At 42.3% G+C, this 270,912-nt stretch overlaps 3 protein-coding genes and 1 long non-coding RNA gene across 11 annotated transcripts; all 4 read left to right on the top strand.

Annotated features, from left to right (window-relative positions):
* The first annotated feature begins 21,936 nt into the window (after positions 1-21,936).
* LOC311517458 lies at positions 21,937-73,584 on the top strand. Its single transcript, XR_014710702.1, has 3 exons — positions 21,937-22,013; positions 28,526-28,704; positions 73,411-73,584. It is a non-coding gene; the product is annotated as an uncharacterized lncRNA (long non-coding RNA).
* A 49,896-nt stretch (positions 73,585-123,480) lies between these two features.
* Positions 123,481-197,515, top strand: RGS17 (regulator of G protein signaling 17). 4 transcript variants are annotated; one of them, XM_084622302.1, is made up of 5 exons: positions 123,481-123,518; positions 170,277-170,420; positions 190,757-190,846; positions 192,834-193,068; positions 197,305-197,515. In XM_084622302.1, exons 2-5 carry the CDS (start codon positions 170,302-170,304, stop codon positions 197,491-197,493), a joined length of 633 nt encoding a protein of 210 aa, XP_084478428.1. In that variant the 5' UTR covers positions 123,481-123,518; positions 170,277-170,301; the 3' UTR covers positions 197,494-197,515. The 4 variants fall into 4 exon arrangements, with proteins under 4 accessions (XP_084478428.1, XP_084478429.1, XP_084478427.1 ...); XM_084622303.1 differs by lacking the exon at positions 123,481-123,518 and adding an exon at positions 124,060-124,163 and having other exon boundaries at positions 190,769-190,846; XM_084622301.1 differs by lacking the exon at positions 123,481-123,518 and adding an exon at positions 124,060-124,163.
* An 11,955-nt stretch (positions 197,516-209,470) lies between these two features.
* On the top strand, positions 209,471-235,902 carry MTRF1L (mitochondrial translation release factor 1 like). Of its 4 annotated transcripts, none has more exons than XM_084624820.1 (7): positions 209,471-209,951; positions 220,203-220,282; positions 223,148-223,331; positions 229,627-229,790; positions 230,794-230,911; positions 233,957-234,093; positions 235,440-235,902. In XM_084624820.1, the coding sequence occupies exons 1-7, from the start codon at positions 209,561-209,563 to the stop codon at positions 235,653-235,655; spliced, it is 1,290 nt and encodes a 429-aa protein (XP_084480946.1). In that variant the 5' UTR covers positions 209,471-209,560; the 3' UTR covers positions 235,656-235,902. The 4 variants fall into 4 exon arrangements, with proteins under 4 accessions (XP_084480946.1, XP_084480947.1, XP_084480949.1 ...); XM_084624821.1 differs by having other exon boundaries at positions 209,477-209,861; XM_084624823.1 differs by lacking the exon at positions 220,203-220,282 and having other exon boundaries at positions 209,727-209,861.
* A 23-nt stretch (positions 235,903-235,925) lies between these two features.
* On the top strand, positions 235,926-252,927 carry FBXO5 (F-box protein 5). 2 transcript variants are annotated; one of them, XM_084624824.1, is made up of 6 exons: positions 235,926-235,955; positions 238,940-239,048; positions 246,441-247,177; positions 247,758-247,848; positions 249,412-249,594; positions 251,802-252,927. In XM_084624824.1, the coding sequence occupies exons 3-6, from the start codon at positions 246,459-246,461 to the stop codon at positions 252,051-252,053; spliced, it is 1,245 nt and encodes a 414-aa protein (XP_084480950.1). In that variant the 5' UTR covers positions 235,926-235,955; positions 238,940-239,048; positions 246,441-246,458; the 3' UTR covers positions 252,054-252,927. The 2 variants fall into 2 exon arrangements, with proteins under 2 accessions (XP_084480950.1, XP_084480951.1); XM_084624825.1 differs by lacking the exons at positions 235,926-235,955; positions 238,940-239,048 and adding an exon at positions 240,306-240,374.
* Positions 252,928-270,912: the final 17,985 nt, after the last annotated feature.

Below are 270,912 nucleotides of genomic sequence, written 5' to 3'. Positions count from 1 at the left end.
TAATCCAAGGACAGCAGGCACTGAAATCTCTATGAAAATAATGCCTGTCAAGGTTCCTCCCCCACTCTGAACTCTAGGGTACAGATGTGGGGACCTGCATGAAAAACGACCTAAGCTGGTAAAGATAAGCTTAGGAGAAAACTTCCCCAAGGTACAAAATATTCCACCCGTTGTCCTTGGACTGGCCGCTACCACCACCAAACTAATACTGGTTACTGGGGAAGAGCTGTTTGGACGCGTCCTTCCCCCCCAAAATACTTCCCAAAACCTTGCACCCCACTTCCTGGACAATGTTGGATAAAAAGCCTCACCAATTTGCATAGGTGACCACAGACCCAAACCCTTGGATCTGAGAACAATGAAAAAGCATTCAGTTTTTTACAAGAAGACTTTTAATAAAAAATAGAAGTAAATAGAAATAAAGAAATCCCCCCTGTAAAATCAGGATGGTGGATATCTTACAGGGTAATTAGATTCAAAAACATAGAGAACCCCTCTAGGCAAAACCTTAAGTTACAAAAAAGATACACAGACAGAAATAGTTATTCTATTCAGCACAATTCCTTTCTCAGCCATTTAAAGAAATCATAATCTAACACATACCTAGCTAGATTACTTACTAAAAGTTCTAAGACTCCATTCCTGGTCTATCCCTGGCAAAGACACAGACCCTTTGTTTCTCTCCCTCCTCCCAGCTTTTGAAAGTATCTTGTCTCCTCATTGGTCATTTTGGTCAGGTGCCAGCGAGGTTACCTTTAGCTTCTTAACCCTTTACAGGTGAGAGGAGCTTTCCCCTGGCCAGGAGGGATTTCAAAGGGGTTTACCCTTCCCTTTATATTTATGACAATGCCCTTGTAGCTCTGCCCATGAAAAGTAATAAACTCAGTACTGCTTTTAAAATTATGGTATCTCCATAGCAACTAAAGCATCCAAAAAGACAGGAGGAATGTAAATATGATGCAGGAAATAAGGAGTGGGATTTCACAATGTGGTTCGGTAAATGAGGACTTGACCTAACCCAAGAGATGATGGGGAGAGTTTGAGTACTGCTGCTAAGTTAGGTCATGTTGTTAGCAAAGGTTCTTGACCTAACATACTGTACTGACAAATGCCCAATACCTTTTGATGCTCTGTACCTCGGAACACCCTACACCCCCATGTTTTTTCTTTATAAAATGATTGTATGGTTTCCAATGCAAAGTTTGTCATGTTGGGTGTCTTTGGAAGGTTCAGGATGTGCTGAACATGGTTGTTATAGTGATATAGTAATTGTTACATGAAATTATAACCTATAACATTACTGTATATAGTTATAAGGCTGAAAATGTATCCTCATGGCTTAAAGCAAACCCAGGCAAAAGTTCTCCAAGAACAGAGTGGCAGGTCATGTATGGGACAAACCCAGCCCAGCCTCACAGGAACAAAGGGCACTGGCCTAGGCAGCAACAAAAGGATCTGTTAGACTCTAAGTGAGCCACCCCCCTTCCTTTGGTCAGTATGGGACTGCAATGAGGTAATGCTCACCTGACTCTGAAAGGGGAGGGGGCAAAGCCAAAAGGGAAGAAAGGACCTGATAAAAGGGAGAGACATTTGCCATGCTCTTTCTCTCTTCCAACTACAGCCACCACACCAAGCAACTGAAATGCTGATCAAAGGGGAGAACCTGGGTGAAGAGCGAGCAACCAGCTGGTGGTGAGAACCATCTAAGTTTGTAACGACATGGAAAGTGATCAGCTTAGAATGCATTTTGCTTTTGTTTCATTTGACCAGATCTGACTTATGTTTTGATTTACAATCACTTACAAATCTATCTTTATAGTTAATTTGTTTTGTTCTACCTGAAGCAGTGCATTTGGTTTGAAGCATGTCAGAGGTTCCCCTTGGGATAAGAAGTCTGGTACATATCACTTTCTTTGTTAAATTGACAAACTTTTATAAGCTTGCAGCATCCAGCAGGCATAACTGGACACTGCAAGGTGGAGGGTTGTCTCTGGGACTGGAGGTATTGGCTAGTGGCAGTCGGTTGCACAATCCAAGCAGCAGCTTACATGCCAGAGGCTGTGAGTAAACAGCCCAGCAGCGAGGGGTTCTCGCAGCAGACCAGGGTAAGGCTGGCTCCCAGAGTCAAGGATTGGAGTGACCGAGCAGATCACCGGTCCAGATAACACCAGAGGGGAATGTCTCATATCTACCTCAAAAAAATAACTCTTTCTGAGAGTGCTTTGGCTGTACACTTCAGCCCAGCAGAGAGACTATATAAATAGCTTGGAAAGTGTGATATTTGCAACTACATAAAAAAGGTTGAGAATGTGTTTTTTTTGTTGTTGGTTTTTTTTTTTTTTCCCAGAGTGCTGCTGCACCTTTAAATGAAAATATTCTTCAGGCTGTGGATGGGGGGTGCATTGCTGTGAAAGGCAAAGTGGCCATGAGACAGCAAGTAATATGCTGTGCTGTTCACTTTCTCTGGGAGTTTTGTAGTTCTCCTGTCTTTGCCATTTTCCATAATCTGAAAAAAGTCATTCAGTCAAAGTATACAATTTTCATATGGAAAACAACAAAAATGGAGGCATGCTTAGCATTTAAAGGGCTGTTTTTGGTGGGGCCATTGAATAAGTAGGTCACTTTTAATAAAGGCAAGATATTAGGAATACATTCCTAATAATAGAACTGTTGGGGGGGGGTGGAATCCAACCCATGAAAAATTTCAGGATTTCATAATTTCTACATAACTCAAAGAGGTCTGAATTGGGACAAAAAGCAAAAATTTAAAGATTTTATGTGAAATGAAATTCCAAAAAATAATTGTTTTGAGTAACACAAAAATTGTGTTTCAAAATTTCATTTTGATTTTGTACCTTGTTTATGTAAAAATAAAATTTTAAACAGTAATTTCAAAACACAAACTCAGTGTTCCAAAAGTGTCAAAACTGTATTTTTCAACATATTTGAAATCTTTTTCATTTTTTCAAAATGAAAATTTGTCAATTTTGAAAAAATATTATTTTTCCTTAAAACTGTTTCCATCAATGTTTTCCAACTAGATCTAACAATGATGCCTGTTAGACTGTACAGTAGCTTCCAAAAGGAAGTGTTGGAACCTCAATAACTTTCCATTTGAATCCAGATTGGATAAAGCTCTTCAAAATACACTGTAGAGAACAACAAGGAGTCCGGTGGCACCTTAAAGACTAACAGATTTATTTGAGCAGAAGCTTTTGTGGGTAAAAATAAATCTGTTAGTCTTTAAGGTGCCACCGGCCTACTTGTTTTGTGGATACAGACTAACACGGCTACCTCCTGATACTTGACACCATGAGGAGAACAAGCTTTCATCAGTAGGGAGTTGGACAAAATGACCTTTAATTTATAGAATTATGATTAATTCTGTGCTTTAGTAGGTTATAAGTTAATATGAATTCAAGGTAATAGAATTTACATTGTTCTGGAATGTCTCACCTGAGAGGCAGATCACCTTTTTCACTACTCATGGTTCATTATATATGTTCATAGTGATAGCTTACTAGACTCTTCTGGTATTATTCCACTCTTTTTAGAATTAAGCTTCCATATAATGACCCAATAAAATAAAGGTGAATATTACCTCTTCTTCTTACAATAAGCAGAACTGACTTTGCTCTTCTAATTTTTTTTGCAAGTATAACTCTTCCTTTTTTCTAACTTTTTTTTCCAGACAGAATTGCTTTTGAAATTTAGAGGGGGTGAGTGTGAAAATGAACTGAAAGATCAAAAGCATTATGTAGGTGAAGAGAACAATGAACTGTGGTTTTTTTTTAAAAAAAAAAAGCAAAATTGCAAGTGTCACAGGAAATGAACATACATTGTTTTCCTATTGTGCTGTGTGCTATATAGGTATTACCCTCCATACCAGAGCTGCCTGCATTCCAGTTCTGCCCTGTGATAGGCAGGGCCTTTCTCAGGGGTTGCGCTCAAGTGGCTTCAAAGCCCTTTTTCCCCTTTAAAAGGTCTTTTGAGGTTGTGTTAAGTTTTTGGGTGGTGGAGGCTTGTCAGTTGTTTCCCTCCTAGCTACTCTGTAACAGGAGTCAGTTCCTTCTGAGTCCCTTCCTGTGACCAGCTCTCCTTTTTAAGCTTGTTTTCTCCAATTGGAGCAGATTCTGCAGGGGTGTCTGTTTAGTAAGGATTGAGCCCAGAGGAGCTCATTAGCCTTCTCCTGATTAGGATGGGGGTGTACACTTCTGTATAAACATACAGGACAATGTTGCCTGCTGTTCAGCGCAAGCAACTGGAAGTCTAGAAACCTGAGTTGTATTACTGACTTTTTCCCTTGCCTCACTGTTTGATCTTAAGCAAGACAAAAGGCTTCCATCAGTAAATGAAGGATGATATTTATCTTAGGGGAGCACTTCAAGATCCTTTTGGAAGACAGGTGTTTATATAATTATTCTTACATAGTTTGCAAAGTGCCTTGAGATGCTGCTAACTAAAGAAAAGCAGCATACAATTTCATAGATGAGTAAAGACTAGTACAGATCTACAACGCTTTACTTTGTAATGGCTTGTGATATTTCATACTCTTGGGACAAATTACAGTTTTGATGTAGGGCCCAATGTCATTTCTATAAATGTTCCATGGAGCTGGTGTGGGTTGGGCGTTTGTTTGTTTTTTTCAAAATGTGACTTCTCCCTAGAAAACAAGTTTTGTGAATCTGTCCCAGGCAAAATGAACGTTTCCCTTTTTTTCTTCCCCATTAAGCTACACAAATTTATTTTTTGTTCATTCGGTCAGTAATGAAAACCACTTCACACAGCTTTAGTCAGATCTCTTGATCTTCTGAGGATTTCTCTGTGAATAACTTCTCAAGAGAGATGTTAGCCTTCTGTTCTCATCTGCATCCTTTCCAGGGGCTCAACTCTGCTTATATCCAAATCAATGGAATTTGGACTGAGCTCCACACCAGGAAGAGCAAGTCTACTAAATATGCATTAAATATTGGCTCTCCAGACACAGAGAGAGAGTTCAGTCATACATTTTTATGTTCATAAACAACAAAAGTTTGAGATTAACTGTGTATGTTATATAGACAAGAGCTAGGAAAAAAAGTCGCTGTAGAGCCCATACTCTGTCCATATCTTACAAAGCCACGTGATGGTGTGACAGAAAATGCACAGACTGACAGGACAAGGGTTGACCCTTCTGCCTAGGAAGGGTCTTAATTGCTAAGAATGACAGAGGGACTCAAGGAGGAATCACATGATCAGACAGGGTCCAAAGATGAACAGGTAAACACTGAGTTCCATTTGGGGCAGAGAGCATGAAGGGTCCTACAGGAAACAGCCTCAGGTCAGGGGAAAAGGACCTGGGAATTGAAAAAGGGGGCACAATAGAAAAAAAAAATCCGGGAAAGGCATGCAGGGGGTGGGATGGTTCTCCTGTAGTAGAGCCAGATTGCTGTGAAGTGCTAGGAGGCTCTCTTGTGATCCCAACCAAGAAGGGGCCTAGAGAGAGCACCCAAGAATGGGCTGTGGGAAAGATCTAAAGTTAGACCGGGGTGGAAAGTGGTCACAGAGTTGAAGCTAGGGATCTGAGTACTTGGGGACCTTAGCTGTTTGCTGCTGAGTCCCTGGACTAGAACCCAAAGTAGATGGCCTGAGATCCTCTGCAGGCTCACTGATAAAGGAGGTCAGATGCAAAGAGCAGAAGGATTATAGTCATCCAGCAACCTCATGCTGGCTGTGTCTTGGACTTTTTGGTAACTGTTGTAAAGGGGGGGGGGGGAGGCTCTATGTTTTATCCTTGTAGCCAAATTATTAAGAGGCAATAGAATCATCCTGTCAAAGAGGAGGAGACAGAAGTGTCTGGAACCAAAAGATGGGCGACTGAGGCACAGAGCACCAAGTATACACAGAAAGTAAGATTTTTGTCACAGAAGGAAAATGCCAAATGAAGAGTGTTTCCAATTCTCCTGGGACAACTGCCACTATATGAAACAGACCCAGTTTTGATTTAGTGGTCTAGCAAGCATTTGTGCCATCATTATGGCTACGTTTATGTCACTGAGGTCATGGAATCTGACTTCCAGAGACGTCAGTGACATTCTCTGCTTCAGCCCCAGGGGCTGCAGGACTCTAGAGCTGACAGCCAGTGGGGCCCTGGCAGGGTTCCAGCAACAGGGGACAGCAGCGACAAGGGGCTCCCCTGCAAAGTTCCAGCAACAGGTGACAGACTCCTGAGGGGGCCCTCCTCAGGGTTCCAGTGACAGGCAACAGCCTCACACAGGCGGAAGGGGATGCCTCGGGCAAGCGGCTGGGGTGTCCTATTTTCTCTTTGGGAAATATGGTCACCCTGCAGCTCCCAGCTGCTGTGGGTGGGGCTGCAGCTCTCAGGCACCATGGTGGTGGGGGAAACCATGGAGCGCAACAGCAGCAAAAGTCACAGACAGGTCATGGTTTTCCTGATTTTATTTTTTTTTTTTTTGTTTATTGCCTGTGACCTGTCCATGACTTTTACTAAAAATAACCATGACAAAAATCTTAACCTGAGCCATCATCACATGGTTATGGAAAGCAGGCTGCAATTATCTTATTCCGGAAGACAAATCTATTTTAATTCTAGATTATCTTTATAACATTAACCCATGGTTGCTTTCCTATCTTAGTATTTCTGTCTTGATGTTGTTCGTATGTCACATAGTAGGATTGGCCACTGCTACATTATCTGAATTAATGCAATTGACAATACCAAGATCATGATATTCTACTAAAGAAAAGGAAACTAAATTGATACAAAATATCTCATGACAATTGCCCATATACTGTTAGCCCTGGATGCATAGAATGATTTCATAAATGTATGTATTTTCATACAGAAATTCCATCCAACAGTTAAGGTAGCTCTACACAACAAACCTGACACGAAGGAAACTGATAAGCTACGTAACCATAATACATGCTACTCTCATGTTAGATGCTCACTTTAAATTGGTGTAAATGGTTTTCCATTGCACTACGATGGGGAATCAGATCCCTAAATTTCTGTAAGTGTCCTGAGGAAACTTTAAGCTGAGAGATGTTTCCAATCCTCGTTTCATTTCCTCCTCCTCCCTCCGCCACCCCAAACAAATAAAATAAAATAAACCCTAAACCATCCTCTGTTTTCCCCTCCTTATTTTGGGCAGCAGCTCTTCATACCAGCCATTCAAGCAAGTCAGAAGTGGAATAACAAAAGAACAGGGTTTTGCTCAACATTGCTACATTTTTCTTTTGCAGGCAATTGATCAGGAAGTGCACTGATGGGAAAAATGTAGCTAAATTTAATTTCAGTTGAATATGCTGTGAAAGATCTACTTAACATGCAAAATGGCGACAGATGTTGCTTACTCTCAGTTAGTGGAAATTAAAGAGTAATATACGGAAGAGGCACCAAAAGGCAATTGTTCATTCTGACTTAAACAAATAATTTATAATGGTCTAGGTATGATGTGGGGTTTCAAGATGAAAATACATCAACTAGCAATTACTCTTTCTATATGAAGAATATTCCTATGGGCTCCGGTCATATGCAATCCTTTAGCTTGTTAAGTTCCTATATGGGTTATGCTTAACGGCATGTAGTGAGCAACGCAAACAGTGCGCTCTTCAAAAATCTGTTTTGGTACCAAACATCATACATTCAAGTATAAAATGTCACCCTCACATTATCTCGTTTCTTAATTCTTCACTTCAAAGCTGTCCCACACTAGCCCAACTGCAAAGTGCTACCCATACCAGACCCATGTAAATACTTTCACAATGGTGTTACACTAACCCAAGTGCTGGGACGGATTTCTGGTGCAATACTCTATGGTTCTTAGTAGTGCATTAAACTGGATGGCTCTATTCATTTGCCAGGTACACACACACTCTCTCTCTCTCTCCCCCTCTCCCTCTCTTGTCCTCACCTCGCATGGAGCAGCTTTCTGTGGCCAGGAGAACAATATTTTATGTAAATAACTTCCAAAGGGAGTCACTCATTATTAGTGCAGACTGTTCTGAAAGCAAAAGCAAAGAGCATTTGGCAGCAAGAACTTTCAATGAGACCGTCATTAAGGAATTCAGTTTGCAAATCATAGTGATTCGTAGCATATCCAACTGACTTCCCTGTCTCTCCGTTTCTTTCCTAAATTTATGCTAAATTTAAAAATGTCTTTTAGGGTACACTTCCCCAGTTGACGGGTTTTATTGATATCACACCTCAGTTTTATCAGAAGGCTGATGTCCACTTCCGGACAGCATCTCTGTCCAAATGCTGTGGAAGAGTAGCAGAAATGGAGCAGGCAAACAGGGGGTTAAAACATAGTGCAGAATAAGGGAGGAGTTAGACAAGAAATAGTACAACCCAGGTGGAATTGTGGGATAGAACTGGAGGACTAACAGCACCCAGGTTTGATTAGTTTCAGAGTAACAGCCGTGTTAGTCTGTATTCGCAAAAAGAAAAGGAGTACTTGTGGCACCTTAGAGACTAACCAATTTATTGGAGCATAAGCTTTCGTGAGCTACAGCTCACTGCATCCAATGAAGTGAGCTGTAGCTCAGGAAAGCTTATGCTCCAATAAATTGGTTAGTCTCTAAGGTGCCACAAGTACTCCTTTTCTTTTTGCAGGTTTGATTAGTCTGTGTTCTCATTGCAAAGTAGGCAGATTGCCAGCCCGGGCTGAAACGAAACCCAAGCTCATAGCTACACCCTCAGCCATTCCTGCTAGCTCAGGATTAAAGCGCCTGGGCTAGGGATTTTCCTGTGTGGGCAGAAGTGTGGTTAGGGACAACATGTGAGCTGGAGCCCAGGCTAACTCTGCAGTGAAGACATACCCGAATAGAATAGGCTACCCCTCAATTCTGCCCCTCCCCCAAATCTCCATTAAGTCTTCTCTGTAGGAATCCAACAGGACTCTATCCTTCTTTAGTCTCTGCCTCTTCTCCTGCTATGCCTTATTTATGGATGATTGGACTCTGCTCACACAGATTTAACTGCCATATCTATGATCATGACAAATCTACTTTTCCATACAGTTCTATAGATCACACTCTCCAGGATGCCTTCCTGGAGGGTTGGTTAACAATGCAGGCTCAACATGGCTGAAACAAAGCTCCATAGGTTTTCTCCTACATCCTGTCCACTTTTCCCATTCATTGTTACTCTTGACAACAGCAAGATGGTCATTTTTGACTCCATCCTCTCCTTTTCCCCACACATCCAGGCCACATCTGACTCTTGCAATTTCTCCCTCCAGAAAATACTGAAAACCTGACCTTTCCTATTATAATAGATAAAATGTTGCTCTATGCCTTGATTTTCCATCGTGATTATCCAAAAGGTAATTAACCATTAGAACAACTTACCAAGGGCTCTGGTAAATGCTCCATCACTGTCAATTTTAAAATCAAGACTGGATGATTTGCTAAAAAATCTGCTGTAGTGCAAACATCCTCTGTGTTATACAGGAGGTCAGACTAGATTATCACAATTGTCCCTTCAGGCCTTAGAATTCATGACTTACTGCACCCTCCTCTTCTCTTCTCTCCCTGGTACACACCTGTTTCCCCTGTAGTCCCCAAAAGGCAAGTGCAAAAATTATCTTTGCCTTTAAATATGACCATATCAACCCCTTTCTAAATCTCTCCACTTGCTAGGCTTTGTATACCACAATAAATCTAAGCTTCCCACTCCAGTCTGGCCTATGTCTCTGTCCAGCTGCCAATACTTCCAGTTTTCCCCCAACAACTACTACAATGGTACATCCCATTTAAAATTGAAATTAAATTGTCTTTAGTACCAAATGGAGTTTATTAGAAAAAAAATGTACACAGTGAGCACAAGTGATTGGACTAGTTTTGTGGGTGGTCAGTGCAGGGGACAGGCTTGCAGGGAAACAGTGAGGCAGGATTCTCGGGTCCCTACCATATAATTCTGGGATCTCTGCTTTATAATTTAGGTCCAATGTGCTGCACAGGGCCTTGATTAGGAGGAGGACTCTGACACTGGTCCACATTAGTCCCTCCTAGTCTCTGCCTCTGTACACAATAGTTTATTCTCCTGTGGGCTAGAATATGGTAGTCTAATTTTAGTTGTTGAATTTAGTGTGTGGGTACGGGTGGTGTCGATGACCTGTGAAATACAGAAGGTCAGGCTAGATGATCTATCATTAAACTGTATGATTATATGAGGACTCTGCCACTCTGAAGGTCTAGCATCTTATGGATTGACGTTTTGTGCACAGAGAGCACAGATGCTCCTTTCTTTAATAACTCTCTCTTTATTAAGCAGAAAACCAGACTATGCACAGGTTGTTCTATCTATAGACTAGTGTATTGAAGCTTTCACAATATACTGGTTCATCCTAAATCTGATCATTACAAACCTAGTGTTTAGTCTTCCATTACCTAGTAAAATACATACCATTTGAACTTGTTATTGACTGATTAACTCTATAATCTCTGGTTTCAGAGTAACAGCCGTGTTAGTCTGTATTCGCAAAAAGAAAAGGAGTACTTGTGGCACCTTAGAGACTAACCAATTTATTTGAGCATAAGCTTTCGTGAGCTACAGCTCACTTCATCCTAATTTTTTCATCTCTCTCAGACTACCTTGCTCTAGCACAAAGGGCCAGATTTTCTGGTATGATCTAGCCACATTTCTCAGGTGGCACAAAGTGGCTGGATTCTGGTTATAAATGAACAGTGAAGAATTTATCCTACAAAGGGGAAACCCCATTTTTTCCAACAACAACCAAAAAAAAATCATACAGAAAATGTCCACTAGCTCTAACCAAAGAGCACTAAAAACAAAAACAGATCTGTCACATTGAATCAAATTGCTTTTTCTCTGAAAAGGTGAACTATACCTTTGCTGATACCGCACATTATACATGGTACTACTTCTCTTACAATGGGGATACTCCTTTGAAGAGAAAAGCTCATGAATTCATATTTCTTACTTGCTGGAAAGTTATACACCACGTGCCCTTGTTATTATTGATGCAGGTTAGAACAAGCACCACTATAAAAATATAAAAATAATGGTCTACCTCCCAATTAATAAATATCCAAAATTGTGTGTCAGCGGGACCCAAATTATTTAATCTCTAACATTTTATAATAATAAATGTATTTTAATTTGATAGATTTTATAGCAAGGATTTTAATCCAGTTGCTATTCTTTTCCCATAATACATAAATTACTTCAACATCAGGATTAGAGCAGGGTCATTGATGTACTTCACTTATGTTAATCAAAGGTTTGTTTTTGATTTGAAAACAGAAGTATTAATTGGAATACTGGAGGAGAGAATGTTAGAGTTGAAATCTAAACTTAATTTGCTTTCCCCTTTGTTTTTACTGTACCAGGAAGCAATGTTTGTTAAAAGGCAGAGGTGATCCAAATACTGGGCTAAGTGCATTTCACTTGTCTGAAAGATAAAGTTGCTTTGTTGACTTTTAATTAACCGGCTGTTAGAAACCTAAGTAGCCCAAAGCACAGCAGTGTAAATTGGGTGGATAGGACCATTAGCTACACATGATCATCTTTATTACCATCATCCAGGCCCTCTCAGTTTGAACTTCTCTCATTATAGACTCTACAGGGGTCAGCAAACTTTGAGAAGTGGCGTGCCAAGTCTTCATTAATTTAAGGTTTTGCATGCCAGTAATAAATTTTACATTTACAGGAGCCCCCAACGAAACCCCAGACTGTCAGCCAGGACCCCGGCTGGCAGGGGGCCAGGCGGCTGGAACCCCAGACCAGCAACGAGGTGAGCGGGGCTGGCGGCTGGTATCCCAGGCCAGCAGCAGGCTGAGTGCAGCCGATGGCCAGGACCCTGGCTGGCAAGGGGCCGGTGGCCAGAACCCCAGACCATCAGCGAGCTGAGCGGGGCGGCAGACAGAACCCCAGACCGACAGCGGCTCACCCGCTGCCAGTCTGGGGTTCCACCGACTGTTGCCAGCCGGGGTCCTGGCCTTCGGCACCGCTCAGCCCACTGCCAGCCGGGAGTTCCGTTCACCTCGGCCGGCAGTGGGATGAGCGGAGCCAATAGCTGGGACTCTAGCTGGCAAGGGGCCGGTGGCCAGAACTCAAGACCGGCAACGGGCTGAGCGGGGCCGGCGGACAGAACCTCAGACCAGCAGTGGGCTGAGCGGCTCACCCGTCGCTGGTCTGGGGTTACGTCCTCCGGCTCCTGCCAGCCGGGGTCCCGGCCGCTGGCGCCGCTCAACCCACTCAGTTCCGTTCACCCAGGCAGGCAGCAGGATGAGGGGGGCTGGCGGCCGGGACTCTGGCTGGCAGCAGCATGCCAGTAAAAATCAGCTCACGTGCCGCAGGTTGCCAACCCCTGTTATAGACTGTAATTTATGTTCTAGATAACTGGATGTCAGAATTAGAAACCAAGCTAAATCTACTTTACTGCAAATAGCAACCTGACAACAGAATCTTCACCAGCTCTTCCTTGATTAGCTCTCTACAGTTGAGGTGAGCAAACTGACTGAATTTTGAGTTCATTCCAGGTTAACTAAGTGAGTCTGGCTGTTTAGAATGGCATAAATATGTTTTGTGTGATTTAACTGAGTTAATGAGGCTTGTTTAAAAACTAAAATAAAGTTACCCTCTGAAGGCAAGCCACAGCACACAAAAGAATGAATGTGGCCACTCCTGTGAGCACCCAAAAGAGAGTGCACTACAGTAAAGTCAGTCTGAAACCCCCTCTGGCCCCATCTCAAATTTTAAACATCAGATTTCTGTCTGGGGCTCTTGTTCCCCTACAACCTACCTCTCACTTAACCATTTCTCTAACCTTCTCTGGTGTATTCAATGGCAGGCTTAAAAAACAAAAAAAAGATCAGGAAGGGAGAAGAAATATTGTCCCCTTTAAAGCGCATTCTTTGTATCCCGCTCCATCCTGATTAACACATCTATCTGGCACGTAGAAAGCAGTTAACTGTAACCCTCATCAACAACCATGGCAAGCATCAGTCATAACACAAGCTTAAAACTTGAAATAATACATTGTGGACTACATCTGTCATGGTGACTGATGGAGGTTCTAATGAGTAAGCCATTGCCCTAGATTGGCAAAATGGGACATAGAATCATAGAATATCAGGGTTGGAAGGGACCTCAGGAGGTCATCTAGTCCAACCCCGTGCTCAAAGCAGGACCAAGCCCCAATTAAATCATCCCAGCCAGGGCTTTGTCAAGCCTGACCTTAAAAACTTCTAAAGAAGGAGATTCTACCACCTCCCTAGGTAACGCATTCCAGTGTTTCACCACCCTTCTAGTGAAAAAGTTTTTCCTAATATCCAACCTAAACCTCCCCCACTGCAACTTGAGACCATTACTCCCTGTCCTGTCCTCTTCTACCACTGAGAATAGTCTAGAACCATCCTCTCTGGAACCACCCCTCAGGTAGTTGAAAGCAGCTATCAAATCCCTCCTCATTCTTCTCTTCTGCAGACTAAACAATCCCAGTTCCCTCAGCCTCTCCTCATAAGTCATGTGTTCCAGATCCCTAATCATTTTTGTTGCCCTTCGCTGGATTCTCTCCAATTTATCCACATCCTTCTTGTAGTGTGGGGCCCAAAACTGGACACAGTACTCCAGATGAGCCCTCACCAATGTCGAATAGAGGGGGACAATCACGTCCCTCGATCTGCTCGCTATGCCCCTACTTATACATCCCAAAATGCCATGGGCCTTCTTGGCAACAAGGGCACACTGTTGACTCATATCCAGCTTCTCGTCCACTGTCACCCCTAGGTCCTTTTCCGCAGAACTGCTGCCTAGCCATTCGGTCCCTAGTCTGTAGCGGTGCATTGGGTTCTTCCGTCCTAAGTGCAGGACCCTGCACTTATCCTTGTTGAACCTCATCAGATTTCTTTTATCCCAATCCTCTAATTTGTCTAGGTCCCTCTGTATCCTATCCCTACCTGCTACCGTATCTACCACTTCTCCTAGTTTAGTATCATCCGCAAATTTGCTGAGAGTGCAATCCACACCATCCTCCAGATCATTTATGAAGATATTGAACAAAACCAGCCCCAGGACCGACCCCTGGGGCACTCCACTTGACACCGGCTGCCAACTACACATGGAGCCATTGATCACTTCACATTGAGCCCGACAATCTAGCCAACTTTCTACCCACCTTATAGTGCATTCATCCAGCCCATACTTCTTTAACTTGCTGACAAGAATACGGTGGGAGACCGTGTCAAAAGCTTTGCTAAAGTCAAGAAACAATACATCCACTGTTTTCCCTTCATCCCCAGAACCAGTAATCAATCATAGAAGGCGATTAGATTAGTCAGGCATGACCTTCCCTTGGTGAATCCATGCTGACTGTTCCTGATCACTTTCTTCTCATGTAAGTGCTTCAGGATTGATTCTTTGAGGACCTGCTCCATGATTTTTCCGGGGACTGAGGTGAGGCTGACTGGCCTGTAGTTCCCAGGATCCTCCTTCTTCAATAAAGATTGGAAAAAGGCTAATGTAGTGCCAGTCATCCAGGACTTCCCCCGTTCGCCACGAGTTTTCAAAGATAATGGCCGATGGCTCTGCAATCACAGCCGCCAATTCCTTTAGCACTCTCGAATGCAATGCATCCGGCCCCATGGACTTGTGCACGTCCAGCTTTTCTAAATAGTCCCTAACCACCTCTTTCTCTACAGAGGGCTGGCCATCTACTCCCCATGGTGTGTTGCCCAGCGAAGCAGTCTGGAGCTGACCTTGTTCGTGAAGACAGAGGCAAAGAAAGCATTGAGTACATTAGCTTTTTCCACATCCTCTGTCACTAGGTTGCCTCCCTCATTCAGTAAGGGGCCCACACTTTCCTTGGCTTTCTTCTTGTTGCCAACATACCTGAAGAAACCTTTCTTGTTACTCTGAATATCTCTTGCTAGCTGCAGCTCCAGGTGTGATTTGGCCCTCCTGCTTTCATTCCTACATGCCCGAGCAATATTTTTATACTCTTCCCTGGTCATCTGTGCAACCTTCCACTTCTTGTAAGCTTCTTTTTTATGTTTAAGATCCGCAAGGATTTCACCGTTAAGCCAAGCTGGTCGCCTGCCATATTTACTGTTCTCTCGACACATCGGGATGGTTTGTCCCTGTAACCTCAATAGGGATTCCTTGAAATACAGCCAGCTCTCCTGGACTCCTTTCCCCCTCATGTTATTCTCCCAGAGGATCCTACCCATCAGTTCCCTGAGGGAGTCGAAGTCTGCTTTCCTGAAGTCCAGGGTCCGTATTCTGCTGCTTACCTTTCTTCCCTGTGTCAGGATCCTGAACTCGACCAACTCATGGTCACTGCCTCCCAAATTCCCATCCACTTTTGCTTCCCCTACTAATTCTTCCCGGTTTGTGAGCAGCAGGTCAAGAAAAGCTCCCCCCCAGTTGGCTCCTCCAGCACTTACACCAGGAAATTGTCCCCTATATTTTCCAAAAACGTCCTGTTTTTAGAAATAAGAAAAAACAATCGTCTATGCACCGCTGTAGTGCTCTCCCAGCAGATATCAGGATGATTAAAGTCGCCCATGAGAACCAGGGCGTGCGATCTAGTAGCTTCTGCGAGTTGCCGGAAGAAAGCCTCATCCACCTCATCCCCCTGGTCCGGTGGTCTATAACAGACTCCCACCACTACATCACTCTTGTTGCTCACACTTCTAAACTTAATCCAGAGACACTCAGGTTTTTCTGCAGTTTCATACCAGAGCTCTGAGCAGTCATACTGCTCCCTTACATACAGTGCTACTCTCCCACCTTTTCTGCCCTGCCTGTCCTTCCTGAACAGTTTATAACCATCCATGACAGTACTCCAGTCATGTGAGTTATCCCACCAAGTCTCTGTTATTCCAATCACGTCATAATTCCTTGACATCACCAGGACCTCCAGTTCTCCCTGCTTGTTTCCAAGGCTTTGTGCATTTGTATATAGGCACTTGAGATAACCTGCTGATCGCCCCTCATTCTCAGTATGAGGCAGGAGCCCTCCCCTCACAGACGTTCCTGCCTGTGCTTCCTCCCGGTATCCCGCTTTCCCACTTACCTCAGGGCTTTGGTCTCCTTCCCCCGGTGAACCTAGTTTAAAGCCCTCCTTCTCCTTCTCCTTCTACGGGGAGGATGGACAAAAACACCACTTGTGCCTCAAACTCCTTTATCCTTCTTCCCAGAGCCACGTAGTCCGCAGTGATCCGCTCAAGGTCATTCTTGGCAGTATCATTGGTGCCCACGTGGAGAAGCAGGAAGGGGTAGCGATCCAAGGGCTTGATGAGTCTCGGTAATCTCTCCGTCACATCGCGAATCTTACCCCCTGGCAAGCAGCAGACTTCTCGGTTTTCCCGAGAGGACATGTCTCTGTATTAAGGCATATTTGTCAAATATCATAATACTTTAGGATGTTGATGAGCAATCTCAAACTAAAAAAGCTGCACTTTAAAAAGAACTGTGTTAATGAAAGAAGGTGGATTGACAGCGCTGGACACTAAAGTCCTTTTTTCCCACTCAATTAATAGAGCCAGGAAAGACGCAAAAAGGCCCTTATATGGTACCATCCATTCAACCCCAGGCCTCTCTGAATATTAAAAAGGTCACGTTTAAAGTGTCTTCAGAAGTGAATGCACAGTTTTGCATGTGCCTGACATCTGTGTGTCCAGCAGAGTTTGCACAGATACATATACTGCACGCAGGTTTATGCACCTGGAAGCCCTTATTTATAGGTCATATTAGGATTTGTGAGTGTACAGGTCAGCTGCATGCTTTTAAAAAAAAACAGCACATGAATCTTTTAAATAATCTAGGTCAATTATTTTTATGCTTTCTATACATGTCCACTAGGAACTAGACTGAAACCCACAACATCCATTTCCCATAGATGGTTAAGGCTGCATCAACTAAAACAAGCATTATTAAAAAAAAATTGAAAACTGCTTTTGAAAATAGTTTTAGCTAGAAATGGCTGGGTCACCAGTTAATTCAGGACTATGTGACCTTAAGAATATTTTTCAAATACAATAGACTACTTGAAGGAATGTGTGTTGGCCATCCAGGCAGCAGCACCACTATGGTAGTGGAAACTGTTTGTACAAACTCTTTAAAACGAAAAATCCCTGACTGCTTTGCAGAGCAAATGGAGCCTGGGTGACACTTCCTGCTTGGTTTGATTTCCTTGCTAACTTATAGGTTTTCAAATTTTAGCTGAATTTTGTTATAAGCATCTTCACTCAAACACTTCAAATAGCCTCAATGACTTTGTTTATAAGAGCTCCCTGCGATCGATATCTGACTGCATATTTGGCTAAATATACAGATATAGGCACCTCATTAGTAGTAAACACTACAATCATTTAGACAGCAACATATTTTTAAAGCCAAAGAATGAAGTAACATGGGACTTCAGACATTAGAAGTACTCTAGTTGATGTTTTCAAGTGATGGCTAATTGGTGAAATGAAGTCTGCTTTATTCAAATCAAAGATTTTGGTGGAGTGTGATGCCTTTTTTCCATATTGTGATGAAGTCAGACCTGACAGCTATAAGAGTAGCAGTTATAACAGGCCTGGAATGGTGAAGGCCCTTTTCCCTCTGAACTGAAAAGAGGTTACCTCAGGTTAATTAGAGACACCCAAGTCCAATTAAATGCCAGTGACCTTTAAAAAACCCTCTTCTGGTGAGAGAAGGAGCCAGAGGTGAAAGTAAGCCAGTCCACTGTACCAGCAAGAACCAGTATGCCATGCTGGATTGGACTGGCTTCCCCAGGCTGGTGCTTTAAAGGGCCCTGGGCTCCCCACAGTGGCTGGAGCCCCGGACCCTGTAAAGCACTGCCCAAGTCCTGCTGCCGGAGCCCCTGGGGTAGCCTCTGCAGCTGGTAGCTCCAGGGGTGATTTAAAGGCCTGGGGGCTCGCAGCCACAGCCAGAGCCCTGGGGTCTTTTAATCTTGATTTAAAGGGCTGGGTATTTAAAGGCTCTGCCTTGTCTGGTTGAGGCCACACCTCTTCCGGTCAAGGCCACGCACCCCTGCTCAGGGCTCTAGAGTACTGGTAAATCCTTTAAATTACTTTCACCCCTGGAAGGAGCACAGATTTTATACAAGCTGTAGCAGAAAGAAAAGAATTCTTTTGAGTGGAAGACTACTTTCCTTCCTATAGGGGAAAAAATCACCAAGTTAACTTCTGTTTGGCTAAGGACTAGAAACCAGAAGCCAGCATAATTAGACAACCCAGAGTGCAGGCAGGGAAAGGTAATTTTTTTTTGTCATGAGGTTTTTTTTTGCGCTTCAAAGAACTATTTGGTCCCACCCTGAAACCTACCTTGTAATTATTGACAAGTAAACCAAAGTGACAAAACAACAACCTCCAGAGCAGGACTGATTTACTCCAGGCTCCCCACCACCGCAGGAAGAAATTCTGAGGCTGATGAGGTGAAGTAGGTACCTTGCCACAATATACAGATAATAGGCTAGGTAGGCCACTTATTTCTCATTTGTGATCATTTTCATTTCTGTCTTATCAGGAGAGAGCACTGCAGATTTCTAGGCAAAAAAAAACCCTGGTATAAAGCTAGAGTACAGTTGAAAACAGTGGCTTTACAGTCTCAGTGAAATAGGTGCTTAATTCTGGGCTGCAGGGAGTTGCCTGTCTCTGCTAGTGATCAAAAACCAGAAACCCCTTACCTTGAGTCAGACAGTTTAGGTGCCTAAGTAGTGGGGTTGGTTTTTTTTTTTTTTTTTTTTTTGGGGGGGGGGGGGTTGTGAGAATGAGTTAGGCCAGGGTGGGCAAACTACAGCTGTGGGCTGCATCTGGCCCACCATCCATTTTAATCCATCCCTCAAGCTCCTGCTGGGGAGCAGGGTCTGGGGCTTGCCACGCTCCAGCTGGGAAGCGGGGTTGGGGGCCACTCCGTGCATCTCTCAGAAGCAGCAGCATGGCCCTGCTCTGGCTCCTACATGTAGGGGCAGCCAAAGGGCTCTGCTCCACACAATGCCCCTGCCCCTGAAGCTCCCACTGGCTGAAAAACACAGCCAATGAGAGCTGTCGGGGCAATGCCTGCAGATGGGGCAGCGTGCAGCAGAGCCATCTGGCTGCACCTCTGCATAGGAGCTGGAGGGGGACATGCTGCTGCTTCTGGAAGCTGCCTGAGGTAAGTGATGCCTGGAGCCTGCACCCCTGAGCCGCCCCCGCTTGGATCTCCCCTCACCTACCCCAACCCCTCATCTCCAGCCTGGAGCACCCTCCTGCATGCCAAACCCCTCATCCTGAGCCCCACCCCAGAACCTGCACCCCCAGCTGGAGCCTTCACCCATGCCCCAACCCTCTGCCCCAGCCCTGATCCCCCTCCTGCCCTCCAAGCCCTCTGCCCCAGCCCAGAGCACTTTCTTACACCCCAAACCCCTCACCCTACACCCCAGCCACACACACCCAACCCAGAGCCCCAGCCTAGAGCCCCCTCCTGCACCCTGAACTCCTAATTTCTGGCCCTACCCTGGAACCTGTACTCCCAACCAGAGCCCTCACACCTTCCCCAACTTCATGAGCATTTATGGCCCGCTGTACAATTTCCATACCCAGATGCGGACCTCAGGCCAAAAATTTCGCCCACCCCTGAGTTAGACGCTTGCCTCATTCCACACAAAATGTCTGGAAGAAGAGGGAGTGGTGATGCATGCTTTATACTAGTTAGCCCAGTGGTTAGTGCACTCACCTGTGATGTTGGCAATAGGTACAATTCTACCCTCTGCCAGGAGTCCCCCATTTTTCAGGAGAGTGCTCTAATTACAGAGCTATGGGATATTCTGATGTGGGGCTCCCTCAGTCTCTTATTGAAGCTGTTGTACTGTGGATAAAAAGTTAGTCATTGGGCCACAGAAATTGTGAGTGTGATTCTGTAGCCTAGTTAGGGCACCAATGTGAGAGACCCGGGGTCCAGACCCCCTGCTCCAATGACTACTTAATTAAATATATTATACATAGTGCTCTAACCACTGGGGTCTCTCATGACAGACCTGTATTCACACCCTCTTGCCCTATTAGACGTAGAGGGGAATAGTTTGGGTCTCAAGTCAGGATGAGTGCTCCACCCACCATATAGCGTTTAGCCCAGTGGCTAGTGTAACCACCACCTCCTCCAGCTGAATTTTGAATGGGGTTTAATCCCTAGGGATGCTCAGAGCATGATAGGTGGAGGAGCATTTATCTTCCCCCAGTTCATGGGACACATTGAGGGTTATGTGTGAGAGAGCCTCACACCTAGAAAGGGGCAGCAGGGCACATGCCCAGCTGAAGAAAGTTAGGCAGCTAGGGAATTTTTACCCTGGAAACCTACAGAGTTGGCCAAGGAGTTCTGTGGACCTCAGCAGAACCTAAACCTGGGACTTTGGCACCTCAATACCTTTGTGGATCTGGGACTTTAGGTACCAACATTATTTTGGGTTGTGAGGCACAATCACAGGAGTGTTGTGGCTTGATTAATGCTTAGAAAACACAGATTTTTTGCACAAAAGATATTAGGAATGAATTCTTCAAACTAAGAGGCCAATCTTTAGAGTCTTGGAAAAGCTTTTAAATGGAGTAATTTTGCGCCACACCAGTGTGCCGGTAAGCAGTGGTGTGGGGAGGGAGGCAGGAAGGAAGGTGGTGTTTATATTAAAGGAAATCTTTTGGCCTGCTTCTTGTAGTCTTGAGCTTCTTTACAGAGTGAAGGCCACCTGCTCCCTCACTGTTTGCCTTTAATTTGCTTGAAGTCCAATGGTAAAAGATTAAAGCTTCCTCAACCAGGAACGGATTTTGTGTAGCAAAGGAGTTGGAGTCTGCTGTATAGCAAACAGTCTGTTTTAAATTTGTCACAACAAGCAATTGGAAATCATCCCTAGAGAATCCAAACTAGAATCCAGAAAGCTCAGCTGATGACAGTGTTCATACTAGCAGGTAATTAGAACATAAAAATTACCTAGCTTTCGACTCTCAGCTCTTGATGGGGCCAGGTTTTTAAATTCCAGCTGCATTGCATGCTGTTTCAAGTCAGTTATCAATGTAATCCTTTGCCATAGTGGATGTCACAGCTCAGTTTAATCTTTTCCCTTCCAGTTTGAATCACTTTATTTTAAAGCAAATAACCTGTCAATAACTCTGGTTTCCTAGGTAGCATTTAGTATTACCCCTTTAACCAGTGCTTATTACCGATTACCAGTCAGAACCATATAGTTAACAAAAATACACATTCCAGGCTCAATCTCCAACTTTGCTGAGTTGACAAAGGGAATAGCTGGACTTGGGGGAAATGGCAGCTCTAAGCCACTTTTCTGTTCTCCTGATCGTATGACAACTAGAGGAAGAAACAACCTCAGGCCTCCTTTAACTTAAGCTGCCTGAAATTAATAGTTCAGCCAAGCAAAGATCTGAACAGGCACTACTCAGTCTAACAAACTCCCCACCCTCTGTATCAAAGGTTTGATCAGGCAGTGGGAAGAGCGCCATTTTTGCATCACTTGAGAATGCCCCTGGGTCACGTGGGGATCTGCTACTGCCACTAGAAGGCCTTAGCAGCACCTAGCAGTTGGAACAGAGAGATGAGGATCTGGCCCATTGTCACTATAGGGTTGTCAGGTGTCTAGTTTTCAACCAGAAGACCCAGTCAAAAAGGGACCCAGGCAGCTCCCATCAACACTGCTGACTGGACTGTTAAAAGTCTGGTTGGGGGTGCTGTAGGGCTAAGGCAGGCTAGTCCCTTTCTGTCCTGGCACCATGCTGTGCCCCGGCCCAGAAGCAGCCAGCCAGGCTGGCTCCTACACAGGGCCCCCCACCCCTGGCTCTGCATGCTGCCTGAGCCCCAGCTCTGCACTCCCATTGGCTGGGAACCATGGCCAATGGGAGCTGAAGGGAGTGCCTGCAGGCAAGAGCAGTGCACAGAGCCTCCTGCCGTGCCCCCCGGAGGCAGACTGGCTGGTCACATCTGGGATACAGCACGGTGCCAAGACAGGCAGGGAGCCTGCCTTAGCCCTGCTGACTGGGAGCTGCCTGAGGTAACCCCCTGCCCCAGCTGAGCCCCCCACCCCCCAACTCAAAGCTCCCTCCTGCAACCCAAACCCCTCATCCCTGGCCCGAACCCAGCCTGCTCCCCCAGCCCAGAGCCCATACCCTCTCGCACACTGCAACCTGTAGTCCCCTCCCACATTCTGAATCCTTTTGTTCCCCCCCAGCCTGGAGCCCCTTCCTGCACCCCAAGCCCCTCATCTCCAGCCCCACCCCAGAGCCTACGCTGCAGCTGGAGCCGTGAGCCCTTCCTGCACCCCAACTCCCTACCCTAGCCCAGAGCCCCCTCCCACACCCTGAACCCCTCATTTCTGGCCCCATGCTGGAGCCTACACCCCAAGTTAGAGCCCTCACCCCCTCCTGCCCTAGCCCAGTGAAAATGAGTGAGGGTGGGGGAGAGCAAGCCACCAAGGGAGGGGGAATGTAGTGAGTGGGGGGGAGATCATCTCAGGGAAGGGGTGGGGCTTGAGTATTCAGTTGTGCGATTACAAAGTTGGGAACCCTAGTTGTGCAGGGAAGTACAGTCATTGACTAATGAGTGAAAAATGTCATAGCTAGAGAAAAATTATTGCAAGAAAATGGGGACCAAAAGGGGAAAACAGAGGGTTGGGTTTTATTTGGTTATATTTTATTTTTTAACTTTGTATACAAGTTTTGCTAGAAGCTTGGGGGATATTTAGGCTATTTTGTATGCTCTAAATTAATGGCTTAGTGTCTTTAGTATGCTGGCTGACTTGTTGCTCATTTCGAGGTGAAACACAGAATACTTAAAACTTACAATCATACCAGAACTTCAAGAGATTTTTCCTGGGCTATCAAAGAGGAAGTACTATTAATCTAAGATTAAATTGTTTGAATCTCCAAGGTTACATTCCATCAACAGCTCTTATGTTTGAGCTGGCTCTTTAACTGTCAGCTGTGGTATGCTTTAAAAAGTTATGCTACTTTCTTTAGGGGTTGTACAGAGTTCAGCATTGTGGGAGAAATAATTATGTTTGGTATGTATTTGCATTGATGAGATTGAACTGCTCTCAGAATCAGCAGCATCTCAGGAAAATTATCTGGACATTTCTGGGTAATTTGCTAGCAAAGGACATATTGAATAGAGCTGACTGGGAATTTATTGACAAAGCTTTTTTTGGAGGGGGTCAGAAAAAATGTCAATTCATTGAATCTGAGAGGAATGGTTTGGACAAATTTCTCCACTTGAACATTTTTGGGGAAAAAAATTCAAAGTTGTCAATGTCTTGCTTTGATACTTTCAAAAATGAAAAACAAACTGGTTTTCCAGTTCAAAATTACTTTAAAAATTAACATTTCAAAACGTACTATAATTAGCTTACATGGTTGAACTCAAAATATTTTAAAGTCATCAAAACAACCTTTTGATTGTCTTAAGCCAGGTTTGCTTGGGATTTTAGGTTCATGATTTTTTTTCTAGATTGACTTTTTTGTTCCAATTCAGGACAGGAAAAAATTTCATGGGATGGAAAAACTGTTTTCCCCCTAGCTTTTATACATTTTTTAAATGTTACAAACCAGAACATTGAATGTGTTCTGTGAAGTTCATATTTTGCATGTACAACCCAGCCACTGCAATTTTCCTACTTTCTTCCTGAGTGTGCTTTGTGGTATCACCACAATATCTTTAACATAATGTACAATATAAAACCTAAACCCAATTTCCCCCTACTGTTACTCACACCTTCTTGTGAACTGTTTGAAACAGGCCACTCATTACCACTACAAAAAGTTTTTCCTCCCTTGGTATCCTACTGTTACTTGAATTGTCTCCTTAGTCTGACCTCATTTGGTAAGGCAACTCCCATCTCTTCAAATAGTTATACCTGCTCCTGTATTTTCCACTTCATGCATCTGATGAAGTGGGCGCCCACGAAAGCTTATGCCCAAATAAATTTGTTCATCTCTAAGGTTCCACAAGGACTCCTTGTTGTTTTTGAATATACATTCAGATATACAAGAGAGAGTTTTATTCCTGCTAAAACTGATTCTAAAATTTACCATCCTGAAATGGGAATCCACAGAAACTGCCTGGCTATATTGTGACATTGATTATGCCATTGAGTAGGTACCAGTTTGTGACCAACATTCCCACCTTCCAGAAATGTATTGTATGTTCCCACACAAGCAAAACAAGTCAGACTTCTCAACTCCAAAATATGCTTATTGCAAAATTAGCATATTCAACTTTGCCTGTGTGAAATAAACAGATACATAATATGGGAATTGCCTTCCCCTGACATGGGAGAAAGAGAGAGACATTCCAACCAACATGAAAACATTGAACTTTCTTCTAGCAAAGAATTTCACATTCCAAACATTCCATGTTGTTTGTATGCAATGTTGGGCCTGTTGGGTTTGTACAGGTTAATTCTCAGTGGCCTTAAGGCCAAGATATGCCACTCTGGCAACAAAAGGGGTCTTAAAGTGGGTAGAAGCAGTTTCCTCAGGATTTCTTCTCAATCACTGAAAAGTGGTGTAAAGGGCCCTTTGCCAGTCATACTCTCAGCCCCTTACATGGCAGGGGTACAGCACATGGATTATTCATGGCTTCACAAAGACCAGAGAACTATGAGAAGCAGAGCATAAACTAGGGTGTTCCTCAGGTTACTCTAATGTATACCTGGGGCTGGGAAGACTCCTTCATGTGCACAGAACATGGAGCATAAAAATGATTAAAAGTAGTCTTTGCCCTTCCATTCCTGTCTCAAGTGCAGAAATGGAGGGACTGAGAATCAGGCCCAGGAGTAGTATTTGACAAGTCCTCTTCTCTTAAGGACCAAAATTCAACAAGTATAAGGAACTTCTTGAGGATTCAAAATGGGAAATAAAAGGCCAGATCCCCAGCTGGTGTAAATCTGTGTAGCCCCATTAGAATCTTATGCCAATTTCACTAAGGATCTAGCCCCAAACTTGCAAATGTCACTGTTCCTAAGGAAGCTTATCACTGACTTCAGTGGGAGTGAGATCATGTCCTAATTACTAACTGCCACTGGGTTTATATAGAGGTTGTACATATTTGTGTACTTAGAATGTAGACTTTATTTTCCATAGACCATAGCTGTAGTGAGCTGCCCATAGTATAGGCTGTAAAGAAGTCACTCCATGATTACTAATCTGAGAAGTTCCAAAATTATATTGGATTCATAACACCAAGGTTAACAGTTCATTGGTCCTTAAATATGTATGAAATATACATCACACTGGAATGTGGTATCCATCCATTACCTCTGTTACCATTTCTTGTAACAGTAGCTCTTAACTGGCCATTTCTCAGATTATCTTGGCAAAATGAGTTAGCCCACCTAGAAGAATATTGCTGTAGGCCTGGTTTGCTTTCTGTGTAGATTGCGGACACCAAAATCTGTTTGGTATCTATTGTGCCTTCTATTAAGTATGCACATTCCATTTCTGTAGTACATGAAGCCTTTCTGAGTTTTGGTGTGTTGTTCAAAACTTGGCGTATTTCTAGACACAGCATAAAAGCCAGCACAGTGCTCTGAATTACAGAGCTGACATGTACATAGCTTTCTATGGCAACAAAAATCCTCTAGTGTTGCATGCCTATTTTTATTAGAGCCTTTAGGTGTCTAATGGTCCCCCTTTAGACCTAACAGGATATGAACATTTTTGGATGGCATCATTCTGATTACATACTCTGGTTTGAATAAGTGTTCTTTTTTGATGCTCAAGGGCCAGTTCTGCCCTTACTTACATGGGTGCAGTTGTAATTAGGAATATCAGACTCAACTGTAAGTCTAAAACCAGTGTAACTCCACTGGGCTTGATTTTCCACTTCCTTACACTTGTGCAGAGTAGGTATCATTCCTACTTGGTAGCATTATGCACCTATTTACATTCACTTTGCAGAGGTTTGACTAACTATGCAGGGAGAAAAGTAATGCAGGAAAAAACAGACCTATTGACTTTTGTGGGATTACTCCTGACCTTTTTAACAAGAGGCTGTGGAGCCCGGGCAGGACAAGGGCAGGTTTTGGAGGAGGCTGAGGGTGGAGAGGGTACATATTTACCTTCCAGCCTCACTGAAATTAGTCAGAGAAGATAATGCAGCCCTAGGTTGTATTAGGTTTTTCACATAGCACTCCTTCACAGAGTCCTCCAGTGCCTTAGGGGCAGCCGTGAGCAATGGGAACCAAAATAATGCCGCTCCAAATGCTAGAGAGCCAAGGCAGAGTGGGAATGCATCCAGGGAGCAGAGACAAAAGGTGCTGAACTCTGCACAGGCAGCCACGGCTTCTGTGGAATCTGCCCGTTAGTGGTGACTTCTGCTGCTTATAATGTGGTGGGGCAAACCCTGCCCCTTCTCCCTTGAGGCACAGTGTGAGGGAGGGAATCTCTGAAGGGAGCCTCACCAAGATTCTGCTTACCCTGAGCCTCCTTCCACTGGAGGAGAGTATGGGTACTGTCATTAAAAGGACCGTATAAGGAATGGGAGGGCCTAAAATATTGACCCCTGTTTTGTGATTATCTAGTTACAAAGTCCATATAATGTCTACAGGTGAATTTAAGTTTGCTTGTAGGGGGGTTCTAAAGAAATGTTTCAATGATTTTTTTCCCCTAAAAGTAAACATCCACAGCCCAGCACTCAAGTGCAATACTGCAATATGAAATCAATAAATACAGGTGAAGGGGCAGTAAAAACCAGAATCACTCCAATTTCATATATCCCATTCATATAAGTTGTAAATATAAAAAACTCCCCCAAACACAACCCCATAAGGATGGAGCAGTAATTGAGTGGCCTTTCAGTGACTCAAGTTTTCTTTACAAAAAAATTACAACCAACATCTCCTTCCAAAAATATGTAATCCCAAAACCAAAACTCCTACCCCAAAAAGGGAGAAGTGTCATAGACTATGAAGTTCACTAGGCCAAGGTTCACCAAAGGACTTTGGGGCCTAATTCCCACTTTAGTAGCCCATGTCTAATATTTAGCAAGCATTGAGATCCTCAAAATTCTCACTCAGCTTCTGCTTAACTCTGTGGGTTCCTAAAAAGACCTCAGCACCTACATTTTTGTTGTAAAAAGTTCTGTAGGCACCTGAGTTTCTGTCTCTGGACATGCATTCCATGTCTTAATGTCTCATTAACCAGCATAATCTTCAAACCTGGTGAAGATAGGTGGGACAACACTTGTCTTGCCCACAGGGCCTAATCCAGTAGGTATACTCTGAGCATGCCTAACTCTACACAAAGTGGCTGAAGCAAGGAGAAAGAAAGGCACCCTCCCTTTATCCCAGTAGTTAGGGAACTCCTCTAGTATGTGGGAGACCTGGGTTCAATCTCCCCATTTTCCTCCTGAGGAAAAGGGATTTGAACAGTTGTGCAGCAAGACCACCACCACCACAAACACATGCTTAGACAAACTTACCCCAAGGGTCACATAATCACTCCTTCACCTGGAGAAGTCCCTTATAAAACTCCTATTAGCTGCTCCTGTTCACTAGCTTCTATAATGCATTTCCCCATTAATATCACCATATTACCAGGAGCAGCCAGAAATCAGCATGCACTCGCTGTCATGCTCTGGAGGGGTTTGTTTGGATTGTCTACAGGCAGAGTTGGTTTAAAAAAAACCTATAAAAGCATTCACAGAAATGTTTACGCTATTTTCATTCTGTTTTCCAGTTGTGTGTGTAATGGGGTGCACTCGCCTCTTGTGAGCACCCCCTTGGTCAAATGCATACCTGCTCTCTCTGATGGTCTTCAGAGAGAGAGACAATGTCTTCACCCTCTGGGGGCTTCCTGGCTACAGCTCTCCAGCTGGTCCACTATAGTTCAGCCCCAATCCTCTGGGGTGCCTCACTGTCCAGGCTACTCCCCCAGTGGCTAATGGGGGTGGAAGAGACAACAGGCCCACCCACTACTCCAGGTCCCAGCACAGGGACCCTGTAGATAGCAGCTATTTGCTGTGTCCCTTTATCTAAGTCACATCACTGCTCTATTCCTTGGGCCACTTCCCCACAGCCCCCTGCTATCTTCACCCTTACCTCAGGGCCTTATCCTGATGGAATCCCCACAACCAGTTCAGAACTCCTTCTCATTTTCCCTGGCTGTACTGTCCCATCCAAGGTCCTATAGCTCTGCCAGTCAGCCACACTCCTTCAGCTCTAGCAAGGAACTGAACTCACTATAGCCCTTCAGCTCTTCTTACGCTAGTCTGCTGGGCCCTAATTGGCTATGTCCCACACAGCTGTTCTAGACAGCTTGGAGGAGCCTCTCAACTTCCCTTTTGGGGGGCTTGGTGTGGCAGGGTCCTGAAGACTCCAGCAGGGAGCCTCAGAGGGTCTAATATACCCCATCCCAGTGTGATTTCTTTTTTTCATTTTACAAAGTTTGTTATTGTTTGTCTTTTTTAAAAACTGGTAATTTTTTAATGGATTTTTTAAAACAGAAGGCTTAAATGTGATTTTTTTATTTTTTTAATTTTGGGGAAAAAATCCACCACTGTGTAACTAAGCTGACCAATCAAAACAAGCAATGTACAAACACCAAAAGTGAAGCAAAATATAACTTCACAAAACAACCAGTAGGAGTGGATGGGGAAAGAAGAAGAGGGAACAACTCACATGCAAAACAAGTCAGAGAAAGATACAACATGCTCTATAAGAGGAAGAAGAAAGCAGAGTAACTCAAGAAGTAAGTTATGTATGTCAATATTTATGAAATAGAAAGTTGATTGACAATGCTACAATGAAATATAGCGCATAATTATTTCATTTCTTTAAGTTGCAAGGGTGTGGCTGTTTGAGTGCTTGGTGAAACAGATGTCTTTAACCTGGCCTAGGTGTAGTCTTTGGGAGGATAGATGTCTGAAAAACGTTCAAACCCTATCTCAAACTACTTTTTCCAGTATTTCAGGTTTTGTGAAATTAATTTATATCTGTTTGCTTTTATTTAAAAAAGCCCCTCAGGCCCCAATTTTCAGACGTGGGTGCCTAAAGTTTTGCTAATTGACTTCGGGAGTTGTGGGAGCTCAGCACTCTGAGGAAAATCAGGCAGCAATTCAGCTCTCTGTTTATTTGTTCTTTTTCTTTCCTGAAATAATGGGACTCCTCATGGTAGTAAATTTAAGCAAGTGCATGAGTGTTTGGAGGGTTAAAGTCTAAATATAACATTAGGTGCCTAACTATAGGCATCCAGATTTGAAATTATGAAACAGTGTTTTATGCAGGGGAGAGTTGAAATGCTAGTTTTCTAGCTAAAGGGAAACTTTCCATTTAGAAGAAGCCATGTCTTTTTCTCTCTCCTCAAAAGCTAGTCTGGCACAAATGGGGGCATTATGAGCAATACATCTTATATGTTCTCCCCATACACTCTGTTTTTTGTCCAGTCAACAAACTCAGTGTATGGGTGCCTGTTAGAATCCTGAGTCACCATTGTTTGACAGGGATCAAAATAAGTTTGCCCATCCCAACGTGGCACATCTCCATGCACTGACCATTACACCTACCTAGTCCCAGTGGCAAATTACATGAAGTCTAATGGGCTACAATTGTATTTTGAGTGCAGTCATCTGTAGAAACTGAATATCCAGAACCACTGATTTGTCTTTCTTTTTGAAAACCAAAAGCATTCTGTTCTTGAAATAAAGCTACCTTTAAAAAATATCTCTCCTTTTTAATTAAAATTTAGAAACAAGGATAAAAATATACACTTCCAGTATTCTGTGTAATTCCATTTTATTATTACTGAAGTGATTCACACTCTTAACAGAGGCTTGATTAGCATGGCTTCCTGTACTTTCAGATGACCATTAAATGTTACCGGCTTGCAGCTTCTGTTGCTTGATGGCTCAGATACTACTTAGCTCCTAATAAATCTTTTATATCGAAGAGTTAAACTGTCACATATCACTGCTACTGGCTTCAGTGCTTCCTGTGCTAATGAAAGATGCATTTCTTCTTGTGTCATGTTTTTGGGCTGCCGTTAATCACAAATCACTGTGTACAGAAGTTGGTTTTAAAAAAAATTCTAAGAGTGTATCACAGAGCTGAGAGGAATCATGCTAGTTATCAGAGAAAAGAGAATTTAAACCAGAAACACACTGCAGAAACATGCACATTCTATCAACAGCAGCAAAATTATGCCCCAATCCTGCAATGACCTACTTCCAGACAGACGGCTGGTCCTACAAGGGGTCCCACTCACTTTCTGAGTACTGCTCACCACTGTAAGCGGTTCTTAGTCAGGCCCATAACTAACTCCAATAAAGGGAACTTCTTTTACATGCAGCATAGTTAAGCACACTGCCCTTGAAGGTCTTTAACTACATGATGATAAAATTCTTCAATAAAATGGCCCTAATTTATCCCTTGTGCAATTCCATTGAACCAATTGGAATTAAATCAGGGATGAATTTGGCCCATTATTTTTTGTGCATTGCAAATACATTAAGTCCAATAACGATTTAAGCAATTGCTTTCTAGTTTTTCCAGGATTAGGCTGCATTTAATTTTTCATCCAAAGACATAAAATGTCCTTAGCTGCTTATGTACAGTATACTATATCTTTATAATGAACATCTGAAAAACACTGTGCATGTAGGGAAAATATAAGTATTTGAAAAATGTCCTCTACCTTTAATATTTGGTTTACCCTTTACTATTTTATATTTAGTTTACTCAGACTGAAAAAAAATGTGTTAGGTTAGCACACAGTATGGCCTTAGAAAATGAAAGTATATGAAAGCAATATTAAGTAGTTCTGACGCCTCCAGAATTCCTTTGGAGAGCTCCTGGAGGGTGGACATGAGATTAGTAGCTCCCCTGTTCTTCAAGAGGATGCAGGCAATCGTCCACTCTCAACTGTGAGCCCACCCTAAGCCCTCCCTAACCATTTTTGGCACCGAGCTCTAACAACACTGCTCACTCACAACATCCACGACAGATCTGGCAAGATACTGGCTCTCAGTGAGAAAAAGAAACTCTGTATAACCCTGAGAGAAACTTGAAAGGAAACAGAAGGCTAAATCCCTTCACTTACTATGAAACTTGTTTACTCCATTATGATTGTGAAACTCCCCTGCGCTACCCAGATTCTTGATGCAGTAACTTTAGCAACATTTGCATACCTACTCATTCCATAAACCACTGAGATAGAACCGTAGCCAATACAATAACACAAAGACTATAAAACAGTCAATGCAAAGCTTCAGGTGTCTCATTTCATGATGTTGGTTATGCAGCATGTCAAATTTCACTGTCATTTTTAAAAGAATCTTATCAGGTGTATATTAATCTGTTCCTTCTGGATGCACAACTTAATTGTCAAAGAGATGCTCAAGTAAACTGTAGTTCTGGAGTTTATAAATGCCTAGAGCTGTCTTCATCATTGGTGCCTCTGCATGACTGTTCTGCAGAAATGTTTTTGGTAATTACTAATGTGCAGGCAATTGAATATTATGACCAATTACACCACACTGTTGTTAGTACTAATAATATCACAGTAGAGCCCAGAAATCTAGTCAAGACTGAGGCTGTAATGTGCTAGGGGCTGTACAAACACATAGTCAAAGACAGCCGCTACCCCTAAGAGGCTTAAAAAAATATTTTTGAAGAGAAAAGCTAAAATAGACTCAAATACTGTACTATTTTATCCAAGCAGCAGTATGGGTGGGGAAAAGATGGCACTACACAATGATATGTGGGCAATATTTGTGCCATCTGCTCTCCACCATGTAACTTTTTCTCTTTAACTATGTGGAGAAAACAGATAAGTTTATATGTTCTTTGTTTATTTTTATTTCAAATTAAGACTCTCTGTAAGTTCATAGATCTGTTAAAAGTTCACAGAAGCTGCTCTAGGCCTGATTCTCATCTTTCTTAAGCCCTTTCTTCACAACTGGCATTTGGTATCTCACACCAAGCATAAAGACAAATGGAATTGGAGCTTGAGAAATTGTGGAATCTATTTGGTCAGTTGGTTGGATTCATAATAAAAGGAAGACTAATGGCTAATAGAGTCCCCCACAACTGCTGTGTACCGAGACAAAGTGTAGTTCAGCAGAAACAGCAGCAACTTACTTCTGTGAGGTATTTTGGTGACTCTATTAACTACTCTGTATCTTGGTTTCAGTGTATACAAAAATGGGGAAGTTACTTACTATTTGTACAATACTTTTAAAGACATAAAGCTTTATTGACAATATATGCTAAGCAGAATTACTTAGGAATGCTAGCTGACTTTGAGGATGTAGTGATGATTTCTCCTATATCCATCAACCATACATTAAATGTGAGCCTGAAAATAGAACCCTTTATGTCTAGGTCACCAGTTCAGTTGTAGCATATATAGTGAGAAACAGCTGTTACCTTCTGTCTCAGTGTCTATTCCCATGGAAAAACGGGAATCCCTCTTTCTGATAATATGAAGCCCAAGTTTCTAGCTTTGAATTGAAAGGTACCAGGCCTTAATGCTGAAATGTAGGTATTTTCATAGGATGATTCCAGCAAACCCCCAGCCATAAGAAGAAATAAGATGTATCATGACATTTTATTTCATTGGTGACTTTTGCTGAACAACTGTGTAGAATCAGACATGACATTGACATCAGTACCAAAGGCATTATCAACGTGATTATACTAACTGGAGAATTAAGTGATCATTAGCATTTGTCAAAAAAATGTCACTAGACTTCTGTTACTTCAATATTAACATAATGAAGAGATTGTGTTTGCTTTCTTTGGCAATGTCAAGCATCTGGGATGCACTCACTGTTTTTAAGATTAGTAAAGCAACTAATCTTAAAAACAAAGATGTTTGATTTTAAGAACAGGTGATTCTTGTTTATTTGAAGGGAACCATATGTTATTTTTCAGCAAATGGGTATTTACTTGTACTTTTGAGATGAGATTAAGTAAAAACCACAGGCTCATTCATCCCAAAAGTGAAATGTGGTTTGCCTGTGTTAAAGCAGGATTTTGAATTGGACACAGACAAATTAAGACTAATGTGACTGGAAAATTTATTGCTCAAGTTCATCATGGTGTAATTCCATTTGCAAAAGCTAGAGATTAATTTGGACCACATTTAATACTGGAGAGAGGAAAGGGCCCTTAAATGTAGCATAAATTATAATAACTGTAAATATAATATTTTTTGACATTTTAAACCTTGCCAGATGATATGGCTGGACCTATTCTGGCATGGTTGTCTCCAGCCAGATATTTGGTGCACTCTGGAATCAAAAAGGAATCAACAAGGTCATATTGATTATTTGTTTACATGCAGTCTGAAATACAAGAGGTAAACCACCCTAAAACTGGATAATATATAGTGCGTGCATCTTATATGTGTATCCTGGGATGGAAATACCCATAGTTCTGGCGCACACGCATCACCTGCTGCACTGCAAAGTCTCTGCATGAGCTGATGGAGTTCCTAGCTATATTATCACTGGTGGACAAAAGGTTAATCGTGCTTGCTGCCTTCAACATCCATAGGGATAACAGCCCAGACAGCTGGCTACTCTGTCTTGCCCTAGTGTTTCAAGGATCACATTGTAGAGGGAATAATTTGTCGCCCATAAAACAAGCTGTCAAGGTTCCTTCCCCACTCTGAACTCTAGGGTACAGACGTGGGGACCTGCATGAAAAACCCCCTATGCTTATTTTTACCAGCTTAGGTTAAAACTTCCCCAAGGTACAAACTATTTTACCTTTTGCCCCTGGACTTTATTGCTGCCACCACCAAGCATCTAACAAATATATAACAGGGAAAGAGCCCGCTTAGAAACGTCTTTCCCCCAAAAATCCTCCCAAACCCTACACCCCCTTTGCTGGGGAAGGCTTGATAAAAATCCTCACCAATTTGCATAGGTGAACACAGACCCAAACCCTTGGATCTTAAGAACAATGAAAAAGCAATCAGGTTCTTAAAAGAAGAATTTTAATTGAAGAAAACGTAAAAGAATCACCTCTGTAATCAGGATGGTAAATACCTTACAGGGTAATCAGATTCAAAACACAGAGAATCCTTCTAGGCAAAATCTTAAGTTACAAAAAGACACAAGAACAGGAATATACATTCTATTCAGCACAACTTATTTTATCAGCCATTTAAACAAAACAGAATCTAACGCATATCTAACTAGATTGCTTATTAGCCCTTTACAGGAGTTCTGACCTGCATTCCTGCTCTAGTCCCGGCAAAGAAAAAACACACAGACAGAGAGAACCCTTTGTCCCCCACCCCTCAGCTTTGAAAGTATCTTGTCTCCTCATTGGTCATTTTGGTCAGGTGCCAGCGAGGTTATCTTTACCTTCTTAACCCTTTACAGGTGAAAGGGTTTTTTTCTCTGCCAGGAGGGATTTAAAGGTGGTTAGCCTTCCCTTTATATTTATGACACAAGTTCTGATTTGAGATGACAAAATGAGACTTCATTTACAGTCAGCTGTGCTAATGTCCAAATATGATCATGCATCTTCTGGGCTCCTCCTTTCTTAAGTGTTTTGATCAGCAGTGTGATGTAAACAATTGCATTTCAATAACTGGGCATCTCCATCAATATTTTACTGAGATGAACAGGGCAATTCAAATGAAGCTGTGATTTTTGGAGTTCAAGATGGCATATTGAAAGAGGTGATGGTGTACCCTGCTGCTGCAGCCCATCTTCACCACCCTAGTATCTTCCCCCATTCTCCATTGAAGCCTTCTGGTGTTTGGGTTGTGACTAGTAAATTGGACAACTGGAGATTTTATGCAGGTAACGACCAATCATGATCTCTTGCAAGTCAAAGTTTGGTGTCACTTCTTCCGCTGGGGCAAATGGCCCGGTCCTCTCTGATAATCAGCCCTTGGATGTTAATGGAACCTGAGCACTTCTAGAAGGCAAACAGTGTTTACCCAATAGTCTGCTCTCTCACTGTTTTTGTGGTGTTTTATCATTTTTTTTCTTCACCTATCAACAGAATACCCCATAAGTGCCCTTTTCCTGGGCTCTTGCCCTCATTGGTCACCCTGATTTATATATGGTCTGTGAAAACTCCAGCAGGAGGTAATGGCTAGAGCGCTTGTGCTGAAAGTCTGATGCTAAGACTAAATAGTTGTTGCAGTTATAGCCTGGCTGTGAGGGAGGCAAAGATTTTTTTTATTGTGTTCATCATTTCTTTACAAAGTTATGATTTGCTTTCTGACCTGAGGAGTAGACAGGCTGGTTAACCCCAAGCTACCACCGGCCAAGGCCAGGACAGGCAAGATTCAATGCTGGGTTAAAGTTCAGATAACACTGTGACCCTGCAGTCGGAAGGAGGGGATTCCCAGCTTTCTGGTGGCATACAGAGCACTTTCTTGTAGGCCGGGAAGGTTCCAAGGTATCAAATCTTAAACTGTGACATACTTATGTATAGAAAAAAACTGTTTCATCATTTTAAGAGGGCTTTTGTAGCTCCTTTTGAGGCATGTACAGTTGGCCTCCTGGTAAATAAGGCTCCTGGCTTCATAGACAAAATGTTAATATTTTAAAAAATTACTCTGTAAAAACATGGCAAATTTTTCTTGTAGCTTTGGTGGCATACGTGTGTTACCCAGTTCTGCTTGGTGTGGCGCTCTGTCCTCCTCTAGTGGCAGATAGAGCAGCTAGAGTTTGATGAGCCTGCTGTGGCCTTGGCTAAAAAGCATACCTTTTAGCTCATACAGTAGGGGCTCACGCATTAAGCTACAAAGTCCCAGGTTTGATCCCAGTCACTACCACCTGGAGTTTGTCAGCAGTACAGATGGAATATATACAGCTCTGCTGCTGAGTGACCAGGGAAAGTCACGTCCCTGCACTGTGCCTCAGTTTCCCCATCTGTAAAATGGGCATAAGACCTCCTTTGTAAAGTGTGTTGAGATCTACTGATGAAAAGTGCTATATAAGAGCTAGGTATTATTATTTAGAATGGTGTGATGTGGTGGAAAGAATTCATTGGCATTCTATGGAATAATCTCATTGCTGACTCATAGTTTCACCACTCATGAGTAATATGATGATTCCAAACCCATGCTGATATGTAGTATAATACCTTTATACCACACCATATTTGTATACGTGTGAGATATGTGTGTGTGTGTGTATGTACACAAACTATAAATTATGTGTATGAAGAGAATGTTATGATTGCCTGGGTCAGCAAGGGGTAGTTAAGAAATGTCATTATAAAGATTGCACATGCAAGCAAAAGTCAGTAGGCTCAGGTCGAAAGGGGTACAGTCAGGGAGTGTGCTGATTCAAAGCTTCTGTTCAGTGGCTCCCAGTGGTAGAGGTCCCTTTCACCATAAATAACATGAAACAGCAGCTGCAGCCGCATTGCAAGCTCCCTCTCCTAGATGAATACCACCACCAGCCCAGGGGGCTAAGCTGGCCCATATAACCAGCATACACAGCAGGTGTGTCATGACCAAGAGAAATCCTTCCTGTGTAGGGCATGATGGCATAAACAGAACTGCCAGCATGACATTTGTAACTGCAGAGCAATTTGCCTGTTGGTGCTTGGTGCGTGCTGTAGTCCCTCTGCTGAGCTGTTGTATATATGCATTCATTCATTCTCTCCACATGCTAGCTAATATTACTTGGGGCTTCACCTTATGATCTTTTCACCTTTTCCATGTGCACCAATGTCAGCATAGGCAAGATTAAACCCTACATCTAAATGCCTAGGAGCCCACATTTTGTTTTGAAAACTCTCACGTTTGCCTGGCCATGCTACATAAGGTCACTTTGAAAAAAGCCAGATGGTGAAGCTGATATCTCTGTTGTCTTCAGGGTTCCTACCCTATTGCATTACTTTGATGACAAAGTGTTTGCATGGGGTGCGGGGGAGAAACAATGATCTAAGGTTTAATTACAGTGGTGGCCAAACTTTATCAGCATATTTTCATTCCATTTCTGTAAAACCTTCCTCCGGGCTGAAATTCTGCGTTTATGTCTTCAGCGCATTCTCAACTACTTTCGTTTACAATTTTAAAAAAGCTTTGGTGGTGGTATTACAAGAGGCAACAAAGACCATGATTTCAGATGCTTTTTTGAGCTCTTGTCACTTAAAAATGGCTTTTGTTTTAGATTTAGACATCTATACTTACAAAAAATGAGTGAATTTAGTGGCCACGAAAATGAACGAAGGGTGCATAGCAACATTCTGAGTAGATACTGAACACATTTTCTTGGACGGCTCCCTCTGTGCACCTAAACTTGAACTACAGCAGCCAGTGTTACTGCAGTCCTGTGTCCTTCTTGAACCAGATCACCAGCTCTGCTGAATTGCATTGGAGGGGTGGAGCTTTTGATGGGGATAAATGGCAATTATGAATGCCAAGCTAATTTTCACGTGATGATTTAAAGCCATATCTCCAGAGTCAGGAATGCTCTCTCCAAATTGGTCTACAAGGCCACTTTCCCCTCTTCCTACAACTGTTTAAAACCTTTCTCTTCCATGACCCCTCCTAAGAGGTCTGCTAGTTTGCAATGGCTAAGATGCAGGGCACATGGGGATAGATGTCACTCACTTTAGCTGTATAATAATCAAGAAAGCTTTCAAGTTTATATATTTGTATATATAGACTGTGTATATTTGATTGTATCCATCTCCTACCATCTTTCATATGCTCCTTGTCAACTTAATGTTTGAGGAGTTTTGACATCCTTGAACTGAAAATGCCACATAAAGGCAGAGTATCATTAATTACTATTATAAGCAGTAGTAAGACATGTGAGCCAAATTTAAAGGTGATGCATTTTGTACCATCATACATGTTAGCAATTGAGGGCAAGGGTGTCTGAGTACTAGGGGCAAATCCTGCTGCATCCTCTGAGTGTCCACTTCCAGTACAACCAGTAGAGTTAATCTGTATGAGAGTAGAAGGCAAGATGGAAGATGCCACTCAGTGGGAGGGGGGAGGGATTGGAGGGGTGCTTGCACAACATGGAGCTCTATTCTACAGGTTTCCCCTGTTGCATCATAGAAAAGAGATTGGAGTGGGCCATGAGAGGGGATGGAGGATGCCTGAGAATCCACTTCCAAGTGAATCCTCCAGCTCTTCACCATCCTTTGGGAAGCTAGGAAAGTGGTAGGGTCACGGAGTCATCTGCCAGTACTTATTATGGGAGGTCCAAGCCATTTGATCGCTAGTGCCTAGCGAAGATACTCTGGCTCAGCTCTGCAGAGTGGATTTGCTCTAAGTGCGGGTCAGAGAGTGGCACATGTCAGCTAACACTGCCCTAACCTTGGTTTATTTTCCTAATCTAGACACTCAGCAGAAGAGGGGAGGAAGAAGAGAGACTATCTTAAGGAATAAGAATGTATAAATAAAAGTTAGCCTCCTCCAGTTTTAACTTCTGGTTATTCCATGTGCAAATTACACCCATTTAGTACAGGTAACTTTCATCACCTCTCTCTCTCTCTCTCTCTCTCTCTCTATATATATATATATATATACACACACACACACAGAATGAGAGAGAGAGATCAGGATTGCTGTAAACCTTGCCCCTTCTTTTTACTGTTCATATTACCATTCAGTTGAGCCCAAGATCGCTAAACCATGCTTATTCAGGGCCAGTGGAAATGTGCACAACTACTTTCTGCATCTGCAGCCGTTGTATTCACTTCAGATTACTTGGCTGCAAATGCTGGAACAATCCTGATAAGATAACCCTTTTAAAATCAAAGCTGTCATCCTGCCTCTTGAGAAGCCTGACCTTCCAAAACCAACACCAACAATACCAGGATTTCAAAATATCTAGCTATAAAAGAAACACGGTAGTAAAACACAACGAAAAAATAATATTTCTCTCTTTCTTTCTTTGCACCTCTTACTCCTCTTTGATTTTTCCCCTCTAAGAGGGTGATGTATTATTTTCATAAATAGATGGCCTTGTCTTTACTAATCTGCTTCTAATTCTACCAGGGGCTATTATATCCAGTGAATCATCACCAAGGTCAAATTCTTGGAGTGCCTGTCAAAATGCTAGGTTTCAGAGTAACAGCCATGTTAGTCTGTATTCGCAAAAAGAAAAGGAGTACTTGTGGCACCTTAGTCTCTAAGGTGCCACAAGTACTCCTTGTCAAAATGCTGTAATCCTTAGCATCCTTCATTTTTTCCCTTCGTCAGTGGCTTCCAGTATAATTCACTGTAGTGAAGAGGGGGAGCACAAAACCTACCACACACTATTTAAGTGTCCTCTGCAGGCCCTCTATGCTGGAATTATTTTAGCACGAAGACGGTATTTTCCCCAACTTTTAAAAGCTGAGCTCTCTTTCAGGAAAATTAAACTAGTCATGGCCCCTCCAGCCCTGCCATGTGTTTCTGAAGACATACCAAAAAGGAGTAGTCACTCACATATTTTACTTTGCTGAGCAGTGGTACAGCAAAACATCAATGTTGATATTTAAACAGTCATCCACTGGCTCTAGGCCTGGCTTGACATGAGTAATTGGACATAGGTGAGGCCTCATTTCTTGAGAGACAGGATTAGGGAAGTAAATGGACCACCAGGCTGAAAACAGAAGGTCTGTACAATCGAAGATAAGGGCGAACACCCAGGGAACCATTTACAGTGGACAAGATAACAATAGATAAACTAAGCCTGGAACATAACACTGAGGTAAAGAAGTAAGTCGTGTATATACAGTGTGTGAATAGAGCATTCTGTATAGGAATTGGTTCCTACAAAGAGACCAAGCCAACCCCCAAATGTGTGATGCAATATATACTAAATGCCATGTAATGTGTAAATATATGTAAAGAAAGAGCTTTGCAGTGTACTCTTTGGATGTGTGATATACCCTGTACCCACCCCCAATGTTTGAGCCTGATCAACTCAAGCATAGCTTGACTGCGTGCCAATAAAGAAACCTCAGTGATGAGACCTGAGTCAAGCTGAGTTCCTGGGAACCAAGTGGGTAGGCTCTTAGAGGCTACTGAGTGGATAAGGTCTCAGAGGCTGTCCCAGCATACTGATGCCATGACTTGGATCTGCTTGTCTAGAGCAGGTAATGCATACGCCCCTTAATGTGAGAGCCACAACCTAGCATTCAGGGAAATAGCATTGGACAGGTTTAAGGGTTTAAATATGAAGAAGTTAGTACAATGCTGGAGAAGTTAGTTAAATCTAAGGGCGACCCTTAGGGACTTTCCAAAGAAGTATTAGGGGGAAGGCTGGGACCAAGTGAAAAAGGAACTCCAGAGAGCAGCATGAGAGGGAAAAATATGTATGGGCAGGACACAGCAAAGGTCTGTTGAGTGCAACAGCCATGGGGGAAAAATAGTGCCTAGTTGTTCTCCCCTTCTCCCCGCAAGGCAAAGAAACCCCCAATCAAGGCAGCAGCTTCACAAGGATTTATTCTGGTGCCTTAACCTTTACAAACAGAATGTGGCTACTGGAAGGATGCATGTAAAAAGTGCAAAAAGAAAATGAAAGTTGTAGAAGAGGAAACAAACTTAATGGAAAAGGGTTCCTAAAAGGTCATAGAGAAAACAATGACTGTTACCTATTTGCATAAATCCAAAGCGGCCATTCTTCAAGGACGGTATTTAGTGAGTGCAGCTTTACAGGCAAAATGTACTAAGTTAAAAAAAAAATAAGTGCAAAACTATAAAAAAAATAAGCTTAGAGCTGACAAAACAATTTGGCTGAGAAATGTCACTTTGGAAGATAAGAAGAGTGGTGCTGGAACTAGGGGTATTGGGGGTGCTGACACACCCCCATGGCTTGAAATAGTAATAGCAAATGTCAAACACATGGTTTCCATAGTTTCCATCAGCAGCACACCTACTATAAAAATTGTCCCAGCACCCCTGGATCAGAATGGAATTTCAAGGGAAAAAAGTGAGGAGTTAAAAGCTGCTTTTGCACAAATAAACACTGCAAAGCTCAGAGAGAATTAAGTAGTTCGGGGCTGTGTAAATGTTAAAGGGGAAAAGTGTTAAAGAGGATGTTGAAGTGTTAACTGAATCCTTGGTTTGACAATGAAACCCCATTATGGCAGTGTAACTCAGTGCTGTCACATGCAGTGAAACCTTTAGTCATAAAACACTTCATGCAAAGGGGAGGTCAGGTGGTGGCAACTCCCACTACCATATGCTTCCCCCCACCCCCGCCCCCCTGAAGCCTTTATAGCCATTCTGAAGAAAATAGGCCCTTCCTGATGACTGTGTCGGTAAATGATCAATTGTGCTGGCTGCTGCAGACAGAGTGACAATCTGATTTGATTTATTGGACTATGGATGATTTAGTCAAAATCATTGAAGAGGAAATAGTTCAGAGTAGCAGCCATGTTAGTCTGTATTCGCAAAAAGAAAAAGAATACTTGTTGCACCTTAGAGACTAACCAATTTATTTGAGCATAAGCTTTCATGAGCTACAGCTCACTTCATCGGATGCATTCTAGCCCACCTTGATTATCACTACAAAAGGTTTTCTTTCCCCTCCCGCCGCCCCCACTTTCCTGCTGGTAATAGCTCACCTTAAGTGATCACTCTCCTTACAGTGTCTATGGTAACACCCATTGTTTCATGTTCTGTATGTATATAAATCTCCCCACTGTATTTTCCACTGAATGCATCCAATGAAGTGAGCTGTAGCTCACGAAAGCTTATGCTCAAATAAATTTGTTAGTCTCTAAAGTGCCACAAGTACTCCTTTTTTTTTTTTGAAGAGGAAATAGGAATTTATGTGTAGCTTGACTGCTTCCCAATGTACTAGTGGGAATGTAATCTGGGTACAGTTGTGTAGAAGAATAATTAAGAGCAATGCGAGGGACCCTGATCAGCTCAAACAATCAATTTTTTTTAAAAGAGAAAAACACCTAGTAAGTTAAGAAGAAATACTGCCTGTCAGAAAAAGAAAAACTTAAGTGTAAGAATTAGCTTACTAAAGCCTCAGCTAGCTGAGATACAGAAGAAAAATAAGGGAGCAAAAAGGACAGTACAACAAAATGTTGTTAGGATATAGCAGTTGTCAGAGCCCAGGTCAAAAATGTTCTTATCTGTGAAGAACTTATTCAAACCTTAAATGTAACCTTAAAACTTTCAGTTTAGAAATGTAAGAAACTTAGATGAGTCTTCTGCCCATAATTTGCAATTTACAAAAGGAAAATGTCCAGAAGTATGTTGGAGTGGCTTCTGAGACCTTATCCACTCAGTAGCTTCTGAGAACCTATCCACTTGGTTCCCAGGAACTCAGCTTGACTCAGGTCTCATCACTGAGGTTTCTTTATTGGCATGCAATCAAGCTACACTTGAGTTGATCAGGCTCAAACATTGGGGGTGGATACAGGGTATACCACACATCCAAAGAATACACTGCAAAGCTCTTTCTTTACATATATTTTACACATTACATGGCATTTAGTATATATTGCATCACACATTTGGGGGTTGGCTTGGTCTCTTTGTAGGAACCAATTCCTATACAGAATGCTCTATTCACACACTGTGCACGCACAACTTACTCTTTACCTCAGTGTTATGTTCCAGGCTTAGTTTATCCATTGTTATCTTGTCCACTGTAAATGGTTCCCTGGGTGTCCCCCCTTATCTTCGATTGTACAGACCTTCTGTTTCCAGCCTGGTGATCCATTTACTTCCCTAATCCTGTCTCCCAAGAAATGAGGCCTCATCCATGTTCAATTACTCATGTCAAGCCAGGCCTACACTGGCATTTGAGTTAGCACCCATTGAATGGGGTAAGCTATTGTTTCAGGCTCTTTGCTGCATCAGTTATACTTGGATGCCATTTACACCACAACCATAATAGCTAGAAACTAACTTTTTTTTAAAACAAAATTAAAACTGAGACTCTGGAGAACAAATAGGAGTCTTCTCTGTGCCTCCTCTCCCACCCACCCCTCGCCTTTCCCAAAGTATTTTTTTTTTAATCCCAGGAGGAATGCACCTATGCACTTCAATATAGTTTTTTAACTACTTGGAACAGAGAAATGTGGCTTAAGAGAAGAGGGGGGAATTTTCGAAAGTGCCCAACCCCTGTTCTACGTTAGGTGTGCAACTCCTGGTCAAAAGTTCAATGCTTTCTCCATTAGGCACTTCTGAAAACCCCAGGACTTGAATGACTGTGTTGGCCAAGGAGGCAAATGAGAGCCTCTGACTAACATTTCTTTATTGAGAACTTATATTTATCTGTAAAACTAACAAGAGAAAATATCTCAGAGAGCACCCATATGCCAGTGTAATAAGTACAGATGTAGATAAACTCCACAAAGAAATTTCCAAGATGTGCAGTTACTTTGTTATATGTAATCTTGTAAGAAAGCTTACAGCATAAAAATCTTCTTGGTACCTGCCATAAGAATAATAGAATGTTTCTCCATTTCTGGGAAACATGCTTTTACAAAAGAGGGAGCTAAAGAACTATTAGAACAGAAGCACCTTCAGTCATGATCACCCCTGATAAAGAGCTACTGACAGACTATATCTGTGTGTGAAATCTCAGTCAATTCTAAATATATGTACTAGGTATTTTAGAGTCTGTCAAGCTGCAGCTGAGTGCTGTAGAGTATGTGGCTTCTCAGTGTAATAGTACCCACAATTTCTGCACAACACAGTAAGAGCCCAAACCTGAATGCCTCCTCTTGTTGCCATTTTTTAAATTAGATGTAAGCTATATAGACCAGGGATCAAGTCACTTTATTTTTACTGTGAAGAACTTAGCAGACTTTTGATTGCTGTAAAGTAAATAACACAAACAATTTAGATTTATTCTTTCTATCTTGTTATTTGTTTTGTAAAGAAATTACACTTGTAAAGATTAATGGATCAATGTTGCTAAAATGCAAATTCCTCTAGATATTTATAATTTGGACTGGTTCTAGCATAAACTTCTCCTTCTGCCTATTCCTGACTTATCACCTCTTTGTGATGTATTTCAATCACCATGGCAGCTCAGTCATTCTTAATGAAGTGCTTCCATATGGGGGTAAAGGTGGGTAAAGTGTTAGACATGGACATGGAGTTAGGCATTTGCCTTTTAATTTTCTAACTATTCATTTCTATTTCCCAGCTATGTCTGTTACAATAAGAGCTTGTCTTCACAGCTCAGGCTCTTCTGATAGTCATGGAATGACATAATAAATCTGTATTTCTGACGTATATCTGTTGCTATGGAAATTAATATGATGTCACAAATTCAATACCTTGCTGCAATGATGTAGGATAAAGAGAAAATGGACTGGAAACCAGACATTGCTAAAACACAATACAAACCCTGCTATGTTTATAAAATGATAAAATAGAATAAATAAATAAATACTTCCTCCTCCCCTGCTCCCTCACCTGGCCATTTTGTGTGGCACTAGACAGGTGCCTAAATTATTCTTGCAAGAAACAGCACAGGCTCTTGGCTCCAGGAGAGGGGTTCTCAGCTGTGGATCACAGGGCTTCAGACACACCCCTCTCCTCTGCATCTCCCATTAGCTAATTTAGGCAGGTCCCTGCCTAGTCTGCTGACTTTTATGCATCCCATTTCCAGGGGCCTAGCATTCATTGTATAAGGAACCTAACTCAGACTTTGTTTGATTCCAGTGATTTTCCTACGTTCCTAAAAGTTAGGCATTGCAACACTCAGCATTGCAGTACCTAAGTCTCTTTGAGGATCCAGGCCTAAGATACTACTGGAGATATGTAGGCCACAGCAAAACATAAAATAAAATGTCATGATGTCATATTGAGGAAAAACTGTAACTACCACTACTCAGCTGTTGGGCAACCCGAGTGTAGCTTTAGGGAAAAGCTGATATGTCTTGCACATCCGCAGGTGCTAGGCTAGAGTACAGTACTTAGAAATTTATTTATCCTTTCCACAGTTTACTAACAGTCTGGACTCTCAGCTTCATACAATAAACCACACACTTCCTTTTGCTGAATAGGCCCATGAGAGCTGAACTTCCCTACCCTGATCAGTGATTAAGGCACATAAAGCCCATTCCTGCTCCCATTGAAGCTAATTGCAAAAATTCCATTGAGTTTAACGGTGCAGTTTCAGCCCCTTGATGGGATGTCACACATTCTTGACATGACCCAGTAGCTTCTATATGTTTAGCCTCATCAGTTAGATAATGTAGGTATGGCCTATAAAATTTGTTGTAGTTATTTATTTCTTAACCGTGTTGCATTCTCTCTTAAACTGTTTTAGTTCTTCCAAAATTGATGAACCCTGTAATACGTACATAATATGAACCGGCCTAATAACTAAAAGAAATAGGTCCCCAGGACCAGATGGTACTTGTGTGGGAAACGTCTTTGTTGCAGTTCATTTTGTGCTATTCCTTGTACCGCATTAATTTTTCTTTCAATACAAATATTTCTTTTAAAACCTCATCTGTGAAAAACCCACTCCAACCTCTTTGAGTGGAGTTTGAATGCTGTAAAATTTCTCTGTGCCTCCACAGAATTATGTTTTCAGGACATGATGTATTTTAGGAGTAAACAAATTAATTTCATTTCCAGACATATTTCCTGGTTCCATGCTCACTACATCCATTTTTTTCAACCTCCCCCTGCACACCTGTTCTTCATATATTGTATTACTACATGTTAAGTTTGCATTGTAGGAAATTTTTGTTAAGGTTCCATGAACAGAACCATTACACTTTGCTTCCACTATTCGGCTTATACCTGCATCTTGTGTCCCTTCTGTAGGATCTCCACTATAGTGAATTCTGGTACCCATTTTATACTTTTAGGTCCTGATTCAGCAAAGCACTTCAGCATGTGCTAAGTGCTTTGCTGAACAGGGATGGATTTAAGCACACGCTTAATATTAAATATGTACTTCAGGCACTCAGATACCACAGTGATGGGTGCCATTTAAGAACCAAAGAGAAGAAATTGTGCCATTTACTTTGAATTACCTTACTCCTTAGTTAGCCCTATTGATTTCAGTGGGATGGTCAAATCTGGCTCCAGCTTACTTAATACAATTAGAGTTAAGTACAAACAGTCATAGGTTTGTTCAAAAAAAGAAAACGCAAAGAGAAGTTGACTGTCTTTTGAAGGTGCCATATGAAACTGAGCATCACTGTTGTGGAGCTGCTACAAATTTATCTGTTAATCATTAATAGATAATACTAACAAATAAATATTGGGAAGGAGATAAAACCTCATCTTTCAGGGTTTAAACCAATCTCTGGCTATGTAGGTCTCATCGTAACCCTAATGTGGCAGGGAGTAAATGTAGGGTTCTTCCACTTCTCAGATGAGTGCCCTAGCCACAGGACTACAAGATGATTCTGTTTCTGGCCCAATTAATATTTAAATAGTCATTTATTCAATTAAAGTGGCAGAGCTTCAATAGGAGAGACTGAGGGAACCCCACATCAGAATATCCCATAGGCTTCTGGTTGGGGCACTCACCTGAGAGGCAGCAGATGCCTGTTCAAACCCGCTCTGATCAGGAGGAGGGGAACCTGAAGTGGGGGTCTCTCACATAGCAATGAGTACCCTTACCACTGGCCTAAAGTTTTTAGGGGAAATGGTCCTCCCTTCCTCCAGCCATTTGGTGTGGAGTTAGGCACCCTCTGAGCATGCCTAACAGATTGGGCCCTGTGGTGGGTTCAGTCACGGAGATCCCCTTGGGACTGTTGCCTGATGTGCTGAAATTATCTCTGAGCCAATTTTCCCTTCCAGCTTGGGACCTGGAATCCTGCCTTGTTGAGCCAGACATGCTAGCCTGCTGCAACACAGACCCAGGGTCTGAACCACATGCCCCAAAGCTGCAGACTTAATTGAAAACAGCTTAAGAAGTTCTCCTATGTCTAGCACCCAGACATCCAGCTCCCCATGGGATCCAAACCCCAAATAAATCTGTTTTACTCTGTATAAAGCTTATACAGGGTAAATTTATAATTTGTTCACCCTCTATATCAGTGGTTCTCAAAGCCGGTCTGCCGCTTGTTCAGGGAAAGCCCCTGGCACGCCGGACCGGTTTGTTTACCTGCCGCATCTGCAGGTTCAGCCGATCGCGGCTCCCACTGGCCACGGTTTGCTGCTCCAGGCCAATGGGGGCTGCGGGAAGTGGCGCAGGCCAAGACATGTGCTGGCCGCCCTTCCCGCAGCCCACATTGGCCTGGAGCGGCGAACCACGGCCAGTGGGAGCCGCAATCGGCCGAACCTGCGGACGCACCTGGTAAACAAATCGGTCAGGCGCACCCAGGGCTTTCCCTGACCAAGCGGCAGACCAGCTTTGAGAACCACTGCTCTATATCACTTATAGAAAGAGATGCACAGCTGTTTGCTCTCCCAATATTAATCACTTACTCTGGGTTCATTAATAAACAAAAGTGATTTTATTAAGTATAAAAAGTAGGATTTAAGTGGTTTCAAGTAATAACAGACAGAACAAAGTAAGTCACAAAGCAAAATAAAAAAAACATGCAAGTCTAAGTCTAATACATTAAGATACTGATTACAGGTAATATCTCACCCTCAAAGATTTCCAATAAGCTTCTTTCACAGATGAGACTCCTTCCTAGTCTGGGCCCAATCCTTTTCCCTGGTACAGTCGTTGTTAGATCCAGCAGACATCTCAGGTGGTAAGCAGGGATGTTCTCATGACTGGCAGCCCCTTTTGTCCTGCTCCACCCCCTTTTATAGATTTGGCAAAAGGCGGGGATCTTTTGTCTGTGCTTGGCCCCACCCCCACCTCATCAATGGAAAAGTACAAGGATTAAGATGGATTCCAGTATCATGTGACATGGTCACATGTCACTGTAAGACCCTTAGTCTCCATTCTTCCTGGGTTGGCCGACATGTACACAGGAAGGCTTGCAGGTAAATAGACCATTTACAACCAGTTGTCCTAGTCAATGGGAGACATCAAGATTCTAAACCACCATTAATGGCCCACACTTTGCATAATTATAATAGGACCTCAGAGTTATACTTCATATTTCTAGCTTCAGGTACAAGAATGATACATGCATACAAATAGGAGGAATATATTCAGTAGTTTATAACCTTTGTTATGATACCATACAAGAGACCTTTTGCATAAAGCATATTCCAGTTACATCATATTCACACGTATAAGCATATTTCCATAAATCATACGGAGTGCAATGTCACAGGCTCCATACACAACTTAGGCAGAAGAGTGCTTATCTTCCCCTGGTTTGTGAATTGCTCTGGGGCTTAGGCGGAAGATAAGCATCCAGATGCCTAGAAGGAGGCAGGACTGCATATGCCCAGAGGCAGAAACAGATGCCTAGGGAACTTTTACGGCAAAGACAAAGGCGCTAAATTGAGTTTAGACACCTACAGCATTTGACAGCAGCCAAGCAGAGGTTTTATTGATCTCAGAGGTGCCTAAAAATGGGATTTAAGTACGTCTGAACTGTGTAGGAGAGGGCTGGACACTGCAGAGCACATGGTTTTGAGGGGATCAATATGAAAATTGAAAGGTGGATAAGGAGGGGAGACTACAACAGGTCCTACTGAAAGGTGAACTGTCAGGCTGGAGGGAGGTTACCAGTGGAATTCCTCAAGGATCGGTTTTGGGACCAATCTTATTTAATCTTTTTATTACTGACCTCGGCACAAAAAGTGGGAGTGTGCTAATAAAGTTTGCGGATGTTACAAAGCTGGGAGGTATTGCCAATTTAGAGAAGGACAGGGATATCATCCAGGAGGACCTGGATGAACTTGTAAACTGGAGTAATAGTAATAGGATGAAATTTAATAGTGAGAAGTGTAAGGTCATGCATTTAGGGATTAATAACAAGAATTTTAGTTATAAGCTGGGGACGCATCAATTAGAAGTAACGGAGGAGGAGAAGGACCTTGGAGTATTGGTTGATCAAAGATGACTATGAGCTGCCAATGTGATATGGCTGTGAAAAAAGCTAATGTGGTCTTGGGATGCATCAGGAGAGGTATTTCCAGTAAGGATAAGGAGGTTTTAGTACCATTATACAAGGCACTGGTGAGACCTCACCTGGAATATTGTGTGCAGTTCTGTTCTCCCATGTTTAAGAAGGATGAATTCAAACTGGAACAGGTACAGAGAAGGGCTACTAGGATGATCTGAGGAATGGAAAACTTGCTTTATGAAAGGAGACTCGAGGAGCTTGGCTTGTTTAGCCTAACTAAAAGAAGGTTGAGGGGAGCTATGATTGCTCTCTATAAATATATCAGAGGGATAAATACCGGAGAGGGAGAGGAATTATTTAAGCTCAGTACCAATGTGGACACAAGAACAAATGGATATAAACTGGCCACCAGGAAGTTTAGACTTGAAATTAGACCAAGTTTCTAACCATCAGAGGAGTGAAGTTTTGGAATAGTCTTCCAAGGGAAGCAGTGGGGGCAAAAGATCTATCTGGCTTTAAGATTAAACTTGATAAGTTTATGGAGGAGATGGTCTGATGGGATAACATGTTTCTGGTAATTAAATATTCATGGTAAATAGGCCCAATGGCCTGTGATGGGATATTAGATGGGGTGGGATCTGAGTTACCCAGGAAAGAATTTTCTGTAGTATCTGGCTGGTGAATCTTGCCCATATGCTCAGGGTTTAGCTGATCACCATATTTGGGGTTGGGAAGGAATTTTCCTCCAGGGCAGATTGGAAGAGGCCCTGGAGGTTTTTCGCCTTCCTCTGTAGCATGGGGCACGGGTCACTTGCTGGAGGATTCTCTGCTCCTTGAAGTCTTTAAACCACGATTTGAGGACTTCAATAGCTCAGACATGAATGAGAGGTTTTTTGCAGGAATGGTGGGTGAAATTCTGTGGCCTGCGTTGTGCAGGAGGTCAGACTAGATGATCATAATGGTCCCTTCTGACCTTAGTATCTATGAATCTAAATTCAGGTCCAGGAGTGTGTTGGCATCACCTTGCTGGTTGTAACCAAGGCTTGGGGAAGCCAGAGTGCGCTGTGGAGCTATACACAGTCTGCTGGGATCAGAGCTGCTGAATTAGGGCTCTCTACACACAGAGACACTTAGGGTGCGACCTGCACGCACATAGGCTGATTGGGAACATCCTAGGTTGGGAGTTGCAGCAGCAAAGCATTGTAAGGCACCCCGGGTTGCAGGGCAAATGGTGACTAATCCCTCAATGGTCTGGATTGCACCCCTCACAGTTTACTATTTAAACTGAGGTTTACATGGCAAGCACTGATGAAATAGGTTTATGTGATTCTCAAGTGAGAGGCTGGAAACAGTCATAGAAAGGTTACAGTTTTGTTATTTTCTGTTTGTTTATTTGGGCAAAGGAAATAGAACAAAGGGAAGTGTAAAGATGAGTAAGCAGCAGAAAAGGCAGGAGGAACAAAGAAGCAGACAATGAGCTCACCAAGGAACAATTAGAGCTCTGTGCACAGTGAGGTCTGGCAGCAGTTTAACCAGGAGCAATTGGAGCTAGTGACCATGCTGCACTCATATACCATGAGGGAGGATGAGGCATCTGCTTCAAAACAGGGGCCAGAGGGGTCTCCTTATCTCCTACAGAGAGACCAAGCTGATGATTCCTCAGATGATCCAGCAGAGGCAGCAGCAATTGGTGGGAGGTCCCGAACTGTGGAGGCTGGAGTGGAAAAGGCTGCTAGCAGTGGAGAGATAGGCAGAGCAGGAGGCCAGGTGTTTGAGTGAGGAGGAAGAGGTAAAGCAACAGAAGCTTGCTGATCAGGACAAAAGCAGGCAGCTAGGGCAGAAAAGGAGGGGCAAGTCACACCCTTGGGACCCAGGAGGAAGGGCATAATGGTGTGCCTGATCAAGTCTAGCTGACAACCAGATGTGGGTGTGATGGACCCCATAACTCTGCCTGTAGCCTGAGGCATTATGGACACTAGAGCTTATTCTGGGATTATGACTGTTATCCTGAAGGAAAACATCTGGACCTTGTTCTATTTTCTTCACGTGAGCCACCAATTTGCTCATTCAGAACTCCAAAGAATGAGATAACCTTACTCCTATCAAGGATCATGTCACACCACAACTGGTATATCTGGAATCTTAGCAGGACCACTCACTGTACCATTCAATATGAGTGAGGGATCAGAATCAGGCTCGCAGTGTCTGAGCAAATGGTGCAAAATGCTTAGGACAAAGCCCACTGATAAGAGCCTTCAACAACAGCGGATTATGTATCTCACGTTTTTCCTTATTTGCCCTAGTAAACCCTCCATTTCTGAATAGAAACAAATATCCACCTCAAGTCTTAATAGCTATTTAGCTTTCCAACCAATGCCACTCAAAATAGCTGCAGTACTATTGACAAATAGACCACATTTCAGCAGCCTAATGCAGTGTTTATAGAGTGTTCATTGGAACAGGACGCTGGTTCTCGTTACACTTAATCCGCTGCTGTGCAATTACTTTCCCCTCTTACAAAATGATCTGTAGATGGTGAGAGAAGCTTCACTTGTTCAAATCTATGAAATGCCACAGAGTGTATGAAATATTTTGCTTAGAGAAATTTTTCAACAAACCCTTCCCTCAAGGAAAACAGTTATTGTATTAATAAAAATATTAGTGGTGTAAAAATTGTGTGAGGTGCTATTCAGTACATAGAAGACATAGTCCCTTCTTTAAAGAGTTTATTAAAATTAATCACTGAATCATGCCAAAGGCCTAAGCCAGAACTAAGTACAAAAATTATTTATGGAGAACCCAACACCTGAACTGTTAACCTAGTAGCCCTTCCCTACCAACACTGAACCTGAAAGGCCTTTTTTGTGTCCCAGGCTTATGCCATCACATACAGTGCTTTCTACTGTGAGTAGTTTCATTGACTTCAGTTGGATCAGCATCAAGTCCTACTGTCTATTTGGAGGATGATTGTGATAAATGGCAAAGCCCTAAATCACTAGTTCCAAGCTACTGAGGTGCTGGATTGTTTTGTCTAATCTTTTTAAGTAGCACTGAAAAGTGACGTTTCTCAGAGGGTTGACTTTGTGCTCCTCAGATTTAATGGGCTAAATTAATCCCATCAATTTTTTCCATGTGTTTATTGTTTTATCAATGAAATGTGATTTTTCTTGAGTAGCCCATAGAGCCAGCCCTTGAACAAGATGCTAAAAGCTACAGGGAAGTTCCTTCTAGCTCAAGCAGTGTTATTGGTGATATTACTGGTTATGAGCCAATAGTGTGCTTGTCATTGCATAATATACAGGGAAAGATATGGTCACCCTGCCTCATTCTAACTGGAAACACAAACCAATAGAGACCATACAGCCAAATTTACTAAAGCAGCGTAAGTGCTTTGCACTCACAGTGAAATCCTGGCCCCGGTGCAGTCAGTGGCAAAACTTCCATTGACCTCAATGGAGGTCAGAATTTCCCCTTTCAACTCCAACTTCTTTTTCTTCTGCATTTCTGTCCAAACATAGCCGTTCTTTCTGCAAACCCAACAACAAAATATGTAAGTAAAAAATGGTGCCAACTTATTACTGTATTCATTTGCTTATGTCAGATTCTCTATCCTAACCCTTCATCTATGTGAGCTGATATTGGTTTTGTGGATAGCTCAGATCCAAAATAAATTGCTACAAAACTTCCCAACCATACTTTTACTCTTTTCCTCAAATTTCTCCAAGATTTTTTGCATGGTTGGGAAGTTCTATAACCATTTTTTTTTTTAATCTGAGCTATCCACAAACCCAATATCACTCTTGATTGAGTTTATTAGATGGGAGATGAGGCTCCTTGCATCCTGTCCTATGCATGTGTAGCAGCCAGCCCCAGTCTGGCCTGTTACTCACATGTGTAGCCCATGGAGCTAGCTTAAGGTATTTTATGTAGCAGCAACACTAGAAACTTAGAGGCCTACATCCTGTAAGATATTTAGCTTAAGGAGCTGGCATAAGGCTGTGAGGCCTATGAATAAGTGAGTTACCCAACAGTGACTCTGAGTTATTGGGAAACTGGGAATATTATGTTTCGGGGTGTGACGAGGCGCCTCCCCTGCACTGGCCCTGAGAGGGTTAAAACCATCCTAGGGAGGCTGAGCGGCAGGCCAGCAGCCAAAGGAGTGGCTGCAAGTGAAACAGCCCATTAGGGCAGCAGCTAGATCAGCCAATCAGAACCCCACCGGCCCATATAAAAAGAAGCTGCAGACCAGCCTGAGGAAGTCTGCTGCAGGGAGCCATAGGGAGAAGACTGGTTTCCTAGAGGGCTCCTGGCGGGCTGCCAGGATTTGCAGGTTCAAGGGCCTGGAAAGAGGGCAAAGGAGCTGGAGTCAGAGGCAGGAGCAGAAGGAACTGAGGTTGCGGGGAAGTGGCTCAGGGAATAGAGACAAGTCAGCTGGAACGAAGAGGCAGCAGGGAGCTATTTGCAGGGTCCCTGGGCCGGGACCTGGAATAGTGGGGAGGGTCTGGACCCGCCCTACTAGCCACTGAAGGAGCAGCCTGGCTGTGGACAGCCTTGAGATCTTTGTTAGGATATAGATATTCAGGCCTGTCTGTAAAGGCCTATATTCTAAGAATTTAGGTGTATTCTTATCACTTGGCTAGTTATAGAGGTATAAAAGAAAGAATCAAAATCACTGTCTGCCAGTGTAAGGTCCCTCTCTTACTGTGACAGTCTGAGGCCCTGTTCTTAGGCTACGGCCTTTGGATAAGCAACAGAGGCAGCCATAAGCTGGGAAGCGACCGCCCGGTCACATCCTCACATTCCAAACTAGTCACATTGAAATAAGGTGCTATTGGGCTGTTAGGCATTATCAGGACAGGATTGTATTCCTGTTGCCTCCAGAGAAAGGGAAGTGCCTAGAAAATTTAAAAGGAAACTTAATTTGATAGCATCCTGTCTGGCAAGAACTCACTTATCAATAGCTGGGATGTGAAATCCTCACTTCTGTATTGTTTTCTCATTATAGTTCCCACTTTGCTATTGTTTGTCTGTATAATCTCTGTCTGTTTCTGTGATTGTTTCTGTCTGCTGTATAATTAATTTTGCTGGGTGTAAACTAATTAAGGTGGTGGGATATAATTGGTTACATAATCATGTTACAATATGTTAGGATTGGTTAGTTAAATTTCAGGAAAATGATTGGTTAAGGTATAGCTAAGCAGAACTCAAGTTTTACTATATAGTCTGCAGTCAACCAGGAAGTGAGTGGGTGGGTGAAATGGGAACAGGGCATGGGGGTGGGGAAATTGGAATCATGTTTGGCTAAGGGCAGGAATGGGAACAAGGACACAGGAGTAAGGCTCTGTGGTGTCAGAGCTGGGAAGGGGGAACACTAAGGAAGGAAACTGGAATCATTCTTGCTGGAAGTTCACGCCAATAAACATCGAATTGTTTGCACCTTTGGACTTCGGGTATTGTTGCTCTCTGTTCATGCGAGAAGGACCAGGGAAGTAAGCTTGACAAAGCCCTGGCTGGGATGATTTAACTGGGAATTGGTCCTGCTTCGAGCAGGGGGTTGGACTAGATGACCTTCTGGGGTCCCTTCCAACCCTGATATTCTATGATTCTATGATTCTAAGTGAGTGAAGAAATAAGCTCCCTAACAATCTTGACCATCAGACTCGCTTGGCATGCTGCAGGCAGGGTAGGACCCTTGTGGAACACCACCAGTCTCTCACCAGTAGGCCTCCATGAGAAGGCTGTGAGTGTGTGTGAGGGGTGGTACTGCCCAGTAGCTATATCTTCATCTGGAATCGAACATTTGTGGTTTTACTAATAATGCTAAGAAAAATACTTAAAGCTTTGTTTTGGCCTCAGTGTCATTGTCTCTTTGCATGCTGGGGCTCCCCAACCAGATATTGAACTTGATTCTGTTGTGCCTGATTCTGAGACTAGAACCTTTTAAAACCCTCACATTTTAATCAGTCATTGGTTAAACTGATTTTGAGAATTTTCAATTAATCACCGCTCAGCGATATCAGGCAACACACGTGCCTTCTTTTTCTTCTAAGCTAATTAGTCTCTGCTTGCCTTCTACATTTCTGAGGAACTCTCTATAGCCTTGTGCATTTATTTATTTAATCAAGTCAATTTGGCACCATCCCAGTGGCAACTGCTGAGCCTCTGGGTTCTACTATGATTTTGTGAATAGCAAAACTACTTTTAGCACCTGATTTTCCATTGCCCTGTTCCTGGTCATTTAGGTCTTACCTTGCTTACCTTAGGTCTTAGGTATGGTCATTTAGGCTTACCTTGCTCTGATGTAAAGTAGGTACAAATGCTACCATTGTGACTCAGTAACACTTTACACTCACCTGGCACTCATTTTGTGCTAATGTAAATGACCACACATAGTTCAGGACAATGCAGAATTGGGGCCTTTGTATCAAATGTCCTATTAGCCTTCCATGCGACCATAGTTTCTGGTGCTGGTTTCCAATTAAGCATGCCTCCAGCCTGCTCTGCCTCAAGTTGTATATGTGTACCAGTAGGGAGACCAATCTCTTCGACACTGCACTGGAAACGTGGTGTATTGAAAACTGTGTTAAAATTCCAAGTTATCAACTTAAATTTGTAAAGATGTTTCCTGGTCCTACATCTGAAGAAGTGTTTTGTTTTTTTTACCCGCAAAAGCGTATGCCCAAATAAATCTGTTAATCTTTAAGGTGCTACCGGATTCCTCGTTGTTTTTGTGGATACAGACTAACACGGCTACACCTCTAGTACTCTTCCTGGTCCTACTCGCAAGTTAGTGGGCTCTATTAGGAAGTGTGAAATCCAGTCCTTGAGCAGTCAGTCTGAAGAAAGCCAGGAAAAGTAAGGTGGGCTGAGTTGTGCCTCTCTGTTTTAAGGAGCAGTCTGCTTTGTCTTTCTCTGTTTTGTGATTCTGAATTCTAAGAAATAAAGCAGTATTACTTTGCAACCTTCTAGCAAAAGTGTTAGATAAAAACAAATGTCTCTGTGCATATGGTGGGAGAGAAATTTGCTCTGCTAGGGAAATTTAGTATCTTGAGGCCAGAATCAAATCTATTATACCACTGAGAATCTAGAGAGACTCCACTGAATCAATGGGGTTACTCTGGATTTACATGAGAGTAAATGAGATCAGAATCTGTCTCTTAATCGGAGCATGTCTTTTATCCTCTTTGTCTCTCTTGTTTTTAGTAGGTTTTTTTCTTTAAAGCTTTTTTTTACTGAATGTAATGCAAGGCATAGCTCTTCTGCTCCATTTTATACTTTAATCAACATCTTTTCCATGCTCCAGGCCACTGTTCTGATTTTCATGGCAACAACACTTTTTCCTTCCAACCAGGGTTGCCAACCACCCATCTGTTCAGTCAAATAAACACTAGGTGAAGGAACAGCATGTGTTACTGGACTTTCCTCATCAACCATTATGGAAAAACTGTCCTCATATTCAAAGAAACACAATTGAAGATGCACACACAGATCTAAATGAGAATTAAAAATATGATGTCCTATATCATTATCTTAAATCATAGTTTCTCTCTCGCTCACAGTAGCATTGTGTCACAGAATATACCTTCCTAAAAGAACTTCAGTAACTCGTCCCTTTTATATTGATGAGTGAACAACTGCAGTGTTTTAGTGCCTTCTTGTGTTGATGCCTGGAAGTGCAGATAATACACTAAAGATGTATAGTTCACTCTGTTCCATACATAATAAACAAAATATTCCTGCAGTTCTTCTCCCTTGTTATTTTGAAAATAATTTCAGATGTGAATCTGAAATTGCGCACACAATAAAAAAGGGAGAATTGCTTTTGCAGTACCAGAAAAGCAGTTGAACTTAATCGGTGGGCTCTTAAATGTCTGTAGTTTTGAGTAATTCTTACCTTATTTCAGAACCTCCATGGTTGGGGGGAGGCCAAGGCTGGGTTGGGTTCTAGTGTGGGATGCATACTGGTCACCCCCTCTAGCCCCACAGAGATTCTCCCAGACAAAGTTATGCATTCTGGGGCTGGTTGACCTGGCCTCGTGTATCTGCCAGAATCTTTATGTATCCCTGCTGAGCTGCCAGGTATGGAGGTAGGTTCTGGCAACCTATTTCATTGAAGGGGAGGGCAGGGATATGCAAATTGTCGTCCCCGTCCCCTCCAACACACACCCACCCAAAAGAATGTTACAGGTTTTACTGCAGGAGGAGATGATCCAGGTGTGGGCAGGAAATAACATGAGAATCTATCTGGAAAAGATATCTATGCAGTATTAGTTGTGCGAGGGAGGGAAATTCTCTGAAATCCAAACATTTGGAGGGGAGCTATTTGAAAAGGACTAGCAAGAGATAAAGTAAGGGGGAACAGGGTTCTCAATCCTCTGCTAAAAGCAGGAGGGAGCTTCCTTCTGATAGTGATCAGTACTTTGCCCCAGCTCCCCCCTCTTCCTGGAGTGGAGCCATGACAGCTCCCCGTCCTGTTCTAATTATTCTAACCATGAATACTAATGGTGAAAAAGGACCAAAAGGGGATTTTGTTATAATATACAGCATTTTATCAACAAAGAAGAAGGTCCCTACCCCAGTACGCTTACAATCTAATTCAGACACATCATCATTTTAACACATGTCAGCTGGGATGTTAAGAAGAGTTTAAACCGGGGAAAGGGGTGTCTAACACTCAGGAATTTATCACAAGTCTCTCTGTGTTTTTCTTAAAGCTCCAGCTTCTAGGGGCAGGTGACGAGGTAAGAATCTCAGCTGTCATTTTTTTTGGGGGGAGGAGTAAGTTTCCAGCCCTCCTGGTTGCAGAGAGAAGCTTGAAAATATGACTCAGCTGCACCCAACAAGCTCAGAAACCAAAAAGCATATAAAAAGATCCCCACATTTATTTATTTTTTAATCTCATGATTTGTGAACACTTGGGGTTGGCAAGGCTGAAGTCAAAACTGCTATTAATGGAGGATCATTTAAAATTACAGGATTGAAAGTTTACTTTTCTCTTTTCTGTTGTAGGTTTATCTATTTTCTGTGTTTTCTTAAAATATATTCTGGGAAGACTAAATAGCACTGGTGCAGAGCTTATGGAACACTAATGGGATATGATCTTAAAATGTAAAAAATATAATGGGATGAAATTATATAAAAGAAAACTTAGGTTGGATATCTGGAAACATTTATGAACAGTACAGTCTACTGGGCTATCAAACAGAGTCACAAGGGAAGTCTTGGTCATCCCATTACATGAGTCATTTAGAGAGTGATTGTACTCTGAAAAGTGAGTCTCTATAAGTGGCATGATAAGGCTCTATGTTCATGTGGCAATTACTTCCTTATTGAATGGTCTAAGATTACAAGTAAAAAGTTGTTTCTAACTGCCAATCCTGAAAACTAAAAGCTGAGAGTCATGCTAGATTCTTTTTATTATTCACATTGTGATAATGGTTCCCCAGTCCAAATTATACTCCCAGTGACACCCATTCCCTCCATTGTGCCTTCAATGGGTTTGCACAGGTGTAACTGTTTGGAGCTTAATAAATAATTGTGTTGATTCACAAGACTAAATGGACTCTGCATTTCAATCTTCTGAAAGTTTGGCTCTGCAGGACTGACAGGAGTAAAGAGCAGTCAACATGTATTTTGTCACTAATGTTAGCAGAGATGATTGATTGCAGACAGGAAGCAGATCTGTTGGGTCAGACTGTGCCATTTTTATGCAGTCATATTAACATTACTTTGAATGAAATGCTCTAGAATATATAGTAGGAAACAAACCTCTAATGGCAAGAAGATAGAAAAGATGACCTAACAGGTAGTTCTGTTTCGAATTTCTGTTACCATATGAAGATCTAGATCAGTTCAGTATGTATGTCCTATGGTGTTGCTGAAGAAACTATTTCTAAAGACAGCTGATATTTTATTAAGGGTATCACCTGTCACCAATCTTCCATTGAGCCTCCAGCAAAGTAATCAATCCAGCTCTGCTGTGCAAAAAACTAATCTCAGAGGGGCAGTATCTGAAATAAGAATATCATTACTGTAAGAATGCCTTTGTCAAAAATCATAAATACGCTTCAGCCTGGAACTGACTTTCTGTAGGTCAGAAAATCAGTTGGCTTTAATTTGGACCAAGGTTCTTTTTCAGTAGCTATGATCAGATGAGAAATCCTTTCTCTTGATATCGTACATCAGCCTGTCTCAACAAGTACAGACTTATTGGTGGCACACTGCATAACAATAAATAGCAGGAGCCTATTAACAATTTCTGCATTATTGATCCATGTAATATCTCACCTAGATTCCTGATTTGTACCAGGAAGAAACTTGACAAATGGGGTGAAATCCTGGCCCCATTGAAGTGAATGGGAGATTTGTCATTGACTTCACTGGTGAAGAGAGAGAGATCAGAGGTGAAATAACTTTTCCCCTCAGTGTTTTCAAACTGGGTAAGCCACTAGCAGTTTAACAGCAGCCAGAGAAATTAAACCTTTATGGTTTCAGATATAATCTCTGAACAAAAACATAGCCTAATTAAAAAAAGAAATAAACTCTGTCAGGCAGGCAGTTGTTCAGGACTCTCTCTGTGTTGCACTCCCTGAAAGGGTAGTGGAGCAGCTGCTTGTTCTTTATGCTACCCAGGTTTCCTTGAGGCAATACCTGCCTCAGGCACAATGCTTCCCAGAATGCCCAGAGAAGCCATGTTCCTCCTCATCACCCTGCAGCTTTACAAAGAGAATTTCAAATAAGGCTTCAGCTCAGCACCTCTCTCCAGAGAGGTGAAGTATGGTACCTTCCCATACATTACATAGAGCAGTAAAGGTTTGATTGGCTGCAGGCCCACTGTGTGCTCAAATTCTTCAGCAAGACTTGTGCTCATCTGCTTGTGGCAGCCCAGTGATATGTTTTAGTGGAAAGGTGCTGAACTATTTGGCTACAACTACATTTCAGCTGGGAGGTTTAATTCCCAGTTCACATAGATGTACCTCAGCTTGTGCTAGTGCCTAAAAATAGCAGTGTGGCCACAGTAGCATGAGTCGCAGCTTGAGCTAGGCACCCAAGTATATACACACCCAGCCCCCTTGTATGTACACTTGGCAGCTAGCACAAACTTCCACTCATGCTACCAACATGGCTATTTTTAGTATGCTAACTCAAACAGCACTAGTGCAGGTACTCACTTATGCCATCTGGGAAGCATTGGCCCAGCTCAAATGTAGATACAGTGTAACAAGCCCCTTCCTTTGGATGAGGTATTACAATGAGTTCCTTTTAGCCTTTTTCTTGGGCCCAATCCTTTCTTGGACATAAGATGGTGTTTTCCTCTGGTTGGTAGAGTTTAAAAAGAAGAGGGAGAAAAACTCTTTCAAATTTCTTCTATCAGTAAACCTGTTTTGAGTGTAGCATCCAAAGCTATGTGTGGGCTATTGTTGATCTCTTAAAGGCTGCTGGATTGTCTTATATAATCCTTGTGCTGTCAAAGTCTAGAATAAGTCTTTATTTTGTAGAGCACTTTGAAGTATGTTAAATATGAAAATGATATAAAAAGCAAATTCACTTTCCAATATACAGAAGTATGATTTTTTCTTCCTAGTGTCCCAAATTCTTTCAGATCTGTTTTTTGCAAAAATATTTGGTGAGAAATGAGAAACTTAAAGGTAAAGAATTAGACCTTTCACTGTGTCCCTGATAGCAATATTAGCCAGAAGATATGCCTCACATAACTACTTGAAATTACATAATATTTAGAAGCTTAGTAATCTTAGTCCTCAAACACAGAAGGCTGAGACCCAATAAAATGTTACAGTAATCTGAGGAGACAAACTGTGCATGTCAGACCTTTGTTGTAATGTGAGTCTATTCAGATATAATAAAACAGAATAACTAGGAATAGAAAACCATATTTGACAGTAAATTCTATTTCATTGTAAGCTGCACTGAATCTATTTTTTTGCTAATAGAGTGTTCACAATGATAGCACTCACATACAAACGCAGCTGCAAAGAGGGGGAGAATTGGGGATGGAAGAGAGAGAAAGGTGGTAGAACACAAGGGAAGGAAGGCTAGGAAGGGAGAGAGAAGGAGGGTCTAGCAGGGTGGCTGGGTTCTTCTGCAGACACACTATGGGTATGTCTACACTACGGAATAAGGTCGAATTTATAGAAGTCGGTTTTTTAAAAATCGGTTTTATATATTCGAGTGTGTGTGTCCCCACAGAAAATGCTCTAAGTGCATTAACTCGGCGGAGTGCTTCCACAGTACCGAGGCTAGAGTCGACTTCCGGAGCGTTGCACTGTGGATAGCTATGCCACAGTTCCCGCAGTCTCCGCTGCCCATTGGAATTCTGGGTTGAGATCCCAATGCCTGATGGGGCTAAAACATTGTCGCGGGTGGTTCTGGGTACATATCGTCAGGCCCCCGTTCCCTCCCTCCCTCCCTCCGTGAAAGCAAGGGCAGACAATCGTTTTGCGCCTTTTTTCCTGAGTTACCTGTGCAGACGCCATACCACGGCAAGCATGGAGCCCGCTCAGGTAACCATCACCATATGTCTCCTGGGTGCTGGCAGACGCGGTACGGCATTGCTACACAGTAGCAGCAACCCCTTGCCTTGTGGCAGCAGACGGTACAGTACGACTGGTAGCCGTCATCGTCATGTCCGAGGTGCTCCTGGCCACATCGGCTGGGAGCGACTGGACAGACATGGGCACAGGGACTAAATTTGGAGTGACTTGACGAGGTCATTCTCTTTAGTCCTGCAGTCAGTCCTATTGAACCGTCTTATGGTAAGCAGGCAGGCGATACAGATTGCTAACAGTCATACTATACCATCTTCTGCCGGGCAGGCAAGAGATGAGGATGGCTAGCAGTCGTACTGTACCATCTTCTGCCGAGCAGCCATGAGATGTGGATGGCATGCAGTCCTTCTGCACCGTCTGCTGCCAGCCAAAGATGTAAAAGATAGATGGAGTGGATCAAAACAAGAAATAGACCAGATTTGTTCCGTATTCATTTGCTTCCCCTCCTCCCCCGTCTAGGGGACTCATTCTTCTAAGTCACACTGGAGTCACTCACAGAGAAGGTGCAGCGAGGTAAATCTAGCCATGTATCAATCAGAGGCCAGGCTAACCTCCTTGTTCCAATAAGAACGATAACTTAGGTGCACCATTTCTTATTGGAACCCTCCGTGAAGTCCTGCCTGAAATACTCCTTGATGTAAAGACACCCCCTTTGTTGATTTTAGCTCCCTGAAGCCAACCCTGTAAGCCATGTCCTCAGTCGCCCCTCCCTGCGTCAGAGCAATGGCAAACAATTGTGCATCTGAGAGTGCTGTCCAGAGCAGTCACGATGGAGCACTCTGATGGGGCTAAAACATTGTCGCGGGTGGTTCTGGGTACATATCGTCAGGCCCCCGTTCCCTCCCTCCCTCCGTGAAAGCAAGGGCAGACAATCGTTTTGCGCCTTTTTTCCTGAGTTACCTGTGCAGACGCCATACCACGGCAAGCATGGAGCCCGTTCAGGTAACCGTCACCGTATGTCTCCTGGGTGCTGGCAGACGCGGTACGGCTTTGCTACACAGTAGCAGCAACCCATTGCCTTCTGGCAGCAGACGGTGCAGTATGACTGGTAGTCGTCCTCGTCGTGTCCAAGGTGCTCCTGGCCACGTCGGCTGGGAGCGCCTGGGCAGACATGCTCGCAGGGACTAAATTTGGAGTGACTTGACCAGGTCATTCTCTTTAGTCCTGCATTCAGTCCTATTGAACCGTCTTATGGTGAACAGGCAGGCGATACGGATTGCTAGCAGTTGTACTGTACCATCTTCTGCCGGGCAGGCAAGAGATGAGGATTGCTAGCAGTCGTATTGTACCATCTTCTGCCGAGCAGCCATGAGATGTGGATGGCATGCAGTCCTTCTGCACCGTCTGCTGCCAGCCAAAGATGTAAAAGATAGATGGAGTGGATCAAAACAAGAAATAGACCAGATTTGTTTTGTACTCATTTGCCTCCTCCCCTGTCTAGGGGACTCATTCCTCTAGGTCACACTGCAGTCACTCACAGAGAAGGTGCAGCGAGGTAAATCTAGCCATGTATCAATCAGAGGCCAGGTTAACCTCCTTGTTCCAATATGAACAATAACTTAGGTGCACCATTTCTTATTGGAACCCTCCATGAAGTCCTGCCTGAAATACTCTTTGATGTAAAGACACCCCCTTTGTTGATTTTAGCTCCCTGAAGCCAACCCTGTAAGTCGTGTCATCAGAAGCCCCTCCCTCCGTCAGAGCAACGGCAGACAATCATTCCGCGCCTTTTTTCTGTGCGGACGCCATACCAAGGCAAGCATGGAGGCCGCTCAGCTCACTTTGGCAATTAGGAGCACATTAAACACCACACGCATTATCCAGCAGTATATGCAGCACCAGAACCTGGCAAAGCGATACCGGGCGAGGAGGCGACGTCAGCGCGGTCACGTGAGTGATCAGGACATGGACACAGATTTCTCTGAAAGCATGGGCCCTGCCAATGCATGCATCATGGTGCTAATGGGGCAGGTTCATGCTGTGGAATGCCGATTCTGGGCTCGGGAAACAAGCACAGACTGGTGGGACCGCATAGTGTTGCAGGTCTGGGACGATTCCCAGTGGCTGCGAAACTTTCGCATGCGTAAGGGCACTTTCAAGGAACTTTGTGACTTGCTTTCCCCTGCCCTGAGGCGCATGAATACCAAGATGAGAGCAGCCCTCACAGTTGAGAAGCGAGTGGCGATAGCCCTGTGGAAGCTTGCAACGCCAGACAGCTACCGGTCAGTTGGGAATCAATTTGGAGTGGGCAAATCTACTGTGGGGGCTGCTGTGATGCAAGTAGCCCACGCAATCAAAGATCTGCTGATATCAAGGGTAGTGACCCTGGGAAATGTGCAGGTCATAGTGGATGGCTTTGCTGCAATGGGATTCCCTAACTGTGGTGGGGCCATAGATGGAACCCATATCCCTATCTTGGCACTGGAGCACCAAGCTGCCGAGTACATAAACCGCAAGGGGTACTTTTCAATAGTGCTGCAAGCTCTGGTGGATCACAAGGGACGTTTCACCAACATCAACGTGGGATGGCCGGGAAAGGTGCATGATGCTCGCATCTTCAGGAACTCTGGTCTGTTTCAAAAGCTGCAGGAAGGGACTTTATTCCCAGACCAGAAAATAACTGTTGGGGATGTTGAAATGCCTATATGTATCCTTGGGGACCCAGCCTACCCCTTAATGCCATGGCTCATGAAGCCGTACACAGGCAGCCTGGACAGTAGTTAGGAGCTGTTCAACTACAGGCTGAGCAAGTGCAGAATGGTGGTAGAATGTGCATTTGGACGTTTAAAGGCGCGCTGGCGCAGTTTACTGACTCGCTTAGACCTCAGCGAAACCAATATTCCCACTGTTATTACTGCTTGCTGTGTGCTCCACAATATCTGTGAGAGTAAGGGGGAGACGTTTATGGCGGGGTGGGAGGTTGAGGCAAATCGCCTGGCTGCTGGTTACGTGCAGCCAGACACCAGGGCGGTTAGAAGAGCACAGGAGGGCGCGGTACGCATCAGAGAAGCTTTGAAAACCAGTTTCATGACCGGCCAGGCTACGGTGTGAGAGTTCTGTTTGTTTCTCCTTGATGAAACCTCCTGCCCCTTGGTTCACTCTACTTCCCTGTAAGCTAACCACCCGCCCCTCCTCCCTTCAGTCACAGCTTGCAGAGGCAATAAAGTCATTGTTGCTTCACATTCATGCATTCTTTATTCATTCATCACACAAATAGGGGGATGACTACCAAGGTAGGCCAGGAGGGGTGGTGGAGGAGGGAAGGAAAATGCCACACAGCACTTTAAGCACAGCACTTTAAAAGTTTACAATTTTAAAATTTATTGAATGACAGCCTTCTTTTTTTTGGGCAATCCTCTGTGGTGGAGTGGCTGGTTGGCCGGAGGCCCCCCCACCACATTCTTGGGCGTCTGGGTGAGGAGGCTATGGAACTTGGGGAGGAGGGCGGTTGGTTACACAGGGGCTGTAGTGGCAGTCTCTGCTCCAGCTGCCTTTGCTGCAGCTCAACCATGCCCTGGAGCATACTGGTTTGGTCCTCCAGCAGCCTCAGCATTGAATCCTGCCTCCTCTCATCACGCTGCCGCCACATTTGAGCTTCAGCCCTCTCTTCAGCCCGCCACTTACTCTCTTCAGCCCGCCACTTACTCTCTTCAGCCCGCCACCTCTCCTCCCGGTCATTTTGTGTTTTTCTGCACTCTGACATTATTTGCCTCCACGCATTCGTCTGTGCTCTGTCAGTGTGGGAGGACAGCATGAGCTCGGAGAACATTTCATCGCGAGTGCGTTTTTTTTTTCTTTCTAAGCTTCACTAGCCTCTGGGAAGGAGAAGATCCTGTGATCATTGAAACACATGCAGCTGGTGGAGAAAAAAAAGGGACAGCGGTATTTAAAAAGACACATTTTATAAAATAGTGGCTACACTCTTTCAGGGTAAACCTTGCTGTTAACATTACATACACAGCACATGTGCTTTCGTTACAAGGTCGCATTTTGCCTTCCCCCACCGCGTGGCTACCCCCTCAACCTTCCCCCCTCCCTGTGGCTAACAGCGGGGAACATTTCTGTTTAGCCACAGGCAAACAGCCCAGCAGGAATGGGCTCCTCTGAGTGTCCCCTGAAGAAAAGCACTCTGTTTCAACCAGGTGACCATGAAGTATATCTCACTCTCCTGAAGATAACACAGAGAGATAAAGAACGGATGTTGTTTGAATGCCAGCAAACATACACTGCAATGCTTTGTTCTACAATGATTCCCGAGTACGTGTTACTGGCCTGGAGTGGTAAAGTGTCCTACCATGAAGGACGCAATAAGGCTGCCCTCCCCAGAAACCTTTTGCAAAGGCTTTAGGAGTACATCTAGGAGAACGGCGAATGCCAGGGCAAAGTAATCCTTTCACATGCTTGCTTTTAAACCATGTATAGTATTTTAAAAGGTACACTCACCAGAGGTCCCTTCTCCGCCTGCTGGGTCCAGGAGGCAGCCTTGGGTGGGTTCGGGGGGTACTGGCTCCAGGTCCAGGGTGAGAAACAGTTCCTGGCTGTCAGGAAAACTGGTTTCTCCGCTTGCTTGCTGTGAGCTATCTACAACCTCCTCCTCCTCATCATCTTCTTCGTCCCCAAAACCTGCTTCCATATTGCCTCATTCTCCATTGAAGGAGTCAAACCACACGGCTGGGGTAGTGGTGGCTGAACCCCCTAAAATGGCATGCAGCTCATCATAGAAGCAGCATGTTTGGGGCTCTGACCCGGAGCGGCCATTCGCCTCTCTGGTTTTCTGGTAGGCTTGCCTCAGCTCCTTCAGTTTCACGCGGCACTGCTTCGGGTCCCTGTTATCGCCTCTGTCCTTCATGCCCTGGGAGATTTTGACAAAGGTTTTGGCATTTCGAAAACTGGAACGGAGTTCTGATAGCACGGATTCCTCTCCCCATACAGCGATCAGATCCCGTACCTCCCGTTCAGTCCATGCTGGAGCTCTTTTGCGATTCTGGGACTCCATCATGGTCACCTGTGCTGATGAGCTCTGCATGGTCACCTGCAGCTTGCCACGCTGGCCAAACAGGAAATGAGATTCAAAAGTTCACGGTTCTTTTCCTGTCTACCTGGCCAGTGCATCTGAGTTGAGAGTGCTGTCCAGAGCGGTCACAATGGAGCACTCTGGGATAGCTCCCGGAGGCCAATACCATCAAATTGTGTCCACAGTACCCCAAATTCGAGCCGGCAAGGCCGATTTAAGCGCTAATCCACTTGTCGGGGTGGAGTAAGGAAATCGATTTTAAGAGCCCTTTAAGTCAAAATAAAGGGCTTCATCGTGTGGACGGGTGCAGGTTTACATCGATTTAATGCTGCTAAATTCGACCTAAAGTCCTAGTGTAGACCAGGGCTATGTTATGAGGTGTTTGAACCCTGTAGAGGGATGCCAAATGGGCCTGCTAACCCACTGTGGCAGGTTCCACATATTCATCCACCAGTGAAGAGAAAGTAGAATCATATAATATCAGGGTTGGAAGAGACTTCAGGAGATAGCTAGTCCAACCCCCTGCACAAAGCAGGAACAACATCAGCTAAATCATCCCAGCCAGGGCTTTGTCAAGCCGGGCCTTAAAAACCACTAAGGATGGAGATTCCACTACCTCCCTAGATAACCCATTCCAGTGCTTCACCACTCTCCTAGTGAAATAATGTTTCCTAATACCTAACCTAGACCTCCCACACTGCAACTTGAGACCATTGCTCCTTGTTCTGTCATATTCCACCACTGAGAACAGCTGAGCTCCATCCTCTTTGGAACCCCCCTTCAGGTAGTTGAAGGCTGCTATCAAACCCCTCACTCTTCTCTTCTGCAGACTAAATAACCCCGGTTCCCTCAGCCTCTCCTTGTAAGTCATGTGCCCCAGTCCCCTAATCATTTTCATTGCCCTCTGCTGAAGAGGGAGGAGAAAAGGAAAGTATTTTTTAAAAATTATGAAAACATCTCTAAGTTTAACATTGTAAAGGACTGGGGCATAGGGTGGTCTGGCCTAGCAGTCACATGTCTGCCCACAAGAGACAGTAGCCATCCAGAAGGGGTTGGAGGAATTGCAAGAGCCAGGTCCCGTAAGCAAGAACCAAAGTCAGGCTGAGGTTGGAAATGGGAGATCAGAGATATTACAAGGCTTGAATCAGGAGGCAGAAATCAGGGTCAGAGTCAGGCTGGAGTCAGAGATCAGGAGATCAAACAAAGTCTGGCATTGCAGCAGACCAAAGTCTGTGTGGTTACCCAGACAACTTCCTGGGGCAACCCCTGAGATTAAATAGGGTGCTGGCCAATAAGAGAGGGCTGCAGGGTACCATCACTCTGGGTCTTCTGTGGTGCCAACTCTCCACAGTGCTCCCTGGCTGTACCTCTGCATGGCCTCCCAGTGGCACTGTGGGAACATCATCTGTCCCAGGCTCTACAGACCCCTTGGTCTAGTTCCTGGATTCTTACATCTATTATAGCAAATAGCTTAGTTTTTAAAGTGGGATCAGGCATTCATGAATAAGAACAGCCTTTGTAGTTTGGCCTTGTGAAAATAGCATGACAAAGGCTATTTGTATCTATCTTCACGTTTCAGGATATAAGATAATCATTAACTGGGTTCTGGAAGAAGTTTTCCTCCATTATATAGTGTTACACAATTAGATCCAGTATGGCTGCGTAACACGTTCCTGTGAAGCATCCAGTACTGGCCACCACTGGGAGATGAAACTGAACAAGAGGGGTCTTTTTCTTAGATATTTGGGGGGGTGGGGGTCTGTGTATTCAGGGCTTGATCCTGAACTGTCCTGCACCCTCTGGACCAACACAGGAAAGCACTTACAGCCAGCTTTTCTTTTTACTTTATTAACAGAGTCATTCTTTTATAACAGAAGTCTTATAAAACTTGTTTTACAACTGGAATAAAGCCACTCTTAGTACCTACACAATTACAAATTGACCTCTGGAAATCCCTGCCACTGTATTGATGAGACTTGCTACCAGTCAATTTCTTCAACTTTGTAGTATTGTTCACATATTGTGGTTGATGTCTTTTTACTCTGTCCTCCTCTTTGGTCTTGTCAATTGGTATCATTGGTTTAAAGTCTTTCATTATCTCTGTTTAGGTCCAAACTTCTGTTTTCCTTACCTTGAGATGTATAACCTATTTATTTGTTGTCCTATCAAATGCTATGCACTATTAAGCTTTTTTTCCTCCTATCTTCCTTATTTTAATATCTTAATTTTTATTTTTATTTTGACTAGTGTTGAAGAAGTTTCTAAATTGTCCTGGAAATTCTGCATCTTATAAAAGCCATAAAGAACTGATCTCTCATCTCCTAGTCGCTGTTAGAATGACCATTGCATGATGGTGGGAGAGGAATGATTCCCTTAAAATAATTGATTGGTATCAAAAAGTGTAGGAAATTCTAGTACAACAAAAAATAACTCATCCAGTCAGAGTTCTACAGATTAGAATGAAAAAAAACCAACTACTTAGAAATTTAGTAGAACTTTTTGAAGTTTCTGGAAGAGGGTAATCTCCCACCACTGATAATTTTAGGGCTAGATTTTCAAAGATATTTAAGTGCCTAAACATGGAGGTAGATATCTAGTGGGATTTTCTAGAAAGAGGAATATGGATGATGTGCATAATTCCTCAGTCACCATATGGAAAATTTATCTTTCCCTCAGAAATCTGCTGAATTATTTGTAATTTAGTTAATGTGGGAATATTGGGATCATATGATTATTTACATTACAGTAGTGCAATGGGGTCCCAGCTGAGATTAGGACCCATTATACGAGGACCCATTGTTCAAGAAACAGTCCTCACTGTGATGTTGCACACTATATGATTTTAGGAAAATATGCTAATGAGTGTGAATATAATGTAACTGGAATATGCTTTATTCAAAAGGTCTCTATAAGCTTTGTAATGATACTTTACAAATCTACTGAGTGTGGTCATCCTATTTGTATAAATGTATCACTTTTGTATCTGAAACTAGAAATATGAAATATAACTCTGAGGTCCTATTGTAATTATGCAAAGTGAGGGCCATTAATGGTGGTTTAGAATCTTGATGGCTCCCATCAACTAGGACAATTGGTTCTAAATGTCTCTGTTTACTTGCAAGCCTTCCTGTGAGTCAGGCCAGGAAGAATGAAGGCTTGGGGTGTCTCAGGACATGTGACCCTGTCACTTGGTACTGGGATTCATCTTAAACCTGTTTCAGAGTAACAGCCCTGTTAGTCTGTATTCGCAAAAAGAAAAGGAGTACTTGTGGCACCTTAGAGACTAACCAATTTATCTGAGCATAAGCTTTCGTGAGCTATAGCTCACTTCATCGGATGCATACTGTGGACCTTCATGAAAAACCTCCTAAGCTTATCTTTACCAGCTTAGGTCAAAACTTCCCCAACGTACAAAATATTCCACCCTTTGTCCTTGGATTGGCCGCTACCACCACCAAACAAATACTGGTTACTGGGAAAGAGCTGTTTGGAAACGTCTTTCCCCCCAAAATACTTCCCAAAACCTTGCACCCCACTTCCTGGACAAGGTTTGGTAAAAAGCCTCACCAATTTGCCTAGGTGACTACAGACCCAGACCCTTGGATCTTAAGAACAATGAACAATCCTCCCAACACTTGCACCCCCCCCTTTCCTGGGAAATGTTGGATAAAAAGCCTCACCAATTTGCATAGGTGACCACAGACCCAAACCCTTGGATCTGAGAACAATGAAAAAGCATTCAGTTTTCTTACAAGAAGACTTTTAATAGAAATAGAAGTAAATAGAAGTAAAGAAATCACCTCTGTAAAATCAGGATGGTAGATACCTTACAGGGTAATTAGATTCAAAACATAGAGAATCCCTCTAGGCAAAACCTTAAGTTACAAAAAAGATACACAGACAGAAATAGTTATTCTATTCAGCACAATTCTTTTTTCAGCAGTTTAAAGAAATCATAATCTAACACGTACCTAGCTAGATTACTTACTAAAAGTTCTAAGACTCCATTCCTGGTCTATCCCCAGCAGAAGCAGCATAAAGACAGACAGAGACCCTTTGTTTCTCTCCCTCCTCCCAGCTTTTGAAAGTATCTTGTCTCCTCATTGGTCATTTTGGTCAGGTGCCAGCGAGGTTACCTTTAGCTTCTTAACCCTTTACAGGTGAGAGGAGCTTTCCCCTGGCCAGGAGGGATTTCAAAGTGGTTTACCCTTCCCTTTATATTTATGACACGCCCCCCTGGTGCTTTTTCATTTAGAAGGAGCGGTGGGGACCCAGAGAGGCAAAAGATTCCCACCTTGTGCCAAAACTATATAAGGGGGTGGAACAAAACAAAGGAGGTTCCAGTCATGAGAAATCCCCTATTTACCACCTAAGCTGGAACTAACAAGGACTGTACCAGGGGAAAGGATTGGGCCCAGACTAGGAAGGAATCCAGTCTGTGAAAAAAGTTTATTGGAACATCTCTGAGGGTGAGATTTCATCTGTAATCAGTTTCTTAATGTATTAGGCTTAGACTTGTGTGTTTTTGTTTTCTTTTGCTTGGTAACTTACTTTGTTCTCTCATTACTTGGAACCACTTAAATCCTACTTTTTATACTTAATAAAATCACTTTTGCTTATTAATTGACCCAGAGTAAGTAAGTAATACTTGGGGGAGCAAACAACTGTGCATATCTCTTTCTCAGTTTTATAGAGTGTGGACAGTTTATGAGTTTACCCTGTATAAGCTTTATACAGAGTAAAACAGATTTATTTGGGGTTTGGATACCATTGGGAGCTGGGTGTCTGGCTGCTAGAGACAGGAGCACTTCTTAAGCTGTTTTCAGTTAAGTTTGCAACTTTGGGATGTGTGGTTCAGACCCTGGGTCTGTGTTGGAGCAGACTGGCATGTCTGGCTTGACAAGACAGGGTTTTGGAGGCCCAAACTGGCAGAGAAAACAGGCTCAGAGGTAGTCTCAGCACATTAGGTGACAGTCCCAAGGGGGTCTCTGATTGAACCCAACACACTCACCCCAGAGAGTTTAGAATCAAAATAGACAAGGCAGACAAAGGGTGAGGTGGGAAACAGAGAGGTACTCAAGATCATCTGGCAGCAGAGCCAGGAATAGCACCCAGGTCTTCTGAGGCACGGCACAATGCTTTATGCACTAGGCCAGGGGTCTCAAACACGCAGGCTGCATGCGGCCCACGGAGTTATTTCCTGCAGCCCGCATAGGCACCAACTCCATCGACAGCCAAGCTTCAAACATTACTGAGGGGGTTATATTTTATTAAAACCCCTCTTCACGTACATTGGTCAAACTGGACAGTCTCTACGTAAAAGAATAAATGGACACAAATCAGATGTCAAGAATTATAACATTCATAAACCAGTCGGAGAACACTTCAATCTCTCTGGTCACGCAATCACAGACATGAAAGTCGCTATCTTAAAACAAAAAAACTTCAAATCCAGACTCCAGCGAGAAACTGCTGAATTGGAATTCATTTGCAAATTGGATACTATTAATTTAGGCTTAAATAGAGACTGGGAGTGGCTAAGTCATTATGCAAGGTAGCCTATTTCCTCTTGTTTTTTCCTAACCCCCCCCCCGCCCCAGATGTTCTGGTTTAACTTGGATTTAAACTTGGAGAGTGGTCAGTTTGGATGAGCTATTACCAGCAGGAGAGTGAGTTTGTGTGTGTATGGGGGTGGGGGGGATGTGAGAAAACCTGGATTTGTGCTGGAAATGGCCCACCTTAATTATGCACATTGTAGGGAGAATGGTCACTTTGGATGAGCTATTACCAGCAGGATAGTGAGTTTGTGTGTGTGGTTTTTGGGAGGAGGGGGAGGGGGGGAGAGAACCTGGATTTGTGCAGGAAATGGCCCAACTTTATTATCATGCACATTGTGTAAAGAGTTGTCACTTTGGATGGGCTATCACCAGCAGGAGAGTGAATTTTTGTGGGGGGGGTGGAGGGTGAGAAAACCTGGATTTGTGCTGGAAATGGCCCACCTGATGATCACTTTAGATAAGCTATTACCAGCTGGACAGTGGGGTGGGAGGAGGTATTTTTTCATATTCTCTGTGTATATATAAAGTCTGCTACAGTTTCCATGGCATGCATCCGATGAAGTGAGCTGTAGCTCACGAAAGCTCATGCTCAAATAAATTGGTTAGTCTCTAAGGTGCCACAAGTACTCCTTTTCTTTTTGCAAATACAGACTAACACAGCTGTTACTCTGAAACCTGACTTTTAATAGCATACTATATTACTCTTCATTTGTTACAATACTTTTGTATCATTGTATGAAAAGATTTCAGTGATGCGGCCCTCGGGCCAATGTACTAGTCCCCATGTGACACTCATGGTGATTTGAGTTTGAGATCCCTGTGCTAGGCCATGCTATCTCTAAGGCATAGTTGGTTGTTATTTCAAAAAAATCTTTAAAAATTTGGGCCTTAAGACTCTTAAGCTGAAGGTTCTTGCTAGTGTTTGCATCAGGATCAGCAGGTGCTTAGCATGAATAGTCTAAGTTACAGCTCATTTGTTTGGACGGAGTGTTTTATCCTTTTTCTTTTTGTATTGGTCATTGCACTGAGGTGGAGTGGATTCTCTGAACTGGAGAGTGAGGGACCACTACACTCTCCCTCGTGGGTGGAGCCGAATCCACCCCACTCCTGGCACAAGAAGTCCCAGGACGGGACAGAAAGTATAAAAGAAGAGGCCTGGAGCTCAGTTGGTAGTGGACTGCCACAGAGAGCAGACGTCTCTTCCAGGGAGCCAAGATCACCTTCCTTATCACTCTTGTTACAGTGTGTATGGTAACACCCATTGTTTCATGTTCTCTGTGTATATAAATATCCCCACTGTATTTTCCGCTGAATGCATCCGATGAAGTGAGCTGTAGCTCACGAAAGCTTACGCTCAAATAAATTTGTTAGTCTCTAAGGTGCCACAAGTACTCCTTTTCTTTTTGAAGATCTCTACAGGATCCTGGACTATCCCCTGAGTGGAGCTGTGCCCTGTGGTCAGAGGACAGACTAGTAGCCCAAGGAGCTGCCATTACCACCATCAGACGAATGCCCTGAGAAGCTGTGGGGACTGCCAGCAGCCAAGTACCCTGAGGAGACCAAGGACCTTTGAACTATGGAGCCCTACACCCAGACTGTGGTAGGAAGTAGCCCCGGGGAACCAGACTTTATTTTGGTTTTGGAGCCAGAGACTGAGACAGCATGTTTCAAGTGGATCCCTGCTGACCCACTATTAGGGCCCTGGGCTGGCACCTGCTGGAGTAGGGTGGGCCCCCCGACCCCTGCTGCCAATCCCACCCCTGTGGTGGCAGCCAACTCCCCTATAGACGGTTTATTGCTGTTTGCCTCAGATAGGCGGCTGCTGCCTAAAGACTGTTTGTGGCTCTGCCCCTCCGGAGAGGGCCAGAGTTTCCTCTATAGACTGTTACTTGCTGTCTGCCTGTAGTGAAGTGAAGTTGTCTCCCTGCTCACCTGAAAGCAAGAGGCCATTACAGATGTAAAAATCCCCAATGGAGTTTTGCTCATCTGTACAAAAGAGGGACAATGCACCACTTGCAAACAGTAAGGGGAGAGGATAAGGATTCCACTTTGAGCTCCAAGTAAAGTATCATTCTTAAATGTGCATGTTAATTATGTAGATATAAGTGAGCACTCCTTATGATTTCCTCTCTTCAGGTAGAAAGGATCCATGCAGGATCAGTTACCTATAAGTGCTGATGTAGGAGCTATGTAAGTGGCTTGTATTTATTGGATGAAGTTGTTTTTTTTTACAGGCAATTCTGCTCCTTTCTTCTGAAAGGTACTTTGCTTGACCAAGAAAAAGGCTTCCTAGCATCTAAGGGTCACAAAATCAGGCCGAATTAGAGAACATTAACCAATCTCCATGCGTTATCAGCACTAGAGCAACCCAATATTAAGTTAGTTCCATTTAATGAGTTTCTGTATAACATTTTTATTTCTGTGGCTAAATGGTTTTCTCAGCTCTTCAGAGCATTCAAAGTATTAGGCAATCTAATCAATAAGCTTAATTAGTGCAGTCCACTGGTGGCCTAGACTTCCTCAGGCAGGAGGTGATGTGAGCATGATGTATGGTTTCTTCAGTTTCCCTGGTTCTGCTGGATATTTTTGTAAGATAAAGATTCTTACTTGCCAGTGATCTTATAAAAGAGATCACAGAGCACATCAGATTCTGTAGTTTCCTATTTACCCAGAAATATGTTAGCTCCTTCAGTGTTGTATGTTGTAATTTCAGCTTTCAATATTTTGGATGCAGCTAGTGCCAAATTGGAACATTGGCTAAGTTTATCATCAATTTCTGGTATTTGTGTTGTGCTATTCAGCTTCAGATAAGTGCAAGAATTCCAGTCAGATATGAATTCATGTCCTAGTTTTTATTTTAATTTGAATCATATCCTAGTTATAATTTCCAAGTAAAGCTGCATTCCATGCTATTGTGGTTATCTCTCAGGAAGTTTCTCCAATATTATTGCTGATCATAGCTAAATGTCTACAATCAAGGAAGTGTTTGTTCATTCATAGGAATTTCAGAGGTATTTATTTCACTTCTTGTAAGAATAATTTCATGAAGCAACTTCTATTTTTACTGGTTTCCTAGTAAAACTATTCCATTTCTACGGTTCTCTTTTTTTTTTTTTATCTGACTCTTTTTTTTTAATTTTTCCACCAGGAGGCAAAAAGTTTATTCTTAATAATGATTTTAGTGACATCCCACAGTAGGCCCACCTCTGTTGCAGGAGTATCATTTTGAGGAAGGTACTTGTCTATCAAGTGAGACGCATGTGCTAACTCCAGAGCATCCTGCAATCACAGTCTGTTGGCAAAGCAACTGTTGAAACATGATTCACATGGGAAAAAATTACTGACTGTGTCACATGCCTGGTAAAGACCCCTCTGCTGGCTTGACGTTCACCAGACTTGTGTTTGGGGCTCACTTCACTAGGTCCTGTGTGCTTTAAGCCTCCTTTAAGTCTGAACAGAGTCCGGCACTGCCATGACTGGGGTTTCTAAGCACTCTCTGAGGGCAGATCATCTGTTTAGCACCCCCTTCTAAGACCTGGGACCCAACAGTCTAACTGCCTAGACCCTGGGACTAATGCTAACCCCTGAGACCCTCCTGTAGTTTAAGTACACCCCATCCCTCGCCCAGAACTCCAGCCAATTTGGTGCTCTGTGTTTACAGTTCATTTCTTCAGGGTCACATGATAAAGAAGCAAACAGACAAACTTTGCACAGGATTCTAAACATAATTTCTATTTACTTAGCATGAGACATGCACAGATCTAGACAAAATAATAACTACAGTCATATGTATTTTCTCTGGTTTGGTTTCCTCACCACTCTCAAGAGTTCTTTGGGCATGGGCCAGAGTTGTCTAGGGAGTCCAGAATCCTTCCTCTGCTCCCTGCCCTCCTGCACATGGCTTCTCATCCAGACCATGGAATCTCTTGTCTCTTCTTCCTCTCTTTAAGTGGCTGCTGAGAGAGCCTTTCTTTTACAGCCTCCAGCCAATGAATCAGACTCATCATGTGATAAAAGTCCTTCACCGGGTGATCCGTTGCTTAATTACCTCTTTCCCCAGAATTTGCACTCAGAAAACTAGTGCGCCCTGAGCAGCAGCTATTTCTCTGTCCAAGGTGCTCTATATAAATGGGCAATCATTTAGGTTAATAACTTCCCATTGTCAGCCCTATGTCACTACCCCCTTTAATTTCAGTCCAACCTGAAGGTAAAAATACAAGAGAAGGAAAACAAGTTGCATGTTCAAAATCCAGTTTGCAGCTCGACAAAGGCGCAAACAGACAGTTCACAATCTCACACAGAATTCCTAAATTGTACATAGACAGATACCCCAAACTGTCACATTAATCTAACAGAGTCATGGTCTGAAACTGTGATAATATCTTTTTCTCAGTCAGCACCAAGATTTTGCAGCATATCTAACCCAAAATAGAATGGTGTCCCTTTGGAAAAAATACTGTTCCACAGCATGAATGATGGACCTAAATAACCACAGGTTGTTCGTCATTTATAAACTTGTGCAGTACCTAGAATGCAATTTGTGAGGCCTAGCACTTGAACAGCACTTCACAGTCAAAGCAATATAATTCTCACTTACGAATGCTCGTCTACCCTGTGTATTTGCCACTAAAAGGAAAACATAGTTTTTTAACAAATATGTCTGTCCCTGCTCCAGAGGTACAGGTTCAGTTAGTGGGACCAGCCTTACCTGCAACACCAGAAGGGACCACTGAGATCATCTAGCCTGACCTCCTGTATAATACAGACCACAGAACTTCCACCAAATAATTCCTAGATTATATCTTTTTTAATAAAACATCCAACCTTGATTTTAAAAATTCAGTGATGGAGAATCCACCATGACCCTTGGTAAATTGTTCCAATGGTTACTTATTCTCACCATTAAAAAGTACCCCTTATTTCCAGTCTGAATTTGTCTAGCTTCAACGTCCAGCTGTTGGATGATGTTATACCTGTCTCTGCTAGACTGAAGAGTCCATTATTAAATAATATGTGTTGTCCATGTAGGTACTTAATCAAGTCACCACTTAATCTTCTCTTTGTTAAAATAAACAGATTGAGCTCCTTAAGACTGTCACTGTAAGGCATGTTTTCTAATCCTTTAGTCTCTGAACCCTTTCCAATTTATCAACATCCCTCTTTAATTGTGAGCACCAGAACTGGACACAGTATTCCAACAGTGGTCGCACCAGTACCAAATATAGAGGTAAAATAACCTCTCTACTCGTACTCGAGATTTCCCTGTTTATGCGTTCAAGGATTTCATGATCCCTTTTGGCCACAGTGTCACACTGAAAGCTCATCTTCAGTTGATTATCCACCACAACCCCTAAATCTTTTTCAGATTCACTGTTTCCTAGGGTAGAGTCCCCCATTGTATAAGTATGACCTACATTATTTATTCCTAGGTGGATACATTTACATTGAGCCATATTAAAATGCATATTTTTGCTTGCACACGTTTACCAAGCAAACCACATCACTCTGAATCCGTGACCTGTCCTCTTAATTATTTACCAGTCCCCAATTTTAGTCTAACTTTAGTTGCTTCTGTTTAACATCCTCCAGAGATACTAGTAGAATGGAAAGATTATCTTCACCAATATGATGAGACTATATCATCTATCCCCCCCCCCAAACATTACAAATATTATTCTTAAGAGTCAGTGGGCTAAATTCTGCACTGATTTATACCCCATCTAACCCCATTAGCCAGTCATATGAGACTAATGTAAACTGCTGTGCTTCTAGAAGGCATCTATTGAATGCCCCATTTAGCATAATAGATTGATGTAAACAGCACTGATAAACCATTCATTTGCTTGATAGTCACCATTACTCTGTAGTACTACAAACCAACTGAGTAATTAAGCCCAGAGTTTTAAAGTTATTGAGGAGTTGCTACACCCAACATTCAAATGCCTTAGTGACTTAGAAGTCACTAGTCCCATTTTTAGAAGTGATGTAAGCACTTAAAGACAAATTTTAGAGATAGTTAGGTGCCTAAAGAAACAGATAGGCATGTAGTAGGATTTTCAAAAGTACTAGGCATCTAATTTCCATTGATTTCATTAGAACCTGAGATTCTATTCTGCTGCAATTTATACTACTGTGAGATTGTGCAAACTGTAAGTCAATACAGAATTTGATTGTGATTTCATCTGTCATTACAGTTAGATTGATGTTTCTTCTGTTGGGCAACACCTCTTCTTTCCAGTCTGCTAGGAAAATGGTGACGTTCCCTGATCCATTTCTTCTTTATCTTCTCATGTGCACTTGCAATTAAGTAAATCTCATGTTGGATGGTTAATTTTACCCACTATATATGTACAAAAGTGATTATGCAAGTTCTTTTGGCCTGGAAACTAATTATTCTGGGTAATCTCTTAGAGCCCCTTGTAACATGGTGTGCTGAGTCAGGAGCTAATTCAGCACACTGTCACTCTACGGCCCACCAGTATATATTAATTGGGACCTAACGGGAAAACAGATCGCTCACCAGCTGTAGCTCTACTCAGTTAAAGCTAATTGAAGTGGAAGCAACTCCAGTAGGTGAGATTATATAAATTGACAGGAAAGAAGTGCTCAGGGGAAGGAAACCTGGAGTAGGCAGCACTATGCCACAAATACTATACCCTTCCCTAGAAGCAAGTGGGGAAGCTGGCCATGGACTGTAAATGACACTACAGGCTGTGGCCTGCTGGAATGCAATAAAACATGGTGGTGAAGGAGACCAGGAGTGGTTGTGGTCTGTGGTTAATGCCCAAAAGGACTCTGAGGGGATCACCCTGTGACATCCCTACTGAGACTAACTTAAATTGGAATTTAATGAGAGATTTGCCCAGGCATGGAATTCAAGATTGGGTTATCTAGCATTAATAATTAATATTTTAGGTCTGATCAAAATACACGCTGTACATTGCTGCAAGTATTTGTTGCGCTTAGAAGAGGATAAATGTTTTATCTTCCCACCATCCCACTGTAATATCTATCAAAACCATCTAAAGGAACTGTGTTCCCAAAGCGCAAAATCATGTGAAAGTACACTACCATCCTATGAGCAAGATTTAATTAATCCCCAAAATATAAAACACCAAATAAAGGACAATTATTTCTTTCATAATTAACAGGGGAAAATGTCTAATCCTGCAGTATTAGCTCTGCTGCCATTCCTGCCCATTCATGCAAAGAGTGATCTATGATGATATATCATGGAAAAAGAAAAAACACAACTTACTAATAATTCTGAACAAGAAGATTAATAAAATGGAATCCAATTTTAGATAATAAAATGCAGAATTTTGGTGGATTTTATCTAAATCAGAATTTGCAACCTAATAAACATATAAAAGAACTCATCTCAAAAAAGATATACTGGCTTAACAATCATGTAAAAGAAGCAGTGAGAGATAAAAAGGCATCTTTTAAAAAGTGGAAGTGAAATCCTAGTAAGGTAAATAGAAAGGAGCATAAACGCTGCCAAATTAAGTGTAAAAATGTAATAAGAAAAGCCAAAAAGGAGTTTGAAGAACAGATACCTTTTGAGTTTTTGGCTAATAACAAAATGTTTTTTAAGTACGTCAGAAGCAGGAAGCCTGCTAAACAACCAGTGTGGCCCCTGTTCGATAGAGATAAAAGGAGCACTTAAAGACGATAAAGTCATCGCAGAGAAAGTAATGAATTGTTTTCTTCAGTCTTCACGGCTGAGGATGTTAGGGAGATTCCCAAACCTGAAGCATCTTTTGTAGGTGACAGATCTGAGGAATTGTCACAGATTGAAGTGTCACTAGAGGAGGTTTTGGAATTAATTGATAAACTCAACAGTAACAAGTCACCGGGACCAGATGGCATTCACCCAAAAGTTCTGAAAGAACTCAAATGTAAAATTGGGGAACTATTAACTATGGTTTGTAACCTGTCCTTTAAATCAGCTTCTGTACCCAATGATTGGAAAATAGCTAATGTAACGCTAATATTTAAAATGGGCTCTAGAGGTGATCCCTGCAATTACAGACCAGTAAGTCTAACGTCAGTACTGGGCAAATTAGTTGAAACAATAGTAAAGAATAAAATTGTCAGACACATAGAAGAACATATATTGTTGGGCAAAAGTCAACATGGTTTCTGTAAAGGGAAATCATGTCTTACTAACCTATTAGAGTTCTTTGAAGGGGTCAGCAAACATGTGGACAAGGGGGATCTAGTGGACATAGTGTACTTAGATTTCCAGAAAGCCTTTGACAAAGTCCCTCACCAAAGGCTTTTAGGTAAATTAAGTTGTCATGGGATAAGCAGGAAGATTCTTTCATGAGAACTGAGACAGGGAACAAAGCATAGGAATAAATGGTAAATTTTCAGAATGGAGAAGGGTAACTAGTGGTGTTCCCCAAGGGTCAGTCCTAGGACCAATCCTATTCAATTTATTCATAAATGATCTGGAGAAAGGAGTAAACAGTGAGGTGGCAAAGTTTGCAGACGATACTAAACTGCTCAAGATAGTTAAGACCAAAGCAGACTGTGAAGAACTTCAAAAAGATCTCACCAAACTAAGTGACTGGGCAACAAAATGGCAAATGAAATTTAATGTGGATAAATGTAAAGTAATGCACATTGGAAAAAATAACCGCAACTATACATACAATATGATGGGGGCTAATTTAGCTACAACTAATCAGGAGAAAGATCTTGGCGTCATCGTGGATAGTTCTCGAAAGATGTCCACGCAGTGTGCAGTGGAACTAAAAGGAGCAAACGGGATGTTAGGAATCATTAAAAAGGGGATAGAGAATAAGATGGAGAATATCTTATTGCCCTTATATAAATCCATGCTATGACCACATCTTGAATACTGCATACAGATGTAGTCTCCTCATCTCAAAAAAGATATACTGGCATCAGAAAAGACAACTAAAATGATTAGGGGTTTGGAACGGGTCCCATATGAGGAGAGATTAAAGAGGCTAGAACTTTTCAGCTTGGAAAAGAGGAGACTAAGGGGAGATATGATAGAGGTATATAAAATCATGAATGGTGTGGAGAAAGTGAATAAGGAAAAGTTATTTACTTGTTCCCATAATATAAGAACTAGGGGCCACCAAATGAAATGAATGGGCAGCAGGTTTAAAACAAATAAAAGGAAGTGCTTCACACAGTGCACAATCAACCTGTGGAACTCCTTGCCTGAGGAGGTTGTGAAGGCTAGGACTATAACAGGGTTTAAAAGAGAACTGGATAAATTCATGGAGGTTAAGTCCATTAATGGCTATTAGCCAGGATAGGTAAGGAATGGTGTCCCTAGCCTCTGTTTGTCAGAGGGTGGAGATGGATGGCAGGAGAGAGAACACTTGATCATTGCCTGTTAGGTTCACTCCCTCGGGGGCACCTGGCATTGACCACTGTTGGAAGACAGGATACTGGGCTGGATGGACCTTTGGTTTGACCCAATATGGCCATTCTTACGTTCCTATGTTCTAATTTGAGTCTGTGTCCCCTTTCCTTGAGGAGTTCCAAGTCAATAGAATTGATTGAGACAAGTCTTTTTTTTAAATGAGCTCTAGTTCACAAACTACTGTTTAAAGAAAATAGTTGCTTGCCTAAGAGAATAAAAGTGAGTTTCTCCAGAATCCTTACCATAGTCCAGAGGTTTCCAAACTTTTCTTATCATGTACCCCCTTCCAGCTCTACCAGCCGCCTGCATACCCCCTTCCATCTGCGAGCTGCCCATGTACCCCTATCCTTATCATCACGGATACGTTATATGTTCTTCTTAATGCTACCTGTCTTTAGTCATCTGTCTGTATTTCACTGTTGCATACAGATATAGTTATGGTGCAACTATAAAAAACAGCTGAAAAAACTCCCTAAGTTCTGAACTCAATTTGGCTAGAAAGTTGCTGGACAACTGAGCCCATGCTCTACGGTGATCGGAGGTGAGGGCTCTGTATATCAGCGTCTCTGGGTATCTGTGGTTTTAATTCATATATCTTGACGTAAATTAACTACCATATTTTATATAACAAATTCCCACAGAGTTTTAAAGCTTTGTCTGAGTAGCCTATTATGAAAATGCAATAAATAAAATAATAAATAAAATCCACCATTATCCACCACCGTATCCAGGATACAGACCCTGGACTTCAGGAAAGCAGACTTCGACTCCCTCAGGTAACGGATGGGTAGGATCCCCTGGGGGACTAACATGAAGGGGAAAGGAGTCCAGGAGAGCTGGCTGTATTTCAAGGAATCCCTGTTGAGGTTACAAGGACAAACCATCCCGATGTGTCGAAAGAATAGTAAATATGGCAGGCGACCAGCTTGGCTTAATGGTGAAATCCTAGCGGATCTTAAGCATAAAAAAGAAGCTTACAAGAAGTGGAAGGTTAGACATATGACCAGGGAAGAGTATAAAAATATTGCTCGGGCATGTAGGAATGAAATTAGGAGGACCAAATCGCACCTGGAGCTGAAGCTAGCGAGAGATGTTAAGAGTAACAAGAAGGGTTTCTTCAGGTATGTTGGCAACAAGAAGAAAGCCAAGGAAAGTGTGGGCCCCTTAATGAATGAGGGAGGTAACCTAGTGACAGAGGGTGTGGAAAAAGCTAATGTACTCAATGCTTTTTTTGCCTCTGTCTTCACGAACAAGGTCAGCTCCCAGACTGCTGCGCTAGGCATCACAACATGGGGAATAGATGGCCAGCCCTCTGTGGAGAAAGAGGTGGTTAGGAACTATTTAGAAAAGCTGGACATGCACAAGTCCATGGGGCCGGATGAGTTGCATCCAAGAGTGCTAAAGGAACTGGCGGCTGTGATTGCAGAGCCATTGGCCATTATCTTTGAAAACTCGTGGCGAATGGGGGAAGTCCCAGATGACTGGAAAAAGGCTAATGTAGTGCCAATCTTTAAAAAAGGGAAGAAGGAGGATCCTGGGAACTACAGGCCAGTGAGTCTCACTTCAGTCCCTGGAAAAATCATGGAGCAGGTCCTCAAAGAATCAATCCTGAAGCACTTACATGAGAAGAAAGTGATCAGGAACAGTCAGCATGGATTCACCAAGGGAAGGTCATGCCTGACTAATCTAATCGCCTTCTATGATGAGATTACTGGTTCTGTGGATGAAGGGAAAGCAGTGGATGTATTGTATCTTGACTTTAGCAAAGCTTTTGACACGGTCTCCCACGGTATTCTTGTCAGCAAGTTAAAGAAGTATGGGCTGGATGAATGCACTATAAGGTGGGTAGAAAGTTGGCTAGATTGTCGGGCTCAACAGGTAGTGATCAATGGCTCCATGTCTAGTTGGCAGCCGGTGTCAAGTGGAGTGCCCCAGGGGTCAGTCCTGGGGCCGGTTTTGTTCAATATCTTCATAAATGATCTGGAGAATGGTGTGGATTGCACTCTCAGCAAATTTGCGGATGATACTAAACTGGGAGGAGTGGTAGATACGCTGGAGGGCAGGGATAGGATACAGAGGGACCTAGACAAATTGGAGGATTGGGCCAAAAGAAATCTGATGAGGTTCAATAAGGATAAGTGCAGGGTCCTGCACTTAGGACAGAAGAACCCAATGCACAGCTACAGACTAGGGACCGAATGGCTAGGCAGCAGTTCTGCGGAAAAGGACCTAGGGGTGACAGTGGACGAGAAGCTGGATATGAAGGCCAATGGCATTTTGGGATGTATAAGTAGAGGCATAGCCAGCAGATCGAGGGACGTGATCGTCCCCCTCTATTCGACATTTGTGAGGCCTCATCTGGAGTACTGTGTCCAGTTTTGGGCCCCACACTACAAGAAGGATGTGGATAAATTGGAGAGAGTCCAGCGAAGGGCAACAAAAATGATTAGGGGGCTGGAACACATGAGTTATGAGGAGAGGCTGAGGGAACTGCGATTGTTTAGTCTGCGGAAGAGAAGAATGAGGGGGGATTTGATAGCTGCTTTCAACTATCTGAGAGGTAGTTCCAGAGAGGATGGTTCTAGACTATTCTCAGTGGTGGAAGAGGACAGGACAAGGAGTAATGGTCTCAAGTTGCAGTGGGGGAGGTTTAGGTTGGATATTAGGAAAAACTTTTTCACTAGGAGGGTGGTGAAACACTGGAATGCGTTGCCTAGGGAGGTGGTGGAATCTCCTTCCTTAGAAGTTTTTAAGGTCAGGCTTGACAAAGCCCTGGCTGGGATGATTTAATTGGGGATGGGTCCTGCTTTTGAGCAGGGGGTTGGACTAGATGACCTCCTGAGGTCCCTTCCAACCCTGATATTCTATGATTCTATGATTACACAATTTCAGCTGTATACACCCCAGTGGTATGTGTACCACGGTTTGGGAATCCCTGCCATAGTCTATTGTATACCTTGTTTTCTAGTATATGTGAGTAGGAGCTCTAATGCTAACCAGGAGTTCTTCGCGCACTCTCTCTCTCTCTCTCTCACTCACATATATGCAGATATCAGAGATGGGGGTGCTGGAACAATTTGTATAGTGGAGGTGCTGAGAGCCATTGAACCAAACTGTAAACCCTTTAAATGATGGAAACCACTTCACCACCCTAACCCTAAGGGCACCAGCACCCCTAGTTCCAGCACCTCTGTTGAGATCCATGTCGAGTTTTGTAACCAGAGTATGGCCTCTGTATCAAGGGAGGGCAGGCATTGTAGACCACTCTCCACATATTGGGTTGGGCACTCTTCTACCACATGAGTTATTGTCTGAGATGCTGCCCCATAATCACGTCATGGAGAGGAAAACAGGCCAAGCCAGTACATAGTTGTGGCAAATCTGATCAAGCCAGGGAGTAGCCTCTGAGCCTGGTCCAGGATCTATGATCAAGTGGACAAGGAAGAAGTGCAGCAATGCTGCCCTGAATTTACGTAATGTGTCAGATTCTCTTTCCCACAAATGCTTCAACACTTGTAAAGACATAATTTTCAGCTCTCTGGCAGCACTAATCATCCATGCCTGGTAAATGGCCATTGTGTTCTTGTCCCAGAGTGTGTGAGCTGCTGTAGCAAAGTGGTGGCAAGAGATCAGCCATAGTGTTAAATCCTGAACCACAGAAGCGGGATTGTGCACTGAAATCCAGTTAGATGAAAATCTACTGAGAGTCTTGTTTCTAGTGGCTCCTCCATCTCAGTGACTTACATTTTCTGACTGTGATTCTGATTTTTTAATCCTCTTTAAATTTTTCATCATAAATTCAGCAGCAAAGAGATTTTTTTCTAAGAATAACAGGGTGGTGTTTTTACATATGTATTAGATATTTCTTCAGTAGCAGCATCTTGCTAATCTTTTTGGCAATCAAAGTGAAGCTCAGATTTCTTTGAAGCTTGTAAACTTTAAATTCCAGTGTTCTAGTTCAAGCCAACCCAACTTGAGAAAATTGATTCTCTGGTATGATACTGTAATTCATTTGCACACTTATCTGTAAGAAACCAGCATTCACAGTTTTAAGTGGAATCCTATCTCCTGATGGATAAAAATATTATGCCATGCTCCCATTTCTTAGATCCAGAAACTAAAGAAAATCCAGCAATCATTTCCTGTTTAGGAGCTGACAGTCATAGAATCATAGAATATCAGGGTTGGAAGGGACCTCAGGAGGTCATCTAGTCCAATCCCCTGCTCAAAGCAGGACCAATCCCCAACTAAATCATCCCACCCAGGGCTTTGTCAAGCCTGACCTTAAAAACCTCTAAGGAAGGAGATTCCACCTCCTCCCTAGGTAACCCATTCCAGTGCTTCACCACCCTCCTAGTGAATTTTTTTTCTCTAATATCCAACCTAAACCTCCCCCTAAACTTGAAACCATTACTCCTCGTTCTGTCATCTGGTACCACTGAGAACAGTCTAGATCCATCCTCTTTGGAACCCCCTTTCAGATAGTTGAAAGCAGCTATCAAATCCCCCCTCATTCTTCTCTTCTGCAGACTAAACAATCCCAGTTCCCTCAGCCTCTCCTCATAAGTCACATGCTCCAGCCCCCTAATCATTTTTGTTGCCCTCCGCTGGACTCTTTCCAGTTTTTCCACATCCTTCTTGTAGTGTGGGGCCCAAAACTGGACACAGTACTCCAGATGAGGCCTCACAAATGCTGAATAGAGGAAAAGGATCACGTCTCTCGATCTGCTGGCAAGGCTCCTACTTATACAGCCCAAAATGCCGTTTGCCTTCTTGGCAACAAGGGCACACTGTTGACTCATATCCAGCTTCTCGTCCACTATAACCCCTACATCCTTTTCTGCAGAACTGCTGCCTAGCCGCTCGGTCCCTAGTCTGTAGTAGTGCATGGGATTTTTCTGTCCTCAGTTCAGGACTCTGCACTTGTCCTTGTTGAACCTCATCAGATTTCTTTTGGCCCAATCCTCTAATTTGTCTAGGTCCCTTTGTATCCTATCCCTACCTTCCAGCGTATCTACCACTCCTCCCAGTTTAGTGTCATCTGCAAACTTGCTGAGGGTGCAATCCACGCCATCTTCCAGATCATTAATGAAGATATTGAACAAAACCAGCCCCAGGACTGACCCTTGGGGCACTCCGCTTAATACTGGCTGCCAACTAGACATGGAGCCATTGATCACTGTCATTGAGCCCGATGATCTAGCCAGCTTTCTATCCACGTTATCGTCCATTCATCCAGCCCATACTTCTTTAGCTTGCTTACAAGAATACTGTGGGAGACTGTAACAAAAGCTTTGCTAAAGTCCAGGAATAACACGTCCACTGCTTTCCCCTCATCCACAGAGCCAGTTATCTTGTCATAGAAGGCAATTAGGTTAGTCAGGCATGACTTCCCTTGGTGAATCGATGCTGATGGTTCCTGATCACTTTCCTCTCCTTTAAGTGCTTCAGAATTGATTCCTTGAGGACCTGCTCCATGATTTTTTCCAGGGATTGAGGTGAGGCTGACTGGCCTGTAGTTCCCAGGATCCTCCTTCTTCCCTTTTTTTAAAGATTGGCACTACATTAGCCTTTTTCCAGTCATCCGGGACCTCCCCCGATCACCATGAGTTTTCAAAGATAATAGCCAATGGCTCTGCAATCACATCAGCCAACTCTTTTAGCACCCTTGGATGCAGCGCATCCGGCCCCAGGGCCTTGTGCTCGTCCAGCTTTTCTAAATAGTCCCAAACCACTTCTTTCTCCACAGACGGCTGGTCACCTCCTCCCCATACTGTGCTGCCCAGTACAGTTGTCTGGGAGCTGACATTAGCTTTTTCCACATCCTCTGTCACTAGGTTGGCTCCCTCATTCAGTAAGGGGCCCACACTTTCCTTGACCACCTTCTTGTTGCTAACATGCCTGAAGAAGCCCTTCTTGTTACTTTTAACATCCCTTGCTAGCTGCAACTCCAAGTCATTCAGTGTTTATGGAGAGAACAGTCAGCCCTGGTTCCAAAAAGGGTTCAGTTATGGCAAACCAGTAGAGAACATCCCTGTAGCCTGGGTGCTCTGGCTTCCACAAGTCAAGCACCTACGACGTGCTGCAGAGTAGCCTTGGGCTGTATGGCATTGCCTTAATTGACTGTGCACTGGAGTTGGCCAGTCTAGAGATGTAATGATCAAGTTGTGCTACATTACTGGCCCAAACACCTGTGACTGTGGCAGAGAGCCTCAAAATATGAAGCATCTTCTGTGATGCCAGCTACTTCAGTGAAAATACTCTTCCAGTGACCTGGCGGAGTGCAATGATTGGGCAATGGCATGTGGACAGTGTCATATGCTGTCTGGAGTGGCTCACAACTGTGAGTGCCTACATCACAGCAGACTGTCAGAAAACAGGGCAGACACCCCACGCTGTTGGTGTGTTCTAGAAATTAGATTCCACCAAGACAGTGACAAACGTGAACTCCTGGATCACTATAACAGTCTTACCATAGAGTCACAGACAGTCCCCTTAGACTCTCCAGTCTCTCCTACCAGCCAGACAAACTGGATTTTATGATAAAAGGTCACTTAAACCAAAAATCACACCACATCAGGCTGCTCCCAGTCCCAAGAGACCAGTCACTTACCCAGATCAACTGGTACTCCAGATCTTATACCAAAGAAAGACAATGCTGGTTGTCAATTCTATAGTAAACTAACTAAAGGTTTATTGGCTAAGAAAAGGAAGTGAGAGTTATTGAGAGGTTAAAGCAGGTAAAATATATTAACAGATAAAACACAGCTTGTAATTCCAAATGGTGGCAGTGATGTAATAAACTGCCAGTTTCCCAAAAATCTTTTCAGAGTACTCAGATTGTCTCTGGGGATCTCCACTTTGCACCTGGTACACTTCCCTGTAAGAGTCCAAACAATCCAGAGATGAAGGATCTTTCCTTGAATCTGTATGTATAACTTCTTCTGACATAAAGCATGCTGACAGTATATCTATCCACGTGGGCTTTTTTTTTTTTTTTTTTTATGACGGTGAGTAAGGAATGCATTTTGAATCTTTGACCTCGGATCATCACACACAATGGCCACTTGCTTTGAAATTAGCTCTTTTCTGTTGAAGTCCTTCATCAGCATTCCACAAGGCTTCTTTGGTGGGTTATTTAGGTACAGGGGTATAAACAATGTAAATGTTTGCTGCTGCATGAAAACATGATACAGACAAATGAAAACAATGCAAGTAACGTCCGATTAGTTTTATGAAGTCTAAACACGAAATGCATTCTTCTACCTTTAACAATCACTTTGATCTAAACTAATAGACAAGTGAATTGGCCTGAATACACTCTGGCATGACCTGGTCTGCCAGCATCACACACAGTTGTGCCGGGAAGCAGTATGAGAACACGACAAGACGATTTAAGAAAGTGTAGCTAAATAATCTTGTGAGCCTCATCTCTGCAAAACAAAACATTGAAGACCAAGCCATGAAGGTCTAACTTAGTCTTAACTTTGCAGCTTGACCCTATCTATCTCTATCTAACAGATCTGTAAAAAATAAAAACAAAAAAATATCTGGAGAAACAATAGATATAGCATGGCCCTTGCCTCTGAGTGGCACTTGCTCTTAATGTTGTCAGTGATACATTATAGATTCAGCGTTAATGGAAGTCTTTAGCAGGGAAAAAGAGAAGAGGGATTAGTAGCAAACTGGTCTTTGATAGCAAAAAATGAGGCATAATATTTTAACACTGTCAGCTAATAGATATTTATTGTGGTATGGACACACACTACAAGGTTTTAAAGTCTTGAATTGACACTTTGGGTTGAGCTCCCAAGAGTCTGCAGAAATACTAAGTGGGAGATTGGTGAGTAATATCCACATTTAAAGAGCATAAATTTCACTAATTATCAAATTTTGTTGGTTTATGTTTAGACATTTTGTCTTGCCACTCAAAGGCTGGCATTTTGGTCTTCCTTCACCAAGTAATTAAAGTGCTTTTGTAAAACCAATCTATTAATATGCAAAAAGAAAAGGAGTACTTGTGGCACCTTAAAAAGAAAAGGAGTACTTGTGACACCTTAGAGACTAACAAATTTATTTGAGCATAAGCTTTCGTGAGCTACAGCTCACAAATTTATTTGAGCATAAGCTTGGTAACTGTTCAGACCCTAGGCAAAGTAAGGAAATAATTACTCAGATGTAACCTTTCATATAGCTCCTTCCCTTCCATCTACAGATTTGCTACGCTTGAATAACCTGACAACTATTCTGTCCTTGACTCTATCATCTTCCCTACAGGTTTTCAGAATCAGACTGTGAAGGTAGATTCTCTGGTTTCAATGAAATGATTTGGGAATCTACTACATGACTCATAAATAGAGCCTTCCAGAGGCTGACCATTCCATTTCCCAAAGCCTTTTGAGGTTCCTAAATTTGTTTTTGTTCTACATCAGCACATAACCCTAAACTCTTTGAAAGCTTTTGTGAGATGGAATTTTAACAACATGTCCATTTTCAGAGTGAAAAAGTCAGGTTTGGATTCAGGTCTCTACCTCTTTGGAATTGATCAGAATCTATGCTGGATCTCAGGAACATTTCCATCAAAATTGATACATTTCCCATAACATATTTTGGTTTTGATGAAACAGCATTTTCCAACACAAACAAGTTGCATAAAAAATGTTCAGCTTTATTAATGGATTAGTTAATGTCTGTACCGTGCTTTAAAGAAGTAAAACTCTATGTGGCATTATTATAGTTAATTATTAGAGACAAGTAAACTTTTTTTTAATGTTGAAACTGGAAAGCAACTTTTTAAAATAAGATTTTTATTAGGCATGTAATACTAAATTAGTGCTTCAAACAACACCATACTAAATATATACCCAAGAAAAACTCTCTCTCAAAATTTCACACACTCTCATAACTACATATCCCTCATGCTGGACCAAAGAACCTGTTCTGATGGTCTGTTCATGAAGGACAAATACTTCTTATGCTGTCTATACAGTTTCTCCTAACCAGAATAACATTGGTCCTTTTGATTAAAGGTTGGTGTCTATCATTTGTGATTTAAATTTTCAGTCAGGGGACCAGGCTCAACCTCCCACTGCTATTAGAAGAACCGGTATCTGCTACAACCAGGTCAGCATTTTTTCATCTCTTAATGGTCAGGAGATTATGCCCATTTCTTTTGTATGTGGCCCTTGCAACCGTTATCCTTTGTGACCTCCAAATCAGGCTTTTCTAAATCACCCTCCATGGGGCTTGTCACAGTTCCTCCCCCACTCTGAACTCTAGGGTACAGATGTGGGGACCTGCATGAAAAACCTCCTAAGCTTATCTTTACCAGCTTAGGTCAAAACTTCCCCAAGGTACAAAATATTACCCCCGTTATCCTTGGACTGGCCGCTACCACCACCAAACTAATACTGGTTACTGGGGAAGAGCTGTTTGGACGCGTCCTTCCCCCCAAAATACTTCCCAAAACCTTGCACCCCACTTCCTGGACAAGGTTTGGTAAAAAGCCTCACCAATTTGCATAGGTGACCACAGACCCAAACCCTTGGATCTGAAAACAATGAAAAAGCATTCAGTGTTTTACAAGAAGACTTTTAATAAAAAATAGAAGTAAATAGAAATAAAGAAATCCCCCCTGTAAAATCAGGATGGTAGATATCTTACAGGGTAATTAGATTCAAAAACATAGAGAACCCCTCTAGGCAAAACCTTAAGTTACAAAAAAGATACACAGACAGAAATAGTTATTCTATTCAGCACAATTCTTTTCTCAGCCATTTAAAGAAATCATAATCTAACACATACCTAGCCAGATTACTTACTAAAAGTTCTAAGGCTCCATTCCTGGTCTATCCCTGGCAGAAACCAGCATACAGACAGACACAGACCCTTTGTTTCTCTCCCTCCTCCCAGCTTTTGAAAGTATCTTGTCTCCTCATTGGTCATTTTGGTCAGGTGCCAGCGAGGTTACCTTTAGCTTCTTAACCCTTTACAGGTGAGAGGAGCTTTCCCCTGGCCAGGAGGGATTTCAAAGGGGTTTACCCTTCCCTTTATATTTATGACACGCCCCCCAAATCTCAGCTAGGGTGAAACACTGGCTGGGATTTCTTCCTGGAGCTCTAGGAAAACAGAGTTAATAAGACACATGCATCTCTAAATATACTACCAAGTACATAAAGACTAACAATATTTTCCACATCTCAAGGACGATTTTAACCAGTTGATTCTGGGAAACTTTCACGGGAGAGTGCATCAGCCACTTTGTTAGAAGCTCCTGAGATGTGTTGGATGTCGAAATCAAAATCTTGGAGAGCTAAACTCCACCAAAGAAGTTTTTTGTTAGTTTCTTTGATGGTGTGAAGCCACTTTAGTGCAGCATGGTCGGTTTGCAGGTGGAAACGCCGTCCCCAAACATATGGGCGTAGCTTTTCCAGAGCGTAGACAATGGCATAACATTCTTTTTCAGTGACTGACCAGTTGCTTTCCCTCTCAGACAGTTTTTTGCTGAGAAACACTACAGGGTGGAATTCTTGATCAGGTCCTTTCTGCATTAAAACTGCTCCCACACCACGCTCGGATGCATCTGTGGTTACTAGGAACGGTTTGTCAAAGTCTGGGGCCCTTAGTACAGGGTCAGACATGAGTGTCGCTTTAAGCTTGTTAAAGGCCTTCTGACACTTTCCGGTCCACTGAACAGCATTTGGCTGTTTCTTTTTGGTTAGGTCTGTCAGTGGGGCAGCGATTTGGCTGTAGTGCGGTACAAATCGTCTGTAATAACCGGCCAAGCCTAAGAAGGATTGAACCTGTTTCTTTGACTTTGGGACAGGCCACTTTTGGATAGCATCCACTTTGGCCTGTAGGGGGCTGATAGTTCCTTGACCCACCTGGTGTCCAAGGTAAGTCACTCTGTTTAGGCCTATTTGACACTTCTTAGCCTTAACAGTTAGTCCTGCCTCCCTTATGCGCTCAAGGACTTTTTGTAGATGTTCCAGGTGGTCTGCCCAGGAATCCGAAAATATGGGCACATCGTCAAGGTAGGCGACTGCATATTCTCCTAATCCCGCTAGGAGACCATCTACAAGTCTTTGGAAAGTGGCGGGTGCATTTCGCAGCCCGAAAGGGAGTACATTAAATTCATACAGCCCGAGATGTGTGATGAAGGCTGACCTTTCCTTGGCAGATTCATCTAGCGGTACCTGCTAGTACCCCTTGGTTAAGTCCAAGGTAGAGATGAACTGGGCCCGTCCCAGTTTCTCTAATAGTTCATCAGTGCGTGGCATTGGATAGTTGTCTGGGCGAGTTACAGCATTTAGCTTACGGTAGTCCACGCAAAAACGTATTTCCCCATCTGGTTTGGGAACTAGAACCACTGGAGATGCCCATGCACTTTCAGAGGGGCGGATTACACCCATCTGTAACATATCCTGGATCTCCCGTTCTATAGCAGTTTTAGCTTGAGGAGACACCCGGTAAGGGTGGACCCTAATTGGGTGAGCATTACCTGTGTCAATGGAGTGGTATGCCCATTCAGTCAGTCCTGGGGTGGCTGAGAACGTTGGCGCGTAGCTAGTGCACAGCTCCTGGATCTGCTGTCGCTGCATACGCCCAAGGGTCATGGAGAGGTTCACCTCTTCCACACCACCAGCACATTTCCCTTCGTAATAGACACCTTCAGGCCACTCAGCGTCGTCTCCTCCCTGGGCTGTAAACTGACAAACCTTTAATTCTCTGGAATAAAAGGGCTTTAGAGAATTAATATGATACACCTTAGGCTTTCGGTTGGAGGTGGGGAATGCTATGAGATAATTAACAGCTCCCAGGTGCTCCTGGACCACGAATGGCCCTTCCCACGATGCTTCCATTTTATGGGCCTGGAGCGCCTTTAAGACCATGACCTGGTCTCCTACTTTGAAGGAACGCTCTCTGGCATGTTTATCATACCAGGCTTTTTGCTCTTTTTGAGCATCCTGTAAGTTTTCTCTAGCAAGGGCTAAAGAGGTTCGGAGGGTGTTTTGTAGGTTGGTTACAAAGTCCAGAATGTTAGTTCCTGGAGAAGGTGTAAATCCCTCCCATTGCTGCTTCACCAACTGCAATGGCCCCTTAACCTCACGGCCATATACAAGTTCAAATGGGGAAAACCCTAAACTGGGATGTGGTACAGCTCTGTAGGCAAAGAGCAACTGCTGCAATACTAGGTCCCAATCATTGGAGTGCTCATTTACGAATTTACGTATCATGGCCCCCAAAGTTCCATTAAACTTCTCCACCATGCCATTTGTTTGATGATGGTAAGGAGTGGCAACCAAGTGATTTACCCCATGAGCTTCCCAAAGGTTTTTCATAGTTCCTGCCAGGAAATTAGTCCCTGCATCTGTGAGGATGTCGGAGGGCCAACCTACCCTGGCAAAAATGTCTGCTAGTGCCTGGCACACACTTTTAGCCCTGGTGTTGCTTAGAGCTACTGCTTCCGGCCATCGGGTGGCAAAATCCATGAAAGTCAGTATGTACTGCTTTCCTCTGGGTGTCTTTTTCGGAAAAGGACCCAGAATATCCACAGCTACTCGCTGAAATGGAACTTCAATGATGGGGAGTGGCTGAAAAGGAGCTTTGACCTGGTCTTGGGGTTTTCCCACTCTTTGGCACACCTCACAAGACTGGAAATAGGTAGAAACATCCTTGCCCATTCCCTCCCAGTGGAATGACCCCCCCAAACGGTCTTTGGTCCTGTTCACCCCAGCATGGCCACTAGGGTGATCATGGGCTAAGCTCAAGAGCTTGGCCCGGTATTTAGTTGGAACTACCAACTGTCTCTGAGGATGCCAGTCTTCCTGGTGTCCCCCAGAAAGAGTTTCCTTGTATAAAAGTCCTCTTTCTACAACAAACCTGGATCGATTAGAAGAGCTGAGAGGCGGTGGGTTGCTCCGTGCCGCCGTCCACGCTCTCTGGAGGCTTTCATCTGCTTCCTGTTCGGTCTGGAACTGTTCCCTTGATGCTGGAGACATCAGTTCCTCATTGGATTGGGGACATAGGCTTGGTCCCTCTGGAAGTGATATAGGGGATGGAGCTGTTTCTGTTGACTGTGAACCGCTCTCCGCTGGTGCACGATGTTGGGATTCAGGCTCCGGCTGAGCCTCTTGTGTTGGGTTATGGGCTGCTGCCAGTTCAGCTTCGGTGGGGCCCTTTGGTGTTGAGGTTGCAAGTACTGGATTCAATGCTGGCAATAGGTCTGGTGTTGGTTGTTCGGCTGGTTCCGGTTCTGGGACTGGTTCCATCTGGGTCTCTGGGACTGGATCCACTACTGCTGTTGCAGACATTGGCCTGGGGTCCGGGTCCATCACCTCTGACCGGGCCCTGATAGAAGTTTCCGGAACAGAGCTAGGCCCCACGGCTTGTTTAGCCTGGCTGTGGGTGACCGTTCCCACCCTCTTGGCCTGCTTCACGTGATTGGCCAAGTCTTCCCCCAACAGCATGGGGATGGGATAATCATCATAGACTGCAAAAGTCCACATTCCTGACCAGCCCTTGTACTGGACAGGCAACTTGGCTGTAGGCAAATTGAAAGAGTTGGACTTGAAGGGTTGAATCGTCACTTGGATCTCTGGGTTGATTAAATTGGGGTCCACTAAGGAAGCATGGATAGCTGACACTTGTGCTCCGGTGTCCCTCCACGCGGTGACCTTCTTCCCGCCCACACTCACAGTTTCCCTCCGCTCCAAGGGTATCTGGGAGGTATCTGGGCCTGTGGACCTCTGGTGTGATTCCGGTGCAATGAACTGTAATCTGTTGGGGTTCTTGGGGCAGTTGGCCTTTACATGCCCCAGCTCGTTACATTTAAAACATCGTCCAGCTGACGGGTCACCGGGGCGAGGTGGGTTGCTGGAGAACGGGGTGGTGGGACGATAAGGGGTCTGGAGGGTTCTTTGGGAGGTAGGTGGGGCTTTGGGCGGCCCCCGGTAATAGGGTGTGGTCTGGGGTGGTCCCTTCTGGTCTCCGCTCCAACTGCGACCAGTTTTCTTCTTCTCTGCCACCTCCACCCATCTGGCTCCAATCTCTCCTGCCTCGATTACAGTTTTGGGTTTCCCATCTAGGATGTATCTTTCTATTTCCTCAGGAACACCCTCTAAGAATTGTTCCATTTGCATTAGGAAGGGCAAATTTACTGGAGATTCAACACTTGCTCCTGATATCCAGGCATCCCAATGTTTCACAATGTGGTAGGCATGTCGGGTAAATGACATGTCTGGTTTCCACCTTAGGGCTCGGAACCTCCGACGAGACTGCTCGGGTGTTATCCCCATTCTGACTCTCGCCTTGGATTTAAACAGTTCATACTTGTTCATATGTTCTTTAGGCATTTCAGCTGCCACCTCAGCTAAGGGTCCACTGAGCTGCGGCCTCAGCTCTACCATGTATTGGTCAGTAGAGATGTTGTACCCAAGGCAGGCCCTTTCGAAGTTTTCTAAGAAGGCCTCAGTATCATCACCTGCCTTGTAGGTGGGGAACTTTCTGGGATGGGAAGTGGTACCTGGAAAAGGATTGCTAGGGTTTGTTGGTATATTCTGCTGGGCCTTTATCTTCTCCATCTCCTCCACATGCTTCCTTGCCTCCATTTCCCTCTTGTGGGCAGCCTCCTGTACCTCCTTCTCCAGCCGCATGAGTTCTATCTGTCTTTCATGTTCCCTTTGTTTTTCCTCAGCCTGAAATTTGGCTAATTCCAGCTGTAGTCGAGCCGAGGATTTGGCCATTCTAACCTCTCTGTTTTTAACTAACTTTACACCCGAGGTTTAGAAATAAACAAACAAAACTTGGCTGTAAAATTTTGCTGTGCTGGAATAGAATACCTATTCTCTGATAGTGATTGTCAGCCTACAGAAAAAGACAATTCCCTTGTCTCTGCTCTGGGCCCAAATTAAAGCAAAAAACCTCCAACTACTTGGAAACCTGCTTACCCAGCCCAAAGAAAAAAAAATTTATTTTCAAACCTGTGCTCCTTGTAAAACAAAAAAAAATCAAAATCCTAAAAAAAACCCTGCCACTTTTGTCTCCAGGCAAATGGGTAGAGCACACACCCCCTATTTACTTTTAGGAAGAAAAGAAAAAAAACCTCTGGGTTGGAAGACTGTGAATTTCCCTGCAGGAGTTAAGTACCCTGCCTCCAGGCAAAGAAAACCTGCAATTCACAAGATAATCCCCTTTTGTCTCTGCTTGGCCACAAAGCAGAGAGAAACCAAGCTGCTTTCAGTTTCAAAGCTGCTTTCTGGACTTCCTAAAAATTCCTTTTTAAAATCTGTATTTCTAGTTCAAAAAATCTCAACTGGATCTCAACATGATTTCAGGTTAATCCCACCATGTCACGGTTCCTCCCCCACTCTGAACTCTAGGGTACAGATGTGGGGACCTGCATGAAAAACCTCCTAAGCTTATCTTTACCAGCTTAGGTCAAAACTTCCCCAAGGTACAAAATATTACCCCCGTTATCCTTGGACTGGCCGCTACCACCACCAAACTAATACTGGTTACTGGGGAAGAGCTGTTTGGACGCGTCCTTCCCCCCAAAATACTTCCCAAAACCTTGCACCCCACTTCCTGGACAAGGTTTGGTAAAAAGCCTCACCAATTTGCATAGGTGACCACAGACCCAAACCCTTGGATCTGAAAACAATGAAAAAGCATTCAGTGTTTTACAAGAAGACTTTTAATAAAAAATAGAAGTAAATAGAAATAAAGAAATCCCCCCTGTAAAATCAGGATGGTAGATATCTTACAGGGTAATTAGATTCAAAAACATAGAGAACCCCTCTAGGCAAAACCTTAAGTTACAAAAAAGATACACAGACAGAAATAGTTATTCTATTCAGCACAATTCTTTTCTCAGCCATTTAAAGAAATCATAATCTAACACATACCTAGCCAGATTACTTACTAAAAGTTCTAAGGCTCCATTCCTGGTCTATCCCTGGCAGAAACCAGCATACAGACAGACACAGACCCTTTGTTTCTCTCCCTCCTCCCAGCTTTTGAAAGTATCTTGTCTCCTCATTGGTCATTTTGGTCAGGTGCCAGCGAGGTTACCTTTAGTTTCTTAACCCTTTACAGGTGAGAGGAGCTTTCCCCTGGCCAGGAGGGATTTCAAAGGGGTTTACCCTTCCCTTTATATTTATGACAGGGCTACACCTTAAATTAATCTGGGATTGAAGCTGATGCAGAATTTAGCTTCCCACTTAAGCTGTGTGCCATTTTGTGAGTCCATTAAATCAATGCTCTACGATCTGCACTTGCTGCGTGTTGGTTTCTGGGCAGATTTTTAAGATTTTTTTTTCCCACTAGTAAAGCCTAAGATCTACCTCTCTTTTCATAAGATGCAGCCACAGTAATGGTCAGTGGAGGCACCTGAGCTACCGTTCCACTGGAAAAAAAAGGAAGGGGCTACTGGCAGGGCATTCTCAGGGCTGGTCTCTACTACGGGAAGATGGATGTATCAATTATGCAGGTCTAGTGAAAACCCATTAAATCAATGGCAGAGTGCTCTCCGGTCAACCCTGGTACTCCAGCTCTCCAAGAAGAATAAGGGAAGTTGACTGTAGAGGGTCTCCCGTTGACTCAGTGCAGTGAATTGTTGAATTTATTATGTCTTAACTGTACTTTTAAGAGTTTGTCATGGATGGCCAGATCCTGGGATGGACATGCTTTTATGTCACTAGTACAAACCTCAGATAAGTAAATAAATAAATACATTGTATAGCTAGATTTCATTTAGCAGGTTTTATATATTTGGGTGGTTACATATATCATCTCAAAGACCAAACCAAAACATCTGGAGTCAAATCCAGAAATATTAGTCAGCGTTTTTGTTCAGTCAGCTTTTTATTTTAGTCAGGCAAACTTCTATTGACTTCGGGAGGAGTTTGCATGAATAAAGCTGAATGACCATTGAATAGAACCTGAATAAAGACCTTAGGACTTGACCTTAGCAGCGATGGCGGCGGTGGCACGGGCTGGCCATGCTGAATACAAACCTGTCTGAACCCCCTGAGGACATACGTGGCATGTCTAGCCTGTGCTTCCACTGCCACTGTCCAGGCTACCTCAGATACGCTGTTGCTTTTAACACACTAGCTTAGATGAGAGCTAGCACAAGTATGTCTATGCAGGCTAGATGTAGTATGAGTTCTGGGGTTTTTAGAATGTGAAAATATTACATAAAGTCTTAACAGTTGTAAAAATTACAGTCAGGCCTGGATAATCTGCACTAGGTTTATCCATGTGTCTAAGCATCTAAAAGAGACTTAGGTGGTAACCAATCCCACAGCATTTGCATATATTTGAAAATAATTTGATAAGTTGGTACTTTTCAATTTGAATGCAAGACATTTGCAAATTGATTGAGATTGATTATTCCTGATGCATACAGTCTCTACAGAGTTGCAACAAATGAAAAGAAAATCTCAGGCGTGAAACCACACAAGATTTTACGTGTTTTTATAGAAATTATTTTTACAATTTATGCTTGTCAAATCACATTTCTGAAATTATATGTAACCATCAAGTTAGTATAATCTATATTTTCCTTGCCTGGCCTGAATGTTATCTGTGTGTCATGTTATCTGCACAATATTTTCTGTTATATTATCACAGTTGTAACAATAAAATGATTCTTTTATCCATGCTATTTTTAACAACTGTGAAAGACTGTGTGATCAACCTTTGTTTTTAATTGGTCAGAGATTCATAATGTAAGTAATTGGATTTTTAATTGGTTCCTTCGACTTTCTATTTTTGGAGTTCCTTGCAAATAACCAGTAGCTATACTGACATTGTGATGGAATCCAATTGTAATTAACATTAAAATTTCTGGCCCCATGCACTGGAACTATGGTTCATGTCCTGGCATTTATGGTGACCCTTGGAAATAATGTGATAAAGCGCTTAGGAGTGTTCAGCCAATTAGAGTGCATGGATGACTGAACATTCCATGCCATCTAATTTTAGAAAGCGGGTACCTCATGCTGTGGAATGTTGTCTCTCCAATGTCTCCTAGAAGACCCTTGCTCCACTAGATTTTGGGACCAAGGCAGAAAATTGCAATACAAATATACTCTACTGAAATGAAAGTGTGTTCTCCAGTTCGAGAACAAGGATGTTATAGATGAAGAAGCATAAGTGTATAGTCTGTTCCAGTAGTATTCTGATTGTGGGTGTCTGATTTGCATAATTCTGACAACTCTTATAGTATATGTGCACTCTGATTAACTGACCAATCAGAGTATAAAGGTTTGCGCAATCACTCTGGTTATTTCTCAGTTATTGCACTGGGGACATTCACCTCTGTGCAGAGGGACCAGCACAAAGTTTACTCACCATTTACTTGTCTAGCTTGAGCTTTAGAGCTGGTCAAAATTTTCTGAATTTCACGTTTTTGAAAATTGTACTTTTTATGGAAAAATTTTTCAGCAAAAACTTTTGCAGAAATTCTGATGAGCTATAAAACTAGTTGGAAATCGTGGGTGATTTGGGAAAAAAAGTCAACATTTTTCCAAAGTTCAAGAAACAGTGAAAATGTTTGACAAAAATCAGTGAAATTTGTTTACTGATTTTTCCACCCAGCTCTACTATTTTGGGGACTTAAACAGGACATAACATAGGCCTTGTGCTGGGCCTCTGTTCAGCGGTGAATTTCACCCACTAAATATGTAAGTATCACTACTGGATTCTATATTAATTAAGTACTGACCATGTGTTAGTATAGGATACAGATATTAAGGCACTTCACTGCCCCGAAGACCTTTAAAATCTAGAAGTCTCATGCAAAAGACAAGACTCGCTGGGAGATCCAGGAGAAGATACTTTAGATCATCTTTTTTTAATTAATAAAAAACCACATCCTGGCTTCATCAGAGTTACACCAGGGATGAATTTGGACCAATAATACACATTAGAGCTGGTTGAAATGCTTTGATCAAAATGATGAAAAAAGTTCCTTTTTTGTTTTTTTTTATGAAAAACATTTTAGTTGTTCTAAGTTTTCAGCAACTGAAATATTTCTTGATTTTTTTTAGCATAAAAAAACCTGTAAAACATTTTTTTGGGGGGGAAAATAATTTATTTTGCGTATTTTAAAGAAAATACCATTTGCTGACCAGCTGTAATAACTTACTGATCTTGCAGAAGTTTTCTGAACTTAATTCATTAATGTTTTTAAATGGTGTTAAGATCCTGGGATAGAAAGTGCTAGAGATGTTCAAAATACTGTTATGCTTGCATATGCATACTGTGTCACCCTGTTTGTATTTTAGGTAACAAAATTGCTCAACTCTGCTTTCTATAGTGGACATATGCACTCTGCTCAGGTATATCCCAGCTACAAAGTGATTGATTGGAGTCACTGAATTTCTAGATCTCTGTTTGTCCATGCATGGAGAGGACAGATATCATTTTCATGTGCTAAGAAGAAAAATAACACTGGAGAAGAGGAATGAAATGAATTGTCTCAGCACGTGCTGAGAGGAAGGAACTTTTCATTGGCTCCATAATAATAGTGTGGTTGGAAAGCCCCAGTATGCTCAATTTCCAATCATATAACTTTCTTTCCAATTACAACATATATATTAACTTTTCTGAACCAGCTGAACTCTTTAGCCTCTCTATTTCTTATAGTGTCTGAAATATAGACACGCTCTGTAGGTTGCACAAAGCAATGTCTATTAATGTCTGATTGCTCACATCTGAAGGGAATAAGACACAAGATCGGGCATGATTCCTTGAAGTGTCAAGATTAAAGTTAATAAGTCATAAAGTAGGAGGTGCAACCAGAATTTTCATGTTAAAGAAATATAAATGTTAAACTTGTAGAGTGCATTTACAAAAGGCTGACAAACTTTTGTTTTGTTCCTCCAAGAGAATAAATTGTGGGTACAAATCTGAGTACTGGTGCCTCTTATTAATTCACTTCCACCCACAATTAAATTGAAGGTGTAAACTGAAGAGAGACATTTTTCAGGGGTAAATGGTGCTTGTCAGAAAAAAAGAAGAGGCTACTCTTTTGAAAGCCAGACCCACAGTGTTCATTGTTTAATGTGCCTTTAACTTAAGCATGCATTCACATTCTCCTTTAAAAAGAAAGCCAGGGGAAAAGGTCAACTCATAAGAAATAATTGCATGGGCCTGTGATGTGATTTACCAACATGTTCCACAGCACAATGGATTTTTTTTAATAGTTCTTTGTCCCTTAGCTTGGGTAACAGTATCCCTAGCAGGGGGCAAATTCAGTGATCATCTTCTTCTTCAACAGTTAGCTGAACGCTCGGCCATAGTGATCTTTCACCATTTGATCCATTCCTGTGTGGCCGCAAGGGCTTGACAGGCCGAAAAAGCAACATCGGAACAGACTTCATGCACACAGGTAATAGGGGGTGTGCCTTTGGGCTGCCTCCACCCCTTGGTTGGTGGAATTTTATCCCAGATGTTACAGCCATCTGGAGAACTTACGGCATTCTGGCAACATGTCCAAAAAGCATAAGACGCCAGCTGCGGATAATGGCCCCTGTAGTCTGTAGATCGGAGCAACCGTAAATGTCTACATCACAAATGAAGTCATTCCACTTTATGCCCAATATACGATGTTGGCATTTTGTGTGGAAAGCCTCCAGCTTTGCCCAGTCTGAGCAGCATAGTGTCTGTTTCGCAGCCATACAGCAGTATGGAGAATATTGAGCTCAAATAGATCCTGAACTTGGTTACCGTGCCAAGATGATATTGATTCCATATTTTTGGCAAATGACCCATGGCGGATGCCAATCCCGTGAAGAACCTCCATATGAGAGTTGGAGGAACTGGTGAGTATTGAGCCCAAATAGCAAAAGCTGGAGACTGCTTCAACTGTTTTATTATTCAGAGAGACTGGAGTCATGAGTAGACTTTATCCTACGTTTTCCAACTTTGTCTTTGACCACAAGCTCCTCCTCCATTTGCTGGAGTACCTCGCAAAACCTGTCAGGGCTTTGTACTAGAAGAACAACAACATCCGCATAGTCATGGTCTGATGGAATACTACATTATGAAATCCATTGCCTGACAAAAGAGTGCAAGGGCCAAGACACAGCCCTGCCTGACACCACATACTTCTTTAAAAAGTGCCGACATCCGATTCCCGAGACACACACTGGCAGTTGTTCCATTATGCAACTTGCTAATCAAGTCCAGCAGAGTAGTTGGGACACCTACATACTTTAAGGCTTTCCATAGTGCTACTCTGTCAACTGCATCAAACCCAGCCTTAAGATTGACATATGCTATGTACAGAAGCTTCTTGAACTCACTGTGTATCTCGGACAGCAAACGGGGCCAAAATGGTATGTGGACCTGTTCCTCATAGAGCCTGACTGTTGGGGGCAATGCTTCTGATGTAGCATGGGCTCCAAATGCACCAGCAGAACATATGCAAACACCTTCTCTGACACGGACAACAAGGTGATAGACCTGTAACTCTTACATTTGCTGTGCAGTCCCTTGCCCTTATAAAGTGACATCACAATACTGTCCTTCCAACTCTCCACACTAGGCAAAAGATGACCAAAAGTGATTCTGCTCCAGGATGAAAAGCACACATTAGCAGTTCTAGGGGGATGGCATCAGCATCAGCTGCATGTCCGTTTTCCAGTTTGCAAATGGCGCGTTTCGCTTCATCCAGCATTGGTGCATCAGTACAAGTGTCTGGGTCCGAAACCACCATGGCTGCCAAATCTTCAAGCTCAGAGCAAAGTGTTTCAATGATGGGGAAAGTCATTTCCAATTCTTATTTTGCTTTCTATAGTCTCCCCTCACTGCTGCAATTTTCAGATGGGCATAAACTACAAAGGAAGCTGGGGTGAGTCAATGCAGAGGGCCAAGGCAATTGTGCAGCATCTTTCTTATTCCATGTAATCACCCCTCTGCAAAAGATATTGTACGGGAAAAGGGGGCCTGGCCATGGGAAGAGACAGACTTAAAAGTATTTTCTCCTCCACAATAAGAGGGACATAATGCTAATGTTGCTTCAAACAATGTTACCTGCCTTGTGCACTCTGTCACCCCCATTAGTGGAGTCTTAGAATGCCATCATGGGTCAACAGCCAATGGCAGAATGGCTACTGGCACAGTTTTGTTGACACAGTTGGGGGACAGGTGGCAAGGAGAATGCAGTCGTAGATTCAGTGTAAATGGCTAACTAGATATCGACAGCGCTGGGGCCACTGATATCTAGAGGGTTCCAGCCTTTGGTTCCTTTGCTGATCCTGACGCTACTCATTCCACACTCCCTGCCAGCCCTGCAGACCAAACTCAATAAATGTGCAGAATGTTTGTATTAATATGTATTTGTGCAAAGGAGGAGCATATGGGTGTGTAATCCTGCTTTAATCCTCCTTATCAATTCTGGGAAGGTCTCCTCTTTGATCAACACTGAAGTTGTCTATTGCATATGCTACACTGAATAAGTGCGGAATATGCCACTGATACATACCCATATTGCAAAGAAAAGATCTGGAGCACAGATCAAAGAGGAGAATTTTGTTTTTGGCTGATCAATGTTTATGTTCTATTTGTTCTATTTCTTCAAAAAACGCTTTGGCTAACTAGAGCCTTAGAAACAGTCTGGCATAGCAAGCTCCCTCTGGAAAGTTCACTTTTTTCCACACATGCAGCTTTAGTTTCACAATACTTGACATTCAGAAACTCAGCTTGCAGCCTTTTTAACTTTCTACCTTTCCTAATTCAGTCACAATACAATACTAAAAGAGCAGCATATAAAACCTTATCCACACAGGGAACATCTCATAGCGTTATGTTCAACTTGCTTTGAGCCATGGGATTCTCATTCCTAAGTACCTACCTTAGGTATTTACATGGCCCCCATAAACTTATTGTCAGATCACCTCATAGTCTTTACTGTATTTATCCTCACAGGACCCCTATAAGGGAGGGGAAGTACAATTATGGGGAATCAAGGTTAGTAAAGGAATTTCATATGCCCCCTTATTGCGCTGCATGGCCGCACAGCAGTGATCATAGCTGAGTCCTTTCTTATATTGTGCACAATGTAGGTATCTAAGCCCTTTACCTTGCAAATGGTTATGCACATGCTTAATGTTACATGTATGTTGTTTCATATGCATAACTTTAAGCAGATGGGTGGTCCCACTGAAGTCAAGCATGTGTGTCAGTTAAGCACAGGCAGAACTGCAGGATCATGGGCTAAGATGGTGCATGAATTTTATGATAAAAGAGACCCAGGAATCTGGGGAAGAAAAGCAAAGGAGCACCAAAACTCCATTGGAAAAGGTAATGTAAAAAGGAGGTCAAAACATCAGGAAGGAATTGAGCTGAGTAGAAGGGCCTTGCACTGAATTTTCAAAGTAGCGATGGAAGGACTGACTGACACAGTTGGGGACAGAGTACCAGAAATGAGGCCCCTGAAATGCAAGAAAGGATTGGCCAGTGGTTAGGGTACTAACCTAGCACTCCAGAGACATGAGCTTCCCACATCCTGGGGAGAACAGGAACCAGCAGGCTGCTACTCTCTGACAGGGCTGTTGGACGGGAGTTGGCCCAGAGGAGGAAGTAATCTTCACCTGAAAAATAGCTGGTACAGATTGCTTTCCCCTTACTTCAGGGTTAAAGTATAAATTAAACTCTGACTCAGAATTATGCACTACCTCATACTTGGTCTGACTTGTAGGGTTAGCTCAGCCCACAATAAATAGCCCAATAGGAAACGTACCTTTGTTGATGTTTGTGTGGTCAGAAATGACTATTCTTAGATATGTTTTTTCTGCAATTAAGGGGAATTAAACTGAGACAAAGGGGCATAGAACAAAATACGTATCTTTTCAATTCTATTATGCAATTCTGAAATAGGATCTTATAGCATGCCTATCACCATGTCTGAACACCTTTGGCTGTATAAAATTATTTCTGCAAAGCACCCTGTTGAAATAGCTTCTTGCTTAGATCACCAGTGGTAAGTGGCAAGAGGCTAACTGGATTCCAGTGTTTTTTTACTTCTATTGGGAATAACTGGTCAGCATTTGTAAGGAGGGGCTCTATGCATAATCACCACCTTTGGCTAAGCATATTTCATTTTTCTCCAAGCACTTTGTAACTGTTTGATACAGAAACAATTCAGTATATTGGAGGTACTGCTTGCTCAAGCTTCTGGGTCTTTGCCCAGTTGCAATCTCAGCAATGTTATTGCAGTTCCTTCCTGTCCCTTTGATGTAGCATTTGCTTTTTAAATTCCTTTTGGTTTCACTCATTTTTCTCACTCTGCTTTTTGGCTTGATTTCTGAAGGTAGTGGGCCTCTTTCAGGGAGCAGGCTTTATCAGAGAGGGTATGCCTCTCCCCTCTGTTTCATGAACTCATAGTGTTACAGTCGGATAGATTTATTAAGCTTTAACTGTCCCCAGGAATACTGGAAAGGACTACATCAAACAGACCATACATCGCATTGTGCTTGGAAAAATCCGCTGCAATAACAACTGAGAAAGTGAACACTGTTTATTTCCAAATTGATCTCCTTTCTGCTCACAGGGCCCCAAACTTCCCTGTGAGTAGGAGTCCAGCACCTCCAAGGATGTATTCAGTGCCTTGCTGGATAAGTCTTCTAAGTGCCTAGCTCCCAGCAGCACTGAGAGTCTGGAAATGTAAGACTATATAAACTATACTAAGGGGGACTTCATTTCTTCTTTCTCATGGTGGCAGCAGAAAGAGACCCAAAAAGCAAACAGAAAATAAATACTGGAACGTAAATTGGATATTTAAAATTCTTTCAGTTTTAATCACCCAAGGTGCTATTAGTTACATAGGTAAGAACATTTGTTTCTTACGATATTTGTTTTTAAGTTCACAGTGCTTTCAACTCAGCACAGTTACTAAGGACATTAATATATCAGGGGGGAATAGACATTTTGTGCTCTGTACAGGTGGGGAAAAAAGAGGTAAAAATCTTGTCATTTCCAAAAAGAACATGCCAACTATACTATTTTCCCACTAAAAGTAAGTGTCTAAAATATAGTTAATTATCCCTCTGGACAAACTAAGAGGTGCCCCTGGTCTATATTCAGCATTTTTAATGCCTACAGAATTTACCATACTTGTGGTTCATTTAAAAAAGATGGACCTACCATTTTGTCATATATAAAATGCAAGTTTGAGTAGCTCAGGATTTTATCATCAGTTAGAAATCCAATTGATAATGGGCTCCAGGGAAATATTTCTCACGCAAATAGGCATTGTGGTTTAGTGGACTGAGCAAAGAACTAGCAGTGAGGAACTCCTGAGTTCTATTACCTGTCTAGCCTTTGGGCAAGTCACTTAACTTCTACATGTCTCAGAATCTATCTGCAAAATGGGGATGATAAATATTTGCTTTCCTGCTTCACATTCTTCTTCACATTAAGGGCTTGATCCAGCTCCACTGAAGTCAATGGGAGTTTCACCATTTCCCTTCAGTGGGAGCAGGATCAGGCCTTAATTATACACTACTTTTGAAGTGTTGAGCCAAATTCTACCCTCAGTTACAGCTTATTGACTTTAATGGGATTGTTCGGGTGCCACTGCAGGCAGAATTATTCTATCACCATAGCATCTCAGTGCCTACCAGGATTAAGAATAAACAAGATTAGTGTCTGTCATGAAGTTTTCTCTCCATTCCTCCCCAAGAGGGAAAAGTTAAGTGGATGTAGTGTGGGAGGATGTTGTTTTTAAAAATGTTATATGTGTGTATAGTGAGAGAGAGAGAGAGAGAGAGAGAGAGATTCATATATGCTATGTGCTGCTTATTGGGAAAGTAAATTGAAGGTGATAACTTCGCATTTGGACTGGAAAGTAATGAGGCTTGTTACCATTCTAAGATCCTGTTCTATGAGCTAGATTTTCAAACACCAGTCTGTTTTTGCTCACATAATCTTGCAAGAACAAAAATTGAAGTCTGGTTAAGGCAGGACTGAAAATGTGGCCTCTAAATTGTATACATTTAGAAAGGAGAAGAAATGAACACTCAAAGCCTTGAAATATGAAAACATTTTAAGCATCCACATTTTTTCTGAAGGGTTACAGCCAACCTTTTTTTTTTTTTTTTTTTTTTTTTGGATAAAAGGAAAAATGATAATCTTGAAGACATTTTCATGTTCTCCAGCATGGACCATCATTTCATTCTTTGCACCCACAGCTGAAATGCAGGTACAAATCTAAGTATGAGCATTTCTAACCATACATCTAGGTAGGTAGAATTGCAAGTACTCAGGGCAAATCCTTAGCTGGTGTAAGCTATCATGACTTCATTGAAGTCATCAGCAGTTCACACCAGCTGAGGGCTCTGCCCCTCAGCTTTTGTATGCAGTTAATTCTGCAGGCCAGGGAAGATTCTGTGGGTAAGCAAAAGCAGCCTAATGTCACAGAAGGAGAAGGAGATCTTCGCACTGAGATAATCCTGGTAGGACACTGTGAACATTCCCACCCCTGGGCACACCAGCACAGACAATGTCGTATCTCGGAGTTATGCTCTCCAAACAGGTCTTCTTGTGTAAGAGAAATGCAGTAATTTTTTAACAGGGCACACGACATCACCTACTTATGTTGAGATGTCATTTTCTCAGTCAGTCAGAGGGCAGGGATGCTGAACAGTTACTGAAGCAAAATCATACAGTTTTATTGCAAGTTATGCAACCTGAACTAGGGTTGGTTTGGAATTTCAATAACCATACCAAATGCCAAACTTTTGAGTGTGTTGATGCCCACTTTTAGCCAGTCATAGGAAGAGACTGGCACAGTTATTGCTCAATAACCATCCTGTAAATATGCAGAGCTAACTATTTGGATGGCCTCTTTTAACCACTCTGCTTTGGCTGGTTCCTGCACTCGGACTTTTCAAGCTTTCTGTCAGCAATGATGATGACACCTCTGCTTCACAATCCCTTGGGCTAGAGAACAAAACCCTCCGAAATGAACTAAAACAAGAGTTTAAAACAAAAAAATGGATTGTGGATCCGCTGCAATGGGAATCGTTTTAGACGGGGTTACAAACCTTTTCACTCATTTGACTCCTGTGCCTCCCTTCCCTCCTCACACGGCAGCCAGGCTGTCATTCCCACAAGCACTGTTAGATAATTGTGGTGTTGTCATTGCCTGTGAACACTAGACGACCCCCAGCCCTTCCCTCCTAATTTTGAAACAAAATTCTGCTGCCAGTTAGAGCCATGTAAATCCAGAGCAATCCTATTGGAGTCAGGGGGAGTTTTGCTTGAGTAAGGAACGCCAGGAGTGCTGGAACAATTTTTCTAGTGGGGATGCTGAAAGGCATTAAACAAAACGGTAAGCCCTGTTTCTGATGGAGGCCACGCTTTCAGTTATTATTGTTCTTGCACCCCGCAGTACACGTAGTGCCAGTGGCCCTAAGGAATGCTGAATAAGACCTGGAGTGAAATCTTTGGATCCATCTGAAGTCAATGGCAAAATTCCCATTGAGTTCACTGGAGGCAGGATTTTACCCTTTGTATTTTATGCTAGAAAAATGGATCCAACATCACTTTGCGCTTTTTTCACTATTATTTTCCACCTTGCCCCCATCAGAGGAATTTGTCCTGCATTTGGCCCTCAACATATTGAAAGGTCTGGCCATGGCTAAGGGGCTGTGGTAGGTAAAACTTTCCTGCACACACATGCAGAGTATCCAGTGCTGCACAAACTCTTACAAACAACATTCTAACAGCCTTTGTCACCAGAAAACTCAGACATATTACCCCATATTGCGTTCCACAATAGCACACAGTCTAACAAACAACCTCGAAAAGATTCCATCCCAGATACCTGTTGATGACAAGGTCAAGCTTGGTTATAAGGAAGCTGAGGATACTGGGCCTGTCCATATATGAAAAAGGTTTGAAATGCAGGATGACTTCTAAATGACTAGACCTCACTGTAGTTACTTTCAGGTGTAAAAAGTCATTGATAAAGGAGCTAGTCCACCCTCAAGGGACCAAATCCTGTTCTCAGTTGCCCTTGTTTAAATCTGAAATGTCTCCACCGAAGTCAACAGGGTTACTTTAAAATGATACTGGTGAAATTGAAAGTTCAGTTGGTTCAATACACAGCAATCCATTAAAGCAATGGCTTAGCCACTTGCTTTAGTTGTTTTATGAGCATATTTTCCCCTGAAGCTTGCAGCAGTGAAGGTACTGCTGCATATGTATCTGGATCAGTGTGTGCATGCACAATATGATTTGTTTTATTTTTTCCTGTAGCCAGTGACTACATATACCTTGTAGATGCTGTTTCTTTCTGTAGCACTGTATGACGGTGTGGCAAAGAGAGCAGAAGTTATTTTAAAAATGCAGGTGATGCTTATGTTTGCCTTTTCTTCCTATCAGCAATGTTACCAAGCTGGTGCCAAGGGAGAAAGGACTTTATTGTTTTGTTTTAAAAACATATTGCCCTCCTGAGCACCCCTCCTTCGGCCATATCCCTCTACGCTGGGGCTTTGTGAGAAAATTAACTGGTTGTACACTTCTGCCCACAAGCTCTAAAACTGGTTCTGTGAACCATGTCCGGAACTGAGTTACTGTGGTGTAATCCTGTGTTAACTCTGTGAAACTCAAGGGAGTTTCTTTAGATTTACACCAGAAATCAAACTGGGGCCAAGATTTTCTAAGGTAGCAAGTGATTTTGGGTGCCTCCGCTTCAGGGCAATCAACTTGAGATGCCTTAAAGGAACTTGATTGTCAGAAAATACAAAGGAGACCCCCCTCTCTAAAAATCAAGCCCTTTATGGTATCTCAAGCTGGGCAGCCAGAAACCTAAGGCACTCTAAATCACTGGTCACTTTGGAAAATTTTAGCTTATATCTCAGCACGTCGGCTTTGCCTTCCTCTGACAACACATGAGTCATGAGTAACTGCCTAGACCTTTAAATAACAGTTGGTCAATGGAAGAGATGCATTGCAATCTAAGATGCTCTGTTATTATTTTATCATGTGCACTTTGATTTAATTCATAAAATAGTACATACAAATTCCTTGTAGTGCTCTTTAGCGGCTATTAGGCTTTTTTGGCTAGAGGGTGACATTTCAAAATAGTCAATTTTCAGAGTAAATTTGCTCTTTAAGTTCTGGTCTATTGTCTTCTGGATTGTGGCAGGCACTGAAATGCTCCTAACAGATAAACAACAATAATAATTCTTTTCTAAAGGAACATCCAGTTATTTATTTATTTTCTCTGCAGTCTTTTGCAGGACAACTTTGGCTACATCTCATTTATTGAAACATTAATCTTCAGACAGGGCTGGCAAACAAGCCATTGATCTGAAGAGCCAGGATTTTATGCTATGCAAAAACTGGATTCACTACCTCCTCCATATATAAGGTTATATTGCTATCTTCATTGGCTTCTAGACTAATTAGAGTTGTTAACCCGTTGTGTTTCATGGATGAAAAAAACTTTAGTCCAGATTTTGCTCTCATATAGTCATGAAACTCCCTCTGAAGTTAGTAGTTGTGTATTAATATCTAAAACACAGTTTGGCCTTTGTGTAGTCATTCTGTGTAATATTATTGTTAGCACGTCTGCGAATTATAGATAAGTCCATCAGATGGCATAATGTTAAATAACTGAGCTCACTGTGAACTTTTATAGCTATAATTTACATAGTGCAGAAGATGAGCATGGTCCTTTACAAAACAAAGAAGGAGTCTCTGCCCCAAGGAGCTGACCATTTTAAAAAAATGCCAGAAGGAGAGAACAAATACAGGGAAAGTTTGTGAGAAGAGGAGGAAGATGAAAACAGTAAGTGTATATGGCTGCTTAGATGAGTGTGGCATGCATCGTTGGGGTTCTTGTTCTGTTTAAATTACTATGTAAGGACTGTAGTTTACAAACCTCTTTGGAGAAATGGGTTTTGAGAAGGATGGAAGGAGGAAGTGGAGGCGTGGTGAGCTGAGCCCTCATGCCCAGGTGCAGAAGGCTTATTAAAAGGAGATATACAGGTGAGTGTGGAAGGACAACATGAAGGACACAATCAAACCATATGTTGATGTTTAGTCTGACACCAGTGTCGTTGTCATCTGGAAAGTGATATTTTCTTCCCTGACTAGAAATAATATGTGTAGAGTGAGCAGGTTGACATGTCTAAAGAACCCTAAACATGCCACCAACTAACCCCATGGCACCCTATTGCCTTTGCAGGGAACAAGGAATGATAATCCCCCCCGCCCCCCGCCTCTGCCTCTCTGCCACTTTGCTGTATCTGTTCAGTGTGGGGAAAGCACTGGGTTTTTCACTATCTGAATCACGCTAATAAAAACAAGGAAGAATGAGCACATGCTAAATCTGCCCAAAAGAGCCAATTCCAACTAGTGGGATAAGCAGCTCATTAACCCACAAATTAGGTACCCTACTAGATACTTGAACATATGTGTCTTTACTGCAAGGGGGTCTGTTCAGAATGCTTCAGATACAGCCCACTGTAAACCGTACTTTTCCCAGATTTTTGGAGTTTAGTTCTCCTTAATATGAGCTGTTCTCTGAGAGTCTGGTAGTGATTGAAGGTATTTCTTGTCCTCAGAGATCAAGCAAGTTGCCTCCACGCTGGTCCTCTCCTAGAAAGCAAGACAAGTTTGGGAGTAAAATTCAGAAGTCTTGTCCAGTAGCCAAGTGTGAAGCTGCAAAACAACTCATTTAAATTGTCACTGGTTGGCAGTGTTAAGTGTACATGGCTGCAGTCTCCGTGCTGGGTTCTGGGTTTAGTTCATTTCGCTGAAGCGGAAGGACGCTCTTACTCTGTTTGTTAAATAGTGAAGAGGGAAGTACCAGCATTTCACAAGGACTTGCTGGGATAGTGACCAATATGATGAAGATTCAGAAGGGTTGGCCAGAAGATAGCAGCATAAAGAAAAGGTATCAAATAAACTAGAAAATAAGCAAGGGCCACAACAAACTTGTTGAAAACATAATGAGAATACGAGGAGCCACAGAGACTCCATAATGAGCAGGAAAGGGTGCACTTTCAAAGCAACTTGTTATTGAATTATGCCTATTTCCCTATCCTCTGTTCTGCCACTATGCCAGAAGCACAGGTAGCACTCCTGGACTGAACTCAGCACAGCCAAACCACAGTGGCTAGCTACTCCTTGGACTGAGGAGAGGTAGCGTAGTATATGTGATACTATTCAGGCATTGCTAGCCACATACACCACATACAGATAAGCCTCCATCTGCCCCATTCCACTCTCCAATGGGAGTGATGGGATCCTCATCCAGAAGTGGCCCGGGGCGGATTTAGGAGGCAGTCTAGCTCCTTGCAGCAGATAGATTGAGCGGCATGTTTGCAAGCTCCCAGGGCCTGCACTGAGCTCAGAGGTAGAGCTGGCTGGGAAACTGCCATTAGAAATTTCAAATAGAAAACTGAGGGGGGAGGGTCAAAAAATTCAGTTTTCTAGCAAGAAATTTCAAACCAAAACAAAAATTTTCTGTTTTGAATAGACATTTTGAAACAAAATGATAACTTTTATTTAGTTTACATAAAAGGTTGATTTGTTTTGGTTTCTTTACACCAAAAAGCCAAAACAAAACTTTTCACAAAAACATTTGTTTTGACATTTCCCTTGGGAAAATAGACATTTTTAATCAGTATTGATTTCCATTTAAACAAATTTTTGGTTACATACAACACAGGCAAATTGTTCAGTGGAAAAACTTCCTACATGAAAAATTTCAAGCAGCTCTACTCAGAAGCCTCTGGGAAATGTTTACAGTCTGTCCCGGGGGAGCAACTACTGCTTGAGAGTCATTGTCCTGTCATAATGTATATAAACAAGAAGAAAGAGTTAGTCACTGCAGGAAAATTAACTTTGTGTGTCCTGATCTTTTGCAATACAAGTTTGAACCTTAATATACATCGATGCCATTTGTAGAAGATAGAGCATGACAATTTTTGCATAGTAACTTCCTGTGTTCAGAACAATTGATTATGATAAATGTACTTGAAGGTACATTGTCAAAAATGACAATCGTCAACACTTCAACTTTAAAAATGACATGTTCTGTTTTAAAATGTGTCTCTGGTAGGTTTAAATAGCAGCATTTTCCCAAAAAAGGGCATAATGAAAAATCCCATCTCCTATGCTGAGTTGATTGGGATGGTGGAACTGTGCTTGAATATCGTGCAACCATGTATGTCATGACATATCTGTCCCCTTTTCCTCTCAGCTCTATTTCTATGAGATGCCAGGGGACTGAAATTGACAAGAATCCTGTCTCAAGTGCGCAGAGAATGAAAATTACTTCCATTTGTAAGCCTCTCACAAGAGTAAATCTGGCACAGACAGCAGCAGGAGAGCACCGCATTCACATCTGCAAAATTTGTTGTCTATTGCCCACTTTAGGAGCTCTGTTTTAAGTCTGCTGAGTTCTTGCTTTGGAAGGACTGATGGGTTTCATTGTAATGTCTTTTATTAGAATAATATTTTAAAATAGAAAATACCATGTTTTGGAAATGCAAATGTTGAGCTTGTCAACCTGAACAGTGTCCATAATCAATTGTTCTTACATCATAAAAGCATAATCTTTTGATCTGACATCAGGACAACTGATTGTCTTTTTCCAGACAGACAAGTCATCATAAAAAGCTGATAATTGCCAACTAAATAACTGACTCCAATAGTGGTTGAAAACCCCTCAACATTTTTTAAAGTTCCCGCTGTTATTATCACACTTGTATTGACAAACATTTAAAATATAATTTCTTTAAAAATATTGTATTTCTAGTAAAGGTAGACAGGTTATTGGTGTCAGATAAAATAGCCAAAGAATGTACCTTCTTTTCCCATTTGTTAATTATTTGGCCAGGCACCCTGCAGATGTATTGGTTACTCACAAATATCTGATGAATTGTTTAAGAGGACAAATGTTAGCCGAGTGGGGTGTCCATTCACACAGAGTTCTCTTTTTATTTGGGCTCAGTGATTAGTTAGCAAAGTCATGTGATTTTGTTTCTACTCTGATTAGATAAACTTTTTTAAGAAGAGGCATTTACTAGTAACAAACAGCAAATATTGAATAGTGAGTATCAAACAGAGAATACGCTTGTTTGCTATGAATACCCTTGCTCACATGCAAATAGAATTTTTTGCAGACAGAACAACTGTTCTCCAAACACTTGCGCAGAGAAAACCCATTGGCACAAATGTTCTTGGATAGTGAATGATGAACATGGGCAGACCAAACAGTTAAGCTATTTTTCTTCTATTGTCCGGTTCTAATTCATATAGGTAAGCCCTGTGGCCTGAAGCTCTAGAGAAGGTAGGGAGCTCTCTGCTCCCATCTATTGGTGAACAGGGAGAAGTATAGCTACAGGCAGAGCTTCAAAGTATAAGCTTTCAACCCAGCATACTTCCAGTGGCTCATTTGGGAGTCACCATAAGAGTATGCAGATTCAGAATTGGTCAGGTAATGGAACTGAACAAGAGAAAGGGGAAGAAGACTTCTACTTTACAGCAAGGGGATTCATCTTCAGTGTCAAGGAGTCTGCTCAAGTGCTCTATGTGATCCTGGATCCCATCCATTAAGGATCCTGTGCTATGGGAATACACAGGCAACGATACAGAAGCAGCTCCTCAAAAAGGTATAGTTGAAGAGGACTCTTTACTGAAACCCAGCAGAAAGAGGTGACTCTGGTGAGTAAGCCCCACCCCCTACACACACGTTCTCTAACCTCTACATAAAGCTGAAATCACTGAACCTGAGTTGGGTTGTGGAGCCTCAAGACAGTACAAGGCAGCACTTACCAAGGGACTGGAGACAGGCCTGCTGCACAGGTACACCTCGGGACTCTGGGACCACACTACCACTGACCCCAAACTGTGAGTAGGGTTTAGCACATGGGGAGGTGACATGGAAAAGGGACACTTGCCGACTGAATGATCATGCCAATAGGTGAGTAACAGAGTTAATGAACAATTGCCAAAGGTACTCTGGGGGAGTATTTATTTATCATTCATACAGATACTGTTGCTACTTTTTCCTCAAAGTAATGCTATGTTGCCTTTTCCCCTAGTAAAGTTCTCCTTGTTCCATACGCAGACTCAGTGATTATAGACAGGGAAATATTGCCCTTTGGGGATATTCAGGGAAGATATTTAATGATCCCAGAAATTCAAGGTGAGGGCTCAAGCCAGTAGCACTTATTTAAGAACCTGGCTCTTGTTGCTGTTGACAACACTTGGCAAAACGGTAACATATATTGTGGGAAATAATTGGGTGTGGGGTGGGGGCGGAGGAATGGGCTGAAGTTAGTTACTGGATATGAAGTTAGATTTGTCTCATCATCGTAGGCTTTTCATTTCCGTTCAAGTTCTGTTCTCATGGTTGATATATCACCCTTAGGTGAAATAAAATAACTTGCTTTACTCCACCTACAAGACTTCAAATGAAATTTATGCTTGTTTTTAGAGATGGTCCAATCACTTTTTTTCTCTTGTATTCTCTATCTTCAAATATTTGGGTTTCTTTTAAGTTTAACCTTTGAATTTTCTGAGTTTCCTCAGGTTGTCTTGTTTTGTTTTGTTTGTCACTGCCATGTTCTTCTGAGGTTCCTCCCCAGTGAATTACCAGTTTGTACTCTCAACTATAACTCCAGTTTAATAAAGTCCGTTGGGAGCATGAACACATAATATTAAGTAGAAATAAAACTGTGTGTATAAAGCAGGAGTGGCCAAACTTACTGACCCTCTGAGCTGCACACAATAATCTTCAGAAGTTCGAGAGCTACAAGACACTCACAACCTGCCCCGTGGGGTAGTGCCTGCCAGGATGCAGGGCTTCTGCCCTGATGCCCCCTCCCACTGGACTAAAGCCCTTAGACCCCACCCCCTGAAGGGCAGAAGCTGGTAGTCCCACCACCCCCACAGGGCAGAAGCCCTGAGCTGCCCCCTGCCCAGTCTTGTAGGCGGAGAATGGGAGGATCTCTGGGGGACTGCACTTAAACTGTAAAAGAGCTGCATGCAGCTCACGAGCCACAGTTTGGCCTCACCTGGTGTAAAGGTTTACTGCAAGTACATCCCTCCCTCAGTTTCCCCAGTGGACTTTCAATAAGTCTAATGAGGCTGACTTAAACTGAACAGTGCCCCTTCAGGGGTATAGTTTATTTAACCCAAAGGTGGAATGTTACACAAACAGGTTTCCACTCCAGTGCCCTAGCTGCAGGGGAAAGGGGTTGAGTTAACCATCAACCTGACTTATGTCCAGGTCCCTTATCAGTGAGGCCCTCTTAAGCCTCACTGATATCCTCTTCTGGAGCCAGGGCTTCTTATCACCTGGGAAAGGGTTTCTCCTCTTGGAACCAGGTCCCCACAGAGATCAAACTGCAACAACCCTTCCTATGATCTGGGGCTTCTGCTGCTACATGGTGAAGCCCTTCCATGGGGCCAGGCTCCCCTAAGACTTGGCATTCATAGCTCCTTCCTTTCAGAGCCTCTCCCACCTCAGAACTTTCTTCCTTCGTTTCCTTTTCTGGTGAACCCCCTTCACCAGGCTCCCCCTGAGAAGCCCTCCCCTTGGGAACTTCTTTCTAGGGACAGTTCCTCTCCCCAGGAACCTCCGTTCTCTAGGGAGACCCCACTGGGAGCAGCTTCCTAGCCAGCTCCCCTGAGGAGTTATTTCCTCAGGCTCTTCTTCTCTTGTCTTTTCTCTTGCCTGAGCCCACATAACCCTTTATAAGGCCCAGGTGTTCCTTAACTAATTAACTAGTTAGGCCCAGATCCTTAGGTAATCATTTATCCTCAGAAGGATCTGGGCTGACTCATTCCCTTTGGCAGATCCTGTCACAGGAAGGCTGAGAGTCTGACCATCCTCAGGGGCCAGCTCTCCTGTGACAGACCCCCATTCATAAAAACTTCAAAGCATGTGCTTAAGTCTACCCCATTCAGAAAAAATCCTTTAAGCATGTGCTTAAATCCCATTAACTTCAACAGGAGTTAAGCACACTCATATATTATAAGATCAGAAGGCCATTGTGAACATCTTAGTCTGATATTCTATATAACACAAGCCATAGAACGTTCCTCAATTAATTCCTGTTTGAACTAGTGTGTATCTTGTAGAAAAACATCTAATCTTGATATTAAAATTGCCAGTGATGGAGAATTCACCACAAACCTTGATAAACTTGTTCCAATGGATAATTACCCTAACTGTGAAAAAACTTGTGCCTTATTTCCATTCTGAATTTGTCTAGTATCAACTTCCAGCCATTGGATTTATTTATACTTTTGCCTGCTAGACTGAAGAGCTCATCATCAAATATTTGTTCCCCATGTACTTAATGCACTTATAAACTGTGATCAAATGACACCCCTCCCCCGCCCCCCCAGACTTCTCTTTGTTAATCTATATAGATTCAGCTCCTTCCTCTATCACAATAAGGCATGTTTTCTAATCCTTTAATCATTCTCATGGGTCTGCTCTGAACCCTCTCCAATGTATTAACAGCCATCTTGTATTCTGGACACCAGAACCGGACACAGTATTCCCACAGAGGTCGCACATGCCCCAAATACAGAGGCAATATAACCTTTCTACCCCTAACTCGGTATTCTCCTGTTTATACATCCAAGATCTCATGACACCATTTGGCCACAGCATCACACTGGAAGCTCATGTTCAGCTGATTATCCACCATGACCCACAACTCTCCATGATCCCCAACTCTTTTTCAGAGTCACTGCTTCCCAGGATAGAATCCCCAGTCTTGCATTCTTTGTTGTTTACATTTGGCCATATTGAAATGCATATTATTTTCTTATGTCCAGTTTACCAAGCGATCCAGATCACTCTGTATCAGTGACCTTTCCTCTTTTTATTATTTGCCACTTCCCTGATCTTTGTGTCATATGCATACTTTATCAGTGATGATTTTGTTTTCTTCCAGGCACTGATAAAAATGTTAAACAGAGTAGGCCCAAGAACTGATCCCTGCAGGACCCCACTAGAAACACACCCACTCAGTGATGATTCCCTGTTACAGTTATATTTTGAGACCTGTCAGTTAGCCACTTTTAATGTAAGCCATGTTAGCTGTATATTGCTCTAGTTTTTTAATCAACATGTCATGCATACCAAGTCAAATGCCTTGCAGAAGTCTAAGTACATTCCATCAGCACTATTACCTGAAAGGTAGGCATGTGCTTTAGGTATTTCTTAAGTATACTTGGGCCAAATTCTGAAATCCTTATTCATTTTTTACTCCGTTCTTATTCAGACAAAACCTTAATGAGTTTTGAATCATGACATTAGTATTTGTCCAGTTATCTTTAAAAGTAATTAGGGATGAAACAATAATGGATTCTCACACTGGTGACAGAGCATGTAAATTACTTAGACCTCAGTGGGGAAAGCCATATGACCCAGAAACAACCTGCCCAGACTTCCAGAGGAAATTAAGTGAATCCAGAGTGTGACGTTCTTTAGAAAATGGCCAAGAATGATGCTCACCCCACTGACAGCCCTTTCTATCCTAAAAATTCCACCCAACAAAGAAAAAAGCCTGAAACAAACCAGCAGATTAATACATATTTTTAAAAAAATCTAATTCCTATCTCAAGCAGATTTTTATGCCATAAAGGGAGAATTGCCAGAAACCCCAGGAAGTCCGCTAGAAACACCACGATTGCTACTGATTTTACAAGAAAGGTGCTCACATATTCTGGTTATGGGAAGCAGTATAAAATTGACAGACAGAAAAATACCCATAATCCTTGAAAACAGTGTCAAGATGTAAACAGGTCACGGGCAACATCCTGAGATGCCAGCTACCAATGTTTTACATGAAGTTTACAATAAGGCTATACTGGTACTTTTGGAATTATCACAGCTCTTCTTTAATCCTTTGGCTAGTAGATGGTATCTACAACTTTAGCATCTTTCAGCTGTTGCGATGCTGTGTCTTACTCCCAAATATTAAAGAGAAGTAAGGTTATATAATCGGTCCATGCTTCAATTATTTCTTTCAGTTATTGATTTTATACTACACTGAAAGCAGTGTTGTGGGCATTAACAAAGGTCACAGCTTTCTGATCCAGTTCAAGATTTTGTCTTTTCGGGCGTCTTTCTAGCATAATCATCATTGATCTTTGCCATTTTTGGGGTACTGAAGATGGTTATATTTATTTTACTTCCTAATAGGGCTAGTAGACAAAACAATAACTTGGGTGTTCTCATCATTTGCCTTTTAACCTTTTAGAATATATTTCATTCACTGACTAAAATGTTTCTAATTCTAAAATGTAAAAGAAAATCAAATACTTTGTATGAATACTTCAGAGTGCCACAGAAGTTCAAAAACCAAAACCCCTGATTATGGGGGGGGGGGGGAATTAGAGAAAATAATCCCATAGATGTTTCACAAACATGGAAAGGGAGTCATGGAAGGGGATTTAGGGTACTGAGGTATGTGGGACTGGATAGGATATGAAAGGAGGAAGGAAGAGGGGACATAGAAATGAGGACAAGTGAGAGAAGGGCCTGAAAGAGAAGTCATGGAATGGAGTGCAGGGAACTGCAAGAGTCATGAAAATAAGTAGTCAGTGATCTAAAGTAAGATAAAGAGAGTGAATGGACAAGACTGGGATGTATGGAGGGAAGATCAGGAGACCACAGGAGGTGAGGGTATGTGTACATGGAACCAGGGTAGATACAGATGGATGGGTTTGCTAGAGACTGGGAGGCATAAAAGGAGACATAGAAAGGTGAAGTATTTCAGTCACACCAAAACTGTCAACACTTCAGATTTTCCAGATATAAAACTTGAAGCCATGGAAGTTTTCTCTGCAGATATGTGGATAAAAGCTCCCCCTCCATTTCCCTCCACTGTCCATTACCCCAGAGACAACCTGTGCAAATGGGGGGGAATGACCCCACAACCCCTGCCCCACATGTGTTGCCTCTGCATGACCACCACCTCCACCAAGGCATAACTTCTGTCATCACACATACCTACTATGAGCCTGCCAAGTCTGCAGCTGGGGAACCTTGCTTTGATAGCTTCAAAATACCTGTCATAGCAGGGATCCCCTCCCGAGAAACTCATAAGCAAACCTGATTTAGGCTCCAGTTCAGGAAATCACATGCATTTAAGTCTCGTTGATTTCTGTGGATGAGAGAATGAACTCGTAGCTTCCCAGGCCAGAAGGGATTACTTAATCTGACCTCTTGTAATACAAATCATAGAACTTCCCCAAAATAATTCCTAGATCATATATTGTAGACAAGCATCCAATCTTAAGTTAAAAATTGCCTGTGATCATGGTCAGTCTTGGCAAAGATCGACAGTAGTTAAAGCGTAAACCTTTTTAGGCAGTGGTCCTGCGTTATTGATGAGCGGACAATCTGCTGTGCAGACTCCCTTTAGCCCTTACAAAGTACAGCTATCCTATCTCTGTCATCTTAATCAATTTAAATACAAACATGTGAGGACAGGCAGCAATGTAGAGGATTGCAGAGCTATGTGCATGGTCTAATTGCACTGAATCCCAGGGCCTGCTCCTGGCAGGTGCTGAGCACTCTTTTCCCACTGAAAGTGGAGTTGAGGGTGCTCAGCACCTAACAGGAGTAGCTTTGAGTAGGGGAAATGTGTACTAGTGTAGAGCCACCACTCTGGCCTCTGCACTGGCTATTACTTCTGTTCCTGCCCTGACATTGGAGAAGGATGACCCTTTTCCTTGGCCATGTGCAGCAAGCTGATGATTCTGGGCCATTGGAAGAGGCCCTGGGAGTGACTGGGATTGGGTGGCAGCCCTTGCTAAATTATTCCAAAGGTTAATTACTCTCACTGTTAAAAAATTACACCTTAGTTCCAGTCTGAATTAGTCTAGCTTCAACTTCCTGCCATTGGATCATGTTATATCTTTCTCTGCTCAACTGCAGAACCCATTATTAAGTATTTGTTCCCTATGTAAGTACTTCTAGACTGTAATCAAGCCATCCCTTAACCTTCTCTTTGTTAAGCTAAATAGATCGAGCTCATTGAGGCTATCACTATAAGGTAAATTTTCTGATCTGTTAATTATTCTTGTGGCTCTTTCTGAACCCTCTCCAACTTATCAACATGCATCTTGATATGCTTAACTTCAAAGTTAGGCATATGCTTAAGAGTTTCTCCTAAACAGGATGCTTTCCTAAAATGAAGCCTTAAAATTGTGTTGCTCATTAAAAAATATAGGACGATCTTAAAAAAAAGCTTTTATTCAAAAATAACATTACAGTTGAACATATGCTTCAATGGAATCCAGCAAACACCCCCAAAACAATATTACTTTCTTTATGAAAATTATACAGATTCACCTACTCTCACTTTAAGAATCCTGAATATGAACAAATATGGAATGCAGACAGTTCCCACTGTCCCATCATCCTTTGCCGCTCACTAGTACTATCAATCCTATTGACTCCCAAAACGTAATGAAACTTACATTTCCCTCCTAAAATGTGCAATATATATATATATATATATAGGTCAAAACAGCAAGTAAGAAAATCTCCATTCTCTATTCAAGGGACTTCATGGTGGAGGAGAAAGAATCCACAATTGGCAAATCCTGTTGGTACTGGTGTTCTGAAGAATATACTCAGCTAAAGTTCCCTAAACATGGGATTAGTGAGAAATGAGTAGGTGTTGTCATAGGAAAATACATATTCTAATCAACCTCCTCTTCACTCTCCCATCACTTGCACACTTGTCCGTGCACACAAACACACACTTATTTTGAGTAGTAAAGCTATCTTCTCCTTCCTGAATTTTCCATATGGATCCCCACTCTTAAGAATAAGCAAATCCCAATGCACAAACTCATCATCTTCGCAAAAGTAGTGACTCTTGTTCCACCCCCTAGTCATGAATCTATTGCAGTTGGATTTGCAGCACACGCAGTAACCAGGACACTTCAAATATCAGCTTTTCTGCTTGTTTGGGTACTTTGTTTGTTTGTTTTGTTTTAATGTAGGCCAAAATTGTCAAATGTAAATACATAAAGTTAGGTGCCTGCATCCTTATTTAGGCGTCTAAGTGGCCTGATTTTTAAAGGTGCTGAGCATTGACTCTGATTAACTTCAGCCCTCATCATTAGGAGCTTGAAGTGCCTCTTCCCAGAATTCAGGAACAGAGGCATATGATTACTATAGTTGTAGATTTAATCTGTAATTTGGCTATAGTTAGTCAGTTTTTTATTGTAAAAGGAAACAAAGTGTTTGATGCTTATGCTATTGTGAGGCTAGTCCTCCTGGGCTGCTTACCTTTCCTTTATTTCAGCTGTGTTAAGACCTCACCAGTATTTTTAACACTGTTCCACCACAAGACTTCGGGATCTAGATTATCTGATGGACTCAGAAAAGCTGCATAGGCATTAAAACTGGGAAGCGGGGGGAGGGGTGTCTGTGTGAGAGATATGCAACCAAAAATTACCTGGATCCAGCAGGGTACAGGTGCCAAATTAAAGGTTTTACACTTTCCTTATACCATAATGTGTTGGGGAACAGTTTGTTTTGGTTGGCTAGTAGAAAGAACACTTGTTTTCAATTTTGATGTTAGAATTTCTGGATTTGTGACAAGATTCAGTAGGATCTAGTTGTCAGCTCTGAGCTATTGTGGGGCTATTGCACTGGAACACATCAGGGGCCGGATTTTGTAAGGTGCAGCAAAAATGACTAAATGTGTCCTTGTTTAGGCAGTGGAATTTGAAAGTTTGGCCAAAAGTTGGCAGGGTCCAGATTTTTGTATCACTGTTCCACAGGGTGAATCATGGTCTTGGTTTTGTCTTTGCACTTGGAGCACCCACACTGGTTGTCTATTGAGGCATTAGAACTTGGGTGCATGGAATTCAAAAGTTATCCAGATGTTTTTTGTGTCACTTGTATTGGGCTGCATCAGGGTCTGGGTGGTCTTTTCTGTGTGTGCAGTCGGAGCAGCTTGACCTTTTGTCACTGTGCCTAGTCCAGTTTGGAGGTTAAGGTACAAAAACAAGCAGGATCCAGATGGAGCTAGCTGTTACCTTTCCCCCCTCTGGCTGTATTTATCCATGGGACACAAGGTGGCTGAGGTAATATTTTTTTATAGTGGGACTATTAACTTCGACATTTATCCATGACATTTATTTCCATTTCAGAACCAGAAAAGGAGGCGCCTGTCCCAAGCTGCCCCTGCTCTCCGCACAAAGCACAGCTGGAATGAGTGAGGTGGCCAGCGCCCCTCTGGCACACAGCCCCAGCTCACTCCTCCCCAGAGCCAGGTGATTTAAAAACCCATCGCCAGACATCGAGTCTCCCTCCCCAAAGCAGCCATGTTTGGCTGGAGACTCATTCCTAGAGCCCTAGGACCACGAGCACCGGCGCTCCCAGTGCATCCCCAGGGGACCACTCCCTCCTCGGGCCTCTTTGCCTGGCCCCTTGCTCTCCGCCAGCCCGCTGCGGGCAAGCTCCCCGGGGAGGAAGCGGAGGCAGGGGACTGGGAGTGAGTCACGCCGGGGAGAAGCGGGGAAACTCCAGCTGCTCGGCCGGGTCCAGCGCGAGTGGCAGGGCGCATGTGCGCTCGCTCCCTGCCTCCCTTCTCCTCCCTCCCCGCTCTCTCTCCCTGCAGGCTGGGTGCTGAAGTTGGGCGGATGGCAGCAAACCAGCTCCGCTAGGGACCAGCTGCACGAGCCCTTCCCCGGGATCGCTCAGTGCCAAGCACACGCAGCCAGGCGGGGGTGGGTAAGCCAGACCGCTGTGGTGTTTTTTATCATTATTTTGAACCTGAACCTTGTTAAATGGCACCAACATGTCTGCTGTATCCTGGTGCCTGGTTTAGAGAGAAGGGTTGGGGGGGGTGGCGGGGGGGGGGAGAGGGAGTACAACTGCAAATGCACTCACACGGGGGGTGGGGAGGGAAGGGGTGTGTGTGTAGCGGGGCGGGGGGTCAGCCGCGGTGGCCCGGGGGCTGAGCTGCAAGGTGGGGTCCGAGCGAGTGTCGCTCCTCTCCAGTGATGCACAAAGGGGTGGGGAAAGGGAGCGCGGTGGCTCCACTGGACTCCCCAGATATTGGCTCCTGGGCTGTGGCTCTGTGGAGCGATGCTGCTGCTGCTGGGCATCGGCTGCATCAAGGAATCCTGATCTGTCCGGGCGGGGGGTTCCTATCATATTGGGGGAAAGGAGGGGGAATATCGTTTGCAGATGTGTTTGGGGGGCTGCTGGGGATGGCGGGGGGATCGTACCTTTCCTCTTGACCTTCTCCTCTGGCTCCCTTAAGGCAGGGTCTCTTCTGGGCAGGGGAGTGGGGACGATGCACCCTTGCGTTTTGCACTGATTTGAAACAATCGGAGACCGTGGCCTTGTGGAAACCACACGCACCGTTTGTCTGGGTTCCTTGGAAATGGAAGTGATTCCCTGTAAGACCTGAACAGAAGCATGTAATACAGTGCAGACTGCTGGCTGAGGGAAAGGGGGGGGGCGATAATAAAATAATAATAATAATAATTAATAATAAAAGGACGAGGCCCCCACTAAGTCTGTAGAAGCTGCTTCGGTGCAGGGCAAACGAAGAGGTGGCTCACAGGCACCATCCTTGCTGTTCATTATTCTGATGAGTTATGGATTTTCTTTCCACTCTCTCCATAGTCTTTCATGTCACCCATCCATCCTCCCCCCTCATTATTCTGCGGCATCAGCAGGGAGCTGGGGTTTGGCCGGGTTCTGCTCCCCCTGCCTTTCTCTCTCTCTCTCTGTGTGTGTGTGTGAAAATGTCGGAGGCTGGAGGAAGGACAGAACCTATGGGGAAAAGCAGGCGGCTACAGATGGTTTAGAATGAGGCTCAGGAAGCAGGAGGCTGGTTAGTGGCTGCTAGCAATAGCGGATCCTTCCCGGCTGGCACCAAGTTATGAACAGCGCAGCGCGCTCAGCAGAGGGCCGCTCACAAGCCAACTCTCTGGCAAAGGAGATCAAGCCCACCGCCCTGAGCCCCTGGCGAGGACTTTCTCTGACACAGGACAGACACTGTACAGATGCCCAGCTTCCTAAGGAAGAGAGCGCAAGAAAGACCCTGTCTGGAATGGTTCCTTTCCATTCGACATTGTTTTTGAGGGATTTGATTGCATTTAGCTCCTAAAATCCGGGATTAAAAAACGTGAGGTCTTAACTTTATCACCAATAAAATCGCTAGAATATGAAGAAAACCAACAAGCTCTAGTTTATCCAGTTTATTTCCAGAGCGCTCATCACCATACTATCTGAGTACTCCATTATAATGAGCTTAGAACTGGCATAACTATGTGTTAGGGTTTCCAGTATTGAGAGGGGATCCTTATCTTCCGCATTGCTAAAGATTTGGGCTAACCAGTCATCAGCTTTGCAGCTGGGATGCATATTATTATATTTACCAATACATACATACATAAACCTTGTTTTTTGTTTAGCTTATCAAGTGTTGGGCAAATGGATGAAATCCCAAATGCAATAATAGATTGCATTATTTTTAAAAAGCTGGAAAATATAAGTAGGTAAATTTATTAGCTGTTGGTAGGTTTTATAGAGAAATAATAAATAACTCTGCAAAATGAATGCATACTACTGTCTATTTTTACAGGTTTTTAAAAGGAAGTTAATTCCTTATTCACATCAATGGAAGCTAGTGTCATCAGCCACATTATAAGATACATAATTAGTGTCATCATGAAAAATTGGCATCTATGTAAGTAAATGAATGGGAATAATCCATTGTTTGAGGTTTGTAAGAAACATTGTTACCTAAGATATTATTATTGCTAATAATTATTTATTTGAATTTCATCAGCACCCAAATGTGCAAGGCACCATCTATATATACAGGAAGACACAGTCCCAGCCCTGAGAAGTAAGATGCTTCTGAGCAGCAGAAATGGAAAATGTGTACTTAAAATATACATTAAGTGATTGTTGTGTTTATAAAAGGTGCTGGGTTGACAGCACTAGAGCCTAGCAGTGTCCTCTCCTTATAGATGCAAAGGCACTTCAGTCTCCCACTCTGCCAGTCCTTGGTCTTGCTGCTGAGACTACAAATAAGAATTGCAGTGATGAGGGCTTGATTTTGTGTGTGTGTATGTGAGAGAGAGAGAGAGATGGACACACAGAACTTACCTGAAATCATCAACTCAGTTCATAAAGTCTACTGAGCAGTCATTCAGTGGTAATAACTTTCCTTCACTAACGATTAGACCAAATTTAGACCTGGCATCCTGGTAAAAAATCCCTATCCTATTCCTGTTATCTGAACTACCTGGTTCCTGGGAGCCTTGGGGAGGAGGGGGAGCGCATTGTTCTCCAACTATTGTTTTTGGTTTGGTTTGGTTTGGTTTTTCTCAAAAACTAATTTAAATGCAACATACAAAGCTATATAGACATGGCTTTGTTGCTGATTGCCTTAAGTTATGGTTCATTGTGTGTAATGTGCATTGTTTGAAAAGTACGATAGAACTCTCTTACCAAAAGCAAGACAGCAGTGAAGGCCCTCTGACTAATTGCTTCTACCAGAGAGTAGGACTTGAGTGAGGATCATGCATAAAGAGCAGTAGAATTGATCAGGCTTGCTTAGGAAAATGCTTGCCAATCTTGCGATAGGATCACAAGTAGGGGTGCTTCAATTTATCTCTCAGGAACTGTAGAGGAACAGAGACATCATGACCTACTGCCACATTATTGGAAAAGCGCTGTCAGCAGCAGTGTCCACATGACACTGGAACATGACTGTCGGCAGAAACAACATGGATGAGGTGCAAGGTAGTATAGCAGAAACTCATCTGAATGGAGGGTCCCTCCATAACAAATAAAACATTGATGCAGGATGCTGGAATACTCCTCTCCCAAGAGCTGAAGAGGAGATTAAAGCAAACTGCACATTAAGACATAGGAGAGAAGATACCAGCTGATCTGAAAGTAAAGCCAGCTAGACATCAGTGTGGCCTGCCACTTCAGCAATAGCATCTGTATGTAAACTTTTCTTCAAGGTAAATATGGTGGCTTGAAAAAAATTCAGTGCTCCCTCTACAATCATCTAACATTAGCCTCTCCACTCTTCTATAACAAGCAAATAGGGCCTTGTCATTTATCTACTTTGCAGAGATCTTTGAATGTGAAAAATGTGGAAATATTTGTGTTATAAAAATGTACCCAGTGAAACAATGTTAGTTAGTATGGAAGTGCAGTTATTACACCGTAGTTAAGGTAGAGGTGTATTTAGTACTTAAAGCAGGGACTCAACTTCTTTTTCATATGAACAATACAACATATCCTCCCCATATTTACAGTGTTTTCTCTTTGAGTGTAGAATGAATTTTCTGAGAATTTACAAATCAATCTGTTAATTCGGTTGAGTTAAAATTCATTAAAAACTAGGTCCTTTAAGAAATTTCACATCTCATGTCAATCTTTTCTTTCTGCTGAATTATCTTAATAATGAAATAACACAGGCACTTCAAACTTTCCATATTGTTAGAATTAATTGGAAGCTTTTGCATAGGCTGTATCTGAGCAAATTAAATTGCAATTAAGATAACAATTAGATGCAACTGTTAATAACTTATGAATATATAGGCTGCAGACAGGTGCAGGTCAACAGCTCAGGTAACTCTTAAGGGGGGCCATTGTGACTCTAGAGGTAACTCAACCAATCATCACCCTTCTTCTGCTGTAAATTTGCATGGAACAATTCTATTGGTTGTAATGAGTCATCAGTATGAGGGAGACTGGATGCATGTGTCAGGAGTCCTCACTGGTAGCTTACTTGGTTCAGCTGTCACTGTTCTTTAAAGATTTAATGTCTGCATGCTAGTTTGGGCATCAGAACTTGAACAGCTTCCTATCTGCAGTACTGCAATCTCAGCTCCTCTGTGCACAGAGGCAGCACTGATGGGGTGGTAACTGGGGCAGCAGTCCAGGGTAAGATGATAAACTGCACCAACATTGAGTCTCAGGGCATGTGTTCTCTCTGAGCATTCTTTTTGGGTTTCCTGTTTACTTTTCATATATGAAATGTTTAATAATTTCTTAAAAATAAGAAAATGACCATACAAAAAAAATCAGTGTTAAGATAGAGTTAAAGTTGAGAGTATGTATCAGAAACCAACAGGTAAAAAACATTACGGGCCTGTTGTAATGCTTGATCTGGGGATGATTACAAATCTAGGAACATACATAATTAAGGTTACACTTAAAAGAAATCTAAACATGTTCAAGTAAGAAATGCACAGTTATAGTACTTAGACAACCTTAACTATGCCTTGTTGTGATAACAGGAAGGGGAAAAATATGAAAAACTCTAATATGTCTAAAATCAATTGGAACTAATATGAGACCACAAATACTACAATAGCTTAATCATAACTGTATGGTTATTGCATGACATCAGTACAGGGCAGAGTTAAGTTTGTTTGGGTATCTTAATTGTGCATTTCTCACCTTACTATGTCTGGATTTCTTTTAAGTGTAACCTTAATTATGCAGTTCTTGCGTTTGTAATGCTTGGCTTTGGGGTGATGACAACATCCCTGTAATGTGTTTTTTTTTTTTACCCTTAAGTTACTAAGACATGCTCTCAACTGTAACTCTATAGAAATGCACATTTTTTGGTCTGGGAATTAGTAGTAGTTGGCAGTCATTAAGAGGGGAATCAGGAGAGAAATGTCTTCATGCTACCTCATTTATTATAACAATTATATATTGGACAGTCCAGGGACCTCTAATGCCCATACACCTGGACATTTTTTCTCAATTTCTGTAAAATGTTGAAAAATGAAGGTGAAACTTTCACTGGGCCTGATTCTTTGCTGTGCTGTTTCTGGTGATCGCAGCAGAGTGGGGGGATAATATCTCAGCCCTAATGCTGGCACAGATGAGAGCAGCCTGGGGGCCATTCTAACTGGCTGGCTGGAATTGGTCCCCAAAGGATTATCCACAAGCTGGGGTTAGCAGAAGCACTGTGTGCTCTGGCCACTCCTCATCACTGATACACCTCTTCCCACCCTGGACTTCCCCCCTATGCTAGGGCGCAACTGTGGGGAGGGAAGGACAAGTGTCAACTATACCAGCTCTGTTCCCACTGAGCCTCCATCATGCCAGGGGTATGTCCAGCTGGGGATTTATGTGCAGTCTCACTCCTTTGGCATCACCTGGTCAGAGCAAAAAGTGTGGAGCGGACCAGAAAAACCGGCCCACTCTGTTTAAAGAAAAACTATGGATCCGTTATGAAACAGTTGATACTGAATATAATATGAATTACTGAATATTCCCCCTCCCTGTGGATCGTTATTTGAATATGATTCTGTGCAGGCCTTCACTTTCATTTGACTTTAGGAAAATAGAATATGGCTGGATCTCTGACAGAGACAGATTTGTTATTTTGTGTGAGACTCATTTTTAATTTTAAAAAAAGGAAACATGATAAAACTGGCATAGTCAGCGCCACACTGTATAAATAGGTCTAGCCTAGGGTATAGCAAAAGCTGTTTATCACTGAATAGTGTCAATAAAATAATATTAAAGAGTCTGAGACAAAGTAGCTAAACTACATAAATTATGGCTGAAGGCTGCACGGTATCCTTAACTCAGCCCCTACATGCCTAGGTATTGCAGCTCAGAGGGCTCCTATCAGGGGATCTCAAAGCACAGGATGCTCTGATATATAACCTGTTCTGCCATTCTGTGACAGAGTGCTGGACAAAGACAGCTGTACCAGCACTCTGATCACTGGATCATCAATTAAATCGCCCTGGACTAAATCTGGGGGGCCAAACTGTGCCTAACTTATAGATTGGTATAGGCTGAGGAGAGCCCCAAAGGCTAACTAGCCCAGAAAGTAGAAAAGACACAGGAAGGAAGTGGTCAAAGGAAAGAGAGAGAGACAGGCAAGCTTTTGAGAGTCAGAGCCAGGAGAGAGCTCTCAGGGGGAATCCTAGGATCACAGGGTTAGAAAAGACTGCAAGGGTCATCTAGTATAATGTCCCTGCCACGATGCGGGATTTGTTGTGTCTAAACCATCCAAGCCAGATGGCTCTCCAGCCTCCTTTTGAGAACCTCCAGCGAAGGAACTTCCACCACCTCCTGAGGCATCTGTTCCATTGTCCTACTGTTCTTACAGTTAGGAAGTTTTTCCTGAAGATCACTGTCTCCCCCACTCCTTGGCTGAATGAGTTAAGGTTTGCATGTTTATAAATACAGAGCTGCACAAGTTTGTAAAGGTGGTGGGGAGAGTACTGTAAATACATTGCACAAGGCATTTGACCAGCAGGTCTCCGAGCAGTTTGTGTCTAGAAAAGAGACAGGAGTAGGATGATGCCTTGTCACACATTCCTTGGCACACAGCAGGCTTGAGGCAAGAAGGCTTACCAAGAAGTCCCTGTATTTTTTGCTTTGTTTCTGACCAATAAAAATGTTACCTACATATTGATCTGAGCACTTCCATGAGAGAAAAGGTATAATGAATGACAAATTTCATGGTCATTGCCTAGTGGTTGTATTACTCTGTTGACATCACTTTCTGAAATGATGAACTCCTCATCCAGTGTAAAGTTCACATTATTGCAAAATCATTATAGGCTAGATTCTGCCATCTTTACTCACATTGGGCCAGATATTCAGCTACTGTAAATGGTTGTCAAATCAATGTTCTATGCCAACTATCTCAGCTGGGGATCTAGCCCACTGCATAATATCTTACGCCATGAGTAGCCCCATTAAATTGAACATAAGTAAGGTGGTAAATGTAGTCCTAGTTACTCAGCACCTGCTAGTTAGTTTTGTAAGTCTGTTGTTTTAATTTATTCAGAAATGGCAAAACATTAATAACAATCAGCAACTTGCAAAAGTTATCATTGCGTGGGAACAGACATGTAAGGTATTTTTTGCCACTCAGTCACACAGTGGTTTAAAAATGGGTACAAAAATATTTGTGCACCTAGATTCAAACCAATAGGATTTAATGTGTCTGTAATATAGCAGCCTGAACATCTGGTAATAATACTTCATATTTATGTAGTGTGTTAAATGTGTTCAGAACATTTTACAAATCTAACTAATCTTCCTAATATAAGAAACTGGGGCTAAGAAATTCTGACAGATCTTTAACCGTAAAAGTAAGCAGCATACAAGAACAGAGCAGAGGATAATAACTATCAAACATTATATTGGATTATTTTACACTTAAGGCCAAATCCTGGAATTTTCCACCACATCCAAATAAATGTGTTTTATGGAGGTTAACCCTCCACACACTGGCTAGAGCAATGGTGCAGTCATTTCACAAATGTGGATGCTGTAGTAGTGGCAACTGTGCTCAGTAACTTCATACAGGAGTGGGAGTTGGGTTGGTCCGTGGATTAATGTATTTGAAAACTCATTGGCCTTGCCCACTGAGGAGCTGCCAAAATCTTAACAACCGGTTCCCTATAAAAAGTTCTGATTTAAGGGATGTGCCCCAGTATGTATTTTTTGTACCAACAGGGTTACCATACCTCTGTATTTTCCCGGGAGGAATTTTTAAAATGCAAAAATTCCTCCCAGACGGCAATTTAAGAACCAAAAAGCCTGACCTGTCCGGGAAAATACGGATGTATGTTAACCCTGCCTAAAGTTCTTTTTTAAAAAGATGGGCCTGAACTAGAAATGAGCTCCGTTTCACATGTGTGGGTCCCCGCCACTCCCTGGGGATGTGCTAGGGTGACCAGATGTCCCAATTTTATAGGGACAGTCCCAATTTTGGGGTCTTTTTCTTATATAGGCTCCTATTACCCACCCCCCGCCTGTCCTGATTTTTCACACTTGCTGTCTAGTCACCCTAGGGTGTGCACATGTGTGGGTCCCAGCTGCTCCCTGCCCCCCTCATTGAAGCAGGGGTGCAGGGTTACTGCCCTGGGAACTGCAGGGCACCAGTGGACGTGGAGCCAGCTGCAGACAGGGGCATGGGGCAGGGGGTGCGGGGCTGGCTGCGGGTAGGACAGGGGGTGTGGAGCTGGCTGGAGACAGGAGGGTGCGGGGCTGGCTGGAGGCAAGGGGGTGCGGGGCTGGCTGTGGGCAGGGCAGGGGGTGCGGCAGAGGCTGGCTGCAGGCAGGGAGTGCGGGGGTGGCTGGAGGCAGGGCAGGGGGTACAGGGGTGGCTGCGGACAGGGTGTGCAGGGGCTGGCTGCGGGCAGGGGCTGGCTGCAGGCAGGGGGTGCAGCAGGAGCTGGTTGCGGGCAGAGGGTGTGGGGGGGCTGGAGGTAGTGGCTGGCTGCGGGCGGGGTTGCGGGGGTGGCTGGAGGCAGGGGCTGGCTGCGGGCAGAGGGTGTGGGGGTGGCTGAAGGAAGGGGCTGGCTGCGGGCAGGGCAAGGGGTGCAGCAGGGGCTGCTGCAGGCGGGGGTGGCTGAAGGCAGTGCGGGGGTGGCTGGAGACGGAGGCTGGCTGCGGGCGGGGACGCGGGGGGGGCTGGCTGCGGGCAGGGGGTGCGGGGTTGGCTGGAGGCAGGGGCTGGCTGTGGGCGGGGGGTGCGGGGTTGGCTGGAGGCAGGGGCTGGCTGCGGGCGGGGGGTGCGGGGGTGGCTGGAGGCAGGGGCTGGCTGCGGGCGGGGGGTGCGGGGGTGGCTGGAGGCAGGGCAGGGGGTGCAGGGGTGGCTGCGGGCAGGGTGTGCAGGGGCTGGCTGCAGGCAGGGGGTGCAGCAGAAGCTGGTTGCGGGCAGAGGGTGTGGGGAGGCTGGAGGTAGTGGCTGGCTGCGGGCGGGGGGTGCGGGGGTGGCTGGAGGCAGGGGCTGGCTGCGGGCGGGAGGTGCGGGGGTGGCTGGAGGCAGGGGCTGGCTGCGGGCAGAGGGTGTGGGGGTGGCTGAAGGCAGTGCGGGGGTGGCTGGAGACGGAGGCTGGCTGCGGGCGGGGACGCGGTGGGGCTGGCTGCAGGCAGGGAGTGTGGGGTTGGCTGGAGGCAGGGGGTGGCTGCGGGCAGGGTGGTGGGTGCTCACAGGGAGAGCGGCTCGGAGCAGCCCGAGCAGCAGGACGCAGCCCAGGCCCAGCAGAGCAGCCGGGGACCCACCAGGCAGCAGCGGGAGCCCGAGGGCCAGGGGAGCAGCAGCAGCAACAGGGCTCGTGCCCAGGGCCAGGCTGCAGCCCACATGGCTCCCGCAGCGCCCCCGGCGGCCGGAGGAGGAATTGCATCACTTCCCGGCCGGAGCCCATCAAAGCCTCAGCGCCCCCGCAGGGAAGCGGGTTAACAACTGGTTCTAAAACTGCTTCAAAATTTAACAACCGGTTCACACGAATCGGTGTGAACCGGCTCCAGCTCACCACTGGCCATGCCCATATCACTCCCTTGCTCCAAGCCCCATCTGCATAGTTGTAGAGAGAACCACTGAGATGTTCATATGCCATGTTGAGGAGCACAGAGTAGATCTGCTCTGTTGCAACACGGATAGAGCAAGTCCCTCTACTCAACCTCTCCCCAGTTTACCCTCTGTGCAGTGGAAACACAGCAGTTCTTGTTCCTTTAGATCATCTACATGCCCATTAAAAGTGGACAGTATTTGTCCCTTTTTGTCCTTTTGTATTTTAGGTCTTACTATTCTTGACTTCCAAATGACAACAGATTTGGTTTCTCAGCTGATTATGACAGATGTTTGTAATGCTAATCCCTTTTTGTAGCCACAACAATTTTTAAGAAATGGTTATGCTTTTATGTTCTGTATTCACCATCCTTCATATAATACAGCAGAGAGAATTGTTTAAGCATATTCACCAGGACAGCATTATAGTTTAGGATCAGGGAGTGACATATTATATGTGTGTGATGCAATGTGAAAATCAAGCTGGTATACTTTGTGTCCTTACTTCCACTGGTGGTTTTCTGGGTCAGGCATTTCATTCCACGACAAAACACAGTGACCTGTTTTCAATCTGATTAACAAACAAAAGGAATCCTAATGATATTGTATGAGATATATTATATGTAAAACTTAGTAGTATTTCATGAGGGCTTGAGAAAAGCTACAGAGAACCCAAAAAAATGGAGACCAAAACAGCAATAGGAAAATATCAGTGACAGAACAAGAGGAAAAATATTTATCCCCAGAGGAAAGGAGCTTTCTTCTAGCAAGCGCAGTAATCTTGAACATATAGACAATTTAGTAAATACTGAGAACAATTACAAAATAAATAATCCAATTGGCCATTATTATTAGTAGTAGTAGTAGCAGTAGTATTTATTATTTATTATCTTTATAGGTATTGGTTTGTGGTTTCAGAATTAACATAATGTATTAGTATAATAATACCAGAAGACTTTGCCCATAAGTATCACCTTTTCATCAAAGAATCCCAAAGCACTTTTCAAACATTAATTACTCCTCACAGCACTCTGGGACACAGTAAACAGCTCTGTGTTTATTTGACAGATGGGTAAAATCAGTCCCAGAACAGTTAAGCGATTGTCCAGGATCACAGAGCAAAGCAATGGCAGAGTGAGGAATAGAATCCTGGGGTGAAATCCTGGCCCCAGTGAAGTCAGTGACAAAGCTCTCATTGATTTAGCTGGAGACAGGATTTCACCTCAAGAGTCTTGACTGCCAGTCTCACTAGACAGCACTCCCTGTGGAGAAATACCACCAAACACTCCCTGTATAAAAACACTGTTGATAGCTGAAGATACCTAAAAGGTCCAGTTAAAAACAAAGCAAGACGATTTCCAGCGAAGTAAACACGATTGGTCTCTCCATTCACTCCATTGTTTCAATAATTTTGAAAATAACTAGAACAAAACACCAACCATTTTCATTCAGTATATTTATTCCTTTTTTCATCTGATCATGTAACCTGAATATCAACTTGAAAAAATGAATATAAATTTGCAATTGAAAAACTACATTAACATCAAAATCCATAGTGAGTAGGTGACTTACAAAATTTGGAGGCTCGGGATCACTTTTAACAATGTCTCTGTAAATTTTGTAATGTGGGAATTAAGCTATAAATACTGGAAATTTTACAGTAGACAGCCTGATACTTGCTGTGTTTGTGTCAGAATATTCAGCTTCTCTTTGATCAGTTCTTTAACACAATCTGCCTCTTTGGGGATTCATTAAAACTTAGCCTGTTGATCTCCCTCTTTTTTATGCAGACAACACCAAGACAGTTAAAGTTAGTTAAATAAGATCTGTCCTAGCTTTGGCAAATTTATGTATAAAATAATATGCTGCAAATTTCCTTTGTCTTCATTGTTAGCTTTTGTGATAGAACATCCCATAATATTGCAGTCACTATATATATATATATATATATATATATGGCACAGCTAGAAATGTGTGCAATTGTTTACAATAGACAGGAGTAACAGATTGATCTATGGCTAAGTTCTAGCAATTAATATATAAAACAACTGCTGTAAGAAGGCTAGATGTATTTTATCTGGATGTGTGACCCATTGAAGACACAACTGTAGCTTGTGTGTAATTATTTTAAAAACTGCACCCATAAGGCTAGCTGGTGTTTTGAAAGTCCATATGGGGCCTGATCCAACTCCCATTAAAGTCTACAGGAGTCTTTCTGTTGACATCAGTGGAGTGGGACTAGACCACAATGAAAAACAGTCTCCCCCTACACAGTATAAGTCACCAATTTATGTTATACATTTAGCTTTATAATTACAAAAGTATATCTGATCTCCCTGTAGGCAGCAGCCACATTGCTGAAAAGTAACATCATTTGTGACAAGGAATGAATGGGAGCCCAGATGTTACTTAATGCAAACTGTTTTTCTTCCTCTTATAGGGTCCAGTGCTGTAAGGTGCTGAGCACCAGCAACCCCCAGCACAGTTAGTGAAGCTGAGGGTGCACAGCACTTTGCTGGCCAGGGGACTTAATGTGAGTCTAACAAGTAGAAGGCAGAACTTTTATGGTTTTCATTTAACCAAGACACATAATGTTTAAACAGCTAAAGTTTGTTTTTTCTGTGTTAAACCCAAAGGCAAGCAGGTTAGTGACTGATTTAGAGCATGCTACAGTGTGCGTGTTAGGGTAGGTCTACACAGGGATAAAAAACCTGTAGCCTGGACACAGATTGCAGCTTGAGGGGCTCGGGCTGTGGGGCTAAAACTCAATGTAGACTTTTGGGCTGGGACTGGAGCCCACGCTCTGGAACCCTGCGACAGTGGAGGGCCCCAGAGCTCGGACTCCAGCCCCAGCCCAAACATCTACACAGCGATTTTTTGGAATGCCGGAGCCCAAGCCCCTCAAGCCTGAGTCAGCTGACCCAGGCCAACTTTGGGATTTTTTGTAGAGGTAGCCATAGACTATGTTAGAACCAAGTCCTGCAAGGTACTGAGTGTATCCAGTGAGGTGCTGAATGATTCAGCTCTTATTGAATTCAGCCTCACAAGGCTGACAACATCTCAATGGATTAGATCACTTCTGATGTACATGCCCACCTTCAACGGATGGCCTAGAAAAGGACTTTAGATAACATTTGGCCCAGTTGTGCTTCTGAGATCCACGGATGGAATGAAACCTCTGTGGTGCAGACCTCCCCTTCTTACACAGACAGTTGGCTCAGACCCCTCGATAGCAGCATCCCTTCTCCCCACCTGACCATGAAAAAGGCCCTCAGTGGATCAAGTTCCTCAGGTGATTGTGGGGAGAGGGGTTGGGGAAGGGATGTGATGCAAGAGAGAGGCTATATCATTCCCTCACCTGGGCCTAGTGGCACTCACAATGAAAGTTTAATAGGCTGTGTTACATTTCCACAGGTCTCTCCCCATCCCCTTTTACATAGTGAGGATCCATTTTTAAGACGCTTTCTAGGGCAGCTGTCATCTGAGGAAATCTCCCTGGCTAGAACTGTGCTGCCACGGGTTGGGACACAGAACTATCATAGGGGCACAGCTTCCTGCTGATCCCCTAGGGTCATAGAATCATAGAAGATTAGTGTTGGAAGAGACTACAGGAGGTCATCTAGTCCAACCCCCTGCTCAAAGCAGGACCAATCCGAACTAAATCATCCCAGCCAGGGCTTTGGGGATCCCAGAGGATCCATGAGGTTTGTAGTTGAGCCTGTTGTACCTACCTGCAAAGAAACAATTATGGGGGAAAGTCTCTGCAAGAAGAGATTTCTTCCATGTTAGCTGCCTCCCACAGGTTTTTCCACAGGAGTAGTAATTGGGCCCTTTCTGTTTACTTAAAGCTAGGCTGTGGAACCCTTCCTCAAATTGTGCATTTACTCACATGAATAGTGACACTGAATTAAATGAGACTACTCAGGTAAGAGAGTGCACACCAATATGAGTGAGGACTGCAGTCTAGCCCTAAATTAGAGCCATATTCTGCCACTCTTACTTGGAGTAGTAACTTATTCCGTGAATAATCCAATTGACTACTATTTATGTGAATGTCATTATTTAACATGAGTAAAGGTGACAGAATCTGGCACGTAATCAATGTAATTACTAATTACATCATATAAAATACAAAGAAACACAACAATATGACACTTACCATTGCCTGGTAGAAAAGAAATAAATGACAGTATCTTCCGTTTTGTATATGGTTTCCCAGCTATGCAACAATAAAGTTCCAAATAAACAAAAAGAGAAATAAAAAAGAAATGGAAGTATAAACAAACTGGGAGGATATTTAGATATAACACAGACAAACAGGATTCTAATCAATCTATGAAATTTACTTATGCAAGCAAACTACTGCTGGCTTCATGAAAGTTGGATAGATCAAATTTCTTAAACAGCCATTAGAGTTGTTTTAAAGATATTGCAAAGTTAATAAAGAGAGCAACAAAACAGGGTCTTACTAAGTTAACAGCTAAAAATCTGTTGTGATGAAATTCTGGATAAGGTTGCCCAGAGAATCCAGAGTTTCTTCTTGATGGCAAGTGGATTTATTACAGTCTAAAGATTCTTTCCCTTGTCACCCCAAAAACAATAGTTAATGCTTTCCAAGATGACACACTTAAGGCAAAAATTAATGATACTTCAACATCAATATGAAAAATTTATTTTTCAATAAATCTAGTCTTCTTCATAAGCTACTCATAAGAGACTTTTGTCTCTCCTGTGCTCAGCACCACACTATCTATGTGTGCACCTTATAGCACTAGATAAATCAGATAAGTAGACATAACCTTGCTAGAAATTAGGACCATATGCTCTTTGCCAACAGGATCATGATCCCAGCAATAATGACTGTGTGAGACAACTGCGTTGGCTTCACCTACATCAACTGAAGACAGACAAGGATAGACAAGGTGTCACTATCTTTGATCTGAGGCTATTCAGATCCCCTTCTTAGTAAAAAATCAAATCACATAGATGGTGGACAAATTCAGGCTCCTTGGATGAATCACCAAATCATTCACCTGGGAGCGAGGCCTTCTTTAGAGCTGGGCAGCAAATAATTATTCCATCCCACAAGAGTTGAGCTTTAAAAAAAAAAATTGCATCCTGAATCAGGGTGAAAAGTCAAACTTTCTTAATTTTTCTTGAACTGATAATCCAAAAAAAAAAATAGTATCAGGTCAATTGAAACATTTCATTTTGATAATTTCAAAACATTTGGTTTCAATTTCAACTAAAACAAAGTTGTTCTGAATCGAAAACAAAACTCTTTTGTTTTGAAAATGTCAAAATGGACATTTCAACATTTTTTTAAAAATTAAAAAATTGAACTGGGAAATGAGTCAACACTGAACCTTACCCACAATCAGTTTAGGTTGTGACAAATAAGCATTTTCTGATTGAAAATGATCATCTGGGAGTCTAACTTGTTAACAAGAACTCTAAATTGCTAACTCAGTGGACAAACAGAGACACAGACCCTTAATCAAAGTGACCTTTCACATATCTTATGGTTGATTCCACTGTCCTACTAACATCAGCTCAGTCTTTTCTGGGATGACTCTCAACCAGGTGGTGGTCATCCATGCTCCATCCACAACTATACAATGAGACAAACTTAACCACATCTCTGAGAAGGATGAAATGGAGAGATAAAGCTTAGCACCATCAGCATATGGAAAGCACTTCACCTTATGCCTCCTTGATATCCCTTCCAAAGGCCAACATACAGGGAGGTGACAAGATGGAACTCTGCATGTGAGAGAGCCCTTGGGACAGAAAAGTAGTTACCCTCTGGGGGTCTCTTGGAGAGACAAGAAGGAAGTGTCCACAAAGCAGCCCTTTGTTAGGTCTTCACACAACTCAGCAACACTTCAGGATCAACAGTTTCTAAAGGTTCTAATAATGTCAGCAAGGACATCTGATCTTTATCCATCACTCTGAAGAGATCATCAGCGAGAGTTACCATGACAGGCTTAATGCCATAATCAGGTGTGAAGTCAGATCAACAAGGCGCAAGGAGATCTGAGGCAACTAGATAGGGTGAGACATATCTCACTACAACTGTCTACATAGTTTTGCCTGGAAGTGGAAGGTTAGAGATAGGCATGTAGTTGGCTAGATTGTCAGTGTCAAGAGATAGTTTCTTAAGTGACAGGTTTCAGAGTAACAGCCATGTTAGTCTGTATTCGCAAAAAGAAAAGGAGTACTTGTGGCACCTTAGAGACTAACCAATTTATTTGAGCATAAGCTTTCGTGAGCTACAGCTCCGTTGAAGTGAGCTGTAGCTCACGAAAGCTTATGCTCAAATAAATTGGTTAGTCTCTAGGGTGCCACAAGTACTCCTTTTCTTTTTTCTTAAGTGAAGGGCACATACTTCCTTAAGAATGCTTATCACACTCTGTTCTCCTTAAATGAAGCATTGAGAATCTCCACTGAAAAATGATCTCAAGCCTTCAACAGGGAGGAAGTATATGGGCCCAAAGCAAAAATTACAAAACAAACTTCTTCCTGCATTTCCAGAACCTCCATAAGCAACACAAACCTAAACTGAAGCAGAGGAGCCTCTGTCCCCTCAAGATCCTCCGCTGCTACCATAGTTGAAAACAGTTGATCTGAGCCTGAAATTAACCAATGTTCTCTGAAAAATAACAAGAAATTTCCTGACAGCGGGAAATACTTGAATCAGCTCCCAGGAGAATGCAGCTTGAATTAAGCAGGCTATTCATTAAATGGGATAAATCTTTTATTCGAGATTTTGCAGATGCTTCCTTCTTTGTCTCCTGCATAGCCATACCATATGAGCTTGGAAAATGTTTATGTCACAATTGGTCACACTCAGACAGGGCCTTCTGCCTCTGTCTCTCCAGCAGTCTTCCAGCTCACATCCTGAGGCAAGAGTTGCTGAACTGGAGGAGCAGAGAGTCTGAATTATTTATAGAGACAACCTACAGGGAGATTGTCTAGTGGGCCCACCTCAGAACTGGCTGCCCCAGTTTTCCAGTTGAGCAAGCAATTCCACGCTTAAGGGGCAGTGTGTAAAAGGGCATATATTTAGGAAAGGTAGAAGGAAATGGAAGGAGTATTAAGGCAAGTGGATGTGGCAGAGCATGGGATGTGTGAAGGAAAAGAGTAGAGTCCAGAGTGGAAAGTTGGGCAGGATAATTTGAAGGGTCTAAAAAGTGATCTTTTCTTTGCTATTTTACAATGAATTTCACTGAACCAAAGCATAACCTTTACATAGGTGTGTAGAAATGTCTATGTCTGCTACAGCCCTGGCTGGTTTTGTCCCAGCCCTCCTCCTTATACTTGCCATTACTGAACATGCGGCACTAAGTTATATCTGCAGAAGCCTCACCAGAGCAATAACTCTTCTCTAAGCCATGGGCAGAGCTGGCTGAATAGCAACTGTAGCTCAGAAATAATAGCACTGGATTCAGTTTGATTCATGAGACTGGGAGGATTTTGGCAACTGCATTTGAAAACTCCTTCTAGAAGCTTGTTGGTGGTTCTCATGTTTAAACTTTCCCACTGAACTGGAGAGCCTAAACAACAAGATGCACCTTGGATTATCGCACATAATAATGCGATTAATACACACCGAGTAGCTGCAGCAAATAATCTGCAGAGACCCAGGGCCTGAAAATGGCTTGTCCAAACTATTAGGCCAATAATAACTAATGAATATCTTTCAAGAAAATCAGGACTGGGTCTCTAGCTAGAATAAAAGCTAAATTCATGATGAATATTATTGGACACAAATAGTTGATGAGCTCTCTCTGTGGGGACTGAAGTTGTTATCTAAGTGGGCTCTCACCCTGGCCAGACAGCCAAAAAGGTATCCTTCCTTACTTGGAAGTTCTGTAGCTATTTGGTCATCTCAGGGTCCCAATAAATAGTAATTCCCCCCTTTTTTTGAATGTGTGTGATCCTCATCAAATACTGGTGCTTCAGTTGGATGTTGTCCATGGCTACAAAATAGGTAAATTGGCCAATGAGGGCAGGCCTCACATCCTGAGAATTTCCCAGGACACAGAGCATGGGGGGATGGCTTCCTTCTGGGCTTGTCATAGATTTGTATCCCATAACAGCAATTCTGAGATACTTGCTTTCTGCTGAATCTGTCTGCCACTTCTAACCCTCAGCTGTCCTGTGACTCTTCCCATGCCAGAAAAACTGACTTGTTTTCCAATGTTAAGAACCATGTGTTAAGAGAGGTCCATGCTGGCAACTGTAAAGTACCTGGAGGATTTAGGATCCTTACTGGGAATTCTACAAAATATTTGAAAATTCTCCATCAGCCCCTGCTCCAGAGAGCTATAGTGGTGACGATAGGTGTTTGCTTCAGTTGTCCCAGAACACACTAGAACAACACATGCTGTACTTGGATGCTCCAAAACATTTTTTTTAAGTTCCTATTTGGACAGGCTACAGTGTTGCAGCCAATTACTGACTACAGTCTATATCTCTGCAATGTGAATGCTTAGTGTAGACGTGGCACCTAGTGTGGTACACAGCAGCTGTAGAGGGGATGTTTTCTGAACTGAGAACAACTTCCTTGTCCCTGTAGCTCAAATCTCCAGCCCAGTAGCCAAGGATGCTGACTTGGCCTTGTTCATTAAATAAAATAGGTAGTCCTCTATGGTTTGCAGAGCACTTAAAAGTCATTATTTTTTGTGAAATTTAAACTTTTCATTTAAAAAGTGTGTCTTATCTGACAAACTGGTAAATGTGAATCATAGCAGTATTGCCTTCTGGAGCATGTAGACAAAGTGAAAGAATAGCTCTGAGGGATATGAAGTGCCCTCATTCATATCAATGGGATATTTCGCAAAGCCTAGTTATTTTAGATGTAAACACTAATTCTTGTGCAGCTGATTCTCCAGAAAGAAATAGCCACCAAATGAGCTTATACACTGTTGGATTTAAGGGAGTGGAAGGGGAGAGAAGAGGAAATGGGCACTGGAAGACAAATTGTAAAAAGATGCACCATGATCTATAGTAGGAAAGAGAAGGTGGAGTGAATTCAGGAAGGGAACAACAGTAAAACAAAGAAAGAGACTTAATGAGCTACAGCTCTTAAGTAAAATTTTAATTGCCAGTGTCACAATTGGAGCACAGAACTCTTATTCCTTTAAGTAAAAGGCATGATATGATGGTAGAGGTCTTTCACCCTGGCTAATGGGCTTTGGTAAATTTTTCAAGCTTCCTGTGCAAGTGACACAAATGCACAAAACCAGGAATAAACTAATCAAATGGGGAAGGAATATCCCCTTCCCATTGTACGCAATATGTTTGGTGAAAAACAGCATGGAAAAGAAAATGGCAATAAATAAATATCTATTTATTTAGTACTGTGTTCATCTTGTGCTTGAAGCTATAAAAGCTAGAAATTCCTGGGATAAGTGTTCTGTGTCCTTTTGAGTGGAGGAGCTTTCAGAAGACAAATTCCTACATTTTGCTATGTGTGTCAAGTGAATAAAATGCTTCTAATGGATTTTAGGGGCTGGTTCTTGAAAGAAGCAGCATAAAGTTGATTATGGTAAAACTAGAAAAACAGAGCATCTGTCTTGAATAGAGCCATGTCAACCCTGTTACACCAGAGATACCATTAGGGGTGAACTTACTTTCACTAAAATGAGGCCTGTTTCACTTTCCAAACTGACCAGAAAAAGTTGCCAGACCTGCCTAAAAATGACTAACTGTCAGAGTGTTTCAGCATATGGTCCTGCATCCGTTGCTGGTCTGACTTCCTGTGATAGTTTTAAATTTTTTGTATCATTTGGAGGCTAATACATAACCCATTAGATTTGACAAAAACAGATTTTTATCTTAGGTATCTTAGAAAGTAGTACATCTTGTGAGTCAGTATAATTATTTATTGAAGGAAAGTCTTGGATTAGCTAACCTAGACTACAGGGACTCTGCCTTCCAAGAAGCTATACTTTATTTTTATTTGTTTTTAAAAAGTCTTTCACTAGTTACCTTTCCTCAAACTGGCATAAAGAAATCACTAGTGTAATTATAAGATCATTAATATTTGTCTGGACAGAATTAACTGCAGAAAACACCTAAAAGAACACTATTGTACAAGCAGAAATGGACTGGAAGACTTTAGATCTCTTCCATCTCAGTTCTATAATAGACTTTATCTGGGTGGTAAGGACCATGGTGTTCTCCATCTAAGTGCAGAGTAGACTCCATAAATTCACTGGAGCTAATGAACTTGGCAAGAACTCAGCTACTAGAAAGATAAAATGCTGCTGCAGGGAACCACATTGAGGAATAATTTCTTAGATAGCTAACTTAAAAATGACTCAAAACCTGTAGGCTGGACTGTCAAAGAAACTACATTGCTTTAGAATTTCAGTTACTCAGTGATTTCTTGACTAGCAGCGTAAATACAGCTCCACTTTCCCTTTACTGACTGGCTGTGAATTATTCACTAGAACCTCAGTGGGTGTGTCTGTGAGTGGAACATGAGCACTGACTGAGATGATGCGGTGGGATTAGATGGAGGTTGTAGGATGGGGGAAGGAAGAAGAAGACAGTGTCTTTGAAAATGGAAAACAAATTCCACAAAGGCACACTCCCATGCCTGGGCATGGGCCGACAGTTTGAGCAAGGGGTGGTGCACAATTCACACTGCTCTGCATCTCCCCAGGAGTGACCCTGAGGGACTTCTGAATCATAGCACCCCCCCAGGCATCTACCTTCCTCTCAGTAGGAGTAGCAGTCTTGCTACTAGTCTATATAGCAGCATGCCCCATGCTGGTTCATCCACACTGGCAAGGCAGTGAAGAGTGCAGACCCACGGCTCTGTGCACTCCCCTTTTCCACAGGCAAGGAAGCAGGCATGGGTAGTCCATTCTACGGTATAGAGGGGGTTCTTGTTGCCCCTCACTCCTTTGCATCATCAAAACCACAGTCTAGCCCTCGTTTTGTGTATGGAATTTTCTCTCTTTTCAGTAATGAACATCAACTGCATGGAACTGTCACTTCACAAATTGCTAAAAGGCAATGTGGCCTAATGATCAGAGAAGAGAACTGGAAGCCAGGATCTTATTCTTGGCTAAGCTATAGGCTCACTGTGTGACCTTGCCTAAAAACAAAAAAAACTTTACCTCTTTTCCACAATTTATCCATCTGCATGTGAGAATTGAGGGACGTAAGATTTGCCATCCTTGCAGGGCTCTTGTGAGACTTGATTCATTAATGTTTTTGAAATGCTCTGAGGCTGATGAAAGTGGCTAGGTAAGTGCAAAGTCTTATTATTGCATAAAAGATACTAGATGGAGTACAGTGTGTAATCCTGCTTTTTTACAGAACAAAGAGCTGTACTACAATAGCTCAAACAGATATAAACCAGGAAACCTACCGAACAGTAAAGAAAGTGAGTTTAAATGATGCATCTCTATACCAGATCACACATGGAACACTCCTCACTGGTTAGTCGTGTCATTTTTTTAAGACCCTTGTTCCGATAGCCTGTCCAGCATAATACTTACTACAGGGAGGACAAATTGGCTGGTAAAACATTTAGTATTTGTGGTTCAAGGTTTAATTCCAACTTTAAAAAAAGCAGCAATGCTAACAATAGACATGTATCTCTTATTAAATAAAAATGAGAGTTCTTTCTTTCTTCTTTCCCTGAACTATAACTTTCAGGAGACCATCCCTGCAGATCACTCATACTTGCTGTAGAATAGTGTCCTGACAGGAATCTTGTTAGACAGCTTAAACAAATTTAAATCCAGAAAAAAAACAATCTCATGTTATCTTCAGTAAACTGTCATAACCTCTACAGATCTGATAGAAGGAAGTAGCCATATGTGCCATTATTCTATTTGCATGGGAGAGACATCTACACAGACATGTTAATCAACTCTTGGTTATACTATGTAAAGTGTGTCGATAAACTTAAACAGGCAGGTAAGCAGCAGCTATCCTGGGGGATAAAAAAAAGCTCTTAATGAATGTCTAGCACTTTGTGCTGTATAAGTACTAGAACTAGGGGTTCTGCGGGTGCAACCCCTGGTTTGAAATGATTTCAATCATACACAGGGTTTACAGTTTGGTTCAATGGCTCTCAGCTCCCCCACTATAGAAATTGTTCCAGCGCCCCTGCTAGGCAGGTGCCAGGTTGATGGGGAAATTGAGCCTCTTCACAGTCATGCAATATGAAGCACAGGTAGTAACACTGCAAGCCTCTGTGTGCAGCCCTGTCAATGTCTGCTCTAGAGTGAGCATATCCAGGAATAAGTGTGTAGTCTCCAGGTCCATTCAGTGTCTGGCTTGTCTGCTATATAGACTACAAGAGAGCTTACCATTTGATACCAAATGCAGAGGTGGTGGCAGCCAGTAACAATATGGCTTTATAGCCTCTCTGTGGGTTGGCCACTAGAGACCACGATAATCACAAACTTCTGAGCAAGCCTTATCTCATCCAAGAGAAAGCAGTCGTCTGGTATATATTCAGGATGCATACAAAATCAACCTGCCACCTCTTTCATTATCACATCAAGGGAAAGAACTAACAAAATTTTACTTGCCCATAACTTGTGTCTTCCAAGTGGGAGTAGAACTCTGCAGGGCTCTACTTGCTAGTACATTAGAAAGCTGACAATCTTCTCACGTTTTAGAAGATTCCTAGAATCTTCGCACATTCTCACTTCTCACCACATTAGTGACCCTTCGGGGTAAAGGAAATGGGTCCTCTTATTTCCTCCAGCTTCTCCATTGACATCTTTATAATCTGGAATGGATGTAAATTCACAGGAGGCAAATTTTGTATTTAAGACTAAAGCATGTTGCCACATTAAATGCCTAGTTCAGACCATGGTGGATTAAGCTGTCTTGGGGGGAAAGCAAAAGGCATCTGCTAAAGGTTATATTCCATGCCATCCACTCACCTTATATGGAGTGGAGAGGATTAGAAAGACCTATTACCAGGCTCCATGGTATCCTCTTGCTGCTTCCATCCCCCAAAACGGTATCCTGGGGTATTGCTGTTAGTGTGTAGAAGACATCTGACACAAGCAGGGATGTGTATAGCCACACATCCAATTCAACTACCTTACACTGACATTCTTTTGAGAAACAAGGTGAGGTAATATCTTTTATTGGACCAACTTCTGTTAGTGAGAGAGAGACAAGCTTTTGAGTTATACAGAGCTCTTCAGGTCTCTTCTTCAGAGCTGCAGAAGAGCTCTGTGTGGCTAGAAAGGTCTTCTCTCTCACCAACAGATGTTGGTCCAATAAAAGATATTACCTCACCCACCTTGTCTCTCTAATATCCTAGGACTGACGTGGTTAAAACTACACAGCATACCTTCTTTTCAGAACACAGTTACCACCAAACTGGAACAGAGCAATAGTTAATCTACGGTAGTCTGGAATCCTGTTGCCAAGGCTGCTGCTAGATGCCTTTAGCAAAAGAGTTGAAATAATTGTAATGCCCCTAAATATGTAAGTTATGATGCTATTAATGTACAGAAAAAAACTCCTCCTACTTGGAGTTCAAGGACCAGTTTCTGGTTCACCACACTATCAGAGGCTTGTTCACCTGCACATCTACCAATGTGATATATGCCATCGTGTGCCAGCAATGTCCCTCTGCCATGGACATTGGTCAAACTGGACAGTCTCTACGTAAAAGAATAAATGGACACAAATCAGACATCAAGAATTATAACATTCAAAAACCAGTCGGAGAACATTTCAATCTCTTTGGTCACTTGATTACAGACCTAAAAGTGGCAATACGTCAACAAAAAACTTCAAAAACAGACTCCAGCGAGAGACTGCTGAATTGGATTAATTTGCAAACTGGATACAATTAACTTAGGCTTGAATAGAGACTGGGAGTGGATGGGTCATTACACAAAGTAAAACTATTTCCCCATGTTTATTCCCCCCCCCACACCCCCACTGTTCCTCAGACGTTCTTGTCAACTGCTGGAAATGGCCCACCTTGATTATCACTACAAAAGGTTCCCCCTCTCCCCCCGCTCTCCTGCTGGTAATAGCTCACCTTAAGTAATCACTCTGGTTACAGTGTGTATGGTAACACCCATTGTTTCATGTTCTCTATGTATATAAATCTCCCCACTGTATTTTCCACTGAATGCATCCGATGAAGTAAGCTGTAGCTCACGAAAGCTTATGCTCAAATAAATTTGTTAGTCTCTAAGGTGCCACAAGTACTCCTTTTCTTTTTGGTTCACCATTGTAAATCTGAAGTAACTAATTTGCTTCACTAGCTACTACAGATTTGCCTGCAACTGAGAAAAGAGTACAACTTTGTGTGTAGTTCATCATTCAGTAGTAATGATTGTATTAGCTGGAGAAACTTTGGTAACGTGAGAAGCTGTTATTTGTATTTGACTTAAAATAAATAACTGGCTATTAGGCAATGCTTTGTACCTGGCTATCTATAAATAGCATTTCAAAACAGTAGCAGTCACTTAATTACAGCCAGGTTGGCAGTGTTTGTTCATTTCTCAAGAAACCCAGGGTATTGACACACCAGGAAGGCACTCAGTTAATAATAACAAATGTATGTATTTGCCTTTTCACAGCCAAATATTTATGGATACTGCTGCTCAGGATCTGATTTTCCTTTCAGTTGTCTTCTCCTGTTTAATCATGCCACAGCAGTCCTCCTCCCCACTTCCATGTGAACATTCAAGGTATTTTTATCACAGCTGCATGAAAAATAGGTAAATTGGGCTGGGAGAAGGGGGAGGAATATGGCTGGAACTAGAGAGTTATAGGCAAATGAGAAACAAATCTTATCTTAAGAGTATTTTATCCTAGTTCTAATCTACTATAGACCCTGACAACTGGTTCATACGCAGTCTGGCTCCATGTCCAGACTGATATAGGAAATGGTTGGCAACTGGACCCTGTGCTAAGGAAACATGATATTTGGGCAGCTGGGAGTTGAAAAGGAAGCTGGAGGCTGTGGGCATAACCGTTAAGGTGATGCAACATAAAGGAGCTTCTTTTCCCACTAAGATTTCATAGGGAACTCAGACCATTACTGATTTCTCTTATATGTGGTGACAGCAAGGGGACCAAATGGGTGGAGTTTGCCTCAGCCCAATAAGTCTGTATTGGGGCAGAGGGAAACTTGTGCTTCTTAGTATGCTCTATTCTCCCCCATTTTGCCTGAAAGTCAGTCACAATCCAGTATTCATTGTGCTTCATAAAATATCCCCCGTGAATGAGGCAAGGCCCGCTAAACACCTTACATGCTGCATGTTACAACATTGCAGGAAGGCTGCAGGGGACCACGTAATCAGAGTGCATTGTACAGCTTAATTGTCACAACATAATATTTAATGGAATTACCTAGCCTTTTTAAAGGGGGGAGAATTCTATATTCTGGAACTCTTGACTAGAAACTACCAAAACACCTTGCCCCCGTGAGTGCACTATGCATGAAGGAAGATACTGCTTATGTAGGGACTTCAGTCTTCAAATCCTTCAGACTGTCCAATCAAAACAAATTTTTTGTCACCAGAATGTAGCAAGGTAACACTGACAACTATTTCCTTCTGAAATTTTAGCTTTCTATCCCCAGCCATTTTGGGTAGTAGATAATTTATGTTAATGAGACCACTGTACTTGAGAGCACATGAGAGATATGCATTCTCTGAGGAAGAGAGCTTGAGTGAGAGAGCCTAAAGCTCTCTTCCTCAGAAGATATCTGTGAGAGATTTATTCAGCACTACAGATTGCTCAATTTGAACATGCAAATAGGTACATAGGAAAATATTGAATGAATCTTCATTAAAAAAACCCCTCTAGGAACAAGCTCTTCATGAGAGGGAGTGTACCATATCTAAATTAAGGAGAAAGATCCATAGACTGGACAGAACTCCTTTTGAGACTCAGTCTGCTAGAACAATAGGGGCTGCAGCACAAGATTTGTATGGTGTAAATGAGACAGAAACCAAATCTCTGTTTCTTTAACAAGGTGGCATGAGAACCCCTTCCTTCACCAATGAAACCAGAAGTACAGCACTCTCGTTGGCATAGCTCTTATTGTTGTTATTGAGAGCTATGTGCCCTCATCCGGGGGAGGCTAGATCACATTGTATATGTGTATCACACTTAACTTGCAGAGAGTAAACAAGGGTATACAAACTGCTTTTATTGAGGCCAGAAAGACGTGGAGATTGCAGGGTCCCCTGGGGCCTCAAGCCAGCCCTGGCTTTATTTACGTCAGATACACTAATGCCTAGAAGATGGACAATCAAAGAAAAGTATACTGTGATCTTCTCACTACTGAATGAAAGTCTGGAGGGTACATAGTTAAAGGGTCTTCTGCAACTGTACTGCTGTAATAACGTTATAGTGGTCAAATTTGTTGGTCGATACATTACATGGGAGGAAATCCAAGCTCACTTACACCAGTACTAGAGCTGCTCCCAATTTGCAAAGTTAATGAAGTTACTCCAAATTTACCCCAGTGTAAGTGAGATCAGAATCTGGCCCAGTGTCCTTACTACTACAATTCATGAAAGTAAAGTATTCACTTCAATAAAGGCAACTAAAATGATGGAGAGCTATACTGTTCCTATTGTGAGGGTGGAGAACCTACTCAAGCAATAGTTTGCAGACAAGAGTGACTGGAGAAAGACTGCAGAAGTGGAATAGGTGTCAACAGAAACTTTCATCCTCTCTTCTGGATCTGACATAATCAGAAGTGGAGCTGAGCAGAAATCAGAATTTCCATCCCATCCCATGGGAAATTCTGATATATTTCAACATTTGTTTGTTCTGAATTGGGATGAAAACCTGGAAGAGCAATTTTTGCAGAACAAAAAGCGTTTGAACTTTAAGTGTCAATGCTTCTTTTTGACATCCCCAAATTGAAATGTTTTAAATTAGTTCATTGTTAAATGGAATCTTCACTTGGTGCCTCATTCTCCCCTCTGGGACAGGTTCTCTGCCTGGACTACATTCCTCATGAGGTACCATGTGGCCTGGTAACAGGGGAGATCAGAGTGCATCATGGAAGATATAGTGAAGGAGCCCAGCCCATAGGGGAGAATGAGGTATCAGGCACCATAAGCAGATGCTGCTTAATATTGAAGGTTTATCTACTATCACATCAATAGTTAAACTTCTCTAATGATTGTCTAACCTAGATTTATTATGATGGGGAAGACTTTTGTAGAGGCATTTGTGCATATTAATAGACAATCACAACTTCTTCAGAAGTGTGAAAAGTGGACTGGGAATCTGCAAGCACAGGAGAATAGGATAAATATAGAATTCATAAGAGACTGAATAATTAATACAGTCTGAGTAAGTAAAACAGCCACCTACAGTGTCTACATAACTTATCAGAGGCCTTTAATGTTTATTTGTGGTATCTCTTCAGTGATGCAGTATACTATCCTATAAAGACTCTACAAGTACTGGCTTGTGTACGGTAACACTTTGCCTAATTATAGTCAGATTAGGGGTAGAATTAATCAACTTGACTAAATTGTCTGAAAACATGCATTTAATTACTTCCTGTTTGGTGCCTCATTGTAAACATTCCTTTCTTCATATGAAAGAAGATGGTAGATGTATTTACAGACAAATATCTCCCTTATTTTGTCACTTTCTCTGATTAGAAGACCAGTTTGTTCAATTGATATTCCTGTTCTCACAGTCCTGTACTCATGTGAGTCATGCTTACTCAGACAGTCCCACTGACTGTGTGTGAGTAACTTACCCTGAAAAATGGGGTAGTCTCACTGAAGACATGAGTATAGAAGACTCGTGTGAGTAAGGGGTTGCAGAATCTGGCCTTCCCTATGGTGTCTGAAAAGGGTCAGATAAATCAAAGGAAATATTAGAGGAGTCCACTGCAGGAAGGATGTGAGGAACAGTTATATAGTGCAACTGCATTGAAGTCAGTGGCCAAGGGGATCCAGGATGGGACCACTAATAAGTAGCAAAGTACCATCATAAGTATTTCAGTATATTTCCCACTGGGGTTTTCAACACACTGTCCACCTATCTTAACAGACTTCCAGTAAATCACTGTGATATTGCAGTGTAAACTGCTTGCTTCTGCAGATACTGTCCCCTAAGAGCACTCGTAGATTGGCACTTTCTGTAGAATGGTTGTACAATAGGCATCCTTTAACAGCACTTGGAGGCAAACAAACATAGGTATAGTGTAAAGAAGCAAAAGAATATTTGTCTTCATCAATAGTCTCAGTCTTCTCAGACATACAATCTGTTGTTGTTATCTTAAATGTGCTCTTCCCAAGACTTGTCCTCTTCTTTAGTCCTGTGGGGAGGGAGTGGAGAGGGGAAGAATGGAGATGCTAGAGAGCTTGACAACACAGATTTGGCTAGATAGTGGAAGTGGTGGGTGAAATTCCCTGGCCTGTGTTATGCAGGAAGTCAGACTTGGTTATCATAATGGTCCCTTCTGCCCTCAGTCTACCCCATGATCATAATACTTGGGATCTTAAATAGTAAATGGACAGCTGTTTATAATAGTTCCTGAGAGATATGGTTTAACCCAACTCCCCCCTCCCCCCCCAAAAAAAGCCCTGCAAAAACTAAAGTGGAGATAGAGCACAACAGTTATTCTAGTGGACATGGTTGGTGGACATTCTCCAAACTCAGATCTACTGCAGTCTGGAAATGTGTTCTTGCCTAAAAGGGTTTGAATTACATCAGCTAGATTCTGATCTTGGGTACAGTTGTCATTCCAGACTAAATTCAGAATCTGGTTCCATATTGCACTTGAATATTGTATTTATAGTTAAACCAAAATTCTTCTTTGCATTGCACTTGCCCTCTTATGTTCAAACCATTCACCTGAATATTATCCTCATCGGGTTAGGCTGTGATGCTAACTATAAACAAACAGTGCAGAATGGATAGCTCATTTGTAAATAACTGCTATAACCAATCTAAAATGATTAGAAGAGTTAAAAAAATGTATGGCATTTTGACAGGCTAATAGCAATTTTCCAATATTAGCAAATAAAAAACAGCTGAGTTATTTTTAACATGCCTATTTCTGGAATTCCTCAGCTATATTAACTTATTCTGCTCCCATGAAATGACCTTCATTCTCATTCACGCACATGTGCAATAGCGGACCCTTGTTGAAAATATTCTGACTTAGTCTATTTTCAATTACTTTTGACTGTCTGGTCTTTTTCTGTGCTTGCTAGTTGGTCTGGCTCCACTACCTGGCTCTTGGCTCCTGTATTGTTGCCTAGGCAACTGGGCTCAGAACTTCTACTCTGCATGTGTGCCTGGGAAGTAGGGAACTTGGAAATGGCCTCAGTTGCTGTGTTGTTCGTCAGGCTGGCCAGTCTATGCTTCTAGGTGCCCTCATCTCTGGCTGCATGTTGGGCTCCAGCTTAGGCTCCCAGATTCCCTGCTGCCTAGCTCCATGAAACAGGGTAGTGGTCATGCACTGTAATACAACTAACTTCCCTTTCTGGGGAAATCAAGATCTAGCTGCAAGCGGGTCCTAGCAGGGCAGGGAGATGGGGAAACCATGTCAATACCTGGCTAGAGCCAAATGAAGTTCTGTAGCAAAAAAAAAAAAAAAAAGCCATGGCATGTTGGAAGAATGCCAGGCTGCAGAATTGGTGTCCATAGGGGCCTGTCCATAATACTAATAACTTGATTTAAAGATTTAAATCTACACTTTCTAGTTTACTTTGTTTGGGAGATATTGCTTCTCAAGGGACTATAAACACAAAGGTCCATTCCAGTGCAAAGCAAATCTGTTCTCCACACCACAGGAAATTCCTCCATCAAGAATTAAAGTTTCTCATAACTTACGCTCCCTCCAGTGGACTCTCCCCTAAGGTACAGGTGGCTTCAAATTAAGATGCAGCATACATCTCTCTGCCACCAGTCTCAGTACATCAGCGAGTAGCTTACATTTTCAGTATTTACCATGTATGTGAGCACTGCTGTGCATCAAGTGGCAGTTGCTTTCAGCAAGTCATCTCATAGCACTTAAGCCACAAACTCTAGTGGTTTCAGAGTGGTAGCCATGTTAGTCTGTATCAGCAAAAGGAATGAGGAGTACTTGTGGCACCTTAGAGACTAACAAATTTATTTGGGCATAAGCTTTCGTGGGCTAAAACCCACTTCATCAGATGCATGCAGTAGAAAATACAGTAGGAAGATATATATATAGAGAGAGAGAACATGAAAAAATGGGGGTTGCCATACCAACTCTAACGAGACTAATTGATTAAGGTGGGCTATTATCAGCAGGAGAAAGAAAAACTTTCGTAATGATAATCAGGACCGCCTATTTCAAACAGTTGACAAGAAGGTGTGAGTAACAGCAGGAGAAAAAATTAGCATGGAGAAATAGTTTTACTTTGTGTAATGACCCATCCACTCCCAGTCTTTATTCAAGTCTAATTTAATGGTGTCCAGTTTGCAAATTAATTCCAATTCTGCAGTTTCTCATTGGAGTCTGTTTTTGAAGTTTTTTTGTTGAAGAATTGTGACTTTTAGGTCTGTAATCGAGTGACCAGAGAGATTGAAATGTTCTCCGACTGGTTTTTGAATGTTATAATTCTTGATGTCTGATTTGTGTCCATTTATTCTTTTGCATAGAGACACAAAGTAAAAACTATTTCCCCATGCTATTTTTTCCCCTACTGTTACTCACACCTTCTTGTCAACTGTTGGAAATGGGCCATCCTGATTATCACTACAACATTTTTTTTCTCCTGCTGATAATAGCCCACCTTAATTGGTTAGTCTTCTTAGAGTTGGTATGGCAACCGCCATTTTTTCATGTTCTCTCTCTCTATATATATATCTTCCTACTGTATTTTCCACTGCATGCATCCGATGAAGTGGGTTTTAGCCCACGAAAGCTTATGCCCAAATAAATTTGTTAGTCTCTAAACTCTAGTGGAACTTCTTCATTAGTACTGTCTTTTCAAATGGCTTCCTTCCACACAGGAGAGCTTTAGTGGAACTCTATTAGCAAAGAATGGCAGATTGGAGTTAGGCAGACTGATTTGTGTCAAACATGTTAGGAAAAAGCACAGAGTTTGGCTTTTCAGTTGTGCATTTACTGAATATGCCAGAAGTCTGTAAGAGGAATGAGTCAAATACAGTGGTGCAAGTGGAATCAATTTCTTACTGGTACGGGGGGGAGGGGAGCAGCTAACAAGGGACACGTGACCTCCTCCACATGAGCCTCCTCCTCACCTGCAGCCTGGGGCCCACTCACTCTCCTTGTCCCCTCCCCGTGATCCACCCGCTTTACCTGGTGGGGAGCTCTGTCCTCCTCCCGCTGCACAAAAGACTTGGGAACGGCAGCGGTGAAAGAAACAGAACGTGGAGCCACCAGGTGGCTTCATGCTGCAGCTCCTCTGGCGGGGCTGCTGTACAGACGGAGGAGACCCTGCGTGGAAGGGCAGGGAGCGGTCCAGCTGCACTGGAGGAGCTCCCGTTCTGCTCCTCCTGTGTCTTTCCGGTACACCATACCAACTATAAATATCTTGCTGGTATGGTGGACCGGACCGGACAGCCCTACTTGCACTGCTGGTCAAATATAAAACGTAATACTAAGTCATCACTTGGCTCAAGTGTTTTGAAGCAAAACAGTGGCCTCTTTTATTGATAAACACAATGTTTATGTCCTTTTATAAAAACCTTTGCCCATATTTAAAGTCTGCACTCTAACAGGGCATAGCCATGGAAAGAGAATTACAGTAGATCCCTGATGCAGCACATGGCTGTACCATACTTCTGTGTTTCTGCCACATAGGAAAAGGCAAAAGTAATTTCCATTAGCTGTATGAAGGCATAGTGTTATCTATTGCTCAGTGAGTGGTTGTCCAAAATAGCCTTTTACTTTAAATTAGAGCACTAGAGGAGCCATTGATCAGCATTATAGTACTTAAAGGCATATGTTATAATCAGTCATCCCCATAAGTGGGTTTAGTATTGTGTTTTAACACATATAGATCTCCAGCTGGTGAAGTGAATCCTATGCAGTTCACTGTGTTTAGATCTCTTATTTTAAAGCTCTCATCCAAAAGTCCCCTTTGTCCTGCACAAACATTAAAGGTGGGATTTTAAAAAGCACTTAACATTGCTCCTATTGGATTTAATGGAAGTAGTTTTTTATCATTTCACTCAGCATAGGCAGAGGTGGCTGAATGGTTCTTAAATACATACATAACTTGTAAAGTGCTTTGGGATGAAAGGTACTAAAACAGGCCTTTTAGTTTAAAACTGCAGAGTCACTCTTGGTCTCTTGTAAAATATATATGACTACAGAAAATGAGAATCCAGAGATAAATGCAAGTCTACCAACTCTCCCTGTCACTAAATAGACAAATCATCTTTTATAGCCTGATCAAGCTCTCATAGACTTAAATTAAAGTTGTATGGGGCACTAAGCAGAGAGCTTTAGATATGACTTTGGCTAGTAATGGGAGCAAGACCATATCTAAAAGGGCTCTATTTCAAGCCGTCTGTGTTTGCGTCTCAAATGGACTAAAGTAGTACTAAGCCTACTCCTTAGCCCACGTAGCTGGGCTAGATACTGGGAACCACACCCCTACCCAATACCACTACACCTAAAGCAACAGAACAGCTGTGTACTCAATAGCTGGAATAAAAACTTGCACAGATCCCACCCTTGTAGGGAATATAGCCATGCAGCTGCAGGGTTGATCGGAGCCACATGGGGCTGTGCGTATTCAGCTGGCTTGTGATCTTTCACTGGTGTAAATCAAGAGTGTCACAACTGACTATGGAGTTACTTGGTTATAACTGAGCAGAACTTCGTCCTTATACATGCATCTTCTCCACCAGACTCATTAGCTACATTGCCAGCAGAGACTCCTCCACCAGGGAGGTGTCTGCATCTGGTCCAAATTGTATATCCATGCTGTCATTAAACTTTTTAATGGCAGGGGTTTTTTTGTTTGGGGAGTGGGGGCAGGGCAGGGGAGGGGTTGGTAAGGCATTGGTTGGGGGCTGGCTCACCAAACTGAGTTGTGTTCCTATTTTCGTATTTTTGTAATGCTAATGTTAAAACATTAAATTGTCAGGATATCTAAAGCTCTTGTATAGGTGTCTCAGTTATATATATTATATGGTCCTCTTCTTATTCTTTAACTTACTCTTCTAAAATTCAGCACGTAAACATCCATGTTTCATTGGCTCAAGGAAATAGTTCTGTATGCCAGGGGTTCTCAACATTTTTCTTTCTGAGGCCCCCACAACATGCTATAAAAACTCCACGGCCCACCTGTGCCACCACAACTGGTTTTCTGCATATCAAAGCCAGGGCTGGCATTAGGGGGTAGCAAATAGGACAATTGCCTGGGACCCCATGCCACAGCGGACCCCGCGAAGGTAAGTTGCTCAGGCTTCAACTTCAGCCCCAGGTGGCAGGGCGTAGGGCCCCAGGCTTCAGCTCTGAACAGTGGGGCTTCAGCTTTCTCCAGTGAGTGTAACTCTGGCCCTGCTTGGTGGACCGCCAAAAACCTGCTCGCGGCCCCCACAGGGGGCCCCAGACCCCTGGTTGAGAACTGCTGCTGTATGTAACTCTTCTTCTACTTTAAAGTAGTTTAGGTAAAGTAGTTTAGATGACAGGGCGCTGATGAACTTCCCTCAGGAAGCTCATAGTCTATGCAGCAGTAAATAAGGATATCAAACAAGCAGCAATTGCCCAGGAACACAATTTATAGGAAGATCTGTGGCAGATATGCATGTCAAGCTTTGTTCAGTAATCTATAAAGACCACGTTCTAAGAGGTTTCATCTGCTGATCACTAGGGACCTGTTTATCAAAATTAAATGTGTTCACAGTATTCCATTGCATAGTTGAATGGAAGAACTACTTAATGGTTTGCTGCATGTTAATACAGCTAAGGGATTAGCACAATTTACAATGCTTAGGATAAGATTAGAGAACTGGGAAACATACAGATCTGACTAAGCAAACATTGTCACACTCAAATTTAAATGTACCCAAAGGATTTTGAAAGACTATGTTTCAAGTTTTGAGAGCATGTTCTTCCTTCTTTGCCTCTGAACATTAAACTATTTAATACTGGTACAATATATAGAAATGGATTCTGATATATCACAACTGGTATCACTGAAAAGTAGCTTCAAGTTCTCTCTGTTAAACTTCATCAAAAGTGAGATGTTACATAAAAATGTCTGTTTATAATTCTCTTATAAATGGTCTTCAAAATATTCCTGCCTTAGATATTTTCACTCTCTAGATATCAAATTTCTCACCTTTTTCAAAAACATCACTACCAATCCTGCCCTCAATTCTACCTGAGCAACAAACAGTGTGTTGAATATGGTGCCTTAAAAGGAAGTAGGGACCAAACTTGGCTCCATGAATATCATTCTCTCATACGGATAATTGTGCTTATTCTGTATTTTTTTAAAAAATGTGTTCCCTAAAAGAAGAGATTTGATTTTCTACCTGAACATGTCTTTTAAAATGCAAACAAAATGCTGTATGAGTAACCCTAAATGCTTGGGAAGTTATCAAATATGACCATTTTCAAAGCTTTCCATAGTAAGACATCTATTGCTTTCTCTGGGAAGATATGTTTTGGTCTTAGTTATTGGTGAGAAGCAAAGAAATGAGTAAATACTTGATCTGCCAGCTAAGAATTTTTCATTTAGTTCTGGTTTGAAATCTCAAATTTTTTGCAAAAATGTGATGAAAAATGGTGTGGGGCAGGGTATAATGACAGCTACTATGGGTTTTTTTCTTCTTCTTCTTCTTTCATTTTATGACTAGTTTTAGGCCCTTTTGAAAAATGCTATTCCTAGTCTCCAAGTCCCTCTGATTTTTTCCAGTGCCAAAATCTCTCACTAAATCTCAATCTGGCCACGTTAAATTATGAAATCCAGTTTGATTATGCCTGTATCCTTGCATCATCCCTCACGTTAAGGGCAGAGGGAGTGGCACATGGGTGTCTGCCCCTAAACAGGACAGTTAAGGACCATCAACAATTAAATAATCTTGCACTAGTAGGACAATGCCTAGGAGTTTACCAGCTCACCAGGAAGAAAGGGTTCCAAGCAACAGATTACCTGGCCAGGGACTTGAAGTCACCAAGGTGATCTGACAAAGGGAATTGCAACTTCATAAAAAGGACTCACTCAAGCCAGGGGAGCAGGCCAGGACCAGAAGCAAACAAGGCTGAGAAGAAGAGGAATCCTGGACTCCCTGAACAGACACTGACCAAACCCCAAAGGGCATTTGGAGTGATGAGGAAAGAGAGGCAGGGATTTGCATGCAAGTTTTGTTTTTCCCATAGATCTGTAGATCTCTTGTGCTGCTACATCGCTTTGTGTTTAGAAATTCCTTGTCGAGCCTGTGTTACTTTTTTTCACTGTCATAATCCCTGAAGAGGGAAACAGTAAATCCACAGATTTGGTGGAACTCTGGGAATGTGTAGTAGTGACCAGGGAGGCTTGGGAAATCCAGCTCTGGTTTCAGGGCCTACAAAAGTGGACCACAGGGTCCCCAGAACCAAGAGCAGTGTCAGACACAGAATCTGCACCTGAAGTGAGAGTCTAGGTGCCCAGGGCCAAAGAAATAGTACCTAAACTCTGCCTGGCCCCAACAAGCCAAAAGCATGTGGGACATGAAGGTTGGATCCAGTAGTTCATCCTGGTAAGTGTTTACCAGGGACCTCACCCAGGGTTTGTAACACTTAAACTCCTAGATTTTCAAAAGTCACTTAAGCACTTTTGAAAAAACTTTACCCTAAGTCTCCAACAAATTCCTGTAGGAGTAAGCCAAATATTTGCAACCCCTTCCCCAACATTTGACTAATAAATGAAGAGTGTTCTTAAAGCAGCGCCTATATTGAAAGAATTGAAGAGAAATCAGGAGGAGGCAAACTGACTTCTTCCTAATTTATACCCATGTGAAAATTTACCTCTCCAATTCTGCCAGTGTCGGCTTTCCCCTGTATTCATACTTTATATTCTTCCTTTTTCTCACCCAGCTGAGCATTTCTGAAGAAGGTCTGGGTATGCTTTAAATACTTAGTGACTTTCCATGGTTTTCAACTCTACCTTTCTAAACAGTATTTATTCATCATCCTTTGCCTCCATAGGCCAGGAGCATGAGGTTTACTTGCTCTGCTTTGACTTGTCATGAAAGCTGGTTGTTTTCTCCAGCCACACTTTTAACCAAAACAAACCTTTTTTCTTTTCTTTTCTTTTATTTCTTTTCTTTTTTTTTTAGAAAGTGTTTATTTGGGAAGGTGGGGCAGGGATTGTACCATAACAAACGCAGAAACTTCCAAATTATCAACCAGCCCCATTTGCTGTCTGTACCTTGTCCATTGTTAATTCCCTGACAAAGGTGAGTGATTACCTTCTGCTAGCTAGATCTAAGGATATCTTCTTTATCCTCATCCTTTGATGTCTGCTGCCCTTTCATTTTCTTGATGATGTCACTATTTGATTTCTATGCCTTTGCTTTCTTTGCGGCTTGGTGTTTGCTCCTTAACAGGAAAAGTGAGGAGAGAACTCACCTCAAACCTGTACTGCTGTCATGGTTCTGACTAACTCCGATATCTGACCTTTCATCAGTGTCTCTGATTGTATAACCCTTGTCTGTGCCCACAGCCTGTAGCAACCTGCATGGAGTTTAGGAGGTGCACAGGTTGCAGGAGTGAAGAGTATGAGGGAGGCATTAGTTAGTCGGTCTGCATGCACATGGTTTGAATGCTAGCTACAGTTGCAATGCTGCTTTAAATAATTCTCTTAATAAAGAGCCAATTTAGTTTTAGAAGGATGGAGTCCTTCCATGTTATCCATCATGCAGCACATGAAACATGGTGGCAGCGATCAGTCTAGCAAGACCCATGGCCAGGAAGCATAATTAACAGGTAAACAAAGCAGCAACTAGAAGCAGAGCATGGAAGAACTCAGGACACAACAAATACTGGGTTTCCAGACAAATCCCTTCAATAATTATAGAAGCAAGAACTGAGTCTGCATACAAAGCTGACCATTAGGGATAAAGATGAAAAATAAGGGTAAAGCTTTTTTACTACCTCGTTTGAGGGAATGAGAAGTGAGTGAGATGCTGTTGCCAGAAATAATGCCGGAAACACTGGAACAGCTGATAAGTGTTTCAATACTGTGACTCCAGATAGAATGAGACTGTAGATACTGTTTTTGTTTTGTTTTTTGTTTTGTTTTTTGCCTGAAACCAAGAAACAGAAGAGGAAATAAATACTTACATTAGAGCTGAGAACTCTGATAACTACAATCCATAACTAGAGACAAAATCTTTTTTTTTTCATAGATTCATAGATATTAAGGTCAGAAGGGACCATTATGATCATCTAGTCTGACCTCCTGCACAACGCAGGCCACAGAATCTCACCCACCCACTCCTGTGATAAACCTCTCACCTATGTCTGAGCTATTGAAGTCCCCAAATCATGGTGTAAAGACTTCAAGGTGCAGAGAATCCTCCAGCAAGTGACCCGTGCCCTGTGCTACAGAGGAAGGCGAAAAGCCCCCAGGGCCTCTTCCAATCTGCCCTGGAGGAAAATTTGTGGGACGCTGTTCATTGAACCGTTTCTAGAAGTGCTTATATTTGTGGATTGACATCTTCTAACGTTACTCTGAACAAATCAAATGCCTAGCACCTGAGACTTTAACTCTCATTGCATAAAAAGTATGGCCCCCTCAATTGGTTTGAGAGTTTGTTGTCCCATTGATATTCCTTCCCAAAGCATGCTTTGATTTTGCAGTCTGTGTACTGTTGTACAGTGTACTTAAACCTCTCTAAATGAAAGATGTGTGCAGTTATCTGATTAAAATTCTGTATCTACACCAATTGGCTGTTACTTCTGGTAGCTTACCAAAATGGCTCTCTATGCTGCAGAGATCGTGCATCAGTGTTTTTAAAAAAAAGTATCTTGAACACATATCTTGCTTTCCTTACTCTAGTCAAAATTCTTTGACTGGCCTACTTATTCTAATTGTAAAATTTCTGATTAAATTGTACAGGCTGTATGCAGGTCACAAAGCAGTAAACTAAGTAGAACTGTGAAATGAGAGCTGGCTTTTTTAGTGCACTGAGAATCTAATGCTTATGTAGGAGAAGCTGCTTCCTTTCTGTGTCATTCAAGGCTCCCATGAGTGAGCTCTCAGTGCAGTACATTATACACTTGACCAAAGATGTTTATGTCAGGATCTGCAAGCCCTCTCTGGAGGGAAAATAACTTTTTCACCAGTTGCAACCAACGGCTTCACTTGGCAAAGTCAGCTTCACTCATACTAGCCAGAGAAACAGGACAGATAAGTGAAGCACCTAATGGGAATCTCCGATGCCGTGCCGCACATACAAATATAAAATATGCTTCGGAAATATGGAAGGCTTCCAGGTGAGTTTTACATCCTGCACTTATAAAATGCTCCTGAAGGCTGCAGAGTGTTTCTCATAATTTTAGCACGGCTTGTTTAATGTTTTAAGCTTCCTTTTAAACACTGAAGCAAAAAACTGTGCATGTACCCATCTCAAACTTTTAAATAAGGCATTACTGTCAGGCTTAATCTTCAGTAGCTGGGTAATATTGTCTGGTTTAGAAGTATTAATCCATAGCTGCACTGTAATGTAGAGACTTAAGTGGGGCGTCGTAAGGATACTCAATTCACCATAAAATGATAACAAGACATCTCAGTCAACCCTCTCAACCATGAACTCTGTCTGGCAGATTCATAAAAAGGGATTGTTGTACACAGAGCAAGGTCTCTACAGTGTCCAAACAAATTACACAAGCTGGTTTTGGTAGGGCTGAGTTAGCATTCCCAGATAGTCCAATAAAATATTAAGTATTTGAACAGCTTCTATATAATTTCTTAATATCCTAGGAGGCTTTGTCTTCGCTCCTGGACACAAAGGGTCCAGTTCTGAAAAGAGGCTGCATATGCCTACTTCATGTGGCTAGCATTTAGGGAAAACAGTTTTGTTTTTGTTTTTTCAAAAGATTGACTTGCTTAGGATGTGACCAAATTATAACTCTCTGAGAGCAATTCTTCCTCTCCCTACAATTCCACTTATTATATTCAGTGATTCACAAATTGAGAAATGCTTGCTCCTATAACAGAGGAAACAGGCAAAAATCTATGAAGAGTAGACTTTTAAATGCAAGAGTTTGCAGGGCTTGTGTACCAGAGCAGCTAGGATCAATTTAAAATAGGGGCCAAAGATCAGGCATTCTAGACCGATGTAGGAGCCGGCTCTACAAACGGTATGACTGCCAGTGAAAACTGATGCAATGTGATGCGTGAAAGCAAAAATACTCTGCTTTTGAGAATATCTAACGCTGAAATGAATTACTGCCAGGGAGTTTCTGTGTGACCTCAGATTGTTGTATGACCATGTTCCAACCAGTTTTAAAAAAGCCAGGATGAAGGGCCAAACATATCCAGAATAGAAGTGTCTGACATTAGAAAGATGTTCTATGTGCGGAAAACTCACATGTCTTGGATTTCATTTGGGCTAGGGTTAGGTGCAGCAAGAGCAGCTGCAGTCAAAACTTATCGTTATGGGGAGGCAATAAGACTTATTATGAAGCTACTTGAGAGCTCCACCTTCAGAAGAAAAGTTAGTCGGCGGAGCAGTAGTCTGCTCTCGGAGACAAGCAAGTATTTTACAACATAGAACTGTAAAAGGGATGGACCCAGAGGAGGTTTAGACCTGTCATTCATAATGGAGAAGAGGTAATTTGGGGGAGTACAAGTATTTGAGGCAGGATGAGGTATTTACATGACCCCGCTGAAAACTAAAGAAAATCATGGCTTCATAATATGATGGCTGTCATCTTTGCAAACACTGAGAGGCCTTCAAAGTATAAAGCATTAGTCTCCAGGACTTAGCTAGAAAGCCTGTCTCTCTAGCTCAAGAGCTATCACATACACATCTTCTGGACTGACCTCTCCTGTTCTATGTTAACACGCTGACAGGTACGTTACATTAACACTGTATATTATGTAGTTGCAGCTTGTAACTCCGTAGCTCAAGCAGTTAATTTTGCACTTAAAGCAGGGATTCAACCTCTTGGTTTGTGAATGAGGGGGTTAGTACAAAATAGTGGATCCTCAAATGTACAGAACTTATGGAGTGCAGAATGAATTTCTGGAGAACTTACAAGTAAATGTGTTAATCAGTTTGAGTTGCAATTTAAAGAGGTCCTTTAAGAAACTTGGCATCTGTCAGTCTCTTCTTCCCAAATGATCTTAACTAGGGCATAATGCAAACACTTTCTATGTAACTGCAATGCATTTAAATCTTATGCATAATTGATATTTTAAGAAACTAAGTGGCAGTTAAGCTAAGTTAATTGCTTCTAACTTCTAGGCCGAGATAACTCAAGTGGGGCCATTGTGACATAGAAGGTAATTCAACCAACAACGCTTCCTCTACAACTAACTTGCAAAGTCTATTGGTTGTAATGAGTTGGTGTGAGGGAGACTGGACACAAGTCTAGAGTTCTCGATGGTAGATTACTTGAGCCAACTGTCACTGCTCTTTAAAAATTCTGTAGCTGCATGCTAGCTTGGGCATCAGTGCTTGAAAGGTTCCCCATGGCATGCGGCCTTGGCTCCACTGTGCATTGAGGCAGCACTGCTAGTGGAAAGGAGGCAGGAGTGCAGGGACAGACACTAGGACTGTATTCTTCCTGCCTGCCTTCACTTAGCACTGGTCTCACTAACACAGCCCCCTAAAAACATGACTACATTGTAAAGGAAGGGCCAGATCTGTTCTGCTTTGCATCACAAGAGCAGCGCAAGCTGCTGTAAATCAGCTTAACAGGCTGGTGCACTCTGGCAGGTTTGCACTGCTCTGATACACCAGTGGGTCCACCGTTAAATAAAACACTATTTTAAGACTGATGCTAGATAGCAAATAAATAGAAATATTGCATGCTGGCGTTTTCTGTTGGGTTTTTTGAGTAGTTAGTCATCATTTGTATGTCACTTTAAAAATATCCCAGGCAAACCGTTGTAATAGAGTTAAAGATGAATACATATCAGTAACAAAATACTATTGGAATTTTGTAATTATCTCCAAATGAAGCATTATAAAATAATTCTGCCCTGTGGTGATGTCATGAAGAGGGAGGTGGACATGTGGAAAATCTAAATGTTTTTTCTTTAAGACTTGACTTTATTTTGAGACCACAAACCCTAAAATGCCTCATTCATTGTATGGGTATTGCATGCCGTCACTATAGGGTAGGGCGTTAATGTTGGCTGGGTGTCGTAACTATGCACACTTTTTATCTTTATATGCATCTTAATGCTTGGGTTTGGGGAGAACTACAACATCCCTAATGTTATGAAATACACACAGATTAGCAAGAGTGGTATCTAAAGAATATGAAATAGGCCAAAATAATAATCTGAAGTGTGGCTATAAGAAATGTATAGAACCACATCCTTGGCTGGTACTAACTGGCATTGCTCTGAAGTCAGTGGAGCTATGTTAACTTAATCAGCTGAAGATTTGGTCCTTTATTGGTAAAGTTAAAGGAAGCAGAGCAGTGGAGAAGAGCTGGTGTGTCAGATCATTCAAAGAAAATATTTTTCAGGGCTAAGGATGTGACTCTGCAAAGATCTGAGCACCCTCAACATCCTTTGAACATCCCTAATTTGCTACCTGTCTCATTCCTTTTTTCCCCCTCAGCATCTTGAGAAAGGCATGTTACTTAGACTGACTCTGTGGCAATCCTATCCTGAAAGCTGCAATGTTTTGCTCATAATTTACCACAAAAGAAGGATCATTCACTGCCTATTCCACAGAAAAGTGACTTGGTTGTCAGCTCCTCCACATGTCATAAGGGCCTCTCCAAAATAGACATTGGAGAGGAGAGTGTCTGCTGCACTTCTGAGAGCTGCAGCACAGAATTCTCAGCCTAGGGCAGAATGGGGATAGGTGACTTTAAAATATCTTTGTGCCCTCCTAATCCTGGGCTGCTCCAGGGGCTGAAGAGGCCCCCAATATAGTGTAGATACCCCATGACCACCAGAAATATCTAAGATATGGCAAACTCCCTGGGACTGCCCAAGGGGCCCACTGCACAGCCCAGAATCTCTGCCGTGTAGTTTGCTGGTGCCCTGCTCCAGAATGACCCTGCTGCCCCCTACATGCCTCATGTTCCAGAGTTGTAAGGTGGTCCTTGGGAGACAGCTGTACAGCTGTCTTCTGCAGTACCTGAGTTAGGGGAAATCCTTCCCAAGCTGGCTCCAGGGCTCTCAGGGCCCCTTTATACTTCTCTAGACCTTTTATGAGGCGTAAAGGGGCTGGAGCAGGGGTTCCATCCGTGATCTATGCCCTTAGGAGCTCTGGTAAATTAGACAATAATGAGAGAGAAACAAGACACAATGGGGTAGGGAAGGTTGGGGCAACATCACTAAAATTATAGAATCATAGGACTGGAAGGGACCTCGAGAGGTCATCTAGTCCAGTCCCCTACACTCATGGCAGGACTAAGTATTATCTAGACCATTCCTGACAGGTGTTTGTCTAACCTGTTCTTAAAAACCTTCAATGATGGAGATTCTACAGCATCCCTAGGCAATTTTTTCCAGTGCTTAACCACCCTGACAGTTAGGAAGTTTTTCCTCTGTCCAACCTAAACCTCCCTCAAACACTGCCTCAAACAAGGACTATTTCACTGCATGATGGAATAAAGAGGATGGATTTTATTTGACTAAATGGATGTCTTGGTTAACTTCTTGTAGATGTTGCAGCCGTAGGGTGATGTGGGACAGACTTAAATGAGGTGTGAGGGTTGGGGAAGGGGGGGAAGTTTGCAAATCAGGAAGGACTTTCCAATGTAAGGGGAAGTGTGGAAGAAAGTGCAGGGACACTTATAGGAGATGCAGGTAAATGGGGTATCAAAACAATTGATGGGGGACGAGACAATATAAAAAAAACAGCTCAGATATGAGGAGGGGCGGTTCTGTGTGGCTTTGAAGCACGGACAAGAAGCTTGATCTTGATGCATCGGAGGAGAGGAACCAAGAGAGCAACTGAGTTGATGTGGCCTGGGTCTGGTGCAATGTCCAAAAGGCAGGAGAGTGAAGAATGCTGTATCTTGGGGATTTCTGGGAAAGAGATTTAAGAACTTAAGTGAAAACCCCATGTGAGATGGTGGGGGACAGGAATGTGAAAGGGGTTGTGAAGGATCTTCTCTTCATCCTCTAGCATGAACCATTTGGGGTTTGAACTCCTCAGTCAATATTCATTATGCTTTCTCAGTTGTAAGGTGTGTAATGAAGCAAATGTTATTTAATATATTCCCTTCGTTTTGAGGGAGGGATTTTCCCAAGATATTGCTCTGAGTGCTAGAGGATTTCTGTGCTAATTACAGTGAAGTTTTTGGTAATTATGTCCTAAATATGTCAGTAGGAGACTTGGAGTCAGGCTCATTGTCAGTTGTATGGAGTTGACGGCACTAAGTTTTACAGGGTTTGTTCATTTCATCTTAAACTAATATGGGTCTCACTGCACACAAAGGATACATACATTTCTCTTGCTTTGCTGCTTTAAAAAATTATGTACATGTTGCTCAGTTACTTAATCTACCCTGTACCACACTTTTGCATCTGTAAAATGGGGATAGTTCTAACAGGGGCACTGTGAGGATAAAATCCATTGATTATTATGAGATGCTCAGATGCTATGGTGATGAGGGCCAGAGTACCTAGATAACCCCTAGAAAGTGAACTGAACCTCTTGTGTAAAATGGAGCCAGATTCTGATCTCACAAATTGGAAGTCATAAAATTGAAGCAAATGGAAATATCCAGATGTAAAACAGTGAGAAGGGAATTGGGCCCACGGTGTGCTGCCTGGGATAGGAGAGTCTATCTAATCTCCTTTGTAGTGCTCGGAAGAGATGCTGCTTCTATTGGGGAGATGGACTTTTGCCCCTTATCCACAGTGTTCATGCCCAGCACAGAGCTAATTTCACTCTGGGATCTCAGGAAGAGTGAGACCTTTCAAAAGCTAAAATGCAAACTCAAAATTTGTAATTCCAGCTTGCATCACTATCACAGAATCTCTGTTCAAAATCAGGTCGCATAATTTTGGATCTCCATTGTCATTCCCTTACATTTGGTTCCAGTCAAACCATCATATCACTAGATTGATCTGAGTTTAGAATTCTAAACTTCATTTTCATAACCTGGATCAGACAAAAGGCATCCCCATCATATGACTAAGTCACTGTTTACATTCCATAGCTCAATCACTGAATATATCCAAAGAATGAGTTTGATAATCCCTCTCCTACAGCCTAAACACTTAATGAATCAATGGGAGTTTTGTCAGAGAAGACAATAGGATCAGGTCTAATATTTGCAAATACAGTAGTTAACAGCCAAAGCAAGCAAAGACGAAAAGCTTGACTCCTGTTCACCCCCGCACCACTGTGCTCAGTAAATGAATGTCTGGCTTGCACCACCACCCTTGGGATTTGCTGACTGCTTGTAGACTTTCCCTTATAGGAACTGAGGGAATGTCATGCTCACAGAAGTGTAGGACTGATAGCATTGACTTGAGCCAGGTGCTGTGTAAGCTCTGCAAATGCACCTCAGTCAGTGGAAGCAACACCCTCTGCTATTCTAGTCTTGAACGTCGATAGAGCAGACAGCCAATCACGTCAAATTAAAGCAATGTTTTGTATTTTCAGATAAACATACTGTAAAATGAGGTTGAGGCTCCAAACTTGTATCAACTGTGACCAAAAATTAACTTGATGGGGTTGCAGAGGGCAAATAGTGCCCTAACCCTCTGTGCCACCAAGATCCCTGCACATTATATTGGAACTATAAAGACACAAGTGTGGTCAATCTACCATGCTCTCGACCCCCTGCAAAACACAAGCCTTGTATTAGTCCAAATCACTTGTATTAAATAATAGTGTAGGCCAGGGGTTCTCAACCTTTTTCTTTCTGAGCCCCCCAAACATGCGATAAAAACTCCACAGCCCACCTGTGCCTCAATAACTGTTTTTCTGTGTATAAAAGCCAGGGCCGGAGTTAGGGGGTAGGAAGCAGGGCAATTGCCTGTGACCCCATGCCATGGGGGCCCCCGTGAAGCTAAGCTAAACTGCTCAGGCTTCGGCTTCAGCTGCAGTTGGTGGACTTAGAGTCCTGGACTTAAGCCCTGCACGGCAGGGCTTCGGCTTTCTGCCCTGGGTCCCAGTGAGTCTACTGCCAGTCCTGCTTGACGGACCCCTGACATCTGCTTGTAGCCCCCTCAGGGAGCCCCAGACCTCTGGTTTAAAACTGCTGGTGTAAACAATTGTGCGCTGGGGGAGGGGATTGGGAGAGGGGATGGAGCTTGTGAGTAACTCACTTAAGAAAGGTACAGGAGTCTGTAAGCACATTGATTCTGGCAAAAAACTGAAATGGTTCCAAGTCCCAGTCTCTCAACCTGACCCGATGTAATTAATACCCCTGTCACATGACAGGTGGGAATGTGTGGCTGTATAACCACAGACTCCCTTAGCTACTGTTACGAAATGTAGTGCTGAAAATACTTCAGTGATTTTAGAAAGAAGCCATTTAAGATTTAACTTTCACTGCTGCTGTTTTGGTGTATGCAAACTGAGTCATATTGTGTGCACCAGTGGAAAAAAATCCCTTAATAAAATCTAAAATCCCATTACTCTTATTCTCCTCGTTTGAAAAGTTCAGCTAATACATGGAATATTAATTCCGTCTGGAATAAGTACAAACCACTGGAAGGAAAAAATAGCTTGGTTTAAGAAAATCTGGGAAGTACTGGTGATGAGGGAAGGAAAAACTTGCCTAGCCAAAAAGCCTAACACTGGGAAAGATTTTGAAATGTTTACTTTTCCTTGGATGCACAGATAACTCCAGTAGCCAAACCCACGGTAATGCTAATCTGGACTAATTAATGGTAAATAATAGGTATTGGCCCTGACTGACGCAGCGCATTAGTTGTAATGTTCCAGTTCAGACTTCAGGGCAGTTTAATTCTAGCTCACACTGGAATAACAAAGATCAAAGCCAGGCTCATGGTTTAAGTGAATTACCATCTTGCAATAATTTTAGAGAGATGGAAAAAACAAAAAAAACCAGTTGAATAGTCATATCATTGTTGATATTTTAAGGGCTAACAAAGTGCTATACAATTGGTGAGGTGTGTGCTAGTGATTGCAAGGCTAACAAGCAGCCTCTTATTCTACTCAAAGTGACAAGAACAGACGCAACCCTAAAGTACTGCAGCATAAGCATGTCCCTGGAATATAGTGTTTTAGCAAAATGTTTGTATTGTAAAATTACTACTTAGGCAGCACAGATGACCGGTATTTGTCTTCATTGCCAAAAGTTTTTGAGAGACTTGATACAATTAATGTAGAAAATGTGATTGTACTTCATGTTTGTCTGTAGTAATTCTATAAATCTCTTCTGTCTGTGTTCTTGTAGCCGCTTGGGTACCGAAGTAGCTGAAATGAGAAAAAGGCAGCAGTCACAAAATGAAGGAACATCTGCCGTGTCTCAAGCACCTGGAAACCAAAGGCCCAACAACACATGTTGCTTTTGTTGGTGCTGTTGTTGCAGCTGCTCATGGTATGTCCCGTAGTGTACTTGGTATCATATCCAACACAGGTAAACAAAGAGAGTGAAAACTGCCAGTTGCTGGGAATGTATGGAATTCTCCGAGAGTCGCTCTGCTGAAAGTCAGACTTCATTTTTCGACACAAGAATTTTATTAAATAGTTCTCTGCTCTTTCTGGGCCGCTTGTGTTGCAGATGAGGGAGTGGGCATTGAAAATACGACTTTGATTTTGCCCCCTCTCCAAAGTTACTATCATAAAATGAGGAAGTAGCGGGTGTAAAACTCAGGTGGGCAGATGATCTTGAAAATGTCTTAATTTTACATTTAAGACACTCTTGTTTCAGTTTGTATTTTTTAGTATTTAAATTGTTCCCTCTAAACTATAAGAAATGTTTCAGAACACTTTGTCTTTGCATTCATTGGGCGGTAAATGGGCAGAAATGAGAACTATATAGAGCTGCAGCAATTTAGTTGTTCAATTAATAAATTGTTAACTAAATTCTCTAGTCTGAGAACATTAAAAAAATGGATTTCCACTGTGATCTTTCAACTAGCAAAAAGCACTATTTTAGCAGGGAAAGTCATTGCTACTCAGCTATTCTTAAAGGAACACTTGGATTGCGGAGTTTGAAGCTTAAGTCTATGAAATAACTTCAGTTAATCATTTCGCTGCGCTGTATGTCTAAGGTGTCTGTTGCCGTAATATAGAAGGCTCCAATTTATATACATGCTTAACTTTACGCACATGGCTAGTCCTAATGTAGCATAAAGCTACTCTCAGAATTGTTCAGGGCCTATGCAAAGATATAATCATCTGAGTGTTTTTGGATTGGCCATTCTGTGTACATCTCTCCGATTTTACACTTAAGTCAGCCATTTGCTCCTTTTCCTGCATCTAAAAATGCACATCAGAGGGTACCAAATATCACAATGGCACAGCCTCTTCTGAACCTCTTCCCTGCCACGTCCTCCTCTTTGCCACAGGAGCAGGAACAGAACAGCACAAACTTCCAGCTCTCACAGAACCAGAGGATCCATGGGAACAAGAAAGAGTGAGTGAGGACATGCTATTAGGAAGCTATCCTGCTTCTTGCTATATGTTCACTCCATACAACACAGAGAGGCTTGAAGGCTCTTAAATGTGAAGACAAGCACTGAGCTGCCTCTGCTCTCCTCTGGCCTGTGTAAAGGGTATGCGGGGCCATAAGTATCAACTTTGCTTATGGATCTTTATAGGCTGCACTGGGATAGATATTTGAATAATCAGTTCTCCTCACACATCCTTAGAGCTTTGTTTCCCTTGGAGAGCCTTCAGGGTAGTATGCAGTTCCCATACATTTGAACAGCTTGTGCATAGTCAATCGAGATATGATCCATCATTGCATTACAATGTTGGGTGTACTCTCAACTGCTTTTGTAGAAGTGTTTATTGCTGATCATATCCTGACGTTTTTTCTGAATGTGGACTTGATTGTGCATGAAGAACTGGGTAAGCCTAGTTTCCATCTTAAAAGTAAAGTCTAACAGGCTAGCTTGAGGGATGTAGTGGAAATGCCATTGCTTGTGATTCTTAAAACTAACCTGAACAATACAATGGTGAAAATAAATCCTGCACGGGCAGAATGATGACCTAATGGGTCTCCCATCTCTAACTTCTGAATCTGTGATTGAAGCCCAAAGAAGGTGTGGGAGGGGTTGAGGGGGAGTCATTTCTGAAAGGCAATTTTGGCCCTTTTAGAACTTGAGTCAAAATGAAATATTTGTTTTGGTGTGGAATTTGTCTTGTGAGCTTGTTTATGGCTACAAGGAGCCAGCATGCTACTTTCTTTCTCTCACTCACTGTCTCTAATAGCTTTTATATATATAAAAAGACTACATGAGAAACCTGACTTGCTGATTATGGTTGCAGGCAAGAAATTCTCTGGAGCCATATTATGCAGGAAGTCATATTAGATTATCATAACAGACTATGCTGGCCTTAAACCTACCCAGACTCTCCCCAGTTCCATCAGTTCTTATATCTGGAGTATTATGAATCTCACCAGATGGCTTTATGGAGACGTTGTTGGGTTCATTACTGGTGACAATGCTCTAATAGAACCTGCCAGTACTGATGCTGTTGGCTATTTCCAGCTCTGCCAGCAACATGTGTGACGTTAGACAATTCAGATCGCTTACCCTCTCTGTGCCTCAATCTCCTTGCTGTTAAAAAATAAGTACAATACTTGCCCACCTCAGAGCATGGCTTGCGCAGCTTATAATGAATGCTTTCACTTTTGTCAATAACAAGGCTGTATCTGTTCAAGGTGCTAGTTCATTAGCTGACAGCTCTGGACAAGTCATTACAGTTCTAAAAATATCCTAGCGAGTCATGTGATATTTCAGTTTTCTTTCATTCCACCCAGTGTTAAAGTCAAATGAGGATTAAGACTCTGTTTACATAGCAACTTAGTCAAATACCCACACCTTTGTTTGTGGAAATAATATCTTTCCTAATAGAGAACTTGTTAGCAGCATTAGGTCTTTATTCAGAAAGCTATTCCGTGTACCTTCTGAGAATGATTAGTTATGTTGTGGGTTATATTTTTTAAACTATGTATTTTTTAAATAAATGGCACCTGTTAATTTTGGAAGCTATTTCCAATAGCACTGGAAGTCTAGTGGTAATAAGCATTAGCAATTTAAAGGGTGCTGGTCATAGGGGCAGGAATTAGAGGTGCGGGGAGTGCTGAAGCACCCCCAGGTCTCTGCTCCTGGCCCCGCCCGGGGCTCCACGCCCAGCTGCTGGCCCCCTGCCCGGGGCTCCACTTCTGGCCACTGGCCCCATGCTGCCCCCAGCTGTGGCCCCAGCCTCAGCCCCCTTGCCCCTATCTGCATCCTCCCCTCCTGGAGCCATGGCCCCACTCCTGGCCCCAGCTCTGGGGGCCTGGGGCACAGACAGGGTAAAGGGGGGCATGAGGTAAAAAGTTTGGGGACCATTGCTTTACAGTTAGCTGACTCTCTGCACCCCCACTATAAAAAGTGTTCCAGCGTCATTGGTGTGGGTTGTCAATGCTGGCTGTTACAGGGAGAGGTGGGAGAGAAACTGTCCCTTTCTGTTAACCATTTCACTCCAAGTAAAAACACATTCCTAGAGTGCAAGGCTGGAATGGACCACTGTGATCATCTAGTTTCGCTTCCTGTGTAATACAGGCCATAGACCTTCCCCAAAATAATTCCTCTTGAACTTGAGCATCTCTTAAAAAAAAAATCCAATGTTGATTTGAAAATTGCCAGTGATGGAGAATCCAGCACAACCCTTGGTAAATAGTTCCAGTGGTTAATTATTCTCACTGTTAAAAATGTGTGCTTTATTTCCATTCTGAATTTGTCTAGCTTCAGCTTCCAGCCATTGGATCGTATTATACCTGTCTCTGCTAGATTAAAAAGCCTATCATTAAACATCTATACCCCATGTAGATACTTGCAGACTGTAACCAAGTCACCCCTTACCTCCTTGAATCTACCACTGGAAGGTATCTTTTCTAATCATTTAAGCCCCCTGCATTCCCAGGGCTCTTCTCAGAACCTCCTCTAACCTACCAACATCCTTCAATTGTGGACACCAGCAATGGACACAGTATTCCACCAGCAGTAGCACCAGTGCCCAACAGAGGTAAGATAAGCTCTCCACTTCTACTTGGAGTTCCCCTGTTTATGCATCCAAGGATTGCATTAGCCCTTTTGGCCACAGTGTCTCACTGGGAGCTCATGTACCGCTGATTTGTCCAACGTGACCCCCAAGTCTCTTTCAGTCACTCTTTCACCTCCGTCATGTAAGTACGGTCTATGTTCTTTCACTCTAGATGGATGCATTTACAGTTAGCCATATTCAAATGTGTAGTTTGCTTACATAGAGCTTACCAGGCAATCCAGATCACTCTGTATCAGTGACCTGTCCTCTGAAATATTTACCACTCTCAATTTTTGTGTCATCTGCAACCTTTAGCAGTGGTGATTTTATGTTTTCTTCCAGGTCACTGATAAAAATTTTAAATAGTGCAGGGCCAAGAACTGATCCCTGGGGGATCCCACTAGAAGTAAACCCACTCGATGATGATTTCCCATTTACAATTGCATTTTGAGAGCTATCAGCTAGCCAATTTTTAAACTATTTAACATGCACCACGTTAATTTGGTGTTTGTTGTAATTTTTTAATAAAAATGTTGCACAGTACCCAGTCAAACGCCTTGCAGAAGTCTAAGTATATTACATCACCACGGTTACTTTTATCAACTGAACTTGTAATATCATTAAAAAAATACCAAGTTAGTTTGACAAGACCCACTTCATATAAAACAATGTTGATTGGCACCAGCTCTATTACCCTCCTTTACTCTATTAATCAAGTCCCATATCAGCCACTCCATTATCTTGCCCCGGATCGATGTCAGACTGACAAGCCTATAATTACCAAGTATCCCATTTACCCTTCACAATATAGGTGCAACATTCATTTTTTTTCCTGTCTTTTGGAATTTCCCCAGTGTTCCAAGACTTAGTGAAAATCAACATTAGTGGTCCAATGAGATCCTCAGCCAACGCTTTTTAAAATTCTTGGATGCAAGTTACCTAGGTGCGATTATTTTAAAATGTCTAACATTAGTAGCTGCTGTTTAATGTCCTCCAGAGTTACTATTGGAATGGAAAGAATCTTATCCTATGATATGACTACATCTTCTGTTTTTCCCCCAAATACGCAACATAAATATTTATTGAACAGTTCTGCCTTTTTGGTGTTATTATTGATAATTCTACCATTTCCATCTAATAATGGACCAATACAATTGTTAGGATTCTTTCTGTTCACAATATACTTAAAAAACTCCTTCTTATTGTCATTAATTCTGCTGACCATCAAATTCTCCTTGTATCTCTTTGATTCCCATATGAATTTTCTACAATTCCTGGCTTCTGATTTACATTCATTACTACCAACTTCCCCTTTCATCCATTTGTTATATACATATATATGTAATTGAGTTGTTTGGTTGGTAGGTTGATCACTGCATTTGCTTCTCCTCTAAACCAGTTAGGTGTTTTTAACCAGTATGACCTTCTTCCTTGATTGTGGAATTATAGCTTTTGGGGCATCTAGTAAAGTGTTCTTGAATAATTCACAATTATCACACACACTTTTTCTGGTTTAAATTCTTCCTCTAAGTTGATTTCTCTCATAATTAATTTCAGCTTTGTGAAATTGGCCATTTTAAAGTCCCAAATGTATATAATTAGTTTGGACTTTATTCTTTTTGCACATTAGAAATGTGATCAAATTATGATCATTTGTACCTAAACTACCATTAATGTTTGGTTCTGTAATCAATTTCTCTTTCTCTGTCAAGACAAGGTCCAATATAGAAATCACAGATGTTGGCTACAAAGCTTTTTGAGTTAGGAAATAGTCATCTATAACACTCAGAAATTCCAAGGATGTTTTAATACTGGCAGCATGAGATCCCCATATGTCACTCAAATTGAAATCCCACCTCCCCAATCACTCAGCTTTTTTCCCCTATGCTTGATAGTTAGGTGCGCAAGCAGGCGGTCATCCTGTTCCCTAGCGTGATTTGATGGTCTGTAACAGACACCAATTACTACCCTATCTTGTGCTTTATCTGTTAGGATATTGATCCATAAGCATTCAAGAACATTTTCTTCTGAGTTAGCAATGACTTGGAAACAGATGATGCCACTTTTGACATAGTGTCGTTCCTCCTCTTGATCCTTTTACCCACTTGATCCTTCCTAAAGCGGTTAAAATGGATGGCTATAACATTCCAGTCATGTGACTCATCCCTCTAGGTTTTGGTGAAACTACCTAGATCAAACTTATGTTCATAAATGAGCAATTCCTCTCGTTTGCTATCCAGGCTCTTAATACTGGTGTGAACATAATTAAAAAATTTATTCTCTTCATATCCTTTGGTTCCTTGATTAATTTTGTTCTCAAATCTCATTTTTGTGCTAATTGAGCGCTCATACCTTTCTGCCTTTTACCGTCCCCTTTTATTGTTAATTTAACACCCTCCTGACTATCTAGCCAGCCTGTCCCCAAGGAGATTGGTCCACCTTCTATGGGGAGACGGGACTGTATAGTTTGGATGGCCTCCACCTCAGCAGGAGGGGAAACCAATGTTCCACAAAACCAAAACTCTCCACCCTACACCACTTACCTAGCCAGTGGTTCACTTCCAGAATCTTCTGCCTTCTGTCTTCATTCACTCACAGGACAGGAAGGATCTCCCTGAAGATTGTTTGAATATGATTTTTCTTCAGCACCCTTCCCTGAAGTCATCTGTTGCCTGAAGTCATCCGAGATGTACTGTCATTAGTGCTGATAAGAACCATCACAAATGGATCCTTTCCCATCAACTTCAAAAGCTCATCCAATCTTAGAGTGATATCTCATGTCTTGGCTCCAGGAAAACAATACATCATCCTAGTGCATGCCTGTCTCTTGCAGAATGTTCATTTGATTCTTCTTAGTATAGAATCCCCAGCAAGGATAGTCTGTCTTCTTGGATAGTTAAAGATTCTTTGTGGGCAAACTTGCTGTGTTGTCAAATGTACAGTAGCTAGAATGTCTTAATGCTCTATGGAATGGTGGTAGCACAGCAAGAAACCTGGAGAACCAGAAATGAAAGGCTTAGCCAACATAAACCACTTCATTTGTTCGACTGGCCCTAGAGATGCAAAACTTACAACAAGTAAAGACTGAGGATGATTAACTTACCCTGTCAGGAGATTAAGTTTTTTGGTGTTGTCTCCACGCTGTGGGAACTGCATGCCTAGCTCTTATACTAACTAATCATTTTTAGCTATAGTTGGCAGTTAGGGTATTGGATCCTTATATGCCAATAAATACACATACTCGTTACATACCTACTTTCTTTAACAGTCCCTTGTTTCCACTTAATACCTAGCAGAGCAGTCACAGAGCCAACTCCTTTCTGTCATGTTAGTATAAATATTTGTAAATTGCGTAGTTCAAAACATTATAAATCTGAACACATATACGGAAGTTAGCTGTCTTTCTACTTTTAGTTGGTTTCTGCTGAGGTTTTACCCAAGTTGGCAGGTGCATCTAAAGGATTTTAAAAGGTGTTCCTCGTGAATTTAGCATGACAACTTGCACCTTTGAAAGATACTCTGCCAAAGTATGATGTCTGCAAATCCCTCTTCCTTCAACACCAAAACCAAAAGATTTGGTCCAAGATCTGCTCCTGCAAGAGAACCTGGTAACATGAGCTGGGAGACCTTCTAAGATGGCTTCCCCAGGAAAGAGTAAGCTAGCCACAAAGCCGTCCTTGGTCCTGAAGCTTGATACAAATTCCCAGGCTGAAAGGCCTTATCTGTTTTTTAAAGCCTTCATTCAAACAGCTTCTGAAGGTATCTCCCGAACCCTCCTCTTCTGGAAATTGGAAAGGCACCACTCATGTCAACATTTCTGACTTTGGAGATTTAGAATGGAAAAGAAATTTGGACACTACTCCATTTTATTACATTACTCCATTTTATGGGAGTGGGAGGGGAAAGGGGAGAAGTTGATTTTTAAAAAAAAATGTTGAATAGAAATTGTTCCATTTCAAACCCTGCTAAACAAACTCAGAATAGTTCACAGTTCTTTTTTTCCATTTTTTGATCAGGTCTAATGCCTTGATGGAAACATCACCTCTCTTCCATGGGAATTAATTCATTCTAGGTCACAATGGGCTTAGCTGGTTCAGTTCATGCCTCTTACCTCCATGGGCCAGTCTTGTTAGATCTGTGTCAGAGTAACTATAAGGGAGTGCACCTGAGCTTCCCTTCTCAAGCAAAATTCCCAATGAAACCAGTAAAATCTGAATAAAACTCACAATCTGGGCCTAATTCTCACACTATGCAGAAAATGTTCTTGTGCAGACAGTCTTCTAAATTATCTTCTCTTTGGATCCATTAACTCAAAGGAGAGTGAGTTTGTGGGGAGGGTGAGAAAACCTGGATTTGTGCTGGAAATGGCCCAACTTGATTATCATACACATTGTAAGGAAAGTGATCACTTTAGATAAGCTATTACCAGCAGGAGAGTGGGGTGGGAGGAGGTATTGTTTCATGGTCTCTGTGTATATAATGTCTTCTGCAGTTTCCACAGTATGCATCCGATGAAGTGAGCTGCAGCTCACGAAAGCTTATGCTCAAATAAATTGGTTAGTCTCTAAGGTGCCACAAGTACTCCTTTTCTTTTTGTGAATACAGACTAACACGGCTGTTACTCTGAAACCTGTCAAAGTTTCTAGGTCACTAGACAGAGCTGCCTAGCAAACATTCTCTTTTTGCATCACAAGACTTGGGGGACAAGGCAGAGATTTAACTACTTGAAACACCTGAAAACTGGCCCCACTCAAGGTTCTTCAAACTACTTAAAATGGGAAAACTGAACTTTCAGCATTTGGACAACCAAAAAGAAGACATTCTGACTGTTAGAGTACTCTTTTCGTGCCTTAATTGGTTAAATTAATGGTACTTCAGCAATATTCCAAACACTTGTCCTAAGAAAGAAAGAAAGAAAGAAAGAAAGAAAGAAAGAAAGAAAGAAAGAAAGAAAGCTGGTACCACAACAGGGTACAGGGTACCACAAAGGGAAACAGCAGATGGGGGGAAAACATGTATAATCCTCGAGTGTAACATTAAAAATAAACATGCTCACTCTTCAATCATCATTCGGCAGGGGCAAGGATTTTTCCTTCTGATTTTACTGGAGCCTTATGAATATTTAGTGCTTGTAACAGGGCTAGAAACAGGTGGCTCTGTGCACACTGTTTACACAACTCTCCTAGGGCATCGCAATCTGCCTTGCAAACCTTTGGACCTGGGCCCTGCCTGATATACTGTGCCAGAATGTGTTCTGGTTTAATGAGAAGGGCAAACTTCCAGCAATTAGTAGCCTGAGATTAACAAACACTTCTCATGTGTGATTTAAGCAAGAGAGAGATCTGGGCTGAAGAACTTCAAAGATAACACCCAAGAAAATGACAGATCATTGCCCAGCACCTTATTGTCACTTACACCAGTGCAATGTGGGTGTAAAATGGTACTATTCTGACTAGTAGTACTTCATATCCACTCTGTGCTTGTGTAAATGATTACACAAGGTAGGGATGGGTGTTCACTTGGGTACCAAGTGCATTACTTAACTACTTAAGTAACTATTCCACCATAACTTCAGAACAAGAGTGAATTATTTGATTTGGGTTTTTTTTGGGGGGTGGGGGGGCATTTAAAGCTATTCCACTTGTGAATTTGAGTTTTGATTCAGATGAATTGGAGAATCAAGAATAGGAATCTAATATATAGGAATATAGAACAGACACTATAATGCAGTACTCTAGGAAATTGTTGCACTGTTATTGGCCAGTTGTTAGGGTAGTGGGGGGAAGGGGTGTGTTTCTGAAACTGTAACCTAATTTTTCTGACCTCAAAAGTTCACATTAGTTCTGAGATGCATTGAGGTTTGTGTCTGTATTTACTGTGACTTGTCCATCTGTGGTAACCCAGTAAGGATGGGCTGAGGGGAAAAACCTAAATGTATGAAATTAGCAGGTAGTCCATAACTTAAACTGAAGTGTCACAAAAGAAAATGGAAAGACCTTTATGTACACAATAGTGCTAAATTCAGAATCCCCATCATTCTGATAGCAAGGTCCCAGAAAATAAGAGGGAGAGCTGAAATCCCCCACAATGAAAATCTGATGGGCCCCATTTGAAACCAACAATTGGACATTGCTGGGAAAATTGGGGTGCAAAAAAATCAGACCCCCTGATTTGAAGAGTAAATACGTGGGGTCACATGACCCTTAATCTTATTCAGCGACACCTAAGCTGCTGGCAGTAGTTTCTTAGAAGGAGAGCTAAGACTAAACCAAGTTAATTTTAGAAAATGATCTTGATTCCAGCCTGTTGCAGCACCATTTATGCATGTAGGGGTAGCTGACCTTGAGGAGAAATGCAACCCTGAGAGGAAGGCAAGGAGTGGAGGTACCCTCTCCATCAGAAGAGGGTAGCTTGAAGACCCTCAGGGAGATGTGCTGATTCAGCACATCTTGCTGGCATCCTAGCCCTCCCTCTTCACATCCAACCTCACCTACCTTCTGGGCAATGCCATTCAGCTCTAGGATTGGGGAGTACGGGCTGTGGGAGGCTTGAAGTGTTATAGTCCTGTCACGGGTGGACTTTCTGCCACCAGGACAGATGAGCAAAGTTGTGTTGCTGGAAAAGAAACTGGAGAGCTAGGGCACCTGAGTCCTGCTCACATTGCAGTTCGTGTGAATTTCAGGGGGTAGGAGTGTTGGCCCCATGTCAGTCCAGAACATATTGTGAAGAAGCTTTGTCTTCTCCTTTCACATCTGACTTTTATATAGCTACACAAAGATGCATTGACTTTAGACCCTGGAAAAAACACAAAACTGCTGCAAGGGGAGAGGCTTAACATAGGCCTAAGTTGAAAATAAAATGGGAACTAGGACACTCTGTATGGTACCTTAAAGGAGCAAGGGGAATTTTTGTAAGTTTTCCATTTTATTCAACAGTGGCATATAACAGGATATTAAATATTTAAGTTTTATCAGGAGAAATTCTTACCCAAATAAGACACTGGTTCCTAACTGAAAGGGAAAAGGTACTGGCTCCAGTCAATTTGTTAGCAGCATAGCTTCAAACTGGTAAAGGTTTATCATGTAACTATGTATTATTCCAAATCGGTTTAAAATGTCAGTTGAAACAGGAATAAATGTCTAGGGCTTTTAAATAAAAAATGAGGATAGATCATGGAAATGAGTCTTTGTAGGCTAACTCCTAGTAGATAAAACCCAGAAGATGAAGAATCTTCTGTTAAAAGTAGGCCAGTCACTCATCAAGGCAGAAAAAAGGAGATGACAGTCTTATCTAGTCATCTTAATATGATTCAAAAATACAAACGCGTGGCCAGATGGCAGCATTCGTGATTATAAACTAGGTACTGGTACTACCCCCCTCCGTTGGGTGCCCTCAACTCCCTTTGACATCTCTGTGTTGGGAGCACATGCTGGCTCAAAGACTGGGCTCTTCGCTCTATGGAAAATTTGAAAAATAGCAATTAAAGTCCATTGTGAAACAGTGCAAACTTCTCTCTATATCCATACAGACTTCTGTGATGATCACAACCCAGCAGTGTGTTTAAAAATAAATAAAAAATGAACGGTTGAATGAAAATGAAGGGGTAACATCCCTAATTTGCCTTGAAAAGAGTATAGGCAGGTGTATAAACACTCATACTCAACTCTGCCAATGCACCTCGGTCCTAAATAGCAACACCTCTGCTTTTATCCGGTCTTGAACCTCTCTCTCTTGCTAGAGACTATCTGTACTAAATTGTGTGGTGGCTATTTTATATGCTCCTCTCTGTAGGTGACCTACGGGAGGTTTCAATATGTATCTCTGGAAGTGGAAGACTGAAAGTCTGTCTTAACCATTTAATCTGTTATTTCAAAATCATAACAAAATAGAATGCAATGCTGTGCAAAATCAGTTTAATCCTATTTATTAAGGAAGTATATTCTTCAATATCATAATAGGAATCTTTATAAAAAACATAGACTCCCTAAGCCAAAAACTTAATAATGCTTTTGAATAAAACTATGAGAGCTTAGCAGGAACATTCCTGTCATATCTCCCCATTGTGAAAGAAGCAACAAGAGTGTAACAAGCTGGTGGCCTTAGCAAAGCTAACTCTCGTCATGCGCTTGGCAACTTGCTAATGGGCTCCAATTCTCCACTGCCTTATACCTTGGATAGTCACTCACCCTGTGCAAAGCAAATGTAAGTGGCTATACAAAGTGTAAGGCAGCAGAGACCTGAGACCCAGTGTGCACTTGTTGGAATAGCATTGGAATCACTAAAGTCACCTGCCAAAAGACTACTCCAAACCACTCTGATGGTGAAGCTTCTGTTCACCTCGTGTCCCTTTAAATTAGTATCCTTTCTAGTTCTCTGGGTCCTAGACGACAGGTGCCTTTATGCCTTTCAAATATACTAATCACTTGTAGAATAGCTGCAGTCAGTACTAAGGTCTCTGGGGCATGTCTAGAAACTACACATACCCACTGCATGCAACAGAATATAAAGAGCAACAATATTTTGAAGGAAGAAATTAAACTGACAGGGAGACAAGTGGACTGATTTGGTGAGTTGGTGGGACGGGGATCAGAGTACGGTAAGGGCACCCCAAGTCCAGTATTTGCCTACGGCATGAACCAGAGGCCAGCCCTGCTGTAGTGAAATAGAACCAGAATAATTCCATTAAAAATCAGTGATAAGAGGATTTAGCACACCAGATTGCGGTCGTGGATTTCTTAAAGTGCACTCGACATTTGAGACTAAAATAGGATGCTTTTTCTGAGAGAAGACTAAAAGTTCCCAAAATATTGATTTAATAGCTTCTGCTGTAAATACCATATGAAAGCAGTGTGATTTCTTTATGATTGAGGTCCGTTGAAAATTTTTTCCTTCCATCAGTGTTCACTATGAAATTCTGGGAGGAGAAAGACAACTAGGAAATAAGCAGGGTTTAGTAAAGCCCCCTTGTGGACAGTGTTGTATCACTAGACCTTTTAAAATGCTTGTGTGCTTTTGTATGTCCTCAAGTTCACACTTGTCATCAATGACCTCAAAATGTATCTCCCACCATTACCCAGGAGAAACAGGTATTTCTTAATTTAAATTTTGTTAAAATAGCTCCCAAACTGTACCATTTAACTCAAATCTTTCTCTATAAACATGATCATAGTGACTGTAAATTACCTGAAAAAGACTAAACTCTCAATCTGAATTTTTATTAAAGCTAATGTTAAAATTATATAATGCACAGGTTGAGGGAATTGCATTGGTACATCTGGGTATAGGGCTTAAATTATTCAAAAGTACAAAGTATGCTTTAAAAATCATAAAATACATATAGTACATAATCAACAATAACCCAAACGTAGATTGATAAATTTAATTATACAGTTTAGGTGTCAGCATCCAAATATTAGGATACATCAGTCATGAAAAGTTTTACAGAGAGTTGGTTGTAGAAAGCAAATATAGCAATGAGTGGAGATTGTCCCTCAGTCATTGAACATTTAGGACTGGTTGTCCCTCAGTAAATACAGTACATCAGAGAAGTATTTATCTACGTATTGCCCTTAGCCAGAAGTCCAAGAAGTAATAATATACTGGCACATATGGAAAAACAACGTCAAAACCTGAAAATAAGTGCATATTTCTAAGTAGAACAAACTATTAGGATGCTGTACCACATCGGCACCTAGGCTCATACCTGACAGCATGGTACCAAGTTGAGTGTAGAGGTGCCATACTACAGAGAAAGGGGTCCCTTCTCCACATCTTTAGCTATCTTGGCAGCAGAGAGATTCCAGAGCACATTCAGAGCTGAGGTGGGAAGAGATAGAATTTCAGAGTTTTGATCAAAGTTCCTTAGTAAAATACAGTCTAATACTACGGCTGCTAACTGTAGCTTGGTGCATAATGTTTGCTGTGTCTGCCTCCATGGCAGCAGCACCACCAGCATCTAATGACATCTTCATGGATTTGAGATGCTGAGAGTATGAAAGGCTCCACTGAAAACCAGATTTTCTTATAATATAAATTTCTGTTATCTAAGTAGGAAAATGCATATGAATGTACAGAGCAATATATTCTTCCCTACACTCTTATTAAACTCATATTCTATAGAAGTACATAGATTGTATACTGCAATAACAAATATATGGTACCAACACGACTTCATATTAAAACTAAAACACTGTCTAAATCAAGGAAATTCACAATAGAGGCTAAAACTCTCTCCTCTATTAATTCCATTGTAACTAGTTTATTGAAAGACTTGCAGAATCTCATGCAAGACCACATTACCCCTCCCTACCCCCAGGTTTAGGAAGACAATTCAACAAAACTTCTTGCTTTTGTGGGTTCTGTTAGGGTGAGGAGGTATCCAATAGAGACTATACTTCAGTTTGACATGTAGAAATAAAAGGCATGATCCTACTCTCCTTGAAGCCAATTGACAATCTCTCACTATCCTCAATGGGAAGAGAAGAGTAAGTCAAATTATATTTGAGAGCTTGCTCAGGGAATATGAGCCAAAACTAATTGCATGCTAATACAATGAAACCTGCCTCAAGCTACCTGCTAGGTTTTGCCTAGTAGGAGGTGACCTTTAAAGTTTATAAAACTTTTCTAAAAATCATGGAGACTCTTAACTGCATGCTGAAGACTGACTTGCCTGTTCATGGTGATGTGCATGTTCATGCATATTTCACTGTCTGAATTGCTGTCTTCTAGCAGGTGGTCAACAAGCCTTTTTGAATAATACACTAGTGATTGTGGAAGACAAAACATATATGTACAAAACTACAACAAGCCACAGACCCAAGTGATCATGGACATCAGTGTTTGGCCCTTGAATGTACATTAAAGGGTAGTATCCTGACTGGTAACCTCATGTTAAGAGGGAAGAAGCTGAACAGCTTAAATATATAACCTGTAAAGAGACCTTCCTGAGAAGAATTAAGCAAAAATAACTGATCAGGAGTGAAATACATGACACTTTGTTTTAAAAAATGCTTTGCTCAGCTGTCCTCCTAGTGAGTGAGTGAAGTTTCCTAGTTTAGTTTTCAGACTATTAAAATCTAGCAGATTTTTCTGCAGTCTCCAGAGCAGCAACTCCAGGAAGAGACTCGCTCAGCCCAGGATGGTGCATGCACAGTCTGGTCAGCAAGTGGGATCTGTCAGGAGCTGGCTCATGCTCAGTGCAGATAGGCCCTCCAGAAAATTAAGCTGCTGAACTCTTAACAAGTCTTTACTGAGCATGTCTGAACTTAAATTTTCAGAGGCTCACAATTTGCCCAAAAGGGGGCATATTTTCAGAATGCAAAAGGCACATCCCTGACACCAGAGGAATTTCCGACCATCAACAACCCACTAAACTTCTAGTTCCTGTTTCAACGTACCGAGGTGCCAGAGCTTCTGAGTGAAACGATTGTAGGATTTTTTTTTAACATGGGCAAATATATAGTTTCCCCTGTAATTGTTTGGAGAAACTGGTTTTTGCTGAAACTTTCCAGGAAAAGTCAGTGTGAGGCAGACACTCAGAATGGAAAACTTCAGCTCGAATGGTTAAAGTTTACAAAGTTATAAGCAACTGAAAACAGGGGCAGGTTCTGAGAAGTATCTCTACATGCATCACCTAGATTAGAAGAGAATGTGAACTGCTCTAACATGAGCTTTCTGAAGCTGGCACCAGAGTAGCTGCACCATACAGAGTTCTAAAAAACCACGTGGTGCACGATACAGAGAGTTGGCATTCAGCTGCTGCAGGCTTCAGCAGTCCCATAAAAGCCAGCATGAGGATTTAATACTGCAGAGCCCAAAGTGCATGCATGAACTAACTTTAATTTCTAAATCTTGCTTAGAAACCTCTCTATACCCATAACCCTCTATACCCAAAAAACTAGCACTGGGTACCAATTCTTATGAAGTTCAAATAAACATGGAGTCTCTAGGTCTTGGGAACTGAGACAAGCCAAAAAAGTTCAGAAAATATTAAATGAATTAAACCTAATACTGGTATTCTCCTTATGGCCTCTCACTTTCAAAAGCAAAATATCTATCACTGTATAAGATTGAGTGTGTGAAATTTCAAGCAGATAAGTTTATTTCTGGCAAAGATCAATAGGGAGGTAGGAGAGAGGTTTATTGACAAGCTAGGTTCTGTAAACATAGCTTGGAGGTTGCTTGGCTGTATCATTCATAGTTATACAACTTTGTCAATGGATTTTACTAGTATTTCAGTGATCTTTTCATATAATAGAGCAACATTGTCATGCTTCTCTGCTCCTAAATAAACATTGTCCTGCCCAGTTTTCACTAGCCTATGGCTCAAAACTTCCAGCTGACTTACAAGTAAGGTGCCAGACAACGTGTTAATTCTCTTTTCTACTGTATAAAAAAAAAGGCCAATAGTCATCTGCTCATATGCACTGCAATATCATGGCACTACATTAATCTCTAGCTCCAGTGGCTTCAGAATCTGGCCCCTAGTCGCTTGTGAGATGTATTCAGTTTTCTCTCGATTTGGGGATGACCATTCCATCGCTGCTGCTTGCTACAGGGCATAGTTCTTAGTCTACCTGCCAATGCAGGAACTAGTAACTAACTGGAGGACAAAGGTCTCCATCTGGAAGCTGAGACTAGAAAAAATGAAACTAGAAATAAGGTGCAATATTTTAAACAGTGAGGGTAACTAACCATTGGAGAAACATAGCAAGGGTAGTGGTGTATTCTCTATTACTGTGATTTTTGTAATTAAAAGTGGATGTTTTTTCCAACAGATATGCTCTAGTTCAACCACAGCTATTGGACTTGAAGTGGAAATTAATTCAGGGCCTGTGTTTTACAGGAGGTCAGACTAGATGATCACAATGGTCCCGTCTGTCTTTAAAATATATATATCTATGACCTTACCGTCTTTTTTTGCCAGTCTCTTAATTCTGTGATAATTAGACTTCCCAGCAGCAGGAAGTGTCTGTGAATACTATGAATTTTAACCCCAGAGAAACGGACACTACCTGAGAACAAAAAGGTTACAGAGAAACATGTCAGAATGTCTGTCTGCCCCCAGTAAGTTTAGCCGAGAATATACATTATTCTTGATACTGAATGTATACAACACTGATTTCTAGTTTTAGGGTTAAATTCTGTCCTTGGATGCATGTAAGTTCCATCAGCTTCATCTGGTCCTTAGGCCGCAGTGAGGATAAATTTCTTGTTTATGTTACAGCAGTGTCCAGAGGTCCCACCAAGATCAGGGTCTCATTTTGCTACTCATACAGATGCATAGTAAGAGACAGCCCCTGCCATGAAAAGCCTACAATCTAAACATACAACACAAAGGATGAGATGGAAACAGGTGCAGAGAGGTGATAGGATTTTGCGCCAGGTTGCAGAACTGGGAATAAAATACGAATTTCTTGACACTCCAGTGCTTTTCCCACTAGACCAGTGGTGGGCAACCTGCGTTCCATCAGGGTAATCTGATTGAGGGCCATGAGACATTTTGCTGACATTGACCATCCACAGGCACGTCCCCCCGCAGCTCCCAGTGGCCACAGATCACCGTTCCCAGCCAATGGGAGCTGTGGGATGCGGCGGCCAGCACGTCCCTGAGGCCCGCCGCTTCACGCAGCTCCCATTGGCCAGGAACAGCAAACCACAGCCACTGGGAGCTGCGCGGGGCCATGCCTATGGGTGGTCAACATCAGCAAAATGTCTTGTGGTCCACAATCAGATTGCCCTGGTGGGCTGCATGCGGCCCATAGGCCACAGGTTGCCCACCATGGCACTAGACAATGCTCTCTTAGTTTGACGTCTACTTTCCATATACTCTGCAGCATACTGAATGACACCAGGGAAAGGGTTTTAATAACTTCCTTATTTTATGTTGATAGAGGTATAGAATGTGCATTGATGGGTATGTAGTGATTTCAAAAATACCTTAACTGTTTGGAGATGATAACTGAGATCATGCATGTATAAATACTAATTGATGACAGCCATGAATGGGCAGGACATCAGCCTAATCACCTGATTACAATAACATAGTAACAGTGCTCTTAGTTACACCTGTGTAAATCTGAAAAATATAGAGCTCCTGTCCCAGTTACTGCTCTGATAAATAACAGCTTTGGTGTCTAGGTTCCTATTTCTTTTTTGTACTCACTACCCTATTCATTTTTTTCCAACTTCAGTAGCCAGTCCTGATTCTCATACTTCAGCAGAAGCTTTGCATGAGCAAAGCAAGCAGCATTTGACCCCAAATATCTACTTAAACTAAGTATAATCTTATACCTCTCGGCTGAGAAACCTAGAGCCCCATTTAAAACCTGGGGTGTGGGTGGTTTGGAGTGGCTCAGCCCTGAGGCAGGCTGAAGAGCTCAGTGCAGTTTAACTACTGCTCACATCGCAAAAGAAAAAAGACAGGTCATTTCCTTCTCTTTGGGCTGAATTTTCCTCATCTTACCCATCACGCGCGCGCTCCCATTAAAATTGCATGAATAAGATGAGTAGGATGTGGTGAATCATAATGCTTTTTAACTATTTTTAAAAAACTGTTTGCAATCGTAAATTAATAAGGGCTTGATGTACCTAGCAAGCAGGATTATGTCTGTGATGCAAAGCTGTATTGTCCCCGGGGGAGCTTTGGGAAGGATTGTGCCTTGGGTACAATCCCTCACAGAAGTACAAAACAGAGCACATCTGTTATACGATCCTTTTGTGCTCCCACCCTACACCAATCAGTGGAGTTCTCTGGGAGCTGCCAGTTGCCTTTCTGTATCTCCTCCATGGAGTGACTTGTGACCACAGGGGCACTGAAGTCCCTGGGATCTAGAGGAGTGTAGGGGCCATGACAGAGGGAGGGAAGCTTCTTGTGCCATCTTCTCCCCCCCGCAATAAACCTTTGTGCTCTAACCAGGTACAAACTGACCCCAAGCAGTTACACGTGTGGACTTAAAGATTACAAGATGTAAAAAGTGGATGGTCCATATTCTGTTCTTGTTCTATACATGGAACTCCCATTGGCTTTGGTGGGTGCTCCGTTTATAGAATGACAGGAAATGGGTCAAAAGGAGATGGAAAAGGCTTTTTACCTGCCAACCCCAGAGTTCAGGATGTGTTGTTTCTCCTGCAGCAGTTGATGACATCCTAACACCTTAAGCAGCACAGGAGCTGCATTCCTACGCTGTAACAGGGGAAGCAGAACCAAGGGCCTGAACTCAGGTCTTGGCAGGTAAGTGAAGAAGCAACTGATTTCAAGCAGCTTTGTTTGAAAGTGTATATCTTTGTAATGTTTAAGTCTTAATATGTAATCTGCAATATTTGGAATTTTGTATTTTGGATTTTTAAAAGAGCCCTTGAGTTCACTTATAAGCGCTGCCAAACTGATGATAAAAGTGTTGATCACGCACCTGAGTGAAGAAGGGGTGGAGGGAAACCTTATTTACAGTTAGAGTGACTCAGAGTTGAATTTCTCTTTCAGTGTGAATGGAAGGTACTCAATTCAGTCGAAGAGGGAGAAACTTTTTTATTTAAACTTTTTATACATGCAGCTACATAAGATGATCAGGGGCATTGTGGATATTTGATATTCAAAATCTGAGCTACATTTGTTGGTTTTTTTTTCCATTGGACAAACTGTTCATGTGGTATGTTCCAGTTCCCAAGCCTAACTCTTACAATCAGATTTCCCATGCAAATATTGATGCCATTCAAAATTTGCTTCCTGTAAGCATCTTCCAGTATTCAATTAATTGTTTCTGTAAATGTTCCTGCTCGAAATTTCACCTGCTAGTATGTTCATAGAAAGCAAAGAAAAATGAAGCAAATGAGATTCAAAACAGGAACAAACATTTGAAGATTTTTTTTTACATTTTCATCTAGCTTTGAAGATGTATTTATTTATTTATTTTAGAAAAGGAAAGTCATTCTTCTCTCAGCTCCTAGTTACAGAAGGCTAACGGAAGTCTTTCTACTGAAAAACCGATACGTTTTATCGGTTTGAAAAACTAATAGTACTTGGCATATGGACAAAAGGACTTACCACTTAATGAAGTGTGATCCATTTAGCACACTATTTGCTAAGTTGGCAATACATTAAAAATAAAAGTCAGTTTTCAAAGTAATGTGTCCAGGAGTCCTCACAAATTTGGTTAAAGAGGAAAGGATTCCTATGGGACAGCTACATGCTAAATCTTATAATTGAAACCACACAACATAATCTTAATGTAGGGGAAATCTTGTTCCTCAAAGAATGAATGAATCCCCAGCATTACTGGGGCATTTTTATAAGTGCCCAATAAAGTCTCTCTCCCTTTTCTTTTTTTTTCTTCCTTTCCTCTTACTTGTTACCAGTATTATTGTGACTCCACTTAGGGCAATCTTTCCAAAAGTGACCTCTAAATTTATGCCAGTCTTTGGGAGCACAACTATGAACTTATAGTAAATTGCATATGGAAATAGCATCTTCACCTCCTAGTCTGAGTTCTGGGGCATGCAAAAATTTGTGACCAAAAAACTCTCCCAAAACTGGGTTCATATTTAGAAGCTGGAGTGAAATCACTTTGGAAAACGTAGCCCTAAATATATACATACCCCATTCATTGGAGCATTGCTACAGTCATTGTTTTAAATTAACTTTCTCTAGACAAAATAAAGTGTTGTACTACATTGCAGCCTCACTGTTAGGAATGAAGATAGAGGGGACAATGCAGGACGGCCAACACATACAACCAAAATGGAGAGTATCCAAGTCATAGAGGAATGGTAAGTTTCTCACGTTAAGTCTTCCAGTGCTCACAATAGTTATCCAGTAAATCAAATGTCTGTATTTCTAACTCGGCTGTAAGTAATATCAGAACCTCACTTGATCTGAGGCTTCTAGGAACTTATCTGATGTTCCCTTCTTAAATCTTTGGATAAAAGGCAGTAAAATCGGACATGATGATGAAATGCGAGTAAAGGCATTCCAAGTCCTATCTTACCTACAAAAATAATTGTTTAAATAACGGTTGTGAAACATTGTTGCCCAAACATGTGGGGAGGAGAGAAGATGGGAGTGGAGGAACTGTCACTACATATTTTCTGGCCCTCCTTCCATATACACAAATTCAAGGGTCATGCAGTTGCTGCTCCAACTTGGAGTGCAAATGCTGCTGTTCCAAGACCTTGGGGAGCGGGAATTTTTCTCCTTCTCTCTGCAAAATTCCTTAGCATCCAGCTGAGTTATTTGGAATAGATGCTGAAGCAAGGATTTTAGCTTTAACTTACTGAACTTGAGATTCTGCTTATTATTCTCTTCTTAAATTAATGTAACTCTGGGGCATAGTGCCATCTTGCTCAAATATCTTCACCAGACTGTAATATTCACGAAGCAAGGAGTGTCCAGTTTTAGAGCAATGAGTTAATGGTTACAAAAAAGGAACGTAATGGATGAAACCAGATTCAATGCCCTACTCAATCCCTAAAGTCTGAATAAATTCCAGACTCTCTATCCTACTTCTACCTGTTTCAGTACTTCCTGGAAGTGCTGTCTTGTGGACACTGCACGTATCCATGCCACAAACTCCTTTAGCTTTAGTGGAGTTGCTTCTTATTTTCACCATTCTGAGAAGAGAATCCTGGCCTCTGAGTCCAAGAAATTATCACTGACTGACAAAACAGAAAATATGGAGTCTGTATTGGTTAATTAAAAAGTTATACCCATTTTGCTCAGGATAGCTTTCTGGAAGTATAAATATTAAATAACTTATGTATCCTGTATTGCTTGTAAAATAAAGGTTGAGTAAATGGATTTGAGCATGAGACATATGGTTGAATACTGCTTATTGTGTGACACGTATACTCAAAAGCTCTTAAACACTGGAACTTTCAGAGGCTTCCATCGTGCAGGAAGGACAGAATGAGTACCCAGTATTAAATTTAACTAAATTTAATAGTAGTTAAATAACTTGAACGACTTAACCCTCAAGTTTATAATTTATATATTAAACAATGTAGTCTTCTGATCTCCTATCCAGTGCTTAAAGTGTAACAAACTGGGAATAGCTTTCTTCTAAAGGTGGGAATGGTTTGGGTTTTTTTCCCCTTCTTCTGTATCCAATTTTGCCAGTAGCATCTGGTGTTACCCATCAAATCGTGTACTAATAGATTATCGTTCAGATCCGTAGCACCAAACAAAGGGAAGCTTACCAACTCTTAGGTACTAGAGACATATGCTAATTTAAAATATCTCTCAATTGGTATTTTGTTGGGCCTCATTAGTATGCCCTTGGCTGTCAAGGACCTCTTTGTTCTTCTCAGCCCTGCTGAACCAAATAATGCAGATGCACCTGATTGTCCTAGCGTCTTCAGAAGCAAGCAGTGACATCAGATGTCACCTAAACCAGCCTTGAAAGAGAATCCATTATCAACCATTCAGAATCCAATCTCCTTTAAGTACAGAGGCAGTAATTAAATTCTGTTGTGTCTTTGCAGTATGTCACTTTATTCTTGAGTTTTATGGATAACAAATAACATTAGCAAAAAATCAATAGAAAACCAGGGTACCCTGCCTCTTAAAATAAGACAAATTTAATTGCTATTGGGATTATGAATACAGAGGTGAACACAGTGCAAAACTTTATAGTTATTACTGAAGCCCCATTGCTTTCATAGTTCTTGACTACAGTGTAACTGAGGAGAATTTGGCCCAATGTATGTAAACACTGTTACAAAAACAGAAGCATATTCTAATGATACTTTCTTTTTGCAGCCAAAACCCTACTGCAGATGAAATTATGTCTTGGGCTCAGAATTTTGACAAGATGATGAAAACACCAGCTGGTAGGAACCTTTTCAGAGAGTTTCTTCGAACAGAGTACAGCGAAGAGAACCTGCTTTTCTGGCTTGCGTGTGAAGACCTAAAGAAGGAACAGAACAAGAAAGTTATTGAAGAAAAGGCGAGGCTTATATATGAAGATTATATTTCTATACTTTCACCAAAAGAGGTAAAGCTGGAAATACTGAACTTTCATTTGCTGTAATCAAGGATGGCAGGGCTACAGGTTCATGTGGTGGGGTCAGAAAACATACCTGACGTGCTAGATCAGACAGATTCTTCACACTGAGGCTCTCCAGCCAATGAAAAGGGGCCAGAGTTGGGGTTGGGGGCATTTGGTACCATTCACTCCAGCTTCTCAAATCTCTGGGTAAAGAAGCAAGGCTCAGTGATCACAAGGCCAGCAGTGGTATGTTGTTCTCTGCTTTTGTAGTGGAAAATTCCTTTTAGAGATAGGGAGTAAGCCAGGGAAGAAGGCTTGAGGAGATGGTGCCAATTAACAACTGTGACATCCCATACCTGGTGTTTAATTGGAAATGGAGCCATGGGACATGTTCATGAATAATCTCTAATAATACTTAAAAAGTTGTGTGTGGAGTGATGTCCTGCAATCACTGTTGGGGTTTGTTTGTTTTTTCTCAATATTTTAGATAAATGCTTGGATCGTGTCAAGTACAATAAGTTCCTTTACTTTCCCTACACTTTGAACAAGATCCTCAGCTTTTGTAAACTATTCTAGCTCTAAGTCAATGGAGCTATAGTGATTTATACCAGCTGAGGACTCAGCCCTATACATTTATCCTCCAAGATGGTTTCTAGAGGTAATTGCTTCCATTGTCATTATCTTGCCTTTCTTCTGTCTTGTAGTATGTTATGTTGCTTTTGAGTGATACGACTGTCAGTATAGTAAGCTAATAATGTTTTTCTCTTTCACTTATTAATATTCAGATGGCTTTCTAAGCCATCATGTAGCCCATAGCTCTCTCCAGCTTTTAGGTCTGCTGTAGCATTTGAGTTTCATCATGCTTAATAGCTCAAAAATGGTGACAAATTTCATGCTCAGTGTACATAAAGTTTTCCATGCAGATGCCCTTCAGTTTCAATGGCTATCCCAAATCATCTCCTGTCATTACTGTAGATCTTAAGAGGCAAGCAGGGGACCTCTTGAAATCACTTAGACGGGGCATGTGGGCTGGGAACCTTTGCCCCAGCTACTATGCATCCTTTTCCCTATGCTGCTATGGGTTTGTCTGAACTATAGCTGTTTACAAACCACTTTAATGCAAAGGTTGTGTAGACCAGTGTGAAGTTCCCCTGGTGTTATCTGGACCGGTGATCTGCTAGGTCACTCCAATCCTCGACTCTGGGAGCCAGACTTACCCTACTCTGCTGTGAGAACCCCCCACTGCTGAGCTGTTCACGCACAGCCTCTGGCATGAAAGCTGCTTGGATTGTGCAACTGAATAACACTAACCAATATCTCTGGTCCCAGACACAACCCTAGGAACCTCTGTCTTGCATTGTCCAGTTATGCCCACTTGCTGATGCAAACTTATATGAGTTTGTCAATTTAACAAAGAAATTGATATGTACCAGGCTTGTTATCCCAACAGGAGTCTCTGACACACTTCAAACCAAACGCACTGTTTTAGGTAGAATAAACAAACAAATTTGTTAACTACAAAAGATAGATTTTAAGTGATTATAAGCCAAAACACAACAAAATGGATTTGGTCAAATGAAATAAAAGCAAAACGCATTCTAAGCTGATCTTAACTCTTTCAGTGCCCTTACATACTTAGATGCATCTCACCACAGGCTGGCTGTTTGCTCTTCAGCCAGGCTCTCCCCTTTGATCAGCACTTCAGTCGCTTGGTGGTGATGTCTGTAGATGGAGGTGGAAGAGAAAGGAAGAGCATGGCAAACGTCTCTCCCTTTTATCATGTTCTTTCTTCCCTCTTGGCTTTGTCCCTTCCCCCTCCCCCCCCCACTTCGGGATCAGGTGAGCATTACCTCATCATCGTCCCTGACTGACCAAGGGAAGGGGGGTGACTCCCTCGAGAGTCCAACAGATCCTTTGTTGCTGCATAGGCCAGTGTCCTTTGTTCCTGTGAGGCTGGGCTGAGTTCGTCCCATACATGCCCTGATGAGGTGTGAACTGCCCCTCTGTTCCTGGAGAGTTTTGCCTGGGCTTGTTTTAAGCCAGGAGGACACATTTTCAGCCTCATAACTATATACATGAAATTACAACCTATAATATTACAATAACAACAATGCTCAGTGCATCATGAGCCTTCTGAAGACACCCAACATGACAAACTTTGCATTGGATACCACACAATCATATGAATGTGGAGGTGCAGGGTGTTCCCTCAAGATACAGAGTGTCACAGCCAGCAATCAGTTATCCATATAAACTGCAGTCATCTTTGCCTGCACACTTTACAGGGTGATTGAGAAAATTCTAGACAAACTAGACTACAGGTGTGAAAGGTGACTCTTTTTTAAAATTCTATAAACTCAACCAATTTTCACCAGAACACTCACCAGCAAATATCTTCAATAAGGACTACTTGATGCCACTTTCTCTAACAAAGAGGATTAATCTTCTAGCTGCATAAAATGAGACCCTAATGCTGTTAACTTCATGCACTCAAAGGCAAATCACCCAAAGGAAAATCACTTAAAGCTAAGAATTTCAGGTCTAGGATAGAGAAGTACAGTTGGTCAGGAGTTGAAATCTGCCCCAAGCAAATTCCAAGGCTGCAATACTGCCCTTTGCAGCTGCTTCTTCAGTACTATAATTCAATACACTATCTCGTCTACAGCTTTAGCTATGCATGTTGCATCACACAGTGCTGTGTGCATGATAAGAGAGAGTTCACAACAGCCATTTATATGAAAGTACATAGTAAACAAGACAAAATATTCTCCAGAGTAAATAAATTAAGTAATAGGAAAAACTTGCTGGCATACATAGGAATCTGATATTTGCAGTTAAGCTGGCATCATAATAGTGCCTTGTGATTAACAAATGATTAGACTATAGAATGCATCTTGGAGAAGAGGACTTACTCTATACAAAGATTAAGCCAATCAAGATGTATTAGACTATTATGACAATAGTACAAGCACACAAAAAATGGAAAAAATACAAGGTGCTCCATGTAGCTCGTAAGGCTGTAAAGAAAACTTGCTTACTGTCTTAACTATACCAGTATTGTATTTGGTAATATATTTAAAGACTTTATTGCAGTGCATATGCAATATTCATTCCTGATTTTTTTTTTAATGCTTAACCACACACCTTTAACGGTCTTCTAACATCAGGGTGTCGCTGCTGCTTTTGGGTTTATATGGACTAAATATATTTGGACAATATAATTTTTTTTTTAGTATGGGTAAAGTGCAGATATATAGAGCCAGATCCTCAGCTGATCTAAATAGCATAGGTCCGTTGAAGTTCATTGCGTGGCTCAAATAGAAGGATCAAAGCAACGAATTGTTCTTGGCTCTTCCATATCCATGCTCTATCTTTTTTCTCCACAACTAATATTTTCCTAACTGGACCCATTTAGTTTTCCCTATTGTAGCGATATTTTATTTAATCTGATATGAATCTTGTGTTTTACTAGAACATCAGGGGCAATGTGCCTCTGTCCTTCCTAGCTGTCAGAGTTCATTACAAAAGGAATATGTCAGAAATTCAAGTGGAAATTGCAAAATTGCTACCAAGTTAAATATGAATATAAAATTGCCTAAAAGAGGAAATTACCAGAATCTAAAAGGCCTTGAATGGAAGAAAAAAAATGAGACTTAAGACTAATAGCAACATTAGCACAACAATAAAAAAAAACAAAACACTTTTGGCAATTTGTGACTAGTAAGTATAGTGTCAAAAATAAAACAAAAAACCCCAACAACCATGGTACAGTAAGCAGAAAATTTCAGAAGACTGAACAAAAGCAACTAGGAGAAAGCATTTCAGCCACTTAATGAGTCATCCAGTATTTCCGAGGATGAATATCTTTAAGTTTGGAAAAACTAAGTAAAATGATCGATGTAAAATGAAATATATATGGAGAGATCCATGTTAATGTATAGCTTTAACTGCCCTGCATTTTTGCTGTGAGATATGGCATCTTTGTCTCATAATGCCTCATGTGAACACAAACAGCAGGGCAAATCAAAATGTGTTTGGTAGGCTTAGATTGTAGTTTTACTCAGACTTGTATAAAATTGACTTTTGAAGAAGCCGAGTACACGAAAAATATAACTGACAAAAGGAAACTTAGCTCTTGGTGCACTGTAGATTTTTTTTTTTGGAAGATCTATGAAATATAGATATTTATATGGCCCTTTCCAAATCTGTTGTTTAACAGACATCTCTTTCTATTATCTTCAGGTTAGTCTTGATTCTCGGGTGCGAGAAGTGATCAACAGAAACTTGTTGGATCCCAGTCCACACATGTATGAAGATGCCCAACTTCAGATATACACCTTAATGCACAGAGACTCTTTCCCAAGGTTTTTGAACTCTCAGATGTACAAGTCTCTCATCGAAAGTACTGTAGGCTCTACTTCTGAAGCTTAGTTCTAATTTTTGGATGAAATAATTTGGGTTTTTTTGTGGTGGGTGGGAGGGAATAAAAGTAGTTTAATAACATCTGGCGCTGAGTTCCTGGAGAACTACAGTTTAGCACTACTCAGGCTACTGTGAAGAAAACAAATACATATTGTGGTCTCTGTCTACATTTTTACCAAGGTCCTCCTTGCTTGAGTTTGCGGGGGAGGGGAACGATGGATTTGCCAAAAATACGTTTGTTTCACACTCCTTTCACTTAACTGCAGTCAAGATTGCAATGATGTATTTGTAGTTTTATGAACAGTCTCCTTGTGTATCCTCACACTGCATGTGCAAGATAAAATTGCTTCACATACCAATTATTTGTTGCAATATTTAATTCAATAACATAAATTATATCTGTATTTAAGAACTTTTTTGTGCAATACAGTCTTATGGTACATAGAAATAATTGCAGCAAACCAGGAAGGGGCTTGCATTTTTTTTTTAACATCACTAACACAGAAAAAAGCCAATTTTTCACATATAGCATTATTCAACATGCTCTACTGAGTACAATACACTGACTTTTTGAAGCCAACATTTCTGTATAGGAAAAAGAGCTATTTATCACTGTTTATTTAAAACAAATCAAAGTGGGGATTCCTCTGGTTGTTCACTGCCAAAACTGGCATTTTCATTAGCGTCTGCAATGTCGAAAAAAAAGAAAGCACAAACCACTTAAAGGGATCCATGTCTGGGTGACACGATTTATGCGCTGATATTGTTTAATTGTTATAAGAACAAAGTTTTTCAATGTACACTTCAGATGTCAGATACTGTAATTGATTTATTAAAGACTGGCGATCCAGTTCTAACACTGTTGTCTAATGTTATGTACTTCAGCAAAAAAAAAAAAGTTTATAATTTAGTTTTTGAATAAAGAAGTTTAATAAAAGATTGCCTACATGTAGCATTTTAGAGCATTTTAGAACATTTTGAGGAATTGCATCTGTCCTGTAAGATATTTTTCTTTTAAAGAGAAATCCAGTGAAAAGATGTTTTTTTTTTAAAGTAGTATTTTACAAAGGGGGAGAGGGGCTAAGGAAGACTTATCTCCGCTTGTAGTCTCTTTGATTTTGAAAAACTCCTTGAAAACAAGGGGTTGTGGAGATTAATGTTCAAGGGCTTGTGATCTTACACTCCTTACCCAGGCAAAACTGTTGAAGTTAACAGGTGTCTTTCCTGGGTAAAGAATTCTGAATATTAAGGGCCCAGTACAATCAGAACTAAGAAGGCAGCACAGTGCTCAAATCACCTTGCTGCCAGGCTATTTTTTGCAGATATCTGGCTTGGCCTTTTTTAAAAAAATTGTCCTATTTTGATATGCACTTTGATGTTTAAAGATACCATAACTTGTAACTTACAAAACACCATCTTCATACTTACAGCACACTAAACTATATTCTGAGTGCTAGCATCCCCTGCAAACTATCCTGAAAGACAAATGATAGAATGACTTTGAATAGAAGTTTAAAATGCCCTTATTACTGGGAACATCGTCCTTATACTAAGGCTTAGAGAGAGGCAAGAGTCTTCTCCCTTACATGCATATAAATATGGAGTAACTCCATTAACTTTGGAGTTGACAGATTATACCATTTTGTAATGGAGCAGAATCTGGCCCTGAAATGTTGAGCCCTTCCTCTCAGTCTGTAAATTACTTCTGATGGGCCGACCTCTGTACAGAGCCCTATTGAAGTCAATGGGACTCATACAGGCACAGGGATCTGCTTGCATGGAATAACTTGCAGGATTTGGAGATGTTTATTTTCTGCGGGTTACTTTTTTCCCTTTTTTTACTACCTCTCTCTCACACTTATTAATTATTATTATTATTATTATTTTATTTATAGAATATGTTTCAAATAGCCAGTTTGGGGAATTTTTTAAATTATCATTTTTACTTGAAATCTGTGTGTTTTTTTCTGGATGAATATGAACAATTTGAAGAATTGTTTCTTAAACTCATTTGGTTTTGTAACTTATATAGAATTCAGGATATTATTAAAAGGGCTATTCTTTATTCCCTATGCAAATATTTTAAATGTTGTAGTGTATGACAAAATGGGATTTTAAACAAATTCTGCAAGGCAGAAAACAAAATTCTGTTTACAGTGGCGTTGCTGACTATCCTACTATATTCAGCACTTTTAAATATTGTTGTTTATGAAAATGTAGTTTAAAATGCAAGACATAATATTTATAAACATTTCTTTTAATAAATACCTGTTTTGTCTGAAAGTGTTGTTGTGTTATGACATACTTTATTCATGTTGGTTAGCTATTTACCATTATGAATAAAATATCCAATTATATTGATATAGTAATAGCTATGATGTTTACAAAAAACTTTTCTTCCTGAAGGGGAGGATGGAATTCAACAAGGAAGAATTGCCTCCTTCTACTGTGAAATACAATTTTAAAAATGAATTTAAGATACTTTTTCTTAATTAGAATTAAATTTGGTCCTACATATCTATTGTGCCATTTAGTTAGAATGATATTTACTATGGTACTATACATATATAGCATCATATATATATTTATATGGTATGATTTTAGGTTTGCTAGTGTTTGAGGCACAATGCATTTTGGTGCAAACAACTAGACAATGTGTAACAAGACAATACTGCATGTATAAGCCTTTAAAAATGTAGACTTGAATATTCTTGACGTTACCATTTCATGGTGACCTGCTAGCCATAAGCTATCTTTATAAGATACTTTAGACAAGTAGATGTTCTTGTCAAAACAGACAGTTCATCCTTTAGGACACTTCTCACTAAAGATAAAGGCCCTAAAATACATGTTGATTTCTAGCATAGGCATTCCAGAAATCTGTATCTGGAAACTGTTACATCATTTTAAGAAATATTACATAGGTCTTCAGTGTAATATTGCAATGAGATTATGTTCTAAATCCCCTATTTTCAGGGATTTATAAATTGACCATAATTTATGACATAGAAACTTTCTTCCAAGGAGTAAATATTAATATAATTACTGTTAATATAAACTTCAATAATTGGGGTTTTCAAAATTATATGAATAGTCAACTACAGTCCATGTCAACTTATTGGATATCTCAAACTGTTTAAATTTCTGAAATTGATATTGACAACAAATTAGGTCATAACACAATCTCATTGCTTTTGGTACAGTATTTTGAAAAAAATGTAAACAGATGCTATTATACTTGAAAACTGATTTACTTGCACATATAATGTACAATACAATTTTTAAACTGCCCAATCTGCTTACTCTATAGATTGGAATAACAAATATGTATATACCTTGCCACTTCTGGTCTCATGAAAAACTGAAATGCAAGTACAAAATATAAACATAAGCTTTAAAAAAGAAAAAAAGAAGCTTAAATGCAGATACATCATAGGGCCTAATCCTGCAGACACCTTTGCATGGCCCTGAATAACCAAAGCATTTAGGCATATGCCTAAATCCCATTGGCTTCAAAGAAACTAAACATGGGCTTTGCTGAATTGGGGAACACGTGAATAACTTAGGGTTGCCCAAATAGTCTTATTGAAGCCAATAAATGGTTCTGTTTAAATTACTCACACGCGTAAGTGGTTTGTACTCTAAGTCAACAGTATGCAGGAAGCTACCCCCATTTTTCAGGTTAAATAATTATGGTCCAAGTTCTGACTTGGAGCCATCTTTGCTCCCCCTGGCACAGGATGTCTACACAGATAGCACCTACCTGTGAAGGTAGGTGCAATGGAGGGGGATGCTCTCCCTGGGAGAGCAAGTGGATAGAATTGCTGCCATACATCAGGCTGTGGGGCCATAGAGGGGAAAGCAGCTTCAAATTACAGTAAGATCTTCCTATAAGGCTTGTTTTGCAGAGGCTGACTAGGACATGTGTTCAATGAGCCCACTGAAATTGTTAGACTATTTTCTTCAATGGCCTTTGAATCAGAATCCATGTCCCACAAGGAGTAAGGCCTTCAGTTATCAATGGCTGTAGTAACCCTTCTCCTTGCAGAGTTAACACAGCCAAGGACTCACAGCGGGCATCCTGCTGATGGAATCTGGCGACTGAGTGGATTTAGACTTTACATACTTGAATAACCAAAATGTCAGTTTCAACTTGCTTGTTCCTCTCTGGCTACCAACCCCAAAATAAGGCTCCCTTCAAATGCAAGTTGCTACTGTTCTGCAGATTCTCTGCAGACAAAACATTTGATGTGGGGCTTATGAGACCCGTGTTTTTAATATATATGCCCACTGACATATATATTAAATATAATATATATGCCCAAGTATGCTAGCTTGGAGATGCTTGGAGTCAGAAATTGACCCTACTTATCCCATAAACTAAGATATCAATACAAAAACTTTCCCTGCAATTTAAAATTGTGATACAAGCCAGATAATTCAACTGCTGACAGTAAGTCATTAATTCATGCTGGCTTTTTTCCCTCACAAGCTTTAATTTACACTATATCATCATGTATTCTAAATTTCCTGGCTTTTGACTATTTGTCACAAAGCGTGTTTAATTATACATAGTAGTTATGAATTTCATAAATTCTAACATTCATAGGAACTCAACTATTTGGTCCTGTGAAATCCATAAAACTTCATAATTTTTCATTTCTCCCTTTGACAGAGATGCTTACTGTATTAAATTATCCATCATACTTAAGTGAACTCCACTGACAGATACCAGTGGATCACAAAGAAGCTTTGCATGCATGAATAAGGTTTCAGAGGCAGTGCTTTAGGCTATTTCTTAATGCCAGACTAACTTCAAAGACAGTACATTCGCTACATATCCTCTAAGTCTAATTTTCTTCTTTTAAAAATATTGCTGTTACAATGTATTTTGTCAATCCAATTGTACACAGCGACAGACTTGCTGAAAATGGTTTTCTAAACATTGCAGAATTACCATTTTTAATCAGCCCTTCATTTTAATATCCAAAACCATCTTCTCATGTTGAATGTATTTCCTGTGGATTTCCAAAATGGATCTGGATTACAAGTTTTCATTTCTGACTGTTTTGGCAACTTTACATGCATATGCATTACATTAACTTTTTTTAAAAAAATAAATCTTTTGAAAAGACAACTCACTAATGTAAGCTTGGGAGAAGTTACTGTTACTCTACTGGTGTATGTTAATTTAGTTGTAAAGTATGCTTATTTACTTCTGTTAATTTAAGATGTGAACATGAAAGGAAGAACAGAATACTTCAATTTGATTCCTTCCAATGGCTGTACTATAAGTTTATTGCTTAATACAATTTTAAGGATAATTTCACCTTTTTACAACATAATAAAGTATATTCTTTAAACTACTTATGTTTTGAGTTTAGCTGAGAGTCTTACTTCTGATGTCATCCAAAACAAAGTGACTTTCTTGCAAACTGTTTGCACACAAGGAGATATCAGAAGGGATGAACTGATAATACCAGACAGCAAAAATAAAGTTATCCCACAATCTTTTATCACACCACAGCCTACTAAATGACTTCTTTGTATATCTTTTACATTTCCAATGCAATTGAGCATTAAAATGTGTTTAGCAGAGCTGTATTTTAGAAACTGGTATCCATTGAGCTTTTACTTCAGTAATTCTTGAAAACTGCCCTTATCTCTTTCTTACAAAACATTTTAGTTCTGCTTTTACTCTGAATGTTCAATTTTTGCATGTGCTGTAACTACAGGATACATATGCAAAGATGCCTAAAGTATTTTAAGGAAGTTCTTTCACCACTATATTTTTGAGGACTCCTTATAGCAGGAGGAGTGGCCAAGAACTCAGAAATTATACTTAACAGGAGCCCAATCCTAGTACAGCTTTTATGTAGGATTACAAACACTTCATACCTGTGCTTGCCAGCGCCTCAATAAACTGACTTGGGCCTTATTTATCCTTTTTTAAAATAACTTAAGGTATGAATCTAAACAAATATAGTTATACCAGTCTAAACATAGTTGTTGACTCTTATTCCAGTATGTCTTTTTCATGTTAGCTTATGCTGCTCAGGAAGGGGTTTAAGCTAAATAAAACACACAAAAATTCTTATACCTGAAAATGTGTAAACATAGGATTATACTGGAATAACTGTTAAAACTCTTCAATATTGACAAGCCCTTATTTTGAGCCTAGTTGCTCTGATGTGAGTATGGGGCTGAAGTGACCCAGGTGGGATCCACAATGTTTTTTGGGGTCTTAGGCTCAGATCCTTGAAGGTATGTAGGTACCTAACTACCTTGGAGGATCTGGGCCTTTGTGCTTGAGCTCATCTACAGTATCCATCACCATATATCGAAGTCATACCGGAGTTTGAGGAAATAAGATCCTTGTCCCTCAGATGTTTCACTTTGTTTCTATGCTGGAATAATGGAGGTTCGTACTGTTACCCATATGGAACAGCAACAAAATGGAAGAAAGGGAGTGTGTTAGATCCCTGAGCTTGCCCCCAAAGGAGAAAAGAATGCCTTTGCAAGGAAGAAATAGCTAGTGCTGATTGGTGAGATGGGAAGAATAGGATGGCCTGTCTTCTTCCCTAGCTTCAGTCAAGGTGTGTTCTTGTGCAGTTCATCCTGGGAAGAAATCCTCCCTGCTACTTCCAGAGTCAACCTCGGTACATGCACAAAAGCTTCTCGTCATTATTCACAGAAGGGTAGAGTAAGCCAGTGGTCCTTCCATCACTATGCAAGTGGTGTGGCAGCGTTTGAGGGAAATTCCACACCCTGTGCTATGTAGGTCAGGCTAGATGATCACTATGGTTCCTTCCAGTCTTAAAATCTCCCAACAGAGTAAGCCTGGCTGTGGAGTTCCAGCAGCCTTCCCACTGCCACTGAGTGCACGAGTGAAGCATTAGAGACAATGAGATGATACTTACCTTAGTGAAACAACATTTGACAGCTCGTGTATGTATGTGAAGATGTACTTACTAGTAAAGAAATGGTTCAATCTATCTCCCAGTGGACAAAAGTCATGTGTCAAAATCACTGCCATAATTCATACTCTTGTCGTCAGTCTCTGCATTAAACCCAAAAATTCGGAAGGAATGGAGAATGAACTGTCATTATCCCATAGATATAGGGCCTCAAGGTCAGGACTGTGGACATATTGCTGGAAGCTTGCACTACTGCTGCGACCAAACATGGTTTGTGGAGAACCGGAAAAGGTTACATCATCAGTGCTGACTAACTGTGGCATCTCTAGTGGGCTTCTGATAAAGCCAGGGTAAGCTTTCTAGGGCAGGTAAGGTTAAGCAAAGAGGTGAGTTTTCTATTTGCTTTTAACCTGGGTTTATAAACTTTTGGGGCTTGCTCCTGAAAAGGCCAAAGCAAACTAGCACAGGGCTGAGACTTCTCTGTACTGTGGATAACCTAGTCACTGGACTGAAACATGAAAAATAAAGTGGTCAAAGCCTCTACACCATGCAGGGACGGAAGTGATGTAGATAGGGGCAGAAGTGATGTACAGGAGGGAGATGTATTAGGCAGAAGCAATGCAGATAGGGGACTGAAGCAGTGCATGGATGGGAAGTGTAGAGGAGCTGAAGCCATGTCCTGAGGGGAGGGTATAGAGCTGAAGCAATATATGTAGGTGACTGAAGTGCTATATGGATGGGAAGCATATAGTGGCTGATGGGAGGTGCACAAGGGCTGTAGCAATGTAGGGAAGGAAGGCATATAGGAGCTACAGCAAAGGGAGGTGTACAGGGGCCACAGTGATATAGGGGAACAAGGCGTATGAGGGCTGTAGTGATATATGTGTGGAAAGGAGGTGTATAGTAGTTGTAGCGATGCAGCAAATGGAGGCATACTGGGGCTGAAGGGAGGTGTACAGGGGCTTTAGCCATGTATAGATGTGAGGCATAGAGGGGCTGTAGTGACATATAGATGGGAGGCATAGAGGGGCTGTAGCGACGTATAGATGGGAGGCATACAGGATCAAAGGGAGTCGTACAGGGGCTGTAGTGACATGTTCTGGGACATGTACTGGGGCTGTAGAGATGTAGGGGAGGGAAGCATATAGGCATTGCATATGTAGATGCGGGGTGTATAGGGGCTGTAGCGAAGTAAGGGATGGAAGTGTATGGGGCTGTAATGATGTACAGAAGGGCCGAGTACAGGGGTTGTAGCAAGGTAGGGGAGAGAGTTGTACAGGAGCTGTAGAGATGTAGGAGAGGGAGGTGTGCAGGGGCTTTAGCAATGTTTGGATGGGAGGGCTATACCAATCTATAGAGAGGTGGGGAATAGGGGCTGTGACAATGTATAGGAGGGAGGGTATAGGGGCTGTAGGGATGTATAGGGGCTATAGAGGTATATAACTACAAGAGGGACAGGAGCTGAAGGCATGTATAGGGGCTGTAGGGCTATATAGCTGGGAGGGGCGCAGGGGCTGTATAGGGGCTATAGGGCTATATAGCCAGGAGGAACGCAGGGGCTGTATAGGGGCTATAGGGCTATATAGCCAGGAGGAACGCAGGGGCTGTAGGGATGTACAGGGGCAGTAGGACGGTATAGCTGGGAGGGGCGCAGGGGCTGTAGAGATGTATAGCTAGGAGTACTGCAGGGGCTGTAGGGTGGCATAGCTGGGAGGGGCATGGGGCTGTGTAGCTAGAAGGGGCGCAGGGGCTGTAGGGATCGGAAGCTGGGAGGGGCACAGGGGCTGTGGGGATGTATAGGTAGGAGGGGTGCAGGGGCTGTGTAGCTGGGAGGGGCTGGGGGGATGTATAGGTAGGAGGGGCTGTGTAGCTGGGAGGGGCTGTGGGGGTGTATAGGAAGGAGGGGCTGTGTAGCTGGGAGGGGCTGTGGGGACCTATAGAAAGGAGGGGCAGTGGGGATGTATAGGAAGGAGGGGCTGTGTGGCTGGGAGGGGCTGGGGGATATATAGAAAGGAGGGGCTGTATAGGAAGGAGGGGCTGTGTAGCTGGGAGGGGCTGTGGGGATGTAGAGGAAGGAGGGGCTGTGTGGCTGGGAGAGGCTGTGGGGATGTATAGGAAGGAGGGGCTGTGTGGATGGGACGGCTGTGGGGATGTACAGGAAGGATGGACTGTGTGGATGGGACGGCTGTGGGGATGTACAGGAAGGATGGGCTGTGGGAACGTATAGGTAGGAGGGGCTGTGTGGCTGGGAGGAGCTGTGGGGACGTAGAGGAAGGAGGGGCTGTGTGGCTGGGAGAGGCTGTGGGGATGTATAGGAAGGAGGGGCTGTGTGGATGGGACGGCTGTGGGGATGTACAGGAAGGATGGGCTGTGTGGATGGGACGGCTGTGGGGATGTACAGGAAGGATGGGCTGTGGGACGTATAGGTAGGAGGGGCTGTGTGGCTGGGAGGGGCTGTGGGGACGTATAGGAAGGAGCGGCTGTGTGGTTGGGAGGGGCTGTGGGGACGTATAGGTAGGAGGGGCTGTGTGGCTGGGAGGGGCTGTGGGGACGTATAGGAAGGAGCGGCTGTGTGGCTGGGAGGGGCTATGTGGACTAGAGGAAGGAGGGGCTGTGGGACGTATAGGTAGGAGGGGCTGTGGGGACTAGAGGAAGGAGGGGCTGTGTGGCTGGGAGGGGCTGTGCGGATGTATAGGTAGGAGGGGCTGTGTAGTTGGAGGGGCTGTGGGATGTATAGGTAGAAGGGGCTGTGTAGTTGGAGGGGCTGTGGGATGTATAGGTAGAAGGGGCTGTGTAGTTGGAGGGGCTGTGGGGATGTATAGGTAGGAGGGGCTGTGTGGCTGTGAGGGGCTGTGGGGACTAGAGGAAGGAGGGGCTGTGGGACGTATAGGTAGGAGGGGCTGTGGGATTATAGGTAGGAGGGGCTGTGGGGACTAGAGGAAGGAGGGGCTGTGTGGCTGGGAGGGGCTGTGGGGATGTATAGGTAGGAGGGGCTGTGTAGTTGGAGGGGCTGTGGGATGTATAGGTAGAAGGGGCTGTGTAGTTGGAGGGGCTGTGGGATGTATAGGTAGAAGGGGCTGTGTAGTTGGAGGGGCTGTGGGGATGTATAGGTAGGAGGGGCTGTGTGGCTGGGAGGGGCTGTGGGGACTAGAGGAAGGAGGGGCTGTGGGACGTATAGGTAGGAGGGGCTGTGGGGACTAGAGGAAGGAGGGGCTGTGTGGCTGGGAGGGGCTGTGGGGATGTATAGGTAGGAGGGGCTGTGTAGTTGGAGGGGCTGTGGGATGTATAGGTAGAAGGGGCTGTGTAGTTGGAGGGGCTGTGGGGATGTATAGGTAGGAGGGGCTGTGTGGCTGGGAGGGGCTGTGGGGACTAGAGGAAGGAGGGGCTGTGGGACGTATAGGTAGGAGGGGCTGTGGGGACTAGAGGAAGGAGGGGCTGTGTGGCTGGGAGGGGCTGTGGGGATGTATAGGTAGGAGGGGCTGTGTAGTTGGAGGGGCTGTGGGATGTATAGGTAGAAGGGGCTGTGTAGTTGGAGGGGCTGTGTGGCTGGGAGGGGCTGTGGGGACTAGAGGAAGGAGAGGCTGTGGGATTATAGGTAGGAGGGGCTGTGGGGACTAGAGGAAGGAGGGGCTGTGTGGCTGGGAGGGGCTCTGGGGATGTATAGGCAGGAGGGGCTGTGTAGTTGGAGGGGCTGTGGGATGTATAGGTAGAAGGGGCTGTGTAGTTGGAGGGGCTGTGGGGATGTATAGGTAGGAGGGGCTGTGTAGTTGGAGGGGCTGTGGGGATGTATAGGTAGGAGGGGCTGTGTAGTTGGAGGGGCTGTGGGATGTATAGGTAGAAGGGGCTGTGTAGTTGGAGGGGCTGTGGGGATGTATAGGTAGGAGGGGCTGTGTAGTTGGAGGGGCTGTGGGGATGTATAGGTAGGAGGGGCTGTGTAGTTGGAGGGGCTGTGGGGATGTATAGGTAGGAGGGGCTGTGTAGTTGGAGGGGCTGTGGGATGTATAGGTAGAAGGGGCTGTGTAGTTGGAGGGGCTGTGGGGATGTATAGGTAGGAGGGGCTGTGTGGCTGGGAGGGGCTGTGGGGACTAGAGGAAGAAGGGGCTGTGGGACGTATAGGTAGGAGGGGCTGTGGGATTATAGGTAGGAGGGGCTGTGGGATTATAGGTAGGAGGGGCTGTGTGGATGTATAGGTAGGAGGGGCTGTGTAGTTGGAGGGGCTGTGGGATGTATAGGTAGGAGGGGCTGTGTAGTTGGAGGGGCTGTGGGATGTATAGGTAGAAGGGGCTGTGTAGTTGGAGGGGCTGTGGGGATGTATAGGTAGGAGGGGCTGTGTAGTTGGAGGGGCTGTGGGATGTATAGGTAGAAGGGGCTGTGTAGTTGGAGGGGCTGTGGGGATGTATAGGTAGGAGGGGCTGTGTGGCTGGGAGGGGCTGTGGGGACTAGAGGAAGAAGGGGCTGTGGGACGTATAGGTAGGAGGGGCTGTGGGATTATAGGTAGGAGGGGCTGTGGGGACTAGAGGAAGGAGGGGCTGTGTGGCTGGGAGGGGCTGTGGGGATGTATAGGTAGGAGGGGCTGTGTAGTTGGAGGGGCTGTGGGATGTATAGGTAGAAGGGGCTGTGTAGTTGGAGGGGCTGTGGGATGTATAGGTAGAAGGGGCTGTGTAGTTGGAGGGGCTGTGGGGATGTATAGGTAGGAGGGACTGTGTGGCTGGGAGGGGCTGTGGGGACTAGAGGAAGGAGGGGCTGTGTGGCTGGCAGGGGCTGTGGGGATGTAGAGGTAGGAGGGGTGCAGAGGCTGTAGAGACGCAGGGTGATGATCACGGGTGGCTCTGGCTCTCTCGGACCTTCCCTGGGTCTTGCCCAGCCTCTGGCGAAGGCTCCGGCCGCCGTGTGCCGGGGCGAGCTAGGACCCGGCGGCTCAGACACGCCGCGTCAGTGGTGGGGCCTGGGTCTGTCTCCGCCCCGCCCCCTTCTCCTGGCCGTCCAGTCCGATCCCTTGTCGGCTGTTTCCGAAGCTGGTGGGGAGCCGAGCGCCTTCGGCAGTTTCCGGGATTCAAGGGGAGCCACCCGAACGTTTCCGGCCATTCCCGAAGAGGTCGTGGCCGGAGACAGACTCGAGCCTCTTCGGTCTTTTCCGCCGCGGGTCGCTCGCGTGGGTCATGCGGCTGCTCGCGCGGACTCTCCTCGCGGGGCAAGGGCTGCGCGCGGCCCCGCCTCCGGCCAGGAGCTGCCGCGGGGCCGCCGCCGGGGCCTGTCTGGGCTGGGGACGTGCCGCGCAGCCGCCGCGGCGCCCGCTGAGCTCCTGGCCTGGCCTGGAGACGCTGTTCGCCGCGCCCGGGCTGCGCCGCTTCCTGGAGGAGCAGGCGCGGGGCCGAGCCGGCCCCGAGCTGGGAGCGCGGGTCCAGCGGCTGTGGGCCAAGGAGCAGGAGTTGCGGGACACGCAAGAGCTGGCACGAGGAGGTGAGAGACCCCCGCAGAGCGCGAATGGTCCCGCCCCCTCTTTCTGGCTCCGCCCACCCGCCCCGTGGGATATCGGACGCGCAACCCCAGGTGCTGGGACTGAGCTTGCTGTGTGTGTGCGCCTGCGCAGTGTGCGTGCCCGTGGCAGCTAGCTCTGGGTTTGTCTACAGGGGGAGTTAATTCCTGATTAAATCTGGAATTAAGAGTGCTCGGTGCTTTATTGCATTTTAGTTTAATGCAGTTGAGATTAAGATGCTCCTGTTGCAGAATAAGAGCCTGCACACAAGGAGTTAATCAGCAATAGCTGTTCTGCTTTAAATTCACACTTTACCTTAAGCTGAAATAATTTCCCCAGTATCAGTGAGTGTTAATTGGGCTTGTGCCCCTGACGGTCCTATCTAGGCTAGGATTTAAATCCCCTTGGGGATCTGGGCCATAGTTCCTGCAATTGTTTTTTTTTTAAGTGAGAATCACAGGTTTCATTTTTGAAAAAAGTTTCCAGCCTTCAGGGATGGCAGAGAAAAAATTGCAAATGTGAACCCTAAAGGCTCTATAACCAGAAAAAAAATATTACTTTTAGAAAAACTCATGTTCTCGAAAAAAGAAAAGGAGTACTTGTGGCACCTTAGAGACTAATACATTTATTAGAGCATAAGCTTTCGTGAGCTGCAGCTCACTTCATAGGATGCATTTAGTGGAAAATACAGTGGGGAGATTTATATACATAGAGAACATGAAACAATGGGTGTTACCGTACACACTTAAGGTGAACTATTACCAGTTGGAGAGCAGGGGGGAAGAACCTTTTGTAGTGATGATCAAGGTGGGCCATTTCCAGCAGTTGACAAGAACGTCGGGGGAGGGGAATAAACATGGGGAAATAGTTTCACTTTGTGTAATGACCCATCCACTCCCAGTCTCTATTCAAGCCTAAATTAATTGTATCCAGTTTGCAAATTAATTCCAATTCAGCAGTCTCTTGTTGGAGTCTGTTTTTGAAGTTTTTTTGTTGAAGAATTGCCACTTTTAGGTCTGTAATCGAGTGACCAAAGAGATTGAAGTGTTTTCCGTCTGGTTTTTGAATGTTATAATTCTTGATGTCTGATTTGTGTCCATTTATTCTTTTACGTAGAGACTGTCCAGTTTGGCCAATGTCCATGGCAGAGGGGCATTGCTGGCACATGATGGCATATATCACATTGGTAGATGTGCAGGTGAACGAGCCTCTGATAATGTGGCTGATGTGATTAGGCCCTATGATGGTGTCCCCTGAATAGATATGTGGACACAGTTGGCATCGGGCTGTGTTGCAAGGACAGGTTCCTGGGTTAGTGGTTCTATTGTGTGGTGTGGTTGCTGGTGAGTATTTGCTTCAGGTTGTGGGGCTGTCTGTAAGCAAGGACTGGCCTGTCTCCCAAGATCTGTGAGAGTGATGGGTCCTCCTTCAGGATAGGTTGTAGATCCTTTTTATGATGTGTTGGAGAGGTTTTAGTTGGGGGCTGAAGGTGATGGCATTCTGTTATTTTCTTTGTTGGGCCTGTCCTGTAGTAGGTGACTTCCGGGTACTCTTCTGGCTCTGTCAATCTGTTTCTTCACTTCAGCAGGTGGGTATTGTAGTTGTAAGAATGCTTGATAGAGATCTTGTAGGTGTTTGTCTCTGTCTGAGGGGTTGGAGCAAATGCGGTTGTATCGTATAGCTTGGCTGTAGACAATGGGTCGTGTGGTGTGGTCTGGATGAAAGCTGGAGGCATGTAGGTAGGAATAGCGGTCAGTAGGTTTCCAGTATAGGGTGGTGTTTATGTGACCATCGCTTATTAGCACCATAGTGTCCAGGAAGTGGATCTCTTGTGTGGACTGGTCCAGGCTGAGGTTGATGGTGGGATGGAAATGGTTGAAATCATGGTGGAATTCCTCAAGGGCTTCTTTTCCATGGGTCCAGATGATGAAAATGTCATCAATGTAGCACAATTAGAGTAGGGACATTAGGGGACAAGAGCTGAGGAAGCGTTGTTCTAAGTCAGCCATAAAAAAGTTAGCATAAGCATTCTTACAACTATAATGCCCACCTGCTGAAGTGAAGAAACAGATTGACAGAGCCAGAAGAGTACCCAGAAGTTGAGCTGTAGCTCACGAAAGCTTATGCTCAAATAAATTGGTTAGTCTCTAAGGTGCCACAAGTCCTCCTTTTTCTTTTTGCAAATACAGACTACCACGGCTGCTACTCTGAAACCTGTCATGTTTTTGAGGGGCCTGACTCATGATTTTTTAATGTTTGCATGTTGGCAGTATTGAAGTTTTGTGTTAATATGTGTTAGCCAATGCATTCTAAAAACACTTATCTTATCCTAGTGTGCGCAGGCCCAAAATTAATATTTTCTAACATGGTATATTTTCCCCAGACCATAAAAGATCATAACTGTCACTTTGCAAATAGATGATGGACTAAAATTTGCTTGTATAAGCTCTTCATGGAACAATTACAAATGAAAAGAGTGAAATAGAAATAATTCTACCACCTCCACCTGGCAATCATTTGACTTTTTACTCATCAGCTATGTCTATGCTATGGGGACTATAGTGGCATAGTTCGGGCGCAATAGCTATGCCTGTATAATCTCACAGTGTGTAGACACAGCCTACAGTGATGGAACAGGTTTTTTCAGTTGCTGCAGAAACACTTCCTTCCCAAGCAACAATTGCTAGATCGACACAAGTATTCTTCCATCAACCTAGCTGCGTCTAGACGGGGGATTAGGTTGGCATAACGACAGTGCTCAGTTGTGTGGATATTTCACAGCCCTGAGCTCTGAAACTATGTAGAAATAAGTTTTAGTGTAGCTCAGGCCTTAGATTGTTTTGGTTGCATTAGTTATTTCACTGCAGTGAAGATATAGCCTTAGACCTCATTGTCACTAGGAAAAAGATGTATATTAACATGTTAAAATCCTAATGTAGACAAGCAGTTGTACTTTTAACACATTAGCTGATTGAGGTAAACCATAGTGGGGAGCCTACAGTTTACTTGACCAGCTAAGATTTTAAAACTAAAAATAACTTTGACTACACCAGGGTTTTAACACATATTAAATTAATTTGTTAAAAGCATACCTTCTTTCCTAGTGATGGTAAGGCCTTAAAGGGCTTTTGGATGTTCTAAGCTAACTTGACTAAGCTAACTTAATTCAAAACTTCACCTTTTTTTTTTCCCATTAAGATATGGCCCTATAATTTACAACGGGTAATAGAGAGATTTATTAATTTTATTAAGATAATGTTGAAGTAAAAAGAAAACGGTACAGAGTTTAGGCATAGAAGTTTCTGGTTATCAGGGAATAAGGTACAGATTATCAAGGGGTGCGAAATTCAGTTTAGGAGCGGGTGGCATAAGGAATACATAATCTGCAGTCTCCCTGATTTGGGGTAAAAGTTTAACGGGTCAAAGTACAGACATCGAGTTATGGGGGTGTGTTGTCCATTTAATGGCTATATTCAGGTGTGGAGTATAATGAGCGGATATGATGATGAGGATGGATCTAACCTCATTTGGTGGGTTTTAATGTTCAGTGAGTTTATGGTTCCAGTTCATATGTTCCAATGGAAAAAGTCTCTCAGTCCCTTTCCCATAGTTGATGCACGATGTCGTACCGGCTCACACCTCCTGGTACTGTCAGTGGCCGGTGATGTGTTCGATGTAGATGTCCTTGGACCATCGGATGGTGTCCGAGACCATGAGGCTATTACATTACCCATGCTGTCTCTCTAATAGCCTGGGACTGACACGGCTACTACGCTACATCTAATGGGTAATATTGAATTTAGTGAAGAGTGCCCAATCAAGGTTTTACACACTTCTCAAGCCTCTAACATGAGGCTTACATGGTGCTGAGAGCCTGTCTATAAATGCAGATCACCAGCTTTATTTAATGATCCTCCCTTTAAACATACTTGCAGGTCAATTTAGAATTGAGCGTGTGTGGGAAATAATGCAGCCCCAGTAACTGTACAGTGCACAGCATTTTCCTTCTAGATAGAGGAGGAAAAATGAGATACAGTACAGCTACTGTCTTAATCACAATAAAAAATCATGTATTGGAAATCAGTTTTGAGTCCACCCATCCTTATTTAGAGCATCGTCTGGTCTTTTGAGTATGCATGACAATTTATGCTTCTAACCTGTATTAGCATATATAGCAAATAGGCAAACACCACCTTCTGCACTCTTTACCAGTGTTCCCTCGGAGGATATTTTTATTTGCCTGAGGCTGGCAATGTAGCAGAGCATCTTTTCTATGTTGCTCTAGGCTTGTTGTGTCAAAAGTTTAATTCAGACTTAAATTCGGAAGCCAACAGAAGTAGCAGGGGAGTGAAAGGCTCTCAGCAAAGAGTAGCAGTGCAGCCCAAGCAATGAAGTGTAGAGAGCAGACTCATTGAAAGAGCTGCTCTATATCTACTAACTGAACTGGGGAGGGAAGGAGTGTGTGTGTGTGTAACGCACACCTGCTTAATCCATGCTGATACTGTTTCCTTATCACTCACTGCATTCAAGCAACAGACACTTGAGGGTATATTTACACAGGTGTAATTGTAGCCCAGGCAGGCATACCCACACTAATCTACCTAGCATGGATAACAACAGTAATGAAGATGTGGTGACATGGACTTCATTGCAGGCTACTCACCTGAGTACAAGCCCACTAAGGACCCTGGCTACATACTTGAGCTAACCTACACTGAATGCCATGTCTTCACTACTATTGTTATCTATGCTAGCTGGATTAAAGCTAGTGTGGATATGCCTACTTGCACTCCAGTCACACCTTCATTTTCTGAGTAGACCGTACACAAAGAGCCTTCGCCTTTCAGTGGGGTCATAGTGTTTTCTTAAGAGATTGTCTTGGGTGTGGTGTTTTGTTGTATGTGAAATTATATTTGGTAGCCTAAGGGCATGTCTACACTGACAAAGTTACAGCTCTGCTCAGAGAGCGCTGAAAGGAAACTGCTCTTGTGTTTTCACACCGTCAGCTGCCTGTGCAATAGTGTGTTCACACTTGCAACGGTATTTGGAGCAGTGCACTCTGGGCAGCTATCCCACAGAGCACCTCTTCTGCTGCTAAGACTTGTGGGAAGGCAGAGGCGGTTGCGGGGCATCCTGGGTCCTGTCCCAATGCGTCGTGATGCATTGCTTCGCATCCCAGAAATCCCTGAGCTTCTGTCCACCTTTGGCGCAATCTTTCAGTGGTTTCTGTACTGCGTGCCCTGCCTCTTCGGGCTGCAGGAATGGATCCTGAACTGCTCACCAGTATGCTGCTCGCTCTGACAACACGTCATGAGTGGCAGTGGAGTTATTCCTTAAACTACAAAGGCAAGAGGAGTGCGACATTGATCTCGCCACACGTAGAAGCTACGACACAAGATTGCTTGTGGCATTCACAGAGGTGCTGACCATGGTGGAATGCCGCTTTTGGGCTCGGGAAACAATCACTGAGTGGTGAGATCACATCGTCATGCACGTCTGGGATGACGAGTAGTGGCTGCAGAACTTTCGGATGAGGAAAGCCACATTCATGGGACTATGTGATGAGCTCGCCCCAGTCCTGTGGTGCAAGGACACGAGAATGAGAACTGCCCTGCCATTGGAGAAGTGTGGGGCGATTGCACTGTGGAAGTTGGCTACTCCAGACTGCTACTGATCAGCCACTAACCAGTTTGGAGTCGGAAAGTCGACTGTTGGACTTGTGTTGATGGAAGTGTGCAGGGCCATTAATCGCATCCTGCTCCAAAAGACCGTGACTCTGGGCAACGTGCGTGACATTGTGGACGGCTTTGCAGAAATGGGCTTCCCTAATTGCGGAGAGGCGATAGTTGGCACGCATATTCCAATTCTGGCACCCGACCACCTTGCCACTGAGTACATTAATTGCAAGGGGTGTTTCTCAATGATTCTCCAGGCACTTGTGGACCACCGTGGGCATTTCACAGACATTAAGGCAGGCTGGTCCAGAAAGGTGCATGACTCATGCATCTTTTGGGAACTCTGGCCTGTTCAAGAAGCTGCAAGCAGGGACTTTCTTCCTGGACCAGAAGATCATTGTAGGGGAAGTTGAAATGCCCATTGTGATCCTGGGAGACCCCACCTACCCCTTAATGCCGTGGCTTATGAAGCCATACATGGGGCCACGTGCTGTATGCCCCATAATATTTGTGAAGGGAAGGGTGAAAGCTTCACTCAGGGCTGAACCGTAGAGGCTCAGCACCTAGAGGCTAAGTTTGAACAGCTAGAGACCAGGGCTATTAGAAGGCCACAGCACAGGGCCATAAGGATGAGGGATGCCTTGAGACAGCAATTTGAAGCTGAAAGCCTCTAATATTTGTTGCTATGCTCGGGAGTGCAGCGTTTGTAATGCTAGGAGGTGATTTGGTGCACATGATGCAATAAAGGGGTTTAACATAATTGTATGTTGCTTTGCAGTGCTCTTTTTGCTTTCAATTGATAAAATAAAGATTGCTTTCAAATCAACACAATTCTTTTATTAAAAGACAACAATCAGAGGAGAGTCAAACAAAAAAATACATCCGCAGGGAGTGGGATGGGGGAAGGGAAGATCGCGGGGGGGGGAGGGGTCCCGGGATGCCTAAAGATTTGTGTATGTCCAGGGATCATATCCAACCTTCTTCTTTGGAGTATAATGTGGGTACTGTACTTCAGCAGGGCCAAACTGCTGAGGGAATGGTGTTGAGTGCAGTGGGAGTCCATAGTGCCAGACTGTGAGGAGGGAGGAGTGGAATGCTGCGGGTAGAGACTGGAGCCAGGAGGTTGATAAGAATGTGTTGGGGGGGATATGCATGGGAAAGAGTTTTGCAACAGCAGCTGTAGGGGAGGGTGGGCACAGAGCTACTCAGTTTGAAGAGCTAGTATCACCTGGATCGTGTCTGCTTGGCACTCCATAACGTTTAAGAGCTGCTCCGTGGCTTCGTTCTCACGTGCTGTGTTCTCCTTTCGATCCCTCTTCTTGCTGTCCCTCCACTCCTTCAATTCCTGTTTCTCGGCAGCGGAGTGCATCATAACCTGATGCAGAAAGTCCTCCTTAGTTCTTCTTGGCCACTTTCTAATTCTGCGCAGCCATTCAGCCGCTGCTAACAAAGAGGGAGGCTGGGCTCCCAAGGTCATCTCTGTGAAGTTTAAACGCAACGTTTTACAGAAGCAGTATTCTTTGCAACACAGACAACACTGATTCAGTGCTTTAAAACACAGCCAGTACTCTCACACCTGTCACTAACTGGCTGATCCCAGGCAAGCACACATGAGCCACAAGACCCCCAAAATGGTGAGTAGCCGCAGGGGCAGGGTATATCACTCTTCCCGGACCCTGCTGTACAGTGGGGACATGGCTCTTGGTGAGAGCCAGCACTGTTGGGGGGCTGATAATCATTCCTGTCCCCACACTTTCCACAGGATGTGATCATTATGGAAGATATCTTGCTGCTGAGGGAGAGCAGGGAATCTGAGGAGGGTCTTCTCCAAGCCTATGGCTTCCGTCCTGGCCCCTATGCAGCTCACCTGTGTGCAGCAATGTTTCCCCTCTTCCCCCCCATGATGGCACAGTGGTGTGGGAAAGTTACCGTTAATGGGGCAAGAAACAAAGCAGCTCTGCCCAAGAACCTGCAGCAGTGCCAGCAGATTCCCCAGTATCTCCACAAGAGTTTCCTGGAGATCTCTGAGGGAGATGCCTGTGAAGTGAGGGAGTCAATCAACAGCCTGTTCCGCCACTCAGAGTAGGCATACAGTGGGAGACAAGTCTGCTTTCTGCCATCCTCCTGCCCCCAACAACTCGTTTCAGCAATTCCCAAAATCAAATCCACTTACCAGGGGCCTCCTCTCCTGTTTGCGCTTCGCCAGTCTCCGACAGCTGTGACTGGCTAGGCTTCTTCAGGGTAGAAAAGAGCTCATGGCTGCATGCATCTCTGGCCTCTGAGTCGTCATCTGCTTCTGGGTCCCCCGCCACATCCTCATCCAAGATTTCCTCCTTCTGGCTCAGTCCCGTCTCAACTGGCACGCGAGCCAGCGAAGTATTCACAGAGGCCTTCGCAGTGGAGGTGGGATCACTGCCGAGTTTCGTGTCCAGCTCTTTGTAGAACCGGCAGCTTGTGGGCGCAGCACTGAAGTGGCTGTTTGCTTCCCGCACCTTGTAGTAGGCATTGCGCAGCTCCTTCACTTTGACCCTACATTGTAATGTGTCCCGGTCATGGACCCTTTCTGTCATGCATCGTGAAATCTCTGTCGGTATCATTCTTCCTACGGATGGAGAGCAACTGGGACTGGACAGCCTCCTCTTCCCAAATACTGATGAGGTCCAGTAGCTTGGCATTGCTCCAAGCGGGGGATCACATGGTGCATGGAGCAGACATGGCCACCTGGAAAGATGCGCGGACACTACTGCACACATCACCAAGCAAACAGGAAGGGGACTTTCAAATTTCCAAAGGAATTTACGGGGTGGGGATGACGATTGGTCACCTGAGGGCAGGGCAGTAGAGTTCAAACCGATGACCAGAGAGGCGAGAACAGGCATTGTGGGACAGCTCCCAGAGGCCAATCGCAGCGCTGTAATCGCCACGGTGTCAACCGTGGCATTGCAGCGCTGTAGCCCCAGCGCAGAAAGCTGTACACCTCTTGTCGGGGTGTGGTTTTTTGTTTTGTTTTTTTTAATTAAATCGCTACAACTGCACAGTTTCTGTGCACTAAGTGGCCTGGCAGTGTGTACACCTTGGGAGTTATAGCGCAGAAAGCTGCTTTACTGGAGAGAAACTTGCCAATGTAGGCAACACTTAAGTCTAGGTAACAACATCTTGCTGGCATAGCTGTGACCAGCCCAGCAATACTGGCAAAATCCTGTGTAGACATAGTTATATAAGCAAAAGAGTCCTTTTGCTGGAATAGCTTTTGTCATTTGGGAAGTTGTTTAACTATACCTGCAGAGACCTCCTTATGCCCTTATAAATTGCGTCTCCAATTGGGCCTCTGCTGATATAGCTATACCAATATAGCTGTATCGGCAAAGCCTTTCTAGTGTAGGCTGGTCCTAAAATAAGCTTGTGTACAAATATTGGTAGTATCTAAAATCAAGCATGGTCAGGAATTTTTTAGTGAAACACTATTCCAGTAAATTTTTTAATGATAGGTACACAATAGTTTTCAACTTTCAACATTAAATGTAATTTTTTTCAGCTATTCTACATCAAAAGTGTTTGATTTTACATTGAAAAGAAACTATTGTTTAGAACTCTATGCTTTGAAAACATTTTTATGAGGTGACTGGTAATGGGATATAAAGCCTTCAACTTCTGGGTTACCATTCGGAATCCAGTCAAGGTCAGAAGTGGCCAAGAGTTACTGCAATATGATGACCGGTTTGGCCTGTGTGCTAGCTAAATGTACGTAGTATTTTTAGTTCAGTATCCCGTGGACTGGTGTAAGCTTCACAAAAACTACCACCACATTGGCACCATTCTTGATAATTGCAGAAGAACGATAAAGGATTGAATGGGCATGACAAATATAACAGTCCCCTTCATTGCTAGAAGTGATAATTGCAGGTTGTTTAAAAGTCTGTCTGGGCTGGATTAATTTATTTTAAGAATTGCTTGTAATATTCAAGAAATGTCATCTGTGCTGAGGGGTGGGGTAGAGGTGAGAATGTTGTGATTCAGGCAAACCCTTAGGTAAATAGAGAATTTTAAGATTAACTCCTAGGGCTTGTCTACACTTACATTTTATAGCGCTCTAACTTGCTGGCTCAGGGGTGTGAAAAATCACCCCCCTGAGTGCAGCAAGTCTGAGCGCTTTAAAGCGCTAGTGTAGACAGGCTATGCTCCCAGCACTTAGAGGTAATCCCCTCATGGAGGTGGATTACCAGGAGCGCTGGGAGAGCTCTCTTCTCTCCCGGTGCTTGCACACTACCACACTTGCACTTCAAAGGACTGCCGTGTGTAGCCATGCCCCTAGTTAGTTTTCACGTTTCTTTCTGGATAGAATAAAGAGATATTGAATAGAGTGGATCTCCCCATATCTAATCTAGACAATACTAGAAAATACTATTAAAAATAATTATTCAACTCTATCATGTATCATGGCAAATGTTAGGGTAGCCCAATGTGCAGCAAAGCACGGGATGGACTAAGGTCTAAGGTAATCGCATATCATATTTTTCAACTTTTAATGACATGCAAAATATATTTTTATTCAGTAAGAAGTGTGGTTCATCATACAGCTATTGTGGAGGGAGGATTAATGAGATTGTGTAAATCATAGCTCTTGAGGATTAACACACTCCGATATTGCAGGTGAGAATGAAGATTTGCAGAAGCTTGCAGAAGAAGAAATAGTTTCCTGTCAGGAAGAGATAACTGAATTGAAGCGCCAGGTATAGTCCTTTGTAAAGTAACGGCATATGTCCGTCTACTATTCAAAGTTAAATGAGCACTAGCCAAATCCTGTCCTCATTTATAACCATACAACTTCATTCAAATTAGTTTTTCATTTTTTATAGTTGATAGAATGAAATACCATCCCATGTTTGAAGTGAAGAACTGCAAAGTTGACATATTATAAAATCACAGAAATACAGGGCTGGGGAAGGGACCTTGAGAGGTAATCTAGTCCATCCCTCCATGGACCAAATATCCTTAGACCATTCCTGAAACCTGAAAAGCATTTATTTGTATTTATAGAGCAACTATGTGAGCACTTCTCAAGAATGTCAAACTATAAATGCTAATAAGGCTTCCTCCTTTCTCTGGCTGCAAGAGAAACAGTTAATTAGTTTTACTGCTTATATATGTGCCCAGGGCCTTTATCAACTGATAAGGGCAAATACACATAGGATCATTGTGAGAGTAGGCTATTGCTTTTACAAAAGACATTTGTAAACTATGTAATAGTTCCCACTTGTTAGTTTGTATAGGCATCTGCATAGTAGTAACTTTCATCAAAATCATTCCCTCTGGAATGTGCATGATAACAAGTTAAAAAGTTATTGCTTTTTTCTAAATCTGATCTGTTAAAGAAAATTGATTAATTTTGCCACATGCTCATCCAGCACCAAAATGACAGTTGGTTTATATGCTTATTTTTTTGTAAACATACAAAAATGTATAGATTTACAGGAAGAATAGATAGGACAAAGATATTGATATAGAGAAACTTTACTCAGTACAAGCAAGCAGTAATGGGTGAAAACATTACAGGGAAGTGTTTGAAGCGAGCTTGGTCCAACGTGTAAAATTGTTTTATAAAGGCTATTAATGACGTATTTTCAGGTTTTAATTTCAGGGCATTTTTAATTTGTGACTCAATACAAATTCACATCTCTCCTGATTTAAAAGAAATAAAATAAAACAAAACAAAAATCCTCAACAGCTCCATGACACACTTTCGAACTTTTTCAGTCATAGAGCTACTTAGTTGATAAGCTAGTACTGAGTTAAAAGAAGATCTGTTTAAAAAAGACTTTCCATTTCCAGATATTGGTCAGTGATTTCTGCAGTCTCCAGAAGCAGAGGCCTCTTCTGGCTGATGGAAATCTGCGCAAGGTTTTGTTGGTCATCTTGAAGGGAGCCTTTCACCATCACAAACACAAAAAAGCCTTTTCTCAACAAACGCACACTTGACTCCAGTTAGTCTTCAGGGAGGTAGTGTATTAACAAAAAGGGCATTAGACTGGAAGTCAGGAGATTTGGGTTCTATTCCTAGGACTTCCATTGACCTGCTGTATGACTTTGAGCAGGTTATTTTGCCTATACAATGAGGATAATGATACTTACCTTCCTTGAAGTCTACCGAGAAATGCTAGTAAGTATTATATATTCATGTATTAAAGGGAGTTGCCTGGGGAAAATTATAATACAAAAATGTAGGCTGAGCTTAAAACGCTGAGTATGGAGAAAGAGCATTAAGAAAACTACCTACTTGGAGAATGTTAAGGAGCTACTGTAACAGACTGCAAAATAAAACGATTGCCAGCTTGCATGACATTTTCATACCATCTGAACATACTGAAATATTTCAAAAAGAAAAGGAGTACTTGTGGCACCTTAGAGACTAACCAATTTATTTGAGCATGAGCTTTCGTGAGCTACAGCTCACTTCATCAGATGCATTCATCGGATGAAGTGAGCTGTAGCTAACAAAAGCTTATGCTCAAATAAATTGGTTAGTCTCTAAGGTGCCACAAGTCCTCCTTTTCTTTTTGCGAATACAGACTAACACGGCTGTTACTCTGAAACCTGAAACATTTCAAGTATGCATTGAGATGTCAGGGGAAGAAAATCTTAGGGTATGTCTACACTGGCAAGTTTCTGTGCCACAAGTTATACCACTTTTATTAAAACGCTGGAATTAAACCGCTGTTGGGTGTCCACACGGTGCTCCTTGTGATACTGGAGCACATCCACATTAGCAGCTCTTGCAATGGCAAAGACAACAGTGCATTGTGGTCGCTATCCCACTGTGCAACTGGCCACAGGGTGCTTTGGGGAGGGTTTGCAATGCCTCATGGGGCAGACACAGCGTCACATGATGCAGGTTTCCCAATCCCATTGTTCCATGGGCTTCCTACTACATTGCCAGCTGCTTTTCAGCTGAAGTGAGGGGGTAGCAGAGGAGAGTGAGTATGTGTGGGTGTATGGGGTGGTGGGGGAGAGACTGTGTTTTGGGGGACAGAGAATGTATCAGCATGCTGTCTTGTAAGTTCAGACAGCAGCAGGAAGCAACCAGTCCTGAGGCAGTCGGAGAGGGAAACCCCAACAGCAGCCCTTGCCTTCCTCCCTGGGCTCACACACACACCCCCTCTGTGTTCAACAGCAGGAGCATTCCACATTAATGGTTTGCTTTGTGTCCCAGAGCAGATCAGCACAGCACTCAAGGGCTGTCAGAAACAGTGCTTTGAAAGGGGAGGGGCGCGTGGCTCCAGGGCAGCCGAGTTCAAAACAATAAGCAGAGTGGTCACTTGAGGCATTATGGGACAGCTCTGGAGGCCAATTACAGGGCAGAAAGCAATCAAGCATTCACACTGGCAATAGAGCGCTGGAGCCTCTGTGCAAATAGCCTTATGACTCTCCTGGTGGTTTTTTGCAGCGCTGCAACTGAGGAGTTTCTGCGCACAAAGTGGCTTGGCAGTTTGTACATGTCTGCAGTTTGAGCGCAAAAAGCTCCTTGACTGGCAAGTTTCTGCGCAGTATAGACAAGCCCTTAAACAGGTAAAAAGGTGTGTTACTTTTTGTATTTACAGATAGTATTGCATTTGATTCCTTCAGAAGAAACAGACAAGAGTGATTTGGTCATGGAAGTAACTGCTGGCGTTGGTGGACAGGAAGCCATGCTGTTCACTGCAGAGATATTTGATATGTATCAACAATATGCTGCATATAAAAACTGGAGATTTGAAATACTGGAATATTTTCCGAGTGAAATAGGTTAGTAATTAATGCTCTAATAACTAGACTAGAAAAGTTGTATAGTTAAAAGAAATTTACTTATATGAGGGTTTTGTTGCTTGCCTACCTACAACTTCACTTCCAAATTTAAGTAAACAGAATCAGTGAAGCTGTTTTAATATATAAACAAGATTTTACTCAATTTTAACTGTGAGTATGAAATGGCATTTCTAATGTTTCACAAAGAATGAAGATCTATAGCTTCACACAATGTAGTTGGCGTAGCTTGAGAAAAATAAATATTAATTGATGTTACATGTTTGGGGTGAAGATATCTGCATAGTGGTACATTTATATATTCTCAAGTATATTTTTTATTGATTTGGACACAGTTGTTTTATATAGCTGTTTAATATTCTTGTTTTTATAATACCTTCATTCTGTTGTATTCTGAATGTTTGTTCATTGCTCTGGGTGCTTTGACACAGAGAGGGGCACTATTTAATTAAAATTATGTTCAATGACTAAGCTGAAATATCTTGAATTTATCTGAAATGTTGTCTTCTGCCAAATATTTTCTCATCCATTTTAAGTTTTTTGTTTCAGTAAAAATGTTCAATAAAACCTCACTAGTCTGCACCAAAAATGTGATATTTCTCAATATCACACACGTGCTCAATTGTAAATTCACCTGGACAGTAAGTTTAAAGGTTGAACCATTCTATAAACCTGATGATCTCCATATAACCATATAACTCTTATGATAAAGGCTTAAATAGTGTGAAAGACCTTGACCTGGCACTCTTCACTGAAATGAATATTACCCTTTGGGAATTATAGGGACATATCTTAATGGGCAAACTTACAAGTACACATGTATTGGTTGTTGCATGCATTTGTACTTCTGAAAATATAGATCTGGTTCCTTTGTGAAACCCATCCTCTTGGTAAGCTAGACTGGTGGTCACTTTCTGACTATCATAAAATGATCCTTGTGACTCCATCTTAATGAAGATAGGATTTATTCATTTGTATCTTTTATTCCATCTAGTAAAGTTTAAATTGTGTAACAGAATTTTTTTTAAAAGCAGAAACATTAAAATATGTAAAACTGGTCTATGCTACAGTCTTCTTCAGTTCTTTTCTCATCAGCTGATCAATTTGGACTGCTAGTTGCTAATGACCATGATGAGCTCAAATTTTCTATTACTTCAGAATTTCCTTCTAGAGATGTTATTGTTAACTGGATTAATCAATTCCCCATGTGCTAATTCTTAAACATGCCAAGATTTATAGTTCAAGGACATCCATCAGGTAGACTAACTCTATCACAAGTAAACTGATTGTTATGGTCAAGCATACCCAGTTTGCCAGTAAATTAGCTTGCCAAGTCACAGTACAGATGGTATCAGGCATTCCTGTGGGTGTGCCTTAGGTGTGGTGGTAGTACTTTGTTTCTTAATCAAGTTAATTAATGTCCATTCTTGTTTTTGTTTCTTTTATTTCCACTTGCTGTGGTAGCTTCTGATTAAATACAAATGGTTTACTAAAGCAGATTAACTCCCTAAAACATTTCACAAAAGACATAAATGTAGGTTCACCAAATGGTAAACAAATAAGATGTTTGACCTGTATAGCTCGTACATCTATTTTGGAAACATAAAAACTTTTGGGACAAGGCATGGGAAATGTAGGGGAAAAGCTGAATCACTAGAATCCACTAGAAACTGACTTAATAATCACTAAAACCATAGCACTGTGCCCTTTCAAAGTATTTTTACTGTGATCATCAGCCAGCTTCCTCTTCAGCTAGCTATGCAGAAGAGATACTTTATTTAGCTTTTTAATTAGAATAAACGTGCTTAAGCATTAATATTATAGTAAGCCTAAATTCTGTGTAATTGAGCAAGAATCCCTGAATATACAGCAATAAATCTTTAGCTCAGTCTGATGATGGCCATATTTATACAATTGAAAGATTTCACAAGAATTGTTAGCATGGAGAGCATATGTTAAACTTTCAGATTTCTTTGGCAGCCATTCTTATTTAACAGACATATCCAAATTGTATCTTGGATAGCTGTATTTATTAGTGTTAAGTGGTGGATTTAATGTATAGCATTAACATAATAAACTGATACATGCTGACAAATCACTTAAGCTATAAAGTTTGTTTAATTATGCATTGAGGTAACAAAGTGATACACTTACAAATTCATATAAAACCCTATTTTATTGGCAAGTATGGGCAACATTTTTAAAAAATCACCAGGATAGGTCAAATGGCTTTGTAAGGGAGCAGGGAGGGAAATGATAAGGTTGGCATACAGACTTTTTAAAAAAAATTGGGATCCCTACAGACTGACTTAATGGAATCAAAACTTATTTCTTTTTTTGTGAGAAAATGTTAATAGAATATTAAGAGTCTGCAGAGAACAGCAATATTTGCAAAACCTTTAATTACAGTTGTCAAACACCAGTCCCACAGTGTGGATCCGGCCTGCTAGATGTATTTTTGGTGGCCTAGATTGCATAGTCAGATTTCTACACTGTTTTGGCTTTCATTTTAGAAAGCTTCTATCTAGCCCTTGAAGAGACAACCTAATGTATACTGACAGGTTTCAGAGTAGCAGCCCTGTTAGTCTGTATTCGCAAAAAGAAAAGGAGTACTTGTGGCACCTTGGAGACTAACAAATTTATTTGAGCATAAGCTTTCGTGAGCTACAGCTCACTTCATTGGATGCATTCAGTAGAAAATACAGTAGAAAATACAGTGGGGAGATTTATATACATAGAGAACATGAAACAATGGGTGTTACCATACACACTGTAAGGAGAGTGATCACTTAAGGTGAGCTATTACCAGCAGGAGAGTGGGGGGAGGAGGGGGGAACCTTTTGTAGTGATAATCAAGGTGGGCCATTTCCAGCAGTTGACAAGAACATCTGAGGAACAGTTGGGGGGGGGTGGGGGGGAGGGAATAAGCATGGGGAAATTGTTTACTTTGTGTAATGACCCATCCACACCCAGTCTCTATTCAAGCCTAAGTTAATTGTATCCAGTTTGCAAATTAATTCCAATTCAGCAGTCTCTCCTTGGATGTGCATGGGCTGAAATTGTGGAAAAGCAGCATCACTTGCCCCATAACCTCAGCCGTGCAGAACACAATGCCATCCACAGCCTCAGAAACAACTCTGACATCATAATCTGACAGAGGAGGTGCTGTCGTCATCATGAATAGGTCAGAATATGAACAAGAGGCTGCTAGGAAGCTCTCCAACACCAATTTATACAAGCCATTACCCTCTGATCCCACTGAGGGTTACCAAAAGAAACTACACCAGTTGCTCAAGAAACTCCCTGAAAAAGCACAAGAACAAATCCACACAGACACACCCCTGGAACCCCGACCTGGGGTATTCTATCTGCTACCCAAGATCCATAAACCTGGAAATCTTGGACGCCCCATCATCTCAGGCATTGGCACCCTGACAACAGGATTGTCTGGCTATGTAGACTCCCTCCTCAGGCCCTATGCTACCAGTACTCCCAGCTATCTTGGAGACGCCACTGACTTCCTGAGGAAACTACAATCCATAGGTGATCTTCCTGAAAACACCATCCTGGCCACTATAGATGTAGAAGCCCCCTACATCAACATTCCACACGAAGATGGACTACAAGCCATCAGGAACGGTATCCCCAATAATGTCACAGCAAACCTGGTGGCTGAACTTTGTGACTTTGTCCTCACCCATAACTATTTCACATTTGGGGACAATGTATACCTTCAAATCAGTGGCACTGCTATGGATACCTGCATGGCCCCACAGTATGCCAACATTTCTTTGGCTGACTCAGAACAACGCTTCCTCAGCTCTTGTCCCATAATACCCCTACTCTACTTCGCTACATTGATGACATCTTTATCATCTGGACCCATGGAAAAGAAGCCCTTGAGGAATTCCACCATGATTTCAACCATTTCCATCCCACCATCAACCTCAGCCTGCACCAGTCCACACAAGAGATCCACTTCCTGGACACTATGGTGCTAATAAGCGATGGTCACATAAACACCACCCTATACTGGAAACCTACTGACTGCTGTTCCTACCTACATGCCTCCAGCTTTCATCCAGACCACACCACACGACCCATTGTCTACAGCCAAGTTCTACGATACAACCGCATTTGCTCCAACCCCTCAGACAGAGACAAACACCTACAAGATCTCTATCAAGCGTTCTTACAACTACAGTACCCAGCTGCTGAAGTGAAGAAACAGATTGACAGAGCCAGAAGAGTACCCAGAAGTCACCTACTACAGGACAGGCCCAGCAAAGAAAATAACAGAATGCCACTACCTATCACCTTCAGCCCCCAACTAAAACCTCTCCAACACATCATAAAGGATCTACAACCTATCCTGAAGGATGACCCATCACTCTCACAGATCTTGGGAGACAGGCCAGTCCTTGCTTACAGACAGCCCCCCAACCTGAAGCAAATACTCGCCAGCAACCACACACCAGAACCACTAACCCAGGGAACCTATCCTTGCAACAAAGCCCGATGCCAACTGTGTCCACATATCTATTCAGGGGACACCATCATAGGGCCTAATCACATCAGCCACACTATCAGAGGCTCGTTCACCTGCACATCTACCAATGTGATTTTTGCCATCATGTGCCAGCAATGCCCCTCTGCCATGGACATTGGCCAAACTGGACAGTCTCTACGTAAAAGATTAAATGGACACAAATCAGACGTCAAGAATTATAACGTTCAAAAACCAGTCGGAGAACACTTCAGTCTCTTTGGTCACTTGATTACAGACCTAAGAGTGGCAATTCTTCACCAAAAAAACTTCAAAAACAGACTCCAACAAGAGACTGCTGAATTGGAATTAATTTGCAAACTGGATACAGTTTAACTTAGGCTTGAATAGAGACTGGGAGTGGATGGGTCATTACACAAAGTAAAACTATTTCCCCATGTTTCCCCCCCCCCCAAGCTGTTCCTCAGATGTTCTTGTCAACTGCTGGAAATGACCCACCTTGATTATAACTATAAAAGGTTCCCTCCACTCCCTCCCCCCCCCCCCCCGCTTGCTGGTAATAGCTCACCTTAAGTGATCACTCTCCTTACAGTGTGTATGGTAACACCCATTGTTTCATGTTCTCTATGTATATAAATCTCCCCACTGTATTTTCTACTGAATGCATCCAATGAAGTGAGCTGTAGCTCACGAAAGCTTATGCTCAAATAAATTGGTTAGTCTCTAAGGTGCCACAAGTACTCCCTTTCTTCTAACGTATACTGTTGCAGGAGTGGCTTTTAGTGATCTGAACCTTCCCATTCCTATTAATCTCTTTGGGTTTAACTCCAAATTCAAGGTGTGACACTTTTTGTCAGCATTAACTGTTTCATTGCTGATAATTTTAGTGACTGGAAAGGGGTGGTTTGGAATTGAGGATTTTTCCTCCCTCTCAGCAGGAAAGGGAATGCAGAGAAAGAAGAAAGGAAGAGAAATACAAAAACAGGGAAGAGGGGAAAGGGACTAAAGGTGGGTGGGAAAGAGACACAAAGAACACAAATAGTCGTGGTCCTAAAGTTGAGCAAATTTTTCCATTGAGTGATGCTGAATATGGCAAGATACTAACAAATAATAAGTAAGTTTGTTACTGTACAGAGACCATATTCTGCTCATGTTCTTTGTGTAAACTTCTCATTGACATCAGTGGGAGTTCCATGAATGGAGGGAGCTACGTAGGTGTAAATATATATCATGGCCCATAGACATAATTTAAAATGGCATTTGGCCTCCTCCACAGAATGAATTTGACACGTCTCCCTTTAACAAACAACCTGCAGGGAATTTCTGTTCTTGGAGGTTTTTTGCATCATTGGGTATTAAACCTGACTAAAGATATTAGTTAAAACATTTTTCCTTGTTAACTGCTTGTTTAAAAAAAAAAAAATAGAAGATAATTCCTATGGAAATTTCCTAGTGGAACACTTAGCCAAGAAGGGACACTGCCTGCCTCTTCATTGTGTAATCAGCAATCTTGATTTTCCCCAACACCAAAAGCTACATGAGAAAACATATAGAAAGCAAGAGTGCTGCAGAATGTTGAGGAATGGAACACAGGTTGGCTGGTGAGGTGGTACTTGATAATTAAGTAAAGCCTGATTCAGACTACACATAAGTTACTCGATAAATTATTCCTAACTTTTTCCCAACAACAAGTGTCAGTATCATCTAAATAAAATGTTTCAAATTGTAATAGGATAGTTATAGTAAGACTGTTTTCTCTTTGTCTTTAAGGTGGCCTGAGACATGCAGCTGCCAGTATAGCAGGTCTTGAAGCTTACAAGCACATGAAGTTTGAAGGAGGAGTGCATCGTGTTCAGCGAGTGCCAAAGACAGAAAAGCAAGGCCGTGTTCACACCAGTACAATGACTATCGCAATATTACCCCAACCCATGGAGGTAAGATGTATTTAAATATAACTAATCGTCCCATGAACAACCCCCATTACCTGCCGTTTTGAAGACATGTAAAATCTTTCCTTTTTCAATCTTTTGACCGCTCCCTGAAAAACCCCAAGTCATGTTGCATTTAATGATCATATTTATGTCTGGAGAGGCTAGAGAGCACGGGCACACTTAAGTGTGTGTGTTTGTGGATTTCTTCACATTCCTGCCTCACAACATTTTCCCACCAACAAACTGTTGTGAGTTCAATAGGATTTTCTCTCACATAGCTTGTAGAGAATTACTTTGTATGGAGTAAGATCTCTTTAGCTTCTATATTTTATTTACACAGAGTGTTTCCTAAGCTTGAAAAATGTTCCATTCAAAAACAACATTTTAGAACCAAAGTCTATTACAATTTCAGAGGAATGCTTTAGTGTATGGAAAGTGGGAATACAAATTGGTCACAGGAGGTTTTTATGTGTGGGGGGAAAATGTCTCAGGAATCCCTCATCCAAATATTGGCTCTTCCTAGCTGGACTTCACCAGAGGCATGTCAAAGGGGGACTTGTATCCCCGACACAGTGACAAAAGAACTGGGACCAAAAATCTCTGGAATTTAGAGATTTTGTTTACATATACATTATCTATAAATTCCATATTTTTCTCCCCCTAAAAAGATTTGCTGAGAATTTTGTTCTCCTCAGGGATTTGCTGAGCTAATACCCTTGAACTAGCTGAGAATTAAAGCTTTGTATTGATCTTTGCCTCAGAGGAGCTTGCACTGCAGTCTGATCAACAGGACTGTATTGTGCTTTCTGTAACTGTTAAGTTGTTTCATTGCACTCCTCATCAACTTGAAATGGTTTTGATCTCCTACTGAAATATACTGTTTAAAAAAATATCCAAATGTTTGTATTAAAAATAACTAACTCATTTGTATAGAAAGGAGAAACAAAGATGTATGTGAGGTTTTTTTTTTGTTTTGTTTTTTTTTGTTCTATCTTCCCTATCGCAGATCAATCTGATAATTAATCCCAAAGATTTACAAATTGAAACTAAGCGAGCCAGTGGAGCTGGGGGCCAGCATGTAAATACAACTGACAGCGCTGTACGGATAGTTCATATTCCAACAGGTACCTAAATCTTAATAAAGGATCTACAATGTGAAACTATTGGCATAACTAAAATGCAGATATCTTATCAGGTTGAAAGGTCAAAAAGCTAAATAATTCTACTTCTTCTTCAATCGCTTTGTAAGAACAATTTTCAGTACTGGGAGACAAAAATTCATGTAATTTAATATTGTAAAATCCTTATGGGATGAGGGTTTTGGAAAGGGTTAGTGAAATAACTATTCATTTCTACAAACTTTATAAAATTACATCCAAATTTAGATCTCAGTGGACAGTTCTCCACATCACAAAACCACTATCCGTCTTGGCAAACCTGGTGGCTTCTGCTTCATGGGTCCAGTACTAAATTATTAGTGTTGGAACTGAAGATTGAGGTGCACTGGGATAAATGTCTGTTTTCAGGGGGTAGCCTATAATCCTCTTGATTACAATTTATCGCTTTCCATGTTTGTTAAATTTCACATATAAAGAGAAGTAGTGCTTAAAAGCAGGTCAGACTATTAGGACAATGATTTGCTTGAGCGTGGAAGTACTTGAGTGTGGAAGTACTCTGTACTTGGAATTTTGCCTCTTCTTAGTTAGCAATGATAATTTTATCACACAAATCAATTTCTGTTGCTTTTGATACAACTCTAGATTATTCTGAAACCTTGAAGACAAAGTTCCATTCTCAAATGTTTTCATAGCTCATTAATATAAAATGTCTTGTCAACCACTTCTTCCCCCATTCACAGTTTTGCAGACCACCTCCTTTTACAATCCAGTTCATTAAACCATCTCCCTTTTTATTCACAATAACATCCTTGAGACAACTACAGCAGTTGCATAGATGGAAAATTTATATTTTTAGTTTTTTAATGCAATTTAGCAGCTGAAAAAAGGACGAGAGGCAGTAGCAGACAGATCTTCAGGAGCCAGCTTGAGACCCACTGAACAATTGTGTTTGGTGGTTCTCCCCTTTCCTCCACAGCATCTGGAGAACAGGGTATCTCCTTTTCTACTTAGCATTACAATGTTAGCTCTTTGAAGCAGGCAGTGTCTTTCTCAATTTAACATGGTTCTTATTGCTGTGGGGCCCCGCTCCTAATTGAAGTGTATTGATGCTACCTTAATGCAGGTAACTGCAACTCCTCCACCTGTCTCCTTGATCCCATTCTCAGCCTTTGACTTTCATCTGTCTTCTGGCTCCTTCCTCACAGCATACAAGCATACTCTCGTTTCTTCATCCTCAAAAATTAAAAAAAAAAAAAAACCAAAAAAAACCCCTTAAATGCCACCCACTTCCAAATGCCATACAATCTTCTTTCTACTCACTTCTGAGCTCTTTCAGTGTGCCATCTACAACAGCTGCCTTGACTTCCCCTCATCCAGCTTCCTTTTGGACCCCTTCTTATTTAGCTTCCACTCTTCACCTCCACCAAAACTGCTGTCATCAACATTTCCGACATATCATCAGAGCCAAATTCCAGAATCTCTGTTATCTCTTTCTGCAGCCTCAGTATTGCTGATCACTCCAGTGTTCAACACCTTGTTTTCCCTTGGTTCTTATAGCCGTGAAAGGTCCAGATTCTCCTCAGACCTCTCAGATATCTCTTTCAAAGGCTCCATTCTTCTCTCATTATGTTGGCTTCCCCTTTTATTTGAGCTCGCTCTATTCTCCCATTGCCATTAGTTTTGCAACATCAGAGTCATCTCTTATGCCTCCTTCTCCCAACATATCCAGAATGTTACCACTTATTTTACAAAGATGAGCACTATTACTCGGTTCTGATTACTAAAATACTTGTCCCATCTAGCAGTGGGCATTTTAGATCTTCTTGAGCCTCCCTTCATCTTCCACTGAACCATGGAATGCCCACATAGGAAGCCAAGTCCCCGCAGAGCACTAAATATCCCAGCTCCCTTGGGAACCAGGGCAGCAGCAGCCCATCTTTATAATCACAGTTTTCTTAATGATAGACAGACACTCCAAGATGTTGGACTTCAGCAACCAATTACATTTGATCTGCCTACTATGCCATGCTTCATCTCTTGACCTTTTCCTATACCATTTTGTTTCTTCTTTCCTCTTGTGCCTGTCTCCATCACACCCCCCCCTTTTATGTTCCTGTTCTTCCACTTCCATTATTCCTGTTGTATCCGCTCCATTCACACTCCCTTATGGTTACAGAGGGAAAACAAGTTTTTAAACTATATAAACAATCAGTATTAAAAACACAACCTTATAGAGCCAGCAAGATATATAAACAAATCCTAGAAATTTATATGAAATTGCTTTGTAACCCCTGTATTCCCATCAGTTTATTTATCTTCCCGGTATTCATTACTCACACTTCTTGCTCTTTGGGGTGGTGACCATATTTTTTTTATAGCGGAAGAGTTTAGCGCATGTTTGTGTGGTGCTATAATAATAATTGTCCACACCCTGATTCTCCCACATTGATTACTGCAGCCTCTTCTTCTCTGGCTTCCCTAATTCCTAAATTTCTTTAATCAAGATCTTGCAAAACATAGATGCTAAGATTATCTTCCACACCTGTGAATCAGATCACATCACTCATCTCTTCTTCCACAGACTCCCTGTAGCGTATCATATTCAATTATAAATGTAAACATCTTGTGTATGTGGTAAAGGACCTGTGCAATTCAACCCAGAATTTCAGGCTAAACTTTTACTATGGATACAATTTTGTATGGTAAAATTAACCAAAATTCACAGGACTGTCTTGGTACAAAAAGGAAAAAATCAGTGTATGGTTACAGCGGGAATGAAGCCTAAGCTGGAGTGGGGCTGAATCTGAAGCCGAAGAAGTCATGGAACTCTGTTAAAATCACAGAATCCGTGACCTCCGTGATTAAATCGCATCCTTAACTATTACAGATTTTGGATTTTATTTTTTTGCCTCCCTTAACGTGGTAAAGAAGGTAGTAGCTTGTTTTTACTTTTAACATAAAAATAATCTCCATTGAAGATGGAATCACAACAATATTTTTGTACGTATTCTTATTAAACATTAAATCTGATTATATTTTTGCTGTAATCAGGTGTAGTGTCTGAATGTCAACAAGAGAGATCTCAAATCAGAAATAAAGAGAAGGCTATGCAAATGCTTCGTGCTAAACTATACAGCATCAAACTAGAAGAAGAGACAAGAAAGAGATACAATGCCAGAAAGATTCAGGTAGGATTTACTTTGCAAATGAATAGCTCTATGCGTATGGGACTGCTGAGAGCAAGTTACATTTTAACTTTCTTTTTAATCTAATTTTAATTGCGATATATTAAAGTTAAATGCAGTGCACAAATGTCTTATTCCAGGGGTTCTCAAACTTCATTGCACAGCGACCCCCTTCTGACAACAAAAATTAAGTGACACCAGGAGGGTGGACTGAAACTTGAGCTCAGCTGCCCCGGATAGCAGGGCCAAAGCCCAAGCCCCACCGTCTCGCCTGTAACCTGAGCCCCCCACCCAGGACTGAAGCCTTTGGGCTTTGGCTTTATTCCCGGATGGTGGAGCTCGGGCTTTGGCCCCGGCCACAACAAGTCTAAGCCAGCCCTGGTGACCGCATTAAAATGGGGTCCCAACCCATTGTTTGAGAACCGCTGTCTTATTCCATTAAATTGCAGTGCATAAGGCTTGGGTAGGGCTTGGTGGCACAGGTATTTTTCACCCTGGCTAGTAATCTTACACATTGAGCTAGCTGTCATTCACAGGGATTGAAAAAAACTTATCTACATGCATGTAATGATCACGCATTCTGCACTTTTGACTACTTATCTAGTTCCATCAGGACATAGTACTATCCACATTAAGTCTCTGAATAGCTTTCAAACCGCTGACTTTGTTTTTTAAATTAACCTGTCTGAAAAATATCTCAGGTACATGATGGACAATATTCAGTCCTGGGTCAGTGACAGGCTAAAGGGCTGATGTCTGATAATCTATCGCAATTAGAAACTATGTACCATTAGAAAGGAAAGACTTATGGCTTTGCAGTAGGATAGAGCACACATTTCTAAACCTGATAATTTATTAAATATTTGACCTTTTAAGTGTGAAATGACATACACAAAACATGTATTCTGGTTCAGTGTCAAACTTTGTATTCTAGCTATATTTCATACACAGTGCTATACAAGATCTAGAGACCTAATGAGACAAGTGAAACAAAACAACTGCTGAGTACAGTAACCAGAATACTAGAGACAATACTAGTTTTTAATTCACATATACATTTATTATCCAGTGATAGCTACTTTAGCACTTCATATAGGTTTGTAATAACTAAAAGACCACTACAGTTCTTCATATATATATATATGATCTAAGAACTCTAGGAACTTGTTATTCTACAGACCTGTTCACTACAGCTATGGCTAAGGTTAGTACTATTACTAAATCTCTGTCATGAATATTGTGTATTTCTAGTAGGAAGTAAAAAACTGATGTTCAAATGCTTAACCAGTATATTATTCTATGCTTAAAAAGAATACCATGATAATAAACTGATTCTTCTTATGTGATAGATTGGGACCAAAGGAAGATCTGAGAAGATCAGAACATACAACTTTCCACAGAATCGTGTTACTGACCACAGGATAAACAGAACTGTGCATCATATTGAAAGTTTTATGTTAGGGGAAGAACTGTTAGATGAAATGATAACATCCCTGATGGAATGTGCTGATTATGAAACTTTAATGGAAATTATTTCAGAAAATGTAAAAACAAATCTGACCTGAACTTTGTTCTTTGCTAAGACCTGTAATGACAGATATGGCTACCCTGGCACAAATTAGCTGCATGACTGTTTGCTGGAGCATCACACAGGAGGTGTAAACTGCATTTCAGATCATCAAAAAGAACTAATTTATCTCCTCATGACTGCTAAACAGTTTTTTTTCCTACTTGCTGGAGTAGAAGACTGTTGACTTTTGTATGAGATGACTACAGTGTAGAAAATCTAAAGTAAATATGATTGAGTTTGAAGTGATTGCAGTTTTTACTTTCTCACCTGGACATTGCTGCTCTACTTTCAAAAGGTATGCAGAAAAACAGAGTTGCTTCTAGTTCTAGGCTTCATTTGAGCGTAAAAATCTGTTCCATACAGTATAAAGCCAAGGATGCAGGGAGCCTCCCTTTTATAACATTTAGGCTAGTAGTTAGGGTGCTCAGCTGTGAGTGGGCTACTCTTACCTCTCAGGTGAGTGACCTAGCCACCTGACTACACAATGACTCTGTTTCTGTCTCTGGCCCAAGTAATATTTAATTATCTTATTAAAGTAGAATGAATTCAACAAGAGAGATTGAGAGAGACCTACATCAGAATATCCCATAGTCCCGTGGCTAAGGTACTCACCTTAGAGGTTACACACCCCTATTCAAATCCCTTATCAGGCAAAGGGGGGAATTTAAACTAGGATCTCCCATATCTCAGCTGAGTACCTCATGCACTGAGCTAAAGATTAGAAGGGAGACCCCCCTCTTCCCCACAGCCATTTTGTATGGAGTGAGACAGACACCTAAACTGTTCGTTTCTTGTGAAAATGACTTAGGCACCTAAGTCACCTGACTCCAAGAGAGGGGTTCCTGGTTGTGGATCACAAGCAGAAATAGGTCCCTCCCTGCAGACCAGATTTAGGCACCGAACTTTAACAGACACCTGAGATGACCGGGATTTAGGACACACCTTTCCCATCAGCATCTCCCACCTGCTAGCTTAGGCAGCTGCATGCCTAACTTGCTGATCTTTGTGTATCCCATTTTTACGGTGCGCTCTCTCTCTCCCCATGCATTGTATAGGGAGCCTATGCATCTAACGTAGGCTTTGTGGATTCCTGTGATTTTCAAGGCATCTGAAGCTAGGCTCGTTGCAATGCCCAAGTTCCTTTTGTGGATTTTGTATGTACTCTCTTGAAGCCTGAACTTCAGGTCTTCTGTTTCTTGCTTTCCTCTTTTTATCAGTTATATCAAGGTTATATGCTATTAGAAAACTAGTGGTGACTAGACTATTTTCTGTAACCTTCAGCAAGATGCTAAGCTCATCTGTAAAGGTGGAGTTTTTATTGTCTGTATACATTGTTGTGTTGACTAATCATGGCTGTGTAAGAGTTGCATTAGCAGCCCTGGAGATCTGAAGTCCTTTACTCAGAATGGTCCAGCCTGGGGATGGCAGTGCAAATTGTCCTGCCAGTGTCATTACAGATGGCAGTTCTTGCAGGAGTAGGGCAAACGCTAATTAAATATAAAGTATCTTAGCTAATAACAAAAATACCTATTCTCTCCAGCTACTGTACTGGAGGGTAGCAATTTATATTTGAATCTGTCTTTCTAAAGGTGGTATAGGTAATCCTGGAAATTACAGACCAGAAAATCTTATTTCAGTACCAGATAATAGGGACCAATCAGCATGGTTTATGTAAAGGAAAATTCTGCCTCTCTGATCTGCTGGTGATCTTTTTTGTGTGGTTAAAACAGAGGATAAATGAGAAACATTACATTTATATTTGGGTATGCAAAACACTGAAAGTAATTGTGACTGTCCACACAGACACAGTGATGAGCACAATTTTTATACCAGACCATACTATCATATATTGCATATATAATAAAATCTGTAGGGCAACAAGTGATTCATATAATGAGGAAAAATTTTGCTATGGGTAAAAATGTTTACTTCCGATTTCTATTTAACAAAATCACCAAAACATATTAGAATAAAAATAAGTTAGTATGTGCGACAAACTTTGCAGGAGTTTGCTTATAAACATTATAATTTCAATAAAGTACATACAAAATGTAATGTGTTGTAAACAATTAAGGAATGCAATTATAAAACTAAACAAAGTTTATATCTACATTCCATTATCTTACATTTACTCGCTTCTCTAGTTTGAACTAGGAAATATACAAGTCCTTTGTATACAAGTAAGTGCTTATTTAAGCTTGGCTTTCTAGAGGCTATTTTGTTTCCTAAAATGATCCTGTATGCTAGCCTTAGTACTAAGCTCTATTCTGTAAAGCAGTGATGCGCAAGCTTAACTTTATCCATGAAAGTAGTTCCTTTGAAGTGATGGGAGTACTTACACTCAAAGTTAGGTATCTGCACCACTTTTTGCAAGAATGGAGCCTTACTCGTCACAATTTTGGTATATTTATATGCAGAATCAGAAGTGTAAGGTCATATTGTGTATCTGTAAGTGCAACCCCCCTTCCCTTCAAGTTCTTGAGTTCTTAAAATCACCTCTCTGTTCCATGTTAGTTTTGATGGAGGGACTGTTTTCTCTAACAACTCTGGAGCTTCAAGGACACTACTCCTGCGTTGATACAACTCCACTGAGATGTGAGATGACTGTATTGTGCTCCCACTGGAGCTGATTTTAAGAACGTGAAGGAATGGGGGTTGCACTAACAGACACATAATAGCTTCTGATTTTGCACATAAATGATACCAAAATTATAGTGTAAAGGCGCCACTCTTGGAAAGAGTGATCCATATACCTAACTTTGAGTATAAGTACTCCCATGACTTCAGTGGAACTACTTTCATGGGTGAAATTAAGCATGCATCACTGCTCTACAGAATGGAGCTTAGTACTAAGGCCAAAATACAGGATCACTTAGGGAACAAAATGGCTGCTGGAAAGAGAAGGGCTTATTTAAACCTAAATAGCGGCCTAGTTCTAGACCTAGATTCTTGTCTTGTGCAGATGGTGGACTTAATCCTGAATTCCTTCTTCCCTGCAACTGAGCATCTTATAGACAAGAAGAATTTAAAGGAATAAGCATTGCTATTGTTCTAATAGCCTTGGAAATTTATTTAGTAGCTAGGCAAGCAGAGTCTAAAGTGAGTGGATTGTTGGTTTTATTATGGGGGCAGCAGGGGAACCTGTTCCATCCTCTCCTTTCTCCAAATAAAGTAAATCCCATGTTGCTGACATGGAGGATACTTGTTAAACATTTTGCACAGCCAAGCCAGTGCTGAGACAGGATTCTGCCTGCTAAACTCTGTTCCACTATTGTCTAGGTGACACTGAATATTTGGGGGTACTGAAGAACTTTGGTCAGCTTACCACTGGGGGTGAGGGAGAAGGTTGGAACCTGACAGCCAGGCCTAAACCAAGCTGCAGCAGAGGGTAAGTGAAACTCCTGTAGTTCAAGGGAATAATTAAATGGTACAATAACATATAAAAGGGGAGGAGACATTAATTTACAGAGACAATTACTCCTGGGGGAATTCTGCACACAGTATTTTAAAATTCAGCACATCTTATGTGTCAGAATAACACAACATCATCATGCTCCAGCTGTCAGCCCCAGGCTGTCTGGCTGCAGGAGCACCTGTCGCCCTTGCTAGAGAGTGCTGGGAGGGGGGAAATAAATTCTGCTGGAAAAAATAAAATTTTGCAGAGAATATTAATTCTGCATTGTGCAGAATTCCAGCAGGAGCAGACTCTTCTGCAGCTTATGGTTAACGTGAGCCTGTTTTACTTGGGTTAGCATATGGGAATGATCTGCATTTCCATGTCTCCCTTCGGATGATCCCAAGGAGTTTACATTGGTGTTAAGCCACCCTCCAGGCTGCCAAGGGGGTACAACTGCCCCCGCTTTAGAGATTGGGGAAACTGCGCCACAAAGGTAAGGGAATGATTTACCCATGGTCAGAGAACAACTTACAAATAAACCTCAGGTTTCAGAGTAGCGGCTGTGTTAGTCTGTATTCGAAAAAAAGAAAAGGAGGACTTGTGGCACCTTGGAGACTAACAAATTTATTTGAGCATGAGCTTTCGTGAGCTACAAGCTCACTTCAGCGGCTGCATCCGATGAAGTGAGCTCAGGAAAACCTATGCTCAAATAACTTTGTTAGTGTCCAAGGTGCCACAAGTCCTCCTTTTCTTTTAGCAAATAAACCTCAGTAGCTACCCCATGTCCCAGTCCTTTGCAGTAAATACCTTTCCCTAAAAAAGGGATCTAAGCTGCCTGGCACAGCCAGGGCAGAGAACCCAGGCGCGGGGTGCCTGCATGGAGCAGCGCTCACTGCTGGCGCGAGCGCTGGGACCCAGAGAGGCAATCAGGACGTTCAGAAAAGCCGCTTCTGCTGGCGGCAGCGCCGCCTTCTGTCTCCCGCGCTCCACGTGTCCACCCCGGAGAGCGCGCGCTGCCAGCCTCCCTCCCTGCTTTTGGACACGCCCATGGGCGCGAGCGCGGGCTCGCGCTTGCCTCGCCCCTCTCCCTCAGAAGAGGGAAAATGCGAGGGAGGAGGGGCTCCTCCTCGCGAGGCCCGGGATTGGCTGCCGTTTACAGCCTCCCCGCCATTGGCGGCCGGGCTCGTGGGGCGGCACCTGATTGGCCGCCGGGATTTTGGATACCAAATTCAAAGTTTTTAAAAGTACCCGGCAAGCGCGGCAGCCGCCCAGAGTCATTCACCGGCCGCGGTTCGCGCGGAGGGAGCAGCGCCCCAGGTACTGTGGCCGGGCGAGGGGGACGGGGCTGAGGAGCCGCCGCCGCCGCATTGGCGGGGGGTTTGACTTGTCCCGGTCTCAGAGGCGGTGGGGCTGTGACGCGTCCCGGGTCACGGCGGGCTCGGTGCCCTGGCGTCCGTGCCCGGGCTGGGGCGCCCCGGGCTCTGGAGGGTGGATGGCGGGAGCGGGGCTCCGGCTGCGTGCCTCGGTTCTTGTGCTAGGGAAACCGAACGTGCCTCGGGGCGGGGGTTTCCCCAGGGCGGCCGCCGAGTGGCTCAGACCCGGCAGGTAGCCCGGGGGTCCTTCGGGGGCCGCCGGCCTCCCATCACCCCCCCACCCCCTCCCCAGGGCCTTGTAGCCACTTCCCCCCCGCCCCCCCCGGTCACTCCTCTCGGTCTCCCGCCCTGCGGCGGGATGGCGGGCCCCGGGCTGCTCCCCCCACGCGAGGGAAGCGCCAGCCCCGGGGGTCTTGGCGGGCGGGAGGAAGGCTGAGGAGCAGCCGCGCAGCCCCGTCTCCCGCCCGTCCAGGCCATGCCGCCGGGAGAGGACACTGCCTAAACTGGCGGCAGATTGGCCCCGCGGCCCTCGGGGGGGCGGGGGTGATTAAAAATGAGGGAAAGAGGAGATAAGACCTGTCTCAGTGTGAGGATGGCAGAGTTGGGGGCTCTTCTGTCGGCAGCGGCCCAGTTCAGGCACTGGGTGCTGGGAATGGAAATACACTGACAGCTCTCAGACCCTGCAATGTACTAACCACGCTAGGAACAGATGCACTGAGCTGATGTAGCTTTAGAGACCGCAGAAGGCGGCCAGGAACTCATTTGTGCTGCAAACAAGGCCATTAGGGGCACCTTCTCTAACCACAGCCCAGAGGGGGTCACCTTCACTAATTCAGCTATACAAGAACCACATCTTTGCCCCATTCACAGTACACAGAGGGAACCAATTATTTTTATTTCACTCCAAAAAGATATGCATCACCCTAAATATACAGGGGATACTTCTTTCTTCCACCTCAAACATTTATGGAACACCCTTTTCCCCAAACTCCTGGAAATGCCTATGATTGTAACCCCTTAAAAATCCTGGGTACTCCTCAGTCTCCGCAAACACAGGAGTTGGTTTTGCCTTTGTACTATGACCACATGGAAGGACACTTCTCAGGCTATTCCCAGTGTGCAGGAGATCACATCTCTTCCCCCCCACTACGAACACACAGGAGAAATATCCATCAGGGTAACATAGGGTACCCTCCTATTTCACCACTAACATATGTGAAGGGATATCTCCATTAACATTAAGGGATACTTCTTAGCTTCCCAAACATGCCCTGCTTCCAGTCAGCAAAACTGTGCCTGGGGGTGGCTTCTCCTCCCCCTCAACCACCATTTCCTCCCCTTCGTGGTGGGGGTTGAGACACCTCCACCTTGCCTCTGAAGTGTACTTTGGCTTGGTACCCTGTGCAGGAGCCCCTATCCTGGTTCTGCCTGGTGGCAAATTAATATCCAAGAAGCAGTATGTCCAGTTCGGTGACTGCCCGCCAACTGTCCTCCTTAAGTCATGGAACCCTCTCGCTAACACTCTGTTCCTTCTAGGGCAGTGGTTTTCAAACTTTTTTCTGGCGACCCAGTTGAAGAAAATTGTTGATGCCCGTGACCTAGCGGAGCTGGGGATGAGGGATTTGGGGTGTGTGAGGGGCTGAGGGTTGGGGTGCGAGGGTGAGGGCTGTGGGGTGGGGCCGAGAATGAGGGATTCAAGGTGTGGGAGGGGGCTCAGGGCTGGGGCAGGGGGTTGTGGTGCAGGAGGGAGTTTGGCCTGGTGGGTGCAGGTGCTGAGGTGGGGCTGGGGATGATGGGGGAGGGATAGTTCAGTGGTTTGAGCATTGGCCTGCTAAACCCAGGGTTGTGAGTTCAATCCTTGAGGGGGCCATTTAGGGATTGGGGGCAAAAATTGGGGATTAGTGCTGCTTTGAGCAGGGGGTTGGACTAGATGACCTCCTGAGGTCCCTTCCGACCCTGATATTCTATGATTCTGTGAGGGGTTTGGGCTGCAGGAAGGGGCTCTGGGTTGGGGGAGGCTTATCTCAGGCGGCTCCCAGTCAGCAGCGCAGCAGGGGTGCTAAGGCAGGCTTCCTGATTGTCCTGGAACTGCACTGTGCCCCGGAAGTGGTCCAGCTCTTGCCCGCAAGCACTGCCCCCCACTGTTCCCATTGACCGAGAACCAGCCAATGGGAGTGCAGAGCCAGCGCTCGGGGTGGGGGCAGCATGCAGAGCCCAGTGGCCCCCCCGCCTAGGAGTCGGACCTGCTGCTGGCTGCTTTCAGGGCACAGCGAGATGTCAGAACAGGTAGAGTCTAGCCGGGCAGCACCGCTGATGGGACTTTTAACAGCCTGGTTGGCAGTGCTGACCACAGCTGCTCCGACCCAATGCCTTACATTCCGTGACCCAGTACTGGGTCGCCATCCGCAGTTCAAAAACCACTGTTCTAGGGGCCACTTGGAAATACATTGAATGTACTATGGTGTTTAAGACAGGAAGTGAGGATGCCATTATATCCATCATAAAAAGCAGAAAAAAAAGTTAGTGAATTATTTTTGGCACAATTATATCCAGGGTAACACTCTATTCTTATGAAAAGGTGCTGCTGGAATTTTAATGATCACTGATTGGGACCTGAAAGGCATGCACTCAAGTAGTAGAGTGCCCTAACTCCATTCTGGAGTATAGATTCAGGACTGTCTCTGTGGAGAGAGTGCCATATTTTGAATACTTGACTTCCTACAGCACTGGGTTGTTTTCCACTTCCAGGGTCTCCTTCAAGTACTGACTTGGCCCAACTGTGCTTGGCTTTTGAAAACTGGCAAGATACATTTTTTTAGTACTATTTTCAGTAACTACTGTTTTGTGTGGATTTGGAGAAGAGCTATCTATTCATAATAAGATCTGATGGCACTTCTTGCAAGACTTAAAAGTGATGCCTGTATGGTATCCAAATTACAATTGGGAAATTGCATTCTGCCCACTAACCCACCCTCCTACATATTCAGTTGGAGAAGTTACTCAGTTTCATTCTGAAAAATGTATAGTGGAGTTGGTCTAAAACAGCTTTTGCATTTCATTTCAAGTTGGCTGCAGTTAAGTGGCGGAGAGGTTCAAATGTGCTGTGAATGTCACTTTTGTAAATGGTAGACTGAATTCCGCATTACGGAATTTGGAGCCCTATTAAAAGAATGGCTCTGACTAAATTCAGACAGTATAAGTAGAACTTCAGCTCAGGACACATGCTCACTCAATCAATGCAGGATAGCTGGCTGGCTGGTTGGTCCAAGATATCCTAGAGCTTCATGTCAGCAGGAGAGAAATAGGGAAACTATAAAATGGAGCTTATCTACCATGAAAAGAAATGAAGTGGAGCTATGTGATACCTTTCCCTCCCTCACAGCATTTTTTTTTCTAAGAATAGAGAGGAGTTCCCCCTCCGCACCTATACTATCTAGCAGCCAGTGCGAAGGTAGAACTCTCCATCTCAGAAAGTATAAGAATAGGCATGTATTCTGTGGAAAACTGGAAATTTACACAAATTGTCCATTCGTATAAGACGCATGGTGAAACATTAAAATACGTGGTTTTTTTACTGGATCTTTCATTAAAAAGATCACCATAATCTATTCTGTAGTATTCAGTTTGATACAAACATTTATTTAAATGACAGGTTTCAGAGGAACAGCCGTGTTAGTCTGTATTTGCAAAAAGAAAAGGAGTACTTGTGGCACCTTAGAGACTAACCAATTTATTTGAGCATGAGCTTTCGTGAGCTACAGCTCACTTCATCAGATGTTTACCGTGGAAACTGCAGCAGACTTTATATACACACAGAGAATAATAAACAATACCTCCTCCCACCCCACTGTCCTGCTGGTAATAGCTTATCTAAAGTGATCAACAGGTGGGCCATTTCCAGCACAAATCCAGGTTTTCTCACCCTCCACCCCCCACACACAAATTCACTCTCCTGCTGGTGCTAGCCCATCCAAAGTGACAACTCTTTACATAATCAAGTCGGGCTATTTCCTGCATAGATCAAGGTTTTCTCACATCCCCCCCACCCCCATACACACACAAACTCACTCTCCTGCTGGTAATAGCTCATCTAAACTGACCACTCTTCAGGTTTAAATCCACCAACCTCAGCCTGGTCCAGTCCACACAAGAGATCCACTTCCTGGACACGACAGTGCTAATAAACAATGGCCACATAAACACCACCCTATACCGGAAACCTACTGACCGCTATTCCTACCTGCATGCCTCCAGCTTTCACCCTGACCACACCACACAATCCATCGTCTACAGCCAAGCTCTGCGATACAACCGCATTTGCTCCAACCCCTCAGACAGAGACAAACACCTACAAGATCTCTGTCAAGCTTTCTTACAACTACAATACCCACCTGCAGAAGTAAAGAAACAGATTGATAGAGCCAGAAGAGTTCCCAGAAGTTACCTACTACAGGACAGGCCTAACAAAGAAAATAACAGAACGCCACTAGCCGTCACCTTCAGCCCCCAACTAAAACCCCTCCAACGCATTATTAAGGATCTACAACCTATCCTAAAGGATGACCCAACACTCTCACAAGTCTTGGGAGACAGGCCAGTCCTTGCCTACAGACAGCCCCGCAACCTGAAGCAAATACTCACCAACAACCACATACCACACAACAGAACCACTAACCCAGGAACTTATCCTTGCAACAAAGCCCGTTGCCAATTGTGCCCACATATCTATTCAGGGGACACCATCACAGGGCCTAATAACATCAGCCACACTATCAGAGGCTCGTTCACCTGCACATCCACCAATGTGATATATGCCATCATGTGCCAGCAATGCCCCTCTGCCATGTACATTGGTCAAACTGGACAGTCTCTACGTAAAAGAATAAATGGACACAAATCAGATGTCAAGAATTATAACATTCATAAACCAGTCGGAGAACACTTCAATCTCTCTGGTCACGCAATCACAGACATGAAGGTCGCTATCTTAAAACAAAAAAACTTCAAATCCAGACTCCAGCGAGAAACTGCTGAATTGGAATTCATTTGCAAATTGGATACTATTAATTTAGGCTTAAATAGAGACTGGGAGTGGCTAAGTCATTATGCAAGGTAGCCTGTTTCCTCTTGTTTTTTCCTACCCCCCCCCCCCCCCGATGTTCTGGTTTAACTTGGATTTAAACCTGAAGAGTGGTCAGTTTAGATGAGCTATTACCAGCAGGAGAGTGAGTTTGTGTGTGTATGGGGGTGGGGGGGATGTGAGAAAACCTTGATCTATGCAGGAAATAGCCCGACTTGATTATGTAAAGAGTTGTCACTTTGGATGGGCTAGCACCAGCAGGAGAGTGAATTTGTGTGTGGGGGGTGGAGGGTGAGAAAACCTGGATTTGTGCTGGAAATGGCCCACCTGTTGATCACTTTAGATAAGCTATTACCAGCAGGACAGTGGGGTGGGAGGAGGTATTGTTTATTATTCTCTGTGTGTATATAAAGTCTGCTGCAGTTTCCACGGTAAACATCTGATGAAGTGAGCTGTAGCTCACGAAAGCTCATGCTCAAATAAATTGGTTAGTCTCTAAGGTGCCACAAGTACTCCTTTTCATTTATTTAAATGTTTTTCTGTAAGATTAAAGGTCTGTTGGGAAAGGACGAAAGTCTTGTATTGATGGGTTCTTAGAGCATTTCCATATAGGATGAATTTTAAATGGACAGGTGAGCCCAGAAGTTTGGCAGGTTGTCCTCGTATGTATCTGATGGTAAATGTCTTCCAACTTAAACATTTTCTTCTTGGTGTTGTGTGCTTTTAGCATAGGGATTAGGGACATATGACTGGAAGGGACCTCCTGGTTCGTAGAGTACAGTCATAGGGAATTCTGTTGTCACAGGGAATCTCATCACTTAAGTGGAAACCTACAATAGTTGTTTGCCATAGAGAAATTTGGTTTAACTGTGCAACTGACTTGTTCTGGTTAGAGCTGTTTTGGATTAATACTTTGTTGTTTTGTTGCAGGATACAAACCAGAAAATAATGAAAGCAAACCTTAACCACTCCACGAGAATGAAATGTGATTTTAATTGTAACCACGTCCGCTCTGGACTCGCACAATTAAAGACTGATGCAGTAAAGGCAAGACTAGAAGAATCCTCTACCTCGAATTATGAGGAAGGGTCTTGTAAAGACTGTGTTAAAGAATATCAGAGGCTATTGCATAGTGAACTGCAGAATGTAACACCCAGGAATTTTGACCCCAAAGCTGAAGGAAGGCTTGTACATAACAAAGAAAACCAGCAAGTATTGTACAGATTTGGTGAAGGTGCCTGTGAAATGGAGGCATTAGAAAACAGTAGGTTTAATGAGGAGAGTGGTTACTCCTCTATGTTGAGCAGCGAGTACAATGATCCAACAGAACATGAGGACAGTATATTACTGGCGGGAAATATATATGGCACACCAAATCACTGTCTCATGAACCAAAGCCAAGCACAGCTTTCCAAAAAAACCTTGTTACCAGTTACCTATTTTGAAGAACTGGTTTGCTCAACTTTGAAAAAAAGTGGTAAAAGAAATCTTAAATCATGGGCTATTGTGGACAGAATTGTTTCCCGGGGAAGCGTTGGACTTAGGAATCTAATTGGCAGAAAAATGGGATTAGATGGAATAGACATTCTTGGTGAACTCTTCCAAAGGCACCTCAGACATCTTTTAGCAAACATCTTAAGACATCTTGATGAGATGGACTTAATAAAGTAAGTTTACTAACTTTATGGGAGTTTGTCATTGGGAAAGCAATAGTGCTAGTGGGAACCAGAAGGGATGCTGCTCTGTGCATATGAGCTTGACTTCTGCACATTGGTTAGTATTATGTTACAACTTCAAAAGTATCCTAAAAAGTTGCATTACTCAACATGATGAATGTTGCTATATAGGAGTGATGTGCATCTTTCATAGAAAAAGTATAATACTCCAGTTCTACAAAACTACCATGAAAATCTACCAAAATTCACTCATTTGCCCTTACCATGACACAATGTTTATTTGCCTGTTCAAAATTTTAAAAATTTCTATTGTCCGTTCATATGGTAAGCTCACTGGGACAGGCACCCTCTCACGTTTTATATTTGCACAAGTCTAGCACATTTTGAGTACTGCCAGATATAAATAGAAAAGAGGTAATGGAATAGCCTGCCTCTTGAAGGGGGTGGGAGGGTGTGGACTCAGTCTCTTGAGGACACTTACACTAGTGGACTAGATCTTGGACATATTTTTGAGCAACAAGTTTATTTTTTACTTTCAGAAGTTGTTAAGGTGTTTGTGTTTTCACTACAGTGTGGCTAAAGTGAGTCCAACATGGAAGAAAATTCTAAAGGAAGACAAATGGGCTTTCCAAGTGTATAGTAAAGCAGTGAAAAGCCTTTCTGTAAGTTCCTGCATTTGATAACTTTAAATCTGAATCAGTGATATACAACCTGTTGCTTGAGGGCTAGCTGTGGCTCTTGAGGATGAAGATCAAAAAAATTATTTGATTATATATTGAAAATATGTTCTCTGAGCTGGGCCCTGTGATATTTAAACTGAGGTGTTTAAATCCTGTTAAGGTTGACATCCTTTTTTTAACCTGAAGTGCAAACCTGGAAAATCTGGACTAAAAGTTCACTTCTTGGTGGAAAAGAGACAAACATTCCTATTCATCACAACAAAATATTGATGAAAAAATTGTTTTGTTTTAAAATTTTGCTGTTGACTCAATTGCATGATTTGTCAAATGGTTAAAAATTGTGGTAACTTGGTAATAATGTTCAGCATAATTGAAGATTATTGAAGTTAATGGTGGCCTAAACCATGTTGTCCCACAGATGTTTAAAAGAGGGCTATCCATGAATTGCATTTAACTCACGCAATTAACTCAAAACAAATTAACTCGATTAAAAAAATTAATCACAGTTTTAATCACACTGTTAAACAATAATAGATACCAATGTAAATTTATAATTTTGTGGATGTTTTTCTACATTTTCAAATATATTCATTTCAATTACAATACAAAGTGTGCAGTGCTCACTTGCACTGTAAAAAAGAAACAAAAGAAATAGTATTTTTCAGTTCTGCAGTGCAATCTCTTTATTGTGAAAGTACAACTTACAAATGTAGAATTATTTTTTTACATAACTTTTGTTTTTGAGTGCAATGTAAAAATGTTAGAGCCTACAAGTCCACTCAGTCCTACTTCTTGTTCAGCCAATTGCTAAGACAAACAAGTTTGTTTATATTTATGGGATGTAGTGCTGTCTGTTTCTTATTTACAGTGTCACCTGAAAGTGAGAATAGGTGTTTGCATGGTACTGTTGTAGCTGGCATTGCAAGATATTTACGTGCCAGATATGCTGAATGCTCCTATCCCCCTTCATGCTTCGACTTGTAGATCGCACTATCTTTTGCATTTTCACGATAAAAAGATTGTTCTACAGTACTTGTATGAGGTGAACTGAAAAATACTATTTTTTTGGTTTATCATTTTTTCAGTGCAAATATTTGTAATAAAAAATAATAGAAAGTGAGCACTTACACTTTGTATTCTGCGTTGTAATTGAAATTAATAGATTTGAAAATGTAGAAAAACATCCAAAAATATTTCTAGTAAATTTAAATTGGTATTCTATTGTTTAACCGTGTGATTAATCACCTTTTTTAAATCTTGTGATTAATTGTAATTAATATTTTAATCATTTGACAGCCCTCCTTTAAAATAGTAATAAGATTAGCTAGTTACACCAAAAGTACAGGTAAAATGAAAGCCACATAGCTTACTATCAAGGTTTGAAAAAATTACCATAAACTTGCTCGCCAAAGAAAAGTTTACAAAGAAAACCTCAATACTTTATTTTAAAGATACACAGCTACTTTACATCAAAGTTAAATTTTTATACTGACAGTTACTTAGAGGAGCCTTGTTAAATCTTAACCTCATTTTACTTCTTGACAGGATGGTAGTGTACAGCCCTCAGGACATACTGTAACAAGGGAATATGTTCTGTATCGAGCAGCTTTAGCTTCTGTTCAGACCGCAGCCCCTCCAAACAGCTCATCCAAAAAAGCATCCAGATCCAAATCATCCAACCAGAGCAATCAGAATGGTTCTTACAGCCGACACATGGAGTTTTCTGAGGTAATACTGATGTTTTTATTCCTCTTTAACCTCTAATGTGCTGTCAAGAATAGCACGTGAACAGTTTGTAACTCATGTTTCTAAAATGAACACCACAGTTTTAACCACTGGTAACACTTTGCAAGTATAACTGACAAATTTAGATTATGGAACCTATTTTTGCTGTATGTATAAAACTGGGTGGGGAGTTATATAATACAGTGGGATGGTCTTCATTGAATAAGGCTATGAGAAGAATACTTGGGTGTAAATCTTAGCTCAGGGCACAAGTGAAAAGTAATTTTGTGGCTTCCCCCTGATTGCCATCTGTGTGCAGTGAGTTTTCCAAACATACAGTCCCTGCCCTCAAAGAATTGTCTCACTTTGTAATATAACATGACTAGCAGTGTCTACTCAAGAAAAGCCAATGACTAACAGGTCTGTACTAACTTATTTTTAAAGATTGACACATATCAACGCAACTATTGAGGGAAATCTGTATATTGCCTGCCCATGCTATGCTTCTCTTACTTCAAGTTTTATGGCATTGAAAAAAAGGCTCTTTTTCCAAAAATGTACATACTAGCGTGCCTCAGAATGAGACTGCTGAAGTTTTGTTTTGTATTCTTAGCCCCTTTATTCACCCAAGAGTAAGGCCTCACATACTCTGCAACCTTCATTGAAGAAGCCTGTCATAAAACAGTTCATCTTGTATAGAAGGGATCATAGCCATGCCTCTAAAACTAGGCTGAATCTGTGTTTTCAGGAAACTTCTTGACAACAATGTTTTAAATGTTGTTCCCTAACACAATAGCACTGGACAACCAGATGGTGAAACTGACCAGTCTATCTCCCAAGGAGCATAAATGGTGAAAAGATAGAATTCTGATTACTCTGTGTTTTGGACCCCTCTTGTTTGCCTGTCATAGGGCTTATCTAAAAAGTATTGTTGTTGTACACATTAAAGATGAATTGCCAATACATGTGCTGAATCTCCACCCCCAATCAAATTGTATGGAACATTCAGCACGGATTTGTGTGGTTTCTTTGGTAAATTGTATCTCTTGCTTTGGCTTTATAGTTTGCCTCAAAATTAAGACTAATCTTTTCCTACTTTGGCCACAGGACTGTTGTCCTTGATGTGCTGAATCTGCACTTTGGGACCAGTGGCTTTTGCTGTTCAACAATTTACTAACCTCCAAATTTTCCAGTTCAGTTCATTTGCCTGGTGTCTTTCAAATCAGAGTAGTTTCTGACTTCATTTTAGTTGGGTGTGTTGGTTGGCTAATAGCTGCCGCAAATTCAGTGTTTTACCTGTTTAGAGATGATTATGAGGTTAACCAAGTGCTTCATAGTTGGAATAAGTTACAAATATTACAGTCCACAGCAAAGTATCCAGGTTAGGCAGATCTGTTACTTCAGCTGATAATACATTCAATACTGACTTCACGAAGACAAACAAGTGTAAAGTTTCTGTAAACCCACATTCATAACTTTCAGTGTTGCTGTTCTTTGGCTGCTGCTTTTAGCCATTCCTCATCAAACTCTAGTATGTTTTCCATGAAATCCATAAGACTAAAATTGAAATGTAATCTGAGTGTACTGATTAGTGATTTTTGACTGCCTCTGGTTGAGTGCCCAACTTGAGGTGTCTTTTTTGGGGTGGGGGGATTTTTGGGGAAGAGGGGCTGATTTTCAGAGAGTGGATGCTCACCACTTCTGAAAATTAGTTCTATTTATAGTGTTTTAAGTTGAATGTAATTCTAAATGGATGGTAGTCCCTTACGAAAGTAAATGTAGTTGAGGTCCATCATATATGTTCTTTAGATGAGGGCTGAGGGATCCAGGCCTTATTTGCATTTACTTATTTATTTATTACTCTGCAATGAGAGACTTAGTCCAATGTTCTGGTTACCCTTGACAATGTTTTAGAAAGCGTCTTAGATCTGTTTCCATAAAATCGTACATATCCAATAGCTCATCAATAGTATAACTCTAGTAAGTTGATTAACCTCACCACAGAATCCCCTCTAGAGTTCCATACCACCGATCTCCAGCTCTTTCACTCATCCTTCGGGAGAAGGGAGAAAAGAAGGGTCTTGCAACATTCCCTGAAGACTAACAAACTCAAGGGGAAGTTTATAAAACAAGGGGGAAGACTTGGTGTTTGTGTATTTACTCGTTCCAGTGATTATTTCGCTAAAAATAAATGTATATTTTCCCAATAGGCTGCCAAGACCTTGAAAAACACTGAAAACCTTAAGGTTTGTAGTCGCTGCAGCTCACCTGCAAAATATGACTCCTATCTACAGAGGGCAACATGCAGCCGTGAAAGCTGTAGCTTTGACTTTTGCACCAAGTGCCTGTGCTGCTACCACAATTCCAGAGACTGTGCAAGTGGCAAACCTGTGAAATCAAGCTCTCAGCTAGGACTTCTTCCTGGCACCAAAAAGAGCAAACAGAATTTGCGGAGATTGTGATCTGTTGTGCTGTCAGCAGCTGCTATTCTATCACAGAGGTTAATTCAGAGATGAAAGTTATCCTAAAGAAAAGTGAATGTGGGAGTGGTTCTTAGTAAATATCTTTTTTAAAAATAAGTTGAATGTATTCTAGATCCATTTCTCAGCTGTAGTCAATTTTTAAAAAACTTTTGAGACTTTTCAGAAATTTGTCCATACCCAAACATGTTTTTTTACTGATTTATAAAATTTAAAAGAAAAATTTAGATACGAATTCTACAGTATCTTTTAAAGAATGTTCTTAACTATTAACTTAAATTAAAAAAAAAAAGCAAGGTTAAATGATCATTTTTGGCAAGTATTCCTACATGTCTGAAGCTAGCATTTTTCAGTGGGGGGGTGGAAGAAGAATTGTTTTAAGGATTGAATTTTGTTTTAATTAAGTAATATTTGATTTTATTGTTCCAGAAAAGTCTTTTAAATGAGTTTACAGTGGAAATTTGAATTGGAGTGTGCATATTAATGAGGTCCTTTTATATACAAAAAGTTGTGGGACTCTTAGTTTTAGAGTACATGTTTTGCATTTGAGCCTCATCAGTCTAAAATTGGAACTTTAAGTTAAATTTTCAAAACACTAGCTGGTCTGATGATTTACGTGAAATTAATCTTGGATTTGACTGGTGTTTCTTCATTCCTCCCCTGCTGGTATGATCAAGGAGCTACAAACTGACCTAGGACTCTTGCCATACTGACTCCATTCCAAAAAAGTGTTTAAAAAAAAAAAAAAAAAAGTATATAGTACATTGCTAAAGAAATGATTTGTCACTTTTCTTCAAATTGTATGTTAAATTTTAGATGTTTGTATATATGTAAATATGACTTTAAATATTTGTCAGTCTACCTTTTATACTGTAAATGTGAAAATAAATTAAAATGTTTTCAACAGAATTTAATGTAGATGCTCTGTAGTTCTTGATTTTGTTACATCATAATATCAGTTCTAACATTAGTCCACATCTAACATTTTTTGGGATTTCCAATCCCTAAAAGTTTAATTATAAAAAAAAAAAAATATTCCACCTTCCCTTTTTGTGTAAAACTCGCATTGAATCCGTTCCTGAGGTTCAGGCCATCTGCAATTCCCATGAAAGATAATGGGAGGTGAGTGCTCATCACTCCAAGAACAAGCCCATTATCAGTGAAGATCTACTGTGGACTCAGTAGTTTGTGGTTCTAATTTTCTGGATCCAGTCCACAGACAACTTGTCACTACTGTTCTGTGGTGTTTAAAGGCAGGCTCTGAAACAGAAGACTCTGAAACGACTGCTGCCAGATGTAACTACCTGAGTATTGGCAACCGCTGTGGGCCCCTACAGCCTCGGTAGATAGATTTCAGACAACGAAAGAGCAGCACAGTAGGTCGTATTGACTTCCTGTTCTTAGTGCTTGTTCTTATTCTGTCAGAATGCTGCATCCTGGCTTTGCTCAGCTTTTTTCTTAATTTTGCAACCAAGTTGGGAATAGTAGTGCAGACCAACCTCAATCATGTTAATCACTGTCTTAACATCGGTTAGTGCAGACCTAAATGTGGTTAAAATGCCAGTTTGTGCCTGAGCCTTGTCTATACTAGTGCCCCAACAAGTGGAGCTATATGGTAAGACTATTTCTAAGTCTATGCAGACATGCTCTTCTGGCTGAGGAAGAATAGTGTTTGCAAGGGAGATGGCCCTGAGGATGGGGAAAATGGTGTCCAGTGCCATTTGCTGGGAACTGGAAAAGATAAGGTTGCTTTAGTGATTGCTTTTTCATATAGTTGTAAGGTGATACATTGAGCTCATTACAAAGATTTATAGGTTAACAAGCTTATGGATTGTAAAATATATTTTGTTGTATCCATCATGTCTCACAGTTGTAACACTTTCTGCGGAACAGACATTTTGGTTGGGGCCGTAGGACTTCCCCTTCTTCTATAGATCTCTGCCAACAGAGCCAAGCATTAAGTCTCGGACCTTTTTGGCAGAACATTCAGATGTCCTAACTCAAAACTTTTCTATGCCTGCTTTGGAACTTAGGTTTATTTAGCCAGCAAATTTGCTTTTTTGGAGCAGGTCAGACTAAGTAGGGGAACACCTATCTTGCCAGCAGGACCCAGTTCTGTAGATGTGCTCTAATGCAGACCACTGGTAGGTTGGGTGCAGGACAGCACTCAAGAAGACAGCCAGGAAACAGGGAAACATAGGCAAGCATGAGGTGTTGTGAATGAGCAGGTGCCATGCAGTTTTGGCTATTAGACATGGGCTACCTAAGCGGCTGACCTGGCTTAGATGTCTAATTCCAGGAGAAGTTCACAGCTGAGGATTCCAAGTGGAGTGTAGTGCTTATCTAGCCCACAAACCAGGTCAGTCAGCTATTTAGGTGCCTACACCCTTCTCAGCATTTTCTTCATGGCTAGTTTGGGCAGCTCCCTACTCAGCTTGCTGGCTTCTGAGGATGTTAGGGCTTTCCTTTGTTAGGGCTTGTCTACTGTTAGTGCCCACCAACTTGGGTGTGAATTCTAGTGAATACCAGCGTGTTGTGTGCTAATATGGCCATGTGGAGCCTGCTGGTTTCCATTAAAAGTTCCTAGTGTGTGTTGACGTAGTTCAGTTTCACAGTGCTATGTCAGTACACACTGGGAAACTTTTCATATGAGCCAGCAGGGTCCATATGGACAAGTTAGTGTACGACATGCTGATGTGCACTAGAATTTACCACTCAGCTGGTGTGCACTAACACATCATGTAAAGAAGTCCTTAGAGACCTAATCCTCACCGTGAATTGTTTGGGAAGCATGAGTGCCTAGCTTGTGGCTTACAATTCTACTAGACAACAGGGCATGTAGCAGGCAGGCATTGCAACATTGAACTGATCAATGTCTAAGCCAGTGGTTTTCAAACATTTTTTTCTGGTGACCCAGTTGAAGAAAATTGATGCCCTTGACCCAACGGACCTGGAGATGAGGGGTTTGGGGTGTGGGAGGGACTCAGGGCTGGGGCCGGGAATGAGGGGCTCAGGGTGTGGGACGGGCAGATCTGGGAGTCCAGGCTCAGGTGGGGATAAAGGGTGCAGGGGGCGCTTAGGGCTGGGGCAGGGTGTTGAGGTGCAGGAGGGAGTCAGGGCTCTGGGCTGGGTGTGCAGGAAGGGGCTCTGGGTTTGGGGGGGGCTTAGGGCTGGGGCACGGGATTGGGGCACAGGCTTACCTCAAACAGCTCCTGGTCAGTGGCGCAGCAGGGGTGCTAAGGCAGGCTTCCTGCCTGTCCTGGCATCGTGGACCTTGCTGCACCCTGGAAGCAGCCCGCAGCAGGTCCGACTCCTAGGCAGAGGCGCAGGCCTCTTGCCCACAGGCACTGTCCCGCGCCTCCCGCCAGCTACTATTGGCCAGGAACCAGCCAATGGGAGTACGGAGCCGGTGCTCAGGGCAGGGGCAGCGCATGGAGCCCTGTGCCCCCCTCCCCCTCAACTAGGACCTGGATCTGCTGCTAGCTGCTTCCAAAGCACAGCGTGGTGTCAGAACAGGTAGGGACTAGCCTGCTTTAGCACCACCGATGGGACTTTTAATGGCCTGGTTGGCAGTGCTGACCAGAGCCACTGCGACCCAGCACCTTACATTCCGCAACCCAGTACTGGGTCACGATCCACAGTTTGAAAACCACTGGTCTAAGCACCTTTGAGGATTTGGGCCAATGTGTCTTCTGTTCTCCAGCACCGCTATATCTAGAGCAGGGGTTCCCAAACTTGGTTCGCAGCTTGCTCAGGGGAAGCCCCTGGCAGGCCACGAGATGTTGTGTTTACCTGAGCATCCGTAGGTTCGACCACTTGCAGCTCCCAGGGACCGTGGTTCGCCATTCCCAGCCAATGGGAGCTGCAGGAAGCGGTGGTGCGGGCCACGCCTCTTCCCGCAGCTCCCATTGGCCAGGAACGGCGAACTGCGGCCCCTCGGACCTGCGAGCGGCCGTAGCGATGGACGATCAGGTAAACAAAGCTTCTCGCGGCCTCCCAGGGGCTTACCCTGAGCAAGCTGCAAACCAAGTTTGGGAACCCCAGTCTAGAGACTATTACGTCCCAATTCATGAGACGTTGCTTCTATGGCTTCTATTGCCGTCCAAGGTTCCCAGCCTCAATCCCAGATTACCAGTTGTCAGAATCGACTTGAAAGGGCTGAGAACCACAATCCTCAGTCAGATGGATATTCAGCCTGCCCCAAAGAAGTAAACCAAAAAGAAAAACACCTCCCATGAGTTTCACTTATCCCCAGAACTCACCCCACCCCAACATTAAAGATCTAATAATAGGAATAAAAAGAATAGACAGATAATCTTGTGCCCTAATTCTGCTTTTGACCCAGACTAGCTCCTTAAAATTAGAAAGGGTTTTTAAGCCCTAGACCTTTGCAATCCAAAGAAGTCACTTACCTCAAGACAAGTCTCAGAAATCAAAAAGCAAGAAAAGGCTTTGTCACTTAGTTTATTGTTCCCAAAAGAAGAGGGAACTGTCCCTCTTGAGGAAGATGACACTCCAGGGGACTTCTCCTGTACCTCTAACCTCAGCAACCAGAGGTAGTGAAGGATGACAAAAACTCCAAACAAAAGCATATTGCCTCAGAATCTAAGCTATCAGTTTAATCCACCTGTGAGGAATGGCCTCTCCTGCAGTGGAGGAAACATAAGGGAAAATCTTACCTGATCAATTTGGGTTTTGGACCCTTCATGTTTCACAACTTATTCCGACCCTCACTTGGTAGATTGTCTAAGAAATTGCAGAATTAAGCTATATTTCAGACATGATGCCAGTAGCTGAAGGCTCAGTTACAAATGGTTTACATTTTATATGCTGAAGTATTTTGGTTAACAAAAAAAAATTAATCTTTCATAGTTTTGGAAATTATCATTCTGGGAAACGTTCAAAGGCAGTATGCTCCAGTCAGGACCAAAGGTTTTGTCTGCCTGTCAAATCACATTACAGGAGAAGAAACCCATGTGAGACTGTGGGATATGAAGAGTCCAAGAAAGGAAACTCTCCGATAAGACTAGAATTTCCCTTCCTGGCAATTATACTATATTGAAGCATTCTTAAAGCTAAAATGTGCCATGCAAAAGGAAAACCACAAGATGGTGCTCTTGAAACATTGCACAAAGTCAGTTTCATAAACTTCCTTTTGCTGGCATCATCAGGAATCTCTTAATCCATTTTCCTTAGACTGATGGCATTGAAACTGATCATTAACTTGATAAGGATTTTGCAATCAAAAATTAGTGTTCAGAGTATTAATTTTAAATTAGTAGCTCAAACAAACAAACAAACTTGAATTTAAGCTCTGATTTTAATCTTTGGTTCCAAAAGTAATGTTCATTCTCAACTGTTGATAGCAGAGGCAATCCTCTTTTGTTATCTCTATTGGATGAAGTGTAGGCTACCTACCTAAAAGGCTAATAGTGCTGTTTGGTAAAATGTATGCATCTTATTCAAGCAGTGACTTGCTTTAATAAAATTAAATTTCTTCAGAAACTTCATTGTTACCACAAAAGTTATTAAATGTTATGGGCCAAGTCCTGGCCCCCATCTCTGTGCCCTTTGTACCACTCTGAAGACACAAAGGTGGTGAAAAGCTGAGAAGGGCGTGGGAATAATAAAGAATTGGCCCAACGCAGCTGACTCCCTACTAGAGTTATGCGAAGAACTGATTTTTCACCACACCAAAACTTTTTTAAAATGTTTTTTATGGGGGGGAAGGCGGGGAGTGGAGGGTCAAACAAAATGTTTTCTTCAGTCTGAAATGAAATGGCTCATTTTGCTTTTGAGGTTTTAAAAACATCCTTAAGATAAAACTGAAGTAAATTTAAAAACAAAATCCATTTTGAATAGAAAAATTAAAATGTTTCATTTGGAAATGTCAAAGCAAAATGTTTCAATTTTTCTAACATTTGTGCTTGATTGTTTTTTGATCAAAGCAAGTTGTAAAATTCAAAAGTTTGGGGCTAAACATTTCATCCAGCTCTGCTCACCGTCTTTTGCACAGTGGCTGTTTGGGGACAAGCAGGGGGAAGGATCATTAGGCTGCTGTATCTTATGCTGTGTGCCAGACTGGCTCCTTCCCTCCCCCATTTCACGTCCCACAGCAAGTGCAGCTTGGCCAGGCCTGGGGTCCGACTGAATATCTCTATTTTACTAGGCTTTCACTCATTCAACGTTCACGTAAGCTATATAATAACATTACACTGGCTGTTTCTGAGTGACGTCGGAAGTGTTAGTTTTGACCAAAAAAGCCCTAAATGGCTAAGGAGGGCTGACAGAGTTCCTCTCTCTTTGTGCCATACTGCCATAGATGAAATCAGCAGAGACACTTGAACCGAAGGCTCACGTGGTATGTACAAAAAGGTGCTATGGATTGGGCAGACTCTGTGATGTGCATGTGCTCTCAGGTTTGGAAATCAGTCCCCACCCACAGTGCAACATAGACTGAATCAGATGGCCTGTGGGGTATGAAGAAAAGCTCTTCCCTGCCCCCACAAGGCACTTAAAAATGGTAAGGAGGGGGAATTTATAAAGGTGGGGAATCGATGGAAGGGGAAAAGGAGTTGAGCCTTTGCCTGGCTTTGTTGCTCGGAGTGGGTTATATTGAATTGTACTGATGCACTTTAATTATGTTCAGGTATTAATTCTGTTGTACTTTTAAGTTATGTCAAGGGCACGGATAGCAAATGGATAGACATTCTTATTTAGTATGTTTATATAGCCCTAAATAAACAAAAAAGTTAAAACAAACAAAATCTCTAAAAGGCACGTGGATTTTTTTTACAGTTACCTTTATTAGGATTTTATACTCTCAATAACAAAATATTCCACTTAGCTACATCGTCATATGGATTTTTTTCAAACAGCTAACACTTTTTATCCCATGAAGATGGTTTCTGCTTCCTTGGAATATTCCTTTCTTTCACTGATTTTTGTAAAATACTACATTGAAATCAAAACTTGTTGATGTGCTGTATAATAAAAGTCAATAAGTTGCTGGTAAAGTAAGTTTCACTAATAAACTGAATAAACAAGTAATTGAGAGATTTTTCCAGGATACAGTATCTTCATTTGCTACCTTAATTTTGTTCACTGCTTAACAGAGGAAGACTAGTTTTCTGCTTTCTCTACATAGTTTCTTGAATTAGAATGAAATAGTTCAACTTTAGGTTTCAGAGTAGCAGCCGTGTTAGTCTGTATCCGCAAAAAGAAAAGGAGGACTTGTGGCACCTTAGAGACTAACAAATTTATTTGAGCATAAGCTTTCGTGAGCTACAGCTCACTTCATCGGATGCATTCCGATGAAGTGAGTAGCTCACGAAAGCTTATGCTCAAATAAATTTGTTAGTCTCTAAGGTGCCACAAGTCCTCCTTTTCTTAGTTCAATTTTAGAAAGTATTCTTTTTATACTAGAAGTAGAGGTTACTGCAGAGGTTAGCTGGTTTATTAATTTCTAGGAACTCTACATTGATAGGGCTGATCAGCAATTTTCATCAGTGCTGTTTAACTTTCCTGGTATCTTCAGCAGCAAATATATTTTTGAATAATTCTCCAGCCCTGAAGCGTATCATGGTGGGCATGACTGATGGTTGATCTGTAGTTACCCATGTCATTGCAGCATCCAACTTATTTGTACTTGAACATGTGTCTGAGGTGCAAATGTGGGTAAAATATGAGGTGGAGTAAGTGCTTGCTGATAAGTCTTTTCACTGCTTGCAATGTAACTTTGTCCTTATGTATTCTTTTCTGTAGTGGCTCCTAAAATTCCTTCCAAATTTCAACCCCAGCAACAATGTAACTGCTTGTCTGGTTGCAGTTAGATGGAAGCAATTGAAATGGGTTTCCATGAACTGAGCATGTCTCCTACATTTCTCTCCCAGTGCTTTGTTTACTTCTTGGCAGTGATGGTGCCATCTGTTTTGCCATAATTTCACTCACAAAGTATCATCATGATAGGCCAGTTCTTAACAAAGTGATCAAAACAAACAGCCACCAGATTCCACTCTACATCTTGGGGTAGGAAAATTTTGACCCTCTGGCTGTTTTATAGAAGCTGATGCAGACTGGTTATTCCAAAGTATTTTACAATTTCAACAATGTTTTCTTTTATTTCTGGGACACTTCAGTCTTTGGGTAAAAGAGGCATCAGGTGATACTGCAACCTTAGCTAATAAGTTTCAAAAGCAGAAAGGATTCTCCTATCACCACATGGGCTATTTAAGAGTCTGGCAGAATTGCAGTCTGCACTCAAAGGAAGGGTGTCTGCTGGACCCCAGAGGGGGATAATAGTGTGTGTGCACTCTCTCTGTACATGAAGAAGCTCAGGGACACAGTCTGCTTTCCTGAGACAAAATGCCTCCTGACAATCCCTCCAGGGTGGTGCTTCTCTCTATGGGCTACAACCAGTGTGCACTGTTTGTTCAATCTAACCCAGAGGGATTCTCCAGCTGTTTTCAGGAGTGTGAATTAAATCAGTTTCTACAAAAACAAACAGAAGTCCTAGTTTTGTGCATTCTGGCTACATACACAGCCTTTTTCCTCTTAGCTGAAGTTGGGGAAACAGCAGCTCAGGCTTCACTCAATTTATCATTATCCCTCTCTTGTAGTTCTCCAGTCCACCAGAGAGCACTGTAGCAAAGGCAGAAAAGTCAAGAGCTGATATTTGTAACATAAAACAAAATAAGCAGAGGATCTTTGATCCTGTCTTTACACGTAAAGAAGCAGTAAAAGGCACAGCACAAGCAAAGGTGTCAACTATAGCTCTCTGGAACTCAATAGAGCCTTTATTACGCTTTCTTATGGTTAGAGATAGTTCCTCCTAGGATTACTGCATTAGTATATTTCTTAGGACAACATTGTTGCCTGATTGCAATATTTTTGTTACAAACTTCAAGTTTTTCTCACTTATTTTTCTTAGTTCCATTGTATTGGTATGTACTCGTTTATAATTCTGTGCATTAAAATATACTCTTGGAAGAGTGAGTTTTGTGTTGGATAATAGGAGTTTAATATTTCATAACAAAAATATGGGGGCGGGCAAGAGGAAGTAAGCTGATGTCCAAACCACAGCCAGCTTGTGCACACATGTTCTGTATCAAAATGCCATCTTATGGACACCGCAGCTATGAAAGAGGAAGTAGGCTGGACAGAGCCATGGAGGCAGATTAAGATAAGCACTTCTTAGAATAACATACTGAATTCAGATTCATTCATTATGCTGTTGATGTAATTGTTAAACAAAAGTAATTCACCTAAGATTGCCTGCTTCCTCAAGAATACTACATGATGTATTTCAGATGATGTTTCTGAAATACTAACCAGCCAATATTTCTGGAGGTCTGTGAGGGAAAGATTTGTGTAAGATCTGAGCTCTTCCTAGCAAACTGCAGTTTATTCCATATTTGCTACCTTCGTCCCCCTTTTTCAGAATTCCATAGTTTTATTTGTTCAAATCTCCCATGATGCAACCACTTCCCTCCACCAGGAGGAGAGACTGTGAAGATGGGAGATGTAGTCTGCCCAGGAAGCCCATCATACAGAGCAGAATGAGAGCATAAAGACACCCCAACTATAATTCCCACAAGACACCAAGGCAGCAGTTCAGACCTGAAATGTTTTGGCTTTCAACTTTTAATTGAAAAATGTTCATTTTCTGAGCTGCTCAAATCATCACTAAATTAGAGCATAGATTATTAGATAGGGCTAATTTTGCATATCTTATTATATCACAGTACTTAAATCAAGGGAACTTGTGTGTACCCTTTGATCAAGTCAATCAGTTATAGTGTGAGGAAGAAATAATTTTCCTTTGATAGGACTAAGGAAGAGGATAAAACAAATCATTTGACTCCTCAAGTTAACGTACTGCCTTTGTGTAATTTTCTAATCAGGGAATTTACCCCAAACACTGGTGTATCATTCCCTTTACCAAGTTTAGCGTGTAACTTGTATTTTCTGTCTGCCTTTGCATTTAAGCATTTCAAAAGTGCCTATCATCATGCATTGCCAAAGTCTTGAGCACTGTCTTTTATTTTATGTTGTTTTTACTTAATAGATTATTGTATGGAAAGAGCAATGAATATTGTAACCTTGTATATAACTGCTAAGTATGATAATTGTTGTTACCTGTTGAAACTCTGGATTTCTGTGCTCATTTTTTTCTTTTTCCACTAGAGGTCGCAGTAACACCTTTTCAATAAACTACATGAGTGAGGAACTCTCATCCAAGGGACTATAAGGTAGCTTTATAGTGCATGAATCATAATGCAAACAGTATGATTCAAGGCCTGTGAGAGACACCTTGTACATTTAATGTCCGTTTATGAAAGTCTATCTCTGTTTAGCTAATTGCATTATGCTACAGTTTTTCCTTAGTCATACTTAGAACTCATTTTCAAGCTTGTCCCAGGACACCAAATTACTGGGGAAGAAATCAGTTGCAATTTGCTTACAAATATATTTTAAACACCAGCTGCTTGCAAAAGAACATACAAATTATTTCAGATCGGAACGCTTTGCATTGCCCAAACCAAAACATATTTACATTAAGACAGTGGAATAATGTAGCACTAGCTCCCTCTGATACACTTACTTGGTGTGACCAGGTGCTGACATGAAAATGAAAGACTCTTCCTATGGCTCATGTATCTCTGCCATTCTTTACTGCACTTAATGACTGTGTAATGGGTCATTACATAAATTATAGCGAGAAAAGCTTGCTCTGGTGGGGAGAAACAATCTGATGGCAGAGTTGTTATATGTTGAAGGAAAACAAAGCAATGAAAATAAAGCAAGGTTTCCTGTGTCACAACATAGATTCTAGATAGCAATTTTGAACAGCAGTTGGTTGCTAATAATTCTAGTCTCCCCTTCTCATGTTAAGGTAACACTTTACTTTCATTTAAATTGTGTGTGTGTGAATTTAATGCATGTGACAGTTGCCTGACGGACAGTCCTAAAGACTGAAGTCCAGTATTTATTGTACAGTTACAGCATGGGCAGAATCTGTACAAGTTTCCATGCTTGTGTGCCTCAATCTTAAACTACCAGGATCTCCTCTACATGCGAGAAGCGAGTATTATCTTATAGATGTACTGTGGTTCGCTGCTCCAGGCCAATGGGAGCTGCTGGAAGCGGCGCGGGCTGAGGGACGTACTGGCCGCTGCTTCCAACAGCTCCCATTGGCCTGGAGCAGCGAACCGCAGCCACTGGGAGCCGCGATCGGCCGAATCTGTGGACGCGGCAGGTGAACAAACTGGCCTGGCCCACCAGGGGCTTTCCCTGCACAAGTGGTGGAACAAGTTTGGGAACCACTGAGTTAAAGCATTTGAAAAATAAAGTATTAAATCAGGCTTACATTTTAACATCCCTTTAGCTGGAGAAAGTTTTAGAAGGAAAAAGCCCCTTGTTTGACCATCTTAGATGGTATCAAAGATGGTAATAACTGTGCTCTGTGAGGAAAAAAGAAGTTAGTTGAGATGGGCTGGATCTATTATTGTTGCTGTTGTTGTTTATGTCTCACCCCATTTCCTAAGAAGATAAAACAAGACAAACACATTATGTGAGGAGAGAAAAGAACAGCAAAGATAAAAAATGCAGCTTCTGTCTCTGGTATTGACTTACACTTGCAATCTCACTGCTGGAAAAACACAGGCAAGGCACAGTCTTATCAGCCACTCTAAGACTTGGCAAATTTGGACCAGCATTGGGCTGTTTAGGGCATTGCTTTTATTTGCCCCTGTCTGATCACAGTCTCATAGCAAGACAGCAAAATATGTAATCCTGCCTGGCTAAGCCGGACTCTTATTAGACAGAAGGAAAACAACAGGGCAAGGAGAAATAAGGCAGGATTGAAAGGGACACACGGTGGGAGGGAAACAAAGCCCCATATCCCAGTTGGTGTTTGGGATTCAACTGGCGCTGGTGGAGATAGCAATGTCATTTGGGTCCTTCTCTCTGGCCAGGTCTGGTCAAGACATGTCTCAGGATCAAGAAAGTCTGTGGTCCCAGGAGATGGTGGAGGTGGTAGCCATGATGGCAAAGCTCACTCCAGTAGCCAATTTTTCTCCCCAAAGTCTGTTTCTTTAACGACCTACAAAGGGAGTGATGGATGGATAGCCTATTCGCTGATTATTTTGTCCACCATTTAGGCCTAGTTTCTGACACACCAATTTTGGTTCACTGATTTCTGGTTCCACACTTTTGTACTCTTTTGTTTACTGACTTAACACAGTTCCCGGTTATATCAATGGGCCTTTTTATTTGGACTAATTCAGTCTTTCTGTCTCCCTTTCATACCTTTTCCCATCCCCATTTGTTACTATAGGTTATTATGACATCTTATGACATTTTGCATACTTTTTCAGTTGAGGGCACAATTAGGGTAAATTTGTAGACTCGATTATTACAACACTACTGACATTCCACAGCATTATTGCTGTTCGTGTTGGGAAGACTCTGCATGCCACAGTAAATATTTATTGTGGACCTAAATATTTTTGTGTAAGACTCTACCATAAAAGTGTGAGACATCACAATGTAAAAAAAAAATCTTTTATAACACTGTTTCTCAGTGGATCTCAAATCACTTTACAAAGGAGGTCAGTGCCACTATCCCCATTTTACAGATAGGGAAACTGAGGTACTGAGCACTGACATGACTGGCCCTAAATCACCCAGCTACAGAGCCAGTGATAGAATGCAGGTTTCCTGAGTCCCAGTCCGGTGCTCTATCTGCTACCATGCATGACCTGAGACATTGTGAGAGTCTGCCAGAAAAACCAGGCTCGACATTCAGAATATTTTTAAGGTAAAATCCAGAATGGAAAACCTTTTTAGGCTTTCTTTTTACACCATAAAGAAAAAGAAGTGGGCACAAATCACATTTTTAGAAAATCCTCTAAGTTCTGAGTAAAAATGTAGGCCCTGATCTCCCCCGCCCCCCGCCCCCAACACTTAATTTCACACAGCCAACTAACCCATTCCCCATCCTAATTTGTTTTTTTATTTAAATAGCAAAAACTGGGAAATCAGGAAGGTAGCTGATGTACAAAATAAAAGCATTTTATACACTCCTTACATATCACTTGTCTGTCAATTACTGCCAAGTTAATATGAAAAAATGTTACTTTTTCAGGTCAAACTTTAAGGGGTTGGTTCACAAAACGTGGATGTGTGGGGTTTTGGTTGGTCGGTTTTGTTTTATATTTCTACATTAGTTATTTTTTCCATGTGTTTTCTGTAGCTCCCCATTGTCTCACATACTGTATTCCAAGTGTGCAAAAACAGTTAAGTAGCTCACATTTGCACTCCACTAGATTCCAATTCAGAGAAGCCCTTTGTGTGCATTTAACTTGCTTTATACATTGTCTCCTCCCGCCCCCCACCCTTTCCCTGGCAATGTCATATTTAGAAATAATTCAAAATAAAGACATGCCCTCTTTAATGAACCAACCCCCTGATCCACTGAAGATTCAGTGTGAATATCTAGCATTCTTAGTGCTCAGTGCAACCACCAAAGTCATATCACTGCTATGAGATAATCATGAAACAGAACACTCACGGTACAGATATGGGAATGGGTAGCAAGAGGGTACACTTCTTGTGATCATTTGCATGTTAATACACAGAATGCTCTTCCAAGTCAGAGTGCTCTCATGGTAGTGTCGTAACTCTAGAATAAAAAATGGAAAGGTTTGGCTGCTGTTTTGGATGCACAGAGTCACTTTTTGGGTGCTCTGCTAACCAAAACTGAGAAACGGCTTGCTCCACTTTTAGCCTCCATTCCCGTAATGAGTGTGGACTGCAGTGGACCTACTCAGCTTTGTCTTCAGAAGAATAGATTTCCTTACAATTCTTCTCATCTATGGTAGGTTAAAATGTTTGTTTATATTCCAGGATTGGGCAAGGCTGACTTTAAAGTACTTTGTACCATTACATGATTCTGATGTAAAGTGAGATATTTTACCAGTTCATTTCCTTGCCAATACCCAGAAAGCTGGTATCTAAAATCAAAACTAAGTTTGAGGCATATTTTTAAGAGGTTATAGCAAAAAAACATATACAAAATATTTAAGGAGCAAACAGCTGTTGTATATGAATAAACAGTAGTGAAAAGTATTGAAGTGCTAAGTGAAATGATGACAAACTCTGGTACTATTAAAAAACATTGGCTGGTAGGAGAGTTAGCACATTCAATTACAGCTTCATCCTGGGCAGACAATTTGTTTGAAGATTAGAGCAGGACTAATTTACAGTGAGTCTGTGTCTTTTGCTTGCAGTGGGAAATTATAAGACCCATACTCCCTCAGCACCCAGTGAGTGCCCATAGTAGGCTAGATAGACCCTGGAGTGCTGTGAAACCTGTCCAGAGAAAGCATTTTAAAATAACTTTATTTTATTTGTGTTATGCCTTAGACTTCAGACAGCTTTGGATCAGGCTTCAGATGGGTAGAAGAGGACAGCAGGTGTTTTACTGTGAGTCTTTCTCTCTTGTGTAGTCCCTGGGAATCAATGAAATGTCTTAATTCTAAATGTAAGGAAGACCTGTCTCATTCTCCATCTAAGAAACAACTAGGATAATCGGTGACAGATTTCTAGTTCAAATTTATAACACTCTTTGGATTAACCAGTCATATGGAAGTGCAAAGAGATCTTCAGAAAAATACACTTATAAAGAAAGGTGGTCATAACATGGAAAAGAAAGTGTGCAAATGTTCTTGAACATTTTCTTTTCAGTTTTCATTGAAATTTCATTCTTTTTAAAAAATATTCCAGCCAACTCTACTTATTACTTCAGGTTAAAGAATCGTTCTTTTCCAGGGGTTTCTATATAGGCATCTGTCACTGTTCCTGTTCCTTTGAAGATCTCTTACTCAAGGCTAATACATGCATTATATCAGTCACAATCCTCCACTATAAGTTGTGATTAGAGCTAGATGAAATACGGGGGAAATATTTTGCAGACTCTTTTTGAAATTTTGCAGTTGTTTCCATTTATCAGTGTTCAAAATGGATCCATTTTCCACATTTTGTGACATTTTCCATATTTTAATCCTCATTTTTATCAAGATTTTCAATTTTTTACCCAAAAAAGAACAGCATGTTTTGATTAAAATGAACTTTCTAATATGGTTTTGATATACATACTTGTAAAATATGCAGTTAAAATCACAGAAAATATTGAAACAAATAGAAAATTACCATAATGTTGACAAGTTTTGGCAACAGGTTTCATTTTTGACCAAAAAAAGGAAAAAATTTGACCCACTTTAGTTTTGATCTTTCTTTGGTCTTTGATCACTTAAGTCTGAATTCCGGTAAAATTGTCATAGAGCTAAAATGAAAGCCCATTTGTCAAAGACAATGGGATTAGACAGATGATAGACACAGTATAAGAACTGCACTTTAAATTCTTCAGAAATTCATGGAACTATCACAGAAGTGCTCAATACAGCATGTCACATTCCAGATCAAAAAGATGCATAACTAAAACGTGTGTTTAATTAAAAGCACAGTATTTCCTTATAAGACAGCACGAATCTCATGATTTCCTGGTAGCAAGCACTATACCTGGTAATGCTTGCAGAATCAGAAGAAAAAGTAGGTCACAATTTCAGTTCTTTTCACATTGATAAACCTTCATAAAACATACCTTTGAAAGTTACTTAAACCCAGCAAGTGAGGGTGTCTGTTTAAAGTTTAACATAACAAGAGGGTCAACCCCAAAAGCCTGTCCCAAGCATGTCTTTCGGGGGCCTGCATATAGCTCATTGCAGGATTGAGATGCAAAACATTAAGGACTGTGAACCTAAATGTGAGAAAATCAAAAAACTCTGTCACAAACCTCTGCAAACCCAAACTGCCAATTATGACATATAGAATATGCCAGAGAGCTAGGCAATGTAAAGGCAGCTCGGGAAAATGAAGGGCCAAATCCTTCCCTGGTGCACCACCAGTGTACTCAGTAGTGTCACACGAGAGATGAATTTCTCAAAGCGTTTGCTGCACTGCTGTGTGAGACAGTTACAAAGAACCAGTCCCCCTCAGATTCTAACGTTAGTGTTATTCGACTCTTTTGAAGTTAGAGCCATTTTTTCAAATTGATGAGTGTTGGTTCTCTGAGTGAGATGAAAGCATCATTTTAATTTCACATTACAACTTAGATGGCGTCAGTTTTGAATTCAGAATAAAAATAGGACTTTTGCTTCAGATTAAACTGAACGAATAGAAAAAAGAGAATAAAATTCCCTCCAGTAAGTGTAATTGGATATAGTTGGATATTTAGTTAAGGGAAGGAAGACTTGATAATGGAAGATGTCATCTAGTTTGCTTAGCTTTATTGTGTACCTTATAAAATCTTAAATTCTATTGTCAGTTTAGGGCTTTGTATAATTTTAATACAACTTTTTGTGTTTTAATCCCTGATCCCCATCATCTTATTCCCATCATGCTGCTGATATGGCAGGTTTAAACACTTTCCAGGGCCTTTCATGAGCTTTCACGTTAAGACCCTCTGAATCAGCAGACTTGACCTCTGAAAAGGTCCTCTTAGTCAGTGGCCACCAGGGGCCAAGTACAAAAGAGTCAGACTAATTTTTAAAAAAGAGTTTACTAAACCTTCCTACACTCCTGGTTTTTATTCCTCTAGAATCTGAGGATGAAACAGAACTAAAAGATACAGCTGGGCAGTTTGCTGTCAATCCCAGTGCTGGAAGAGTTAATGAAACATCTGTTGGTTTGGTATTGCTAAGTCTGAAGTAGATGAAGATCTCTTGATAAAGTTACTTTCTTTGGTTTATTATTTGTTTGCTCCTTGGTTTATCTGTCCTGGAGCTCTCCTCCTCTAGACTAACTATTATTATTTATATTGTGGTAACACTTAGAGGACCCAAAATTCTTACCACTGTATATACATACAGTAAGAGACAGTCCCTGCCTGAAGGAGCTTAGGATCTAGAGATACTAAAGGTGGGAGGGGAAACAGAGGACCAGAGATTTTTCCAAATCTCTGCAAACCCAAGATCAGTGGCAGAACCAGAACTAGAACCAATGCCATATCCACTAGACCATACTGCCTTAATTCTATTTACTGTACAGTCTTAGCCTGTAGGTTGAATTCTAAGGACTAACATTGAGTTTCTATAAAAAGGACACGCGCGAGTTGCAGAACAGATAGCATTTCATTGTTCCAAGTTAACACATACAAAATTAAAAATATATATGATAGGTGAGAAATTTAAATATAGAAGTTTTGTTTTGTTAGAAGACATTGGGTTTATCAACATTAATAAAAGTTGCACTGGTGTATTTATGTCAATGGAGCTACACCAGTGCAAAGCCCTAATGTAGACATGTATATTGGCACAAAGTGGGGCTTAAGCAGGATAGCATAATTTGTCATGTCCTAGTTTAGACAGGGTCATTGTCCACTGGCATGTCCTGCAATCCCTTATTCACAAAGATAGTCCTTGCTGATTCAAGTTGCTCCATTGACCAAGTTGCAACCATGAGTAAAAACAATTAGCATGGATTAGTACTTGCAGGGTCCAGGAAAAAAATAGAAAAAAAGGATTGTAAAACTGATTAGTGATCACTTGCTGAATTAAACTGCCCCATTGTAAGCCCCCATTTGCACTGGTTCAGCACGCCTACATTAGGGGTTTGCACTAGTGTAAATGCCCCTGGGTAGTTACACCAGTGAGAATTTTCATAATGTAGACAAGACCATTTATGCCTGTGCAAAGTGAGTATGCATCACTACCATTCTGATCTGGTAACATTTCACACCCACTTTGCACTGGGGTAAATGACCACACAAAGTACAAGCCATCTGAGACTCAGATCCCTTATTGGTAGTTTCAGCAGAGACCAAGCATGAGGTGGGCATGCAGAGCCTGATTCTTGGCTCTGGCCAGGGAGTGTTCTGAGCAATGTGTGGAGGAGGATAAAAATAAAGATTGAAAGCATCTTTGCACTTCCCTGCTCCTGGCCATTCTGCACCAGACTGATACCCCAGAGCAAGTTAGAGCAGCAAGAAGGTCCCTCTGACTTACAGCAGCTGCAAATGGCCCCCAAGGGCCATTATAACAATCAAGATCACAATGCACATGAATGCATAAAAGGTACTTAAAAAACAAAAACAAATTGCAGTGCTAGGTCATCAGTGTTACAAGCCTTTTGCCTATTCTTTTCCTCAGTTCTGCAAATGCTAACTTGTGTTAGTGATGTTCTTTACTTCTGGTTGCACTGAAACCAGTGGGACCACTTGAATCAGTAAGGACTCCTTGCAAGAGCCCTGGCTTGCAGAATCAGGCTCATAGACAATATGGCCTTGAGGCATGGTTGCCCTGCACCTTGTGGTGTCCTTTACACTGCTGTAAACTGGGTGTAAAAAGCTACCAAATCAGAACTGTTTTGCACCAGCATTGCACTCACTTTGCACAGGTGTCAATGATGATTAGACAGAGTGCAGAGTCACAGCGAATCAGGCCTAATCTTAATAATCATGGCAATTTGGGGGATCACAATAAAGATGCCAATACCCTGATGTACATGCAAAGCAAATGTCCTCCAGAGCTGGAGAAAAGGCAGGCACAGGGAGACAAAAAACGTCTTTATTAAATAAAACAAGAGCCAGGAACTTCTACTTTACATCAGAGATTTAACAAAAAAGATTATCATTTGGCTTCCATGTTGGGCTGAATTCCAGCACAGAGCTTCTGTGTCACGGATAATTATTCATTTCCAAAACTCATTTGAGAAAGATAGCAGAGCTCAAGATAAGAAAATTTAGCTGAATTTAAATGTTTGCCTGGTTATATTAACAAAA

Source organism: Lepidochelys olivacea, assembly GCF_965140295.1.
Source record: "Lepidochelys olivacea isolate rLepOli2 genome assembly, chromosome: 3".
Classification (NCBI taxonomy): Eukaryota; Metazoa; Chordata; order Testudines; family Cheloniidae; genus Lepidochelys; species Lepidochelys olivacea.
The sequence above is the reverse complement of the archived record's forward strand: the minus strand, read 5'-3'. Positions and strand labels throughout refer to the sequence as shown.

Bases quoted from the DNA above. Each gene is read 5' to 3' on its own strand.
- RGS17 (XM_084622302.1), top strand. From the start codon at position 170,302: ATGAGAAAAAGGCAGCAGTCACAAAATGAAGGAACATCTGCCGTGTCT. The intron at 170,421-190,756 runs GTATGTCCCGTA...ACTACATTGCAG, and splicing joins TGTTGTTGCAGCTGCTCATG to CCTCACTGTTAGGAATGAAG. The intron at 190,847-192,833 runs GTAAGTTTCTCA...TTCTTTTTGCAG, and splicing joins ATCCAAGTCATAGAGGAATG to CCAAAACCCTACTGCAGATG.
- MTRF1L (XM_084624820.1), top strand. From the start codon at position 209,561: ATGCGGCTGCTCGCGCGGACTCTCCTCGCGGGGCAAGGGCTGCGCGCG. The intron at 209,952-220,202 runs GTGCTGGGACTG...CCGATATTGCAG, and splicing joins TATCGGACGCGCAACCCCAG to GTGAGAATGAAGATTTGCAG. The intron at 230,912-233,956 runs GTACCTAAATCT...TGCTGTAATCAG, and splicing joins GATAGTTCATATTCCAACAG to GTGTAGTGTCTGAATGTCAA.
- FBXO5 (XM_084624824.1), top strand. From the start codon at position 246,459: ATGAAAGCAAACCTTAACCACTCCACGAGAATGAAATGTGATTTTAAT. The intron at 247,178-247,757 runs GTAAGTTTACTA...TTTTCACTACAG, and splicing joins GATGAGATGGACTTAATAAA to TGTGGCTAAAGTGAGTCCAA. The intron at 249,595-251,801 runs GTAATACTGATG...TTTTCCCAATAG, and splicing joins GACACATGGAGTTTTCTGAG to GCTGCCAAGACCTTGAAAAA.